The 245,321-nt window shown below is 41.4% G+C and overlaps 1 protein-coding gene across 1 annotated transcript; it reads right to left on the bottom strand.

Moving 5' to 3' along the window:
- Nucleotides 1-49,573: 49,573 nt before the first annotated feature.
- Nucleotides 49,574-196,150, bottom strand: CUEDC1 (CUE domain containing 1). The gene is made up of 12 exons (XM_089659171.1): nucleotides 195,801-196,150; nucleotides 162,594-162,700; nucleotides 115,126-115,610; nucleotides 114,209-114,336; nucleotides 91,825-91,951; nucleotides 86,531-86,717; nucleotides 83,348-83,431; nucleotides 78,526-78,621; nucleotides 61,989-62,082; nucleotides 60,180-60,238; nucleotides 57,196-57,268; nucleotides 49,574-55,389 (listed from the first exon to the last, which is right to left on the bottom strand). The coding sequence occupies exons 3-11, from the start codon at nucleotides 115,405-115,407 to the stop codon at nucleotides 57,207-57,209; spliced, it is 1,119 nt and encodes a 372-aa protein (XP_089515297.1). The 5' UTR covers nucleotides 115,408-115,610; nucleotides 162,594-162,700; nucleotides 195,801-196,150; the 3' UTR covers nucleotides 49,574-55,389; nucleotides 57,196-57,206.
- Between the last annotated feature and the right edge of the window lie 49,171 nt (nucleotides 196,151-245,321).

Below are 245,321 nucleotides of genomic sequence, written 5' to 3'. Positions count from 1 at the left end.
AAATTTGCTGTTTCCACCTGAATTCCAGGTTGGGCAGTGAATTGGGGAAGTACATGTGCTGCAGAATTTGTGGGCTGCAAATCAGGATTTGAAAGCACATCTGGAAGGACACCATGGGTTTGTGTTCAAATTCTTGGTGGCTGCGGGACACTACTTGTTCTAGCCACCGCACCAGCTTGTACAGCATTTATGGGCTCGCCATGTCACCAAGTTATACTGCAGTGCTGGTATGTAAAGGACCAGGATGTACCGCTGGTGTTTGCCAGTTCACCAAAGGGTAGAGCGGCACTAGTACTGGCACACTGCTGCATATGAGCATCATCATGCAATTCTAACATCTCAGCAACCTGGGAACAGGGTCGGGAACACCTGACCTTCACAGGGACCTCTACTCCATCATCTGAGCTATCTGTCAGGGTGCTGCTCTTGTCTACAGGTTCATATTCTGAGCCTGAATCTGTCAATGAGGCTTCCCCTTTGCTGACATGCTCAGAATACTGTAGGTCTATTCACTAGAGTACCTTTCGTTGGACAGTTTGGCCACTAAATTTATAGGTACCTAGTGCTACTCACGGGATAAAGAGCACCCTGCTATCAGGACTGCTTGAATCTCTACAAGAAAATTTTCCTGCTAGTGAAAGCAGAGATCAGGCCTGATCTTGCTAACCCTGCAGTTTTGTGTGCAATGTATCAAGTGACAGTGATCTACTGACACAGCACTTGTTGGGGGAGAAGGGAGGGGGTTAAGCAAAGGGGCTAAACACAGGTGCTCACAGGTGTTGGGGCAATCCTGCTAACTCTGCATTTTTGGGGACACTATACTATTGTGAAGGCTGGTATAGTGCTGCTCTTTTTTTTTTTTCCTTAAGTTTTAATTTCTTACAATAAATTATTCACATCGATACCATCTCATTACAATCCATCTCAAACTATCCCCTCCCGCCCCCCCCCCCCCATAGTTTATGTGCCTTTTCCGGTGTACAATACCATCTTGTCATACATTTATAATTAATTTCTACTATGTTCAGATTTACGACCCCGTGCACCAATTTAAACACTTTATCCTTCTGTTGCTAATTCATTTTTGTGGCCATTTCTTTTTCCCAACTCTCCAAGAATCCCAGAGACTCTGATTCCATTAGTTCACTGAGATCTTATATATTTTAAGCAGCACCTGTTTACCAACTGTGTCCTGGCTCAACAGTTTTTCAAATGGAATCATATCCTCCGCTTCCCTCAGAGGGCGGGGAAGTGCTAAAACAAAATGTCCCAACTGATAATATCTAAACTCATCTAATACAAAAATAAATCCTTCCTTTTCCTCAGTTTCTAGTAATTACACAACTTCCCCTTAACTAAAATATCCCCCAAATGTGCATCTCTCTCTCTCTAAACCATCTCCCTGCTATTTCATCATTCCTCGGCATAAAAAAATAATTCCCTACTAGTGGAATCTTAAGTGAATTATACTCCCAGCCCATGGCTTTGTGTAACTTATCCCACACTCTTAATACCTCCATTGTTAGCACACTCCCATTTCTCCTCATCCCACGAATATAATATTTCCTCATATCTGGCAAGTTCAATCCTCCCCTTTCCTTTTTTTTTTACAAAGTATCTTATAACTAATTCTCACTTTCTTATTAGCCCAGATAAAGGTCGGTATCATTTTTATTATTATCCTAAAAAATGCACCTGGTAGATATATTGGCATTATTTGGAATTTATACAGTATTTTTGGTACTATTACCATCTTTATCAGATTAATACGTCTGAGCCACGAGACCCCCCCCTATTGAGAGCTTTCTCAACGCATCTTTAATTTCATTTATTAATGGTATATAATTAGCATGGTATAAATTTTTTAGTGAAGGAGTTAATTTTATTCCCAAATATTTAAATTCTCTGTCCCTCCACACAAAAGGAAATTTCTCTTGCAGAGTCTGCATCTCAGCTTTTGTTACATTAATATTTAAGATCTCTGATTTAGATAGGTTTATTTTCAAGTTTGTTAAATTCACATATTTTTTCAAGAATCCCATTAAGTTTGGTAACGTCACTCTCTGATTAGTGATGTAAAACAGCATATCGTCCGCATACGCCTCTACTTTATGTTCTACTTCACCTATACATATTCCTCTAATATTTATATTCTTTCTAACCATAGCCAATAATGGTTCTAAGGATATTACAAACAGCAATGGAGATAGAGGACTCCCCTGTCTCGTACCGTTATACATTTTAAAGGGATTTGAGAGGGATCCATTTACTTTAATCGAAGCAGAGGGTCTATTATACAGCTCTCTTATCCATCTCATCATCTTATTTCCTATTCCTAATTCCTCCAGTGTGCTGAACATAAATTTCCAGTCCTCTCTATCAAATGCTTTCTAGGCATCTATTGACAGTAAGATCGTCGACTGTTCCCTTCTTCTCGCCTTCTGTAAAAGTAATAAAGTTCTCAGTCCATTATCTCTGCCCTCTCTTCTTGGAACAAAACCTACTTGATCAAAATGTATCAACTCTGGCATTAGTTCTCTCATCCTGATAGCCAAAATCTTTGCAAATAATTTTGTGTCAGTATTTAATAGTGATATCGGGCTATAACTGGCACATTGTGCACTATCCTTTCCTTCTTTAAGAATGACCGTTATATATGCATGTAATGATTCCTCTCTCATTTCCATTCCCTCCCCTAGTGCATTCATATGTTCGCATATTTTAGGTACTAATATTTCTTTAAATTTTTATAGTATCCCACGGTGAATCCATCAGGGCCTGGACTCTTTCCCCCTACCGTACTCTTCAGTGCATTATTAATATCCTCCTGTGATATTACTCGGTCTAAAGCTGCTAGTTTCTCCCCCGTCAACTTTGGTAACTGTGCCTCCTTAAGGAATTCCTCCCCCCTCCTTATTCTTTCTTCTTCCATCTCTTTCTGCATCTTTGGATTTACTTCATAAAGCTTGCTGTAAAACTTTTGGAACACACTTGCGATCTCCGTGGTGGAGTAGACCAGAACTTTCTCATTTTAAATTTTTTCTATATAATTTTTTGATTTCTTATCTTTTAACCTCCTCATCAGATGTTTCCCTGGTCTGTTTCCCCATCTATATCTTTCTTTTGAAACTCTATTAAAAACTTTCATAGTCTCTAGTTCCATCAACTCTTTTAGTTCCTCTCGCCTACACATAATCTTCTGATAAATGTCTGGTTCCTGCTTCTTTTTATGAATCTGTTCTAAGTTGTATAATCCTTTTAACACTTCCTTCATTTTCTCTTCTTGTTCTTTCTTTCTTTTTATTCATTGGGCTATAAGTACCCCCCTAATGTAGGCTTTATGTGCTTCCCAGATAGTGGCTATTGATATTTCTTCTGTTTCGTTCAAAATAAAATATTGTTCAATTTCCTCCTTTATCTTTCTCTCTATTTCTATATCTTGTATAAGTGTCTCATTCAGTCTCCATGTAGCCCTTTCCTTCTGAGTGTCCTTCATTCTTAAACTAGCTGTTACTGGGCCATGGTCTGAGATGGATATGACCTTAATGTCTGTTCCCATCACTGTCTAAATCCCATCTAAATGTCTATGCTCGATTAGAATATAATCCAATCGTGAGTATGTTCTATGTGCTGCTAAAAAGAAAGTGTAGTCTCTTGCTTTAGGATGATTCACTCTCCATATATCTATCAGTTGATTTTCATATAACTTTTTCTTTAGAATTCTTAAAACTCTACTTTCTTCTTTCTGCACACCTGAAGATACGTCCAGCCAGGGGTCTAAACACAAGTTAAAGTCCCCTGCCATCATCAAAAAGCCTCTTTTAAAATTCATTATCTTTCCAAGCACCTCCTTAACCTCCCTGGCAGTATTCCCGAGTGTAGCTCGGGGTAAAGTTTCTGTACCAAAAGCGGTAACCCCGAGCTACACTCGGGCTTACCATGCGGCGCTGCATAGGGAGTCCCTCCAGCACTTACCTTGTCCTTCGCTCCCGCGATGTGTCCCCTGCAGCGTCCCCGGCCATCTCCTCCGGCTGATGCCGGTATCCGGCTTCTGTGTTCTGGTCCCTGTGACGTCGTGACGTATGGGCGCCGCCGGCGGCGGGAAATTTGAAAATTTAAAAAAGATGTAATTTGTTTCAAAACGAATTTTACATAGTAAAACATTGCTGTTTCAAACCATTTCACATATATTTTGTCCCTAGTGCTTTGTCCTGTGCCCTGCCTGCATTTTGACTGTTCTTTCTGCCTGGAAACTTAGAAAAGTCCATGGCGTCCAAAAAGCTTCCCTTTAGGTCAAAAGCGGTTTTAGACCGGCTAGAGAACAGTGATAGTAAATCAGAACCACTTGTAGAATTGAGTGATGATTCGTGGAGAAATTTGTCATCAGACACTGAAAACAATTTTGCGACTTTGCTCAGTGATGTGCGAACGTGGCGCTATATTTCAAATTTCAGTGTTTTTGGTTTGATTATATATTGAATTAAATGTATTATTATTATATTATTATTTTTTATGATTATTTATTAAATTATAATTTATGATTTTGTGTTTCAAATTTTATCATACCCGGAATGTTTAATAGACTCTTGTTCGGACAGATTTCAGTGAGTTATTCCTAAATATTACAGCCTACAATAAAAAAACTACATATTTCCATGCAAAATAATGGTACCGCTTTCAGCACCAAAAATCTGAAATAATCATACCGCCAGGGAGGTTAAGAAATTTTTCAGGCTTCTTGTTTGGATAGTAGACATTAATTAACGTGTACTCTTGCCCCTTTAGGACCCTAATACCTAAATATCATTCTTTCTTCCACTTTGAAACTTGAATCTCTTGCAAATCCAAATGCAACTCCCTTGGCCCTCTTTATTGGCGAGTCTGCATAATACCAGTGTAGATAATTCCTTGAGTATAACTTAACCCTGGAGTCATGTGTTAGATGTGTTTCCTGTAAGAAGGGGACATCTATGGAGTGGCCTTGTATTTCCCGCAATATCTTGTGTCTTTTAACTGGAGAATTTAACCCTTTCACTTTATATGTCATTGAACTCATATCTCTTTATTAATCCTCTTTCTTCTCTTTCTCAAGTCTCCACATAATCCTCCCCTATTATATAATCTATCTCCTCCCCCTTGACTCTCCCCCCCTCCCCTCCCTCACATAAAATCTCCCTGGCCTACATAATGGCCTGGAATCTGACGAGAGTTCTTCTCACTACCGATTCCTATTTTGGGGTATGACTCTGAACTTGGAAATATTCCCCTTTCTCCCTTTCTCCCCATTGGGGCGATATCTTGCTTTTCTTATTGGGTCCCCAGAGGTCAGGGTAAGAAGAAGGGTAGGTGATAGGGCGGGCTAGGAGCAAGGCTTGCTCAATAGAAAAGAAAATCACCCAATCCCTTTCCTTTCCTCGGTCCTTTCCTGAGCTCCCCCCCCCCATTTCCTCCCTTTATTCACTTGCTGCCAATTATCATTCCTTGATTCCAAACTCTCCCTTGACCTTTCTTCACAAAGGTCTCTCATATCTTCCAGGTATCTTAGCCTAGCCGATTTTCCATCCCTCCATCCGATCAGACATGCTGGAAACCCCCAATCAGGGGCGGACTGACCATTTGAGCACTCGGGCCACGCCCGAGGGCCCGGGTTCAGTAGGGGGCCCCATGAGATGCCCCTTGTACCTTTCATTTGCTTTTTCATAGGCTTTTTTCGGTGTGGGTGAGGACACAGGGGTCCCATGATCCCCTATTGCCCTGGGGCCCCATGAGTTGCCAGTCCGCCCCTGCCCCCAATTATAACAAATTTTGTTTTCTCTCATTTGATCTAAGAGAGGTTTCAGCATTCTTCTTCTTGATAAAGTCTCTGGGGCTATATCTGCATATATTAGGAAACTGGTCTCTCCATATTTAATTGCAAGTATGTCTCTCAGTTTTTTCCAGATCTTCTCCCTATCCATATAATGATGGAAACGAACAAGCACGTCTCTTGGTAATTCAGATACAATTCCCTTTGATCTCCTTATTCTATGTACGCTTTCCAATTTCAGAGAGCTTGGACTTTCAATTAACAAACTCAATACACTCTCAATTTTCTCTCTTAAATCTTCTTCTGTAGAGACCTCAGGTAGACCTCAGATCCTCAGATTATTCCTTCGATTTTTATTCTCTTGATCTTCTAATTTGTATGTTAGTTCCTGCTGTTCTTTTTTCATTTTGTCTACCTGCATCTGCATGTTCACTAATTGCTGAGCCTGGGCGTCCATCTTCTCCTCTACTTCCTCCACTCTCGTTAGTATATGCCCTAGGTCATTATGGATCCCTACTAATTCGGTTTTCATACAGAGTTCCAATTTTGCGAACATTTGCGCCATCTCGGTTTTTGTAGGGATTTGAGATAAAGTGCTCTGCTGTTCTGCAGAGCTTTGTTCTATTACATTGTCGATGATTATAGATTCATTATTTGAATTTCCTTCCCGTTGCTCATATGACAGTCTAGTTTGCTCCTTGTCAGACTTCCTTTCTCCATGTTGTTTCTCGGGGCTATATTTCTCTGGACTTTTGTCCTGTGTGGCCATATACTTTTTAATAGTACTCCTGTTTGCGCTTGACTGTGGGGTTCTCTCCCCACTTCCCTTGGCCGGTTTACTTTTCATTTTGCTTTAATTTATATACCTTTTTTTTCCTTAGTATTACTTATTCTAATCTCTTTCAGTAATTCTGCCAGGCAAACAGTTCCTCTATGTTTCCAGTAGATATTAATTGGGAGTCTGATTTTTTACCTTTCTTCTGACCCCTGAGCACCTTTCACAGCTTGATGTATTGCTCACTTAGTCCCCCCATTTATACATAGATTTCTGTTACCAGCATGAAACAGTATCACTTCATAAATGTTTCACGGTCACTCACCGACTCCTTTGGTAACACCGCATCCATACACTGGTCGTTTAAGAAAAGTTTTACCTTGTGGTGGGACTTCCACAGCAGCTTGCTCTGTCCTGTGAGATTGATTTACAGGTTTCTCAGGGTGTCTGCTTCTTCTTATCTCAGGTTATCTCATGGTCAGAAGATCACAGGGTCCCAGGATCTCTCCGTCTCCTCCTGAATTTAAGCTCAATCCTCCCCTGTGATCTCTCTTTCCTCCTGTCTTCCTCTCCCCATCCAGCAGCCTCAGTAGTCAGCCCTCTTTCAGCCCTGCATCTTCGTCTGGCTCACTGCAGGGATCTCTCCCACTCTGGAGTGGTCTGCTCCTCCTGCAGACCTGCACCTTGTGCACACTCCCCCACCTGTCAGTGGGATGGCACCCACTCACCAATTTGCAGAGAATGCAGCAGGACGTGACTCTGCGGGCTCTCCCTCAGTGCCGGCCATCAGGTACATGTGGTCCGGCTCACTGTGTGGTATGGGCGGTCTCGCTCTGGTAGCTCCATTCTCCGACCTCTGGGCTCCTTCTCCTCACCTGCTCACCTGGTATAGTGCTGATCTGATCAAAGATATTGATCCATTTAGACATTATACTAGCAATGGAGGTTTATTGTGTATGTGAGCGTGTTCCTGGCAATCAGAGGGTTAAATGTGATAACTGATGTAGTGGTGGGCAATCTGACACTATCTGAGAGGGAAGCTATCTGAAGTCACCTGTGACACTGATACAGTGATCAGTAAAATAAATATGCACACTGTACTAATGACACTGGTGACAGGGCAGTGAAGGGGTTAACTGGGGGGTGATCAGGGGGTTAAAGTGACCTAGCTGTGCTTTTACTGTAAGGTGCTTTTGACTCACATCGATCTGCTTTCTCATCTCTCTGGTACGGAATGCTCCAGGGAGAGAAGATTGCATAATTTCCTGTGCCTGTGTTTATATTAGAGATCTGTGAGAGGGCAATGAACACTCAGCAGATTCAGGCCTAACATCACTAGTCTGAATCTGCTGACTGATCAGCGCAGCACCGAATCCCAGCTCCAGTGGGTCAGCAGGTACACGCCCCCTACTGTAGCAGTAAAACTGCTATAGGGTGGATGGTAACTGGTTAAAAATCCTGTTTGCCAAATGTTTTTCTCTTGGTTAAAGTTCTACTTTAACTCTATTACCGTCCCCAACATCTTACAATGAATGGCAAAACTTTCCTAATTTTTCTAATTATGGAGGAACTATTGATGGAAAACGTGTACAGATCATGCCCCCTGTAAATTCAGGGTAATATTATTACAACTACATTTCAGTATTGTAAAAATAGCTATAGTAAATGCTAAGTATGAATTCATCATGAGTTCTGCACCTCTCTAAAAAGTAGAACATTAAAACTTGTTGCAAAAGAGGACAGTTGAAGGAATGAAATTCGTATTCCTCACAGATGATGTACGTATTTGTTTTTGAAGAACATATTTTGAAACCTTTCCTCTGAAAAACTTGACAAATGACAAAACATTATTAAATTACAGACTATCGAGGGCAAGGAATGTGGTAGAAAATGCTTTTGGAATTATGGAGGAGATATAGAGTAAGCTTCACCACACTCACAAAACTGACACCATTGTACATATGTAGGTGCTGTATATTATAATTATATTATTATAATTTTTGCACTGTACAACTAGCTAATACATACAGGAAATAATACGCTTGAACGGTGAAATAACACAAATGGCTTGCTAAATAGAAACCATGCCCAACACACCTCCCTAATCAACACGTATGCCAAATTACTTGGATTACATGGAATACTTTGCTGAGCATAGAGCAGTAGAATGGCAGAATATGTAAGATTCACAGTGCATTTACAGTGTTTGTGTCCTTAAAGCCTAAATTCACCTTTGACATAAAAAATAATAAATGCACATATTTTTGCAGATTAAAAAAATGTGCATTTATTATTTTTAAAACGCGAGCCTGAAAAGTATTGCACCTGCGATCAGCAGATTGTGGGTGCAATGTCAGGCTCCTGCACACACTGCCTACAATGCTGTTGTCTGTACCTCTGTATGGGCTGTCATTTTTAGAGCTTTAAGCAATGTGAATGAACTACTGTACATGCTTGCTGATCAGCAGTTCACGATGACATACGGTACTTGTAATTTATTAATTCACAGTAATCTGTGAATGATGTGGCTGTGTGGGTAGAGACTCGCACAGCCACACTATTTTTAAAAAGTAAACCCCTGCCCGCTGTCATGGTGGAGGGAGGGGGAGATCAGATAGTGCGGGGGTAGGAGCTCGAACATGTAACATGTTTGGGTGGAATACAGGTGGAACATGTAACAGGTTCCAAAGGTGTACTTATCCTTTACTAGATTTTAGTACTAAGAAATGTTTATCCAGCAGATTTACATTTATTTTATTTTTAATTGATGTATTTTTTTCATTACAAATGTTCTCTAAATTCTGATTTTCATTTTAGTTTTCAGTCTCTGATAACGTAACTGTAAATTTAACCGTGTCCGTGCTGCCCTATAGCAGGAATACTGCTACAGGGCGGCACGGGTGCGCAAAATCACGTGTATACAGTTGTGTTCAAAATAATAGCATCACTAACCTGATCAAACCTCGTTTTTGGTAGAAATGATATTACTACATGGCAAATAATTTACTGGCAAGTGTAGTAGAGTAATAGAAATCCAACAGACCCAACAGTCATGACATGCATGCTGCTGATTCTGTGTAATTGAATCACTAATTGAATGGGGCATGTTCAAAATAATAGCAGTGTGGAGTTCTGTTAGTGAAGTCATTCATTCTTTGAAAAACAGGTGGCAATTATTGCCCTTATTTAAGGAAGGAAGGCAGCAAATGTTGTACATGCTGGTTGCAGTGCATTTCTCTCTGAAATTCTGAGGAAAATGGGTCGTACCGGACATTGTTCAGAAGAACAGCGTACCTTCATTAAAACGTTGATTGGAGAGGGGAAAACATATAAAGAAGTGCAGAAAATGATAGGCTGCTCAGCTAAAATGATCGCAAATGCTTTATAATGCCAACCAAAACCTGAAAGACGTGGAAGAAAGCTAAAAACTACCATTCAATGGATAGAAGAATGGCCAAAATGGCAAGGACTCAGCCAACAATCAGCTCCAGGAAGATCAAAGAAGGTCTAAAGTTACCTGTGAGTACTGTTACAATTAGAAGATGCCTATGTGAAGCCAAGCTATCTGCAAGAAGCCCCCGCAAAGTCCCACTGTTGAAAAAAAGACGTGCTGAAAAGGTTACAATTTGCCAAAGAGCACATTGACTGGCCTAAAGAGAAATGGCGCAACATTTTGTGGACTGATGAAAGTAAGATTGTTCTTTTTGGGTCTAGTGGCCGGAGGCAGTTTGTCAGACGACCCCTTGAAATGGGTGTTCCAACAAGACAACGACCCCAAACACACCAGTAAACGTGCAACATCTTGGTTCCAGAACATCAAGATTGACGTTATGGAGTGGCCAGCCCAATCCCGGATCTTAATCCAATAGAAAACTTGTGGGGTGCCATCAAAAATGCAGTTTCTGAGGCAAAACCAAGAAATAGAGAAGAACTGTGGAATGTAGTCCAATCATCCTGGGCTGGAATACCTGTTCACAGGTGCCAGAAGTTGGTTGACTCCATGCAACACAGATGTACAGCAGTTCTCAGAAACAGTGCTTATACAACTAAATATTAATTAAGTGATTCAAAGGAAAGCAAAATCTTCAAACATTTTTAAGTTTATATAGTGAATGTTTGAGTTTGTAAAGAAGAATTATTTTGAACAGTCTAATATTCACTTTTCTTCAATTTTTTTTAGAGGAACAACACAAATTTGATATATTTTTCTTCATGTTTTGATTTGGAATAGAATTTGTAGTGTCCCCAATGCATTTGTGTGTATGGAAACAAAAGCTATTAGAAGGATTTTGAGCTTTATTCACTTTTTTCAACACACTGCTATTATTTTGAAGACAACTGTATACGTGATTTTGCAGCTCCTGGTAGGGGGCATGTGCGCCCCCTGCACGCACCGCCATTCGCTGCATCGGCTGTCAATCACCGGGTCCCGGACGGTGATTACTCGCCGGCACCCGGTGATCGCAGAGTATCTCCAATGGAGGAGAGACCTGTGTATAAACAACACAGATCTCTCCCCTGTCAGCTTCTGCACACTGCTTTGTATGGCTCTGCATAGCACGGTGCTCAAGACCATGCAGAGGTTTAACAGGTCAGGTTCCACTCAGAACAGGCCTCGCCATGGTTGACCAAAGAAGTTGAGTACCTTCTTCCACGTTTGCTGTGTTCACCACATGGCTTCTCACAAACTGCAAACAGGACTTCTTATGGCTTTCTTTCAATGGCTTTTTTCTTGCCAGTCTTCCATAAAGGCCAGATTTATAGAGTACACAACTAATAGTTGTCCTGTGGACAGATTCTCCCTCCTGAGCTGTAGAACTCTGCAGCTCCTCCAGAGTTACCATTGGCCTCTTGGCTGCTTCTCTGATTAATGCTCTCCTTGCCGGCCTGTCCGTTTAGGTGGACGGCCATGTCTTGGTAGGTTTGCAGTTATGCCATACTCTTTCCATTTTGGGATGATAGATTGAACAGTGCACCGTGAGATGTTCAAAGCTTGGGATATTTTTTTTTATAACCTAACCCTGCTTTAAATTTCTCCACAACTTTATCCCAGACCTGTCTGGTGTGTTTCTTGGCCTTCATGATGCTGTTTGTTCACTAATGTTCTCTAACAAGCCTCTGAGAGCTTCACAGAACAGATGTATTTATACAAAGATTAAATTACACACAGGTAGCCTCTATTTACTAATTAGGTGACTTCTGAAGACAATCAGTTCCACTAGATTTTAGTTAGGGGTATCAGAGTAAAGGGGGCTGAATACAAATGCACGACACATTTTTCAGATATTTATTTGTAAAATATTTTGTAAACCATTTATCAATTTTCCTTCCACTTCACAATTATGTGTCACTTTGTGTTGGTCTATCACATAAAATACATTTAAGTTTTGGTTGTAATATGATCTTTAATATAAAAATACTGTATAAAGCTTTTAATATAAAAACATTTTTCCCATATTGCACTCACACTTTAAAAGAGTAAAAAAAAGGCTTATTTTACTCTTTTAAAGTGTTAGTGCAATATGGAAAAAAATGTTTTATATTAAAGGCTTTATACAGTACTATGCTATTTGGCTCCCCCCCTTTTTTTTCTTTGCATCCACCATCCATCCATGAGCGAGAGTTTGCGGATCACCAGGGAAGGATTGCTGGGGGTCGTTTGAGAGGATTTCATGTCCATCTGAGCTTGCAATTAATTTTTACACACGAGTGTAATGATGAACATTAGTTTTATTTTTTAGTTTATGCAGTATTACACGATTTTTTCTTTTCTCTCTTTTTCATCCACTTGTGAGGGATTGTACAAATATAAAATGCAGCGCTGTGTGGTGTTGCCCTAATATAGGCAACAATAATAATATAGAAATAAAACCAAACATGAAATTATGGAATTTAAATCATAAATGAATGAGATGCAGTCCTGTAATAGTGCTCGCTGTTCTCCAGTGCAAATGATAGAAATGCGCACTAACCAGAAGCGTATTGGTAATACGCATGTGTATAAAGTATCCTGAAGAATCCCCTCTCTTTCTGGTCAGAAAATGGATAGGAGCTGGAAAATGTGGAGATGAAGTGCCCTCGTGTGGTGAAGATGAAGTCCGACATGCCAGAGATATCCTTGCAGAGATGTGTGGAGTAGGTAATTCCCCTTCTCTGGAGCTGGTACAAGGGTCACTCTGAGGCTGCAAAAGCTGAAAGGCTCCTCACAGGAGACACAGGGAAGAACTCATAGTGTAGTATGTAAATGTGCTTTATTATTAAAAAAAAAAAAAAAGCGTTTAGTGAGAATCACAGTGGTGCCAGATACAAATGAGTGACTGACCCTTCCAAAATCAAATATGGCCGCCAGGCCTCCACGTGGCGCCGGCGGCGGGATGTCAACGACGTCCTGGGCTGCACCTTGGATATTTGATTTTGGAAGGGTCAGTCACTCATTTGTATCTGGCACCACTGTGATTCTCACTAAACGCTTTTTTTTTTAATAATAAAGCACATTTACATACTACACTACGAGTTCTTCCCTGTGTCTCCTGTGAGGAGCCTTTCAGCTTTTGCAGCCTCAGAGTGACCCTTGTACCAGCTCCAGAGAAGGGGAATTAGCTACTCCACATATCTCTGCAAGGAAATCTCTGGCCTGTGGGACTTCATCTTCACCACACGAGGGCGCTTCATCTCCACATTTTCCAGCTCCTATCCATTTTCTGACCAGAAAGAGAGGGGATTCTTCAGGATACTTTATACACATGCGTATTACCAATACGCTTCTGGTTAGTGCGCATTTCTATCATTTGCACTGGAGAACAGCGAGCACTATTACAGGACTGCATCTCATTCATTTATGATTTAAATTCCATAATTTCATGTTTGGTTTTATTTCTATATTATTATTGTTGCCTATATTAGGGCAACACCACACAGCGCTGCATTTTATATTTGTACATTTATCTTGGGACTTCTTATGTGTTTTCCTTGAATGTTCAGCTGCTGACATTTTGGAGCGCTCACTGTAGCCTTTCTATTTATATATACTCGTGAGGGATTGTTCAGAAAAATATTGAAGATTTTGGAGATTCGTTCAGTGTTATACAACTGTGGTGATCTTATCTCACCTCCAAAGTGTGTGTCTGATTCCAAAAGCTATTACCCACTTGGGAAATCACCTGATTGGGTGATTGTGGGTGAATATTTGAACCACTCCAGATGCTTTGAACACGTTGGTAATCATAGTTTTTGTACTAAGTTTTTTTTTTAAACACAAGACTTTTATATGTGACTTATTTGGACTTTTTTTTCTTTCTTTTTTATAATGTAAAAATGCACAATTTTTTTTTTCTTTTTTTTACACATTATGATTGCTTATGCCAATGTATTTTATTGATATTAGAAACCATTTTTACTGAATGAAGCTGACTCTTTTGTTGTGATTTAGCCACAGCTCATCACATGGTACAGATGGTCTGTACCACATGACTGATTTGACTAATCACAACTAACAACACAATTGTATACAATGGATTGCATGAAAGAAAGCCATCCATTTTATATGATTGTCATGTGTTCCGCTGTGAATGGTCACAGTGGTCACATGACACTGGCAGCGGGCCAGTGTAGTAATCTATCATCGGCTGTGACAGATTGTGCCGCTGCACGGCCCTGTGAGTGGCACCTTCTGACAGGACATCGTATGACGTCCACTCAGGAGGAGCGGGCCCGCCCGGCCATCAATCTGCTATAGGCCGGGCGGGAAGGTGTTAAACTTTCAACAGAGGAAAATACTCTGCTTTGAGGCTATCTTTGGTTTAGCATGGGTATATTGATTTTCTAAATAACAAAGAAACATTTATTGAATTTAAATGCAAAGAAGAAAACCTATGTCTGTCAGGGGTATAACTACAAAGTAATTAGAAGAGAGCATCAAGCACACAGAAGACTAGTTGTTATTTATATTTCCAAGCTTACTCAGTAAAGCAGTGCAAGGATCAATTAAGTACAAAGTGCAATAACTGATATCACATTAGATTTCAGTTTAATTTAGTAACCCCAGTAAAGTAAATCTGCTTATATACAGAGAAGCCTGGTCATGGGACAATTGCAAGGCTAATATTGGATGTTTACATGCCTGTAAAATCCTTTTCTTGGAATAAAATATGGGGCACAGGCTGTCAATCATAACTGACTGGTTATATGTTGCATCTTCAGGTGACTGGACATTGACACTCAATGTTTTAATACTCCTTCATATAACCCCTAACACCATGTGAGCTTAAGTTTTGCAGCAAGCAATGAGGAACCAAAAACATAGAGGGGAGGGTTCTGTGTCCTGTACTGTTCTCCAAGAATATAAAGAATCCAAATTTAAATTTTTATCATACTGTTGGATTTTAGACACATATAATACTTCCTTAGTGTCTTGAGGCGATTATGAATGAAAAAGCCGTTGAAATAAAAAATAAAGTGTGATTTTATTCTATCACACAATGGCCTAAAATAACAATGTAAAGCGTATCATGAACAGTTCCATGTAGATAAAACTTCTGTAGAAATATCGAGCAGAAGTTTAAAGAAAAGTCACCATTATTGTCATGGCTGTCCTGGCCATGTGCTTTTCTGTTCTTCATGTGATCTTGTCTTCTGAGTCCGAGTAAGAAGACGGAAGTGACCTTATTGACTGTATCTTGTCTTGTAACACCTGTTCCAGCTTTTTAGAAAGTCCTTATATATGTCTGTTTGAACAGCCATGTGTGTGTGTGTCCAAGTGTCAGTGTACGCATGTGTGTGAGTCCACTGTCCCTTATGGACCTTTTATGAAGCGAATAAGCGTCATACCTTGTGATCTTAATACCTTGTATGGAAATCAGTACTGCTAGCAAAGCAATTTCATAGAAGGCAGGGGACGCTATATATATGATGTTTTTGATGGACAGGTACATATGCTAATGTACATAATACTGTAAGCTGATGATGTAACCTCAGCTATTCATGTTTAAATGATAATATAACTTACGTACGTATCTTTACAACATATCAATGTATAATCACAAATCTATATATGTATCAATATTATAAATTATACTAAATACACACAGATACTGTTATAAATACATTAAGTAATAGTAAGTCTATAATGAGTCACTCCTAATACCCTTGACATTTACTAGAGACCTCTAACCAGCTATGCCTTAATATAGCCTTCAGCTGGTTTAGCTGGTCTCAGCTTAACTAACTCATATCTTTCGGTCTCAGCTATTTTACTGAAGAATTAAATAATATTATCGGCTGAAGGCGAACATTCAAACATTGTAATATTAATTATGATTAATCATAAAAACCAAATATTTTGCAAGCTTGCCATCAATATAAGTGCCGAATCATGAATTTGATTAATTTCCTTCACATACAGTACAGGACACAGGCTGTCAATGATAATGGAGAGCGTGTCTCAAAGAAGGGAAAAGAAAGCCTAAACAAAAGTTAAACTGAGTTCAAACAACATCCGGCAAAACTTTGCAGCTGCAACTGGCATTAGCCAAAGCTTGAATATCAACATGGCAAAAACTCAGTAAATGTATGCACAGAAGGCCAGGTAACAGAAGTCTGATGCTGAAACGTCCACGATCTGCCAACAGATGTAGCAGAATGGGCCTTAATTGGGAATGGAGGCTTGCTACCCTTCATAAAATTGGCATAATAAATGATCTGGCTCACCCACTTAGCAACTGTTGGGACAAAACAAAAAGCAAGTCTTATTTTCAGATGGCCATGGATGTAATGTAATCCCTTACAGCCCACCCCACATCCAGACAATGGAGGGCTGCCTTCTTTGGGCCTTTAGGAGCAAGCAAAACAATATCTTCATTAAGTGGAAGCCAGACACCGCCTTAGGTAGAAAGGAAATATTTGGATGCAAAACCATTTTGTCCTTATACAACACCAAAAAGAATTCCCTAAAGGACAAGACAGACAGGTCTGGCAGAGGTAAAAGCCACTAGAAAAGCCACCTTATGGATGAGGTCCACCAAAGGGATTGGTTCAAAGTACAGCTTCTGGAGGACCAACAATACTAAGGGAAAGTCCAACAGTGTTGCTGACATCCAACAAGGTGGGGTGATTGATCGCCCATCTCCCATATTTTTTTGTACGGCTTCTTATTAATATTATTTCCATCCTCCTTCATCGATTTTATTTCAGTTATTTGTCATACGATATGAGCGGACTAAGACAAAATAGCGCCTGAAGGCGGAGCCTGACTATGGCGGCGGCGGAGAGCTCGTGCTAGGAGCTCTCGCATGAGTCTTCTCTGACCGACCCCCCCCTAGATTCGGCCTTAATTCCCCCCAGCGGTGTAGAGCTCTAGATGGCGGTGACATACCTCGGCCTGGCGGGCTTTCCCTGATGAGCAGTGGTCCACGGTTGGAGGAGTCGGGGAGCCGGAGAGCAGTAGAGAGAGGCTGGGATGCTGAGCCTGGGTGCCGGGAGACGAGGAGGCGCGGCCGGGGCACGTGACCAGCCGCGGTGTATCACTGGGAAGCAGGGACGCCGGCCGGCCGAAGGCTGACAGGGGGTAGGAGAGTCGGCGGAAAGTGGAAGCCGGCTGCCTCCTCAATGTGACAGAGAGACACTCACTTCAGTTTATACCCCCCCTGGCTGGCTGTCCGAGCCTGGGCCTGGTGGACCCAGGAATATCAGGAAACCCATCCTGCCCCCCTGGGATGAATCTAAGGAGGAAAGGAGGAAGAAAAGAACAGAGAAAGAAAAAGGAAAGAAAAATAATACAGCAGCGGAAACCCAGAGGAATCCCCCCCTCAGGACTGAGCAGCAGTGAAGGCCCTCTGTACAAGCATGGAGCCACCATCCTGAGAAGGGAAGGGTGAGTGAGAGCTACTGGGGGCTTACTGTGTTGTGGACCCCTGAGTGATACAGGAGACCAGGGGGTGAAAGAAGGGAGGGGAGGATTCCCAGGGGTTAGAAGAGAAGAAGAGAGGAGGCCCAGGTGTCCTAGGAAAATAAAACATATAAAAAATCGCAAGTCGGTCTGGTCCAGAAATTATAAAGGAGAGGTATATTCCCATCTTGAGAATATAGAAAGAAAATATTAATAAAAAGAATTTACAGAGAATATGAAGAATAAAGGTCCCAAGGCAGCAGGGCCCAAAGGGTCTCAAACAGGAACAATAAAGAAATTTACATAATATGGAAATATTACGCCAGAAAGGGCCCAAGGCACAAGCACAAAAGGGGAAATGGACATTAATTCAGGTAATAGTCCTAGATTATCATTGGGCATGAATAGCAGCTGCAGCCAACAAATAGAGGATGGTTCGGGAAAAAGAGAATCAGATGGGGAATTACAAGTACCAAACAAGAAGGAGATGATAGAAATGTTTCAAAATTTGGAAAGAATTATAAAACATGAAATGACAGCCATTCGAAATGATCTAGGGCACCTGCTATCAAGAATGGAGGAAACAGAGGAGAAAGTTAAAATCCAGGCCCAAAACATAGATAACCTAAGGAAAAAAATAAACCAATTGGAAAACACCCAGAAAAAATTGACCTATAGGATGGAAGCCCAAGAAGGTAAAGAAAGAAGGTGTAACCTTAGAGTACGAGGAATTCCAGAGACTGCAAAAGGCGAAACACTATATGAACAAGTGAAAAAAATCTTGAACTCCATAAGAGACAGACCTGAAACAGAGGGGATCAAGTTAGATGGAGTGTTCAGAATATGAAAGCTCAAACAGGCTACTGAGAAGGAAAGACCGAGAGACATAATTGTCCAGTTCCAAAAATTTGGGGTCAAAGATGAAATTTGGAAGAAGACCAAGGGAAGATCATTAATTAAGTATGGAGATTTGACTATCCAAATTTATGCGGACTTAACAGCAGAGACCCTATGGAGAAGGAGATCCCTGAGACCCCTGTTGGAGCAAATGAGGAAACAGAATGTGCAGTATAGATGGGGTACCTCAGCGTCTCTAATTGGCTGGAAAGGTGGGGTCACAGCTTATTTGAGATTTCCGGAGGAATTAAGGGATTTTTGCGAGAGACTGGATTTGCAAAGAATGGAGATAGCGGGGTGGGAAGAAGAAGAAGATAAAGGAGATACAGATGATACAAGAAAAGAGGACTGGCAGCAGGTCGGGGGGAGGGGGAGGGAGATGTTGGGGTTGGGGAGGGAAAGGAGGGAGAATTAAGTAGAAATTATGTTTTTTTTTTTTTTTCCTCTCTCCCACTTCCATTTCTCGCCCCTGGTCTCTCCCCTCCAGATGTTGAGGTCCTTCAAAACGCTTGGGTGAAGGGAGGGAAGTAAAGATTCTTCTTGAGCCTAGATGATAGAGAGAGGGGATCTAGGGGGGTCGGAGGAGAGGCGAGCCGTGCATGGGCGGAGCTTATGCCCTAAGTTCTAAATCAAAGGTGGAAACAGATCCACAAATGATTTGTAGGCAGAGAAGCAGCCTAAAAACGGGTAGGGGAAAAAAGAAGAGAGGGGGGGTGGGATGGGGGGTGGGAGATGGGAGTTGGGTAGGAGGCTGAGGGGGGAGGGGAGGTGGGTTAAAATACTGCACAATAGTAGGGCCTAATAGGAAGAGGCATATTAGAAGAGAGATAGACAGACTTAAGAAGGATGGAAGAAATACAGGTTATAACATATAATGTGAATGGGTTGAACTGTCCTGGGAAAAGATTTAAGTTGTTTAAAGAGTTACATCACAGGGCAACGTCGGTGGTGTTTTTGCAGGAAACTCATTTTGAGATAGTCAAATGTGAAATTAAAATCCAGATATTATCCAACATGGTATTACGCGGACTCCCCAATTAAAAGAGCAAAAGGGGTGGCAATAGGGTTGGCAAAGAACATGAGATTTGAGCTGGAGGATAGAAGAACTGATCCGGAGGGGAGATTCCTGTTTTTGAAAGGTAAATTACAGGGAATCGAGTGTACGTTAGCCAATATATATTGCCCCAACAAAAAGCCGGAGATCTGCTTGAAGGGTCTGTTGAAAAAATTGATGGACTTTAAAAAAGGGCGTTTGATAGTAGCAGGAGACTTAATTCTCTGTATGGACCCCCAAAAGGATTCAACCTCCCCTGTGCGGAGAGAGGGGGTGGGTCTCTGAGAGCTTTGAAGAAAGCGATCCACGAGTATCAACTGGTGGGCACTTGGAGAATAATGTACATGAGAGACAGAGACTATACCTTCTTCTCTAATGCACATGAGATATACTCGAGGTTGGATTATATTTTAATAGATCATCAACTCATAGACTTATTGGTGAAAATAGAAATAGAGATGAGTACATTCTTGGATCATGCCCCTGTCACAATGAAAATAGGATGGGGAAGACTGTAGACGGGAGGCTTAGGATGGAGGTTAAATGAGGCCCTTCTTTTGGATGAGGACATAGCTCAGAAGATTGGGGAAGAGATCGAGTTATATTTTAAGGAGAATGAGACAGAGGAAGTATCGACAGCTACAGTATGGGAAAGCCACAAGGTATATATAAGAGGTATCCTGATAGCGATGGGACCAAGGAAAAAAAGAGAAAGAAGAGAGAGGGTCAGTAGGCTCCTAAAAGAAATTCTGGATTTAGAGCAGATACAAAAGAAGAAAATAACAAGAGAAATAAGACAGAAGTTAATGGATAAAAAAGATGAGCTAGAGAGATTGATGGATGAAGAGAGGAGAAGAGTATATAACAAAGTACTAAATGAAAGATATAGATGGGGAGATAGACCAGGAAAATACTTAATGAGAGCTCTGAACAAAAAGAAAAATAGAAATTATATAGAAAAGATAAAAAACCCTAAGGGAGAGTTGGTTTATTCAACTAAAGAGATTATTAAAGTGTTCACGGAATACTATAGAAAACTGTATAATATTAGCCCCCATGGCTCTTCAAAAGAAAATGTAAAGGATATTAACGAAAAAAGGATGATGTATTTAAAAAATGCAGGATTACCAAAGTTAAGTGAAATACAATTGAAAGCCTTGGATGCGGAAATTTCCCAGGATGAAATAAAAGTAGCATTAAGAAGTACAGGGGGTGGAAAAAGTCCAGGACCGGATGGGTATACAGTTAAGTACTATAAAAAATATAGTGAAATATTGTTACCTAAGCTGAAGAAGTATATGAATGACCTGGGAGGAGGGATGGAGGGGAGAAGAGAATCTCTTCAGGCCCATGTTGTACTCATTCAAAAGGAGGGAAAAGACCCTTCCCAGTGTTCTAGCTATAGACCAATTTCATTATTGAACACCGATACTAAGCTGTACGCAAAGGTTCTAGCAAATAGGCTGAAAGATCTAATGCCCCAATGGATTCATGGAGATCAGGTGGGCTTTGTCCCAGGGAGAGAGGGTAGGGACAACGGGTTGAGAACTCTGATGCTTATTCAGAAAAGTAGAAAAGGGAAAGCCCCGGCAGTACTATTGTCGATTGATGCCGAGAAGGCGTTCGATAGAGTGGACTGGGGCTTTATGATGGTCAACTTAGAAGTGTTGGGGATTGGCGAGAGAATGCGTGAGTGGATAGGTAAATTATATAGGGAGCCCACCGCAATTATCACGGTAAATGGGGAGAGGTCGGAATCCATTGGAATGTCCAATGGAACAAGACAGGGCTGCCCACTGTCCCCCTTGCTGTTTGTTCTGTCATTGGAACCCCTGTTGTCTATGATAAGGAATAGTGGAGCGGTAAAGGGAATCCAGATAGAAAATACAGAACATAAAGTAGCGGCCTTTGCGGACGACCTATTGTTCTATGTAGATAACCCCCGAATAACATTACCAAATATAATGAAGATCTTGAAGGAATATTTGTTGGATTAATTTAAAAATTAATCCAACAAAAACAGAGATCCTGAACATCAACATACCAAAGAGCGAAAAGGAAAAGTTACAAAAAGAATTCCCCTTCACATGGAGAGAAAAAGATTTAAAATACCTAGCAAGTTTTATTCCTATCTCATATAAACAACTGTATAGATTAAACTATATTTCTTTGATAAATGAGATCAAGGAAGAATTAAAAATATTAGAAGGAGGAAACCCAGCATGGATAGGACGTATAAACCTAGTTAAAATGGTAATCATACCTAAAGTACTGTATAGATTCCAAATGGTTCCAATCAAACTCCCAGAGGCTTTTTTTAAGATAATGAAAAAAATGTTAATAAGATACATCTGGAGGAGGGGAGGGAAAGAAAAGAATTATTAGAAGGGGTAAGGTAGAAATGTATGGAATATTTATATGTATTGTTATCTCTTCTTATGGAATTTTTTTTGTAATAATATGAAAAACGAACAAATATTTAAAAAAAAAAAAAAAAAAAGACAAAATAGCGCCTTTGCTGAGGACAGGAAGTCACCAATGACATTACCCCGAGGAAGTCACGTGATAACGGGACGTAACGCGTAGGAACGTGGTAACGTATTTCCGGCATGGACTCCATCTTGCTACACCTAAAAACCCATGCAAATACACCCATAGCATGTGGTTTTTCAGCTTGGTTTATCTTAATGAAAAGTGAGTGGGAAACTGGCTATACATGTCTTTTAAAGTATAATAAATGGATTTACACCATGGAAGATCTCTTTTATGTCTCTACCTTGATCTTAATGTGAGTTGGCTATATCACATTTAAACATCTCTGGAGGTGACCTGGCTGCTTTAAATGAATACCAGTGAAGGGGATATCGCTGCTTTGGACAGATATCATCCGCAGAGGGGAACCTAACCGTGGAGGATCCTTTTTTGTGATCCTACAAGCGTTTTGGCCCGTTTGGGTCGCTACAAGGAGGTGAGGGGTAATTCAGCCGCTTACGGATTATTTCCCGTTGGTTGTTATGCACATCCACTTTATCACCTGCACGTTTCAAAAATCGTTGGATCACTTGGTGTTTATGCACCTTTGAACTTTTTATATATATGTATATATATTTTTTATTTTTAGCATTTTTTATTTTTTGGACTTACTGCATAATATTATTCATAATTGAGTGGTGTTGATGTTTTTCATAACATTATTTTGATAGGTTCATATATATTTGGGAGTTTTTTATGTTATAACACAGCACTTGTCACTATTGTGGAGTTTTGATCCCTCAATAGGGATTCACTTATTGTCACTTTGTTTTCAGTTTTGGCAATTTAAGCCACTGGGATTATTATTTTGTGAGTTATTTGGTCCCAAATTAAGGGATTTGTCATCTACTATTTATTTGTCTTTTCACATTATTTTTAGTCCCATTTGGACTTTTTTTGGTTTCACGGTTTCCGTTTCCAACACCATGTTCAGTCACTTTTGGTTTTCGCTTTATTTTTTTATTTCATTTAATATTTTATAAATTTTTTGATTACCATTTCATGTATACAAAAGCTAATAAAACAGACATATACATATTCTCAATTTTGTATATCCATATATCAAAACATTCCAATTCATCTAGTAACCCCAGACAACGCGCCCTACGACCCCTCCGCTCAACGAACCACTGCACCCACTGATGACGTGCCGCCGCACCCATGGACACCAACCTACTTCACCCGCAGACTACTACCAAGCAGCTGCTATCCTTGCTGCCCTCCACTCTCCCCTCCCAGAAGAACTCAATAGTCTCCTCCACAGCGCTTCAGACGCTCTGCTTCACCATCCCGGACTTGCACCCCCTCACCTCCCACGGCGTTTCGGACACTTCGCTTTGCCATCCCTGACCAGCACCCCTTCACCCCCCTGACCTTTCCAGCACCCCGCTCACCCCAACATGCCGCCCGCGCTCCTCCTCCTCGTCCTCCTCTCCTCCATCCTTAAAACCGCCTCCCTCTACCCGCCCACCCCCACTAAGCAGCTCTATATCGCCCCCTCGCTTCTCCCCTCTCCCCATTACGGCACCCACCACCTCCTCCTGCTACTCCACTTCCCCGCTGACCCACTTGCCACCACTTCCAGACCCACACACTCCTACACCTCCCGTTCCCATGCCACCTTCCTCACCCTCCTCCTTCTCATATCAGCTGGGGACATCTCCCCGAACCCTGGCCCCTCACCACCTCACCCCCCCCAGAGCCAGCCGACGCAACCCCCTCAACCTCATACATGTACCCCTCCTCCCCATACCTATCCCCCCTCTCTCGGTTGCACTCCTGAATGCTCGTTCGGTTTGCAACAAACTTACCGCCATCCACGACCTCTTCATCTCCCGCTCCCTAAACCTCCTAACAGTCACCGAAACCTGGGTACAGGCCACCGACTCCACTTCCCCTGCGGCACTCACCCATGGAGGTCTCATCTGGACCCATTCGCCAAGACTGAGCGATCGCAGAGGCGGTGATGTCGGCCTGCTCCTTTCACCGCTGAGCACCTTCCAGGTCCTCCCTAACCCACCCTCTCTATCCTTCCCCTCCTTTGAGGCGCACTGCATCCGACTCTTCTCACCCACCCCCCTAAGGATCGCAGTGATCTACAGACCTCCTGGGTCCATACCCCACTTCCTGGACAACTTCGCCGCCTGGCTCCCCTTCTTCCTCTCCTCTGAGCTACCGACCATCATCCTCGGGGACTTCAACATCCCAATCAACGACAACAACCCGGCCACTTCCCAATTCCTCCACCTAACCTCCTCCTTCGCGCTCACACAGCACACGCAATCCTCCACCCACATCGGAGGGAACACCCTGGACCTAGTCTTCTCCCACCTCTGTACCCTCAACCAGTTCTCTAACACCCCCTTCCCTCTCTCTGACCACCACCTCATCACGTTCTCCATCTCCCCTTCCCCCAACTCCCCCCCCCAAAAACGCCAAACCATCACCAGCCGCAATCTCCGCAACCTGAACCCGGCCCCCCTCCACTCAGCCGCCGACCGCCTACACGACAGCATCCTCCCACTGTCATGTCCTGACATAGCCACCACCTTGTACAACGACTCACTGTCAGCTGCCCTAGACTCTCTGGCACCCCTAACCACACACATCATCAAACCCAGGCCGCTTCAACCATGGCAGAATGACAGCACTAAACGCCTCAAACGTCGCAGTCGCGCACTGGAGAGACTGGCGCAAAACCAGGTCCCCTCACGCATTCTCCCTCTACAAATCTGCCTTCCTCACTTACACCTCCTCCCTCCACGCCGCCAAGCAGGCCTACTTTGTTAACCTAATCAAGACCCTCTCCTCCTGCCCTCGCCGACTCTTCTCCACCTTCAACTCCCTGCTCTCTCCCCCCCCTCCTCCACTCAGTACCTCACTCACCGCCCACGAGATTGCCACCCATTTCCGTAACAAGATTGACACTATCCGTAAGGACATTGTCAACTCGCAATCTACCTCACCACCTAGCCTCCCCACCCAGTCACCCCTTCTTCTCCCCCCCTCCTCTGCCCTCACAACCGCACTGCCCTCCACCGCTCCCAAGGCCCCTCCCACTGTAACCCCCCCTGCACTGCACTCCCTCAGCCCTGTCACTACTGAGGAAATCGTCAAGGTCCTCTCAGAAGCCCGCCTCACTACCTGCCCCCTGGACCCTATCCCCTCTCAACTCCTCCGGTCACCCCCCTCTTCCCTCATCCGCTCCCTCACCCACATCTTCAATCTCTCCCTCTCTACTGGCGCATTCCCCTCCCCCCTAAAGCACGCACATATCACCCCCATCCTCAAAAAGCCCTCCCTGGACCCCGCGGACCCCAACAACCTCAGACCCATCTCCCTGCTGCCACTCACCTCCAAGCTCCTTGAGCGCATAGTCTACGATCGCCTAAGCGCCCACCTTATTGACAATAACCTCCTTGACCCATTACAGTCCGGCTTCCATCCCCTACACTCCACTGAAACTGCCCTCCTCAAAATCACGACCTACTAAACGCCAAAGCCAAGGGCGACTACTCCGTCCTCCTTCTCCTGGACCTCTCTGCGGCCTTCGACACAGTCGACCACCCCCTCCTCCTTAATAAACTACTCTCCCTTGGCATCAGAGATACCGCTCTCTCCTGGTTCTCATCCTACCTATCCCGACGCTCCTTCAGCGTCACCTACAATGGTACCACCTCCCCCTCCCCCTCTCTGTTGGGGTCCCCCAAGGCTCTGTCCTTGGACCCCTTCTCTTCTCCATCTACACCTCCTCCCTGGGCACACTCATACACTCCCATGGCTTCAATTATCACCTCTATGCTGACGACACCCAAATCTACCTCTCCACCCCTCTCCTCACCCCCATTATCTCCGCCCACATCACTCACCTCCTAAACAACAGCTCAGACTGGATGTCACTCCATTTCCTCAAGCTTAACCTCTCCAAAACCGAACTCCTCATCTTTCCCTCTGCCCACAACCCCCCCCCCAGCCTATCCATCACCACCACCAACACCACTATCACTCCCGCCCCGCAAGCCAAAGCCCTTGGCGTTATTCTTGACTCGAACCTCTCCTTCCTCCCTCATGTCAAATCACTTGCAAACACATGCAGGCTTCATTTCCGCAATATTGCCAAGATACGTACCTTCCTCACCCCAGACACCACCAAACTTCTTGTACACTCCCTCATCTTCTCACGCCTTGACTACTGCAACTCTCTTCTCATTGGCCTACCCAAGTGCAGGCTCTCCCCGCTCCAGACCATCCTGAACTCAGCGGCCAGACTCATCCACCTCACCACCCGCTCCACCTCTGCCACCCCCCTCTGCCTCTCCCTCCACTGGCTCCCGATTGCCCAACGCATCAAATTTAAACTTCTAATCCTGACCTACAAAGCCGTTCATAACACTGCGCCTGACTACCTCACCAACCTGATCCCCAAGTACCACCCTACCCGTACCCTTCGCTCCTCACAGGACCTCCTATTTCCCTCTTACTTTCTAATTCAGTAAGTGTGCATATTTTCTCTCCCTTCATTATATCTCTTAATTGAACATCTTTCTTCTTTATCCACTTCCCTGTGATACTTTCTTTACCTGGTGGGAAAAACTCTGTGGATCCTAGGGGCATTAACATTGAATCCTACTTGTTTATGTAAGGCATCCCACACTCTTAAAACATTACGTGTAAACCAACTTGTGTTTTCTGTTAATCCACGATATTGAGGAGGTAACCAAATAATTCTACCCAAATTCCTGTAACTTAATGTGTTTTCTATTTTTACCCAACTTTTCTCCTGTGCATTAAATGTCCAATCATAAATTCTCGCCAAAATTACTGAGTTATAATATCTTTATCTTTTCAGGTCTGGTACTCCCAAGCCACCGTTCTCTTTATCTCTACTCAAAATTTCATAACTTATTCTAGGATTCTTGTTCCTCCATATAAATCTTGTTAAAAAAATTTTAATTATTCTAAAATACCCCTCTGGTAACTTAATTGGTATCATTTGAAATTTGTATAAGATTTTTGGAACAATTATCATTTTTATCAGGTTTATCCGTCCCACCCATGACTGAAATCCCCATCCTAGTTTCTTTATTTCATCCTTAATCTCGTTTAATAATGGAATATAATTTATTCTATATAAATTCTTTAAAGATACAGTTAATTTTATACCAAGATATTTTAATTCTCTTTCTCTCCAAAGGGGAATTCCTCCTGTAACTTTTTTTTTTCTGTCTGTAGAAGGTTTATATTTAAATTCTTTGTTTTAGTTGGATTCATTTTAAAATTTGACACCTCGCCATATTCTTTTAAAGATTTAATTAAATTTGGCAATGTTATCCTTGGGTTTCCTACATAAAACAACATGTCGTCTGAATGAGCTGCCACCTTATGCTCCATTTCCTACCCAAATTCCTTTTATATCTATATTATTCCTGATAGTAGCCAAGAGGATTCCAGAGATAATACATATAACATTGGAGACAGAGGGCATCCCTGTCTAGTTCCATTCTGCATCCCGATGTATTCTGATAACTCCCCATTGACCATAATTGCTGCCGAAGGTTGACTATATAGTTTCCTTATTCATTCTCTCATTCTAGGTCCCATTTCCAGCACCTCCAGAGTATCTAACATAAATCCCCAATTTACTCTATCAAATGCCTTTTCGGCCTCGATCGAAAGAACCACCACAGAGGTTTTCTCTTTCCTGCTTTTTTGTATAAGAAACAATGATCTTAATCCATTGTCTCTACCCTCCCTCCCTTGGACAAATCCTACTTGATCTATATGTATCCATTCCAGCATTAGATCTTTCAGTCTATTTGCCAAAACGTTTGCATATAGTTTAGTATCTGTATTTAATAAGGAAATCGGTCTATAACTTGAACAGTGTCATCTTTGCCGTCCTTATGTATGAGTACCACATGAGCTTGTAGGGATTCCCTTCTCATTTCCATCTCTCCTACCAATGCATTCATATATGTCCTCAATTTAGGTAGTAATATTTATTCATATTTTTTATAGTATCTCACTGTGTATCCATCGGGTCCTGGACTTTTCCGGGCAGCAGTACTTTTTAATGCTAGCTGTATTTCTTTCTGAATTATTGGTATTTCAAGGGATTTTAATTGTTCTTCACTTAATTTCAGCAATCCCGCCTTTTTTTATATATGCCTGTCTTCTTTCTGTTTTTCTTACTCATTCCTCTCCTATGGTACCATGGGGCTCAATATTATATAGCTTATTATAGTATTCTTTAAACACTTTTACTATATCTTAAGTTGAATACACTAGTTCTCCTTTATGATCTCTTATTTTCTCTATATAATTCCTGGATTTTTTCTTCCTCTGAGCCCTCAAATACTTTCCTGGTCTATCCCCCCATCTATATCTCTCAATTGTCATTCTGTTTTACACTCTCCTCGTCTTCTTCCAGGAAATTATTTAATTCTTCTCTTTTATATAATATCTTCTGCATGATCTCTTTTGTTACTCTATGTATCTGCGCTAGATCACAGAGTTCACCCAAAAACGTGTTTAGTTTATCTTTTCTCTCCCTCTTCTTCTTTGCTCCTATCGCCATTAGGATTCCTCTAATATAGGCCTTATAAGCTTCCCACACCGTGGCCACCCTCACTTCCTCAGATTCATTTTCCTCAATAAATTGCTTGATTTCCTTTGTCACCGTCTGATCCGTTTCCTGATCCTGTAGAAGTGTCTCATTTAGCCTCCATATTTTTTCTCCCCTCTGCTCATTTCCCCATAGTAATTGCATTGTGACGGGAGCATGATCAGAAATCGACATGGCTTCAATATTTACTTTAACCAGAGACTCAATAAGTCTGTGGTCCAACATTATGTAATCCAATCCAATCTTGAATACATCTCATGTGCAGGAGAGTAAAACGTATAGTCTCTGTCCTTCATATGCTTAATTCTCCAAACATCCCCAATTTAGCATTGGAGTAGCATTTTTTTTTACTTTTTCAAAGACCTACTACTCTCTCTCTGCACCGGAGAGGCTAAATCCATCTGTGGATCCATACAAAAGTTGAAATCATCTGCCACAATCAAATTACCCTTTTTAAAAATCCATTAATTTCCTCAGGACATTTTTTAAATATAACTGAATATAAAAAATTTTTTACTTGTGAGCCAATAAGGTGTATAGTAAATGGCTTCTATCAATAAGATCGCAGGCGATCTTGCTCACCCTCATAAATGTGAGTTATCAGTGCATACAAATGAAGAAAATATAGATGCTGCGCTCTATCAAGACCTATATATAGTATAAAAACTGTATTTGCATTAAATCTCTAATAGCTGCATAATCTCTTATGTGTAACCATACACGATTGTGATGCTAATCAATACCCAATATACATGTGTTGGTAATAACGAATAAATGAATTTGAAAAATATATAACAAAGTTAGTGATAAAAAAAAAAAAAATTAAAGTCTGTGCAAAATTATTCAAATTTGTGTCCTTCGATGATGAAATAAATAATCCAATTAATAAATAAATAAAAATTGAGAAATATGGAAAATAAATAAAAGGTAAAAATTCAATAAATTTTGTGCAAAAACACAAAACAAACTTGGTGCAGAGTTCAGCAGGGATGAGATATCTGTGTGCTCTCCTTCCAATCAGCCTGAGGTGATGCAGAGTTATATTGTCATGAATAGCTCTCAGGAGAGATAAACACAGTTATGACCCCAAAAAGATGGAGGAACCAGTTAGAACTACAAGAAAATGGCACCGTAACACTATATAAGGAGTTGGGTATTGTGATTGTCATACTACATCCCCCAGACGAAGCCACGAATACCTGTGGAGATACGTGTTGGGGAGGGGCAGTGACATCACCATGCATCTTTACACGGCGAACACTAGTAGTGTATGCGAGCACACCCGAGAGGCTGGTCTTCACAGCTTTAAGCGGCTATTATACAAAGTGCAGATTGTTTTTAATCAATGTGAGTGCATATTGAGCATATATTAAAGTGTTTATTTTTATCAACGATAAAGCACTATGCACTTTTCTCTATTTACATGATTCGTATGAGGAATACATAAAGGGCTGGATCAAGGAAAGATCTGAGGAGGGAGAGATCCATATGACCATCCAGGCTTACACAGTAGCCCTCTATCTGCAACCTTCACCTGCATCACCTCAGGCTGATTGGAAGGAGAGCACACAGATATCTCATCCCTGCTGAACTCTGCACCAAGTTTGTTTTTGCACAAAATTCATTGAATTTTTACTTTTTATTTATTTTCCATATTTCTCAATTTTTATTTTATTTATTAATTGGATTATTTATTTAATCATCGAAGGACACAAATTTGAATAATTTTGCACAGACTTTAATTTTTTTTTTTATCACCAACTTTGTTATATATTTTTCAAATTAATTTATTCATTATTACCAACACGTTTAAGTATTGATTGGCATCACAATCATGTATGGTTACACATAAGAGATTATGCAGCTATTAGAGATTTAATGCAAATACAGTTTTTATACTATATACAGGTAATAGGTCTTGATAGAGCGCGGCATCTATATTTTCATTTTTTATATACCTCCGGTTTCTTATGTTTGCGAATGTGCATTCCATTTCCTGCAGTCTTCCTTTCAAGAACAGGAATCTCCCTTCCGGATCTACCAATCTATCTTCCAACGTAAACCTTATGTTTTTTGCAAATCCTATCGCCACTCCCTTTGCACGTTTAATTGGGGAGTCTGCATAAAACCACTCAGGATAATATATAGATTGTAACCTCATATTACCTTCCTGTATTAAATGTGTTTCTTGCAGGAACACAACTGAAGAAAATCTGTGCTGAAGTTCTTTAAATATCCGGATTATTTAAACCTTTAACATTATAAGTCACAAAGTGAATCTCTTCCTTTCTTTTCTCACCTCCGCTCATTTTTTTCCCTTTTCCTTTCTCTCCCTCTCTTCTCCATTTATTCTCCTTCGTTCTCTAAAGCTTTTCCTGACTGATTTACCCCTTATTATTCTACATAATCTCAGGCCTCCCCCCCACCCATTCCACCTCTCCCCCTTCCCCCCACCCCCTCTTACCTCCCCATACCCTTCTCCCCCCTCCCTTTACCCTCCCCCTACCTTAGGCAACCTTTTTGCCTATGAATCATTTGTGGTCCTAACCCCACTTTTGATTCAACTTTAGGGTGGTACCATTTACGTTTCCCCAGCTGCCTCTAGTCCTCCTTGTCCTGCTATTCTCTAAAAACCAATAAAAAAAAAGCTCCAGAGGCCTGACAGAGTGGCAGGGATGGAGGGAAAAAATGGAGAGTGAGAGAAAAGAAAAAAAAATTCCTCCTCCCCCCCCCCCCCTCCCTTCTATCTTCTCTGCTCTCTATTCCTCCTTATAGCTCCCTACCACCCTTCTTTTTCTATAGCCCATATCTCTCCTCCTTCCCACCCAGGTATCTATATTTTCTGCAAATCAAGTCTCTCAGTCTCTCACAGAAGTCTCTCATATCTTCAGGATATCTCAATCTTGACGAACGCCCATTTTTCCATCCAGCACACTCTGAAAATGGCATCCACACACAAGCACCCTCTCTTTGAATATGGCAGCTGCACCTGTTCAGAAGAGGGTAAAATGGCATTCCCACATATGCTGTAAGCAATTGCAAGCACCAAGATGGTGCATACAGCTGTGCCCTGTCACTGTTAGATTAGGTAAGATTGAGGACTTGCATATGCAGCCGAGTGCCCAAGATCACAGCCGTATGCCCACCGAGTGGAATGGGTCCAGCCTCCCAGGGGGTGACGTAGGATCTTTTAAAAGGATCCATGATTCAGTGCCTTACCACTGTCTGCCAAATCAGTTTTTATTGGGTTCAGCACCTTACATACAACACCCTGAGACCATAACTGGGGGGATGGGAGAAACTTCTAGGACTGGGTTCCCCAGCAGGTGGACCACTGTTAAAGACCTGTAGAGCACCCATAACATTACACGCTAACTCAGCTTCTATCTTCATACCTGGGTACAATGCTGGCAGCATGAAATTGGGGGAACACTGACACCCTCTTCCACAGTGACTGGGTGCAGTTTGAACCAAGTCTTGATGGAATAATGTTCTATTTCTGCTAAAACTTTCCTCTCTCCCACAGAGACATTAGCAAGGGGGACAGAACATGAGACAAGACAGTAACAATACAATACACGAGGGGTTCGAGGGCCCTGCTCTTTCGAGCTTACAATCTAGGAGGGAGGGGAAAGTGGTACAGGAGGAAATGGCTGTGGGGGATGGAGTGGTGGGAGGAGTGGAGGTTGTTAGTTGTCAGGTGTTAGGTGAGGTTGGGGTAGGCTTCCCTGAAGAGGAGGGTTTTCAGGGTGCGCCTGAACGTGAGGAGGGTAGGTGACAGTCTGATGGATTGGGGTATTGAGTTCCAGAGGATGGAGGAAGTCCTAGAGAAGTCCTGCAATCGGGCATGGGAGGAGGAGACCAGGGAGCTAGAAAGTAGGAGGTCCTGTGAGGAGCGGAGGGCACGGGTAGGGTAGTATTTGGGTATCAGGTCAGTTATGTAGTTTGGGGCAGCGTTGTGAATGGCTTTATAGGTGAGAGTTAGCAGTTTGAATTTGATGCGTTGGGCAACCGGGAGCCAGTGAAGGGATTGGCAGAGGGGGGAGGCGGATGTGGAGCGGTTGGTGAGGTGGATGAGTCTAGCCGCTGAGTTCAGGATCGACTGGAGTGGGGATAGCGTTCGTTTGGGTAGGCCAGTGAGAAGGGAATTGCAATAGTCTAGGAGTGAGATGATGACGGAGTGTACGAGTTGTTTGGTGGTGTCTGGGGTGAGGAATGTGCGTATCTTGGAGATGTTGCAGAGGTGGAGCCTGCAAGATCTAGATAGCAGTTGGATGTGGGGTAGGAAGGAGAGGCGGGAATCCAGGGTGACACCCAGGACTTTGGCATGTGGGGTGGGAGAGATGGTGGTGTTGTTAGTAGTGATGGAGAAGATGGGGGGGGGGGAAACCAGGAGCTCGGTTTTGGATAGGTTAAGTTTGAGAAAATGGAGTGACATCCAGTCTGATATGTCGTTTAGGAGGTGGGCGATGAGGGCGGAGAGTGAGGGGGTGAGGTAAATTTGGGTGTCGGCATAGAGGTGGTAATTGAAGCCGTGGAGTGAATAAGTTTGCAAAGGGAGGAGGTATAGATGGAGAAGAGGAGGGGTCCGAGGACAGAGCCTTGAGGGACCCCGACAGAAAGGGGGAGGGAGGGGGAGGTGGCAGTGTTGTAGGTGACGCTGAAGGAGCGTTGGGAAAGGTAGGAGGAGAACCAGGCGAGAGCAGCGTCCCTGATGCCAAGGGAGTGCAGTTTGGCAAGGAGGAGAGGGTGGTCAACAGTGTCGAAGGCCGCTGAGAGGTCAAGGAGCAGGAGGATAGAATAGTGGCCATTGGCTTTGGCGGTTAGCAGGTCGTTAGTGATTTTAAGTAGGGCGGTTTCGATGGAGTGCAGGGGACGGAAGCCAGACTGTAGGGGTCAAGGAGGTTGTTATCAGTGAAGTGGGCACTTAGGCGCTTGTAGGCCAGGCGCTCAAGGAGCTTGGAAGTGAAAGGCAGCAGGGAGATGGGTCTAAGGTTGTTAAGGTTAGTGGGGTCAAGGGAGGGTTTTTTGAGTATGGGGGTGATGTGTGCGTGCTTTAGAGGGGAGGGGAAGGTGCCGGTGGAGAGGGAGAGATTGAAGATGTGGGTGAGGGAGCGAATGATGGAGGGGGGGTGACTGGAAGAGCTGTGAGAGGATAGGGTCCAGGGGGCAGGTGGTGAGGCGGGCTTCAGTGAAGACCTTAAGAGACCTCTACAGGGGTAGTTGGGCTGAAGGAGCGGAGTGTTGGAGAGGTGATGGTGTGCGGGGCATTAGGTATAGTGGGGGGTAGTGCGGCTATGAGGTAGTGCGGCTATGAGGAGGGTTGAGGGGTTGATGGAGGGCGGAAGGCTGGGTGGAGAGGTGGATTGTGAGTTGACAATGTCCTTACGGATTGCATCAATCTTGTTTTGGAAGTGAGTGGCAATCTCGTGGGCGATGAGTGAGGTGCAGGGTGGAGGTGTGGGGGGAGAGAGCAGGGATTTGAAAGTGGAACAGGTCCACCAAATGTGCAGATGAGTCTCCAGGTCCACACAGCCCAAGAAGCACGTTGTAAAGTAATTAGGTCCAAATATATATATATGTATGTATGTATATATATATATATATATATATATATATATATATATATGTGTATGTATATATATACATATATATACATATATATATACATATATATATCAAATTACAGATTAGACATTCTTATAATATGTCAACAAAAGTTAGATTTTATTTCCATCATTTACACTTTCAAGATAACAGAAAACCAAAAAATGGCGTCTGCAAAAGTTTGGGAACCCTGCAGAGTTAATATCTTGTACTGCCCCCTTTGGCAAGTATCACAGCTTGTAAACGCTTTTTGTAGCCAGCCAAGAGTCTTTCAATTCTTGTTTGAGGTATCTTTGCCCATTTTTCCTTACAAAAGTCTTCCAGTTCTTTGAGATTTCTGGGCTGTCTGTCACGCACTGCTCTTTTAAGGTCTATCCATAGATTTTCAATTATGTTGAGGTCAGGTGATTGTGAAGGCCATGGCAAAACCTTCAGTTTACGCCTCTTGATGTAATCCCCCGTGGATTTCGAGGTGTATTGAGGATCATTATCCATTTGTAGAAGCCATCCTCTCTTTAACTTCAGCTTTTTCACAGATGGCATTAAGTTACCATCCAAAATTTGCTGACATTTTATTGAATCCATTTTTCCTTCTACTGGCTGCAACACAACCCCAAAGCATGATTGATCCAACCCCGTGCTTAACAGTTGGACAGAGGTTCTTTTCATTCAATTCTGTGCCCCTTCTTCTCCAAACGTACCTTTGCTCATTCCGGCCAAAAAGTTCAATTTTAACCTCATCGGTCCACAGAACTTGTTTCCAAAATGCATCAGGCTTGTCTATATGTTCATTTGCAAAGTTCAAACGATGATTTTTGTGGTTAGGATGTAGAAGAGGTTTTCTTCTGATGACTCTTCCATGAAGACCATATTTGTACAAGTATCTCTTTATAGTGGAATAGTGTACCACAACTCCAGTGTCTGCCAGATCTTTCTGGAGGGATCGTGCAGTCAAACGTGGGTTTTGAATTGTTCTTCTCACAATCCTGCGAGCCGTTCTGTCTGAAATTTTTCTTGGTCTTCCAGATCTTGCTTTAACTTCCACTGTTCCTGATGACTGCCATTTCTTAATTACATTCCGAACAGAGGATATTGACATCTGAAAATGCTTTGCTATCTTCTTATAGCCTTCTCCAGCTTTGTGAGCATCAACTATTTTCAGTTTCAGTTTTCTAGACTACTGCTTAGAAGAACCCATGGTGCCGATTGTTGGGGCAAGGTCAGATGAGTCTGGGCATTTAAAACCTTTGAGATTGACATCACCTGGTCTTCCCAGACGATGATTGAGAACAATCCATGACACTGGCAGGTCTCAGCTTGGCAAAGGGGGCAGTGCATGCTATAAATTCTGCAGGGTGCCCAAACTTTTGCAGACGACATTTTTTTGTTTTCTGTTATTTTGAAAGTGTAAATGATGGAAATAAAATCTAACTTTTGTTGACATGTTATAAGAATATCTAATCTGTAACTTGATGCCTTTTGGAGATTTTTCCATCTTTCCTTGGCTTCTTTATGCACATTAATACAAATTTTTAGCTGGGGTGCCCAAACTTCTGATCCCCACTGTGTATATGTATGTATGTATGTATGTATGTATGTATGTATGTATGTATGTATGTATGTATATATATATATATATATATATATATATATATATATATATATATATATATATATATATATAGCAGCACTAATACTATAATCTATACAGCTAGCAGTAAGCTGAATTGGAAAATAAATAGAATAAAGTAATATCACAGCATTATTAACATTTAGATCATAAGTGAGTATAAATCTCCGTCAGTGAATGACATTATAACGTATAACAATCACTGGTGCAAGAGGGACACACTTAATCCGTGACTAGAAGTGATAAATCAGTCCACTTTATGCACACAGGTGAAAAGATCTTCATATACGTGAATGTGTCATATGTGCCATGAATCCCAAAATGGTCTGAGTGCCCCCTTAGCAGGTATCAGCAAACATCTTCAGCTATTCTCATCACATGTGGCTTCATAGAGTTCCAATATGGCGCGGGCACCGGAAATGACGTCACCGCGTCCCGGAAATGACAATAGGCGTACCAACGCGTTACGTCACGAGTATCACGTGACTTCATCAGGGTAACCGCCCATGTTATCGCCTCCCATTTATATTGGCTGCCTAGGTGTCAATCACCTCACAGGGCAACCCTCGGCGGCCATATTATTGAAGTCCCAACACGTATGGACAATAATGATCCATCCCAATTAGACTTAATATATAAGAAGATAGCCTTCAAATATCAAGGAACCCAATTCTACCCTAGATGTGCTCCCAATAATCCCCAGACCAGTAGGTCAAATCAATTACTTGGGTATTATATAAAAAACAATAATGGCAATTCATGACAATATAAATAAATATAAAAAAAATAAAAATTATATAATCCAACTCCATGTAGACACCCCACGTTATAAGTTTGCAATAATGGAATGAAATAAAAATAATAATATATCTCAGATATACACAATGAAACCTCACCTATATAAATAGTAGTGTGCTTATAGCCAGGTAGATAATGATTAAAATTGAAATTAAAAGAATATTTTTAAAAGTTAAAAATCACTTCTAAAACAATTCAGGTCGAATTCTATATTCAGACCTTTCGGCACTTGTTTGCGGATCGTATAAATCCATCTTGACTCTGCTTGGCTAAGAGAACGCACTTTATGACTTCCCCTCCAGTGTCTCTTGTAATTTTCAATGCCCCAAAAAATTAATGTCGAGGGGTCCTTATTATGACACATGGAAAAATGTTTAGAAACACTGTGTTTTGGATAACCATTTTTGATATTCTGAATATGCTCTCGAATCCTTTTCCACATGGGTCTTTTGGTTCTGCCTATGTATTGCAACCCACATTGGCATTGCAACCCATAGACCACCCCTTCTGTCCTGCATGAAATAAATTCACAGATCTCATATTTTGTCCCATTAGCACTGGACTCAAAAAATTTTCTTTTTATGTTATGCCCTTTGTTTTCCTTACATGTGTAGCACTGCCCCTTGGGACAAGCTGGAATATATTATGGGTCCTGCGCTCAATAGATCCAACCCTAAGCAAACTCAATCCCTCTGGCACAACTGGTAATGAATAGCAAATACCCCGCCAAGAAATTTGCTGACACAGGGTTAAATGAAACAAGAACAATTTTATGGAGAATGAAATGCAGTGTAGAGGGGTGGGGTTCCCCTTTCAACTTCAAAACTTACTTTTCTTCTTTTATGCAATGCAGTAAATTTGGTCTGCCACTAGAGGGCTTCACAGCCAAGAGTCTCCGGATGGCAGAGTCGCACTTTAAGCAGAATTCAACTGATATCAATCCAATCAAATAAACTTACTTATACTCTATCAATGAAACGTATTACCCACACCGGTGTATGATTCTGCTTCTGAGGGGCGTTAGCCAAAAATCACCTCAGAGTCAGAACAGAATGCAATAAAGAGGTACCTCTAATAAAGCTACTAAGCCAGATTCCCCCACTTCAGTCCTTGTAACGGTGGAGCGCTAGTTGGTGCACGTTTAGTCCTTACAATGAAGTAAATAGCAGCTGAAGGCTTCTTTGGAGTTTCAGCTGGTGTGGGTTACATCAGATTTCACTAGGTTTCTGGGCTGAGAGAATCCAATCTCAGTGTCTAGAGCAACACAAAGCACCCCAAGACCAGGGGCAGTCGCAGGATGCAATCTCCCAGTGTGTGTCAGTCCCTGGGGCAGACAGTCTCAATTACATTGGTGGTGAGGGGCAAAGCAGGCAGGGGGATCTGTGGCTTGCACAGGGCCCCAGATGGGTGAGATCCCAGCAGTGGGGTGTGGATGTCCCAGTCTATATGCAAAGTGTAAATGGTGTGTCTTACTCTCTCCAGTGGGACAGCTCACCAGACTCTGAACACACAGCAGGGTCCCTCTATCCGCGCTGGGTGCTGTAGTGCCTCCTCCTCTGCTTGGGCGGGCTCCACATGTCCCTGTCTTTTCTCCAGCCTCGTGTCTCTCTGTTCTCCCCCTTCACTTCCTGCTTCCTCTCCCTCCCAGCGTTCTTTGCTGTGTAGTGGATGAGTCATGAACTTGGCAGAATGCCCAGGTTTTACAAATAGGAGAGAGAGAGAAAAGACTGACTGCTGAACATGCGATTCCTTCTGAATCCTCTTGTACAAGGAGCCTGCTACACATTCAAAGCATGACCTATAGGGAAAAAAACCCTTTTGGTCCAGAAAGGTGACCAGTTTATTTTTTGTTGGAGGATCTAAAACATTTTTTACCAATCTTGTTCTTAGAGTGGGTGCCTTTCTATAGATAAAACGCGTTTTTTCTGAAATTATATTACTTAGGCAAGGGTCCACTTTTAAAATAGGCCATTTTTAAAAAATGTTTTGATTATTTTATAATGTACATTAAAATCCATAATTATTGGGATCTGATCTACACTGACCCCATTAATGGCCACTTCTAGTTTCTTCTCTTTATCTTTTAATAACATTTCTCTTTCCATATTCAGGTCCTTCATGAAATCAAGGAAAAGGAACATAGTGACATATCTGGCCAGTGCAGATGTCGCATCCCTGTACACTATTATTGGACATGAAGAAGCCATTAAGTCAGCAGAATGGGGATTACGAGAGTTTAGTGACATGAAGTGGACGCAAAGAAAGTATATAGTGGAATGTTTAGATTTTTGTTTATCGCACAACTACTTTTGGCATGACCATAAATTCTATAAACAAACTAAGGGTGTGGCTATGGGGGCGAGGTTTGCCCCCAGTGTGGCCAATTTATTTATGGCCCACTGGGAAGAAGAGGTTATTTACCAACAACCCCCCAAAGAGCTCCTTGTATTTAAACGCTACATTGATGATGTATTTATCATATGGAAGGGTGATGTCAACTCCCTATTGGCGTTTTTTAATAAACTTAATAGTAATAACAAAAATATTAAGTTTGCATGGGAGCATAGCAATTCCCACATACATTTTCTGGATTTGGAGAAGTATACAACAAGGATCTATAGTTACAAAAACTCTTTAAAAATGTAGATAGGAATGGATACATTCCGAGTGACAGCTGTCATTACCCTTCCTGGCTATTTAATATTCCGAAGGGCCAATTTATACGACTTAGGAGAAATTGTACTAAAAAAGATGATTACAATGAACAAGTAGAGATGATAGGGGAAAGATTTATTTCAAAAGGTTACCCAAGAGAGCAAATTGTTAATAAAATGAATATGGTTGGGAATATGGAAAGAGAAATGTTATTAAAAGATAAAGAGAAGAAACTAGAAGTGGCCATTAATGGGGTCAGTGTAGATCAGATCCCAATAATTATGGATTTTAATGTACATTATAAAATGATCGAAAATTTTTTTAAAAAACATTGGCCTATTTTAAAAGTGGATCCTTGCCTAAGTAATATAATTTCAGAAAAAACGCATTTTATCTATAGAAAGGCACCCACTCTAAGAACAAGATTGGTAAAAAATGTTTTAGATCCTCCAACAAAAAATAAACGGGTCACCTTTCTGGACCAAAAGGGTTTTTTTCCCTGTAGGTCATGCTTTGCATGTAAGGAAACCAAAGAGAATAACATAAAAAGAAAATTTTTTGAGTCTAATGCTAATGGGACAAAATATGAGATCCGTGAATTTATTTCATGCAGGACAGAAGGGGTGGTCTATGGGTTGCAATGCCAATGTGGGTTGCAATACATAGGCAGAACCAAAAGACCCATTTGGAAAAGGATTAGAGAGCATATTCAGAATATCAAAAATGGTTATCCAAAACACAGTGTTTCTAAACATTTTTCCATGTGTCATAATAAGGACCCCTCGACATTAATTTTTTGGGGCATTAAAAAATACAAGAGACACTGGAGGGGAAGTCATAAAGTGCGGTCTCTTAGCCAAGCAGAGTCACGATAGATTTATACGATGCAAACACAAGTGCTGAAAGGTCTGAATATAGAATTCGACCTGAATTGTTTTATAAGTGATTTTTAACTTTTAAAAATATTTATTTATTTTTTAATTTCAATTTTAATCATTCTCTACCTGGCTATAAGCACATTACTATTTATATAGGTGAGGTTTTGTTGTGTATATCTGAGATATATTATTATTTTTATTTCATTCCATTATTGTAAACTTATAACATGGGGTGTCTACATGGAGTCGAATTATATAATTTGTATATATATTTATATTGTCATGAATTGCCATTATTGTTTTTTATATAATACCCAAGTAATTGATTTGACCTACTGGTCTGGAGATTATTGGGAGCACATCTAGGGTAGAATTAGGTTCCTTGATATTTGAAGGCGATCTTCTTATATATTAAGTCTAATTGGGATGGATCATTATTGTCCATACGTGTTGGGACTTCAATAATATGGCCGCCGAGGGTTGCCCTGTGAGGTGATTGACACCTAGGCAGCCAATATAAATGGGAGGCGATAACATGGGCGGTTACCCTGATGAAGTCACGTGATACTCGTGACATAACGCGTTGGTACGCCTATCGCCATTTCCAGCGCCCGCGCCATATTGGGACTCCATGAAGCCACATGTGATGAGGATAGCTGAAGATGTTTGCTGATACCTGCTAACATGTGAGTGGGTATTTTTATTTTAATTCAATAAACACGATAGTATTACACTATGGAGCCGGTTTGCTTGCGTCTCTGAGTGGAACCTAGAGGTGTTGCCAGAGCGGTGGAGTGCAGGAAGAAGTCTGGTCAAAGCTCCGGTTACTTACCATTACAGCCTTACTGAGAAAGGCATCTGTAGGAGATCGTCTGAACATTATTATAACGCTGGCTGGCCCTTGTGGTCATTGCAAGGAGGTGAGGGGGCACTCAGACCATTTTGGGATTCATGGCACATATGGCACATTCACATATATGAAGATCTTTTCACCTGTGTGCATAAAGTGGACTGATTTATCACTTCTAGTCACGGATTAAGTGTGTCACTCTTGCACCAGTGATTGTTATACGTTAGAAAAATGTCATTCACTGACGGAGATTTATACTCACTTATGATCTAAATGTTAATAATGCTGTGATATTACTTTATTCTATTTATTTTCCGATTCAGCTTACTGCTAGCTGTATAGATTATAGTATTAGCGCTGCACCATATATATATATATATATATATATATATATTATTTTTTTTTTTTTGCCTTGTGGATGTTATTCATTGGTACATAGTGGGTGTTAGCAGCTTTTCATTGATTAGTGCAATCTAAGCGCACGGGCTTTTATACATCTTTTTGAATATACAGTAGGTCAAAATGTAGCTATTCATGTTGGAACTGGGTACCATTGGGAAATCACCTTGTAGTTGGCCTCCTGCACTAGTCCATTTTGAGAAGCAGATCAGCCTCCCAGTGGTTTGCATAAGGCGGCGCATTTAAATTTGGTAGGTAATTAGGTATTGATACAATTTGGAGATTACACTTGGAGCATGGGGGGTCAGATGCACACATATGCTCATGCACCACCATCTGGTCAAGCGAAGTAGATGAGCCATGTTGAGAAGAAAAGAAGAGCTTCATTTGTAAACATCTGAAGATTTCTGAGCTAGGCAATTTGTGCTGCTTACATAATGTGGCAAAGGATTTCAGGGTGGCGAGTGTAGTTAAATGATGCAGCCTAGTTGGAGCTACAAAAGCTGGGTTGAACAATGGATTGTTAAGGAAAGAGAGAACAACAAAGAAGTGACAAAGCCTATCCGATAAATTAAGTGAATGAAATGCAACTGGACTGATCACACTTCTACAATCAGACAGCTTAAGCTGTAGGATGTTGTCAAGAATAAGGGATCCACAATATGCAGTCCCCAGGCTCACCCATAAGGGTACTTCTTGCTTCAAGTAAAATTTAACCATTTGTGCTAATTGACCTGAGTGAAAACACTTTTGAAAGTGGGGTAGCCCTAGCCCTCCATCTAATTTAGATCACATCATAGCAGCAGTAGGAAGCCTCAGTTTAGTGGTTCCCCAGATATAGTGAGTCACCTGCCGTTGCAGTATACAAAAGTAGTAGGATGGAATGGGAACCGCTAAACCTCTAAAGAGGTAAAGCATTTTCAGAAGCTTAGTCACTATTTAACCATTCATTAACCAATTCAATACCAGGCAATTTTACACCTTCACGCCCAGGCCAGTTTTCAGGTTTCAGCACTCTCACAATTTGAATGACAATTGTGCGGTCATACAACATTGTACCCAAACTAAAATTTTATCATTTTCTTCACACAACTAGAGCTTTCTTTTGGTGGTATTTAATCACTGCTGGGGTTTTTATTTTTTGCTAAATTAACAAAAAAAAGACTGCAAAATTTTGAAAAAAAAACACGTTTATTTAGGCCATGATGTATTCTGCTACATGTCTTTGGTGAAAATAACCAAAATTAGGATGTATTATTTAGTTTGTAGGAAAGTTATAGAGTTCACAAACTATGGGATATATCTGAAAACTGATCAATCCTGAAGTACTGACAGCCAATCTAATTTCTTAAGGTCCAGGAATGTCAAAACAGTACAGATATCCCCCAAATGACCACTTTTTGCAAAGTAGACAGTCTGACGTATTTCATAGGAGGCATGGTGAGGTTTTTGAAGTTGTAATTTTTTTTGGTCAATTTTTTGGAAAATGAAAAAAAAAATTCACTATTTTTTTTTTCACATACTGTCACCAGTGCAGTACAGCGTCATCATATAACTGGCATGGCAGTGATCAGGGACACTGGTGACAGTACGAAAAAAAAATTTAAATTGGTTTATTAGTTTTAATTTTTTATTACTTTTTTTTCATATTTCACTATGACCAAAGTAGTATAATGTTACCATAGTAACATTGTACTACTTTGGGAAAGTGATCATTTTTTTTTTTTTTTACACAATTTGCTTATAGCTTATAGCTGTGATTTGGTCATGGCTAATCACATGACACAGCTGGGCTGTGATTGTCCCAGCTTGTGCATGCGATCGCTGTGACCATTCACAGCTAGACACACTTGTATACAATGGATGGCATGAAAGGAAGCCAAGCATTATATACAACTGTCATTTGACCTGCTGACATGGTACTGGCAACGGGGCCGGTACAAAGATTTGTCATCTGCTGTGTCCGAGGTACACGGCCGGTGACAGATCGCACTGTAGAGCGGCCCTGCGGGCAGGCACACTGCGCATGCCTGGAGGGACGAGCTGTTCGCCTGGCCGCCATCTGGCTATAAGCTGGGCGGCAATTGGTTAAAGGCAAGGAACTATGAATTGGTCCCATAAGATCTCCCACCCATAAATTCAAATCATAGGATTCGTTCTAGGAGAGAGGGAGAAGAGAAAATGAAAAAAGTAAAAAAAAAAGAAAAAAAAAAAAAAGGAAAAATGACAAGGTAAGTGAACAGGCTAACTTCTAAGTAGAAATTAGATCTGCATTCTGAAAAGATATGAATCTGACAACAGATGACAATACAGGTGAGATTAAAAATAAATTTAGAAACCATAAAAAACTAATATTTGAATAGAAAATGGGATATAACATCATTAGACTCATATATCAAAAATGGAATAATCCCATGAGGACTAAGGGAAAGAGTAATTTCAGATAAAAACACCTATATACTCCAAGATTCTTGGCAAAATGGAAGGATAAATGCATAACACATGGTATAGAAATTATGCGTTTAATAGTTGAAGGAAAAATTCAACTAAATGAACTATCTGAACAAATTGGAATAAGTACTGAATCCCTTGATCCTCTTAAGGATAATCCAGAATTTGATAAAGACAATGAGCTTTTGAAAAAAAGATTGAAAAAAATACAAAAAAATTTGAAAATTTACTAAACAGCAAAAATTCAAAAGAGATATAGAAGATTGGGGTAAGGATGAAATATTTGATTTATCTAATACACATGGAAGATGCAGATCTAAACAAAAATGTTATCTATCACATAAAAATAGACCAAGATCATCGGTAAGTGAGGATGATGAGGATAATAATATTAAGAAATCAGTGAGTTTTTTAGAAAAGGAAAAAACCAATATGGAAAGTACAGAGACCCCAAAATCTGGGAACAACCATACGAAACTACAAAAAGACAAAAGAACTACCCAAAATGCCCCCAAAACAACAAATATAAATTGAACAATGAGTCACAAAAAATAGGCTCGTTAATAAATTTAATCTTCATGGAAATATTGAAGACTTTAAAGAAATTAATCTGTCTAAATTTAATCTTGAATATAAACATTTTGATTTATTGCGTAAAGGACTATCCTTTTCCCCTACAAATAGAATGGAACTTTTTGAGGTATTTAAAGATTTGAAAATACTATTGAGGATTCCATTCATCACAGAAAATACATTAATCAATTTGAACTAAATACTGAGGCAGATAAACAAGCAATTAATGACCTATTAAGTCGCTTCGAAAAAGGGATGACAGAGGAGGAAATAGGAGAGGGGACAACTTCCACCAATTCGAACAGAAATACTAGACAATACTAGGCAATTGAATGACAAATACCTATCATAAAATTATCAAAATCCATTTCCTAAAATAGTAAATATCCTTAATCGAAAAATTATTTGGACATATGAAGCAAATCTGTTGACTAAACAGGAATACGATATGCTCAAAATTGACATCTACAAAATCCCTACTTTTTATGTGATTCCGAAGATTCACAAGAATCCACTTAAATCACTTGGTCGTCCTAATGTATCTGCTGTAAATGGTCCTCTGGAAACAGTAGGTAAATTTATAGATGATTTACTTAAGAATTTAGTAGTTGCATTACAATCTTATGTTAAAGACACAAGAGACGTTCTATTTGAAATAGAAAATTTTAAAGTCCCAGAAGGTGTACTCCCAGTAGGTATTGATGTAGAATCCCTGTATACCTCCATTCCACATAAATGGGGACTTAGAGGGTAGCTTATTTCCTGGAGTTACATTACCCAGAAATGGGGGCCCAAAATGAATTGATTCTTGATGTTCTGGAATTCATGCGGTTTTCAATTTTTGGGTAAATTTTTTCAACAAATTTGTGGAACATTTATGGGAGCCCCTTGGGCCCCAGCCTATGCGTATCTCCATTTGGGACTTTGGGAGGTGGATTCAGTTTATACTTTGCCATTGTATGGAAGCCATGTTACACAATGGCTCAGATACATTGACAATATATTTATGATTTGGGAAAGGAGATGTTAATCAATTACAGGAATTTTTTACCATTTAAATCAAAATAATAGGAATATCAAACTAACATAACTATGACTACAAGGAAATTTCTTTTTTAGATCTGTCCATCTCAATCCAAGAGAACACATTGATTACCAGAACATATAGGAAAGAGACTGCAGCTAATACTCTTTTACACGCAACTAGTCATCACCCTGAAACATTAAAACAAGGTATACTGGTTGGCCAATTCCTTAGAATAAGAAGAAATTGTACAAATGAAACTCAATTTAAAATAGAGGCGGCACAGCTTAATCAGAGATTTAGAGAAAGAGGCTACTTGCATAGAACCCTGAGGAGAGCCAAATATAAGGCTTCATGCAAAGCTAGAGGGGAATTACTTGGAAACAGTAATAATAAAATAAATATAAAACAAAATGAACCCATTAGGTCATAAAGTATGGACAACAATGGAAGGAAGTTAAAAAAAAGTATTGTACTCTCACTGGCATTTAGTATGAATCCAGGAATAGCGGAAATAGTAGGAGATAAACCACAAATGGTAGCTAAAAAAACCTCTAACCTAAATTACATTCTGGTACAATCAGAATTTCAAAAAATCCCTAAAGAAAATTGGTTGACAAAAATGGGTAAAAACTACAGGTATGTATCCATGTGGTCATTGTGGATTTTTTTGTTGTTTTGTACATTGGGGCAAATCTGACAATGTTGATAATTCAAAAACTTATGAAATAAAAGAACTTTATAAATTGCACTAACAGTAATTTATATGCTAGAATGCCCATATAAAAAATTCTATATAGGAAAAACAAAAAGATCTTTAAGAATACGTATTAATGACATCACGCTCTACGTAACACCATGCTGCAATGTCCATGAGGGGAAACCGGAAACTGCCAGTACTTAGGCTGACTCCCAGGAGTTCATTCAGCTTTACATGGCGATACACCACTTCCACCGGTGGCAAGTAATTTTTGAATAGTGCTAAGTAATGTCTTGTACTTTATATTAACGGGACTTTAATGTTCTTAGTCTCACAGAGGAACTCTATTCAGAAGAGAAATTTTTGGGCCTTGTATAGGTGACAACTTTTTATGTGCTATGCGTTAAGCATTGATAAAGGAAAACGGGACTTTGTCCATAAACCTTTTTAAAGAAACTGCCTTGCTCTTATTTAGAAGAGGAATTTTTGGGGCCTATAGTAGGCTATTTTCAAATATGTCCAGTGCAGTATTGCGATGCAAGCTTTACTTACTATACTAATTTTTGGAACTTAGGAGGGTTATCACCTCTTATCTTTTGAAAACGGGTCATAAGATCCATATTCTGTATAAAAGTGGAAACAATGGTGACCCCTATTAGGGTAACTTATTTTTATTTGATACTGCCCACAGTGATTCATGATTTTCTGTATATTAATATCTTTATTATTCATCATAGATTTACCATTCTTGTTATCCACTGAGTTCATCCCATTTAAGGAATAATCGGCCGATTGAGACTGGCCATACACAATGCAATTTCCTTTACCAGCTTATAATATGATGATGGAACACAAGGAAGGTAATAACATTTATGACATTTTTCCTCTTCAGAGCCATTAGAAACCACTGGATTTAAGCTTGTTGCTATAGATACAGATATAAGTATATGGTAACTCTTCCCAGAATCTTTATTCATGGCACATTTATCCTCCAGGAGTTTTACTACTCACTATTCCATCATGCAACATTGAAGAATATATGAAGGAAGTACAAAGACATTTCCAAGATTGGAGAACAATATAAAACTGAAGATATAACCATTCTGAATACTACTGTAATGGACTCCGCAAACAACATAAAAGAAGATTTTTTTTTTTTCTGTCCAGTACTTACTACAGTTTTTCCAACCATTTAAATTGATGCAGCTAAGTGTATACGCAGAACCCTTTTTTCGTTTTTATTTTTGTAATTGACTGTGTGTGCACCATGTTTAAAATGCCAAACCTTTCCGTGATCTAAATAAAATTATTTGCATCCACTATTGATGGTGATAATTTATGCCGCATAAGATTCATAGTATACCATCTTTTTCTGGCAGGTCTGCCCTAGTCAGCTGCTAACCTTTTCTTACCTCTAAGTAGACATAATGTCTTGATACTCTGGGATAAATTGTAAAATAATTCTAGTAGAACTATGTTCAATGGAGATGCTGGTCTCTGTGATTAGAGGCTGCAATAAGATCTTCCATAGATTTGACTTCATTTAAGTATGCATTCTTAACTCAGAAAAGCACCTTATATTGTTCTCAGCCTCCTCCAAATCTCTTTTAGGGTGTGTGGTGATAAAACGGTTTGCAGGTTGCTACATTTGTTCTCCATGTCCCACTGCATGTAGAAATGTTGCTGCCCTCTTTCTTTCTCCCAAGATGGACTAGGGACTATAGGCTTTATAGTGTGCATAAAGCAAGGCACATACCCACAACCAACTTGCCCCTCCCCCCAGGCCATTATCTGGGTTCTACAAATTTTTGCTAGATCTTTCCTCCCGCACGACCGAATATTATATTAGAGAGTAGGAGACTGAGTTAAGTTGACACCTTCCTAGTTAGGTACAGTTGAGGAACAGGGATGCAGGGGATTTTCATTTTTCTCCTCCCCCCTCTACCTATCCCTCGCTCTCCCAGTTCTTCTATTTATTGGTTTAAGTTTCACTAAGCGCACTTGTGGCACTGGAAGACTTAACAGGCCTTCAGTTTTGACCGATTAATACTGGTTTCCTATACCCAATGGTACTGACCTCCAATATACGTTGACTGTAATTGAAGTTTTTCTCTTGGTAGCTATGACCATGCAGGGGATAGGGGTTTGTCAATTCTTATTATATTTTGTAATTGATGGCCTTTCTTTAATAAAAGTGTCAAATGTTAAAACAGCCTACCCACCGTTCCCAATTGTATAACATGTGTAACATATGGATAAGAGTGAAATTTATAGGTCGTGTGACATTGTGAGGTCCTGCCACCTTCTAAAAACAGGTAAAATCGCACAGGATTCTCATGAATGTGGAGTAAGGGGCTCCAGAGTGTCTGTGCTGAGTGAGAAAAGTTGGGTTCATAGCTTTCTTCAGGTTTTGTAATTCCCAGATTGGGCTCTGGAGTTTTCAAATAACCTTTTGAGGGATAAAGCCTCCTGTGTCTGGGTCTTGCTGGAGACCAGCAGGGTGTGGGTGCAGGTGTGCACAGCCCTTATAAATCGAATGCCTGACAGCAGTTCAGGGCTTCGTGCTCCCGAATAGTCTGAGGATGCAAGAGAGCAGGCATAAGTGTGAATGTCTGCGCCATACAAGTGAAGTCTGTGAGGGTACGGTAGACGACCAATGAATGTGCAGACAGAGCTGCGAAGGGTACAGCTATTTTATGAGAGTGCAGGGGTGCTGCAAGTTGGCCTGGGGGCCCTATCAGAGGTCTGAATCTGATGCCCGAGAAGGTGCTGCTGCAAGAGAGCCAGGAGACTGATTATTTATGTGCATGTTTTGAAGGAATAGTGGAGACCCTTGCAAGGGCAATTTTTTAATATGTGGAACCTACGCTTTTGTTTTAAATAAAAGTGGGTGATCAAGTGCTGAAACTTAGCACTTTTCAGTGAGTTCACACCAGCCAGGAACTATTACATTTGAGCAAATACCCCTACCATATCACAGTAGTAACCCTTACAGTAAAAACTTTATTAGTTTGGGCAGCACAGTGGCTAAATGGTTAGCACTTCCGCCTGGCAGTACTGGGGTCATTGGTTCAAATCCCAGCCACGGCACCTCCTGCCTGGAGTTTGCATGTTCTCCCTGTGCCTGCGTGGGTTTCCTCTGGGTACTCAGGTTTCCTCCCACACTCCAAAGACATGCTGGTAGGTTAATTGGATCCTGTCTAAATTGGCCCTTGTATATGAATGTGAGTTAGGGACCTTAGATTGTATGCCCCTTGAGGATTAGGGACTGATGTGAATGTACAATATATATGTAAAGCGCTGTGTAAATTGACAGCGCTATATAAATACCTGAAATAAATAAAAATTAGTGAGCTGCCTCAAAACAGAATACTTACCCTACTGGAGGTATACAGTGCGTACATATATATGTGAAAAAGGTAAATCAATGACACGAGTTCAGTAATATAAATAATTAATTTTATTAAAGAATTTTCTTTTGTACATTAACACGTTTTGTGTAACCCAGTATTTCATCGCAATAATTAAATTGAAAATGTTTAGGTAAAACTTCAAGATATGGATGTCACAATATTACAACCACAGCATGAAGTCAATACACTGACAATGATGGCACCTTCTCCTAAAGTTACCTCAAAGTGTAGTACTAATGAGCTTGATAATATATTATGGGATTTCCAGTAAGAAAAATATACAGTCATAAACAGACAACAGTTTTTCTAAATGAAGACTATTTTTTTTCCTGTTCTTTTGAACTGGCAGAATACTGAAAAGTTTCAAAGAATTAACTATACTGGATACCAATCTGTTGCTAAGAGCTGTGCTAAAAAAACAAAACAAAAAAACAATGTGTATATCTGGAGGAATTAACACTTTACAATACACTAAATTCATATCCACAGCATTTACTTTTTATAATATCTGTACCAGTATTTGCATATAATGCAAACTTCTCTTCTTTATATGATATGTTTACATTTCTAGAATATGTGTATGATACACATACTGTATAGAGGAATATTTATAAAGTAGAGAATGTGACTTTCAACAAGCATTTAAAAACACATGCACCAGGAATATTCACCTGCAGTGAATGTTTGCTGAATGTCAGATTACCTGCTTTATAAATATGGCCCATAGTGTGCATGTGTGTTTTGTTTGTATATTCTAAATGTTTGATAAATTTGTTCCTGCACTGCTCAGCTCCTCCGCATGGATCTCATAATAGAGGTCCATGGTTGTGAAGTAGTAATTGTTTTGAGGCAAATGCAAGAAAGCACAGAGTGCGCTCGATTCACTGGCATATAAGAATGTGCATGTGATTAGGTTTTACCAAACTATATACATACACAAATACTACACTTGTACACACTTCTTTGAAACGGATTAGAATTAAGCTTGAAAGAGAAAAGAAAAAGTCCCTCTGGCTACTAAAATGTCCTATTAATAGGAATTTGAACAAACATTTTAGGCATGGTTGGTAACAGAAATGTGTAATTTGTATATAACTAAATAGCAAAACACAGTATGACATTTTTCAAGTTCTATTATGGTATATGATCTTTTGAATTTTTAAAATGATTACTGTCACTAAGGGCTTATTACACCCAACATAATAAAACCGTAAAATACATTATCAAAGCTTTTTAATATCAATCACCACAAAGTATGTTGAAAGAAGTTCATTATGGACCAAATCAGAAAAACTCCAAAAAGTATCTTTTGCGGATTCATAAAAACTACCCTGGCAGCTTAGAAGATATGGGACAGTTTGTAGGACCAAATAGTATAAATGGACATTGCTCTTCTAAAGACATTTGAAGAATAGACTACAGTGATCTATTATGCCAATATTTCCTAACAGACTATATTGCCAAAAGTATTGGGAAGCCTGCCTTTACTCAGACATCAACTTTAATGGCATCTCAGTCTTTATCTGTAGGGTTGAATATTGAGTTTGCCCACCCTTTGCAGCTATAACAGCTTCAACTCTTCTGGGAAGGCTGTCCACAAGTTTTAAGAATGTGTCTATGGGAATGTCTGACCATTCTTCCAGAAGCACATATATGAGGTCAGGTGAGAAGGCTTGGCTCACAGTCTTGACTCTAATTCATCCCAAAGGGGTTCTATCGGGTCGAGGTCAGGACAGTAAAGTTCCTCCACCCCAAACTCACTCACCCATGTCTTTATTGACCTTGCTTTGTGCACAGTCATGTTGGAACAGGAAGGGGCCATCCCCAAACTGTTTCCACAAAGTTGGGAGCATGAAATTGTCCAAAATGTCTTGGTATGCTGATGCCTTAAGAGTTCCCTTCAATGGAACTAAAGGGGCCAAGCCCATCCCCTGAAAAACAACCCCGCTCCATAATCCCCCCTCCACCAAACTCTACACTTGGCACAATGCAGTTAGGCAAGTACTGTTCTCCTGGCAAATGCCAAAACCAAGACATGTTCATCAGATTGCCAGACAGAGAAGCACGATTCGTCACTCTAGAGAACACTCTACTCTACTACTCTAGAGTCCAGTGGCGGCATGCTTTACACCACTGCATCCGTTTTGCATTGCACTTAGTGATGTAAGGCTTGGATGCAGCTGCTTGGCCATGGAATCCCATTCTATGAAGCTCTCTGTGCACTGTTGTGCTAATCTGAAGGCCACACGAAATTTGGAGGTCTTTAGGTATTGACTCTGCAGACAGTTGGTGACTTATGCACACTGTGTGCTCAGCATGTGCTGACCCCGGCTCTGTCATTTTACATGGTCTACCAATTTGTGGCTGAGTTGCTATTGTTCCCAGTTGCTTCCACTTTGCTACTAAATATTTCACAGCCAACTGTTAGTGGTATTATAAGAAGGAAATTTCATGTATGGACTTATTGCATAGGTGGCAATCTATCACAGTACCACACTTGAATTCACTAAGTCTGCATGCCTAGGTGCTTGATTTTAAACACCTGTGACCATGGATGTGATTGGAACACCTGGATCTGATGATTTGGTACTTTTGGCAATATAGTGCATCTTGAAGCCCTAAGTAATCCCAGAGGACTGTAAACAGGGCTGCTTCTGTACTTCATAAAATGTTACTGCCAACAGCTTCCCCAACCATTATTTTAGTTAGAACAGAGAAATTTTCCTGCTATTATACAGATTGCCAAAACTGAATATGGTTAGATCTTCTTTTTGCTTACACAACACAGTGTATTTTTAGTAGCCTACGTCCATAACATGCAAAGTAATTCCTGTATCACAAGCAATTAAAGCAAGCTTTAACACCTTGAAATCTGGCGTGGAGCATTTCTGCCAAAATGTGCATTCAATAATGTACATGATAGCTATTCTTATAGTTTTTACTTTTATTTTCCATTTCGGCTGCAGTTTTCCTTAGGAAAAGCCAAGTCTGTTGCAATATAAAGTAATAATCTTTAGTAAAGTAATCTCTTTATTAAGCATTCTGATATATGGGATATATTTAAGCCAGTGATTGAGTGTCTCTACACATTATTCAACTCTTAGCTTTCCAACTGAGTTACCAGGACTCTTATCACATGGGTTGTAAAGAGCAACCTAAGTTAGATCCTGCAATCAGGTCATGCCCCATGTACATATGTTACAGTAGGTTTAGTGAACAATTGAGGATATAAGCCAATGTTACCAACCCATATGCTCTATTTCTGGGACATAAAAGCACTAATTGTCTTGTAAATATGTAAGCCGCCATACTTTTACTACACATTGTATTGTGTGTTATTTGTAACATCATGTAAGCCACCATAATTTTACTGTATATAGCATTGTGTTATTTGTAACATCATTTAAGCCACCATACTTGTCCTGTACATTGTCTTGTAAATATTTCTTTTTTTGCAAATATGCAACTATACGACTAAATGTATATAGTAGATTTAACTACTTCTTTTATCCAAGAATCCTCAGATCTAGGTGTAATTATGTAAACACTCTTATAGTGATTCAGATATACATACTTACATATCCCCTTAACATAGTCAACGGTCACAGCTGTGAATATAGGTTGCATTTTTAATTTTTCAATTTTTTTTTTTTTTTTTTTTTAAACGTTCCAAATGCAGCCTCTACAAGCATGCCGCTGTACAAGCAACACAAGTGCTACTACAACTGGATCTCAAACACAATGGAATTTATACAGATTTTTATTTTTACTTTTAAATTTGTTAATTAAAAAAAAAAAAGTGTGAAAAGTAAGGACACTGTTGTGGTTTGTGTATTTAGGTGAAGCTGTCAACAGTGAGACATGGACAAGGAATATGTTTTCCCTGCTATTCTTTCTCTACGTTGTTCTCTCAGATTATCTCCTGCTATCTTCAGTCCTTGTCCACATCGTATTTTTCCACGCGACTGCCATATTAGAAGACACATTTTCATGAGAGTGCATCAAAGTCCATAAAATGCGTGCTCTAATAGAGTTTAATGGCAGCTCAACTAAAAATGTATGTAAAACGTTCATAAAAACTCGACACAGAAAAAAGGATGATGTGAACCCGGCCTAAAGCAAAATTCTCCATTATGGAAATGTAGGCACGTGTGACTCTGTTAGATCAGGTGTCCCTTTTCATTACAGCAGGTGTTCCTGTCTCACTATGTTACACACTTCTTTGCAAAGCATGCATTGGGGTTTATTAAGAAAATTCATACAGGCTAAAAAATAGCAATCTCTGTACTTTGTGTAATTATTTTCTAAAGCACATATTTCAATTCACTTATGTACTTTACTCTTTCACTAGGTAAATATTTATCCAAGTTACGTATTTTTTCAAAATGTCAAAATGTAGGAACTTGCCCTTTCCTGTCTACACAGGCCAAGTGGTGTAGTGTAGATAGGAGGAACATACTGTACCTATGAATTAGTTGAAGAAATGGGTGTTTAAAGTAATTCAAACTGTCTTCACAGGTGGATTAGCTATATCCTACATATTTTACGAATTCCCCTATATAAAATTTTAAAGCCAGACAACTATTTAATCACAAACTAGAAAATGTAGCCTGGAAATGTAACCATTACATTTGCAATCCAAAAATATTTTCAAATACCAGAACATAAATATGCAAAAATATTTTACTTGAAATATGAATAATCCAGATTTGCTTCTATGCTCTAGGGAACCTTGACTAAATTCTAATTACTATACCAAATAACAGTTGAAATCATTACTTTGAGAGTCAATGTAAAAGTCTAGTGTAGTCTACATTGTTTCCTTATTGTAAGGATATTGCTTTTAAAAATAAAAGCAATTTAATTAACTTTTCATAAACACAAACTTGCTGGCTACGTCTTTCAAAAATCATATAGTAATGTAAAGCTATGTAGAGTTTGTACCTAACCTATTAGTCTTGCTTGTGGTCTTATGGGTTATCAGAGACATGCTACAGACAAACATGATTCAACAAATGGGCATAGAGCTGATGTAAACTCTAATCTTGTACAGGTCAAACCCACTTGTTTAATGTCCACAATGTTTAAATACTGAATAAATGTGCAAATCAACAGTGATGAGTTATGGTACCCATGAGCCTTGCCCTATAACTGTAGGTTTAACAGGCGCAGGCAACAACTGGGCTAGAACAGTTTACAAATACCAGCCACATATACCTTTAGGGTTCCCCAGCTGTACAATTAGTCTACTGACCAGTAGAACATTTTAGGCCAGTGACCAAGTATCAGTTAAAAGATGAGCAGGACACAGTATTAATACAAATACACACAGTTTGCACACTAGAATGCATGTATATCTCAGCACCAGGTAAAGAAAAGATGGCTGGATCTTTTATGATCTCCAACCACTATCTATTGTCTGTAGATGCTTTTACTTTGGGCCCTTTCATCTAGACCATAAAACAGATACCAATTTTAGCAATATCTATACTAAAAATAACTTAAAAAAATCTGTGCTGTATTTCTGTTAGACATTTCACAGACAGGACATTATCCTGTACGAAAAGGGAACAAAAAGTTAAAAACAAAGTTGTATACAACTTGTACCATTTTAAAACATACAATAAAGCAGAATGGCTACTAAAAGGTCTCTGAGATTTGACTGCCCTCAGCAGATACTAAAATAAGTGATTATAAATGTTGTGCCATGTATATAATTTATCTTCTACAAGGGGTGGACTGCACCACAACAGGTACCCAAATGTCTTTAGTCTGTAGTCTGTAGTCAGGTTTCCATCAGCCAATGAGGCCCACAAAGAGGTTTTGATGGAATTTAAGATCTAGAAAGATAGAAATAATGTTTATATATTCAAGTAATCATTTTGTTTATACATATTAAATAAAATCATTGTGGTACCTACTGTAGATGGTTAAAATAGCAGCAGTCATTAAAGTGGTTCTAATGGCTAAAGGTTATTTACCTTCATGCATTCTATGTCTATGCAGAAACCTGAGCCCCATCTCGATCCAGCGATGTGCACAAGAGCAGTGGCTCTCCCCGGATTTTCCTTCCTCACTGGCTGAAACAGCAGTGGGAGCCATTGGCTCCCACAGCGGTCAATCACAGCCACTGAGGAGAGAGTGGGGGTGGGGCCGAGAGGTGCTGTGCCTGTCCTATAGACACAGACAGCTCAGGAGCAATGCACAATTGCCTCCAGAGCAAGCAGCTTGCTCTAGGGGCACTCAGTAGGAAGGAGGGGCCAAGAGCACTGGCAGGGTACACAGGAAGAGAAGGCTGGGGCTGCTCTGTGAAAATCCATGTATGACATGTTTTTTATTTTAAAAAAAAAAAAAAAAGCATAATGCAGGCAAGAGTTTAATAAGAAAGAAAGAAAAAAAAAAAATCACAAAAGGTCCTTATATAAGCAAGAACTCTAAGTACTTGAAGGTGAATTGATACCAGCCTCATCTAATTCCCGTACAATAGACAATGACGCATGAAACCACTGACCATGACCAATAAAAGGGGCACTTCACTGATGACCACCACCACAGTGAGCAGCACCCCAGATATACATCTGACTGCTGCAGTCTGTAAACTATGCTGTTTATTACATATTCCTTACCCTGTAAGCTGTGTTGCATATTATACACTCCTGACCACTGCCCCTACAGCTGCACTGTCAATAACATACGCTTAACAGCTGCATTCTGTAAGCTTTAGATTTAATTATATTATCTAAATAATGTTCAGGCAGCTAGCTTTCAAGATGTTTAAAACACAAGGTTTTGTGCCTTACTGGTCTATAAAAGAAATGAGAGACAATGTTATGACCTTTTGTATCTAGGTTTTATTAGTATGGTTTATAAACCGTGGTGTATCTACCCATTTTCCGTTATTACAATATTCTTACATGAGAAATGTTTATGGAGATGCAATTTCCCATAAGATGATGTAAAGGTCTGAGCTCCTGTATTTGTAATACAGGCTCTGTCTTCAGTGACCTTCAGTATATACATATGCTAACAGCAAACCTAGCATGTCAAAAGAAAAATCAAAAGACCATTCACTTATCTGAAAAGATCTTAGGTACTGATAAGCATTTGAGAATTCTACCTATAAATGCCACTATTAAAGGGGAAGTCACCCAAAAGGGGAAGTTCCACTTTAAAGATTGGTCCCCCGCTCCCCATTAAGATTGGCACCTTTGGAGAGGGGGAGGGGGGGAACGGGTACCCGAATTTGACAGGTACCTGTTCCCGCTTTGATCGCCTAAGTTGTCCTCCTACCCTCCCTCCCCAAAGTCTTGTGGGACACGTGACAGGTCCCAGGGGACGAGTCATTGAGGAAGCGCTGAGCTACTAGTGCATGCGCAGTGGGCACCCGGCTGTGAAGCAGCAAGCTGTCACAGCCAGGTGCCCACACTGAAGATGCCGGCGCCTGGAATACAGGACGGCCCGTGAAACGGACTGCGGCGGGGGCAACGCGGGATCCTGGGACAGGTGAGTGTCTGTTTTTTTTTTTAAAAAGTCAGCAGCTACAGTTTTTGTAGCTGCTTTTATTTTTTTACAGAGTGAGTGGAACTCCGCTTTAACATCATATTGCTTTAATGCCATCAAGCAAGCTACTAGAGAAAAAGACTAACTTTGATTGTCCTTATTTCTGTGTTTCTCCTCCTTCGTTATTGAGTTGTTTCATCCTTGCCTGGACATCTTCATCTGAAACCAAAATAAAGAAAAAAAAAAAAAAAGGAAAAGAATGTGTAAGTTATCTGTATTGTATATGCTCACCACATTATTAGGGAACCCACTCTATATTTCACTTTACTGAGGCTTGCTATTAGTTAATTCACTTAAATAAAGCCAAAGTCACTATTTACTTCCAGTAATTATATAGCAGCAACATGTTATGCAATGCTAAGTCACTCTAATGTCCCAGTCACATTCACACAATGGACAAGTAAGCCCTACCAGTATATTTTGGATTATTGGTCGAAACTGGTGCACAGGAGAAAACCCATGCAAATATGCAGAGAATAATCAAACTCAATGCAGATGGTGTTCCGTTTGGGATTCATACCCAAAGCTCAGACACTTGCCATTCTGGGTCAATGTCATATGACGTCCTCCCCAGAACCGACCACAGTGCAGCACGACCTGTAAACCTGTTGTGTCCACTGGACATGGCGGATGACCAACAAGTGTACCAGTGAACAATCAAAGCAAATCAAATGACAATTGTACGCAATGGATGGCGTTCATTCATGCATTTCATTGTGTACTATTGTGTTGATCTCTGTGATTGGTCACAGTAATCACATGATGCAGACAGGGCCAATCACAGCCCAGCCATACCATGTGATTGGCTGTGGCCAATTACAGCTAACCACAATAGTAAACAGTGAATGAATCAATTTAAGTCAGTAAAAATGGTTGCTAATAACGGTAAAATTCACTGGTATAAGAAATTATAGTTTGCAAACAAAATAAAAAAGTTTTGATCAGCTCCCCACAGTGGTACAGTGTTACTATGGTAACACTATTACTCTGGACACCGTATGTTAAGAAAAAAAAAAACCTTTTTACATACTGTCACCAGTTGGTGTCCCTAATCACTGCCACACCAGTTAAATGACACTGTACTGCACTGGTGACAGTATGTTAAAAAAATTGCGAAATTTTAAATTTAATTTTCCAAAATATGACAAAAAAAATTACAGCTTCAAAAAAACCCACCATACTTGACTAAATATCTTGGGACGGTCTACTTTCCAGAAATGGGTCATTTGGGGGTATTTGTACTGTCCTGGTGTTTTCAGGCCTCAAGAAATATGAGATAGGCAGTTAGTACATCAGGACTGATCAATTTTCAGATATATAAATACCATAGTTTGTGGTCTAATTTTCCTACAGACTAAATAAACACTGATATAGGTTATTTTCACTAAAGAAAAGTAACAGAATAGATTTTGGCCTAAATTTATGAAGAGAGATTATTTGAAAAATGTTATCATGAACGAAGGAAAACTAATTTTTTCAAAATTTTTGGTCGTTTTGCATTTATTTAGCACCACCATCATTGATGTAATACCACTAAAAGAAAGCTCTCTTTATGTAAAAACACAAAAGGTTATAAATTTCATTTGGGTACAGTGCTGCATGACCACGCAATTGTCAAAGTGTGACAGTGGTGAAAGCTGAAAATTGGCATGGGCAGGAAGGGGGTAAAAGTGCTTGGTATTGAAGTTAAAGCAAAAGTGCTAACCTCTTAGCTACCATGGCACCCATGTTGGGCTCATGACAGCTGGAACAAAAGGTCACTGTGACCACATGCATCAATTTTCTGCTATGTACACTATATTGCCAAATGTATTGGGACACCCCTCCAAATCATTGGATTCAGGTGTTCCAATCACCTCCATGGCCCCAGGTGAATAAAATAAAGTACCTAGGCATGGTGACTGCTTCTACAAACATTTGTGAAAGAACGGACCGCTCTCAGGAGCTCAGTGAATTCAAGCATGGTACTGTGATAGGTTGCCCCGTGTGCAATAAGTCCATCTGTAAAATTTCCTTACTACTAAATATTCCACGGTCCACTGTTCGTATTATAGCAAAGTGAACGCAACTGGGAACAACAGCAGCTCAGCCACGAAGTGGTAGGCCGCGTAAAATGACAGAGCGGGGTCAGCGCATGCTGAAGTGCACAGTTTGCAGAAATCACCAACTGTCTGCAGAGTCAATAGCTAAAGAACTCCAAACTTCGTGTGGCCTTCAAATTAGCACAACAGTGCATAGAGAGCTTCATGGAATGGGTTTTCATGGCCAAGCAGCTGCATCCAAGCGATATATCACCAAATGCAATGCAAGGCATCGGATGCAGTGGGGCAAAGCATGCAGTTACTGGACTCTAGAGCAGTGGAGACATGTTCTCTGGAGTGACGAATCATGCTTCTCTGTCTGGCAATCCGATGGACGTTTCTTGGTTTGGCGGTTGCCAGAAGAACGGTACTTGCCTGACTGCACTGTGCCAAGTGTAAAGTTTGGTGGAGCAAGGATTATGGTGTGGGGCTGTTTTTCAGGGGTTAGGCTTGGCTCCTTAGTTCCGGTGAAGGAAACTCTTAAGGCATCAGCATACCAAGACATTTTGGACAATTTCATGCTCCCAACTTTGTGAGAACAGTTTGGGCATGGACCCTTCCTGTTCCAACATAACTGTACACCAGTGCACAAACAAAGGTCCATAAAGACATGGATGTGTGTGCAGGCCAGTCAAGTTCCTCCACCCCAAACTCCGAGTCCTGACGTCAAGCCAATAGAACACCTTTGGGATGAATTAGAGCAGAGACTGCGAACCAGGCCTTCTCCTCAAACATCAGTGCCTGACCTCACAAATGTGCTTCTGGAAGAATGGTCAAAAATTCCCATAGACACACTCCTAAACCTTGCGGACAGCCTTCCCAGAAGAGTTGAAGCTGTTGTAGCTTCAGAGGGTGGGCCAATTCAATATTGAACCCTACGGACGATGACTGGATTGCCATGAAGGTTCATATACATGTAAAGGCAGGCGTCCCAATACTTTTGGCAATATAGTGCATATAAAAGTGAAGATACATTTAAACAAGTTTACCACAAGAATGTCCTTCAATGTCATCCAGAAGATTGGCTGTGGAGGCTGCAGTTCCTAACCTGCACTTTAAGTTAAGGTCACAGCATTAAAAAGCACATTGCCAATAAAATGTCTAAACAATCACATCATTGAGGACTCGCACACTGCAAAAATATTGTTTTACTTGCAAATGTTTATCTCAGAAGAAGACATTGTATTATTCAGTGATGAAAAAAAATTCCTGGCTTAATTTATTTGTATATTTTATGCATTCTGTAGTGCCATACCCTTTAATTTAAAATAGGTAGTCATTTCATGACCACTAAGCGGAACAAAATGCAAGGTGACTGCAAACATGTGATTCTTAATTAACTGTAATCATTCAGGTTAAGCAAATTACTATTGCTCAGCAAATGAAGACAATAGAAAAATCTCCATCTCAAAGAACAAAGCAAACCACCTATAACAGTTTTACTCTCAATCAAGTGCATACTTGTTCATCTATTTGACTGCTGCCACTGATTTCAGCCATATGTCTAGGATGGGCCTGTTTATTCAATGATAACTTTGCCATGATTTGAGAGAAAGTAGCAAATCGGCTGGAATCTCAATGCAATGTTGGCTACATTGAAGCAGTTTGCTTTGCAAGTTTGTTTACATAATAATGGCCAGCTCTTAGGTCCCACCCACACCAGAAAATGTGGTGGCACATGCACTTATGTGCGTTTTTGTGCATATTAGCATGCATGTGTAGTGCAGTTTCTCCTGGGCTTGCATTTCCTTTCCTTTGAGGTTTTTTTTTTCTTTGGGCCTTTGTGTGCACTGTGCATTTGCACACATTTGCGTTGCAGAGGAGTCTAACTTACAGTGCTCTTTTTTTTCCGCTGCACTGCAGTGGTGTGATCTGTGCCTATGGGATGGAATGGATTTTTTAATGGTATGTGCACAGTTGGAGTGCAGCCAAAAAGTATTTCACTGCATTTCACTGGGAAGGAGGGGCTAGCGGTCTATGACATCACACCAACTTGTGTCTGCAGCATGGTGTTTTTGAGCTTTTGTTACCCAGAGAAGCTTGTGAGTATATTTGCATGAAATAAATTGGTGTTGTTAGTGATATTACTCTATGGTCCTTAATATTTTCTTCTGAATCTTACTGCAGAGAATTGTACCTTCTGGACAGCCAGCAGAGGACTTGCTGGGCATGAAGGTTGTTATCATACTCTGGTGTGATTCCTATTTGGTGTATCCTGCACTAGTGATCTCTTATAATCTAGAGATCATTGTTATCTGGGTAAGGGAATTCATATATCTATGTCCGAGGTGACTGGGATTGAAATGCATGGAACTGTGGTATTTCATTTTCACACAAGATACTACAACAGCCTTCTAGTGGAGCCCTGAAATATTCTTTTGGGAGTGGAATTTCACACATAATTGTTTATATTAGCCTCCTAGTAGAGCCCAGTATATCCCTTTGGGTTTGGATTATTTTTTCTATGATGCCATTATTTGATTTATACGGACTAGGCTTTTATTTTTCCACTATATTGGTAGTTTTATTTATTGATGCTGATATTATTTGTAGCATTTTATTTTTTATTTTCATTGTGATTTTTTATGGTCAGAGGTTTTGCGCACTCTTCTTTTTTTTTTTTTTGATACAGGAAAAACAAAATAAGAAGTGTGCAGCACTACCTTCTAGCACCGAGCCCAAACTATTTGGTGGTTTCTTTTTTCTTTTCTCAGAGGGTTAAAATAAGTTTTAAAAGCTTTGGCTACAGATACACTTCAAAAATACAATATAATACAGTTACAAAATGATAAGGATACACTTGATGCTTGAGCAGATGTTTCCTCTTTGACTTCCTCATCTTTGTTCTCTCAGAAAAAGCCCGGGCTATCTCCAACAACTTTTTTCTAGTAGCTGAAAGAAATAATCCATTTAATAAAAAAAAAAAAAAAAGAAAAAAAAAAGAAAAACACTGCATCTGTTAAACTCATCAAGGGCCAGTTCACACCAGAACGTGGTGCAGGAAAGGCATGTTCTATGCACCACCCCACACCGTGTTCAAAAAGCACTGCCTTTGCAATTTCCTGCGTTTGCCAATACAATGTTAACAGCATCCCAAACACAGATCGGATACACACTGCGTTTGCCTCACCAAATCGCATGGTACTGCGGCACCATGCAATCTGGTGCACGCACTTTTCAAAAGTAGTGCATGCACTACTTTGTTTTCTGCTGCGTTTTGTAGCTCATTCAAATGAATGGGCTGCAAAATCGCACTGCAGGGCAATGCCCAGAAATGCAATTCTGTTGTGAACCGGCCCTAAAGAATACAATTTTACATTTATGTTATCCAGTAGTCACATTTGATCAAAGCTTTATTACAGAACTGGTAAGGAGAACCAATGTTCTATTGGTTCTAAGGGAATTGCCATCATCATAGGGCTGGCCTTCAAATTTATCCTTATGAGAAAATTTAAAACAAACGTGTAGTCCTTACTCATAGCAATCGGTGAAACTCCTGGTTTTATTTTTTTTCTAGGTTCCACCAGGTTCTCATCCTTAAAAAAATTAAATCCCTATGTACAAGATAAAAAGATTTTGAGTAATTTGTTTCTCTATAAAACACAAGGTCACTAAAAAGAAAAATTAAAAGACATTTTAAACAACAGTCAAGCTCCTTTCACTCTCCCCTTCCACTAGATCTGAAAGGGTGAATATTTCAGCTGGTGTGCAGAGAATGATGGGATACTCATCACTCACCTTGAAGTAGAAGTTCACCTTTGGAACTTGTTACACCCGTATTTACGGTGTAACATGTGACAAGTTCGAGTAAACCCCCACCACCACCCTTGCCTGTGACAGCAGGCAGGGGTTCTTCTCCCCATTCCCCAGTCACTGCAACATTTAAAATCAGGGCTCTGCCTGCACTGCCCAGTCATTCATTCACAGTCATCTGTGAGTGAAGAAACTACAAGACTTGTTGCCATGGGAGACGAACTTGTAGTTCTCAATGGACTGCAAGGGCGCTGATGAGTGCCCTTGTAGTCCACTAACCATTCCTCCAGCTCTCCAACAGAGAGCCTTTACAGAGGTACAAGCAGGAAAGCAAGAGGATGTGTCTACAGGGGCCTGAGATTGAACTCATGATTCACTGCACATATGCGCAAAGCTTTGCAGGCTCCTGTAGGACAAGAAAATAAACTCAATTTGTTCTGCACAAATATGTGCATTTATTTTTTTTCCCCCAAAAAGGTGAACTTATCTTTTAAGATCTTGAACATGCTTCAATATTTTAATGAACTTTCATCCAATATTCACACTATATTACATTTAACACCAAAGAGAAACTCAGCAGAGCACTGGCAGTACTGTTAAATTCTTATTTTCTTGCACATTCATGAGACTTTGCATTGCACGGCGTCATTTGTCTCTTTATGATGAAATACAGTGACACAGACAAATTCTTTGTAAGGACCACAATAAATAAACAGAATGATTTGCTATTTTCATTTCAAACTGCCTCAGATATTAATGTCTTCTAGCTTCCAGCTAACAATTTGTCTGTTGACTGCTGTGAACCAATAATTCAGAAACTTCAGAACAAAAGTTTCTTAGTTTGTGCTGTTGCCATCTTAAAGTCTATGTAAACCGTCACCTTTTAAAACAACCCAAACAGTTTAAAACAAATTAAAAAAAGGTAAAAACGTGTGTATACCCATATGCGATAAAAACATTATAAATACCTTTTTTTCCCCATTTTGTATAAGTGGACACATAGGGGTAGATTTACTAAAACTGGTGCCCTCAGAATCTGGTGCAGCTGTGCATGATAGCCAATCAGCTTCTAACTTTAGCTTACTCAATTAAGCTTTGGCAAAAAACCCTGGAAGCCGATTGATTTCTATGCAGAGATACACCTGATTTTGCACTTTCTGGTTTTAGTAAATAACTCCTATAGCCTCTGTTCTCAAAAGCATAGAGAACTGGTGGAGGAGAAACAGCAGTACACTAATCTTCCCAGTGAAAGGCTGTGCATGGGGGGTTAGGGGAAGTTGTGTCAGCAGCACAAGCCTGATCATTAGTAGAGAGCACACAGAGTTGCCAGCACAGAGAGAAATTACCATGATGCGCTCTCATGTGGTCAGTTTTTGATCAGAGGGACTGGCAGGAACACCAAGGATTTCACACAATACAAAGAATCAATACAAAGAATAGGATACTTTTTCATATCAGGAATATGAATTGTAGGGGTTACATATTCTTTAAGCATTCAACAGCCAGTAGTTACTAGTTGGATAGTATTGTGATATGTGCTATATTGTGGCAGAAATGGCATTAGACAAAATAACATTTATCTACATAGCTGTAATGAACTTTTAATATATAAGGTTGCACATAGCATCTGATCCCTCTCTTTGGGCATCACCTGGTAGAGTTTTTTTTTTTTTTTCAATAAAGATGTTTTTATTGCTAGAGAGGCAATTTACAGCTTTATGATGCACATTACAAGAAGCTAGAGATAATCCAACATGAGAAAAGCAGAAAGTACCAACAAATATTAAGACATCTCAATTTTGTGGACATAATAATCTCTGTATTCGTTATAAGGAATCGACCCTGTAAAACCTCTTAGCAAAATTGGATATAAATGTATATCAACTTATAAACTTAACCACAAATAAAAAAACAATCAGCAAAACTAGGTTCTTGAAGTGATTTTGTTAAATTTAGCCAGTAAGATATCTGGTACTCTCCTCTCCTCCCTTGCATTGATTGAACAGCTCAACATCACCTACAATTGCACCATCCATCAAAGTCTGCAAACATCCATTGCCATAATCACACACATGGTGCTTAATATGCTCACACATGCGTGTGTGATTGCGTGCATTCGGTTTTATTTTAAAATGCATTCACACTAGAGTCACACTGGAGTCTCTTATCCTTTTGACTTGGCTTGACATGTTTTGGAGTGGAAGAAGTGGGAGAGACCAGCTCTGGTGTTTGGAACAAAATTACCCTTTTATGAAAGGTCTAACAGCAGTTGTTTGCATCAGTGAGTGATCCATCTACATGGGTAAGTGGGGTTTGCTTCATGCGGGATCTGCACACAGGAAAGTGGCAGATTAACAGTATCAAGAACACACAAGATGGGATTGCACAAGTTTACATAATTTTGAAGGACAAATAATCCACAGAGACTGGTTTGTTTCATCATGGTTTTCATTTGGTTTTGGATTATTCTTATATATTTCTTTGTCACTGAGTAAAGAATACATAGTATCATTGTTATGCACTCATGTATGTTTGGTATTGGTGTTCATTGTATTATGTGTCATTTGTGGGGTGCGCTACATTATTTATATGTGCCATTTGTACCTAACCTAGCTAGACATTATATATATATATATATTTATTTATTACACACACGCACATACACATATATATATATATATATACACACATACACACATACATACATATATATATATATATATATATATATATATATATATCTACACACACACACACACACACACCCTGTTCCAAATTATTATGCAAATGGTCTTTTATTTATATATAATTATTTAGGTAAATGAGAAAAATATCATTTCCAGGCTTCAAACAAGAAATTCTCCCATTCTAATCTACATAAACTGTGGTAGCAGATTGGGAAGTTTAATATACTGTAACAGAGAGGATAGAAACAAACCTTTTAATGCAAGGTCCTGAAAACTTTAAAACATTCCGATTTTAAACACAAACCAGCTTTTCTATTACACCAAAGTTCTTTAACATTTTCGCTGCCAGGTCCGTATGGCGTACAGACCTACAGCACTGCTTCCAGCTGGCCAGGTCTGTTTGCTGTACGGATCTTGCATTTTCTAAGGCTGTAAAGTCATGTTTGCTTTAACAACCATGAATTTACACTCAAATGGAAGCTGACACTTTGTACTTTACTGAATAGATGTAATCAGTAGCTAACAAGCTTCTGATTACATGCAAACAGTCTGTAAAGTCCACAGTTCTAGTGCACATGCTGACATTGTGCTGTTTTTACTTGCCAGTGCCCCACTTCAGTGTCTCAAACCAGTGTCCCCCTCCAGTATCCCTTTCACGGCCCCTTCCCTAATCACTGCAAAAAATCCTCATTGCCAGCGCCAGCTCTGTCATTCTGCAGGCTTCCTCAGCTGTCATCTCACTGGCTCTGTCATCCTGCCAGCTTCTTCAGCTGGCATCTCGATGGCTGTCATCCTACTGGCTGCTGCCTTCTTTAGCGGTCATCTGGCCGGCTCAGTCATCCTGCCGGCTGCTTTAGCTGTCATCTCACTGGCTGTGACATCCTGCCAGCTCTCTCTTCTCTCTGATCCAGCTCCTACTCCATTCCCTGCTCCCTCCCTGTACACATTGCTTTAGGTTTTGCAGACTCAAAGAGTACTGATTACTTCAGTGATCAGTGTGCCTGCAGCCTGCAAAGGTGCCCAGCTCTGTGAAAGTGATCCAGCATATTGCTCCCTCCCATTCATCAGCAGCTCTGACTAGCACTTAGCTCACTGAGCAGTGATCTTACAACCTGTGGATGTAATTGTGACTGCACAGATTACACTGTTCAACAAATTTTTATTTTTTGCCAGTTTTGGAAACAAAAGGATCCATTTCTTAATGAATTTCACATTCTGAGTTCAAATATAACAATGAAATTTGTCAATTGGCTCTAGTTTTTCTGTAAACGGAAAGTTTTCTACTATAGGCGTAATGACTACATAATGCACAATAATTATATAGATAGATGTCTTTCCACAAATATAAAGTGATATTGACTACATAACAAAGCCTAAATGGCATAATATATTGCATAGGATTACCAAGAAAAATTATAGCCATAAGCGAAGTTGAATCATTTTAATACTTAGGATTCTTACTAGTTTTGTCTTCAGTTTGTGTCGGTTTTGCTTCTCTTGGCTTTTCTCTTGTATTCGAGGAAAGGGCTATCTCTTACAACTGCACGTGACTACACGCTTCAGGTTCTTCCTCACTTGACTCAACCACGAAGGATTCTGGTGCTTTAGGAATTGGTAGCCCCTCTCCATGAGGAACTGGACGTATTGCCGATGGAATATTTGGATAGTGCACAGATAACTTTTTCTTCTTATTTAGCCCTTTTACAATTGGAGGCACCATACAAAAGTAACAATTACTAACATGATCTGTTGGCTCTCTCCAAATCATTGGCACAGCGAAAGGCATAGATGCCTTTTTTCCATTCAACCATTGCTCCAGTGCCGTCCCACAAGAATTGCAGCATATATGTGGTGCCCAGCTCTTGTCCTGGTCTCCTATCTTGCAGCCAAAATACAAGTTGTAGGCTTTCTTAATCATTCCTGTTATCCTCCTTTTTTGTGAGATAAAAGTTATTTCACCGCAGATATAGCAGAAATTATCTGCTTTATTCACACAAGTTCGAGGCATTACTGAGTAGCCTATATAAGCATAAAACGAAATGTAAAGATGCTGTCGAACTACAATCAGCTACAGATACTGCAGCTTTTATGCAGTGAAGTGATGCAATTAAAGGCTAATATTGCATCATCTCAGTATACATGCAATTTTCTATTGGTCACCAGTATCAATTGCGCAATATGCAGCTGAAGTTGCATCATAATTTTGAATGGCTTACGTCATTAGATGGGTGAATATATCATGGAAACTAGAGCCAATCAACATTTTTTAGGGCCATTTTCGTTTTCAGCACCCCAAAATTATGTAAGATTAGCTAATTTTATGCCCAAAACTTTTTACCTGTTGAACAGTGTTATTATTATACAGTATTTATAAAGCGCCAATAGTTCGCTCAGCGTTGTACATTACAAAGGGGGACAGAACATGTGAGAGAACAATACAATGCAACACATGAGGGGATTGAGGGCCCTGCTCTTTCGAGCTTACAATCTAGGAGGGAGGGGATGGTGGCACAGGAGGAGATAGCTGTGGGGGATGGAGTGGTAGGAAGAGTGGAGGAGGTTGGCAAGTTAGCAGGGGGTGGGGTAGGCTTCCCTGAAGAGATGGGTTTTCAGGGTGCGCCTAAAGGAGAGGAGAGTAGGTGATAATCTGATGAGTTGGGGTAGGGAGTTCCAGAAGATGGGTGACACCCTGGAGAAGTCCTGGAGGCGGGCATGGGAGGAGGAGACCAGGGAACTAGAGAGAAGGAGGTCTTGTGAGGAGCGGAGTGTGCGTGCTGGGTGGTAATTGGTGATGTAGTACGGGGCAGTATACTGGACAGCTTTGTACGTCAGTGTTAGGGTTTTGAATTTGATCCGTTGCGCAATCGGAAGCCAGTGGAGGGATTGGCAGAGGGGGGTGGCGGAGACGGAGCAGTTGGAAAGGTGAATGAGTCTGGCAGCCGTATTCAGGATCAACTGAAGCGGGGATAGCCAGCGGCGAGGCAGGCCAGTGAGGAGGGAGTTGCAGTAGTCGAGTCGTGATATGATTGGAGTGGATGAGCTGTTTAGTGGTTTCTGGGGTTAGGAACGTGCGTATTTTGGCGATGTGGAGGTGGAGTCTGCACAAGTTTGTTAAAGATTGGACTTGGGGCTGGAAGGATAGGTTGGAGTCCAGAAGGACACCAAGTACTCTGGCCTGCGGGGCGGGTTTGATGGTGCCGTTGTTGGATGTGATGGAGAAGTCAATGGGGGGGTGGTGTCCGGGCTGGGGGGGAAGACAAACTCGGTTTTGGAGAGGTTCAGTTTAAGGAAGTGGAGCGACATCCAGTCTGATATGTCGCTTAGTAGGTGTGTGATTCGGGCGGAGACCGAGGGGGTGAGGTTGGGGGTTGAGAGATAGATTTGTGTGTCGTCGGCATAGAGATGGTAGTTGAAGCCGTGAGAGTGTATGAGTTGGCCAAGGGAGGAGGTGTAGATGGAGACGAGAAGGGGCCCGAGGACAGAGCTTTGAGGGACCCCAACAGAGAGGGGGGAGTGAGGGGGAGGTGGTAGCATTATATGTAATGCTAAAAGAGCATTGTGACAGGTAGGATGAGAGCCAGGAGAGAGCAGAATCTCTGAGGCCGAGGGAATGTAGTTTTTTTGAGTAGGAGGGGGTGGTCGACAGATGCATCTATAGCGGTTTTGTGGAGCTGTGCAATCCCGTGTCCCCCTGTGCTGCGCAACCCTGTTGTGAAACCCACTCTAACTTCTACTGTGCAACCCTGCATCCCCCTTCAACTGTACTGCAGACACGCTCAGACTGCAAGCCATAGATAATGTGATTTTCTTTCCTGCGACTAGGGACGCACCCATACCAATTTTTTTTTTTTTTACTGAGGGTACGAGTACTGATACTTTTTATTTTGTTTTACTCATGGATACCAATACCTGCTGGCAATTGTTTTGTTCACACTTCCGCTGTCAGTTGGGGATCTCCGCTGACAGCATGATCGGTTGTTAAGGACCTGACAGCCACACTCCCTAACCACTTCTGCTCTCACACCTGTTCACCCCTTATGGACTACAACAATGTTTACATTTCTGCTATGGACCTGTTTATTCGGCAATGACTCAAGATAACAATGTAGTACATGCATTGTTTTTTTAAAGGACAAACAAGGCTTTCTTGTCGTGATTATTGTCTTGCAAAAAAACCCCAAACAATTAAAAAAAAAAATGCGCAGTGTTAGTTTAAAAAATAGTGTTACTGCACATAAACAGTGTGCATTTTATCTTGTAACTTATCCTGTTTAAAATTACGCTAAAATTATGATTCTGGTACAAAGCATTGAAAAGTTATTCACAAATTACAAATTAATGTTTTTAATGCTGCACTTTTTTCAATGTGAAAACATGTAAATATGCTAAAGGTGTAAAAATAAGAACAAAGCAAACAAAACCAAAATTGTAATTATTCTTAGTTTATAAAATAGAAATGAACAAAAAAAGCACACAGGAAAATTAAATGGAGAATAAGGAGTTAATTAGGGCTGATTAGAGAAAATTAAGTGTTAATAAGTGGTTAAACAGAGGAACATATAATTAGGCTCCATGCACACTGGGCGTTTTAATAACACTGGTAACATTAGCTGTGTAAAGTCACATTTTCAGTGTTTTTAGCATTTTTGCATTAGCGTTTAGCAGTGTTTTGCCGCTTTTTTTTTTTTTTTTTTTAAACCAAAATATTAAAAAATTGTTTTGCTCCAAAAAAGTCCAAAAATGCCAAGTTGGCCACGATTTACTGTGTTTTTAAAGCTAAAAAAACTCCTCTAGGAAACCCACTAGTTCTGGGGGGGGCGGGGGGGGGTTCCAGCCAACAAACGCTGATTACAGTCTATGTGTGCATGGACACATAGGATAACATGCTGAGGAGTTTAATTTGTAGAAAAAAAAAAGTCAAAAGCCAAAAACAACAGCTGTAAAAACGTCCAGTGTGTATGAGGACTTGAAAAGAAAACAAATTTTTTTTACTTGACAAGTTGCTGTAATTAACTTCAAGTTTATCCCTTTGATCTGTAGATGAATAAACAAAGCTACAAAATGAAACAATTTTTTTTTTGGACAGCTCCAATTTGTTTAGCAAGGGAACCTGACTTATAGCTGTAGGAGTCATCCGTTGTTAAGGACTCAGAGGCCCTAATTGCCGCTTTTTTAAATTTACATTTCATCTGTCAGCAGGGGAATCCCACTGACAGCTGAAAGAACCAAGCCTGAAGGTATGGAAATGGAAATGCTTAGTATCAGCACCGATACCGGCATCGGTGCAACCCTACTTGCAACCATGGTTGCAGAAAAGAAAACCGCTCAATTACCCCATCAACAGTGTGTTGATGGGGGAAGCCCTCCCACAGCTCTTTAGTGTTCCTACAGTGGGGAGCTTTTCCTGTTTGAAGAACAAAATTACTGCTGGCGGAGATCCGATCCATCTATGGTGAGCTTTTGACAAGCTGACAAATCACTAAAGCCATCCTGACCCCCCTACAGTCGAACTCCCCTCACCTGATCACAGATGAGCCCTCCATGCAGTGCTGCTGGCCGGCTTTCCCTCCTCCCCCTCCTGCCAACTGCAGCTGCCTAGGAGAGGCTGTGTTTACCCGCACTCAGATGAACAGGTGTTCCATGCATCCCTGTGCAGGCAGTCCCATTGATGTTAACTGGGATGTAGAAACCGCACAAAAACAGCTGCTGCTCCTAATTTCACATCCATGTGGGTCCGGGTGTGTGTCCCTGAGTTCAGGGCCATGCACCCACACAGATGTCAGATTTGGAGCAGTGGCTGTTTACATACAGCCTGTACATCTCAATTGACATGAAAGGGACTTCCTACGTGGGGATGCATGGAACACATGGACATCCCCATGCGGGTAAACACAGGCCTACATGGGCATACACTTTAGTACACCCCATGTGAATGAGGCCTTAGCAGGCACAAATACAACTTCGCTTACAAAATTCCTGCTAATAATGATTTTAGTCTATTTTTAATGAAAATAGCAATAAACATTATTACACAACTATTGTATAGCCCAAAAACTCAGTAGCACATTTGTTTTTTATTCTACAGGTCATGTGCTTTCAGAAAATGTATGGTTGGGAGGGGTCTTTTAAAAACTCTAAAAGCTGTAAGGGAAAAATATAAAAAGAAAAAAAAAAAAAAGAAACAGCAAAAATGGTCTGGCTACCTGAGTTTAAAAGTGGAGCACAGGGCCTAGCAGCGAAAGGGTTCAAATACAGTGACTTTAAAGTCAAAGATCAAGACATGTCCTTAGCAGCCTGTGGTTTTCCTGGTGATTCTGATACTACATTGTCCTAGCTTCCTTCATTTTCCTACTCCTTGCCTGCACAAAATAAAATATAAAATGCTGAAGTAAATAAAGACCAACTTGGTCAATTAGCCATCCCATTTTATTTACATATATACCAAGATTACACACATTTAATTATGGTGAGATGCTCTAATTGCAGCCATCAATTAACGCTTAGAAATGCATGCATAATTCTGACTGAGGATCAAGAGCTAACTACATCACTTTAATTAAATGTACTAAAAATAATTTGCTGGGGAAATGTAAAACATGAAGGCCATCTGCTGGCTCATGAGTGGAATTACTATTTCCTTGTGAACAGCTTCAGGACTCCACTGCAGAAATAGAATGCTGTGCATTACTACACTGTACAATAAATACAACATGTAAGTGTGCAGAAGAGATTAAAAAACAAATGCTAAAAACGCATATGCCAAATCTAGATCCACTCCGATGTGTGCTGATGACATTGATCCCCAAATACTGACTTGCTGAAGAGTAAGATCATTTTCATTAGATCCATGAAATAGCATTTAAACTCACTTAATAAAGCAATTTTTTTTAGCTCTGGTTATTATTCTATGTGCTAAACCACATCCATCTAGTACTTAACAGAGAATTTCATGTATATCAATTTGATTACCACTACATTACTTACTGTTCAGAAAATTAATAAGTTGATTATAATAGCAAAGGCAACACAAAAATATTAGAAAGTGGAACTCTGACCAAAAATGGATTCTTTTAGAATGGTTTCAGATATTTATGGCAGTCTCTGCCACCATTGGGAAACTGTCCATCAACATCCAGTCCTGGTGATTCATCAACAGGATAGCAATTGGGGATAAATCTTCCCTACAGGGACAGAAAGATCAATAAACATTACAAATGTCCTAACCCAATGCTTGCATTTAAGTTTTGTCTGGAGTTTAAAAAAAAATGCTCTCCGTTTGTGCAGTTATCCCATGGACAGCTTCCTTTAGATGTAGAAATGGGCAAAATATTTTTAAAGGAAATCTGTCATGGAGGGGAACATGGAGGCTGCCAATACTGACCTTTTACTCTAAAAATGCTACTTGCCTGGCTGTGCCAACACCTTTAATTTAGAAACTACTTTAAATCCGCCCTATATCAGTTTTACTGCTACAGGGTGGCACTCCTGTGCAAAATCACGTATTTATGACTTAAAAGCGATACCAAAGGTTTAAGTTAAAAGACAAATCTCTATATTTACCCGCTCTGTGCAGTGGTTTGCACAGAGTAGCCCCGATCCTCTCCTCGGATACCCTGCCAGTGCTCCTGGCTCCTCCTTCCTGTTGGGTGCCCCATAGCAAGCAGTTTGCAATGGGGGCATCTGAGCAGGCGAATTCCTGAGCTGCGGCTCCGAGTGTCCATGCATACATGGAACCACAGCTCAGCCCCGCCCCCTCTGTTTCCTCATCGGCTCACTGGCTGTGACTGACAGCAGCATGAGTCAATAGCTCCCGCTACTTTCTCAAGCAATAAGAAGGCAGAGACCTGTGACAGTCGAGGTTCTCGTGCACATTGCTGGATCGCGATGAGGCTCAGGTAAGTATTAGGGGGGCTAGAGGGATTGCTGAACATAGGGTTTTTATCTTCATGCATACAATACATGAATGTAAAAACCTTGAGCCTTTACAACCACTTTACCTGTCCCTGGTAAGGGACTCAAAACTTCTAAAAAAAAATAATAATAAAATAATAAAATAAGTAATAGCACCCTGCATAATTCCCTCATGGAATGTTTTCTTTATTACAGGCCAATTATTATTCGAACATAACCCTTGTGATGGATGGATTTTGTTGGCTGAATCCTGGTAAGCTCAAGGAGGAAATTTTTCTCCTCTGTAAACAGTTGGCACGGAATTCTACTACCAGTGCCATTGAAGAATATGATTTGCTGCACTAGCTAAGTTGGACAAAGATCTATTAACACTGCTCAAAAAAATTAAAGGAACATTTTGAAAACACATTAGCTCTCAATAGGGAAAAATATCATGCTGGATAGCTATACTGATATAGACTGGGTAATGTGTTAGGAATGCAAGGATGCCTCATAGTTTGATGGAAATGAAAATGATCAACCTACAGAGGACTGACACCCCAAAAATCAAAGTGAAAAAATGATGCAGCAGGCTAACCCATTTCGCTGAAATTTCATTGCAGCAACTCAAAATGATACTTCGTAGTTTTTATAGCCCCCACATGCTTGTATGCATGCCTGACAACATCGGGGCATGCTCCTAATGTGAAGATGAATGGTGTCCTGGGGTATTTCCTCCCAGATATGGACTAGGGCATCATTGAGCTCCTGGACAGTCTGAGGTGCAACCTGGTGGCGTCGGATGGACCGAAACATGATATCCCAGAGGTGTTCTATTGGATTTAAGTCAGGCGAGCATGAGGCCATTCAATGGTATCAATGCCTTCATCCTCCAGGAACTGCCTGCATACTCTTGCCACATGAGGCCAGGCATTGTCGTGCACCAGGAAGAACCCAGGATCCACTGCACCAGTGTAGGGTCTGACAATGGGTCCAAGGATTTCATCCCCATACCTAATGGAAGTCAGGGTGCCATTGTCTTGTTGAGGTCTGTGCGTCCCTCCATGGATATGCCTCCCCAGACCATCACTGACACACCACCAAAACGGTCATGACGAACGAGGTTACCGGCAGCATAACGTGCTCCTCAACTTCTCCAGACCATTTCACATTGGTCACATGTGCTTAGGGTGAACCTGCTCTCATCTGTGAAAAGCACAGGACGCCAGTGGCGGACCTGCCAATTCTTGTGTTCAATGGCAAATGAAAATCGAGCTCTATGGTGCCGGGCAGTGAGCACAGGGCCCACTAGAGGACGTCAGGCCTTCAGGCCACCCTCCTGAAGTCTGTTTCTGATTGTTTGGTCAGAGACATACACACCAGTGAATGCTCATCCTGTTCCTCCTTGCACAAAGGAGTAGATACAGGTCCTGCTGATAGGTTAAGGACCTTCTACAGCCCTGTCCAGCTCTCAGAGTAACTGCCTGGCTCCTGGAATCTCCTCTATGCTCTTGAGACCTTCTGGCAATGGCACATATTGATGTGCCATCCTGGAGGCGTTGGAGTGCCTGTGCAACCTCTGTAGGTTCCAGATATCGCCTCTTGCTACCAGTAGTGACACTGACCCTAGCCAAATACAAAACTTGCGAAAAACAGTCAGAAAAGATGGGGAAAACTGTCAGTTGCCTCCACCTGTATAATCACTGTTTTGGGGGTTGTCTCATTGTTGCCCATCTAGTGCATCTGTTAATCAGTTTCAGCTGGTTTGGTGTTAATGAAATTAACAACCCCCTCTGCTACTGAACTGACCAGATCAATATACCAGGATTTAAATTGACTTGATGCTATACTCCGATTAAAAAGTGTTCCTTTAATTTTTTTGAGCAGTGTATATACATTAGATGTGTATGCCCCTAGTGTCTTGAAAACCCTCTTGCTAACCTGCCTCTTCCCATTTTCATGGTGTCATGGCTATTGGGACTCTCTTCACTGACCCTCTCTGTGCAGAAAGCAGCACCCTTAGATCTGTGAATGTATAGAAGGGGAAGAGGTGATGGCTAGCCAAGGAAGGAAACATCAGGGACAGTGCTGGCCCCAGAAATCTACAATGGACAGTCCTGAGGCCTAGCAATAGGTGACTATGCAATTTACCCATTTGTGAATGAAGATCAAATTTTAGGTGTGTGTATTTATATGTGCAGCAGTTCTGGTTTATTGAGAAGGGATGTTGTGTATGGCTATAATATTTGTTGCTACAGCATTTTAACAGTTTTAAGCTGTGTTTAGTTTCTTCCAACATGCATGATATAGGGCTCATTCACATGGACAACACTGCATGCATGTAAATGTTTTGCAATGTTTACATTCATATCAGCACAGTGTACAGTGGTCCTTCTGGCCACTGCTTCTGCTCAAGGCCTATAAGTACTGTAAATGTCAACAATGTGTAGGTCAGCTGCTTTGATTACACACCATCAATAGTTACAGGTCAGCCGAATGAGTTATTAATTCTGTAATATGTGGGAGGAGCTAGTGCTCCTTGTATATATTACACTTAATGTCCTTATTTCCCCTTCCGTTACACCCAGCCTTCAGAACAGAACGTACGGGACATTGGAGGTAGAGCCAGAATGTTTTTTGTGTGTTGCAGTTCTCCATCAGGTTTACTTAACTGCTGCTGGGAGGAGCCATATCTGCCTATGTAGTATTTGATTGGCCCTGGACAAGCAAATTCTTCACCAATAGAAATGGCTCTTTCCACCAGCCTTCAGAGCGGACCTGATGGGAAATGGGGAGGCAGAACCAGAACGGTTTCAGTGTTTTGCAGGTCCCCATTATGTCCATCATAGCAGACCTGATGGGATACTGACTGCGTGTGTAATTTTATAGGTATTGGTGGCAGGATTGGCATCCTTTGTTAACAGGACGCAGGCAGCAGTAGCTGTTTATGTCTTCACATCTAGCTGAGCAGTGGTAGTGGCCAATAGAGGCCATTTCCATTGTTGGGCTGTAAGCATGCAAACGCTGCTCAAAAGTTACCAGTGTACAGCATACAGTATGCAGGAGCTGCCAGCAAGGTCCTGCACTGAAAACGTTGCACCGTGTGAATGAAACCACATGTTTAAAAACAGTGTATAATATTCTGCTACATGTCAAATGATGTAATCTCTTTATACAGGTCAGAGTTAATGCAATGCAAACACATAAAATGTGTGGTAAACTAATTTCAATAGCATCGAAGATATCTCAAATACAAGCCATTTTCCATGGAAGCATGCTGTTTGATGTGCATCATGTAACCAAACAGACTATAGAGTGTAATTAAAATCCTTTTAGGTACAAGTCCAAAAATACTGCTTTAAATAGTAGACACACCGTGTTTAAGCATTTAAAAGGATTCTGACAGCTCTTCATTCAGTGTATAGCAGTTAAAGATTTTAGGCTGACATCCCAAAAGCAAAAAGACACTGGCAACCCGGAATATTCTTTTGGTTACTCTTTATTGGCTACAGGACATGAATACAGTAAGAAAATGCAAATGCGACTCAGCTATACAGACTTCTTCATAGCATGCTATGAGGAAGGCTGTATAGCCAAAACATGTTAGAATTTTCTTACTATATTCATGTCCTGTAGCCAATAAAGAGTAAGCAGAAGCGCATACCAGGTTGCCAGCTTATTTTTGCTTTTGGGATGTCAGCCTAAAATCTTTATCCGCTATTCACTGAATGAAGAGCGGTCAGAATCCTTCTAAATGCTTAAACACGCTGTGTCTGTTTGAAGCAGTAGAACCGCACTGCATTCCTGTGCAAATCACGTGATTTGTGTGCGGTGCAATTGGAGCCATACATTTTGTATGGGTCAAAACGCACCGTGCCAAAAAAGGTGCAGTACCCTTTTTTGGGTGTGCACTAGAATTGGATTGCATGGGTATTCACACCTATACGATCCGATTCTGCACATCGCACCGCGTTTTGCGGACCGAATTCGGGGTGTTAACTTAATATACACACCCGCATAAGTTTGCATGAACAGGGTGCAATTCTGATGCGGAATTCACACGGAAAATGCTGCGATTTCCACACCGCATCAGTGTGAACCCAGCCTGAGAATTCAGCAGTTGTCAGGGCTATTTAATGTTTTAAAATATAAATTCAGTACAGCAGTAGAACAGAGTGACTCTTCTCTAAAGCCTGCCAAAGACTGATGGAAATTTTGATCCATCTATGGGCAGGCTGGCTGTACTGAAGTTGATCGGTACAAAATGGTCTTTTATTCTTATTTGATCTATACCCGCTTGCAGTGATCTTTGTATTCTAAGGGCTGGGAAACCTCCCACAATCAGAATACAAAAGCTCTGCGGGGAGTCCTCAATCAACACCAACTGTGTTGATGAGGGAATCAAGCAATTTCCTTTCTTGCTACCTGTGATTGCAGGAAAGAAAATTGGTTGCTGTTTGGCCAGCTTAAAGCTGGCTATGCACTAGTAAATTAATTTTAGAGTGAATGCTTGTTTGTATATTCGATGAATGGACAGATGCTGTTCAAAAGTAATTCAAAATTTTGTTTGCATTTAACATTCAGTTTTGGAAAAAATGCAATTTCATGAATGAAACGTCGATTTGACCCACTAACAATTAGATAATTGAACAAGCGTTCTTAAAATGAAAATTCTACTAGATTATAGCCAGCTTTAGCAACATCGTATGTAGCAGTGAACTGCTGTGACAAATATGCCTTTCAAGGCAAAAACAAACATCACTGGGAGTAAATTGTTTTCCAAAACTACTTTTCCTTTCGGTCTTTGCATACCCCCATATACTTTAATGTTTGTTTACCTCAAATTTTCCCTTAATAATCTTCACCCATTCACATTTTCATCAACAAATATGTAGAACCTGTGGCTGGTGAAAGGAAAGAGGAAAGATTCATCTGACCTCCTCAACCTGCTGATCAGTATTCACCCAAGAAAGAGTATAATTAAAATTATAATATTAATACTTACATTTACCCATGTGTTTTAATTTATCCCTAAATAAGGCATCTTCAGATATAACATTATTAGAATCACAGCAACTAGACACAGCCTGGAATTCCTCTGCTGAAAAAGAACAGAAAAGGGTTCATTCAATTTTAATCACAGGACAATGAAATAGCTTTAAGTGGTAAACTGAATCTAGCGCAATGATAACAGCAAACAGTTTTTGGATTATTGTACCGAGTAATGGCTACAAAAAAATTTATTAAAAATGTTATGTTTTATCACACAGAAGAAAAAATAACTGGATTTTGCTTAAGAATTCAATATTGTACCGCTTAAATATTTAATTTCCAAAATATCTATTGATGTTGAAGGAAGTTTATGTACAGAGATGTTGAATTTATATCGTCAGAGACATTTAGTTCCGGGCGCTGGTCAGGTAGTTTTTTTTTTTTTAAATTAACCCTTAACCCTGCTGTGGGCAAGCAGCAGGGCTCACCTGTCAGATGAAAACATTTGAACAGCCGTGCTACCACCCGATTGCTTTCACACAGCCAACAGTTCCAGCCTCCGCTCCCCTCCCCCCATATGAACCTCCCCCCACCCACTATGTCTCCCAGGCTCCACTTGCCCATCTGCAGGCCCCGGACCAGTTTACCGCCATCAGCAAGAGGGGAAGGAGGAAAGCAGACACGTCCACTCCCCTTCTTGTCCTGACCCAGAAGTGACGTCACTTCCGGGTCCCCGTTGACAGAATGTAATGCACTGCATTACATTCAGTGGAGTACAAGGGGGGACACGCAGGGTCTTTTAGACCTTGGAGATCACCAAAAATCACCACAAAGGGGACTTTTAATCCCCTTTGTGATGAAAAAATAAATTTGAGGGCCCCCCCCCCCCACCCCCACATATACGCACGTACAAACATAAAAGCATGTGCTGGGGCGTCGACACATGAAAACGTTGACTACGATACACGTTACATATCGCCGCGCATGCCAGAATGAGAGCAATAATTCTAGCATGAGACATCCTCCATAACACTATACTGACGACTTATAAGGGGCTTTAAAAGTGTCGCCTACAGAGAATATAGGGTACTATAGATTTGGGGGTCCTTGCAGTTCATAGCAATTTCATGTAATAAGCTGCAGCTAACAAAGCTAGCAGAATACTTGTTTGCATTTAAAAGGAGATACATTTTTGAGATTAAGCAATAGAATTATATCCCTTCACAAAACACTGGTTCAGCCTCATCTTAAATAAAGCTTTGGTCACCAATTCACAAAATGTCCTTAACTAGAAAGTTCAGAGAAGGGTAAAAAGTAATAAGCAGGCTGGAAGCCTGAGAAACAAGCTAAGAGAAACAATTGCAAAGATTACACATACTCACTCTGGAGACCAGGAACTTTAAGGATAAGTTCACCTTTGGGAACATGTTACATGTTCCACCCATTTTTAGGGTGGAACTTGTAACATGTTCCTGATCCTGCGGCCGCCCCTCCCTGTGATAAAAGTATGGGGAGAAATTTCCCGTACTAGCTGTCAGTTTTCAAAAATAGCACGGCACAGTGTTCTGTGAATGAATGGACTACAACCCGACAAGACTTAGGGGCTGTCTGGTTGTAATCCTCAATTAACTACCGTGGCACTGTGAGCACTGTGGTAGTTCACCGAGTCTTCCTGTCAGCAAGTATCGGCTTACCCATGGGCGATGTAATAGCAAGTAGTAAAAAAAAAAAAAAATGCATTACATGAATGGTCCCGGTTATATAGCAAGCGTTTTGGATGTTACAGGACTTATTGTATGTACAGTGCTCAGCATAAATGAGTACACCCCTTTTGAAAAGTAAGATTTGAATCAATATCTCAAAGAACAATTTCCAAAATTTTGACAAAACTGAGTTTTACAGAATATATGTTTAGCTCATTACATGAAAGTAAGGTTCCTAATTAATAAATACAAAATCTCACTTTTACTCAAATTAAATTGATACAAACATGAATACACCCCAAAACAAAAACTACTACATCTAGTATTTTGTATGACCTCAATGATTTGTAAGGACAGCACCAAGTCTTTTAGGCATGGAATTAACAATTTGGTGATATATTGCAACATCTATCTTTTTCCATTCCTCAAGAATGACCTGTTTTACAGCCTGGGTGCTGGATGAAGAGTGATGTTCAACTTGTCTCTTCAGAATTCCCCATAGGTGTTCAATTGGGTTCAAATCAGGTGACATACAATACTTGGCCACTGATTCATTTTCACCCTGTTCTTCAGAAATGCAACAGTGGCCTTAGATGTGTGTTTTGCATTATTGTCATGTTGGAAAACTGCACGACGACCAAGGACACAGAGTGATGGCAACATCTTCTCTTTCAAGACAGAGCAGTACATCTGTGACTTAATGATACCATCAATTAAATGCAGCTCCCCCGACACCAGCAGCACTCATGCAGCCCCACAGAAGGACACTGCCACCACCATGTTTCACTGTAGGCACCATGCATTTTTCTTTGTACTCCACACCTTTGCAATGCCATACAGTTTTGAAGCCATGAATTCCAAAAACATTTATCTTGGTCTCATCACCCCAGAGTCCCAGTTGTATTCTTTTCAGCATGGGTCCTGGAAAATTCTAGGCAGGCTTTTTTGCGCATGGACTTGAGAAGAGGTTTCCTTCGAGGATGACACCCATGGATAGCATTCTTCTGCAGTGTACACCGTATTGTGTCATAGGAAACAATCACCCCAGTTTGGCTTTCTACTTCTTAAGCTAACTGCAGGGAACTTGCATGGCAAATTTCTTCAACCTTTCTCATCAGAATATGCTCCTGTTGAGGTGTTAACTTCTGTGGACGGCCTGGACGTCTCTGTGAAATGGTTGCAGTTCCATCTTTGTTAATTTTTTATATCACTTTTGCTGCAGTATTCTGACTAATAAGTAAAGTTTTGCTTATCTTCACCTTTCTTATGTAAAAAAATGAATTTCTTTCTCAGGCCTTGTGACATTCTCTTCCATGTGGTGCCATTACTGACAGCATTAAGCAACACCCTTTTATAATCATCTGTCTGCTGGACACTGGTTTAATGAATAATTAGACTGGCCTGTAATTGAATTCCAATTGAATTGCAATTTTGTTGGTTAAAATTTTGCTTTGCTCCCAAGACTTTCATTGGGGTGTATTCATTTTTGCACCATGGTCTTCAATTAATTTGTTAAGAAAAATACTTTGTGTGTGCAAACAAACCTTTTTTGTAAACAATGGCCTGCATTTGTGGGAGTATTTTGTAGTATAGTGTCTCATAGAAAATGTTAATTCTGAAAGGTAAAATTAAAGTTTTTCTGACAAATCGGTTGGGGTGCACACATTTATGCTGAACACTGTACATCACTGACTTAAACTAAATTGAAATTTTGATGTAAAAATTAACAAAGCCTTGATTAAAATGCCATTTTAGTTTTAGTTGTATTTTAGACATCTGAATGGTTTTAGTTTTAGTTGTATTTTAATCAACTAAAATCTCCAGTACTTTTTCGGCAAGCTTTATTGGCTGAAAGATGCAGGCTCCAGCGCTCTGCCTGCTGAATTTTGAAACAATACCCTGCAAACACCAAAAGAGGAACTTCTCCGTCGGATTCGTGTGTCTGGATGCGACGTGGTGAGTGTTTTCCTCCCCAGCAGTTAGCAGTGCTTAGCACCATGGAAAATGTGCTTAGCACTTGTGCCCCATCTTTATTTGCAGCCTGGCTATACAGCCAATACAGTTTACAGTTTTGTTTTTTTTATTATATTTTAAAGCAGAACTATACTCACCTCTGGTCCAGGGATGTGACGTCCCACTGTTCCCTGCCCTGCAGCTGGCATGTTCAGGTGGCCAGCCGGCCGGCTTCCAGGTCTCTATCGGCAGCCGCTGTCATTAGCTGGGCAGGGATGATGTCACTCCTGTGCATGTGTGGGATTTCAGTCAGATTCGGCATTCCCGAATTTGTACAATGAGCATGTGCGGCTCAGTGTACAGGAGCCGACAGGCAGGTAAGCAACTTTAATGCAGAGAGACAAGCTTAGTTTTTTAGACAAAGCTGGTCTCTTCTGCCTTAAAATTCCTGTCCACCATTTTTTACCTAAAAGGTCCACTTTAAAGTTGCACTTCTGGTTGTCAAAAAGAAATATTTTAGTTTATGAAACTTGCTTTTATTTATAAAGATATTACATATCACAATGGCTAAATCTGTGTCTGTAGTGCATGTTCAAACCTTCATACCATAAATAACAACATGTTATTAGATTTTTACTCCAGAAGTATATAATGAGTTTGGAAATTCTAGAGAAATGCTTAAAATTATGCATTACAATTTAACCCACTAGATTTTAGTTGACTAAAATGTACTGGAGATTTTAGTCGACTAACTGAAGATTGGAATTGATTTTCGTTATAGTTTTCGGCAATTGATGTAATTCTAATGTTATTTTTGTTTAGTTTTCAGCAATGAAAACATGCAGCTGACGAAAATATTTTCGGTGACAAAATTAAACCTGATGTACATATTAAAAAGCCACGATTTTCACAAAAAGACAATACATGAGACAAAAGCATATGCATTAATGTATATAATGTTGCATAGGATATGGAAAAAATTATGAAAAAAGTGTATTGGCCCTGCACAATATAAACATATGGTTCAAGATTCAAGACTGTATATTGGCTTTGTGCAAATATTACTTTCCGAACCTTAATTACAGTAGCATTTGGTGACTAATGTTTTTACTGTGTAAATATCACAGAGAACCAAAGCTGCAGAAAACATATTGATTTTTTATTATCTTGTGTCCTTACCTGATAGTGAAGGGCAAAAGCTGAAATCACCACTTGCCGACACACTGCTAGACTTTGTTTTTTTAGACTCATATTTCAAACGATCTAGCAAACGGGAAAAAAACAAAAAAAAACTTGTTTTATCTTTTGTGCACACATAGCATTAATTAATTCTTCATCAAATGTTTACAATTTGCTAGAGCTGTAATGTGCTAAAAATTAAACAGGGTTTTCCATTTTCTAGAAAAGTGGGCTTCTGCTTCAAACTTTTTGTTAACAATACAGTAGAAGTGTACCGATCCTGCTGTTTGCTTTTAATGTGGATATATACTTATTAATTGTACAACTGAATACCTACAACTTTTCAGATATAAAGGTTTCAAGCGAAGGCAAGGCTCCATAAATCTTAACCCTCCTCCTTGGCATTTCTGGCCTTGTTCATCAAAAGTGGGTATCTTATACATGGTGCAAACAATAGTGCCCAACCCTCTTCATTTCTCCAACTCTGTTCAGTTCTCACACCTTATTCAACAAAAATTTCTTATTCTTAAGTATTCATTTCTAAAATTGTATAACATTTAGAAAATTCATAGCTAGCTATGCTGAGGTTAGACCAGTACATTGTAAATTCTGATTGCATTTGATCTGCATGTAAAGTGACCTTGTCACAATAGTGTTACATATGAAACAGAGTCAACTCTGCAAAAAAAATTAGGAATGTACTCTCCTTTAAGGCGACCTGTGTTTTGAAACTCTGCCGCTTCTCTGCTCTTAATACGATGCAGCTATTTAACGGGTTGGGATGAGTTGAATACCTGCTGCTCCACACCCGCTTGTACATCCTATAGGGACATACAAGCCAGCGGGAAAAACTGCTAGGTCTGGTACGAGGAGCAAATTATTCACAAACCCAAAGTGTGGAATACTGGCAGCGGCTGAAGGGCAGTGAACCAGCAGCTGGAGAGGTACATATAGTGCCTCTTTTTTTTACTGGTTGGTGATCCTGTGGTGACAGGGTAACTTTAAAAGTAAGCACATTGGATCAACCTTTCATACCAATTCCACCAATGTTTCCCATGATGCCTAGAAAAATGTGACATGTGAGTGCTTCTTAGCACTTAGAAGCATGAAATCTCTTAAAGAAAACAACTCATGCATTTAAATGTCATGAGCTTTTAAAAGTTACAGTATCAAAACAACTTAGACTTCCTGAGAGAGAAGAATGTGCGTTGAACGTACTATATGAAATTTCGCACAACTATTTATCAGGTTGTATTATTAGTCGATTACACACGGGATGATTTAATTATTGATTGGAAAGTGTGCATTAGGCCTGCCCTCAAGTAATTCTTCCCAGGAAACAATTTGTTGGCCATTTCCTGATAAAAGAAACCACAGCCCATTGAAAAGCCGCATTGAAAAAGCCAATCCTCGGCTGAGCTTCATGTAATGCAATACGTGTAAAACCACCAACAAGCAGTTTCTTCTAATGCACAGCTTACACAGCAACTATAGTTTAAAAACTAAAAATGGAACATAGATGCTATGAAAGAGAAAAAGTTCACTGCTCCTTCATGGTCATCTAATACTATAAACACATCACTTAATACTGGACAAGTTTCAAAACTACAGTCATTAAAAATGCTTGCATGTAGAGATGAGTGTTATTCACCATTTTTCTGTGCAGGGCCAAGTCAGAAAGTAGCAATGCAACCCACAATTTAGTTACACAGTTAGGACTCATTCACACATGTGGCGGCCTTTTAATGCTACCCCTCTCAAAAGCACTCTGTTGTCAATTGCTTTTCAAAGACTGTTTGCAGATGGTGAGGAAGAGATCCATAAGGTCCATAAAAGACATGGATGAGCGTGTTTGGGGTAGAGGAACTTACTGGCCTGCACAGAGTCCTGACCTCAACCTGCTAGAACACCTTTTGGATGAATGAGAGTGGAGACTGCGAGCCAGGTCTTCTCCGACATCACTGCCTGACCTCACAAATGCGCTTGTGGAAGAATGGTCAAACATTCCCGTAGACACACTACCTAAACCTTGTGGACAGCCTTCCCAGAAGAGTTGAAGCTGTTATAGCTGCAAAGGGTGGACCAACTCAATATTGAACCCCTACGGACCAAGACTGGGATGCCATTAAAGTTCATGTGCGTGTAATGGCAGGCATCCCAATAGTTGTCGAAATATAGTGCATGTCTCCTCCTTCCCACCTGTGTCAACCCTCAAAATGTTGTCCCACTGCGCTGCAACTACAATGCTTAGGACACACTTCAGTTTTAGTCAGTTGGACAATGTAATTTATACAAAATTGATACAAATTACAATGTCCAAAAAAAACTGAAACGGACGTGTGTCCATAGCAAAGTCTGGTTTTCATATTACGTGCATTCAAGTATTAACTACATCATCCTGACCTGTGAAAAAATAGTGCAGTACTGAATAATCTTCTGGGGGCAGAAAACAAAAAAACAAAAGAAGGTATAAAGAAAGAATGACACAGACATAAAAAAGCAAGTATAAATCCCTTACATACAATATATTAACAGAATACAAAAATTTTAAATTATTATACAGAATTTATATAGTGCCAACGGTTTGCACAATCGTATAACAGAAACAAGTCAGTAATTAATTGAAAATTGCCCACAAAAATATTGTTAGAAAGGGGAATGAATAAATAAATAAAAAACTTACAGTATGGCATTGCATCGATAATAAGTGAAACAGAGCCCTTAAGGGTCAGTTCAGACTAGAAAGTGGTGTGGGAAAGGCATGTTCCAAGCGCGTTTCCCGCACTGCACAGGAATGCAGCTTGCCATTAATTTTTAATTGCACCCCAAAACGCAACTCTCAAAACGTAGAAGGTTTGCGTCCACCAAGCCGCATGGTATCATGCTGTTTGACATGCTGCAATTTGCAAAAGTAGTGCTTGCACTACTTGTTTCACATGCCTCTGAGTTTGGCAGCCCACTGAAATGAATGGGCTGTCAAAGCCAGAACGCAAGGGACTGTGCACATTCTAGAGTAAACTGGCCCTAAATATACAAAAGTTTTTAATACCAAAAACAAATGCTTTTCACAAGTATATCTAGTAGTAGTTCATCACATTCAACTGGACTTGTTCTTGAGGTTAACAAAACCAATTTGCTTGATTTGACAGGATTTGTATGTGGATTCTTTTTAATAGAATTTACCTCTTTCAAGTGCAAGGAGAAATTCTCGGTTTCTCTGAAGCTCTCTCATAAATTCTTCATTTTGTAAAAAGAGTGCAATCCTCTCATCCTGCAAATACTGCTTCAACTTCCTTTCCTGGTCCACAGACCCATGGTTTTCTTTTTTGGAGTCTTCACACTGTAATGAAGAAAGTCCACTCTGGCAACCCTGGAAATAATAACATATGGAACATGGATTCCAATGCCGTAGATATAGAAAACACTAGGACACTAGAATGCAAGCAACAGGACTAGAATCTGAAGTTACATTAAACCTTTAGTTTTTAAGCACTTTCAGAAGCAGATTTAATCACTGAGTATATGGCTTCTTTATCTTTTAATCCTTGCCTATGTTCTAGTTTAAGCTGGTGCCATGATTGCTGACTCAGGTTTCCTGTTTTAGAGGGTACCTGTCTCGTGCAGCATCCTATGGAGCCACTCTTGCATGCAGGGACTACAGCTGTGTTTCCCAACACCGTGTGCATCAATAGAAACACACAGCCCCATATCCAAGGATGAAAAGGCATCCCCCTTCTCCTCCCTCCACCCTGCTAACAGGCTGACTCCACAGTGCACTGCCCACTAATTACTCTTTTCAGAGAAGACAAAGTTCAGAGAAGTAGCACTGAGAGCACAAGAGCCAGCCGCACTGACAGTTATAAACTGTAAGCGCTTGGATAGGAATTTTAACAAATCGATTACTAGAGAATATTTATTTTGCTCAATGTATTTGGCAAAAAAAAAAAAAAGCTAAGTGTTTACTACTACTTTAAAGAGCAAATATTTCAATTGCCTGTGTATACAAATCAACAGTTGCCATCTAGGAATATTCATTAACCATTGTTTTCAGACACAGCTATGTTAAAGTGAGCCTGACCAGGCTTGAAAAATGCCTAATGCAGCAATGCTGAAGTGCAGACACCATTTACTCCTTGGAGCCCCCTGGGCCCTAGGTCTATGTTACAGTAAGGGGGCACTGACCTCACTCTAAATCGAAAGGATACCTTGTCTGCCCTTGACACCAAGGCTACTAATTCCAGAGCTTTTACTGTGCATTCCTCCGGAATCAAGTAAAAAGGTATAAAATGTTACCACCGATGGTGCAATTAGCTATAGGAGCCTAGACCATCATTAGCAATTCTTTAGCTGGGACATAATTCTGCAGGGCAGGACTGTAATGCCCTTTATTTCTTAAGGGCAAATTAAACATGTTGCAGCAAGCAGTATATTAATTGGAATGCTATATTTAGTTGCTATTCTCAGTTTCAAAGAGCAGGGCTATAATAAAACACATGTCTAAGGAAGTATTTTAAAATACAGTTTTAACTGCTCTGTGCATGAAATTAGCTATTTATAGTGTCAAAAACAACATGATAGTTTCAGCCCTTGGCTACATGACAGGAACAAGATTTGACATTGTATAAATCTTCCCAGGAACCACTGCATTTAGTCAATCATTTAAAAAAAAAATGTCCTATAAAGTCAGTTCTTTGTGCAGTATAAATTACACTCTTAAGTGGCTGCAGGCTGTAAACCTTGAAGCAAGCCTACAACAGAACAATGGAGGCCTATTTAAAATGTTCCATTTTTCTTCTAAGTTCAGCAGTTAATTTTTGTTATCTTTCCGTATATCATTAAAAACTTGTCTTGTACTTACTGCAAGATCAACGTAAAGGGCTGTGTAAAATGTAATACAGGCTGGAGGAAGGACCCTCACAATTACATTTCACTATCCCTAGTGTGCGCTTAAATGCCAGAGGTTTACTAGCATTTTCACAAGTGTATCATTTATGTAGGAATAAATATGTTGGCATGAGGAATGCTAGACACCAGGGAGCTGTTGACAATAGAACCAATGGACACCAGGGAATCACGGGCACAAGGAATGCTAGACACCAGGGAGTCTCTGGCATGAGGAATGCTAGACACAGTGGTCATTGACACAAGGAATACTGGACACCAAGGAGTTGTTTGTAAGAACGCTATATACCAAACATCATTGGCCTGAGAGAAACTACACACCAGGTGACCATTGGCACAAGAATGCTAGACATTATGGAGTTGTTTGCAAGAAGAATGCTAGACATCAAAAGGAGGCACTAGGATGAGGAAGGCTAGACACCAGTGAGTCATTGGAAAAAGGAACACTTGACACAAGTGGAGCCTCTGGCATTAGCAACACTAGACATCAGTACTAGACAACAGTAAGGTGCTGTCACAAGGAATGCTAGACACCCGGTAGTCACTGAGCACAAGGAAGGCTAGATACCAAATAGTCATTGGCATGAGGAACACTAGGTACCAGTGAGTCACTGGCACAAGAACTTATATAAACTAGGGAGTTGGCAAAAGCAATGCCAGACACCAGGGGAGTTGATGGCATGAGCAACACCAGAGACTGGGAAGTCACTGGCAATAGGAATACTAGACACCTGGGAGTAATTGGCAAAGAACGCAGTAAACTCTGGACCGAGGAAAGCTAAAAACACCAATGATTTGCTGGCATGAGGAACGCTAAACACCAGAGGGACAAAAACACAAAACACACTAAACGATGGGATGACATGATGCAAATTTCTTAGAGAAAGGAAGATTTGGACACCAACCAGTGAAGGCATACCCGGAAAGATATAATCCATGTCTTATTAGGACTCATCAGAAAAAAGCAAAATGTTCCAAAATGACCTTCAGTTGCCATACACCTGGAGGTAAACAGGAGCATCTTTCTAGGTATGGCCAAGTAATCTTGCTGAAAATATTGTTGGAACCACATTATTAACTACTTGCGAACTGCAGATAGCCGAATGACGGCTACACTGCGGCCAGCCAGTTCTGGGAGGGTGTTATATGACGTCCTCCCAGAACGCGATCTCCGTGATCGCTGTGTTCTACGGACACAGCTGATCACGTGATGTGGTAAAAAGCCAATCACAGCGGCCTATTACCACGTGAACAGCAGTGTCCAATGACGCTGATCATCGGGAAATGCAATTGCCGGTTCTCGGCTGCACTTTCCTCACGCTGTCAGAGGACAACTACCGAGATCGGCAGTTGTCAGAGCAGGGATCGGCACTGATGATCAGTGCCCTGATGATCGGTGCCCACCAGTCAGTGCCCAGCGGTTGTGCCAGTCAGTGCCACCCATCAGTGCCGCCTATCAACGCCCATCAGTGCTGCCTATCAACGCCCATCAGTGCCGCCTATCAACGCCCATCAGTGCCGCCTATCAACGCCCATCAGTGCCGCCTATCAACGCCCATCAGTGCCGCCTATCAACGCCCATCAGTGCCAGAGAAAAATTACCTGTTTGCAAAATTTTATAATAGAAACAAAAACTTTTTTCAAATTATTTTCACTTTTTTTGTTTATAGCGCAAAAAGTAAAGCACCCAGCGGTGATTAAATACCACCAAATTTGTGAGAAAAAAAAATGATAAAAAGTTCATATGGGTACAATCTTGCATGACCGCACAATTGTCAATCAAGGTGCGACAGCGCTGAAAGCTGAAAATTGGACTGGTAAAGAAGGGGGTACAAGTTCCCGGTAGGCAAGTGGTTAAGTATGCTTCTTTACACAAAGAAGTGAATTCTTTAAAGTAGCACTACTTTGCTTTTACAAGCTGATATCATGGACAAGGTTTGCATATGGTGGTTGCTGAACTGTAAAACACATTGATTTTTTTTTATAAACTTTGATTGCTTAACTTGTAACTAGTGCTGTGTTGTCCATGCTATGCTAAATATGTTGCTGTGGTTGATGGGACACCACAAGTGCTCATTATTTTGCTTTCTTGTTAGCTGAACCAGAACAGAGTGCAGTAATTTTACTCATCCAATTTTTGTAAACATTTAGGGAAAATGTCACCCTATTTTCTGTAACGACACTTCCCTTACAGAAAAAAATAAACACATTTTGCACAACAAAAAAGAAAAGCTTATAAATGTTGAGACTACAGCCTGACTTCTGGTTCAATACTACATTTAGTTTGCAAAATATACCACGGTGAGCACCAATTCTGCCCATGCAGGGGCTTAGACATAAGGCATTATAAAACATAAAACTATGGTGTGAAAGAAGAACAAAAAGCAACGCAAATACAAACAAAAAGGAAGACCAAAATGAGGATCTCGTGGCGTACTGTGACTAAAACCGGTAAATAGGCTTCAGTCAATAGTGCAAGTAAAAACTAAAAGAAAGGGTGTTGGGGGTAAGAGACCTCACAGAAGACAAAGAAACTGAAGAAAAGAGGGACAAGTGACGAGGGAGGAGAAGGGGATATTCCTATGTGCAACAAAAAAACTTTAAAGTGGTTGTAAGGGCTCAAGGTTTTTTACCGTCATGCATTCTATGCATGAAGATAAAAAAAAACCTTCTGTGTGCAGTGGCCCCCCTAATACTTACCTGAGCCCATCATGATCCAGCGATGTACAGGAGAGTCTCGGAGATTCGGGAACTCTCCCTCATTGGCTGAGAAAGAAGCAGGAGTCACTGGCTCCCGGTGCTGTCAATCACAGCCAGTAGGCAAATAAGGGGAGGGGGGGCCGAGCCTCTGTGGGTGAATGGACATGCAGAGCAGCAGCTCGGGAGCGAACCTGCTTGGGTACCCCCATAGCAAGCTGCTTGCTCTTGGGCATTCAGGAGGGAGGAGCCAGGAGCGCCAGCAGAGGACCCGAGAAAGGAGGACTGGGGCTGCTCTGTGCAAAACCACTACACAGAGCAGGTAAGTATAACATGTTCGTTATTTTTAAAAAAAAGTAATATCACTTTTAGCTTTCCATACAAGTTACAATAAAAACTTCCCGTTATCTCCCTTAGTTTTACCCCAATTTTGTAATCAGGGGCGGACTGACAACTCATGGGGCCCCCAGGCAATAGGGGATCATGGGGCCCCTGTGTCCTTGCCCAAACTCTAAAAAGCCTATGAAAAAGGTACCAGTGGCATCTCATGGGGCCCCCTACTGACCCCGGGCCCTCGGCAGTGCCCGAGTTTCCAAATGGTCAGTCCGCCCCTGTTTGTAATATGATATACTACCTAAACTGTCAATTCAATTTGTGTCCAAATTGGACAGGTCCTTGCACTATATAATTGGTGGCAGATCTAAATCAGATTGTACAGTCAGATCATAACGTGTGTGGTGAACGGACAGCTGCATTTTAGAAAGACTGATACATACACCTCTGTTACCATAACATAGGTTAGTGAGATATACACAATTCGGGGTTACCTTGAATCACGTTTTTTATTAAATATTAAAAACATAATTCAACATTCTCACCTGAACACTGTCCATCTGTTGGGGTAAAATGCGCAGAAAATCATCAGGCAAGTTTCCTAAGAGAGGGGGGTTCCAGTTCCTACACAGTTTTGGTACCTGAGAGCTACTGGTTGAAATCACATCAATCCTATTAATGGAAAAAGCACACAAAAAGAATTGACAAACGATAAATAGTAAAAACACAATTCTGACTAAATGTGTTTTGCCATAGTAAATAAAACACAAATTTAATTTGCAGGTATTGGGTAGAATGATTGATCTGAACAGTACATTTCATTTAAGAGAAACAGCAATCACAATTTGTATAAAGCTTTTAAGTAATGGTTTGGTCTGGTTTACTACAGCTCAGCTTGGATTAAAAACTAAAGCCTGGGTACACAGGCAATTTTTCCTATACGCCTTTCAAATCTTAACTAGAAGCTGAATTCCAAGCAAACAGCTAAAACACACAAATAAAATACATATGAGAGCAGTTTTAACTACCAAATGATCTGTATTTCTGACCATCCAGTCCTCATTACAGCTCTACTACACAGAAAGACCTTATTTTTCTCTGCTGCAGTTCAGTAGCTTGTTTCTCTTTCAGCCTGTGACTAAACAATGAAAGGAGAAGCAGCCCACTGATGAGTTCATCTGTCTATCACGCTGCACTCTTCCCATCAGCAGGCCTTTTGTTAGTATATGACCCCAGAGGCAAAAAACTGTCAGGCTCATCGTGCTGCTTCTCCCTCTGAACTTTTCTGCATAGGCCGTTGAAAAATGCTCATAAGTAAAAATTTAGATGCTTACCTTTTTTTTTTTTTTTAATATTCTATATTACAGAGGAAAATTAATTAGGTGAAGGATCACAGCTGCTGTTGACTGATCTTTTCTGCCACTAAATATTTGCATATTTGGTTGGTCAGGTTTTTTTGTGTTGCCTATACTTCAGCTTTAGTTTAGGAAAGCTGTACTCCTAAATAGATATTTTTATACCAACTTAGTTTAAAACATTGGTGGACATTGTAAATATTTAGAATGATGAGATGTAGGCATAAAATTGCCATACTTTCTAGAGTGTGCAATCATGCCTATAAAATTAAAAAAATAAAAAAAAAAGGGGAGGACCAACACATCACTGTGTTGTCATTAAATACAAAATAGGTGCACATTGCAAAATCCAAACAAAAGAAATACGGTGACACAAGAGATAATAAACATAATGTACATAAAATGTTAGTGTGTTACATGGAACAGTTTTTTTTTTCCAGTAAATTTCAACCACTTTCCTATCCCCCAGGAATATGATCGCAAGTACCGTATTTTTCGCTCCATAAGACGCACCTGACCTTAAGACGCACCTAGGTTTTAGAGGCAGAAAACAGGGGAAAAAAAATTCTGAACTAATGGACTGCAGACATAGTAGAGGTTTTGACCAGAGACTGCGGACAGTACAGGGATGACCAGAGACTGCGGACAGTACAGGAGATGATCAGAGACTGCGGACAGTACAGGAGATGATCAGAGACTGCAGACACAGTACAGGGATGACCAGAGACTGCGGACATAGTACAGGAGATGACCAGAGACTGCGGACAGCACAGGGATGACCAGAGACTGCGGACAGTACAGGAGATGACTGCTGACCTTTGGGGAGGGAGGGGGAGCGGGTACCTGAATTTGACAGGTACCCGCTCTTACTTCCGCAGAGTTTTTTTTTTCTATCTTACCTGTTCCTCTATCCAGCCGCGCGCTGTCTTCCAGGCTTCTGTAGTGTGGGCGCTCGGCGGACAGACGGATGCCCAGTGTGCATGCGCGAGAAGAGCTGCGCTTTGTGATTGGTCTGGCGGCTTCTCGGATCTGTCATGTGTCCCAGGTACCGCCTTACCATTCACAAAGAGCACTGCTTCTTGCGCATGCGCACTTGGGACCCGGCTGTCACGCACACTACAGAAGCCGGGAAGACAGCGCGCCGCTGGATAGAGGGACAGGTATTCTGACACGGCGGCGGTGGAAATACCAGACCGGCCACTCTATATTCGCTCCATAAGACGCACTGACATTTTCCCCCCTTTTTTGGGGGAAAAAAAGTGCGTCTTATGGAGCGAAAAATACGGTACTTGCCTGCAACCAAGCAGCCTACCTTCTTAGGTTCCATCAACTACCAGAATTGGGGGTAATTGTCAAAACACAGACATTTACAGCTTCAGTATAGTTTGTAAATTCTGAAGCTTGCACATCTAATCTCCAGATGATCTTGGTGTACACAAAAGAAGTCAATGCATCAAGGCAGGAAGGTAAAGAAGAGAGAGTGTCAGTTCCATTTACAGTAAAGAGATGTCCAGAATTTTGTTCAAATTATGTTAGGTAGCATTCAAGGTTCCTATAAACAAATGGATGGCTCCGAGGTAATGCGAGATCACTGCTAGAACAAGAGGACACAGATCAGAAGTGGACGTGTTGCTCTTGGTATAGTAATTATAGCATAGTTGGGGGACAAAGGATGAACAAACCAAGTTTGGCAAAGATGGTGTTCTAGAAAGAACCCATGACAGGGAGTAAACTTTGGGGAAATGCAATAAGGACTAAAAACTTTGGGGACATCCAACAGAGGGGAGGAAAAAAAAAAATGGAGAGAAGTTTAGAGGGCCAATATAAGTTCGAAAATAATAAAAAAACAGACAATGTCCTTAATGCCAATAGAGCACACAGTTGTAGAAGTCATGGGAAGTTATGACAAATGCTAAGAAGACAGAAGCAGGAAAAGGTCACTCTGAGAAAGTCGATAGGCATTACTCTAATAGTTGGACACTTTTATGAGCACATTTTCAGCTGAATGCAGGAGCAAAAACTAGACTGATTTTTGTCAAGAAGAGTCTAAGATGTAAGGAACAGGGTTATAGCCTGTTACAAAAGAAAGGTGTTTAAGCAGTTTCTTTACAGGAAGAGATCAGCTGGGTGCTTGCTAAAAACTAGAGAAAGGCCAAGAAAAGGTTTCTCCAGTAAAAGTATGACTGCATGTTCAGGGGCTAAAAGGAAGAGAGAGCAAACCTTGCTACTCTGGAGGATACCCAAGTCATTACCGAACCACTGTGGATTGGGATAGCCTCTGCTCAGCAAGCTCCCAATCTGTATAGACTGAATTGTAGAAGGCAATTCGACAAGGGTTTTAAAACCACAAGAGTTAAAACTACCTATATCACGGCTGATAAAACAATGTAAGTAAATGAAAGAATTGCAATCTTCGAATAGAGTAAAAGATAGTTCTGGTCATCTCGGCAGATTGTTTAAAATAAAAAAGAAAAAAAAAAGTTGCATCCATTACCAAATACACAAAACATAACTTGATATTAACATTTATAGATAACATTATTTTCTTGCAGGACCATGCATTCTAGTGAGGTTTTTTTTTTTGCCTTCCTCCGGGAACAGCTGTGGGTATAGGGTTCTGTATATGGAGGTTTTTTCTACTAGTTAACCTAAATGGACTTTTTTGTCAACTTGACTCGTTGGGAGATTTACTAAAATTGGAACATGGAAAATCTGTGTTCCAGTTCTAGAGAAATGCCAATTCAGAAGGTGCACTCAGGTCACGTTAGTCTGAGTTTTATGTAATGCACTGTAAGTCTGCGTAAAAGGATGACAGTTCTTTGCATACAGTTTTCACTATGAAAAAGAAGATGGCATTGCCATATTCATCTGGTTATCAAGGTTTTGGAGAGCGATATTCATTCTCACCTTCTGAAGAGTTTACTTGGGTACTCGGCTTCACCCATTATCCATGTGGCCATTGTGATAAGGATAGGTCTGGAATAACAGTGTCTTGTCAGGTGCTTCTTACAGCTAACATTTTCATAACTTAATCTGACAGTGCTACTATGGCAACAGGCTAGCAGTGTATATGAACAATGGACTAGAGTCGACCTTGAATCTGATACTTCAAAAGAGCCTAAAATCTCAGCCTTACATTCCTCTGTCCTGTGTTCTTTCACAGTATTTGCTACTTAGGTTAATTTGAAAGTGACATGTGTTTTGCCTTTGTGGGGCAAAGCAACAGTTGCACTAAATTTCAACAAGGATCAACTTGGAGCTTGCACAAGGTTTTGATTTGTGTTAGTGCCAGATAAAAAGAGAAGGTGTGTGCAAATTTAAGTGAATCTGTGGCTTTACAATGCATGGCCAATGCACCAATTTACTTTACAAGCCATGTACCTGTAAAGATGAAACCCTTGGCCACCCTGCCGCCAGGGCTGCACTTCTTTGTTAAAGATTTATCCTCCAAAGTCCGCTGGGAAATGGACACTTGGGAATGCCTCATCTCCTGTGCCCCTGCTCAGTGGTTCTTCTGTTGATCTTCACTTCATTTCAGGAGACAGTAATGTATATGTCAGGAGGAGCGCTGAATAAAGAGGGGGCACAAGAGACTTCCAGTGTAGATTTCCCAGCGGACTTGGGGGAACAAATCCTTAATGAGGAACTTCACCCAAAAGATGAAATTCCACTTTTCAACCTCCTACCCCTCTAAATGTTTTGAAAACTTTTTATTTGGGGGAGGGGGTAACTAGTTTTGATAGATAGGGGGGTTGGGGGAAGACGGCAGAAGATCCTCTTTAAGAAACTAGGCAGTGTAGGCAAGTATTCGGTTTCTTCTTTGCAGTGGTTTGTGGAGATTGTTCACTTTTGTGACAGGCTTGCTTTAAGGAGCCTGCGACCTGATGCAAAATAGTTACACTTAGAGGAAAAAAAAAAAAAAAGCTCTGTACGTGTAGCCTGTACTACCTATGTGCATTTCAAGACTTAATTTTCCCTTTCATTTTGAATGTACTTTTAAGGCAATATATTAGCAACTCATTGTTCTCTTGTTACTTTAGCACAAGAGCACAACTATTAGACTGCCCAGTGATTTCAGGGGATTGGAATGCAGATTATGCTACAAAGTAAATAGTTTTTCCTAAACAGTCCAGCAGGTGGCAGTGTTTGTGCACATACAGCAGAATGCACAACAGATGTTATCAACATCTAAAATGTGTTCTATCACTACTTTCACATCTCTACCTTTGTTTCTCATAACCTTTTTATGATTCACTCAATTTGAATTGATCGAGTTTGGACATTTCCAGATTTCCACTTTTAAAACAAAACAATGATATCCATCCACCCAGCATAGTTGTCCACCAGTGCCCAGCAGTGCCACCCACCAATGCTGCCCAACAGTGACACCAGTCAGTGCCATCCATCAGGAGAAAAATTACCAGTTTGCAAAATTTTATAATAGAAACAAAGAAAAACTTTTTATTTTTTGCCCTTTTTGTGCAAAAAAAAAAAAACACCCAGTGGCGATTAAATACCACCAGAAGAAAGGTCTATTTCAGTGAAAAAAATGCTAAAAATTTCATATGAGTACAATACTGCATGACCGTAAAATTGTTATTCAAAGTGTAACAGCTCTGAAAGCTGAAAATTGGCCTGGGCAGGAAGGGGGTATAAGTGCCCGGTAGACAAGTGGTTAACCAACGATACCACAAAGCTCCTAATTCACTCCCTGGGTATCTCTCGCTTTGACTACTGCAACTTCTTCCTCACTGGCTTACCTTTACATAGGCTTTCCCCCCTCCAATCCATCATGAATGCTGCTGCTAGGCTCATCCACCTTACCAACCGTTCAATGTCAGCTACCCCTCTCTGCCGATCCCTCCACTCGCCCAACAGATAAAATTCAAAATACTGACAACTTACAGAGCCACCCACAACTCTGCCCCCAGGTACATCACCAACCTGGTCTCAAAATATCAACCAAACCATTCTCTTTGATCCTCCCAAGACCTCCTGGTCTCTATTTCCATTGTCGCCTTCTCCCATGCTTACCTCCAGGACTTCTCCCAAGCTTCTGTTATCCTATGGAACTCACTACTCCAATCTGTCCGGCCATCTCCCAATCTATGCACCTTTAGACAATCCCTGAAAACCTCTCTTTAAAGAAGCCTATCCTGCTTCTAACTAGTAAACTGACTTTTATTTCCTCCATCAGCTCATCCCCCACAGCTATTACCTTTTGTATCACTCAACCTTTCCTCCTAGATCGTAAGCGAACGAGCGGGGCCCTCTGCTTCTTCTTGTACCAACTTCTATTGTAACTGTAAATGTCTACCTTCATTTTGTAAAGTGCTGAGAACACTGTTGGAGCTATATAAATCCTGTATAACAATAAAACTTTTTTTATGCATTAAAGAAAAGTAAATCAAAAAGGACACATTTTATTTTATGTCCTCATTAAGCTTAACTTTAGAGTAAACTGACAAACATGAGCAAGTTGCTGATCTAAAATCATAAGCACAGCCTACTTCTACATATTTGTTTTCCTATAGAATTACATATTACATATATTTATATATCTTTACCATATTTATATGAAATGGTCCTCATGCACACTGCACATTTTTACAGCGGCTGTTTTTGACTTCTGGTGGTTTTTTCTACAGCCAGTAAACTCCCCAGCATGTTATCCTATGTGTCCATGCACACAGACTTTAATCAGCATTCTTTGGCAGGGATGTTTTCTAGCTGGAATAAAACCCCCAGAACTATTATTATACAGTATTTATAAAGCACCAACAGTTCGCTCAGCGCTGTATATTACAATGGGAGACAGAACATGCGACAGTACGATAACAATACAATGTGATACACGAGGGGTCCGAGGGCCCTGCTCATTCGAGCTTACAATCTAGGAGGGAGGGGATAGTGGTACAGGAGGAAATGGCTGTGGGGGATGAAGTGGTAGGAAGAGTGGAGGAGGTCGGCAATTAGCAGGGGGTGGGGTAGGCTTCCCTGAAGAGGTGGGTTTTCAGGGTGCGCCTAAAGGAGAGGAGAGTAGGTGATTGTCTGATGGATTGGGGTAGGGAGTTCCAGAGGATGGGTGATGCCCTGCAGAAGTCCTGGAGGCGGGCATGGGAGGAGGAGACCAGGGAACTAGAGAAAAGGAGGTCTTATGAGGAGCGGAGAGTGCGTGTTGGGTGGTATTTAGATATTAGGTCGGTGATGTAGTTTGGGGCAGTACGATGGACAGCTTTGTACGTCAGTGTTAGGATTTTGAATTTGATCCGTTGGGCAATCGGAAGCCAGTGGAGGGATTGGCAGAGGGGGGTGGCGGAAACGGAGCGGTTGGTAAGGTGGATGAGTCTGGCTGCCATATTCAGAATCGACTGAAGCGGGGATAGCCTGTGGCGAGGCAGGCCAGTGAGGAGGAAGTTGCAGTAATCGAGTCGTGATATGATGAGGGAGTGGATGAGCTGCTTAGTGGTTTCCGGGGTTAGGAACGTGCGGATTTTGGTGATGTTGTGGAGGTGGAGTCTGCATGAGTTTGTTAGTGATTGGACTTGGGGCTGGAAGGATAGATTGGAGTCAAGTATGACCCCAAGTACTCTGGTTTGTGGCGGGCCTGATGATGGCATTGTTGGACGTGATGGAGAAGTCAAAGGGGGGTGGTGTGCGGGTGGGGGGGAAGACAAGGAGCTCGGTTTTGGAGAGGTTCAGTTTAAGGAAGTGGAGCGACATCCAGTCTGATATGTCGTTCAGTAGGCTTGTGATTCAGGCGGAGACTGAGGGGTGGAGAGATAGATTTGCGTGTCGTCGGCATAGAGGTGATAGTTGAAGCCATGAGAGTGTATGAGTTGGCCAAGGGAGGAGGTGTATATGGAGAAGAGAAGGGGCCCGAGGACAGAGCCTTGAGGGACCCCAACAGAGAGGGGGAGTGAGGGGGAGGTGGCAGCATTGTAGGTAACGCTGAAGGAGCGTTGTGATAGGTAGGACGAGAGCCAGGAGAGAGCGGAGTCTGAGGCCAAGGGAGTGTAGCTTTTTGAGGAGGAGGGGGTGGTCAACTGTGTCAAAGGCCGCGGAGAGGTCGAGGAGTAGGAGTAGTGGCCGTTAGCTTTGGCGGTTAGCAGGTCGTTGGATAGTTTGAGTAAGGCAGTTTCAGTGGAGTGTAGGGGATGGAAGCCGGACTGTAGGGGATTGAGGAGGTTGTTGTTGTTGAGGTGGGAGCTTAGGTGATCGTAGACTAAGCGCTCGAGGAGTTTGGATGTAAATGGCAGCAGGGAGATGGGTCTAAGGTTGTTCGGGTCATTGGGGTCCAGGGAGGGCTTTTTAAGTATGGGGGTGAACTAGTGGGTTTCAAGAGCAGTTTAGCTGTAAAAATGCTGTAACGCTGATAAAAGCTGAAAAAAAAAAAAACCCCGGCTATCTGGAGTTTAGGAGACTGAAGATTTTGTGGGAGTATAACGCTGCTGCCGGATCGCGACGCCGCAGCTTCGTCTCTCGGCCCCTGCCCTCTGACACGCTGTAAGGTGGTCCTACCCTGGCCCTCTCCACTGGCTCCGGGGGCCACAGCAGGCAGGCAGCAGCCTAACAGCACTCCAGGGACCACAGCAGGCAGACAGCAGCCAAGCAACGCTCCTGAGACCACCGCAGGCAGACAGCAACCAACGACGCAAAAGGCTCCAAGGACCACCCCGGGAAACCCGCACGGCAGCAGCACCACCACCTAGGCAGCCGCGGCCTGCACGACAGCACCACAACGGGTAAGCCGCCACCACCAGAACAGCTCCTCTGCTCCTCAACGTGTGCTACACAGCTGCCCCCTGTGCCCCGCCACCGCGCAGCCCCAAGCCCCGTCATGCGAGCCTGCCACGCGGCTTACAGCACCCACAGATGCCGGACCCTACAACACCCACAGGCGCCTGACCCTACCGCTCCCACAGACGCCGGGGCCCACGGCACCCACAGACTGCTGTGACTAGCCAGCAGCAGGCCCAGCTGTCCACCACTTCCCTCCCCTCTCACTGATGAACTCCTCCGCCACTGCGCGACAGACTCTGCGCATCTATATGCCCTGATGTGAAACTTTTCCCCTCCCTCATTTGACCAGCACTCCGCTCACCCTCTTAATATGCCACCTGTACTCCTCTCCTCCGTTCACAAAATCTCCCTCTACCCCCCCAAAACAACTTTACATCGGACCCTCACTACTTCCCTCTCCCCACCTCCTCCTGATACTCCACTCTCCCACCGACCCACACGCCACCACTAACAGACCCACACGCTCTTGCACATCCTGCTCCCATGCCACCTTTCTCACCCTCCTTCTCCTCAACGCTGGGGACATCTCCCCGAACCCTGGCCCCTCACCACCTCACTCACCCACTAGGCACCCTCCTACTCACACAAACCGCCGCAACCCCCTCAACCTTATACCTGTCCCCCTCCTCCCCACACCCACCCCTCCACTCTCGGAGGCACTCCTGAACGCCTGATTGGTGTGCAACAAGCTCACCGCCATCCATGACCTCTTTATCTCCACTCCCTCAACCTCCTAGCGGTCACCAAAACCTGGATCCAAGCCACTGACTCCACCTCCCCTGCGGCACTCTCCTATGGAGGTCTCGTCTGGTCCCATTCACCCAGACCAAGCGGTTGTAGAGATGGTGGGGTCAGCATGCTCTTGTCACCGCTAAGCAACTTCCAGGTCCTCCCAAAGCCCCCCTCTATACTTCTCCTCCGACTCGGCCCACTGAATCCGACTCTTCTCCCCCACCCCTCTGAGGATTGCAGTAATCTATCGGCCCCCTGGACCCGTATCCCGCTTCCTTGACGACTTTTTCATCTGGCTACCCTTCTTCCTCTCCTCTGAGTTCCCCACCATCATCCTTGGTGACTTCAATATCCCTCTCAATGTCAACAACCCGGCTACATCCAAACTCCTCCACTTAACCTCTTCATTTGCACTCATACAGTGCACACAGTCCTCCATCCACACTGACGGGAACACCCTGGACCTCGTTTTCTCCCATCTCTGCACCCCCCACAACCTCACTAACACCCCTTTCCCTCTCTCTGACCACAACCTCATCACCTTCTCCATCTCCCCGTCCTCTAACACCTCCCCCCCAAACGTCAAACCTTCACCAGCCGTAACCTCCGCAACCTGAACCCAGCCCCTCTCCACTCTGCAGCTGACTGTCTGTACGACAGTATCCTTCCACTGTCATGCCCTGACCTGGCCACTGCTGCGAATAACACGCTATCATCTGCCCTAGACTCCTCATCTCCCCTAACCACACGTACCATTAGACCCCGACCACTTCAACCCTGGCAAAACGTCCACACTAAACATCCTAAATGACGCAGTCACGCGCTGGAACGATTACCAAATACCTTCGAGCATTCTCCCTCTACAAATCCGCCTTCATCACCTACACCACCCTCTCCTCCTGTCCTCGCCGACTCTTCTCCACTTTCAACTCCCTACTCTCTCCCCCCCCCCCCCCCACCCAGTACCTCACTCACCGCCCACGAGATCGCCATTCACTTCCAAAATACGATCAACGCAATCCGTAAGAACATTGCCAATGCTCCAACCTACCTCCCCACCTAGCCTCCCTCTCACTATGACCCCTCCAACTCTCCCCTCCTCTGACCTCGCAACCGCCCTGCCCCCCACCACCCTTAACATCCGCACACTATAACCTCCTCAACACTCTGCTCCTTCAGCCTTGCCACCACTGACGAGGTCACCAAGGTCTTCTCAGAAGCCCGTCTCACCTTGACCCTGTCCCCACACAACTCCTCCGGGCACCCTCCCCCTCCATCCTACGCTCCCTCACCCACATCTTCAATCTCTCCCTATCTACTGGCGCATTTCCTTCCCCCCTAAAGCACGCGCACATCACCCCCATACTCAAAAAACCCTCCCTGGACCTCACTGACCTGAACAACATTAGACCCATCTCCCTGCTGCCATTCACTTCCAAGCTCCTTGAGCGCTTAGTCAACAATCGCATAAGCGCCCACCTCACTGACAACAACCTCCTCAATCCACTACAATCTGGCTTCCGTCCCCTACACTCCACCGAAACCACCCTACTCAAAATCACTAATGACCTGCTAACCACCAAAGCTAATGGCCACTACTCAGTCCTCTTACACCATGACCTCTCCGCGGCCTTCGACACAGTTGACCACCCCCTCCTCCTTGATAAACTACACTCCCTCGGCATCAGAGACTCCACTCTCTCCTGGCTCTCCTCCTATCTCTCTCTCTCAACGCTCCTTCAGCTTTAGCTATAACACTACCACCTCCCCCTCTCTCCCCCGCTCTGTTGGGGTCCCCCAAGGCTCTGTCCTTGGGTCCTCTCTCTTCTCCATCTACACCTCCTCCCTTGGCAAACTGATACACTCCCACGGCTTCAACTATCACCTCCACGCAAATTTACCTCTCCACCCCTCAACTCACCCCTTCAGTCTCCGCCCGTATCACCCACCTGCTGAACGACATATCAGACTGGATGTCGCTCAACTTCCTTAAACTGAACCTATCCAAAACCGAGCTCCTAATTTTCACCCCAGCCCGTGACCCCCCCCCTCTCCATCACGACCAACAACGCCACCATCAGTCCCACCCCGCAAGCCAAAGTCCTAGGTGTCACTCTAGATTCAAACCTGTCCTTCCAACCCCATGTCCAATCGTTAGCAAGCTCATGCAGGCTCCACCTCCGCAACATCTCCAAAATACGTACGTTCCTAACCCCAGACACTGCTAAACTACTTGTTCACTCCCTTATTATCTCGCGTCTGGACTACTGCAACTCCCATCTCACCGGCCTACCTCATCACAGACTATCCCTGCTTCAGTCTATCTTGAACTCAGCGGCCAGACTCATCCACCTTACCAACCGCTCCTCTTCTGCCACCCCCGTCATTCCCTCCATAGTCTCCCGATTGCCCAACGCATCAAATTCAAACTACTAAACACGGACATACAAAGCCATTCATAACGCTGCCCCAAACTACCTCACCGACCTGATACCCAAATACCACCCAACCCATAATCTTCGCTCCTCACAAGACCTCCTACTTTCTAGCTCCCTGGTCTCCACCTCCCACGTCCGACTGCAGGACTTCTCTAGGACTTCCCCCATCCTCTGGAACTCACTACCCCAATCCATCAGACTGTCACCTACCCTCCTCACCTTTAGGCGCACCCTGAAAACCCATCTTTTCAGGGAAGCCTACCCCACCCTCACCTGACTGCCGATCTCCTCCACTCCTCCTACCACTCTATCCCCCACAGCCACTTCCTCCTGTGCCACTATCCCCTCCCTCCTAGATTGTAGGCTCGAAAGAGCAGGGCCCTTTAACCCCTCGTGTATTGTTTGTTGCTGTATTGTCTCATGTCCTGCCCCCTAGTATAATGTACAGCGCTGAGCAAATCATTTTGGCGCTATATAAATCCTGTATAATAATAAACTTTGCAAAAAAAAAAAAAAAAAAAAAAGACAGAAAGACAGAAAGAAAGACAGGAAGAAGAAGACGACGACGAAGACGAAGACGAAGAAGGCTGATGCAAAAACCTCACCTTTTTTTTGCAGCATTTTACAGCGAATGCTACTGGTGTTTTTTAAAATGTCCAGTGCGCATGAGGCATTAAGGCAATTTTATGAGGAAGTCAAATCAACCCACCAGAATTGTGTCTGGTTTGTTGGAAAAAATGAATGCAGATATGGGAGAACATATAAACTCTAAGCAAATCGTTTTTCTGAATGCATTATATTTAGCCCTTATGCACACTTGACGTTTTTAGCCTTAGAATCCAGAGCTGCAAGAAGGGGAAGTGCTCTGGGCAGGGTCGATAACACTGCTAGTTTGTATTGCAGAGAAGAAAAAAGGCATTGTGTTGTCAGGAAAGTAGGAAAACACTTGGTTTCTGGCAGAAAAAGTATTTTTTTAGTATTTGCAGTGGTTTTAAAGAAATAAAGCATGGGGAAATGCACATGTATTGCAGACCCATGGGTTCTACCATTTTTAGCGCTCGTGCGCGGCAAGATGTTGTGATAGCTGTTACCCATGAACACAGCGCATCACCGAACGGGTACTATGCTGTTGTGATTGTCCCTGTACTATGTGATCACTGTGTCCAATCACAGCAGATCACAATAATAAACAAAAGGCACATGTTGTACATGTTGCTGGCTCTCCCTTTCTCAGACAGAGAGCATTTGTGAGGTGAGAGAACCAAATCTGTGCTGAAGATAGGTGCTTTACTGTGATTTTATAGTATTTTACAGTCAGACCACACACAGTGCAGTCATCTATAGAGCTTGATTGCATGCCACACCAATGTAACCAGACACATATGCACTATTACGTCTGTAATAGTGTCCCCAGTGCACCATCAACAACGTCTGTAATAGTGTCCCCAGTGCACCATCAACAACGTCTGTAATAGTGTCCCCAGTGCACCATCAACAACGTCTGTAATAGTGTCCCCAGTGCACCATCAACAACGTCTGTAATAGTGTCCCCAGTGCACCATCAACAACGTCTGTAATAGTGTCCCCAGTGCACCATCAACGTCTGTAATAGTGTCCCTAGTGCACCATCAACATCTGTCAGTGTCCCTAGTGCACCATCAACATCTCTCAGTGTCCCTAGTGCACCATCAACATCTCTCAGTGTCCCTAGTGCACCATCAACATCTCTCAGTGTCCCTAGTGCACCATCAACATCTGTCAGTGTCCCTAGTGCACCATCAACATCTGTCAGTGTCCCTAGTGCACCATCCACATCTGTCAGTGTCCCTAGTGCACCATCAACATCTGTCAGTGTCCCCAGTGCACCATCAACGTCTGTCACCATCACACTAGTACCTGATCATCAAACCAGTACAGTGTCAGCAGAGCCAACAAAAACCAGCAAGCCATGTAACTCAAAAAAAAAAATAAAAAAAAATTGTATACCAGGAGGCATTTCAGATCCTTAGCATAACATAAGAGCAGCAGGGAGCTCTCACTGCCAGACTCATTTGGATTTGGAGTACGAACCCGTGGAGAGCAGTGGGTAAGTAACCTAATCAGAGGAGGAAAAGTTGCCTACAAAAAGAATGTTCTGAAGAGCAGCAGGTAACTAACAGCAGTGGTAAATATCCTGATGAAGCGAGCACCAGCAGAGCAGTACACCAGGATTATGGGGCGTCACATCAGACACCAAAGATTAGGGCCCATTCTAGTGTCCCAGAGGTGCTTTTAAATCCTGCATGTGAAAGTGAAACTATAAGTGGGCGATTACACTCCTCAGACACCCTGCACTCAATCTCCAAATGCCATGAACCAAAATAAAACAAGTTGTGCTACATGCAGTACAACACCAATATGGAAATACTGTTTCTGTGCCACCAAATCTTCCCAAGGCTCCTACTGTGTAACCACAATGCACTCACCAAAGATCCATAACCCCCTTATTTAAAAGGAAAAAGGTCATAAAATGCTGTTGCTCTCCAACTGCTGTTCCTCACTTTTCCGCCAATTATCCCTTGTCCTATGTACCCGATGTCTCTCCATCAATGTCACCCAAGGACCACAAAGACAAAATCTCTCATTTAAGTAATTAGTATTTAAAAAGTATTAAGAATTTTACACTTACAAAACGTGGTGCCGATACACTCAGTGTCTGTGCACCACCGTTCACTTCCTGGACCTTGGTGTGCAGTCCAAATACCTCTACATGTTTCACCGTGTGTCGTTCTCAAGGGAGCTTCCTGAGGACTCCACATGGCAAAACACGTAGAGGTTGTTTAGTTTTTATATCCGGCAAAATTCCGACATCATAACTACATCATCACTTCCTACATGGAAGTGTTAGGCCTGTTAAATTTTTACATTTAATTTTTTACCAATGAATTATTGAAATTAATTATAGACCCATGCAATCTGTATGAACAGCAATACAGTACCAATAATTCAAATTCATCCCATTCATTTCATTGGACACCTGTCACGGTTGAAGAATTAAAACCATTCCTTGAATTTACACCAAAATGTGGAAGAAAAAAAAAAAAAAAATTAAAAACTCCTACTGGTCCACACACCCCATTCAACATATGACACCCTATACCTCCATTATGCCCAGGTCATGCTATGCAATGATTACGAAGTTTCTACACTTTAGTGATAATTCCCTTTGTCCTCCTCAAAATCTCAAAATCATCCCACCTATGACAAGTTGTAGAAAATTCAGCCAATCGATATTTTTTGACAAAAAAATCTCATATGTATATACCTGATAAAAACAGTTGTGTTGATGAGCCCCTCATCCATTTTACTGGCAGGCTGTGCATCAAACAGTATTGGCCAGATACAGAGGGAAGTCATACAAACTTTGTGAGAGGGCCAAAGAATACACTCATAATTTTATGAAGGAAAAGACAGCCAACTGGAGCTCCCTGAATGCCCAACCTATGTGGGAAGCAGTGGAAAAAAACTGCATGGGACCTTGCATCACCCCTATTCCATCATGGGTACCACCTCTACGTGGGTAATTTTTACACTTGTCTGCCACCTTTCTCTCCAGCAAACTTTAGTGGTACAGTACAGCCAAATTGCAAGGGCTTCCCACAAAGATTGGTTGCCACACAAAGCTGAATGGGGGGGGGGGTCAATTTTGGGAATGAAGAAATTTTGGCTCCTAAATGGAGAGATAAATGGGATGAGTATGTCCTTTCCTCCATTCATGAAGGCATCTCATTGAAAATCACAGGAAGGCACAGTCCAGTCCAAAGACTGGTTTGAATACAGAGGTGTAGATTATAATGACCTAATGTTATAACCCAAAAAGAGGAGGACAAACCCAACATTTCAAGGATGTAAGAACCCCCTTTCTTAAGAACTTTCTGCCAGGTAGGAGGTTCTTGAAAAAGGGGTTTCTTTCATCCCCAAAACGTTGGGTTTTTCCTTCTCTTTTCACCAGGGTCTGGCTCCGCTATCCTTTTCATTACTGTATACTGAATTTCTGTACATACAGTGGGGCAAAAAAGTATTTAGTCAGCCACCAATTGTGCAAGTTCTCCCACTTAAAACGATGAGAGAGGCCTGTAATTGGCATCATAGGTGGACCTCAAATATGAGAGACAAAATGAGAAAAATAAATCCAGACAATCACATTGGCTGATTTGGAAAGAATTTATTTGCAAATTATGGTGGAAAATAAGTATTTGGTCAATATCAAAAGTTCATCTCAATACTTTGTTATATAGCCTTTGTTGGCAATGACAGAGGTCAAACGTTTCCTGTAAGTCTTCACAAGGTTGGCACACACTGTTGCTGGTATGTTGGCCCATTCCTCCATGCAGATCTTCTTTAGAGCAGTGATGTTTTGGGGCTGTCGCTGGGCAACATGGACTTTCAACTCCCTCCAAAGGTTTTCTATGGGTTTGAGATCTGGAGACTGGCTAGGCCACTCCAGGACCTTGAAATGCTTCTTACAAAGCCACTCCTTCGTTGCCCGGGCGGTATGTTTGGGATCATTGTCATGTTGGAAGACCCAGCCTCGTTTCATCTTCAATGCCCTTGCTGACGGAAGGAGGTTTGCACTCAAAATCTCACGATACATGGTCCTATTCATTGTGTCCTGTGCATGGATCAGTCGTCCTGGTCCCTTTGTGGAGAAATAGCCCCAAAGCATGATGTTGCCACCCCCATGCTTCACAGTAGGTATGGTGTTCTTTGGATGCAACTCAGCATTCTCTCTCCTCCAAACATGACGAGTTGTGTTTCTACCAAACAGTTCTATTTTGGTTTCATCTGACCATATGACATTCTCCCAGTCCTCTTGTGGATCATCCAAATGCTCTCTAGCAAACTTCAGACGGGCCCGAACATGTACTGGCTTAAGCAGGGGGACACGTCTGGCACTGCAGGATCCCTCGCGGCGTAGTGTGTTACTGATGGTAGCCTTTGTTACGTTGGTCCCAGCTCTCTGCAGATCATTCACTAGGTCCCCCTGTGTGGTCCTGGGATTTTTGCTCACCGTTCTTGTGATAATTTTGACCCCACGGGGTGAGATCTTGCGTGGAGCCCCAAATCGAGGGAGATCATCAGTGGTCTTGTATGTCTTCCATTTTCTAATTATTGCTCCCACAGTTGATTTGTTCACACCACGCTGCTTGCCTATTGCAGATTCAGTCTTCCCAGCCTGGTGCAGGTCTACAATTTTGTTTCTGGTGTCCTTCGACAGCTCTTTGGTCTTCACCATAGTGGAGTTTGGAGTGTGACTGTTTGAGGTTGTGGACAAGTGTCTTTTATACTGATAACAAGTTCAAACAGGTGCCATTGATACAGGTAATGAGTGCAGGACAGAGAAGTCTCTTAAAGAAGGTACAGGTCTGTGAGAGCCAGAAATCTTGCTTGTTTGTAGGTGACCAAATACTTATTTTCCACCATAATTTGCAAATAAATTCTTTCCAAATCAGCCAATGTGATTGTCTGGATTTTTTTTCTCATTTTGTCTCTCATAGTTGAGGTCTACCTATGATGCCAATTACAGGCCTCTCTCATCTTTTTAAATGGGAGAACTTGCACAATTGGTGGCTGACTAAATACTTTTTTGCCCCACTGTATTTCTAAACATCAGTTGCTATAGCATTTAAGTGGTACTAATTGTACCTATTTCATGAATGTACAGTATTTTTGTTGGTTGGAACAGGGGAGCAAACACCTATGCTGTATTAGGTTTGATATGACATACTTGGATATTTGTACCTATTGTATGTATATGCCTAATACAACATTATTGCTCAAGTATTTTTATTATGTGGTGTGCTTACTCTGCATATTCAGATGGATGCACTGTGGAGAGATTTAACCACCCTAAAAAAAAAAACTATTGTTGGTTGCTAAATAGTGTAGATCAGGGGTCTCCAAACTTTTTAAACAAAAGGGCCAGTTTACTGTCCTTAAGACTTTAGAGGGGCAGCACTATGACCATCGGGAGTAGAAAATGTCCCAGCATCAGTTTGAGTAAACAATGCCCCATCCTTGGTGTCATTGGGAGGAATTGTGCCCCATTATTGGTGTAATTGGGCCCCATTGTTGGTGCAATTGGTAAGAATAGTGTCTCACCATTGGTGTGTTGTGGAGGAATTGTGTCCCACCGCTGATGTAATTGGGAGGAACTGTGCCTCATTATTGGTATCATTGGGAAGAATTGTGCCCCATCACTGTTGTCATTGGGAAGAATTTTGCCCCATCATTAGTGCCATTGGATCCCATTGTTGGTGTCAGTGAGAGGAACTGTGCCCCATTGTTAGTGTAATTGGGAGGAACTATGGCCCATCATTAGTGTCATTGGGAGGAACCGTGTCTCATCATTGGTATCATTGGGAGGAATTTTGCCCTATCATTAGTGCCTTTGGGCCCCATTGTTGGTGTCATTGGGAGCAACTGTGCCTCATCATTGGGAGGAATTGTGCCCCATCATTAGTGCCATTGGGCCCTATTTTTGGTGTCATTGGGAGGAACTGTGCCCAATTATTGGTGTCACTGGGAGCAACTGTGCCCCATTAGTGGTGTCAGTGAATGAAATAGTGCCCCAAGGGCCAGATAAAAGCAAGCAAAGAGCCGCATCCGGCCCCCAGTTTGGAGACCACTGGTGTAGATAATAGTGATATGCCGACCTTTGATGCTCACTACATGTCTCTGCCTGCCACCTGAAATTAACCTGGCCTGTTTAAATTGACCATGTTTCTGCCTTCCGCCGGAACTGACCTCAGCTTGTTAAATTGACCACGTTTTTTGGCTGCTGCATGGACTGATCTTTTGCCTGCCACTGTAGTAGTGGGAATAAAGACAACACAGGGGTCTTACGTATGTAGACTAGAGGGCTCCAGAGTAGTGTTTCTACAAAAAAAAAAAAAAACCTAAGAATTTGGTTTTGTACGGATTTTGTAATTCACTGACCAGTTTCAGGAGTCCAGGGGCTTTGAAGAGTTTTTTGAGAGAGGAAGCCTCTACCCCTGTGTCCAGGTTTCACCCGACTGAGGCCCTAAGCTTGATGTTTCCGTTTGCTGTCTAGACCAATCCAATCCTTTGGCTATTTTCTGACCATGTCTCTGCCTGGCCTGTTTACGGAAAATGTTCCTGCCTGCTGCTTGGACCAATCCAATGACTATCTGCTGATCACATCTCTGCCTGCTGACTGCACTTAGCCAGGCCTGTTTGTGGACCATGGTCCTGCCTTTTTAACTCCTTTGCTCATTCCTAACTACATCTTTCTGGTACAGAGACTGACCCATCTGCGTGCCCCACTGTTCCTGTGAGACACCAGTCTCACCCATCATCTGCGTACAACTGCACTACTAGAACCACAGGTATTTGTTCAGCCTCCTGTACTTCCTGGCCAGTTAACATAGCAGTCTGCTCTGGGGGTAGCCAAGTACCAGTACATTAGGTCTGCTTGGCTATTAGGAGCAGAGACTGCTGTAGGTAAAGCTACACTCAGAGGCAACCGTGCTAGTACATTGTTTACTGTGTTGATTTTTGTGGTACATGGGTTGCAGTGTCGGGTACAGTCCGAACACTGAAAAGGTCTTGCACATGTGACATTGCTATACTCGGGAACAGTAGCAGAATGTGTTCTGAGGTATAATTCTAAGTATGCCTATGTTGTGTGTTAGAAATATCTTCACAATTTATAACTTTCAAAAAAAAAATTATTTTAATTTTCCAAAATCTTGTCACAAAAAAATGATACATTTTCAAAAGGCTCATTATTCCTCTTAAAACATACCTTGGGGTGTTTGATTTCCAAAATGGGGTAATTTTTTGGGTATTATCATTGTCCTGGTGCTCCAGGGCCTCCAAAAATGTGATAGGTAGTCAGGAAATTAGATGCATAATTTATGCCCCTAGAACACTTGAAGGTGCTCCTTCGATGTTGGACACCTCTATTGACTTGACTGTAAAAAAAAGTCTCACACATGTGGTATCCCCATACTTGGGAAGCATAGCAGAATGTAATTTGAGGTTTAATAATAAATAGGCTTATGCTGTGTGTGAGAAAACATGCTAAGCTGAAAATGTTGTGAAAAAACAAAAAAAACAAAACTTTATTTACGTTCATCATTTTCCAAACAGATTACAACTTTAAAAAAACTCATCATGCCTCTTACTAAATACCTTGCACTGTGTACCTTCCAAAAAGGTGTCATTTGGGGGGTATTTATGCTGTCTTGGCATTTTAGGGCCTCAAAAAATTAGATAAGCAGTAAGTACACCAGGACTGATCAATTTTCAAATATACACACACACATACATATACACACATACATACATATACACACACACATACAGTAAGGATCGAACGTTTGGGCACCCCAGCTAAAAATTTGTATTAATGTGCATAAAGAAGCCAAGGAAAGATGGAAAAATCTCCAAAAGGCATCAAATTACAGATTAGACATTCTTATAACATGTCAACAAATGTTAGATTTTATTTCCATCATTTACACTTTCAAAATAACAGAAAACAAAAAAATGGCATCTGCAAAGGTTTGGGCACCCAGCAGAATTTATAGCATGCACTGCCCCCTTTACAAAGCTGAGACCTGCCAGTGTCATGGATTGTTCTCAATCATCGTCTGGGAAGACCAGGTGATGTCAAGCTCAAAGGTTTTAAATGCCCAGACTCATCTGACCTTGCCCCAACAATCAGCACCATGGGTTCTTCTAAGCAGTTGTCTAGAAAACTGAAACTGAAAATAGTTGACGCTCACAAAGCTGGAGAAGGCTATAAGAAGATAGCAAAGAGTTTTCAGATGTCAATATCCTCTGTTCGGAATGTAATTAAGAAATGGCAGTCATCAGGAACAGCGGAAGTTAAAGCAAGATCTGGAAGACCAAGAAAAATATCAGACAGAACAGCTCGCAGGATTGTGAGAAAAACAATTCAAAACCCACGTTTGACTGCACGATCCCTCCAGAAAGATCTGGCAGACACTGGAGTTGTGGTACACTATTCCACTATAAAGAGATACTTGTACAAATATGGGCTTCATGGAAGAGTCATCAGTAGAAAACCTTCTACGTCCTCACCACAAAAATTATCGTTTGAACTTTGCAAATGAACATATAGACAAGCCTGATGCATTTTGGAAACAAGTTCTGTGGACTGATGAGGTTAAAATTGAACTTTTTGGCCGGTATGAGCAAAGGTATGTTTGGAGAAGAAGGGGCACAGAATTTAATGAAAAGAACCTCTGTCCAACTGTTAAGCATGGGGTTGGATCAATCATGCTTTGGGGTTGGGTTGCAGCCAGTGGCACAGGGAACATCTCACGAGTAGAAGGAAAAATGGATTCAATAAAATTTCAGCAAATTTTGGATGGTAACTTGATGCCATCTGTGAAAAAGCTGAAGTTAAAGAGAGGATGGCTTCTACAAATGGATAATGATCCTAAACACACCTCGAAATCCATGGGGGATTACATCAAGAGGCGTAAACTGAAGGTTTTGCCATGGCCTTCACAATCTCCTGACCTCAACATAATTGAAAATCTATGGATAGACCTTAAAAGAGCAGTGCGTGACAGACAGCCCAGAAATCTCAAAGAACTGGAAGACTTTTGTAAGGAAGCATGGGCAAAGATACCTCAAACAAGAATTGAAAGACTCTTGGCTGGCTACAAAAAGCGTTTACAAGCTGTGATACTTGCCAAAGGGGGCAGTGCAAGATATTAACTCTGCAGGGTGCCCAAACTTTTGCAGATGCCATTTTTTTGTTTTCTGTTATTTTGAAAGTGTAAATGATGGAAATAAAATCTAATTTTTGTTGACATATTATAAGAATGTCTAATCTGTAATTTGATGCCGTTTGGAGATTTTTCCATCTTTCCTTGGCTTCTTTATGCACATTAATACAAATTTTTAGCTGGGGTGCCCAAACTTTCGATCCTCACTGTACATATATACACATATACACACACACATCATAGTTTGTAGACGCTTACTTTCCTACAGGCTAAATATTGTACACTGATTCGGGTTACTGTTACCAAGGAAATGTAGCAGAATACATTATGCTCTAAATTGAAGTTTTTTTATTTTTTTGCAAATATTTATAAAATAAAAAACGAAAAAAAAATTTTTTTTCTAAATTTTCAGAAGACAGAAGAAAGCTCTGTCAAAAAAAAAAAAAAGATAATTTGAGCACAGTGTTGTATGCTTGAGTGTCAAACTGTGACAGCACTGTAAAACTGAATAAAGACTTGGGCAGGAAGGGTGTAAAAGTGTCCGGTCTATAGGTGGTTAATAAACCTGAAGTATTTTGTAACTCTATATAACAGGTTTTTGCATAAATATTTTAAGTGTAAACAACAGCAATTTTAGGCAAAAGGTATCAGAAGATGTAGTTAAAGGATACCTTCATTTTTACTATAAACCCTGGATTTGCATTTGTCTCTGCAGTTAAAAAATAAATATGTATATGCCTTGTATTTTACAGGGTTAGCACTGCCAGCAAGTAACTAATATCACATGAATATTATATCACACATTACAGAATGTGAAGGTGGGGTGATGCATACCGAGGAGGTGGTGTAGGCGGGGTTTGTGGATGAGGTCTATCAAATGATTGCAGGTCATAGGATGGCGGTGAATAAACTGGAGGGGGCTCCTCATCTGAACTGTCTGGTTCTAGAGTTCTTTCCAGAATCTGAAAAAGCAAAATAAGAAGATGTGAATTCATTTTTCCCCAGGTCAGACAAGACACTAGGACAGGAAGTAGGAGGAAAATTTCCACAATGAGAAAACAGACCACTGTACACTCTGGCTCTGATGCACTCCAATTCCAAGCAGTTTTATCATCTTTGTTCCATTATCTCCAGCTGGACTACAGAACACATCTCTCTTATGTTATTCAGAAAAGTCGCTCGGACCATCTATGGGAGTTTTTCAGTAAAGTTTCTGGAGTTACATCAATGGCTTACACCTAGAGCAAGAGTATTATCCAACTTTGGTCAAAGTTGGTTTGTTTTTGCCTAGGAGCCCCTGCATTGGCAGTTTTTTTGGTAAATATGAACTGTAGCACTTCTTGTGTTCCTCAATGGACAAGAAAGAAAAAATATTCTACGGAAATATCATTTTGAAACATGGGTAAAAACACACACCACAGCATAGTACAGAGCTAGTCTAGTCTCCATTCTATCCTAGTCCCCAGTCTATCTTAGGTTTTCTGACATTTCTAACCATCTACAGAATGTGATAAGCCTAATGAGCTCCAAACTTGAATTACTTTTACGTATATTTGTGTATGCAATATACATATTTAACAATGATCAGAGGGCTCCACATAATTTACAGCAGTAAAAAATTCTTAGAAACAAGAAACACGTTACATAGCCATATATGAACATGGGTAGCACAACTTGCTATTGCAGATGGAAAAAATCATTATGGTCCTAAAACAAAATAAAAAAAAAAAAAAAGAAAGAAAGAATATAACCTCAGGAGGAATGCTGTCATCCGAGTCCGAACTGTCATCATAGCCACCATCATCCAGGTTCATCTGTAGTAACTGATCAATAGTAGCATCCACTGCTCCATTGTTAGCCCTCAAGACACACTCAATAATGTCATATTCCATGTTTGGAAACATGGTTTTAAAATCCTCCATAGCCTGGTTGAACTCCAACCTGCGTACAGGCCGGCTGTTGTTAAGTTCCTGAGTGGAAGAGTTGCTCCGTGCACTGCCATTGCTGTTACTCCTACGGAACAGACTTGTCATTTTTGATAACCGTTTTTGAAAAATGGTTCAAACTTATAAGTGGCCCAAAGTAAGAAAATCACAATAACTGGTCATGGCTTCTTACAAAGATTAGGCTTCTACACTCCTTGTTAATAGACAGGCTAAGGCCTGGGTATGTCCTCCTCATGAGCAAGATCTTCAGATGAAAACGTGAGGATGTGCACCTTAGAACCAGAATAAATCTGTGGACAAAAAAAAAAATAAAATAAATATAGTATACCTGTTTAAAGCCAATGATTATTGCAAGGTTTATTTCCTCTAAGTAAACCCATAAGTAAAAGAAGTAAATACAAATTTAGAACACAGTTAAAGTACATCCAAAAGGCAAAAAACTTTTTATTTTTGGATGGAACATGAAAGCGTTTAAACTCCTGTGAATTTTTACTACTTTCCACGTCTCTGCTAAGGATATTTACTCTGTATGTCATGGTGACCCCTGTTACGGAGACTCGAAGTCAGGGAAAATCTAAAATGCTTAGGAAACTTGTCCCGCTGACAACCCTATTAGTTGTCAATGTTTAGCACTTTAGATACGTTGGCTATTTGGTGCATTCCTTTGTCCATCGCGATTTTAAAATGACCAATAAAAATTAAGAAAACAAATATACACATTTAATTAAAAAATTATTTTAAAAATTATTGGACTTTTGACAAAGCAGTGATCAACAGTAAAAAATATACACTGTATTAATATTTTTTAAAAATTCACGAGACATACAAAAACACAATAATGATCCACATAAGTGGCATCTACAACCTGTTCTGCGAATTAAAAATATTCCTCTAAAATTCATTACACTAGGTAAAAGGCAGCTTTAATTAAAATACCACTTGATGCGATACGCTGAAGGTCTGTAAATGAAAAAAAAAACTGTTCATTGCTCTTATAGTATGCTTCTCTCAAATGTTCTAATGCAGACAACAGATGGGATGAGTTAAACATAAATAAATGCCTGTAGGCTTCCAGCATTGTGCTCCACATAGCCATGCTGTGTCTGATTATCTGTGCTGAATCTGGCAATGGATTAATGTTTTACTGGCAAACAAAGAATTGGACATCTACTACAGACTGGAGAACTACCCTGATAAGAAAATTATTTAAAGGGATGCTATGTGCAGACTGACCATTCGAGCACTGCCCGAGGGCCCGGGTCAGTAGGGGGCCCCATAAAATGCCCCGGTACCTATTTATAGGCTTTTTTGTGTGTGCTTTGAGTGTGGGCAAGGACACAGGGGCCCCATGAACCCCTATTGCCCAGGGGCCCCATGAGTTCTCAGTCTGCCCCTGGTGGAGAATACAGGAAATCATATCAATGGATAAAACAAGTGCAAGTCAGCAGATGTGGCTCTGGTGAGTGTGATTGTTTAAGGACCCATTCACACTGATTCTTTAGATGCGTTTTTGGGGTTAAAAAAAAAAAAAAAAGCAGAACTAAAAAAATGCATGAAGACTAACCCTTTAAGTCCTTTGGAACTCTACACAACAGTGCGGTGTGGTGTGTTTTTAAAAGCCCTGCATTCTGCATCTTAACTGCACTTTTCAAACCCATGCCAAAAACACATCTCCCATTGACTTCTATAGAAAATGCACCAAAAATGTACCCTGCATTTTTGGTGTGATTTTTTCATCACATGTTCTGGCTCCAGTCATGCAGCTGTGAAACCTGGAGTCCAGAAAACTCAGGAAAAATGCATAAAAATGCAGCAAAAAACACATGCCTTCTTACTGTGTCTTTGAAAGGAGCAGTGTGAAAAGACCCTACCACCCCCCCAAGAATACATTGCTCAGAACTGACGGTTATACCTCCCTGCCCCTACATGGATCAAAATTTGGCTGGTTCCCGCTTTAAAGACCAATTGATAGGGTTGCCACCTCATCCCTTTAAACCTAAGGTGGCAACCTTACTAATTGAGGTGGAGTTAACAAAAGGCAATTTTGGTTTCATAAGTGGTGCTTAAAAGAGAAAAGCAGGAACATAGAAAAAAGACAATCATACTCAGATGGTTGCAACACTGACCCCCACCGCCTCTACCCCAAAATTGAGCAAACACATGTAGCAGAATATATTTTGGCCTAAATTTTTGAAGAAATTTGATTTAAAAAATTTTTTTATTAGATACGTTTTGTAGCAAAAAGTCAAAAATAGTTTTTTTTTCAAAATAGTGTCTTTTGTTTATAGTGCAAAAAATAAAAGGGTGACCCTACAGCACAGTTTTTTACCTTAATACATAGAATGCATTAAGATTTATAAAAAAAAAAAAATTAAAAAAAAAAAAAGTCTTAAAGCTTAAGAACTACTCTAAATACCGAGGCAAAACCTATATAAAAAAGTACTATAAAATGTTAACATAGAATATACCAAACATTTTTTAGACATTTCTTTTTATTATATAGACATTTATATTTAGACATTTATTATAGACTGTATACACACTCAAATATGCCCCTGCACCCAAAATGCCAAAATTCAGTAGAGGTTTCTATTTAATCACCCTCAGTCTTTTACACAACAGACAGCAATTTATTTTTGGCAACAAATGCCAATAGGAAGCAGACATAACACAAAAAGACACTATTCATAGGAGTCTTTATTAAGTAGCTTTGTGAGTTTCATTTTCTCCATGGCTGTGGTTTTAACTCTCTTTGGTGTCTTTGTGTTAATCGGAATACATTGTGCAATTTCTTGTTTGTCATGTTTAGCTTCCAACTGTTAGCTTTATTCTTCCCAACAGCAGAGTTTTTCATTTAACCTGTACAAGATGTCCTTACAACTTCTGCTTGCTTGTGTCACTAGTTTTCTATATAAAATATGTATCCATGGTTTTGTTTCCCTATTTAAAACATGTTCCTTGTGGGTTGACATAACAGCAATGAAAGGCATTATTAAGGTATGATATTTTCCATTTGTTTCCTGTGCTAATTTTTCAAACAAAAAGACAAAAGACTATTGTTTGGCAGTATCTGAATGTGTAATGCTGGCCATACAATTGGTGGTTTTGTGCCAATTTTGGATGCTTTCCAGCAGCTTTTGATTCAAGATCATACAGAGTGGAACTGAATGATCTGCAGCAGTCTTCCACAGCCTTGTTTTGGGTGTCAAATTACCAAATGATCAATATTGGGGTGAAGAATATTTTAAAAAAATGCTTCTTCGCTAGAACTGGGGTCGATTTTAATTGGATTTCCACTGCATCATTAAAATACCAGAAACAGGAATAACTGCTTCCTAGGTAGTGGTCAGTGCCAAGTGATGCAGACACTGCCAAGCTCTTATAAATATGATAGTTATATGGCTGTCATTCTGACCCTCTACCTTGTTTTTCAGGAGGAGGTCTGCAATTGCAGCCCTCGTGTTTCTCTTACTACAGTTTTATTTAAAAAAACAAAACAAAAAAAGAACAATTAAGTCCAGTGTCAGGAGGAAGGACCTTTTCCAGATTCGGCTATACGACCAAACATGAAAGATTTTGATCCCAAATAAAACTTCTATTTCATGCAGTCAACTGCCAATGTATCTGTATTTGTTCACTGTACAGTGGTTTCTTCAGGACTCATATTACCACATGACTAGATGTTCCATCCTACCCATGTAATATCTGACAGGTATTGACTGACATGTTTCTTCTAAAACATTTGCACTCAAGTTCAACTCAACCTAATTGTGGTTTCACAACATCCCTTTACAGGAGTCTATACTTTGATATCCATACAAATTACCAGCAGAAGCTCCTATAGATCTATTTTCACAGACTCAATTTAACCACTTGAGGATTTACCCCCCTTCCTGACCAGGCCATTTTTTGCGTTAGGGTACTACATTACTTTGACAATTGTGCGGTCATTCAACGCTGCACCCAAATCAAATCTACATCCTTTATTCCCACGAATTGAGCTTTCTTTCGGTGGTATTTGATCGCCTCTGCAGTTTTAATTTTTTGCGCTATAAAAAAAGCACTGACACTGTACTAATGGCACTAGGCAGGAAGGGGTTAACATGAGGGGCGATCAAAAGGGTTAACTGTGTGCAGGGAGTGTTTTACTAGGGGGTGGTGTCTGTGTGCTTCACTGTAATCACACTGCTTTGGATGGCTATGCATAGCACAGCCATCCAGAGCAGTGTGCCTGAGCCGACAGGGAGGAGGACTGTTCGTAAAACAGTCCTCCTACCCACTGGAGATGCTCAGTAATCACCAGCTAGGAAGCGGTGGTTGACAGCCGCAAATGGCGGTGAGGGTAGGGCACTCGCGCATGCCCCCTACTTGGAAATGCGAAATCACGTGTATATACACACACACACACACACACACACTATTTTGCGCACCCCTGCTGCCCTGTAGCAGTATATCTGCTATAGGGCTGCGGGAAAGTGGTTAATGTCTGCATATCCAAACCTTTCTCCCCCATGACAGAGTTTACCTTTAAAGTGGTTGAAAATATTTACAAAAATGTGAGGGTTGTATACTCACTTCTGTGAGATACTGTATATAAAAAAACTAATATAGTGTATATTTATGTAACCAATATATGAATATTGCATAGACTCCTGCTATCTCTGGGTAAAGTGCTGCTGTCTGCTCTTTCCACTCTAAACTGCAACTTCAACAATGCATAGATTTCTGCTAATCTCAGAACATAGTGTATATATTTTTGTCTGCAACAAGAGATGAGAATCAATCACACTTTTTATGACTGTGGCCTGTGTCTGGTCTGTGTTTGAGAAACATCCCCCCTAATTCATGCGATCCTTATCAGTTCCTAATTGGGGTGGAGAAGAGTGCTCACATGACCATCTCCCTATCAATTTAGATCAGCTCATGGGGGGGGGGGGGAAGTCACAGACAAAGGGGGTTGGGCGGCATAGTCACAGATGGAGTGCTGTTTTCTGCTTGATTGCTGTTTTTGATGGAGTGCTAAGAAATAGTTGAACACAGCAGTTTAACTAAAGCAGGATAACTCAAGCAGCAGGAAGATACAAGAAACTCTACTGCATGCTGGACAGACTGCAAGCAAACACCCTGGGAAACATCTCCTACACGTTTGAGTCCCACTCCGTGTACCTTTTAATATGTCCCGTCTACTCCTTTTCATATTACTATCCTGCGTTCCCAAAATCTAATTTCTTTATCCCTCTGCTCCACCCCAAAACTTGTACATCTCACCCTCACTGCTACCATCTCCCTACTACTGCTCTCTTCACCTCCTGCTGATACTTTACTCTCCTGCTGACCCAAACACCAGGACTAGAAGGCATGTACACTCGTGAACATCCCGTTCCCATGTTACTTTCCTCACCCTTCTTCTCCTAACCTCTGGAGATATCTCCCCAAACCCTGGTCCTCCAGTATCTCACCCCCACACCAGGCATCCCCTTTCTTCTGGGAATAGCCGCAATCCCCTCAATTTAATATCGGTCCCCATGCTCCCAAAAACCACCCTCCCTTTTTCATGTGCGCTCTGGAATGCCCGTTCTGTCTGTAATAAGCTCACCTCTGTCCATGACCTTTTTGTCTCCCGCTCCCTAAACCTACTAGCAATTACAGAAACCTGGCTTCAAGCAGCAGACTCTGCTTCTCCCACAGCACTTTCCTATGGAGGCCTTCTCTGGACCCACTCACCCAGACCCAGTGGTCGGAAAGGTGGTGGCATTGGTTTGCTCCTATCTCTACTGAGCACCTTTAAAGTCCTCCCTAACCCTCCCTCTCTATCCTTCTCTTCTTTCGAGACCCACTGCATCTGGCTGTTTTCTGCCATTTCTCTGAGGATTGCAGTGAGCTATCAGCCTCCTGGACCAGTGTCCCGCTTTCTTGATGATTTCTCCGCCTGGCTACCCTACTTTCTCTCCTCTGAACTACCCATCATTCTCAGAGATTTTAACATAGTTATTAATATGAACAACCCGGCTACATCCCAACTCTTCAACCTAACCTCATCTTTTGCATTAGCACAATGTATACAGTCCTCCACTCACTCTGATGGGAATATATTAGACCTTGTTTTCTCCCATCTTTGCACTCTCTACAACCTCACAAACACCCCCTTTCCTGATCACAATCTCAACACCTTCACAGTGTCCTCATCTTCAAACATCTATCCCTCCAAGCAGCAAACAATTACCCGCAGAAACCTTCAAAACTTGAACCCTGCTCCTTTCCACTCTGCAACTGACCGCCTCTATGACAGAATCTCTCCCGTCCTGCCCTGACCTGGCCACTTCTGTCTACAACAGTTTGCTTTCATCCACATTAGACTCACTTGCTCCTCTAACAACACGAAGCATCAGGCCCCGACCGTTACAACCTTGGCAGACTGACGACACCAGAAATCTTAAACGACATAGTCGTGCGCTGGAGCGATTATGGCGTAAAACCAAATCTCAACAAGTATTCACCCTATATAAATCTGCTTTCTTAACATACAATTCCTCCCTTCATGCTGCCAAACAAGCCTACTTTGTCACTCGTATTAATACCTTGTCATCCAGTCCTCGTCGTCTCTTCTCTCCTTTTAACTCTCTACTTTCTCTACCTTCACCTCCACCCCCACCTCACTCACTGCTCAAGAGATTGCAAATCATTTCAAAAAACAAGATTGACGCAATTTGTAGGGGCATTGCCACTGCACAGACATCCATCCCACTTAGCATACCTTATACTAAACCTCCCTCAACACTTTCCTCTTTTGACCTTGCTACTACCGAAGAGGTCACTAAGGTTTTCTCAGAAGACCGTCTCACTACCTGCCCCCTGGATCCTGTCCCCTCACAACTACTACGGTCACCCTCTTCTTCCATCCTATGCTCCCTCACTCACATCTTCAATCTCTCCCTCTCCTCTAAATCATGCACACATTACTCCCATAATTAAAAAGCCCTCCCTGGATCCCACCAACCTGAACAACTTAAGACCCATCTCCCTACTGCCATTTACCTCTAAACTCCTAGAACACTTAGTCTTCAATCGCCTGAGCTCCTACCTCACTGACAACAATCTTCTTGACTCTTTACAGTCTGGCTTTTGCTTACTACTCTCCACCTGAAACTGCCTTACTAAAACTCAATAATGATCTACGATCTGCTAAAACCAACATCCACTACTCCGTACTCTTACTACTTGACCTCTCTGTGGCTTTTGATACGGTTGACCATCCCCTCCTCCTCCTCCTCAAAAAACTCCACTCTCTTGGCCTCAGAGACTCTGCTCTCTCCTGGTTCTCCTCCTACCTATCGCAGCGCTCCTTTCGCGTTGCCTATAACGCTGCCTCCTCTTCACTCCCTTTCTGTAGGGGTCCCTCAAAGTTCTGTCCTTGGACCCCTTCTCTTCTCCATCTACACCTCCTCCCTTGGTCACTTGATAAACTCCCAAGGCTTTAAGTACCATCTCTATGCTGATGACACACAAATCTATCTTTCTACCCCTCACCTCACCCCTTCAGTCTCCTCTCGTATTACTAACCTACTAAGTGACATATCAGCATGGATGTCACTCCACTTCCTCAAACTCAATCTTTCCAAAACTGGGCTCTTCGTATTCCCCCCAGCCCGTGCCCCCTCCCCTTACTTCTCCATCAAGATCAATAACACAATCATCAGTCCCTCCCCTCATGCCAGGGTACTAGGTGTAATCCTAGACTCCCATCTGTCCTTTCAGCCCAAATACATTCACTGTCCAAATCTTGTAGACTTCACCTCCGCAACATCTCCAAGATACGGCCGTTCCTAACCTCGGAAACCACTAAGCAACTTATTCACTCCCTTGTTATCTCTCGCCTTGACTATTGTAACTCTCTCCTTATTGGCCTACCAAATCACAGGCTATCCCCTCTTCAGTCTATCATGAATGCTGCTGCCAGACCCATCCACCTTACTAACCGTTCCGTATCAGCCACCCCTCTCTGCCAATCCCTCCACTGGCTTCCCATTGCCCAACGGATAATATTCAAAACATTAACAATAACATATAAAGCCATTTATAACTCTAACCCAAATTACATCACCGATCTTTTCTCCAAATACCACCCAAACCGTACTCTCCGCTCCTCGCAAGACCTACTCTCTAGCTCTCGTCTCCTCCTCCCGTGCTCGCCTCCAGGACTTCTCCAGAGCTTCCCCCATCCTCTGGAACCCTCTACCGCAATTTATCAGACTATCGCCTACTCTGCTCACTTTTCGGCGATCTCTGAAAACCTCTCTTCAGGGAAGCCTATCCTGCCCTCAGCTAATAATGGAATCTTCCAACCAGTCCATCCCCCACAGTTACTACCTTTTGTGCCACTAGCCTCTCCCTCCTAGATTGTAAGCTCCAAGGAGAAGGGCCCTCTTGTATTGAACCGTATTGTTGCTGTATTGTCTCCTGTTATATTGTAAAGCACTGAGCAAACTTTTGGCGCTATATAAATCCTGTATAATAATAATAATAATAATAATAAATGGAAAAAATATTGGGATGCCTGCCTTTACATATTGCTTGGCGTTCTTTGGACTTTCAGAGTGGAGTATTCACCCCCAAGTTGTTGCAGAGCTAGGCGCTCCTTGCTTTGTTTTTGAACTCAACTGGTCAGTTGAGTAAGTGAGCAGCCGAACTTCTTGTCTTTCCACACACCATCCTATTGTGGCGCTGGTCAAGCGCTCCTCTCCATGTGTATTTCAATAATGCGTTGGCCCACCCTTTGCAGCTATAACAGCTTCAACTCTACTGGTTTAGGAGTGTGTCTATGGGAATGTTTGACCATTCTTCCAGAAGCACATTTGTGAGGTCAAGTGCAGATGTCGGACAAGGCGGCCTGGTTTTCAGTCTCTGCTCCAATTCATCCCAAAAGGTGTTCTATCGGGTTGAGGTCAACCCTCTGCAGGTTGAGTCACGTTCCTCCACCCCAAACTCGCTCATCCAGGTCTTTATTTACCTTGCTTTTTGCAATGGTGCGCAGTTCCCACAATGTTGGGAGCATGAAATAATCCAAAATGTCTTGGTATGCTGAAGCCTTAAGGAGCTCCCTTCACTGGAACTAAGGGGCCAAGCCCAACCCCTGAAAAACAACCCCACACCATAACCCCCCCCCCCCCACCAAAAACTTTACACATGCCACAATGCAGTCAGGCAAGTACCGTTCTAGCAACCGCCAAATCCAGACATGTCCATCGGATTACCAGACAGAAAAGCGTGGTTTGCTTTATACCACTGCATCCAATGCTTAGCATTGCACTTGCTGATGTAAGTCTTTAATACAGCTGCTTGGCCTTGGAAACATTCCATGAAGCTCTCTATGCACTGTTGTTGTGAAAATCTGAAGGCAACACAAAGTTTGGATGTCTTTAGCTATTTACTCTGCAAACAGTTGGTGACTTCTGCACACTGTGCATTTTAGCATGCACTGACACCACTCAGTCACAAAGTGGTAGGCCACATAAAATGACAGAGTTGCTGCTGTTCCACTTTGCTAAAATACCACTAACAATTGACTATGGAATATTTAGTAGCAAGAAAATTTCATGGATGGACTTATTGCACAGGTGGCAACCTATCACGGTACCATGCTTGAATTCACCGAGCTCCTGAGAGCAACCCATTTTTTCACAAATGTATGTAGAAGTCTGCATGCCTAGGTGCTTGATTTTATACAGCTGTGGCCATGGAGGTGATTCGAACAGCTGAATCCAATGAGTTGGATATAGATGCATATATACACTAAATTGCCAAAACAAGTAAATAGATAAAAGGTCTGCCTGTGTATTAATCCTTTGAAATACACTTGAATAGGAAAACACTATATGTAATATATTAATGTACATAGTTTTCCCATGTTACACGCCATTTACATCAAGCAGTCAGTTTCATCTCTTGTCAAAGTTATTATCTTGGTAGCGGTCAAGAGTTCAACTATATATGTAGATTTTCTATATTATTATCAATACTTGTAAAGTGCCATCAATTTATGCAGTGCTTTACATATATTGCAGCACATTCACATCAGTCCCTAACCCTCAAGGGGCGTACAATCGAAAGTTCCGAACTCACATTCATACCCATACTATGGCCAATTTGGACAGGAGCCAATTAACCTAACAGCATGTCTACGGAGTGCGGGAGGAAACCCGGAGTACCCAGGGGAAATCCACGCAAGCACAGAGAGAACAATCAAACTCCAGGCAGATAGTGTCATGGTTGGGATATGAAATAGTACAGTATACATTTCTAGAGATTAATAACTATTGCGTAATATTGAATTAATAATAATAATACTTATACAATGTTAATAATTTGAATAATTATATTATCAATAACATATGCAAATTAATGCAAATAATATGAAATCCTACTACACAAGCTTCATGAGCAGGTGCAGATCTGTGATTTATGACTCCAAAGAAACCATGATTGTGCACAAGTGCACCCCATGTTATTAAAGTGGTTGTAAAGTCAGGTTTTTTTTTACCTTCATGCATAGAATGCATGAAGGTAAAAAACCTTCAGTGTGCAGCAGTGCCCCCAGCCCCCTCAATACTTACCCGAGTCTTCTTGCGATCCAGCGATGTGAAGGATAGCCTCGGCTGACCCAGGTCTCTGCCTCCTCATTGGCTGAGACAGCAAGTGAGAGCCATTGGCTACTGCTGCTGTCAATCATAGCAAGTCAGCCAATGAGGAGAGGAACGGGGCCAAGCCATGGCTACGAGTGTGAATGGAGACACAGAGCAGCGGGTGCTCCCATAGCAAGCTGCTTGCTGTGGGGGCACCCAACAGAAACGAGGAGCCAGGAGAGCCTGGGGAGGACCCAAGAAGAGGAGGATCCAGGCTGCCCTGTGCAAAACCACTACACACAGCAGGTAAGTATAGACGTTTGTTATTTTCCAGAAAAAATTAACCTTTAGAATCGCTTTAATCAAACTGATCTGTGGCCAAACAAGATGAGGATAAAAATACGGATTTCCTCTGATATTTAGATCTGAGTTTTTGGTAAAGTACATTAGGTGAACTCAGAATCTGGTAAATATCTACATACAACGGTTATCTCCTTTTGGTTTCCTATGCCTGGGAAAGTCTATTCTTAAAATGAAGCATTTGTTTACACAGGGGTGATTTTCCTCCACCACTGAATCCTTACTCAATAATTATGTTATTAGAGAGCAATTCCAAGCAGACAAGGGAAAACATTCCATGCACTATAGATGCTATGCAGCAAATTTAGCAAAAGTAATAAAGTAAAATAGTTCACTCAGTTTACCTTAGTCTGCATTCTGTGTGCACACAATTCCAGGATAATCGGGAACAAACGCCTTGAAGACTGTGCAACTAAGGCTGGCCGTACAGGCTGGACAAAAAAAAAAAAAAAAAAAAAAATCTAACATTCCTCTATCCACAGTGTTCTATAGTGTGGACTGAAATTTCCCACTGTACCTACTATATTCAGAAAGCCACTGCTGTCAGAATAACCCATACAGTGGCTGCATCTGATTGGATTCAGCAAGTCAGCAGAGCCACCCACAGAGAATTGTGCCTGGTAAATCAGGAGCTGGTCAAAATTTGCATAATGTATGACTAGATTAAGACCCCATACACACAATGAGAATATCGGCTGAATGATCGTCTGGTTTCTCATATCGAACGTGAAGAAGTTACTACAATTACGAAAACTCTTGTACGACAGAATAAAAAAGTGATGCAATGTATTTGTATTGTCTTTTCAGGCAAAAACTACTGATTAAACAAAAATCTAATAATTTCAGATGAAAAGTTGTGTACTAAAAATCAGATTATCGTACGATTGCTTCGAAAGCGCTATTTTTCGGGCGATTTTATGATCGTGTGCACTAGGCTTAACTCTCACTTTGCTTCATGCATACCAATCACATTTAAACACATAAGGTTATTAGAACCTGCTAAGTGACTAAGAAACTTCTCATGTATGCAATTGATTTTCTTTATTCCTTTACATTCTATGTATGAAAGACAACCAGGAGGGTGCATCAGCAGCAGTTGAAAGTGAAGTGAAAACGGAACATATTTTAACAGCGTGCACAGCATTTTGCATTTATCGGAGCATTGCCTATGCATTGGAGCTTATGGCCTATAGTGTTTTTACATGTTTAAATGTGTTAACATGTCGTTTAGTTTATTCCATATTTCTAGTCCCATAATGTTAATGTACAAATAAATGTACTACACATAGGTGCAGGAAGTCGTTAACCATGAACACCAAATCTTCCTAGTGGACCACTGTACCAAACAATTCCCCAGGATGACAAAAAGGCAATGCTCTAATACTGTGTTATCCTACCTCCACCACTACAGTCTGTAAATGGTATATATCAAACAAGTCTACTCTAAAACTGCAGCTGTACAATACTCTAATTCCCAAGTGCTAAAATAATTTGAGTAACCAATACAATTCGTATAAATTAACAATCCTGTGATCAAAAGAACGCACACAAAAAAAATGTCTGTGAAAGTCCAAAAACAATGGTTTGTGATCATCTCCCATTAGCAGTGTGATTCCTAAGGCCCCTTTTATGATCTGATTGGGTCAGCCCATTTTTCACATGGACCTGACTGGATCCTCTACAGAGTGGTAGAACCATTACCGCCACCCTACCTCCAATCCGATCCACGGGGAAAAAAAGGGGGGGGCGCAGGATCTGTTCCCCTCTGGGCAGATCAGATTGAAGGGCAGTCATCTGTAAACAGACAGCTGGTCCATTTACATCTACTGCCCAAAGAGCAGACCTGTCATCTGCCCACTCCGATCTGCTCAGCAAGCATAAGTCACAGTGCCATTCCATTCATTTTGAATGGCACCCTAACACACCAATGAAGTGCCCTACAACTCACTTATAGCATACCACAGTGCACAAACACAAGTTGGCTGAGCTGGGCTACATTTTATAAAATTATGCGTCATATTTTTGATTTTGGCCAGAATCACACACTTATTTTATTTATCACAGGTACCCCTATAGCGCTGTCAATTTACACAGCGCTTTACATATATATATATTGTACAATCACATCAGTCCCTAACCCTCAAGAGGCGTACAATCTAAAGTCCCTATGGCTGGCCATCGGTCGATAAACGAACAATCGATCGTTGCTGCCATGGATGCTACCACCAATGCTTACGAAAAACGGCCTTTTTTGTAGATTTTCCAGCATGACCGATAAAAAGAAACGAGAAGATCCGTGAAAAACGTCCGACGGCATTGCCTCACTAACGTGTGAATATCGGCCGATTTTGTCGGTCGGATGAAAATTCGGCTGATAAACAACCCGCCTATGGCCTGCATAACTCACATTCATACATACACATACTAGGGCCAATTTAGACAGGAGCCAATTCACCTACCAGCATGTCTTTGGCTTACATTTGTTGTTTAAAACAATGCTTTGCCTCAAAACAATACCATTTTGTTGATGCTTAAAAAGAGTCTATAAACAATGCATCAAGCTGAAAGGGCATGAATAAACTCATTTAAGCCCAGTTTTCTAAATGGGTTCTCAATCACCAAGTGCTCACATGTTACCAGGCAACAAAGGAGTGTCTCGTGCAATAAACAGATTTGGGAAGAAAATAGCAGGCATTCTTTTCTAAAGCAGATTAAATTTAAACCTGTCTTTAGCAAAGATATGTTACTTTTTAAATATGTACAGTACATTGACAAGGCATACAATTTAAGATCGGACGAGATAAAAAATGTTTTTAATATGGTGGTAGGGGGTTATTGTGCCAATTCTTAGTATTTTATATATGTTACACTATTATTTTTATGGATCCTAAGTGCCCAGTCACACTGGGTGCGACTTGCCATGACAACTCACACCCCATTGTCCGCAATTCAGACTTGGTCGGAGCCCAGATTTCTAAAGTAGTGCATGCACTACAAGTGCGACTTGCTTAGACATGTCTTGCAAGCCGCACTTCAAGTCGAAATTAAATTGTGCGACTTCACTGAAGTCGCATGATTTCAAAGTCAGATCGGTGTGACCAGGACCTAAAGGCAGAATTCCAGCTTACCCGTCTATCCACCTGCTTCTGCCTCTGGTATTTTTACGGAATCATGTACACTAGGCTCTTCTAACTGCTTTTCTCCTCTAAGGAGAAAAGCAGCTTTAAAAATGTGCCTAAAGCTGCATTTTTCAAGGACTTCAATACCAGACAGACACTTTCATCCCCCCAACTGCCTAAGCAAATTTCCAGCTTTCAGCGCTGTCACACTTTAAATGACAATTACTCAGCCATGCAACATTGTACCCAAATGAAACTGATATTTTTTTCACACAGAGCTTTCTTTTGGTGGTATTTAATCACCACTGGGTTTTTACTTTGTGCTAAATAAATGAAAAAGAAAAGGAAAAAAAAACAAAAAAAAACACACGACTAAAAATTAGGGGGAAACAAAAAAAAAAACATTTCCGTTATAAAATGTTGCAAATAAACTTTCTTCATACATTTAGACCAAAATGTATAATCCTACAATTCTTTGGTAAGAAAGAACCCAAACCAGTGAATATTATTTAGTCTAATGTGAGAGTTATAGTCTACAAAACTATGGTATATGTATATATTTGAAAATCGAACAGTCCTGATGTAATGATGGCCCATCTCATTTCTTGAGGCCCAGAAATGCCAGGAAAGCACAAATATCCCCCAAATTACCCCTTTTTGAAAAGTAGACAGACAATCTGAGATATTGCAAGTTTTTTTGAGGATGTAATTATTGGTTACAATTTTTTTGAAAATGTTCACTTTTTTAAAAATTTATTTACATACATACAGTCACCAGTGCAGCACCATCATATAAGTAGTGCGGCAGTGATCAGGGACACAGACTAAAGATAGCATGTAAAAAAACAAAAACCACACAAACTTCATTTATTTTTCTTTATTGCAATTTATTTTTTTTACTATTTTTTTTTAAATACCAGAGCAATATAGTGTTACCAGAGTAACAGTGTTACACTGGGGAGGTGATCAGGATTTTTTTGTTTGATTACTCATAACAGTGATATTCACTGTTCTAAACAACCATTTTTTTATGAATGAAATACATTCATCCATCCAATGTGTACTATTGTGATTAGCCAGAGCTATCACATGGTACAGATGCACTGTGATTGGCCCTGTCTGTATCATATAATCACTGTGACCAATCCCAACTCAACACAATAGTACACAATGAATGGCTATGAATAGAAGCCATTCATTGTGTACAAATGTCAAAATGAACGATGGTCACTGTGATCACATGGTACTGACAGCAGTTCGGTACACTGATCTGTCATCCACTGTGTCCAGTGGCCCCGCCCTAATCGTCAAACCAAAATCTGTGTATCCCCAAAGAAAAAGTAAATCTTTAACCCTTGAAAGTACAAGTATCATAAACCTTTTCTACAATCCTTCCCCAAAGCTCCAATTCTTCTTTTACTACAGATTCCCCAAATAAAGTCAAAGAAATATCCACATTAAAAAGTCCACAAAATGTCCACACTATTTAATCTACCAATTCGCCACTTCAAGTCCAAGATACCTCAAAAAAATTAAACTAAATATAGTGCATTATCTTTCAAATAATATAATCTGTGATGTCATGCAAAAAAACACTCGTGACAGGAAAAAAATAAATATATATAAATATATATAAAATGAAATATATCCCAAATGATACAATATTGCAAATAGACAATGTGTATGAAGTGCACCCACCTATATACCCCACTCGTGAGGTTGGTATAGTTCACAAAAACTAAACTTGTGATATAGTGTATTAATCACTCCAACGGGTGAAATCACAGCAAATCCAACAATACAACTAGTGATTAAGTGCACTAATCCAAGATGGTGCCACTACTCTGGTAGGATAACATGCTATTACCCTCTTACAGCTTGCACAGGCGTTTCAAACACTCCAAAGTGATAGTCAACTTTCCTCTTATGGGAATATCCAAATCCTCCCCGCTCCTCCCGTTTCATGCCTTTGTGTCGCAGATAGCAGAGTTAACCTTCTTGGCTTGGTCTCGAAGTCTCAAACAGTTTGGGAATCGGCTGAGGAAATTGAGATTTGGAGTAATGAAACGGGAGGAGCGGGGAGGATTTCATTGGATATTCCCATCTCCCACCCAGGAACCCAAAGCTAATAACCCCTGCTGTGGTGGACTTTCCAATATAGGAATGGTGGAAGATGGTGCATTGCTGAAGTGAAGATTTCCCCAGGATCCAGTTGCCTGCACGACATGGGATATACTTTATTAGAGATAAGCAATATCACTAAAGCTGTACAGGAAAAAAAAAAAAAAAAAACCTTCAGCTTCAAAAGCTTTAGAACTGGATGTAAAGAAATAAAAAATAGTTTGGCATTTAACCATCACTATTATAGGCATTTTAACAGCGCATTTACTTGTGAGTCTAGAATGTAGCTTTAATGAGTTAGAGGTGTGATTAAACCATTACTGGACAGCTTTTTCTTAAGTTTCATTAAGACAAAAATGAGCCTTAAGGCAGGAAACTATTGCTGTGCTGTCTACGGCTAAACCATAGTGCTCCTAGACTCCTTTGTCATATGACTGATGTCAGATTTGCAAAGAAGGTATATACAAACAAACAAAAAAAAAAATATATGATATCAAGGATAACATTAAAAAGCTATGAAGTTAAAAAATAAATAAACCTGAAACCGTTATAGTTTTTCTTTTACCATAAATAAATCACATTTAGAGTCCAGGTGGAGGCAGCAGGATAAAAGTGTCCTGTATGGATTTAAAAAAAGTAAAACTAAGGAGTAATAAACCGCAGAAGGCAACCCAAGTAAGAAATATAGACTCTGAGCACAGTGCTCTTCAGCCAATATTTTCAGCAAAGCCACTTTAAGAAGGGACTGCAGTCTTCGTTTCAGTAGCTGTTGTTCTGGTGACAACTTGGTTGCCATTGTTGCTGGTAAGATAATGGAGACAAAGACTGTTGCTTGCTACCAGCAGAGTAGAATACCCACTCAATCTCCGCACCAATTGCTTTTTCTCAATGGAACCCCGCCATCTGTATATGAGGCCCCTAGCCTGACCCCCCCCCCCCCCCCACCCACACACACACAACCAATGTTTGTTCTAATGCAAATCAGACTATTTGATTGCATTATAGAAAAGCATTATTTCAACATGCCACATAAAAATAGTGTTTATTGCAAATTATAATTATGGATTGTTTTTAAACTTACTTTCTGCAAAAACATAACCCTTTTGCTGCCAGGCCCTGGTCTCCACATTTAATCTCAGGTGGACAGACCATTTTCTTCCATTTCCTTTTTTTAAATTTATATTTCACCCTTTTACTTACAGCTTTGAAAGTTGTAAACTGCCCCCACCCCCACCCCAAACCACACAAAAATATGGGTCTGCTTATTAGCACACACAAACAATTTATGAAATGTATTTAATCTACAGATAAAACTAAAAATGCACAAGTTTTTTTTATATATTAAATCAACCAATTTAAAGTAAAATTTGGACATTTTAGTCAGCATTTTGTGAAGCGGTGAAAATTAAAAAAAATGTACGCAAAACTGTAAATAAGCAATGTATGCTAAAAATCTGGGCGATTAAAGCCACCCATACATGGGTCGAATTCCGAAAGAATTTTCTTTCAAAAATATTTTCTAACAATTTTTGTTAAAATTTCACACCATTAGTTGGCCACAGCAAAAGCCAATTTTCGAGCGACCATTGAATTTGAGTGATCGGGCATGTTAGAAATTTTTGGAAAAACAAATTTCTGCTCAATGATGGAAGAATCTTGCAAGAAAAAGTAATTGAAAAAGAAATGAGCATGATATCATGAGTTTATGCACTGCGGTAACAGCCAGTTTACAGTGGTGTGTGGAGATAAAATGATGTGACAGACATTTTATCACAACACACTGGGGTGGATTTACTAAAACTGGGGAGTGAAAAATCTGGTGCAGCTGTGAAAGTAGCCAATAAGCTTCTAACTTCAGCTTGTTCAATTAAGCTTTGACAAAAAAAAAAAAATTATAAAAAAAAGAAGGATTACATATATCTCTCACACACAAATTAATAATATAGTTTTTTTTTTTTTTTGTCAAAGCTTAAATTGAACAAGCTGAAGTTAGACGCTCATTGGCTACTTGCACAGCTGCACCAGATTTTGCACTCTCCAGTGCAAATGGGAGGCCCCCAGGCATACCTACCCTTAATTTATCCATTACTTCCACAGTATATGCTCCAACATGTCTTACAGACTAGACTTCGGACTGCCCTACACAGAGGGGCATTGACGAGGCAGTGCAGCTTTCACATATTTTTTAAAATAGTAGGTAAGTAAAACCCCGGTTATTCAAGCTATTTTTTTTTTTTAGTGGCTAGCTGATAATTGTACCTGGAAGCAGTTTGTTTTGCTTCTACATTAGTACCAACACACTCTCATGTAATAAAATATATTTCTTGAAGAAAAAAAAAATTAAAGAATTGTGATGTGTTGATTGGGGAGGATTAGTTCTGTTTAATTTTATAAAAAATAGATACTCTTTTTTTTTTTAACATTACTCTCACCAGGGGGCATTAGTGAAATATCCCCCCCACTAATATTCTGATCTTTTCTGTCCAGCTCTCACTAAGCTTGAACAGGAAGTGCTCTCAACACAGCACTTCCTATTCATTCACAAACCAAGGATATAAAAAACATGTGATTCAGGTTTACCATCTCTTTGGTTATAAATGAATATCGACCGGAGTGCTCACATGTGAACACTCCTGCATTCATTCAGGAAAGTGAAGAATCAGTACACTTGAGACACGTGAACAGAGATTTAGCAGCTTTCAGTCGATAAGCAAGGTGTTATCGGCTCTCATAACTTGACAGAAGTTTCTTTGTTGTGAAAAAGGTCCTGACATATCCTTTTTCTGTTGTATCAAAGGGGTGTTGACAGAGACCATCTGACCAATCGCCTGGTTTAATGGGTGGTGGCTGGGAGGTCACCACATTTATGACTGTATCGTGGCCCTCCCTTAAACACAGTTTTTTACTAATATATCTTCTATTATGTACAGGTTGCATTCTGGAAACTGGTAGATTATTGTTCACAAATATATTTTGTGTCTAGAGATACCAAGTAGAGTATTTCGGATGAGTGTCACCCAGGGGGTAGGAGACTGCTGCTATCTCCCCTTTTGTATGTGCTAGTTTAGTCATGTATAACCTTGGTTTGTTCTGAATGATATTCTCCATTCAAGTATATACTTAATATTAATGTGTCCTGGTCCTATTGGGTTTTATGAATTGTGCGTGGATTAGGCTAAATTCACACAGGCAGCCAGGGGCAAATAGTTTGCTGCATTCAGAGACAGTTAAACACTGCCTCTGGAAACAGTAACACTCTGTTATGACCACCTGCAAACTGTGCAATTAACTGCATCCAAAACACCTCACAAATGCCAACCTTGGATACAGGTCAGTGTGTGTCCAGGGTCAGAGGCTCTATTTGCACGCACCAGCTCAGATAAGCAGTCACGTGCAGCCACCACATAGGCTTGGCAAGCTGCAACATACTATAATTTTTGTTTGAGTTTAATACCACTGTAAAGCGATTGAAAACTATTGTATTGAAATAGATGTAAGCCCCATTAGGAAACTTGAGAACAGTAGAAGTAACATGGAAGAACAGCAAATATAACCAAGTACAGAGAATAAGACATCCCTTGGACATTCTGCAATGTTCTGGCAATGCCTAGAGGTTTCTCAGCACAGCCAGACAACTTCCAGTAAACACAAGTTGTAAAGTGTGTATTAATAGCAAACAGCAACATTGCAGAATAGACCTTTCATATCAGAAGATAGGAAAGCAGAAATGGTACAACGAACTGGGGGGGGGGGGGGGCCTCATAAAACATTAGAATTGCTATCAGATTGGTCTTCATGTATTTGAAGTTAAACTATCCCTTTCTTTCCACACTCTGGTTGTCAAAATAGCTGTATGAAATTTATTGAATATGGATACTGAGCAGAAAATTGTCTTTAATCTCAATGTTTTCTATATAGTCACATTGGTGTACAAAGAAGAAAAAAAAAAAATTTTTGCAAAAAAGCACACATCTTTCATCTCTCTCTAAAGCTCCATGCACACTGGGCATTTCAATAACGCTGGTAACGTTAGCTGTGTAAAGTCACATTAAAAGCTTGAGTTTTTCAGCGGTTTTGTATTAGCGTTTAGCGGTGTTTAATTAAAAAAAAAAAGTCCAAAACCGCTTGTTTGCCACAATTTACCACGTTTTTACAGCTAAAAACCTCTTCTAGAAACCCACTAGTCCTGGGTTTTTTTTCCAGCCACAAAATGTTGGATTACAGTCTGTGTGTGCATGGACACATAGGATAACATGTTGGAGAGTTTGCTGGGTGTGGAAAAAAAAAAAAAAGTCAAAAGCCAAAAACAGCAGCTGTAAAAACATCCAGTGTGCATGAGGACTAAACTGCCTCAGCTGATAATGCATACTGTATCTGAGCAAAAGCTATGAGGTCACGAGGAACTGCTTGCAAAGCTCAGAGATAGGATTATTGCAAGGCACAGATCTGGGGAAGGGCTGCAAAAAATGTCTGCTGCACTTAACGTTCCCAAGAACAAAAAGTGGCCTCCATAATTTTTGAATGGAAGAAGTTTGGCACAACCAGGACTCTTCCAAGAGTTGGTCGCCCATCCAACCTGAGCAATTGGGGGAAAAGGGTCTTAGCACCAGAGGTGACCAAGAACCTAATGGTCACTCTGACTGACCTCCAGTGATCATGTGTGGAGATGGGACAAAGTTCCAAAAAGACAACCATCACTGCAGCCCCCCACCAATCTTGGCTTTATGTCAGAGTAGCTAGACGGAAACCTCTCCTCAGTGCAAAACACATGAATGCCTGCTTAGAGTTGGCAAAAAAAAAAAAAAAGAAAAAAGAAGAGCACCTGATGGACTCTCCGACTGAGAAACATTATTCTCGGGTCTGATGAAACCAAGATTGAACTGTCTGGCCTCAATTCTAAACAGTTATGTCTGGAGGAAACCAGGCACCGCTCATCACCTACCCAATACCATCTCAATAGTGAAGCATGGTGGTGGCAATATCATGCTGTGGGTGAGTTTTTCAGCAGGACGGCCTGGGAGGCTGGTCAGGGTAAAGGGAAAGCTGAATGGAAAGGCAACTTAGGGACAACTCTGTGAATGTTCGAGTGGCCCAGCCAGAGCCCTGATTTCAACCCAACTGGAGAGACCTGAAAATAGCTGTCCACCAACGGTCCCCATCCAACCTGACAGAGCTTGAGGAGGATTTGCAAAGAAGAATTGAAAATTCCCCAATCCAGATGTGTGTCATACCCAAGAAGACTTGAGGCTGTAATGGCTGCCAAAGGTGCTTCAACAAAAGTACTGAGTAAAGGGTCTGAATACTTAAAAAGAAACTGAAATCTCACATGTACTTAAATTCACAGAGATTTCCAAAATACTGTTTTCACTTTGCGTATACCTATGTACAACCATTGATTTCAATAGGCGGTTGTACATAGCACCTGGGGAAATACACCTGAATTCATACAGTTACCATTTATAGGGATTTATAAGATAACAGAAAGTATACTTATCTTATTTGCCCCCTATCCTGTCCCTCCTCAGATGCAGATTTACCTTGATCTGCTGGCTGTGGTTCCATTGCTAGTTTACATCCAGCGCTTGCAAGTCTTCACTGCCCTGGACACGCCAGCACATTATACAAACTATGGGCCACAGGATGTAACACCATATAAAGTCTGTGGGACCGTAATGCGCAGGTGCAACCAAGTCAATAAAGCAAAAAATACCTCTCCCCCAGCAGCTATCCCACACTCCCCAGCAAATTCCCATTCTCCCATCACAGCACCAATTGGCAAAAAAAAAAAAAAAAAAATCTCCCCACATCATTTAGGGATCTATTCATGCATTCAACTTATTTGCAACCCCATCCTATCGTTTAGGTAGGTGGGACCTGTTTGGCGGCATTCTCCTAGATTGTAAGCTCCGAGGGGCAGGGCCCTCCTATTCCACTTGTATTGAACTGTATTGTTGCTGTATTGTCTCCCATTATATTGTAAAGCGCTGAGCAAACTGTTGGCGCTATATAAATCCTGTATGATAATATTTATTATTATGCTGGGAGGGGCCAGGTGCCATCCTGCTCAGCTGACAGATCTTCACTGTGTATATGCATGCTGTGAACAGACACTTAAGTGTCTCTCTGCACTGAGTGTGTTAATCCTTTTTATTCTTTTATTAAAAAGTCACTGGCAATACTACACTATTGGATCTTCTTTGCACATATCTCTAAGCTTTTTTTACAAGAGCAGCAGAATATGGAGATGTGACCTGGGTGCTTCTGACCTGTTGCGTGAAGTTAGCAGACACCCTATTGGGCATGTGGGTAATACTCTTTGCTGGCAGTCCATGGTGGAAGATTTCTGATACGGTGAAAGATTTACCTTTTTTTTGTGGCACTGGGACTGTTCTCACAATTTGAGTTTTTTTTTTTTACTTATCCTAATTGTATGATGTATGGGATTGTTTTCATGTTTTACTTTTTTCTGCACATGATTTATCTTGTCTAATTTATTCGCTTTGTTGTTTATATGCACTCTTTGAGTCTACATTCGGTCATATAGGAACACTTCACTGTTAGTACATATATAGTTAGTACAAACATATTTGGAAGTGTGTTGGGTACAGAACATTTGATTGGACTGCATGGCTGTTCAAGAAAGCAAAGATCAGTCTAAGAAGGGAAGGCAAATATTAATGGTTTTCTTTCAGAGGTAGTTTTATAGGAAATAAAAGAATTACTTTAAAGTGGGCCTTTTTATTGGCAGTAACAGGTTCATCTTTTGTGCACTCTGTTGCCTTTTACCTTTTTATTGAAATCCCACAAATTTCCCGGAGAATGAGGGGGGAAAAAAAAAAAAGAAAAAAAAAAAAAAGGGGAGGAATGACATTTTATGCAACTTGTTGCTCAAAGCCATCAGATTATTCCTTTTTACATCAGCAAATTAGTAAACTAAACCATGAGCATAAAAAAATTAAATGAAAAAAATAGAAAGTTACAAATAGAAAACTTATTCTAGCGGTTTTTAAACTATAGATAGAAGGAAGCAGCAGATGAATGAAGGGAACATCCAAGTGGGATCCTTCAGTTTCACCTGGCTACCTGCCAGGAGAGGAGAGTTAATGAGGACATCTGTTCAGCAGTGAGTCACATCCACACTGTAAGGAGCCAGCCTAAACAGCCTGCTTCATGGCTCTTTTTTTAGGCTTTTATATATTTATTTTCGGCAGAAAAGCTTAAGGTCAATGTCTAGAAAGAACGTTATCGCTGTTATGATGAAAAAGAAATATAGGATAAAAAAAAAAAAAAAAAGTCTTCGTGATGTTGACATTTTAGGCCTTTTACATATGGCAAAGTACTTTGTGCACATCGTTTCCTACTCCTAAATTCAGAGTAACAACTGAATAATACAAATATTTTGATCAACCCCCCCCCCCCCCCCTCACCACTACTACCACCACCACCTTTTCCAGGAAAAAAAAACAAAAAAAAAACACACACAACTCCTCCCAAATTGTCACTGGGACTGGGCAAGCCACTAGTCATTATGCTCAGGTAAAGTAACACAGTTCACCACGGCACCTCTTCCAGGCAGTGGAGAGAAGATACAGCCCCTAATCCCAACCCACAATACAGTGCCTGGTGACATACACTCACCGGCCACTTTATTAGGTACACCTGTTCAATTGCTTGGTAACACAAATTGCTAATCAGCCAATCACATGGCAGGAATTCAATGCATTTAGGCATCTAGACATGATGAAGAGGACTTGCTGAGGTTCAAAACAAGCATCAGAATGGGGAAGAAAGGGGATTTACATGACTTTGAAGGTGGCATGGTTGTTGTTGCCAGAGAAAAAAAAAAAGGGAAGAGAAAATATCCAGTGAGCAGCAGTTGTGTGGACAAACATGCCTTGTTGATGTCAGAGGAGAATGGGCAGAATGGTTGCTGCAACATTAAGATGGTTTGGTCAGGAAGTAGCGTAAACAACATGAATGCATGGATCCATCCTGCCTTGTGTCAATGGTTCAGGCTGGTGGTGGTGGTGTAATGGTGTGGGGGGGAGATTTTCTTGGCACTAGCAAGGTGTACCTAATAAAGTGGCTGGCGAATGTAGTAACTTTGCAAAACTGTTGGAAGACTGAGAATGAGCTCTGCAGTCACTTTTGCAGCAGCTGTTTTCTTATTCCGGATCACAATCCTGTGCAGTGTCCTTTTCTCTTTCGGTCTGTTGACCATGTCGACCGTGCTTATGCTTGTCGGACGATGGTCAAGACAAGGTAAATAAATTGGCAACTTCAGTCACAAAGGCACCAGCTAAGCAGGCAGCAACAATTTGCCCTCTTTGAAACTCCATGAGCTCTGACATGTCTCCGTATTACTAGCAGTGAATCACACCTGCAAGTCATGTAGTGTTTCAACTTTTTGTCCAACCCCTCTACTTCGTACACATCATCTGAATGGTAGAGGCTCCTTCCACAGATCTTTCCATGCGGACAAGATCACATGACCACTGCAGCTCCGGAATAAAAAAAAAAAAAAAAAATTGTTTGGAGGCAAATTTTTTTTTTTTTTTTTTAAAGTGATGTAGCCACATTGTGTACACACACACTGTAATAATGAACAATGCCACTTAACCCTTTCATATTTATCACTTTAAAGAATCCTTTTAAAATCTTAGTAAAATAAGATTTTCTTTATTCACTGTGACATTTATTAATAAAGCCACTGCCTCTCGGACAGAGCAAATCAAAACACTTTGCAAATCAAAAAGGTGCACAGTCACATCTAATAGTTCTACCCCTTCACCTGCACATAAATGAATGGGTAGCAAGCAGTGAACAACAGGAAAATGTGAAACAATCTTCCTTGAATTCATCATAGCTGCAATACACTGCTGTTTAAAAAAATAAATAAAACTGGGGTATTTTACATGGCAGGAGGAAAAAATCATTTTTTCCTCCCAACACTCATTGGAAGACACAGGAGGTGATTCTGGTGATTTTACAGGAGAACACCACTGGGTGAAACCCTAAAAGAAGGAGTGCGATGAACCACAACTGCTGATGCAGCCACATTGCTCCATTAACATTTGCTATAGATATGGACAGGGTAGACCAAAGCCTGTTGCCAGAAGAGCTCTTCACACTAGCCAAGTCTAAATCAAGCAGAGCTAGAAAGTAATTTTCTGCCTCAGGATACCAAGATAAATCAAGCTTAAGAGCATGGTTTACATAGTGTCCAAGTCCAAACTTCCTAGGAGGTAGTGGATATACCCTCACACATTGAAGAAGAGTCCTGTCAACTCTAATTGGGTTTTATTTCAGTGTTCATTAAACTGGCTTACATTCTTTTCAAAAGGAAAATAGGGGGTATGCAAACAAGACCATGGAAGGCACTATATCATGCCATGCCTATTCCCTGGGCATGTCAATGCTGTATATAAAAACCACTGCACCCCCTGGCATACCTTTAGATGCAGAGAGTTCCGAAGATGAATACATGTAATTTGACCTCAAGTTCTCTGCAGACTCCTAAGAACACAATGAGCTGAGCTGATTACATGAACAAAAGAATTAGAATTTTGAGAATCCTGAAAACTCAAACTAAATACTGTTCAGTAGGTTGCACAGAAAAAAAAAATTAAATCTTAAGAAACCTGTAGAAAAATCTGACTGGCTGCAGAATGAAATTTTAGTAACACCAAGTTCTAAGTTACTTAAATTCGTAATTAGGTCTGATATGCAAGTATTGATCAGATATGCACTATATTGCCAAAAGTATTGGGATGCCCATCTTTACATGCACATGAAATTTAATGGCATCCCAGTCTTCATCCGTGGGGTTCAATATTGACCTGGCAGCTATAACCGCTTCAACTCTTCTGAGAAGGCTGTCCACAAGGTCTAGGAGTGTGTCTATGGAAATATTTGACCATTCTTCCAGAAGCGCATTTGTGAGGTCAGACACTGATGTCGGATGAGAAAGCCTGGCTTGCAGTTTCCGCTCCAATTCATCCCAAAGCTGTTCTAGCGGGTTGAGGTCAGGACTCAGTCAAGTTCCTCCACTCCAAACTTGCTCAACCATGTTTTTATGGACCTTGCTTAGTGCACTGGTGCACAGTCATGTTGAAACAGGAAGGGGCCATCCCCAAACTGTTCCCACAAAGTTGGGAGCATGAAATTGTCCAAAAATCGTGGTAAGCTGATGCCTTAAGAGTTCCCTTCACTGGAACTAAGGGGCCAAGCCCAACTCCAGAAACACAACCCCACACCATAATCCCCCCTCCACCAAATGTTACACTTGGCACAATGCAGTCAGTCAAGTTCCATTCCCCTGGCAACCGCCAACCCAGACACATCCGTCAGATTGGCAGACAGAGAAGCGTGATTGGTCACTCCAGAGAACATCTCTCCACTGCCCTAGACTCCAGTGGCGGGGTGCTTTCTACCACTGGATCTCACACTTTGCATTGCACTTTGTGATGTAAGGCTTGGATGCAGCTGCTCAGCGATGGAAAACCATTCCATGAAGCTCTCTACACACTGTTGTTGTGCTAATCTGAAGGCCATACAAAGTGTGGAGGTCTTTAGCTATTGATTCTGCAGACAATAGCCGACTTCTACGCACTGCGTGCTTCAGCATGCACTGACCCGCTCTGTCATTTTCCATGGCCTACCACTTCATGGCTGATTTGCTGTTCCCAGTTGCTTCCACTTTGTTATAATACCACTAACAGTTGACTGTGGAATATTTAGTAGCAAGGAAATTTCACGGATGGACTTATTGCACAGGTGGCAACCTATCACGGTACCACACTTGAATTCACTGAGCTCCTTAGAGCAACCAATTCTTTCACAAACGTTAATGGAAGCAGTCTGCATGTCTAAGTGCTTGATTTTATACACCTGTGGCCATGCAGGTGATTGGAACACCTGAATCCAATGATTTGGAGGGGTGTCCCAATACTTTTGGTAATATAGTGTAGTCTGAATAAAGCCGGACATAGCTAAACCCATGGTTGCAGTAAAGAAAATGGCATAGTCTATCACTGCAAGAATACAGTGCTTATAGCTAGCGGCTATAGCCACTGGAGATAATTGCATGGAAAATCCAAGTTGTACCCAAATCGTACAATAGAAATGGGTGCAATCAGCCTGTCCATAGACTGTTTGAATCTCAGCTGATCCCTGCTGAACTGGCCGAGATTAAACCATCTATGGCCAGCTGAAGATTAGCCTCCTTGGCGGTATGATTCTTTCCGATTTTTTTGTGCTGGAAGCGGTACCATTTTTTTGCATGGAAATATGTAGTTTCTTATTGTAGGCTGTAATTTTTAGGAACAACACACTGAAATCTGTCCGAACAAGAGAGTCTATTAAACATTCCGGATATGATAAAATTTGAAACACAAAATCATAAATTATAATTTAATAAATAATCATAAAAAATAATAATATAATAATAAATTTAATTCAATAATATAATCAAACCAAAAACACTGAAATTTGAAATACAGAGGCAAATTCGCACATCGCTGAGCAAAGTCGCAAAATTGTTGTTTTCAGTGTCAGATGACGAATTTCCCCACAAATCATTATCACTCTATTCTGCAAGTGGTACTGATTTACTATCGCTGTTCTAAAACCGCTTTTGACGTAAAGGGATGCTTTTTGGACGCCATGGACTTTTCTAAGTTTCCAGGCAGAAAGAACATTCAAAATGCAGGCAGGGCACAGGACAAAGCAGTAGGGACAAAATGTATGTAAAACGCATTGAAATAGCAATGACAGCAAAAATGACATTTTTTAAAAAATTCAAATTTCCCGCCGTACGTCCCGACGTCACAGGGACCGGAACACAGAAGCCGGATGCCGCCTGGCAGTACTAGGGTCGTTGGTTCAAATCCGAGCCACGGCACTACCTGCCTGGAGTTTGCATGTTCTCCCTGTACCTGCGTGGGTTTCCTCCCACACTACAAAGACATGCTGGTAGGTGAATTGGATCCTGTCTAAATTGTCCTAGTATGTGTATGTATGAATGTAAGCTAGGGACCTTAGATTGTACACCCCTTGAGGGTTAGGGACCGATGTGAATGTATAATATATATATATATACACATACACACACACACACACACACACACACACACACATACTGGGTAAATTGAAGGCGCTATATAAGTACCTGAAATAAATAGATGAGAATTCACAGTCCTTTACTGAAGCACTGAACCTGCTTATATCAGTATCTATCACTAACCATACAATCACATACCCCAGCAAATTCTGATGGAAGTGATTTACCTAGCAGTAGGTTTTGGATTGTGAGAAGAAACCATAGCACCCAAAGCAAACCCGCATATAAAACCCCATAATTCCTTGATGTGACTACAAGCCAGAGAAGCAAAGCCTTCGAAAGAGCCACTGAAACACTAAACTTTAATGTACTCCCTATGGTAAAATATGTGATATTAAAGGGTTACCTAGAATAAGTTTATGCAAACTGAATCCTTAGAGAGGACAGTACTTGAAGTCCAGCACTGCAAACTCCATTCTGCTTATGTTGGTTGACTGGAGGAAAGGGTTAAAAGGAAACCTATTTTGAGAGAACTATGGAAGCTGCCTTTGCTGACCTCCACATAAAAATGCTAACGTGGCAGATTTCAATTTTATTTGGGGCATCAAATCTAGAATATGCATACAGCCAATGAGATCAGAATTTGTTTCATGTTAGTCAATGAAAAAAAATATTAAAAAGCTTACATATATTTCTCAAAACTATTTGCTATGAATAAACAGAAAATATTGGCAGCACATTGGCTAAGTGGTAAGCACTCCGGCCTTCTGGCACTAGGGTCATTGGTTAAAATCCCAACCACAGCACTACCTACATTGGATTTGCATGTTCATCCTGTGCCTGCAAGGGTTTCCTCTGGGTACTCCCGTTTCCTCCCACAAAGACATGCTGGTAGGTTGACGGTCTAAATTGGCCCTAGTATGTGTATGAATGTGAGTTAGGAACAGTGACTGATGTGAATGTAATATATATATGTAAAAGCGCTGCGTAAATTGACTGCGCTATAAAAGCACCTGAAAAATAAAAATGAAGACGTGACTCCTGCTGCTCTCAGTCTCCTGAGAGAGATCAGCACTGCTGCATTTGGGACAACGCTGGATTGTGAAAGTTGACCAAACAAGTAGTGGGATGTTTTTTAAAATTATGTAGGGAATGCATTAAGGTTAAAAACTATCTGACTTTATAACCACTTTAAAGTATATGTATAGCAGTAACGTATTTGTTGTTTTGGATTGAGTAGGGAAGGGCTTGAATCCTTGTCAATTTCTTTTTTATTGGTGTCTCAAATTGGAGACGTACCCTCATTTCCTGTCCTAGTGATGCAACAAGAAGTAAGGAAATCACTACCAAGCAACCTCAGGTGAAAAGGAGCTATTATGACCTCAGAACCATTTCATTGTAGCCTCCACCTGAACACTCACATGTATTTTGCTTTAGGGCAAAAGTTCCGTTAATGTGGCTCCCTTTTACCACGACAATATAGAAAAATTTATAAATATCCCAGTAATTAGTCATATGACAAGCATTTCTCACTAGAACAATACACTATAGTATCAAACAACTGGCATATACAGTAGAATCAGAAAGGATTTATTACCACGTGTAAGCAAAGACTACATAAAAGCTAATCTCAACTTTAACCCAAATTGTTAGAGAAAAATCTAAAATGCATACTAAGGAGCTGAAACCTAGAGTAATCTTTCAGAACATTGCATTACTTTTATCTATGCTGATCTAGAATGTAAAAAATGTGGGTCATTAAAGTGATATTGAAGGCAATTTTTTTTAAAATAACAAACATGTCATACATGCAGGCAAAAGGAAAAAGAATAAAACCTGTACACATGAAATTTTTTTTTTTGTTAAAAAAAAAAAAAAAAAAAAAAAAAAAAAAAAAAGTACCAGGAGGATAGAGTGTGTATTGCTTTATTGGGTTTCCTAAAAAGTGTGCCTTGTACCTCAACAGGTTCCCTCTTATATGCCGTTACCTGCCATTTATCTATACCAACAAGTATAATATTAGTGGGTATAGGATTATAAACACTTTTTTCTTTAATGGTTGAACTGGATGGACTTTTGTCTTTTTTCAGCCAGACTAACTATGTACACTGAAGGAAATAGGTTTTTGTTCCCCTGCTGATTTTGACTGTTTGCCCACTCACAAAGAAACGATCAGTCTAAAAATCGAATGGTAGGTGTATTGTAACAGACAGAATGGCAACAAAAAATTCAAAAGAAATGCATGTCTAAATTAAGCACCGATTTGCATGTTCATGAGGGAAATAAGTATTTGATCCCCTTCACAAAACATGACTTAGTACTTGGTGACAAATCTCGTTGGCAAATCACAGAGGTCAGACATTTCCTGTAGTTGGCCACCAGGTTTGCACACATCACAGGAGGGATTTTGGTCCACTCCTCTTGGCAGATCCTCTCCAAGTCATTAAGGCTTGGTGGCTGACATTTAGCCACTCGAACTTTCAGCTCCCTCCACAGATTTTCAACCGGATTAAGGTCTGACGACTGGCTAGGCCACTCCAGGACCTTAATGTGCTTCTTCTTGAGCCATTCCTTTGTTGCCTTGGCGATGTAATTTGGGTCATCATCATGCTGGGACACCCATCCACGACCCAGTTTCAATGCCCTGGCTGAGGGAAGAAGGTTCTCACCCAAGATTTGAAACATTACCCTGTCCATTGTCCCTTTGATGCGGTGCAGTTGTCTTGTCCACTTAACAGAAAAACACCCCCGAAGAAGAATGTTTCCACCACCATGTTTACAGTTGGGATGATGTTCTTGGGGTCATAGGCAGCATTCCACCTTCTCCAAACACGGAGACTTGAGTTGATGCCAAAGAACTTGATTTTGGTTTCATCTGACCACAATACTTTCAACCAGTCCTCCCCTGCATCATTCAGATGTTCAGTGGCAAACTTCAGGCGGGCCTGGACATGTGCTTTTTTGAGCAGAGGGACCTTGTGGGCACTGAAGCATTTCAATCCCTGTCGGCGTAGTGTGTTACCAATTGTTTTCTTGGTGACTGTGGTCCCAGCTGCCTGGAGATCATTGACAAGATCCTCACATGTAGTTCTGGGATGATTTCTCACTGTTCTCAGGATCATTGACACTCCACGAGGTAAAATCTTGCATGGTGCACCAGACCTAGGGAAACTGACAGTTGTTTTGTCTTTTTTCCCTTTACAAATGATTGCACTAACTGTTGTCACCTTCTCACCAAGCTGCTTGGCGATAGTTTGGTAGCCCAGTCCAGCCTTGTGTAGGTCTACAATTTTGTCCCTGACCTTCTTGGACAGCTCTTTGGTCTTTGCCATGGTGGAGAGTTTGGAATCTGATCGTTTGATTGCTCCTGTGGACAGGTGTCTTTTATACAGGTAACAAAATAAGATTAGCAGCACTCCCTTTAAGAGACTGCTTCTAACCTCAGCTTGTTATCTGTATGAAAGACACGTGGTAGCCAGAAATCCTGCTGAATGATAGGGGATCAAATGCTTATTTCCCTCATGAACATGTAAATCAGTGCATAGTTTGTTAGACATGCATTTCTTTTGAATTTTTTGTTGCTATTCTGTCTCTCAGTGTTACAATACACCTACCATTCGATTTTAAGGCTCATCATTTCTTTGTGAGTGGGCAAACATTCAAAATCAGCAGGGGATCAAATACTTATTTACTTCACTGTATGCATATACAGTATAGCCCTGTGAGGATCTGTACGCTTTAGTGGAGTAAAGACTAATGTTCAGAATATAGAACGGCTAAAATAAGTTTTGAATACGTTATTTTTCTCAATAATAGATTTCTAAAAGATGCTATTGACATTAGATTTTCACATGTCAGTAACAACCCATGCAATCCATAGGATACAAAGAAACAAAAAAAAAAGTTTAGAAAATTAAAGTTGTGTGTAATAAAATGGAATGACAGAGGGAAAACGTTTTGAACACCTGAAGAAAAAAAAAAAAAAAAAAAAAAGTGTATGGAAAGGCAAGACACCAGCTGACATCAGTAGTTAGAAAGCAATCCTGCCCCTTGTCAGTGTAAATTAATATCAGCTAGTTCAGTCTCAATTGTGGCCTATAAAAAGGTGTCTCATTACCAAGGTGTCACAAGAAACCTCTCATGATGGGTAAAAGCAAAGAACTCTATCAAGACCTTTGCAAAAACATACTGATGGCATTGGTTACAGAAGGATTTCTGAACTTCTGAATGTTCCAGTGAGCACTCTTGGGGCCATAATCCGGAAGTGAAAACAATTTGACCATAAAACAGCCAGATTTGAGGACTGAAAATAATTATCAGAAGAGCTGTCTAAGAGTCAAGGAAAACTTGTGGAGAGCTTCAGAAACACCTGGAATTAGCAGGTACAATTGTTTCAAAGAAAACAATAAGTAATGCACTCAACCGCCATGGCCTGTACGCACGCTCACCATGCAAGACTCCATTGCTGAAGAAAAAGCATGTTGAAGCCCATTTAAAGTTTGCTGCACAACATTTAGACAAGCCTGTGAAATACTTGGAGAATATACTATAATATGACATGCAAATGGTTCAATTTAGGTCTCATCTGATCAGACACCATGTTTGGAGGTCAAATGGCACTGCACATCACCTCAAAAACACCATATCAACAGAGAAGTTTGATGGTCTGAACATCATGATGTGGGGCTGTTTTTCAGCATATGGTACTGGCAAACTTCATGTAATTGAAGGAAGGCTAAACGTACCAAGAAATTCTTGCTAAAAATCTTCTGCCATCTACCAGCATGAAGAAGATGAAATGAGGGTGGACATTTCAGCAAGACAATGATCCCAAACACAAAACCAAGGAAATTCTCAACTGGTTTAAAAAAAAAAAAAAAAAAGAAGAGAAAAGAAAATTAAGCTGCTAGAATGACTCAGCCAATCACCTTGCTGGAATCCAATAGAGAATCTATGGAAAGAACTAAAGAACAGAGTTTATAGAGGAAGCCATGGAATCTTCAAGATTTCAAGACGGTGTGGAAAAATGGGCCAAAATCACACCTGAGCAATGCATGTGACCAGTTTCTCCATACAGGAGGCATCTTGAAGCTGTCATGATCAACAAAGGATTTTGTATGAAGTATTAAATTCATTTCAGTTAGAGTGTTCAATACGTTTTCCCTGTGTCATTCCAATTTATTACACATCATTTCTCAACTTAATTAGTTATGGTTTCTTTGTATGTATGGATTGCATGGGTTGTTACCGACATGTGGTGAAAATTCAATAGCACCTCTAGAAATATATGGACTGAGAATATGGTGACGTGTTCAATACTTATTTTACACTCTGTATATTGGCACAACATAAAATGTGTATTATATACTCAGTTTTGCATGCTTAGGAGAAAAAGGATCCCTAAAAAAGGGCACTAAATTTTTTTTTTTTTTTTTTTTTAAACAAACAGACCTATTGCACTCAGCCTCCTCCATTCCCCAAAATTCTGTTTTTTGCCGCTGTGATCCAACTTCCTGTTAAAGAGTGGCACTTGCACGCTCCTGACTATGGAATTTCTAGTTTGCATAAAGCAGTGCACATGACTGCAAACAATGTGCACTGCTTACTCCAAACAAACAAAATTGCAGCGGAAAAGGAAAGGTTCAGCAGCTTATATGAGATGTTACAAGGAGGCAGAAAAACTACAAGAAATTACTCTGGGAAAAAGATTATTAGGACAACTAGTGGATGTGTATGGATTATTTTTGGAGGATAAAGGATATTGTTTGGTGTCACTTTAAATATATATGGTCTTGCATACCACCAAGGATCAGCTGTATGGTTCAATGATAATCCAGATAGGGAGCCCACATTGGGATAGCAGCTGTTGCAAAATAAATTTAGACGAGGGATTCCTGGAAGAAGCTTAAACAAAGAAATCTTTGTTGCGTGTCTTAGGCCAGCTGATAGATATAAAAGAGAAAAGGTTCACCATATGGGAGACTGGGAGCTCTTTTTTCTGCTGCAGCACAACAAGAAAAGAAGGTCACTAAGCCATTGATATCTGAGATGGGTTAAAAAAGAATAGCTATACCAGCTGGCCACATAAATTAAAAGGGACCTAGTCACTCCTTTAGCCTTGAGGCTCAGAGACACAATAAACACCCTGATGTGACCTCATTTGGCTCCATTACCCTTTGACTGTATTGTGTAACATCTTATTGTTTCATAAATTAAAAGGGATAAAAATTACAGTAAATCACACTTTCACCTCAGGCCTACTCCTCCACACTGACATCTACCCAACAGGCTTTCATGTGTGAAATGAAAGCCTATAACATCACTTAATAAACCTACATTTACAATAAAAGTCAAGTACTTATAGGGATGCACCGATAACCTTTCTAAATCGTGGAGTAGTGATTTCTTTCGGTCAAGTACTCGCTGATACAGAGTACAGATACTTTGCGGTGCGATTTGTGTCAATACAAAAATTTATTAACCCAAATTGCATCACAAAGAATAGCATGCAAATTTGGACAGGAATGCGATTCCTGTCCAAATCACATGCAGTTTCTCCACTGCTCCTGTGTGAACCCAGGCTTTCACAGGAGAGGTGCAGGGATGTTTCCCATAGCGGAGAGTGGGGATGTATACCATGGAGGTTCTGTATTTTCAGCTGTAGGAGAGGAGAGAAAGCAGTGGGAATTTGAAATCCCTGCAGCTTTCTCCTCGCATGGATAACAGTTCGGGCTAGAGGACTTTTGATTGGCCAGCACCGTCACATGGATGTTGCCGACCAATCAGATGTCATCTAGCCCATACTCCTCTGCTTTCAACGATGACAAAACAGGCTAGACGGCATCTATTGGTCAGCACGGTGTTGACTAATCAAAATCCTCTAGCCTAAATTGTCATCCCTGCTAGTAGAGGAGAGATAGCGGTGGGGATTTAAAATCCCCAGACCTGTGAAATAGCTTTCTCTCCTCTCCCTTCAGGGATAACAGTACGGGCTAGGCGGCATCTGATTGGTCCGATTCCAAATCCCCACCGCTTTCCCTCCTCTCTCTCCTTTCCCTCTACTGCTGAGAATATAGAGCTTCTGCCTCCATGGTGTACATCCCCACATGCCCACTCTATGCTCAACATGGGATCCATGCAGGGAGGTTTCCAGCACAGCTCTAGTGGGAAAAAGCTATGACAAGCCTGGGTTCACACAGTAGCAGTAGGGAAACCGCATTCGATTTGTACAGGAATCGCATTCCTCTTCAAATTGCATAGTAGTCTTTGCAGTGCAATTTGTATGGACGCAAATTGCAAAGTATCAATTTCTGATATTGGAAACATTTTCACGAGTCCTCATGAAAATACTGGGTATCGGCAGATACGGATACCGGTATTGGTACAACCCAAATTACTTATATGAGGCTTAGTTATGATCACTTTAGCACCCTTTTATTAAAAAAAAAAAAAAATATTAAAATTGGCCTGGTTTATGTTGGGTAGGCAGTAGAGATGCTGTCTAGTGTGAATGTTCACTGCTGCCTTGAAAACTAAAGCTGGTCATGCACCCAGAAATTTGTTTACTTCAGCCTGCATGCGAATTTCATATTCATCTGACGAATCTTCCGCTGTGGCTATGGTGTTCTGAAGCTGGTGCAGAGGGCTGTCTGAATACCTAAACAGTGCCTGCATTCAACTGGATGCAGGTGCTGTTTGGCCAACAGTTCAACACTCCCCTCCTTTAATTTTTCAAATGAAGGATGTCAGATGGAGTGGTTCCAACAGGAACGTCAACTGATCACTTTTCGGATGGTTCCTTAGAAATTATCCAAAATTGGCTCAGTGTATGGCCAGCTTAAGACTTGTTAATTGTAACATGCTGTAGCAACTTGTGTTTTACTGGTTCTTTAAAATGAACATTTGGCTTTATTACAAGATAGAAAATTTTGAGTGAAAAATAAGTGGAGAAAGGTGAGGGTTTCAGACAGATTAGCCCTGTCCCCACTAGGAAGGCTGTCCCTTATTTGTTGCATGCGTAAGCGTATGCGTGAGCAGGCTAAATACTGAGCCATGTGGAGCAGAAAAGCACCTGTGTCCCTAGGCAACCCATTCTCTGCCTAATGTTGATGAATCTCTGCTCATACCATGATGGCATATAAGACAACCACCCCTTTATCCTATGTCCAAAGCATTTCAATGTAAACTACAATCACACAAATTTTTTTTGTTGTTACACCAATTATTGAATTGGTCACTTTTACAGAAGTGCTCTACTACAGTATTAAGTTTCATGAAAAATATATATATATATATATTTTAATATTTAAGAACTTGAAAAATGTTTTCTGTATTGAAAATAGTGGAACTCTATTAAAAGTGTTACTAAACCCAGGACCCTGCATTCTCTATATCTAGACTCCCACAGTACACGAGGATGTAATTATGTTAGTAAATATGAACTGCTTAATGTCTTTTCTTATCAGCAGTTAAAGCAGTCTTGTGACTTCTGTCATTGTCTAGCAGAGAACATGTTAAAGCTTGTAGGATGAATTTTCATTTTGCCCCTTCTCTAGAAGGATGCAGAACATCTGACCTCTGTATGGACAGTGCTGATTGGCCCTGCACTAATCACATGCACTCTCCCAAGAAGAAAAAAAACACTCTAGCAATACACACCAAACTGAGCATGTGCAGCGTTAACTACCTTAGATTGTACGCCCCTTGAGGGTTAGGGACTGATGTGAATGTACAATATATATATGTAAAGCGCTGCGTAAATTGACAGTGCTATACAAGTACCTGAAATAAATAAATAACTCCACACGATATGTATTATCAGGAGATGAGGGGGACACTGGAAGAAGGGGAAGCCTGAAAAAAACAAAGCTGAATTCCAGCCTTATTTTCATTCATACACAGTTTTACAGGCATCTCTCCTGTACTGAAATTTCTTACTGATTTTACTGCACACCATCAGCTTCTCACAGGGTACATTAGAAGCTGCAGCAAGTCAGATAGCCTACTTTTCTTGGCTAATCCAGTATCATCCAGCCCTTACGTGCCCTGATTTATTATAACTGGGAGGTGTGAAAGTTGTGGTGCCAACCTGTCGAAGCTACATAACTCAATTGTTGGTGTCAGGAAGACTGTGGAGGTTTTAGTTTGACTAAAAGGCTAAAAGATTGAATTGCGGTCTAATTGCTAGGAATGAGATGTTAAAACAGCATTATAAGTGGGGAAAAAAAAAAAAAAAAAAAAAGAAGAAGAGGATGGTGATGAAAGCCCCACCCCTGGTTAGGGATGGTTGTTCCATACAGACTTCTGCCAGTATCTGCCTTTTCACTCCCACCACCCACTGGAACATAATCTAGGGGTTATTACCACTGTGCAACAACAGACTGAGATGGTAACAACAGAAATAAAAGACAAAAGGAGACACACACACCTAAGATGTGCCTTGAAAGTTTGTGGCTATTTCGATTGAACTTTTGTAAAACATGCACAAGGTCAAGCAAAAACTCTGGACCATTAAACAGAGAGAAGCAGTACAGGAAAAGCAATATTGCCATTTTGTATATAGATGGAGTTTTAGAAAAACCCAGAAGACTAACTTTGTATCCCTGTGTCCTTCAAGCCCAGTAATACAGAGACAGAAAGTTGTACTGTACATCCTACAATACCCAAAAAACTTGATATATGCAGTGTAATGTAGCGAGGACTGCAAAAACCTGTACAAAAAAAAAAAAAAAAAAAAAAAAAAAAGGGGGGGGTCGCTCTTTAAAGTATAGTAAAGTGCATATTCTTGACGGAGAGAACAGTTTTTGCAAGCAAACAAGCCATCTACATCAAAACGGACAATCCCTGATCTTTGTTACCATCTGTCTTCCACCTATAGTGTCATTTCAATATCTCTACCACAGTGATCTAAAAACAAATTAACAATTTTTGTCATGTAAATCGAAGAACTAACACCCTTGCAGGCTTCCTGAGGTGCGGGCAGAGGTGGAGATACTGGGTCAGCACAGAGAGTAATTAGACACTGATGGGCGCGGCGTCAGACCCCAGCCCTTCTCACCACACTTGTGACCGAAGGACTAGCCAATCTAAAACCGCGCTGTCATGTGCGTAACAATGCCACAGCCAGCTGCACCGTGCACACCAATGTTCCAGTTCATTGGACAACGATTGATGTACCGGCAGCCTGAATGCGATTGTTACTGGTTCAGGTTAATTACATAATTAACCCTTCACACTGCCACCACCTCCTTTTTATACAGAGAAAGGGGAAACTCAGCAATACACTAGGATGATTGGTTAACCGTCAGTATCCCTCTATCTCTAAAGACCGTTATACAGAGGGTTAAATACTCATAGTAGCGTTCTTCAGCGGCAGGGACTCGTAAGTTAATTCCGGAGCTATAGAAACAGTTTAACACTTTTAGAAAGTAAGATTTATTACTAAAAGGTCAAAAAGGGAGCAGTAGAAATATTTACAGAAAGAAGATGTAAATATATATATAAAAATATACAGAGCACAACAGCACAGCAAACAGATAACAGAAAGAAGTTTGGGTAAATAAGTACTTGCCAAATAAATGCCTGGAGTTAAGCAGTGTCAAGTCTGAGGAGCAAAAAAAAAAAAAAAAAAAAAAAAAAAAAAAAAAGGAAGGGGATTTCTAGTCTCGCATTGGGTTTCATTGTTGCCGCGAGATTCTCCTTTGCTTTCTGTCCGATAGATTATCGAGACGGTCCTCACTTGTCTGACTCCTCACAGAAACTGACAGCTTCTTTTTCCTACACAATCTCTTCCCACAATGGACAAGCCAAGCCTTATTTGGCAAAGAATTGTTAGGCAGGGACTCAGCATCATACGCTGGTTGCATTCCTGAGGGAGGGGGAATGAGGAGATACATGAAGCCTTCTTACGACAGGGAGATCCTGTGCCTGGCTCTTATATGCACGATCCTACACTTCCCCCTCCCAAGTGACTGCATATTAGTTTAAGAGAAATACCACAATGCAGAAACCTGGAGCAAAATGGAGAACTGTGCCTCTCCCTGTGGGCATGATTGTGACAGACACTACCAAAAGAGGAAAGGGCTATGACTGGCAAAGAGGTAGGGGGCTGTGCTAGGTAATCAACTCTCCTGGAGTAGTCAAATCTGTTAGCAAATTCAAAAGAATAATTCAAAGTGATTAAAAATTAATAAAAACAATAAATATATCTCACACGGAGCCCCCATAGCTTAAAGATAGAAGAAGTGCTTAACCTCAGGTTGCGTACTCCATAGCAGTGATCTCTAGGACCACCCCCTCCTGCCCCACCCCCCCCATACCTTCCAAACCCCACTACCTTACAACACATTTCAAACATGCAATTTCAGGAACTTTCATCCAAACTCCTTCACCATCCCCAGCATGACTCTACACTCCTAATTATGCCCTGTACTCTGTTTACCTTTTTCCATTTGTTACTTATCATATTGTGTGCTAGAGGTATGTTTAATGTCTTTTGTTTAGTTTTCTAGCAGCGGTTCCTTTGCCACTGCCACAAGGCAACCTACCACCATCAAGCCTTGTAACCACCCTGCATGAAACATTGCAGTTCAGGATTTAACTTTGCTTTCCTAAATGTTGGCACGTATGTTTTGACATTTCCAGTTCCTTTGCCGTTATCAATGCTTTAGGTGACATTCCCTCCCTCTTACATGACCTGTATACTATATTGTATGATCTACTATTTTACCATCTTCATGTCATAATATTCCTCAATCTTATTATTTGTGTAATTTTGTATTGTTCTTAAAATAAAATAATTTTATGGAAAGGAAACACCCTTCAAGAAAGCATTTACAGTACTTACATTTTCTGTAACTTTACCTGCAATATTTTGTTGGTAACAGTATAAATATGCCTGAACCCCTGTATCTCTATCTTTAACTCTCTATTAAAGATTAAATATTTTATTTGAGTTGCATACAATACACTTTATTTGTATTGAAATTCTTGGTAGTGTAAATGAAAGGGGACACTGCCCTTGCTTTCAAATGCAGAGCCATTACAAGGAGATTACTACATCTACAACTTCCTGACAGATGAAGCTCAGCAGAAAATATGTCAAAATTAAGAATTCATTTCCTCTCTTACTATGGCTATTGCAAGCTGGTAAATCTGCACTCATCACGGTCACAAAAAGCCAACGTTGTCAAAATAAACATTTCACTTGTAACAAGACCCTGGGATACAAAATAAGGTATTTAAGATTTTTGTACTTTTCCCTAAGCACTGCAGACATACAGTAATTTCTTCTGCTTCCCAAAGTTGGACTTTAACCGCAGCATTCAAGTTTGCCTTGCACAGGTTTCCTTTAATGGACCCAAGCTTGGAAAGTATTCTAGCACTGAACATTAGCCTTTGTAGAGTCCTGTAAATAACAGCAGCACAAAAAATGATATTCCTTTTTAAATCCTCAGTTTGATCTTCTAAATCATTTTACTAATTTTGTATTAATAATCGCCAAATTCCACACAACTTTACAGATTACAGTCAAGGTCCAGTCTCTTTCCTCAAAGGAACCTAGAGGATGCAATATACCAATCAGTCAATGATTGTTTCACACACAAGAGATAGCTAGAATGGAATCTGAATAGCCTTTCAGTACGATTATTTGGAAGCAACAACCCATCATGGAGAGACCGCTCAGCCTCAATGCCAAGAATCTGTGGTGACAATTGATCCCATGTTGACAGGGCTAATTACTAACATATCAGAGCCAAGGGGTTAATTTTTTTTTCCTACAGTAAAATGGAAAAAAAATCTCAGTGTGATATGGTGCGTTTCTAAAGTTCTAACATTGGGAAAACAAAATGTTTATGAACTCGTATTCCTTAAGCCAGTTTGTTCCTCAAAGTTCTGAGATTAGCTGCTAGAATTACTGACAGAGCAGTAGATCTGGCTTTATGGGATACTATGTTCTGACAGCAGCTCTTTGGTGTTCCCTTCAGAGATCTTTGTGGGCAAGAGAAAGCACTCCTAAAATAGACACTTGAGCCATCCAAAATCTTAAATAAATGTTGGTGGGTTGCCTAGATATCTTGGCAAGAATAGCTTGCTTTTTCCTAGCTGTGGAATTGAATTTAGTAGCCCAGTTTTAATGGATATGCTGTCATGGTCGTTTAAGGGTTTCTACGCCAGCATGCCGCCAACTTCACCACTAATTGCTGCTTTATTTGCACATCTCCCCAATCTGCACCACTACACTGACTACACTTGTATATCTCACCAGTGACCACCACCGCACCTGTACAACTGGTGCACCTTGCCACTAACCACCCGCGCACTCAGACACCTTGTTACGGACTGCCACTACATGCGCAACACACCATTATACATGCATACCTCGTCACTTACTGTTGCTGCATGCAGGCATCCTGCCATTAACCACCTTAGCACATTTACAGTAATTTCTGCTAAGTCTGTGAAGTCTAAAACAAATAAAATATCAGGTTAAAAATATAAAAATAATTTTATAAAATATACATCTTCCACCTCCTTAGCCTTACAATTGGGCCTCTTCGGTAACTTTATTCTGAATAAAACTTACTGCTCTTACCCCTTGGTTGCTTCGATGTCACATGGTCTGCTGCTAGGTGACCTTGAAGGCAATGTCTTTTTTTCTACTTTCTGGAAATTGCTTTCCTTAAGTACTCTGATTTTGTGACTGGCCACTTAAAGTTATGATAAATTCACCTTTGGTACATGTTACACCTATATTTAGGGTGTAACAAGTAACATGTTTCTGTTAAGCACCCCTCCCCAACAGCAGGATGGGGTTGCCACTTTGGCAGACATACTTGCAGTTTCAAACTACGGGCGTGCTGATCAGTGTGTTCATTTAGCCTTCCCCTAGCTAGCTTTATAAAAGAAAGCAGAGACACATACACAAAGCTAGAGGAAGATTGTGTGGGAGGCTCCTATAAAAACTGCATATTTTTTTACCTGCAAAATCAGGTGGGTTTTTTTTTTGTTTATTTTTTTTTTAGGTGAGCTTAGTCTTTAAGCACCAAAATTCCAAATTGAGGATGGCTGGGGAATATTCACTTGTTCCCCAAGATCATGAGCTCAAGGGTTTTCGATTATACCATTGCACTGTAGCAAATGGGTTATGGAGAATTGCTAATAGACATTTTATTGTGCCTGCTACCAAACTGCTTATTAATTTACTTTTCACTGGTGAGAAACCTTTGCTTATACATTAGTTTATCAGGAGTTTACTTTGAATTGCTCTGGTTTGTAACAGATTTACTTTGGGGTATTTCTCATATCTTTCCTGCTAATGTTATCTTGCTGGGATTAAATTGTGTATCCAATTTTGAACATAGTGCGAAGCCTAATATTAGTGCTGGAGACACAGTATAGAATTTCAGATTCCTGGCACCCTGCACTACAAAAAAAAAAAAAAAAAAAAAAAAAAATCAAAAAGTTCAATAAAATTATTCTTTGTAACATGAATAGTGATTTCTTTAGATTTTGTTATTGACTTTTTTTTTTATCAGTACTTAAAAGGAGTTCCATCTTTTCCAAAAAATAACTACCTACAAACATTTTGCACAAAAAACATTTAACATTTTCTTTGCATTTGAGCCTCAAAAGCAATGCAACCGCAATCAGTGGATCATGACTGCAATGCTCTGGCTCCTGTAGACTTTTTCTCCACGACAACGCTGTCTCAATATTTTCAACAATACAAAGAGCCAAAAACACAGGACAGAAACCATTTTGGCAAAGTGGGTTCTTTGCCAACATGGGGCTGCATAAATTTGTATCTCACCAGCACAGAGACCAGGCTCTCACCAAAAGGGGGTCATTATGTTGGAATACTGCTCTGCGGCTCAGTCTCTGAAGGGAGGGGATCATGCTCTGCTTCAGTATGTCACAGTACATGTTGGCATTCATGGTTTCCTCAATGATCTGTAGCTCCCCAGTGCCAGCAGCACCTATGCAGCCCCAGACCATGACACTAACCACCATGCTTGACTGTAGGCAAGACACACTTGTCTTTGTACTCCTCACCTGGTTGCTGCCACACACGCTTGACACCATCTGAACCAAATAAGTTTATCTTGGTCTCATCAGACCACAGGACATGGTTCCAGTAATCCATGTCCTTAGTCTGCTTGTCTTCAGCAAACTGTTTGCGGGCTCTCTTTTGCATCATCTATATAAGAATCTTCCTTCTGGGACAACAGCCATGCAGACCAATTTGATGCAGTGTGCGGCATATGATCTGAGCACTGACAGGCTGAACCCCCCCCCCCCTTCAACCTCTGCAGCAATGCAGGCAGCAATTATATGTCTATTTCCCAAAGACAGCCTCTGGGTACAACGCTGAGCACATGCACTCAACTTCTTTGGTCCTGTTAAACTGCTGTATGATCTTGGCCACAGTGCTGCAGCTCAGTTTCAGGGTCTTGGCAATCTTCTTATAGCCTAGGCCATCTTTATGTAGAGCAACAATTCCTTTTTTTCAGATCCTCAGAGTTCTTTGCCATGAGGTGCCATGTTGAACTTCCAGTGGCCAGTATGAGAGAGTGAGTGATAACACCAAATTTAACACACCTGCTGCCCATTTACACCTGAGACCTTGCAACAATAACAAGTCACATGATACTGGTGAGGGAAAATGGGTAATTGGGCCCAATTTGGACATTTTCACTTAGGTGTGTACTCACTTTTGTTGCCAGTGGTTTAGACATCAATGGCTGTGTGTTGAGTTATTATGAGGGGACAGCAAATTTACACTGTTATATAAGCTGTACTAGCACTACTTTACATTGTAGGAAAGTATAATTTCTTCAGTGTTGTCACATGAAAAGATGTAATAAAATATTTACCCAAAAAACACACACACACACTTTTTTTTTTTTTTTTTTTAAACATCAAGGTTTGCCAGAGTTAGTGTTAGGGTCAAAGATCACAGTCAGCATATTTTCGGTAGGAAAAAAAAAATATTGGTAAAATTAGTATCTGTGTCAGTCAGGGCTTATTTACATTTGCTTTGACTTCAACACATATAAAAGCGCCTACCGATTCAACATGCTTTTTTGAAGCTTTAATGAAGCTTGGCAAATGCCCTGTATGTTGATTTTTTATTTGTTTTAAAGGGACCCAGTAGAACCCCAGCTCCATAGTACACCTCACTCAACAGATCCCCAGCTCATTAGTACCCCGTTAGGCAGATCCCCAGCTCCTTGTTATCCTTGTTCAGTAGATCACCTGCTCATTAGCACTCCCAGCTCTGCTGATGCCTCACCAAGTAGTAACCCCTAGCTCTGATGATACCACACTCCGTAGTAACCCTCAGCTCTGCTGATCCCCCAATCAGTAGTAACCTCTAGCTCTGCTGATCCCCCACTCAATAGTAACCCCCAGCTCTATTGATCCTCTGGTTTGCTGCTGTTCTTCTCTCTCTGGTCCCCGCTCACCTCCCACTATATTGCTCCCACGCTGTGCAGCATGCGTGACATTGATAGTTTCTGCTGCTCCGGTCCCCCAGATCTACTGGTCCTCTGCTACTCAGTCCTCTCTCTTCAGTCCCAGCGCAAATTCGGTTGTAGAGTTCCCATGTTACACACCATGTTTGCCATCTGCTCCGCTCTGGTCCGGGACCCGCTCAACTTCCTGCTGCTCCAAGCTGCGCACCAGATGTGACCTCTGCATCAGACATTCCCAGAATATATACACATGAACCAGAAGTGACTGCTGATGACATTTTTCTGAAAGCCAGCTGTTGTGGTAGGGTTAGTGGCAAGTTGCCTATGATTTGGAATGGGATGTCTAAAAAGATCATCTAGGTATTATGGGCTGGTGTCCACAAACCTTTAACTATATAGTGTATGAGCTAAAAATATATATTGCGTTGCATCTGGAAGCATAACCTGTTATCCAGTAAAAAGGGAGATAGAGTACACAGACAGAATAACCCTTTTACATAAATTATGTTCCTCAGTAGTACATACATTTACAAATTAAAATGTCCAAAGTGGCTCTATTAGTTTTAAATCTGGGATGGAAGGGTTCGCTTTTTGTTTCCCAGTGCTTCCTGGGATATTTCTTACCTCCAAAACAAAGCAAAGCTAAAGCCGAATAAAGCCTCTCAAAAGCTGCAAACGAGCTTTGTCATAGAGCTTTTCAATGGAGGCTTCAGAGACACTTTGAAGCACCATCAAAAGCGACATGGGGTATAATTTTTGAAGCAAATCAAAAGCAATGTGTAAACAGGACTGGACTGTTTAGTGACAGATGCTTTGATTGGCATTCAGAGCGCTCTAAAAAAATGCGCACCATTTTTCTGGGCTGTACTACGGGTACAAACAACTAACATGCACATTTGAGGAGGAGAATTTATTTTGGGTTTCTCTTTGGTGGCAAATTATAGTAATAGCAAGAAATATTCAGCTACATAAAACAAAAACAAAACAAAAACAAAAACAAAAAAAAAAACACACACACACACACACACACACACACACACACACACACACACGATTTTGTGTTTATTTTAGGCCAGTTTTCCTTTCACAAAACAAAAAAATCTGAAGATTTGTTACCATTTACCACCAAAAGAAATCCCAATTTGGCTTGAAAAAACCAAGGCATAATCCACCTGGATACAGAAAATAGTTGTGTCGATATGTACAGTTTTACTAGCACATGTCAAAGTTGCAAAATTGTGCTTAGACATTAACCCCTTTCCACCTAAGGGTGGAACAAATGTTAAAAGTATGGTTAGTGCAGTCATGGAACAGATATGCAGAGAGGAAAACAAACGGCTGATATTGAGAAATGCAGAGACTCTAGATTCCATTTTTTTCTTACAAAAGCAGGATATTTTGGGTTTTTCTGAACCATTCTGGCACTGAAAACACTGGACAATAGGTTTTTGGCAGCCAACCATGAAAATAGCATGTAATTCAACCTATCACATACATACGGTTGTATACAGTTCTTTTGTTTTTGCCATTTTGTCATATTTAAAAGCATTTAACCCAAAAAATGCATCATAATCCAGCTTGCAAATCATTAGATATGATGGCTGCATTACTTTTCCTTTTAGAGTTTTGTTTCCCTGTCTTTTCACTTGGTGATCTATCATAAATCCAGCAGTTTTTCAGGAAGTAAAAATTGCTGACCAGGAAAATTTGACAACGTGTCACAGCCAAACATTTGTCATTAATATACAATACTATACCACAATTTGTTTTGGTTCATGGAATTTCAAATGTAATATTAGTGCTACTCAAATCTCCATGACAGTATAATTGTTATTGTAAGGATTACGATAGCTGTTGAGATTTAGTTGAAGGTTAGGAGCAAGGATGAGGCCAAGGACCAGGATTTCAAAATATAGTTTAAAGGCTGCTCTAAAACGTTAAATACCAAGAGATGGTCATAAGAAATGTAGGTAGGAACATAACAAGGAAAACAAGGAAAATATGTCAAAGAAGAGAAATGCATTCTAAAATGACCAATCTTACCATCAAAGTTTGGATCATGATCGAACAGACTCCCATTTCTACTACACCAATATTTTGTATGGATATTATGGTCTTCTCAAAAGCATATATAAAAACTATTTTATTTCCTGTATCCTTTGTATACATACATTTTACATATCAGGATTCTTGTACCATACAATCTAAATATGCACCATTATAAAATATTTTGTTATGTATGCATTTACTTTACTTATTTATCCCTAATACATATTCATCTAATGGAAACTTGTCATCTTCTTTAGTAGTGAATGATGTCAGATGGGGAGAATAGAAGAATTAGAGGAGACCCTGAAGATATTCGTGGCATTTCAAATGGACAGTATAGAACTTAAACAATGTATGAAAAAATACGGATTACATTTTGTTTTATACATATCACTTTCTGTAAAACAAATCCAGGTATAACAAAATTCTTCATGGTAATCAAAGTAATGCGTTGGTAAGGTTTACATACCAATAGCTGCATGAATTGTGCTTGCACCATTAAAACTCATGCTAAGTTTGGCTTCTTCAGAAGGTTCACGCCAACGGCATTTCACCATGCAAATGTCAGGAAAATCTCTGTTTGAGGAAAATTAATTTCAGTAACTTTTTAAAGCCCATATAACATGCATTCAGTGTTAGTATCTTCTTGTAATGAAGTGCTATATTATGAGGACACGTTCAATTGCTGTATGTTCTTTGCATGAAATGTTTTTCTGAATATAAAAACTAAAAAGTGTGTAATTATAATTTGATCCCCTGTAGATTTAGTAAGTTTGCCCACTTAAAAAGAAATGAAGGGTCTATAATTTTTATCATAGGTGTATATTAAATGATAGACAGAATAATCAACTAAAAATCCAGAAAAAAAAAAAAAAAACACAAACACAAAAAAAAACCAAATACAAATGGAGTTGCAATTCAACTCGCTGGGGTTCTTGAATATAACTTAACTGTAGCGCAGACGAATTCACAAGTGTGAATTCACTTTTACCAACCAATGTTCTTAGATTGTGGAAGGAAACTCATGCAATCCCAGGACCCAGAGATGCAAGGCAAGCCACTTTTATATTGTGCTGCAAATAGCTCTAACAATGCTTACCATGTGGTAAACCAAAGCAGCTTTTTCTAGCTCCTTAGGTCAGGTTCACATTCATCCATGTCTGCTTTTGTTTTTCAGTGCTTTCTTTGATGTGCATTGTAGCATGTTACATGTGTTTTAATTATTCTATTGGGCATCACAGACCACGAAAATGCACAGAAAAAACAGATATGCCTCATTTTCAACCCAAGTACAAGGCACTGCGGAGATCTAAAAACAGCCTCACTGAATGATACTGCTTCTTATGAAATATGAATGGTCTTAAACTGCAAAAAGGTGTGAATGGGGCCCAAGATTTACATGGAGCTGCTTTGATTGTCAACATGCTGCAGCATAGGCAGAGCTGCCTGTAACAGAGGCAGTAGTAGGCCATGTCACTCTCTTACCATTACTTCCTTCCAAATTGATCCTTTAAACCAAATACTGTAGTGTGCCCTGCGCAAGCCTCACCTTGTCCTAGTATCAGCTGGGCCTCTTCCTAATCTCCCTAGTCATCACATCCCAGACCATTACAAAAGCTTCAGAAACAATATGAACTGCTGCTACACATTGCAGTAAATTCCTGGGACAGCTTAGTGCTACACTGCACACAGGAGGATAAGCACCCTGAACAAATGGATAGGAGGATTAAGATTTGAAAACCTTCTGCATTTACAGAATTCAGATGATGATATGCACAGAATGGAAGGTAAAAAGCAGAAGACAGACAAGCAGGGACATTTCCACAGAAACAAAACAGCCGATATCTTTTCCAGATGCATTATATGGTAAGGCAGAACACAAAGCACACCCATGGAAATCACATTACTCACTGTATCTAAATAAAACTTCTTTGGGCTAACAAAGTCTAACACATTATAACTGTAAGTTCCACCGGGAAGAAACACACCTGTTTTTAAACAACATCATAGACCGTTCATAAAACGAAACTTCTGCATAAAATAGTAACCATTCTGTAAGTTTTCTCTTCTACCCATGTGTGGCTTACTTATGTATTGGAAAGAACATGTAGGACTCCTGAAGGTTTCAGCTAGAGCTTCTCCATCCATGTTAAACATTGTGGATAGAGGAATTCAGGCAGTTAGCTACTGTATTTAGCAGTGGCTGCTGAATGCCTGGACAGTGTCTGCACTTGACTGTATGCAGTCACCGTGCAACTGAAAGATTTTTGACCAGCTGGATCAAACAATCAAAAAGTGTTGTGCTGACAACGTATTGCAACCTGTCTGTAATGTCCTAAGAAAAGTTTGGACTTTTTTTCTAATTCTAATGAAAGTAAAAGGTTAAACTCAAATCCTGAATGCCAAATTTCTTACATTTTTGTCTAGAGTAGGAAAGAGTTGTATTTTTTGTTGAATTTTTCACTTACTCCTTGACCCCATGACACCACTGCAAAAATTAGGGGAGCTGTGGTTACTGGGATACGAAGTCATAGAAGAAAAAAGAAAAGAAAATAAGACACACACACACGTTAATGTGTCACAGTAACCGGAAACTCAAATGTTTAGACGAAGGTTAGAAATAGCAGTCCCCATATTTCACTGGACCAGTCCTAATGCTTTTAATACATACATTCAGCAAGCGGTTGAAATGTATTACACTAAATTACTATTTAAACAAAAATTGTCCTCTCCAAAAAAACCAGGAGCAGAAGTGGATGTGAAATCAAAACATCTTCTGGACTACCCTGCTAAGTAAGAGAAGTCAACACAGGAGGGGGAAGTGGCACTTCCACTGGGTAAAGGTTCTAACACTGCCTTGTGTGTGCCACACATAGAATTGTCCTTTCATTTAATACAGATTTAAGATCTACATGACCTTCTTTGATTTGGTGTTATGTTCTGGAAAGTTATCTCTTCTAACTTTGGATGGGAAGTGTTAAGGAATGTATTAGTCTGAAACGCAATAGATTTAATATACTTGGAAATGAGGAGTGGTGCATTCCTTCTTTCTACGCTGGCAGCTGTGCAGTTTTTTTTTTTAGTTTAGTTTATTGGAGAGCATTTCATTTTAGAATAAGTTGAAACTCAACTCATTTTGTGGAACCAGCCTTTCCTCAAGCTGGCCATACAGAGATTCAATTTAGGCTAATTTATCTGATGAAAAATCATAGAAGTCCTTTTCTGCTCTGCAGAGTTTTTGTTGACTATGCATCGCCCATACTTGGGAATTCACTTGACAGCTTATGTAAATTATATCTAGCCAACTATCCCCCCTCTTATCTGATCCTTGGTTCCCTTCCTTTGCAATATCAGCTATCCTGGATTGGCAGACTTCATGCTGTCAAAATGTACTATTTCAGGGTTTCCTGCTCCGGTACCACCCATGGTTTTACGAGTTTGGCAAAATAAAGTTGTCGCAGTCAACCCGACCCAGGATTAATAAACAGACTCCTTATGGGCATTTACATACAGTGGGGTCTGGGGTCCCCCATTTACTTCATTATTACAGGACAGCACAATTAGCCCCACTCAGCTGTCTTCATGCTACTACTGTAACCCCCATTTGGGTTCTTTTAGATGGGATAAATTGTCAGGATATGACACATCTTCTCTGCTCTGGCTCCACCCTCCCGATTGCCTGCCCCGTCGCTCCTTCTCTAACCTATTCCCTTAAGGTGTGCGACTTTAGTTCACTGCCCAAAGTATCCTCTGGGCCTCGAGGCCCCTTCCAGATTTCAGTGGTGGATCTGGAAGGGTTTTTACGGATGTCTACTCCCTTCTGGATTCTACTGGCCTGAAGACCTTTGCATATTTTCAGAAAAATATGAGGCGCCATCACAAGAAATCTTCTGTTATATACAGCTCAGACATTTCATTCTGCCGCTTCTTGTGAATAAACCTGCTTTGCTAACACTTACCTGGTTTGAAAGCGAAAAGTAAATGTTGCAGTGACACCTACTCACTGGGTCTCATCTCATTGTTAATGTTCTCTCTAAATTCTTCCACCCTTTCTACTAATTACATGGCATGCTGGGAGGAATATCTACATATAGTTATCTCAGAGGGAGGTTCGAAGGAAATTTGGTTATCTACAACTATCAGTTCCCAGAATGTACCTACTTTAGGAAACTCTTACAAGGTCCTCATGCGCTGGTACCTTACTTTGACTCATATTTATTTAATCAAATAGTTTTTTTTTTTTTTATTAAGCCCCTCACCCTCCAAGCCGTAGGTCCAAAAAAACAAACACTGGAGATCAGAGATCCCCATCCAATTATCAGCAGTACAGATACTAGAATAAGCGGTGCGCCTTGTAAGCGTTAATGTTACACAATACATGTGTTCTGAAAACAAGAGTGTAAAAATTAAAGAAAAAAAACAAAAAAAACAAAACCTTAAGGTTCTAGCATGCAACCCTCTTGGCTAGAGTCTGATTTGTCTACTTAACACAGATCTCATTCTCATGTAGTAGCCATTTATCCACTGTAAAGCAGTATGCAACCTCTAGGACATCGCTTTCAGAACAAGCCTAGTTGTGACTCAGAGGAACTATAGACTCAAATAGTTGGTAGCACAGTAGTATAATAAATGGACTGCCCAGATCACTCTAGTAACCCATCTATCACATGTGATAGAGGGTGCCCCGCCAGAGATCACATTTTTTTTTTGGAGAGCCTTGTTTAGCAAGGGCAAATTTTTCTTTCAAAATATTATTTACAGCCTGTAACCAGTCAGAGTTGGGTAGACGGAAGTGGTGATAACCATCTCTGTGTTAAAAATGTTCTAGAGTGAAAGACAACGTAGTTCCGGGATATGCATTTGTAGATTGAATAAGCTCTTCATCCATATAGCCTAATAGACAAAATTCAGACTGTGGAGAATCACCTCCAATACCAATGCAGTTTTGGACACCGCCACATCATATGGATGAGGGTACCCGGACAGCCTTCACATCTGGAACAAGAACCATCTGGGCGCTTACCAAACTTGAAACGTTTGTGGTGTATAACAGGGCCTATGCAGCAGATACAGCAGTGACCATTTTTGAGAAGGTGAAAGACACTAGAGGAACGATTGCTCCTCTACAAGACTACCTAAATCTTCTATCCAGCGTGCCTTGCAAGGGAGGTCTGCATTACAATCTAAGACTGCCAAGTGGATATTACTGTAGAGGTCTGAGATCAGGACCTTAGTAGACAACGTGGTAAAAGCTAAAGAACTTAAAACAGGCATTTTACTCCACAGTAAAAGGTGTCTCCTTGAACTGGGCTGTCAGTGCATGTTGGATTTGTAAATACTGATAGAGTGCGATTAAAAAGCAAGTACCCATCTTTTAGTAATTGCAAGGATTTCAGGGTCGTGTCTGTATACAACTGGGCCAGGAACGTGATACCACATTACTTCCAACCTCAAGCACTTAAAAGTGGTTGTAAAGGGTGAAAGTTTGCATTCAATGCATGGGGGTAAAAAAAAACCTTGAGGGTGCAGCTCCCTCCCCTAATACTAACCTGAGCCTGATCTGCATCCAACGCCATGCACTGGAGCCTCAGCTCTCCTGGGTCTCTCTCCTCATTGGCTGAGCCAATGGCTCCCACTGCTGTCAATCACAGCCAGTGAGGAGGGAGCAGGGGTTGCAACTGGGCCATACTCTGTGTCCCATTGACACACAGAGCTGGCTCGGGAGTGAGCAAGCACAAATGCCCCCATTGCAAGCAGCTTGCACAAGGGGTACTCAGCAAAAAGGGAAGGGGGGGGCAACAAGCATCGGCGGGGGACCTGAGAAGAGGAGGACTGGGGCTGCTCTCTGCAAAGCAATTACACAGCACAGGTAAGTACATGTTCTTTTAAAGAAAAAAAAAAAAAGAAAAGGAACTTTTAGACATAACTTCAATAAAGTTCCTGAAGACACTCCATAGCTTCACCAACAACAACATAAGGCAATTAGAATATGATTGGAATGACCCTGCCTTCAGGACCTACAGCAAATACCAGAGAGGTGCATGTTAATAGAATAGATCTGCTGGAATGGATACCTTTCACTGGCTTGTATTTCCAAGTTTGTCCCTGGGCATTCTCCTCTTCTGGGGCTGTGAACTCATGGGCATGATGGCTCAGATATGGTGGACCTACCCAAAGGCTGTGGATTAGAATGTATACGTTGATTAACATGCTTTTTCACTCTAATTTACTGAATTTACCCAGTTTAATCCTTGTTGAACAAGCCCATTCAGGTAGTATGAAACAAGGAGGCCAAGTTCTATTGTCTCTTTACTGCCAAACTATTGTCCACTCCTGGAAAACGTCTGTGCTTAACATTTCAGAACGTCCTGCCTGAATGGCATATAGAAATTGATGGCCATACTGGAGGATAAGCATGACAGATTCCTAAAGATTGGAACCCTGTGTGTAGACTATTCACAGCCCAACCCACAGGGCATTGCACCTTTGATTTTTACCCCTGCCCAGAGAGAGTGGTTAATCATGCAAGTCTAATGCAACTGCCCTCAGCACATAAATCTTGTAATAGCATTTCAGAGCCTTGTATCTGGAAAGGGGGGGGGGGAGAAGAGAAATGTGGCATAGCAGTGTAAGCTGTAACTACCACAGGCAGTTTCCCAACAGTATGGGGGCTACTTTGGGAAGGGAGTCTTTTTAAATAGACTTTTTTGGAAGATAGTGGAGACCAGCCACCAGAGAGAAAAAAGGGTTTTTATCTGGCCTCTTGACAGCTGTCATTAATAAAAAGGAGAAAACAAAAGAAGAATACTTTTTTGAAGGGTATTTACCCATATGGACCAAAAAGCCAACAGTTGTCATAACACATATGCATTTTTTGAATACGCCATTAATGTCTGCCCATCTGGTAATTCAGACGTAAGCAAATGCTGTAAAATATCAGATTTATGAGTACATAATAGGTGAGTAAATTCTGAACTCCAGAAAAATGGCTAAATGTACAGTTTAAGTAAAAAATCTGAAACCTGTTTTGTATACCCAGAGATCAACAGTTCTGTTTAGGGACATCTGTGATGCGTATTTCTCTGCCAGACAGTATGGCTGGGTCCTGAACTCTCAATAGATCAAACCTGTGTTTCTCCACGTTTTGTATGTCAAGGCACCCTTTAAAAGAGTATGCAAAAATTTTGAGGCATCCCATTCTGGAATTTAAAAAATTTAACCAATAGTTAAACTCTGCAAGATCCCCATGAGTAGACCACCCAACAATGAAGCAATTTATTCTTCCAAAGCAAAAACACGCATTTGAACACAGACTAGTATTCCAGTGTTCCTCTTTCCCTCATTCATCTAATGTGACCCCAGTGAAGGAGATGGGCAGTGAAGGGGGCAAAAAAAATGATGCTGTGCAACATCCTCCATATCAACTGATGACATATGTTGTTAGGAGGCCAACAACTGAAAGGTTGTAAAACGAAAACCTATGGCTTTGTGTAACTAAAAGGCAGGCTTGATTCACCTATTGGCTGGCTCACAATTTTTGGCCAATTTGTAGGCATTTTCCTAGACACCCCTAAAGAAACCTGAAGGCACCCTGGTTGAAAAAGTTTGGACTAAACAACAGTTAAAGTTGGAATCCAGTAAATTTTTTGGGACATACAACACCAGTGTAATAAATGTACCCGTGTATCCCAGGTCCCGCTTTCTGCTGGTTTGTGTTATTACCCCCCTCAGTAATGCTGAATACTCCTGACAGCTATGATTTGACAGCACTACTGGGATGAGAGGTGGCAGCTACAAGGGAAGACTCTAGACCATGGTGGCGAACCCGTGGCACGCGTGCCACAGCCGGCACGCCGAGCCTTATCTGTGGGCACGCCAGGAGAATCCAGCGGCGCGCTGTCTTCCCGGCTGTAGTGTGCATGACAGCCGGGTCCCAAGTGCGCATGCACAAGAAGCAGTGCTCCTTGTGAATGGTAAGGCGGTACCTGGGACACATGACAGATCCCAGAAGCCGCCGGACCAATCACAAAGCGCAGCGCTTCTCGCGCATGCGCACTGGGCATCCGGCTGTCCGACGAGCGCCCACACTACAGAAGCCGGGAAGACAGCGCGCGGCTGGATCGAGGAACAGGTAACAAAAAAAAACTCTGCGGAAGTAAGAGCGGGTACCTGTCAAATTCAGGTACCCGCTCCCCCTCCCTCCCCAAAGGTCAGCAGTCATCCCTGTGCTGTGTCCCCAGTCTCTGGTCATCCCTGTGCTGTGTCCCCAGTCTCTGGTCATCCCTGTGCTGTGTCCGCAGTCTCTGGTCATCCCTGTACTGTGTCCGCAGTCTCTGGTCATCCCTGTACTGTGTCCGCAGTCTCTGGTCATCCCTGTACTGTGTCCGCAGTCTCTGGTCATCCCTGTACTGTGTCCGCAGTCTCTGGTCATCCCTGTACTGTGTCCGCAGTCTCTGGTCATCCCTGTACTGTGTCCGCAGTCTCTGGTCATCCCTGTACTGTGTCCGCAGTCTCTGGTCATCCCTGTACTGTGTCCGCAGTCTCTGGTCATCCCTGTACTGTGTCCGCAGTCTCTGGTCATCCCTGTACTGTGTCCGCAGTCTCTGGTCATCCCTGTACTGTGTCCGCAGTCTCTGGTCATCCCTGTACTGTGTCCGCAGTCTCTGGTCATCCCTGTACTGTGTCCGCAGTCTCTGGTCATCCCTGTACTGTGTCCGCAGTCTCTGGTCATCCCTGTACTGTGTCCGCAGTCTCTGGTCATCCCTGTACTGTTAATTAGTTTGCACTACTGTACAAGTTGTTTTTTCTAAACCAAAAGCTCGATATTCAGGTTTCATTGCAGTGTTGGCACTTTGAAAGAAATAAGTTGGTTTTGGGTTGCAGTTTGGGCACTCGGGCTCAAAAAGGTTCGCCATCACTGCTCTAGACATTTGCCCTTCACTTCCTGTCCCCTTGGCCTCTGACAAAACTGCTAGTATTTATGAGAATGCAAGGCATTCTGTTAATAGAAGAGGATCAAGATGAAGGGCAGGACCAGTCTCCTCCATTCATAAATTGCCCTGCATTCTGGGAAAATACTAGCATTTCTATGAATGGCATAGGACACAGAAAGGGGAGGGGGAACGGCATAATTCTTCAGTCACAGCTGTGGGAAGAATCCAGCCATCACCACGGGGAGGATCATTACACAACCCATGAGACTGCTACTGATAGAATGCATCATATACAGCATGTCCCTTTTTAGAATTTGACCATTGTGCTCTTCAAAAATGTAGTGTAAATCATATGCTAAAAGTCCCAGTTAAATAGACTCCCAGGTTATAACACTACAATAAAGTCCTAGGTGGTGAACACATGCACACAGAACCAAGTTTAATTATTAATACACTTTAATAAGACTGTACAAAGAAATAACCGTGTATTTTTCCACTGTAAAAAAAATGGTTTTATACCCTGTAAACAATTTTTGGTTTACAAATAAACATTCAATGCATGACAAAAGATATTCCCTGAGCGCTATAGGAGAGGAGTACTATGAGAGGAAAGGAGAGAAGAGCAGTAGGGCTCTCCTTTCAAGCAGGCTGCCTCTTACTGAAACCTCAGACAGAGGAATCTGATGGGGATAATTTAATCCTGAGACTATGAGCGTTGTACAAAAGCTTTACATTTTTAACACTCACACTACAGGAAGGCATGAGAAATGGAGCATCAAGTAGCATCAGCTAGCTAGGTGACAGAAAACACAATATCCAGTTACTTAACAAAAAATATATATATTTTTATACACAAAACCACTTTACATGCCTTTTGCACTGAACGCTTTCCCACAAATAGCTAAAAACATTAAAAGCAGAAACTAAAGCCCTCCCAGCCCCACAGGGTTTTAACAGGCCCATGAGCTGCAATTAAAGTGGTTGTAAACCTCATACATGAAATATGAATAAAGCATATCCCTCTATAGTGTGTACTTGTCTCAATTAAGAGCAGTAAGTGTCATTTCTGTCTGTTGCTTAATTCCTCTATCAGCATGAATCACTTCTAAGAAGTTTTCCTGACACCAAGATAAAAATGGTGATGGGGAGGGGCCTCCAGCAGACAGACTCAGTTCTGCTGTTGTGAGATGTGTGGAGGGGTACGTGTCTCTTCCCTCCAATCAGCTCTCAGAGCTCTCCACACCAAGTTCTGCAGTGTGTAATTTCAGCTCCCTACACCCTTCTTTCTGACAGCTCTGAGAAGCTGTACAAATTCTGGATATTTAACTGAGAAGAGATTTCTACAAACAAACAGGTACAACATACATAGGAGTATTTGTTTCATCTGTGTGTCACCTGAGGCCAGTCACTTTACTGAGCATATGGAAGGGTTGACAGCCACTTTGAAGAATTTAAAGTAAAAGCTAGTACTGCAACCAAAATATGCTCTTTTAACACAGAATTGACCTGATACCAAAAAACATGGCTAAGATTGTGGTACTTCTGCTATTTACAAAGTCAAATACCCTTTAATTCACAGAGGGCTCACAATCAGTCTCACAGATTTTCTGAAAACCCACTTTAGAAAAACTAATAGCCAGAAGGAAAAAAGTGACATGGCAAATTATGGATGTTGTCCAAAAGGGTAATTGAATAGGTGCTTTAGAAAGAGCAATACAAGATAAAATGCCATAAGGGAGGGGGGAATAATAAAGACTAAAAACTCAGATGAGACAACAAAAAGCCAGAAAGCCCAAATGAGTAGATAATAGGCTGTCACAAAGCCCAAGGGAGAAGATAATAAGCAGCCACAAAGCCCAAGTGAAAAATAAAAAAACACAATCTAGTGAGCCAAGTAACAAATGCGACGTTCTTGATGTACAAGGTGGCACAATAACACCAGTAAATGAATGTGCCCATAAATCTCAAGATATATAAATCAGGGATCAGAAATAATTTAACAGACCCCACCCCACCTTTTAACCATACTAAACGCCCTCCTTTTCAAAAACTCCCTCTATTTCATAGCAGTCCATTGATCAAAAGACTTATGGCGGTGCAGGAAATGGCATGCGATTCAGACAGAAATCGCACCGCATTCCTGTTCAAATCACGTGATTATTTACACAGCGCACCTACAGGAAAAAAGGTGCAGGAATTTTTTTTTTTTTTGCAACACTGGAATCGGATTGCATGGCTATTCACACCCATGCAAACAGATTCTTGCAATCACACTGCATTTTGTGATCCGTGTTGGTGTGTCATTTAGTTATTATAGGTACTTGTATAGTGCCGTCAATTTACGCAGCGCTTTACACACACACACACACACACACACACACACACACACACACACCATTTGTATCAGTCCCTAACCCTCAAGGGGAGTACAATCTAAGGTCTCCAACTTACATTCATACATACACACACACACCAGGGCCAATTTAGACAGGATCCAATTGACCTACTAACATGGAATGTTGGAGGAAACCGGAGTACTCGGAGGAAATCCACAAAGGCACAAGGAGAACATGCAAACTTCAGGCAGGTGGTGCCGTAGTTGGGATTCGAACCAAAGACCCTAGTACTGCCAAGCAGAAGTGCTAACCATTTAGCCATTATTTTTGGCAGATCACCTAAAACGCAGTGCGATTTCAATGTGGTGCAGGAAACACAGGATTTCTCTTTGGACCACCCCCCCCAACCCACACTCTAAAAACTGTTAAGTTCAGAACTTGTATTGTAAATATTGTAACTTGAAAGTACATTTGTAACTGTACGGATGGCATTTTATGCCACAATATCTCTTCTGTGATCCATTGTTATATTACTTGGATAAATTAGCATCTACATACAGTGCCTTCAAAAAGTATTCATTTTCCAAATTTTTTCATGTTACAATCCAAAGTGTAAATGTATTTTATTGGGATTTTATGTGATAGAGCAACACCAAGTGGCACATAATTGTGAAGTGGAGGAAAATGATAAATGGTTTTCAACATTTTTTACTCATAAATATCTGAAAAGTGTGGCATGCATTTGCATTCAGCCCCCTTTACTCTGATACTTCTAACTAAAATCTAGTGGAACCAATTGCCTTCAGAAGTCACCCAATTAGTAAAGAGTCCACCTGTGTGAAATGTAATCTTAGTATAAATACATCTGTTCTGTGAAGCCCTCAGAGGTTTGTTAGAGAACATTAGTGAACAAACAGCATCATGAAGGCCAAGGAACACACCAGACAGGTCAGGGATAAAGTAGTGGAGAAGTTTAAAGCAGGGTTAGGTTATTAAAAAAAAAAATAAAATCCCAAGCTTTGAACATCTCATGGAGCACTGTTCAATCCATCTGAAAATGGGTATGGCACAACTGCAAACCTACCAAGACATGGCCATTCACCTAAACTGACAGGCTGGGCAATGAGAGCATTAATCAGAGAAACAGCCAAGAGGCCTATGGTAACGATGGAGGAGCTGCAGAGATCCACAGCTCAGGAGGGAGAATCTGCCCACAGGACAACTATTAGTCGTGCACTCCACAAATCTGGCCTTTATAGAAGAGTGGCAAGAAGAAAGCCATTGTTGAAAGAAAACCATAAGAAGTCCCATTTGCGAGAAGCCATGTGAGGCACAGAGCAAACATGTGGAAGAATGTGCTCTAGTCAGATTAGACCGACAGTATTTTCTGGCGTATAAGACTACTTTTTATACTTAAAAATATACCCCAAAAATTGGGGGTCGTCTTATACGTGGGGTATAATATGTGAACCTTGAGTTTGTTTGGGTCAAGCTGGCTGGATGTGTGGTAATACTGTACATACAGTATACCGCGCTGAGCCAAGCTGGCTCAAAACAGATGACCCTATGACAGATTAATCTGCCAGCCCGTTGGATGTGCGGTATATACAGTATACTGTGCTGAGCCAAGCGGTTTCAAAAACGTACCGGTACGTCCCTACTGTAATCAGCCCCCTGGATGCGTGTATGTACAGTACCTGCGGCTACATACAGTATACACTGGGCCAATCACGGCGAGTGATGTATTCTACTAATACAAAGCCTGCTCGGATTGGCTGAGTCAGAGAGGTGGGCTGATGATGTCACAACCTCAGCCAATCCGAGCAGGCTTTGTATTGATTAGTAGAATACATCGCTCGCCGTGATTGGCCCAGTGTATACTGTATGTAGCCTCAGCTACTGTACATACACACATTCAGCGGGCCGATTACCGTAGGGACGTACCGGTACGTTTTGAAACAGCTTGGCTCAGTATACTGTATATACCACACATCCAGCGGGCTGACAGATTAATCTGTCATAGGGACACTTGTTTTGAGCCAGCTTGACTCAGCGCGGTATACTGTATGTACATTACTGCACATCCAGCGGGCTGTATATATACTGTATGTAGCCGAAGTTACCATATTGCCACACATCCAGCGGTAACCATCTGATTTGAAATTTGATCCATATGATGACTGTCTTACAAATGTATCATGTCATTCATGAACTTATGAACATGAGGATTTTGAAGGATTGTAAGTACCGGTAAGTCATAACCATTTCAATTAAAAAATCTGAGGTTTTTAAATGGTGTTGCCTCGGAAGGGGGGGGGGGGGTAGTCTTATACAGCGAGTATAGCCCAAAACCTGTGTTTTAACTTGAAAATTAGGGGGTCGTCTTATACACCCAGTCGCCTTATACGCTGGAAAATATGGTAAATTGAACATTTTAGCGTAAAAGCAAAAACACTATGTGGTGGAAAACCAACACTGCACATCTCCCTGAACACACCATCCCCACCTTGAAACATGGTGGTGGCTGCATCATGCTGTGGGTATGCTTTTCTTCAGCAGTGACAGGGAAACTGGTCAGAGTTGATGGGAAGATAAATGGAGCCAAATACAGGGCAATCTTAGGAGAAAATCTGTTAGAGTCTGCAAAAGACTTGAGACTGGGGCAGAGGTTCTCCTTCCAGCAGGATAATGACCATAAAAATACAGCCAGAAGTACAATGGAATGGTTTAGTAATTCATGTGGTATAATAGCCCAGTCAAAGTTCAGACCTAAATCCAATTGAGAATCTGTGGCAAGACTTGAAAATTGCTGTTCACAGACACTCTCCATTCACTCTGACAGCGTTTGACATTTTTTCCCATTCTTCTTTGCCAGATAGCTCACACTCGAGATATGAAAAGCTGGTAGACACCCAAAAAGACTTGCAGCTGTAACTGCAACGAAAAAGTGGTTCTACAAAGTATTGACTCAGGGGGGCTGAATGCACGCCACACTTTTCAGATATTTGTAAAAAAAATTTGAAAAACGTTTCTTATTTTCCTACCACTTCACAATTATGTGCCACTTTGTGTTGGTCCACAACATAAAATCCCAATAAAATAAATTTACATTTTTGGTTGTAACATAAAATATAGAAAATTTCAAGGGGTGTGAATACTTTTTCAAAGGCACTGTAGTGCCTCTTTGTACTGTTGATATTACAATCCTAATAAACATTTTCTACATTAAGAAAAGTAAATTTTCTATCCATGAATTATATATCTTACATTAAAACAAAAAAAAAAAAAAAAAAAAAAAAAAAAAAAAAAAAAACTTTGCCAGATTAAAAAAATTGCAATTTTTTTCAGCAAAATAACACTGGTTGCTGCTTTATAAAGCAAGGGGAAAAAAAAAAATACCTATCTTCTCTAGTGTCTTATGTGTGTACATGCAGGCAGTCATATTTGATAATTACATATGCAGGTTCTAAGGGTTCATGTACACTGCAGCTGACAAACTCACATTCAGGAGCTTTTCTGCGTTTTTTTTTTTTTAACAGCTCCTGAACTTTCCTTAATGTTTTCCTATGTGTCCATGTCCACAATGTCGTTTACAGGCAGTTGAGTTTAGTCTTTTTTTTTTTTTTTTTAAACGCACCAAACTTGTGTTCAGGAGTAGATTTTATCAGCGTTTCAAACGCTTGTAAATGTGGCGAACAGTGTTTATAAGCATTTGCGTTTACAAGCGTTTTTTTTAACTCTTCCATATCCAGATGCTGTCCAGAGCCTTTTATCATCATCAGAAATGCATGCAAAGTGCTTTCCATGTATTCAAATGGACCCAGAACACCAGCGCAGTCAGTTCCAGGTTTTGCGTGAAGGGGAAAAAAAAAAAAAAAAAAAAAAAAAAAAAAAAAGGTAAAACGTGCCGCATTATGCTTATGATGGGATCCATAGTGAATAATAAAACCAGAAAAGACAGGTAATCTCAACACATACTGCTCTCTCTGCTTCTGCTCTATTTCTCTCACAGTGTCTGAAATAGTTAACTTACTGTTATCTCACATATATATTCTTATTATAGACAAATTTTTCCACCCTAACTCCTCCCACAGTTTTTATACTACATAGACAGTAATATACCGAAACGTGCGGATTGTTCCCGATTGGTGTGCCAGTACTTTGTGGAACGTTTTGCCGAATGGTTCACGAAATATCAGCATTTTTGTGGTGAAATTGGTCCCATAGGAATGAATGTCGGAATGTTCAAAACTAGAGTGGGAGCTGAAAAATCAGGATATGATTTCTAAACTGCCATCACTCCCTCATTTTCAAGCCTACCTACACAAATCTTATATCAAGACGTTCAGCTATCCCTGCCACTAAAAATGTCCACGGCTAAGCCATAGTCCTGATAGTTTTCACAACATGACCATTTGTTTGCAACTCACGCCACCCATTGACATTCATTGAAACTCCACTCTAGACACCTCAAATTTGAAGGGCAATTTCTAAACTGCGACTGTGCCTTCATTTTTAATATTTCAGAGACATACTATGCATCAACATGTAGGTCTGGGTCTTGTGAGTCTCACAATATAAGAGTGAGTTGCCATAGGAACCCAGGTGTGCGAGCAGGCAGCAGAGTGACAAAAGCTAGAGTGTGAGCTGAAAAATAAAAGTTGAAATGCATTTCTCACTCTATCAAGCTTGCCATGTGCACTTTTTAAATTTGATCAATTGGTTAGTGTAATGTTTACCATCTTTACTCACTCCAAACACTCCACACAGTTACTCTGCCCACTCCATAAAGTTACCCTGCCCAGTCCAACCTTTTCACAGTTACTCCAGCCACTCCAACCACACAACAGTTACTCAAGCCACTCCACACAGTTACTCTGCCCACTCCATAAAGTTACCCTGCCCAGTCCAACCTTTTCACAGTTACTCCAGCCACTCCAACCACACAACAGTTACTCAAGCCACTCCACCCAGTTACTCTGCCCACTCCATAAAGTTACCCTGCCCAGTCCAACCTTTTCACAGTTACTCCAGCCACTCCAACCACACAACAGTTACTCAAGCCACTCCACCCAGTTACTCTGCCCACTCCAGTTGTAGACTACTGGTGGAGGCAAGAACACTTCACACAATTTCCCTAGAAATTGTAGCTTTTCTAGGTTTTTTTTTACGGTTTTTCAGTGCATTCTGGGCATTTTGGAAGGTCTCCTGAGGTTATCTTTAAAAAACACTTCTAAGTGCAAACGCTCATAAACAAACACCACGGTATGTTTTTTAACCTACTTTTTCCAGCAGTCAGTTTCCATCATTCAGAAGTGTTGTACAAACGTCCCGTGTACATGAACCCCAAGTCTTGCTATGCATGCTACACAATGATTGTTCTTCACTGCTTCTTCTCACAATACAAGGGGAGGAGTTAACTTACCAACTGACTAAAGACTGCACTACCCAAAGCTAGCCTTTCACATGGAAATCAGATCGCTCAATTTTGAATTTTTGTCCTCCAATAGAAAAAATGATTAGATTGAAAATAATGAAAAAATATTCATTTGGTTGTGGTTTATTTTCAGATTGCTTAATTATATTCAGTTTAGTTCTATTCTATTATATGGTAAGTTAGCAATTATTAAATTATTATACAGGATTTTTATAGTGCCAACAGTTTGCTCCGCGCTTTACAATATAATGGGAGACAATACAGCAACGATACAGTTCAATACAAGAGGGAGAGGAGGGTCCTGCTCCTTGGAGCTTACAATCTAGGAGAGGATTTATTTCATTAACAAGGTGCCTTCATTCTTTCAATTGCACTAGCAATCAAAAGCTGGTTTAAAGTGCTTTACATTGCCATGTGTATGGCTAGCCTTAGTGTTGAGTATTTTATCCCAACTGTTGTTAAATCTGTTCTCCAGGAACGGTTTCCAGAGCCCAACTTGGGTAAACTTTAAAATTATCCCTTGCTGTAGGGGTGAATGGCTTTAGTTCTAGAGGACGACAACCCCCCCCCCCCCAAGAAAAAAAAAAAAAAAACCCACCACACCCACAACTATTCACCCAATTCTCCACACCGCTAGACTGGTCTCTTCTGTGTCTTCTCCCCCATGCTCCAGCAGTCCAAGGTCCTGACCTCATCAAGACCAATTCAGGGTCCATTGCCCTGCATTGGACATGATGTCAAGGGACAGTCCACTGTTGGAACATTAGGGAGTGCCGTCTGCTGGGTGGGTGGAGTCTCGGGTAAGTAAAAGCGTTTCTCTCTTCCCCTGCACCAGTGGTCTCCAAACTGTGACCAGCAGGCCAGATGCAGCCCTCTAATTGCCTTTATCGAGCCCTTGGAGCACTATCCCTCACATTGATACAAGGCATTATTCCTCCCACTGACACAAACGATGGAGCTGTATTCCTCCCACTGATACGGATGATGGGGCACTATTCCTCCCACTGATACGGATGATGGGGCACTATTCCTCCCACTGATACGGATGATGGGGCACTATTCCTCCCACTGATACGGATGATGGGGCACTATTCCTCCCACTGATACGGATGATGGGGCACTATTCCTCCCACTGATACGGATGATGGGGCACTATTCCTCCCACTGATACGGATGATGGGGCACTATTCCTCCCACTGATACGGATGATGGGGCACTATTCCTCCCACTGATACGGATGATGGGGCACTATTCCTCCCACTGATACGGATGATGGGGCACTATTCCTCCCACTGATACGGATGATGGAGCACTATTCCTCCCACTGATACGGATGATGGAGCACTATTCCTCCCACTGATACGGATGATGGAGCACTATTCCTCCCACTGATACGGATGATGGAGCACTATTCCTCCCACTGATACGGATGATGGAGCACTATTCCTCCCACTGATTGGGTCACATTTAATCCATGGATATAAATGTTCGAACTCCAGCACAAACAATGGGGCACTATTCCTCTGGTTACGGACCACAGGCCTTTTTTTTTTCTACTCCCACTCGCCTTAGTCCAGCCCCCTTCTAAAATCTGAAGGAAAGTAAACTGGCCCTTTGTTTAGAAAGTTTGGGGCCCTTTGCCCTAGACAAAAAGCAGTTATCCCTTGCCGTAAGACCTCCATTTAGGAGGTATACACTGTACCTACAGGACAGCCTTATTATAAGTGTCCCTATTGGTACAAGTTAAAATATTGATTTTACTACCATTTTAAAGGCGCTTCGATACATGAACATTTAAAAACAATACCAAAATTTTAGGTTACAAAGAAGTAGTTTTGATAACACTCTCATCAAAATGAAAAAAAGAAACCTTGAAAATAAACTTTAAAAAAAAACACCTTTAGAAATTGAGTAAACAATACTAAATACCAGTTCAGGTTTTCCTCTTCCCTTCACATGATCACATGTAAAATACCCTGTGTGGCTTGGCACAGATAGTGTATACACAAAAATGTTACATGCTTGCTCTTGCTTCTCCAATGAGAAACTAAAGTTAATGCTTAGGTGCTTGAATTGTTGAACTGTCTCTTGTAGACAAACTGTTATTTTGGTCCAAAGACTAAGACCCCATTCACACTTCAGCGTTTTTCAGCTGGAAGCTCAAACGCTCAACAAGTAAAATCCCATTAGTCCAAATGGCCCCTGTTCACACTTGAGCTTTCTGTCGCCTGTAGCAAAACACTGGTCGCTCAAAAAAGTACTTGCGCTACTTTTCTGGCAGATCTGAGCGTTTTGTTTCCATAGACCTGAATGGAAAATGCTTGAACAGTGGGAATGAGGAGTTTATTCAAGAGTTTTTTGAGTTCAGACAGCAGCTGTTTCTATTTCTATTGGCCACAGCAAAAACACCTAAATGAAAAAACGCCTGAAAAAATGCCTATAACATTTGCAAATCTGCAAAAAAAAAAAAAAAAAAAAAAAAAAGCTTGAAAAATACTCAGCATGAATAGAGCCTGATGCTTTCAGTTACAACATGCAGATCACTTTTCTCGAACTTCAACAGTTGCACGAGTATTCTACATGTGTACTAAAGTTCACCTTTCCCAGAAAATAGTCTATGGAGTCAGAGGGCCCTAGTAGATATTAAAAACTGTGTAGCTTTGTAAAATGCTTATTCATTTCACTGCCATGCTGGAAGCACATTTGGGTTCCCTAGAAGCCCAGATGAAAAACTCCCAGTTAGCATCCCCTACATTCTGACTTATTGCTATGCAGGAGTAAAATCCAATGGTTAGAAAAATGTTGGCTACCTTTTTACTTGCTTAAAAATCTGTACATGCTCTCCCTGCATTGTAATGTTTAGGAAGGGCTGTGGAATAATATTTATCATAAATCACCCTGTCTCTACTGTGTTGGCAGTTCATTATCAGCTGTAAAACAGATCTGAACACTTTCTATCCTAACAAAGGGTTAAGAATTTTGAACAATCCCTACCACATTGTATGTTAAGGAGGAATAGTGAGACTGTCCAGAGGTTCTTACTATCAACCATAATATCTTCTCCATAGAAACAAAAAATTAATTATATTCTCTTTTTGGTATGTTGTATGAAAGAGAACAAAACTTCTAGCAGGGTTTTCTCAAATTTGACTACAAAAGTGGGAATACGCTTTAAAGCAAAAAGGAAAGGTCTGTGTTCTGATGGGGAGGGTGGACATTAAAGTGAAGGAAAGGCCAGTGTGCTGCTCAGGAAGGCCACATTGCTTTGAAAACAATGGTTGTCCGAAATCCCCTAGACTCATTTGATGACTGGATTGTGCTGTGGAACTTGCAGCACTATATTGTGGTACTCAACAAATGAGGAAACAGGGTTAGCTCTTGCTAAAGTAGATTAAGCACTTCCTGATTTTTTGAATTTGGTTTCAACCCTTAAAAGTAAAGCTTGCTGAACACTACTTAAATTATAAATGGCTACAAAGCCTAAAATAATTTCAGAAAATCTTAAAAAAGAAAAAAAAAAAAAATATATATATAGAATAATAGCAATGTGGAAAAATAGGCCATCTGTGATTTAATAGGTGGCTTTTAATTCCACAGCTTGTGCTGTTAGCTGTGAAAAAAATAAATGCTGTAAAGAAAGAATGCTTTCAAAAATCTGTAATCAAAGAATAAATGGTGAGCGCAAGACATAAAAAGGAAAAAGTAAAGCAGCTAGCACAACGTGGCAAACCCTCTGTCTCCACCAAAACAAAAACACTATAACATCAATGTGCAGCGCTAATAAAAAAGGTGTTATAATCAATGATGTCCAATGTGATAGTAAAAGAAAAGAAACAAAAAAAAAAAAAAAAAAAAAAAAAAGAGAATAGTGAATACTCCAGTGAAGGAACAAAATGGACGATATAATAAATGAAAATATATAAGTCCTCTAAACATCATAATAGTCCCAAAAATAGTGATGTGATCAAATCAACAAAATGTAATGATTTCCACACTGCGCCTCCACCATAATGCACTCACCAGAAGTAAGTAGCAAGCAAGCCCAGAGCGGAATGACACTAAGGGGTGTTCCTACTTACTCCTGCCGGTGACCCGGTTGAAGGTGGGATCTCTCCAGAAGCCAGCAATACACCAAATGATCAAAAGTAGAGGGTAAGCTCATAGACCAAGCCCGGAGACCGTATCATATAGTGCAGTATGTTTTATTAAAAAAAAAAATAGCAACCACATAGAGCATAAAATCATCAATGGATAAAAAGCACTTACAAAAGATGGCCGCGGCGGCGTGACATCAGCACAAAGGCTCCTCACTGACGCGTTTCGTGCGCATGCGCGCTCTCAAAATAGATCCCTTTGAGAACGTGCGTGCACACGAAATGCGAAAGAGGAGCGTCCACGTGATGGTCCGGTGGCCATCGTTGTAATTGCTTTTATCCATTGATGATGCAGCAGAAACACACTCACACCTTGCCCCTGAACCTCTGTTCTGTCAGGATACTGGAAGAAGGGGAGGATCAGAGAAGATAGGATCAAACATCCTTTTTACACAGTGTAGAGGATTAACCCCTTAGGTTCCACAGGGAGTAGAACAAGCATGCTTTACTGCATATACAGACTGTACTGTTGTGGGTGGGTTTAGTAACACTTTAAGAATCCTTTCAGAAATAGAACTGTGAAAATTTTTATTAATGTACAGCATTTCTTCACACCTGCCTAAAACCTTTGCACAGTACTGTACAGTAGAAGGGCATGTGAGGGTTGCTTGCCAAACAGTCTCTTCCTGCCTTCCTTTTTAGAAATATATGCATGTTTAGTGGTTAGCAATTTGCACAACTTTAAAGAGATTTCCTACTTCACCCTAAAGCCAGCCATAGATAGTTTGAATCTCAGCCAGCTCAGCACGGACTGGACGAAATTCAAGCCATCTATGGGCAGGCTGTTTGTACCCAATTCGATTGTTGTAAAACTTGGGTACAACCAGCCTGTCAGATATTTCATGCGATTAATGCCAGCAGCTAAAGCCGCCAGCAATAATCGCTGTGTGCTTCCGGAAGGGAGGGCTCCCTACCTCAGCCAGGAGAACACAATAGTTTTGTGGGAGGGACCCCCCCATTAACACTGACTGTGTTGATGGGGGGACCAAGCACTTTGGTTACAGGAAAATGTGGTTACAAAAAAAAAACAAAAAAAAAAAAACAACAAAACAATCGCATTGTCTACGGCCAGCTTAAGACCTAAACCTTAGTATCTACATTCTGCAGGAGGTGTTACCCTTGAATTAAACAATGCTACCCTAAAAACATGCGGTGTCAGGTCCCATTGTTCCATGTGCATGGGTCTTTAGGAAGGCGGCACCGTCAGCCAACAGAAATTGCTGATGGAAAATTAACTATGTGCTTGGCAGATTGAGCAGTTTTCATTTTTTCTTGGATTGGCTTTCTTACTGCCAGAACGACATGAAGACAGAATTCAGAGAAGCCACAGACCATGGTTAGTGGAAAACACTGTTGACTTCAACAGGAGCGGTAATTCCTACTAAACTACTTTTTTGTAGGCAATAAGGACAACAAGCATGGGATACAAGTATGGGTCCTTGAGTCCCTGACATTTTACAGCAGTAAAAGAATGGAGGCTGTCTCAGAGTTGGTTTAAACGGTGCATGGACTTCGTGGCCTCTGTATGCACCCATTGGCACAATAGCACTGGAACGACAGGCTGATCATTTTCAATTTTCACTCCTGGGCTTCAGATCTTGCTGTACAGCACTCCATAGGAGTGTCTGAAGCAACTGCAGTAAACACAATGCATTATATTTACATTAGAAGGGATGTAATGTCAAGAGTGATGTCACAGCACTTTTTCAGGGTACAAAGCAGGGATCTCCAAACTTTTAAAATAAAGGGCCAGCTGCTTACTGTCCTGCAGACTGAGAGGGCCGAACTGTGGCCAGTAGGAGTAGAAAATGCTCTGGCATAAATAGAAGTAAACTGTGCCCCATCGTTGGTGTCCGTGGGAGAAATAGTGCCCCATCGTTGGTGTCCATAGAAGCAATAGTGCCTTGTATAGGCGAGGAGAAATAGTGCCCCAGGGGCCAGATAAAGGCAAGCAAAAGAGCTGCATCAGGCCCCCAGGCCGCAGTTTGGAGACTACTGGTACGGAGTCTTGGATTGAGCTGTTGCAGCTCTGTCTAGCATCTCCGTGCCGCAATATACCACTGCTATAGTGATCTGTTTTTGGCCGATTGCAGCCAGCAATAAATCACAATTTAATTCACAAGTGACTTGTTGAACAGCTGCATCAGAAATTTTGATCTGGTCACCAATGACCAGATCCAGACCCCCTATGAAGGAGGAAAAATTTTTAAAAAGTTGATAGTCTCCGAAATTATATAATAAATATTTCCTCATATAAGTAAGCAAAGTGTCATTTGAATTTTTAATGCTTGCAAACCTGTGAAAAAGTCAGTCATTCATGCTAATTTTTGCCCTCAACAACGCTCCTGGAGTTAATGTGCGTTTACATGCATTCAATGGTTTTTCTGCCTTCTGGTCCAGGACACGCTGGCAGTGAGGTTTTTTTCTGCCTCTAAACTCTTTTAAAATCATTAATCTTAATGCTATGCTGAAAAATTCAGGCACACCATACCCCCTCCCCCACGTAAATATATACAGAGATATACGGGCATATTACATACATTTTGAGATAGTAAAAAATATTTTCCAAATTTTTTTTACTATTCCCCAAAAAAAATAACAAGGGGGGGGGGGGAAAGTTGCACAAATGGGGGGGGGGGGGGGGGGAGAAGAAACTCTAGGACTCTAGGGGATTTAGGGAGATAAAGGCCCGAGTACTCAAGTGGTTAAATAAGACTTTAAATAGTATAATGTACAGTATGTAAAATAATCCTATGGGGTCACAAATTATTAGTAGAGCATTTTCCTAAAGTGCATGTCTAGGCATTAACTATATTTACAGTATTCCCAAACAGCCCTCCACAACTTTAGAACATGTTCAAGCATTATTTTTCCTTTAATTTGTGAAAAACATCTATTACTACTCCCTGTGACAATCAGTAGGCTTGTAAAACCATTGCAAGGGCAGCTGTTGAAAGCTCAGTTCCCACTGAAAACACGCCCTCAGAACTGCATCTTCCAAACCATGTTCCCAAGAGTCGTTTCCCATTTCCGTAATGTGTGGGCAAGGTTCTTGGGAATCAAAGCTGCATCATTGTTTTGGTGGGAAAAAAATTCAATGTATGCATGTTTAATTTTGCCCTGACATACACTTTGTTCTTCATAGTAGTACCCATAGACAAAAGAGGACAATGATGACCTGAGATGTAAGAGTCACTGACCTGGAACAAGTGTGCAAATGTGATGTCCTAGCTTTTCTCTGACTTTTTTCTTACTGCATGCTTATTTCATTTTCTGACGGCAGTCAGCACTGGCAACTCCCATATTTACTACATTACAGGTTTCATTTAGGAAAGGCTGGTAAAGGCACAAGCCTGTCACACTGCCCTCTTAATTCTGGGTGACCTTAATGTTAACACATTCTATTGAAAAAAAATGATGTGCCCTTTCCGTTGTATCAGTCCTATGAAATCTTCCCTTATACCAATTAGCTATTGTTCAGCTGAGAACTCCTCAGGCTAGCAGTGTTACTGCCTGGTATATCTCATCAGAGTAATAAGTACATGGCAGGAAAGGAATGTCAGGATAGAAATGTGGACTTCTGACTTGTGGGTTCAATTCCAGAACCATCATCCTTCCTCTTACTTACTATGAGAGTAAAGATGGCCATAGTCTCAGTTTTCTTTTGATCAGCCAGTGGGGAGACCCTCCCTGTTGCGCTACTGTATTCTGACAATACACTGATCTGCGACACAGCCAATTGGCTGCAGGTGCTGGGCGAATAAAATTTTAATAGCAGTCCAGTTTGAGAGGAGTCGATCATTAGGTTGACGCAATGGGGTTTATTTACTAAAGCTGTAGCATGCACAAACTGGTGCAGCTCTGTATGGAACCAACCAGCTTCCAGATTTTATTGCCAAAGCTTGATTGAACAGGCTGAGGTTAGAAGCGGATTGGTTTCTAAGCAGAAGCGAAGCCAATTTTGCACTCTCCAGCTTAAGTAAATAAACCCCAATGCATTCTCACCGCCTCTCAAATCAAAAACTCAGATTGCTCTTTAGAATGCAAAGGCAGTGTAAACAAGTCCTTATTGATCAAGAAAGCAATAAAACCAAAGATAGCCAGGCATCTAGCATTTGCATAAAGTCATCAATGCCATCCTCATATTTCTCTAGTTGCAAGTTTCCTTGCAGGGCAAGTAAAAGGTAGCTGTGAAGACCAAAAGCCACCCCCCACCCCCCGAAAATAAAAACCACTATACTGAAAGAAGAGTAGTGGCACAGAATCTGCAGAATGGCATGCTCTGAAAAGTTTTATCAGCCTCCTAATGTTATGCAGCTATGTATCACAATAGCAGTGGGAAGATCAGAAGAAATGTTGTATTGGTTTATAAATGCAGGTAGGCAAAAAGTATTACTCATATCTGTTAGTACATAAAGGGATGAGCTGGCAATGTACCTCTCGAATTGCTGGAGCACAGTAGAGCAATCGGTTAGAAATTGCAACTATTTCAACATATTATGACTTTCACGTAAAAGGTAAAGTAGCACTAAACCCATCAATTTAATGGTTTACCAAAAGCGTTATATTCAAGGCATACTATGAATGATAACCATTCCAGTTGCTTGTACTCTCAACAGAACTGTCAAGCCATCAAATGGGTGGTATCCTACATGACGACATGTGCAGCACCATGGACATTGCAGAGGCTAAGATGGTAGCTTCCTTGGCTGTAAAAGATGGAAGGGTTTTGTTTTGGGAGAATGCTAGAAGCTCTGTCAATTTTTTATTGTGGTTTGTTTTCTTCTTGCAGATGTTCCCCTCATTTGCTGTATGGGAAAAGGTTGAACACACAAAAGAAAATGGGAGTAGATCTCTCTCACTAAACCCTGGATAGCAATAAAACCTGATGAGGTTCTAACCCCTAACCACTCCATCCAAAACTAGAAACAAGGGTAAAAGATACATTTTAAAGCAATCTGTAGAATTTGTGGAATACGGTAAACTATTACGGCTGATAGATCAATATGATCAGTTTGGGTTAGGCATGCTACATTCACCATCCAGTAAAGATGCACTGGTCAGTACACTAAGGGGTTGATTTACTAAAGGCAAACAGAATGGGCACTTTGCAAAGAGCAGTTGCACTCTGCAAGAGCAGTTGCTTCAGAGCTTAGTAAATGAGGGCTGCAGCTATGGGAAAAAAAACGGGCGGAACATTATTATACAGGATTTATATAGCGCCAACAGTATGCTCAGCGCTTTACAATATAATGGGAGACAGTACAGCAATGATACAGTTCAATACAAGAGGGTTAGGAGGGCCCTGCTCCTTGGAGCTTACAATCTAAGGAAACATGTAACATGTTCCAGAGGTGAACTTATCCATTAATGTGTGGGCACTGAACGGACACGGATGTCACAAAGTTGACTGTTCACGAATCCCCTGTGGATTGAAATAGCCATGGCCCGTGTGATAGGGGTCTAAAATTTCCATACTGTATAGGTTGGAGATAATATCCAAAAGTCTGCACACATTGTACTCAGTTAATTGGTAACTCATTTATTTGGCCTTTGAGACAGTGAGCAGACTGGTGACATGGAAAGACCCTAGTTACTCTACTTTCAGGATTTGTATGATAAACAAATAGCCAAAAATCAAGTCAGCCTGGTGATAAAGCAAATCAACATTGCAGGGAAAAAAAAAACCCACACATTGATCTAAGCCTCTAACTACTGATTTTTTTGTTGGGGTAGAGTTGTTAATGAATTTAAGAGATAACACTCATAATTGTACAGCTGTAGCAAGAATTTAAACCATCTATTAACAATCTTGTACGTTGTGTCAAACGCTTTCAAGTTTTTAATAATATAAAAAAGTGAGAGCTATCCAGTCAGCAGCTAAGCACTCAAGGTAACCAAATAAAGCCTTACAAATGAAATAAATAAAACTACTAATAAAGTTCAGTGAAGATAAGAGTCTGTGATACTATAAAGTGCCAGGTGACTGGTAAAAACTCGATGGTGGTGCTCTGTGAGAAATGGCAGAAATACGCACTCACCAGATGCGTATTGGTTATACGCATCAAGTATCACATCCAGGGGTGTCCACATCACATATAGGTCTGGTCAGGGTTTAAGGTAATTCTCCCTCAGGGATGGTAAACAGCAGATGCCCAGGTAACAAATTAATCGGATCCAGGTAGCCAGAGGTCCCTTTAAGGGATGAGCAGAAGAGGCTGCCTGCTTACAGGGTAACTTCCTTCTCTGGGTGAAACAACTGGATCACAGAAAACGGGCTCTGAAAATAAATACTCCTCAGGGGAGTCAGGGAAGGATGCGTCTGTACCAAAGTCTATAACTACGACACGCCTTTAAGATTGTGGCCTCTTCTTCGGTGAGGTCAGATTTATTCTGCACGACATCCTGGCCGTATCCATCCTAGTATCGCTTTCAAGTTTTTATCTCTTGACTTGTGTGCCTTTTAGTAAGATTCTTTTCACTTTATAAGACGGAAAGGGAGGTATAGCTTTAGAATGAGAACACAAATTAATGGTATAACAAAGCTTTTTCCTAGAGATACAGTAAAACACCGCTTACATCATTAATAAACAGAGAACCGATAATATTAACTACAAGATACTGAAGATAAGGTTATCTCCAATACTAAAATGTATTTAATATTGAAGGGTTTGCACAAAGCACCAGACTTTACATGGGTGACCAACAGGCTGCCTTTCCATTGCGTTCCTTCCTCAGCAGTTCACATGTTTTTGGCCACATTCATGACATTGTGTAATAGATTATATGGATATATTTGAAAAAAAAAAAAAAGCCATTTTTAAAAAAAATATGACTGTTGCAAAAAGAGCAGCAGTCCAATATGTCCACATAAAACATGGTGCTTGTAGACCAGCAGTTCACAACCTGGGGTACACATCCCTAGGGATACACAAAAACAAAATTGAATAAATGGTGGAAGAGGGTTGTGGTGTACTGGTCTGTGTAAACAGTGCTGTTTGGTTGGTAAACAGCACTAGACAGCAGCCAGCAGAGGCTGATATGGGCATGAGGAGTGGAGAGATCCAATGTCACTCTCCTCCTGCTTAAGGCAGAGCTGTACGAAAAAGATAACAACTACAAACAGGCAGGCTCTTTATTGCAGAAGAGACATGCAATACCATATTTGCAATAAAACATACCTGCCTGTTCACAATCCTCCCCAGAATGTATATGAAGCTGTACAAGTGCATGTTTTTACATTTTCCGCACCGCACCAGTGTGCTGGTATCCCATACCGGCCAATCAAGATGGCTGAATAGTAGAAAACAGAAGGAGCAGCTGGGGAGAAGATGCCACCACCGGCGAGGGACCTCACAGGACCTTTGGACCCGATCAGTGTGTAAACAAAGTACTGACAGCCTTGCCAGGTATCAGCTGTCATTTCCTCACACATAATCAGCAAGTCTGTGTACATATGATCAGCTGTGATTGGACACAGCTGATCACATGGTAAAGGGCTGCTGTAATTGGCCCTTTACCGCAATCAGCTGTGTCCAAAGCAACAACCAGTGGCCTGTCGCACTCTAAAGCCGGCCATGCATGTATAGATTTTAGTTTGAGAATTTTCGTTTGATTTTCTAATTGTTAGTGGGGTCAAATCGATGTTCATTTTCAAAATGCAGTGTCAGGAAAAGTTGAAGGAGCAGAAAGGAAAACTTCTCGATCAAATGAATTTTCTGCCAGTGTATAAGGTTATTGTTCAGAAATTAAAGCGGTGCCCAGTGCTTCTGTAACATGTTACGCCCTGAATACTAGTGGAGCATGTTGCAAAAGGTGAACTTATCCTTTAATGACAAATATTTTGCCTATATGAAGGGTACGGTTTATGAAAATAGATGTTGCCTCTTTCAGGTACAGTTTGCAATGTGGTGCATCAACCAGATTAGGTCATCTATAACTCTGGTGGCCAACATGCAGCTCTTTGTTGTGCAGCCCTGGGATCCCAGCAGAAAGAAGTATTAGCACTGATTTGTAAAGGGACTCTAGCAGTCTCCTGTAATAATTTTCTGGTCTCTGTGTCCTGCAGCACGTCTACAGTCTCCAATCACAATTGTAGCATGTACACAGAAACTCTATACTTACAACAGAACTCCAGGCACAGACATTTTATACAAACTCCTAGTAGTAATAGGAAGTTACCTCTGGGTAAGTGTGTAAACTGGTTAGGACCCTTCTATTTACTTGCAACTGCTAAAAAGCCGATGTGCTAGAGACTACAGTTACGGCTGCACTTTTGGCACTGCCGAGCTGTGCCTCTCACACAGGGAAGTTTACCACCCCACCTGTTCTCCCCCTCCATTCACTGAATGCCTAAGGCCCCTGTCGCACGGTCGTTGTGTGTACGTTTTCTTATCTGTCCGTTTACGGATGAAAAACAAACACCCATGTATTTCTGTGTACTAGCGGATGTAAACAGATGATCATTTGTTTACATCCATTAATGTCCGTATCCGTTAACATCAGTTTTTCTGAAGAGAAGAAAACACTAATTTTTCTTTCGGATATAAAAAAAAAACCGATGTGAATTGACAAAATACTGACGGGAACAGACATGAACAAACTGACGGGAACTGATCTGTTTTTTTCTTGGAAAAAAAGTGACTGAACTGATGGAAAAAAAAAAAAAACACAAAAAAAACGGAATGCCCGTGTGAAAGTGGCCTTAAGAATGTATCAAAACTGGAGCTTCTATCTTTCATATTCAAAGCTCAACTGAACAAGTTGAAGATAGAAGCTGACTGATTGCCGTGCACAATGGCTCCAGAATAGGAAGACACTGGGAATTCATTAAAGTAGAACTATAGGCAAATCTTTTTTTTTTACATTTTGGATAGAGCAAGGAAGTATTATGACCCGTCTGATTTTTTTTTTTTTTTTATTGCCATCTGTATTCCATTGCAGAGATTTCCATTCACTTCCTGTCCCATAGCCAAACAGGAAGCGAAAGGAAATCCCTCCAAATTAAAAGAATTTCTTGGGGACCCCCAGGTCACTAGAACTAGTGCCCCCATTGGAAGATTTCCTCTCTATTACTTTTCTGGGGACAACCCAAAACTTAGGGTTTTCACTTTCAATAATTATGGTAAACAGTACAAATAGAGAGGATGAATCTCCCTATCGGGGACACAGACAGCAATAAATTCACAGGTGTTCTAATCCATCTCCATGCTGTCCCTTGTTCATTCCCAAAATGTAATTGCAGGGAATTTGGGGCAATTAAATGACAAGATCGCTTACTTGTAGGAGAACCGAAGAACTGGAAGGACAGCAACAGCTGTAATCGCCAGCATATAGGGTTTTAAAGTAAATAGAATGGTGCTGCAGTTTACACACACGTCTAGAGCTAACTTCTATTCACAATTTGGAATCTGAAAATAGGTCTGTACCTGGAGTTCTGCTTTAACATTATGGATGGTCCTCAGACCCCCAACAGTAAGTAGTGTCACCACTGATTAGTAAAGGGACTTGGGGACTTCTAGCAGTCTCTTGTATCATGCCACCAGTCCCTTTATGTAACCTTCAGAACATCTACAGGCTTCAACCACATCTGTAGCATATCCGCAGTATTTGACCATCTCTTGTAGTTTGGTTCACAGGCAGTCTTCCCGAAGGATTGCATACATCTATGGTCACCGTGTAAATTAATATATTAATTTCCACATTGCATTTCAATTATTTCTAGCCTACTCCTATTAACCACTTGACCATCGGAAGGTTTTACTCCCTTCATGATCAAGCCTTTTTTTCCTATTCAGCACTGTGCTACTTTAACTGGCAATTGAGCGGTCAGGCAACGCTGTACCCAAATTAAATTTCTTTTTTTCACACAAAAAAAGCTTTCTTTGGGTGGTATCTAAATCACCACTGGGTTTTTTTATTATATAAAATGAAGACTAACATTTTGAAAAAAAAATATTTCCCACTTTGTTATAAAAATATCCAATTAAAAAAAAACAAAAACATTTATTTATATGTTTAGGCCGAAATTGTTAAGCTATGTCTTTGGTAAAAAAAAAAAATAAAATAAAAACACAATAAGTGTATATGGATATCAATAGTAACTAATACTAATACAGCGATTAGTGCTAATACTGTACAGTGTCACTGTACTAAGGACACTGGCTGGGAAGGGGTTAACATCTAGGGGCAATCAAAGGGTTAACTGTGTGCCTAACAAGTGTACAATGTGCGGTGTGCAGTCTTGGTTCACACCATAAGGGCTGGTTGAGGGAATCACATTTGTTGTCGCACTTGCAGCCGAGTCACGCTCCCCTTCCGAGACACGGTGATCTACCACTCATTCTTAATGGCACTACCACGCATCTCAACCCACAGCACGATTGTGGGTGCTGGAACCACAGGGAAATTGCATGGTCAAAAACTAACGTGGTTTTCCCGTGGCCGCGTTTTCAAAAAGGTGCAGCAGTCCATTGAAATAAAGAGACTGCCATACCCAAGCAAACACAAGCCACACGGCCTGCACTAGTGTGAACCAGGCCTTACTAATAGATCTGGCTGTTTTTTCTCCCTGCTTTGTCCAAGAAACCAGCCAGATCGCTGCTCTGGGTTTTCATGTAAAATTATATTGGAATGTCAAATATAACTATAGTTTGCTTTGTTATTACAATGCTGATGTTATATAATGGAAGTGCATACTGTGATCATAGATTTCCTTTAACCACTTGCCCTCCAGAGGATTTACCCCTCTTCTTGATCAGGCCATTTTTGCACTGCGTTACTTTAACTGACAATTGCACAGTCATGCAACGAGGTACATAAATGAATTGTACGTCCTTTTTTCCCCCCCACAAACAGAGCTTTCTTTCAGTGGTATTTGATCACCTGGGAGTTGTTTTTATTTGCGCTATAAACAAAAAAAGACCGACAATTTTGAAAAACAAAAAAAAACACCAAAACAATATTTTCGACCTTTTGCTATAGAACATAAGCAAAAACAAAAAATACAAAAAAAAAAAAATCAAATTTCTTCATAAATTTAGGCCAAAATGTATTCTACTACATGTCTTTGCTAAAAAAAAAAAAAAAATCCCAATATGTGTAAATTGGTTCACGTGAAAGTTATAGCATCTACAAATGGTGGTATATATACACCGGAGGTTATTTTTTTATACTAGTAATGGCAGCGATTAGCAACTTATAGTGGGACTGCGGCAGGCATTCTGACACTGGGGGAGAACTGCCACTGACATCACAATTACACTAATACAGTCATCAGTGCTAATAAAAAGCACTGACACTGTACTAATGACACTTGGCAGGAAAGGGTTAACATCTAGGGCAATTAAAGGGTTAACAATGTGCCGTTTTACATGATTTGCTGTGTGTGTTTTACTAGGGAGACATGCTGCTGTGTATTTCTCTGCTGTGCAGAGAAATACACAGCAGCATGTCCTTGTTGGTAGGAAAGAGACCTGTGTTGTGTACACATAGGTCTCTCCCCAGTCAGCTTTGCCCAACGCTCGTTGGTGGGGAATCTCTGGCTGGGATACGGTGATTGACATCCCTGGCCACCAATGGTAGCGCATGCAGGGCCACACCCTACCTGGAAATACAAATCACACGTGTGTGATTTTGCGCAGCCCTGCCACCCTGTAGCAGTAGTTCTACTATAGGATGGTGGGAAAGCGATTAAAGCTATATGTGGTTCTTTGGCTATATCAGGGGCTGCAGTAGAGACCGCCTATGCAAGTGGTGTCCAAACTGTGGCCTGAGGGTCGGATGCAACCCTGGGGGCAGTATTCCTCCTACAAACACCAACAATTTGGAACTCTTCTTCTCTCTGACACCAACGAGTCACTATTTCTCTCAGTGACACCAACTATGCCAGGACATTTTCTACTCTCACTGGCCACACTCTGACCCCCCTAAAGGAAACTTGCCCATCGTTTAGAAGGCTTGGAGACCCCTGCGCTATACTTTGTAAGTTGACAACGCTGATCTATGACATTTATGATCATTAGGAATGAGAGCAGGTAGGTTCAGATCCTAGTGAGTAAGCTGTCACTGTACTCCTTACCCCACAGCCGTAAACATACAAACCACTGGTATATGTGCAACAGTTGGGTGAGAAATGCCCGTCTGCAAATGATTGGTCCTGTACAGCTGGCAACTACCTGGCGGGATCGCTCACTAGGCTGCGAACACGTTTGAGCTCATAGACGCTTCAGGCCTCATTGGCTGCCCCCCACCTGAACGAACATACTATAAACACAGGTCCATCCATGAAGTCTTCTCCACGAGCTTCCGGTGACCTATACAGCCACAGCGTGCTTATTGTCATCTGTTCTTCCTAGAGTAGGAAACCCAACGTGAAGACTGCAAAGTGAGGGGGCTACATGTGGCAAGGCGCACGGCATATGCTGAACTTCATTAGAGCAATCCAAAACACAACAAACACAAGATGACTGGGTTGGCACCAGAGGTACACAGCACTGGAGGCAGGCTGAGCCCAGAGGCAGGCCAGGGAAGAGCAGCAGCCATGAGGAGGAGGAGGAGGAGGCCTCCTCTAATCTCTCCAGCCAACATCAACAATGATGCCAGCTCTGTTCTCCCTCCTATTTGTGTGCCTGTCTCTACCATCCCTCCTGCCTGACACAACTTCCATCAGCCATCACCAGGATAGGGGAGCTAATCACCAGAACAGGGGCAGTCCAATAGCATCAGCCTCTGCAGGGGGGCTGCGTGCAGTGCCAATGCCTGCGAGCCCATGGCTTCATGGGGATCCCTGCCTCCCCCCCCCTCCTTCCTTGTTACTAACCTCTTCCACAGAGAACTTTCCAGATGCAGCTTGTGAATGGCCGGCCAGTCCTCGGATTCCGCACTGAGCACAGGCTGCTCGCCTTTGTAAAGTCCCCCCGTGCTGTGTGGAGTTGTTGTTACTGCTCATCACGCTGCATCTTTATGGAGAAGGTGTTGAGTTGCTGAGGAGGGTGTGGAGGGGGCCTGTGAGGAGAGGAGGGCTCGGGAAGCTGCATGCAGGAAATCCCCTGATCTCCTCAGCACTGTGTGGGATGGAAGCGGTGGCTGAGATCCTGGAGGAGGAGGAGGATCAGGCTTCAGGGGCAGTGAAGAAGCCGGAGTGAATAATGAGGAGGAGGGGCACAAGGAGCATCTTGGGAAGGGGAGGCATGTTTGTTTTCCTGCTGCCTCCAGGGATTCTCAGAGACATAATAGAGCTGGAGGAGGAGACGGAGGGAGAAGAGAGCATGGGTGCTGCTGATGACTGCAAGCCTGACAACTCAGAGCTGCTACAGAGACACCTGAGCTTAGCTGATGACAACTGCTTCAATAAACAGTACAAAGTGCTGGAACCAATTACAATCCACTTTACTGAAGTCAGTCTGCTACAAAATGGAGCCTGACAGGGTTTTTTTTTTTAGGCCCCAGTCACACCTGAGCGTACAGGAGCTCGAAGCTCCAAAATGCTCCGAGAGAAAAAATTCATTATTACGCTATGGAGATGGTTCATATCTTCCCTCCAAGTCGTCTGAAGCTGCAAAAAGTCCATTCAGGCAGATTGATGCAGTTTTGTAGGGTTGCCACCTCATCCCTTTGTAACCAAACACATTAATTACACAGGTTTGTGGCTAACGCAAATAAGACACTAATGCAGGCCATAGACAGCTCGAAAATCGGCTGATTTTTCTGGCGGGAAAAAAAAAAAATCGGCCGATTTTCGCACCGTTAGTGGGTTAATTGGTCAGCCGTTTTTCAGCTTTGGCATTTGTTTTTGTTGGTGAAGTTGGAAAGAAAATCGGCCGATTTGGCCAATCGGCCGATTTTCCTGGCAATGATGGGCAAATCGGCTGATCTTTTTACTAATAAAAAATCTGCGCATGAGCCATGACCTGCAAGAAGAAGAAGCAGAAAAAGAATAAAAATCCCAGTCCGCTATTATATCTGACATGAAAAAGTATTGCGGTTGCAACAATGTATCTATTTGTATCCGAATAAAACCATCTGTATCCAAAATGGATACAAATAGATACAATGTTGCAACCGCAATACTTTTTCATGTCAAATATAATAGCGGGGCTCTCTGCAAGGGACAGAAGTATTTAAATGCCGGCCGTAGATGGGACGAAAATCATTTTTAACCGTTGGTAACGTCGGCCTATTGAATGACCGATTTTTCAGGATTTTTTTTGGTTTTTTTTAAACGTCTGGCCTGCATAAGTGAGTTTAATTACCACCTTAACCTCTTCACACCGAGCATACGCAAATATGCAACCTCTCAGGGGCTGGCCCTTGATGCAGAGCAGCCATATATTTGCGTACCATTTGTAAACAAACGTGCTGAGAGAGCGCTCCCAGCACATGTGTTGGCATCCCATGGAAAGGTCCAGATCTGTCCTTGCGATCGGGACTTTTCTGATCATGTGACAGCCAATCATGACGGTTACATGACCCTAAACCCCACCTGCCGGCATCAGACATCCCTTAAAGGGTCAGGAGGCACCGGTGCTAAGGGGTTAACCACTTGCCCACCTGAGGATTTACCCCCCTTCCTGACCAGGCCCTTTTTTGTGTTACGGCAGCTGACAATTGTGCGGTCATGCAACGCAGCACCCAAATGAAATTTACGTCCTTTTTTTCCCTTGATTTGAGCTTTCTTTCGGTGTCACAAGACTGCTCTAACTGCTGATAAGAAAAGGTATTTAGCAGTTTATATTTACTAAAATAATTGGACTTCCATGTTGTGTGTACTGTGGGAGACCAGATATAGTGAATGCAGGGTCCTGGGAGACCAGATATAGTGAATGCAGGGTCCTGGGAGACCAGATATAGTGAATGCAGGGTCCTGGGAGACCAGATATAGTGAATGCACGGTCCTGGGGTTAGTAACACTAAGTTGCAAGCAAAATGACAGCTCCCAGCTCCTTTGTTTTCTTTGTAAACAAAGCAGCTGGGGATTCCCTTCAACTATACCAAGTCTGATATGAATTTCAAGGAGAACTACAAAAAAAACTCTTTTGGAACCCCTAGCAAAAAAAGTGTGATGTTCCCCTCAAGAATCCACACCAGACTCTTATCTGAGCAAGCAGTCTGGCTGGCCAGGAAAGAGGGAAAGATGAGCATGACCCTTAACTACTTGCCTTCCAGAGGATTTACCCCCCTTCCTGACCAGGCCATTTTTTGCAATATGGCACTGCATTATTTTAACTGACAATTGCGCAGTCATGCAACACTGCACCCAAATGAAATTTGCGCCTTTTTTTACCCACAAATAGAGCTTTCTTTCTGTGGCATTTTATCGCCTGTGCGTTTTTTATTTTTTGGGCTAAAAAAAAGACCGACAAGTTTGAGGAAAAAAACAATATTTTTGACTTTTTGCTATTAAACATGTCCAGTAAAAAAATTTTAAAAATCTAATTTTGTCATAAATTTAGGCCAAAATGTATTCTAAAAAAAATCCCAATACATGTAAATAAATTGGTTTATGTGAAAGTTATAGCGTTTACAAATGGCGGTATAGATACTGGGTTTTTTTATTATTTATTTTTACTAGTAATGGTGGGGATCACTGACTTATTGCGGGACTGCGGCGGACATACTGACTTGGTGTCACTGACATCCCCAGTAACACCAATCAGTGCTAAAAAAAAAAAAAAAAGCACTGACACTGTACTAATGACACTGGGCAGGAAGGGGCTAACATGAGGGGCGATCAGAGGGTTAACTGTGTGCAGGGAGTGTTTTACTAGGGGACTGTGTGTGTGCTTCACATGGCTGTGCTGTGCATAGCCATCCAAAGCAGTGTGCCCGAGCTGACAGGAGAACTGTTAGTAAACAAAACAGTTGTCCTCCCCATCGGAGATCCTCAGTAATTACCGGGCGCTGGCGAATAATCACCAACTGGGACCCACTGATTGACAGCCGCGGCCACGAATGGTGGCGCGGGTAGGGTGCCCCTACCCGGAAATGCAAAATCACATATATATACAGAATTTTGCACAACCGTGCCGCCCTGTAGCAGTATTTCTGCTATAGGGCGGTTGGGAAGCAGTTAATCAGCCACAGAACCTGTGTAATTAATGTGTTCAATTTTAAAGGGATGAGGTGGCAACCCTATGTTTTTCGCACATTTGTATTTTTTCTTCACTATAGCTCACGGAATTAGCTGTCACTTTCCCCAGAGCTAAAGGATACTTTGTTTCTTTTATCTCGGGAAACAAACTAAAAGGAAACATTGTTTCTTTTAACTCCAGGAAATAAACTAAAAGGAAACTCTTTTAGCTGGGGGGAAGTAACAGCTGATTCAATGAGCTATAGTGAAGAAAAAAAAAAGCCGGTAACTACATTTAAAAAAACTGACACTGACCTATAGTGACTTTTTTTACTTTTTTCTGACCTCCGGAATGGATTAATTGGTTTTCAATGCATTCCTATGGGAAACTGTGTTTTGGTTTACGAATTTTTCGCAATACGAAATGCCCCAGAGAACGCATTCAATTTATAAATCAAGGTACACCTGTACATAGAATTGCGTGTTTTTGTGCGACCAAGAACATTTTTCTGGCATGGCAACAATTGATGTGACAGATGAAATTTTTCTCTAATGACAAATACAAAAATGGAAAAACTTAAAAAGCATGAAAATGCCTGAACGAATCGCGCACAAAAACGTGTGACAAAATGTGCAAAAAAATGCTCAGAAACGAATCGAGCCTTAGGGCTAGTCCTCACTGCATGCGTTCCAGTGCCTTTTTATTCTGCATCCAAAATGCACAGAAAGTGGGTTATATGGTTGTCAATGGCATTGTTCACACCAGTGTTTGCAGTTCCAGTGTGTTCCAGTTTCAGAAAACAGGCTGAATTTTTCCTGCACTGGAACGCAGTAAAACATCAAAAATGCACTGGAATGCATCAAAAACGCACTGGACCCCTCATGACCCAAAAAAAAAGGGAAAAACATTAAAAAAAACACCCCAACGCATCAACAACATGCAAAAAACAAGCATGCAGAAACACATCATGGCTGCATTTCAATGGTGTGAATCAGCCCTTAGGGGTACACTACATGTATTCCAGTGCATTTGTTTCTGCATCCAAAACGCACAGAAAGTAGGTAACATGGTTGTCAATGGCACCAGTACTTGCAGTTCCAATGTGTTCCGGTTCCAGTAAAAAAAAGTAGAACATGCAGTATTTTTCCTGCACAGAACTGTACTAAAAGCATAAAAAATTCACTGTACCCAAAAACGCAATGATACAAAAAAGGAGGGAAAGAGCTTCTGGAATGCATCATAAACGCACAGGAACATGTAAAAAACGTGCCAAAAACACACATACAGAAACTCATCTGGACTGCGTTTCTATGGTGTGAACCGGCTCTTAGGTTCCTATAATTTGCACTTAGGGCCAGTTCACACCACAAAAACACACTCCAAATCTGTTCCGGATGCGTTTCTGCATTCGTGTTTTTGACATGTTCTGCATTTTTTATGCATTTCGGAATGAATTCCAGATGCTTTTTTTCTTCTTTTTTGTATCCATGTGTTTTTGATGCAGAAAAAAAAATTGCACTGGACTGCATTTGTTCTGAACAGGCCCTTAAAGCGAGAGAGAAAAATGAAGTCAGCAGCTACAAATACTGTAGCTGTTGACATTTAATGTAGTAAGTAAACTCCACTTTTTCAGTGGTTCCTACAGGTAAGACTATGATAAGGCTTACCTGTCCAGTAGGTACAGTGATTATCTCCTTAACGTGCACCGTTTAGTATATATTTACTGTTGCTGAAGCCAGTGACATCACTAGTGCATACACTGAAGGGACGCATACTCCCTTTAGAGCCCAAGCCTGTGATTTCCGCGGGCATGCATGGGAGCGATATCATCAGCATTTAAGCGTCCAGAGCCCGCAAACCCAGAAAGAAGATGGAAGCCCTGTCAGCAGTCACAGCACACCGCTGGAGGGCTTTATTTTAACCACTTTACTACCACGCTAAAGCTGAATGACGGTTACAGCGTGGTATTCCAGTTCTGGGAGGACGTCATATGACGGGCATGCACCCGGCGATGTCTGTGATCGCTGTGTCCTTTGGATCACATGACATGGTAAAAGGCCAATCACAACGGCCTTTTGCCCCGTGATTAGCTGTGTCTAGTCACAGTAAATAGACTTTCCGGTTATCGGCAGCACTTTCCTCACACTGTCACAGCATGAAGAAAGTATTGCCGGTAACCGGTAACTGTCAAAGCACACATCTGCACTGATAATCAGTGCAGCCCCAAATGTGCCCAGCAGTGCTGCCTATCAGTGCCCAGCAGTGCTGCCAATCTGTGCCCAGCAGTGCTGCCAATCTGTGCCCAGCAGTGCCATCAGTCAGTGCCACCTATCAGTTCCCATCATTGCCGATATCAGTGCAGAATCATCAGTGCCTCCTAATTAGTGTCCACTAGTGCCCATAAGTGCTGTCTATCAGTGCTGCCTCATCAGTGCATATTAGGCTAGGTTCACATATGTGCGAGTGGTGCTGCTGCGGATCCACGCAAAAATCCATGCAGCGGCACCACCCGCACAGAAGAATGGTTCCCGTGTGGGCTGCAGTTTCCAAAGAAGTGCAGGGACTTCTTCCCTGCATGTCCCGGGGCACTGGATTCAAATGAATGGGCTCTCGTGCCCACGCAAAACGCGGCCCTCGAGGCCGCCTATATGTGAACCAGGGCTAAGTGCCCATCAGTGCTGCCTATTAGTGCAGCCTCATCAACGCACATCAGTGAAGGAGAAAATTTACCTGTTTGCAAAATTTTATAATAGAAACAAAGAAAAAAATTTTTTTCATCAAAATTTGTGCTCTTTTTTCATCTATAGTGCAAAAAATAAAAAAAAATGTGGTGATTAAATACCACCAAAGAAAGCTCTATTTGTGTGAAACAAATGATAAATATTTCATTTGGGTACAGGACCGCGCAATTGTTAATCAAAGTACGACAACGCTGAAAGCTGAAAATTGGCCTGGGGTAAAAGTATCCAGTAGGCAAGTGATTAAGGTGCATTTTTCATAATGTGCTAGTATGCAATGCATATTAGCACATTATGCCTTTGCCTTGCAGGTGAATTTTTTTTTTTCTTGGAGGGCTTTAATAAAAGAACACTTACCTGTCCAGGGATCCTGCACCATCCTCATTTGGGCCACTTCTTTGCCAGTCTTCGGGTTTACTGTACGAAGCCAGCTGTGATTCCTCACAGCTTCACACCCAGCTTCCCACTGTGCATGTGCAAGCAGCTGTGTTTTGTGAATAGTTCCGCAGCCTTCTGGGACCTTGGAAGTGTCCCAGATGTTTGTAGGCATAGAAGGGAGAAGAACATCCGGTGGAATCACCTCTGTGTCTTGACCAGAAGTGGGAGTGGGTAGGTACCTGCTCCCTTCTCAAAAAGAGTGTCAAATGTAGAAGGAGAGGAGGGGGGCATAAAGCTGAACTTCCCATTTAGGGTGAATCCAGCCATACATGGATCGAAATGTGTCCAGTTCAGCTCATTTCAATTCATGTATGGCCAGCATGGTTGTACACAAGTCGATTTACAAATCAACTTCTGTATAACCTTGATGGAAAATTTCCAACTGATCAGTGTTGCCGGCTGTAGCCAGCACTGCTGATCAGTGTAATCTAATGGCAGGGAAGCTGTCTTGCTGTAAGGCACAGCAGGAGGATTCCCTAATGTCAGAGCAGGGGCCGAGGAACGGACAGGCAGGCCTAACAATGTAACGCACTGGCTGACGACAACCACCACCCACAGACCGAAGTCCCTCAGGGCGCGGAGTCTAAGTCCCAGGCTGCCCTTCACCAGGGCCCCTGATGGTGGGGATGGACTTGACGTAGCCAGGAACCAGGTCACGGCCCCCGAGACACCTCAGCTGCGGTAATGGCCGCCGCCAATGGCGTGTAGCTGGTGGAAGAGACAAAAGAGTAGTCAGACAGGCCGGGTCAACAACAACAGGACAAAACAGTACAGGACAGCAGACGAGAATCACAGGTCACAAGCCGGGTTCAGCAACAGAGGGTCAGATCAAAGGAGAATACAAAGAATAGTCGAGTCACAAGCCAAATCAGATACCACGAGAGTCAGAACAGAGTAATAGCGACACAAGTGCAAAGAGCATGTGCGGACCACAGGCTTATATGTCATCAGCCACACCCCTCTGGGGGATGGACCTCAGGGACCTGAAGGCATAATAGGATTCCCACCATGCACAGCAGAAATCCAAGATGGACGCCAGCACATGGAGTAACATAACCTCAGGGAAAAGGTAGGACCTTGACACCTAATCCACCTTGAAGGTGTGAATTGGGAATTGAGTCGTTTTTGTATTGTTCCAGGTGCTGATTAAAGTGTTACTAAACCCACAACAGTAAAATCAATCTGTGTATGCAGTAAAGCATGCTTGTTATACTCACTGTGGAACCTAAGGGGTTAATCCTCTGCATTGTGTAAAAAGGCTGTTTGAACTTGTCTTCTCTGATCCTCCCCTTCTTCTACTGTCCTCAATCCATCTGCTGATAGTACAGAGCTCTAGGAGTCACTCTGCACATGCTCAGTATGGTGTGTATTGCTAGAGGTTTTTTTTTTCTTTGGGAGGCTGCATGTGATCGGCACAGGGCCAATCAGCACTGTCCATACAGAGGGTTAGGGGTCATGCAGCCTCATAGGACAGTCAGAGGAGAATGAAAACTCCTCCTACAAGCTTTAACTAGTGCTCTGCTAGACACTGATAGAAGTCACAAGACTGCTTATGAGAAAAGGTATTTAGCAGTTTATATTTTCTAAAACAATTGCATTTCCATGTTCTGTGGGATACCAGATATAGTAGATGCAGGGTCCTGGGTTTAGTAACACTTTCAGAAAAGCCATCCAGACCTTACCTATGTATTTTCAGGAGGTTGAAAATCCTAAGGCATTGTAAGGTATGGGAATGGTGGGAGAGATTTATCTAAATTGAATAACAAAAATGTATTACATTGCTGCTTACTAGATCTTAGATGTGGTGGATGCATTTTCACAGCTCACTGTACATTTTAAATGTACAGGCAGGTACGTTTAATAATTGCAGAGAAGACAATGCATGTTCCATCTACAATAAAGAGCCTACCTGCTCATAACTTTTTTATTTTAGACTTTAGTTCTGAATTAAAATTAATCATAAGGCAATTACCTATATTTTGTAACATATTGCACAATGATTCCTTTATCTAAACAAGCATTCAACTGATTAAACTCTTAACTGCTTTCAAACATATTTTCTAGGATCTCACACATATAACACAAGCAGCTTACCTAACATTTAACAAGCTGGAAAACATATGGAATGCACATGCCTGCCATTGTGCAAAGTCCCCTCCTAAATCATCATAGTCCACACATCACATGGCCAGCAGTGCAGTTCAAAATGTTTAGGCCCCTTAAAAGTATTCCATTCAACTGCTGTGTGCTACTGCATATAAGTTAACTCTTTGCATTAAGGTGTCCATTTTTTAACGCAGCTCACCACAATGCAAGGCACTACAGTGCAAGTCTGTTTGCCCCTACTCTACTTGTGCATTAGGGTGATGCCCTAATGCAGGCTATACATGGGTCAAATTCTGAACAAATTTTCTTTAGAAAATTGGAAATTTTGTAATCCGATGGTGCCACTATTGATTTCAAAATTCGATCAACCAAACCTTCAGTTTCACCTTATGTTGCTAAAGAAAAGAATTTTCACAACTGGGAATCTTCTTTTCTTTCCAGGTCACAGCTCATTTATTTTTCAATTATATTTCTTGCACGATTCTTCAATCATTAATTAAAAATTTGTTTTTCAAAAAATTTCCAACATTCCGGTCACTCAAATTTGACGGTCGCATGAAGATCGGCCGATGCTGCGGCCCACTAATGGTGCAAAATTAGAACTAAAATACTTCGTTACAATTATCGAAAGAAAATTCTTTCAGAATTCAACCCATGTATGGCCTGCACAAACAAATGCATTGTTTTATTATTGTGGTAAAATACACATTACTGCAGCACATAGATCTAAAGGCTAACTATAACTAATGCAAGCCATACATGGGTCAAATTCTGAACAAATTTTCTTTAGAAAATCGGAAATTTCATGCGTTTTGTAATCTGTTGGTGCCACCATTGACTTTGAAATTCGACCAACCAAGCCTTCAATTTTAACTTATGTTGCTATAGAAAAGAATTTTCGTGGTTGGGAATTTTCTTTTCTTTCCAGGTCACAGATCATTCTCATCTCTTTTTCAAATATATTTCTCGCACGATTCTCCCATCATTGATTAGAAGTTTGTTTGTTTTTCAAAAAGTTTCCAACATGCCCAATCACTCAAATTCCACAGTCGCATGAAAAACGTTCAATGCTTCGACCCGTTAATGATGCGAAATTTGAACGAAAATTCTTAGTTACGATTTTCGAGAAAAAATTCTTTCAGAATTCGATCCATGCATTTTTCCTATATACCTTCCCTCCTTACCTTAGATCAGTGGGCAGTGCAGTCAAGGAGCATGCACCGCACCAGGTGGTACCAGGTGGTAGTCAGAGAATCCTCCCTGCATGCTTACAAGCAGACAGCTACATTCAGGCCTATGAAGGACCCTATATCACTGGAGCTCTAAACCTGTACATCTCCTTATCACTCAACACCATTACCACTGAACAACACCTAAACCCTGACACTGAAACCTCCTGCCTCCCAGCACTTCTGACACTGCACCCTCTAAATCCATCCCTACTTTCTCCTCCCTCTGGGGACATCACCTGCTCCCCAGTGTAGCCTGTTGAGGCCAGTCAGTCCTCTGGCCTCTGGGGACTCAATATACACTCACCGACGACTTTATTAGGTACACCTTACTAGTGCCAAGAAAATATCCCCTACACCATTACACCACCAGCCCGAACTGTTGCTACAAGGTAGGATGGATCCATGCGTTCATGTTGTTTATGCCAAAATCTGACCCTTCCATCTGAATGGCACAGCTGAAGTCGAGACTCATCAGACCTGGAAATGATTTTCCAATTTTGGTGAGCCTGTGCGAATTGTAGTCTCTGTTTCCAGTTCTTAGCTGACAGGAGTGGCACCTGGGGTGGTCTTCTGCTGCTGTAGCCCATCTGCTTCAAGGTTTGATGTGTTGTGCATTCAGTGATGGTATACTGCATACCTTGGTTGTAACGAGTGGTTATTTGAGTTACTGTTGCCTTTCTATCATTTCCAAACCAGTCTTCCCATTCTCCTCTGACCTCAGCAAGGCATTTTTGTCCACACAACTGCCGTTCACTGGATATTTCCTCTTTTTCGGACCATTCTCTGTAAACCCTAGAGATGGTTGTGTGTGCAAATCCCAGTAGATCAGCAGTTTTTGAAATACTCAGACCAGCCCCATCTGGCACCAATAACCATGTCACGTTCAAAATCATTTAAATCCCCCTTCTGAAGCTCTGTTTGAACTTCAGCAGGTCTTCTTCACTGCATCTACATGCCTAAATGCATTGAGTTGTTGCCATGTGATTGGCTGATTAGCAATTTGTGGTACCAAGCAATTGAACAGGTGTACATAATAAAGTGGCCGGTGAGTGTATACCTGCTTGGTTAAAATATTGGGACCACTCTTCCAATCCTTTCCAGCAAAGACGTTTCACCTCTGCATGGGATCAACCCATCCGTAATGAACTTTTCCAGGAAAAGGACATCCCACGATGAATGTATTTTAGTGATCAAGATATTTCTATGTCTCGTAAACATGCCTCTGATATCAGAGCCATCTGTTAAACATCAAAAACATCAACTGTGTCCAATTTTCTTTTACTGCAATATTCAAAATTGTCCATCATGAAATAAAAAACACTTGCAGCAAAGAATTTGTGTTCAAATACCAAAAGTTGTGTAAAATAAAACAAAAATCTTGTCCTCTTACAGCAGCAGTACTATAATATCTGAATACAAGCTAAATAATCATAAACACAAATAGCCTCGCTGTCCCTTCAAATTCTCACAATTCAGTGCACAAATGCATTTCAGATCATGTGCATAGACTATGCAATAGATATAATAATAATAATCCATATCCCAAACCATAAAAAAAGTGCATCAACATTAAATAAATAAATCGATAGTGTATATATTACAATATTGTATATATTACAAATCAAATATATACAATAATATAAAAGTTCATGCCAAAACGTTCACATCAAACAGCTAACTTAAATGTTGAACTTTCTGCAAAGGTGAGTGCCTAGAGCAGGATCCAGCACCCACTGCATACCTCATAGGTCAGGCCCACACAGTGGGTTCCGGGTGTGGTTCATGAGGTAATACCAAGGGATACCTATCTAAAAACAGCTGATATTTGTTGATAGAAGTGTCAGAAGAAAAAAAAACTGAATGATTTGAAAAGAAAAATACTTCTCTGTAGAGTAGAACACGTCCACCACCTAAGGACACCTAGATAAAAAATTGGAGTCTCACGGAATTCATTAGATTACACTAGGGTCAGCCATAGCAAGTTTTTTTTGTCCAATCACTTGATCTTTGAATAAAAGTTCCATATTGTACAGTTAACATCAGATGTTTTTTTCATCACCAAATGTATTGTTTGTGTACTCTCAAGGGACAGTGTACTCTCAAGGGACAGTTTATCTAAAGCCAAAACATTTTTTTGGTTTGTGATGGGTTACAACCCCGATCAGGCTCCTATTGATATCTCTGGCCACATTAGGAAGACTTTCTTATTGTCTTGATGTCACCAGATTGTCACCAGGATTGGAAGTGTGGAAAATATGAAGTGCTCAATGGAACAGAAATAGAGGGCACATCTTCTAATGGTAATGCTTGTTATATCTGTATAAGAGGGGTTTTCCTTCAATTTGGAGGCTTTTTTTTCACTTTTTGATGTGTCTACAAGACATGAGATGAAAGTAAGTCTCTTAAATGGCTCAAAAGATGACAAAAAAAACTTTCCAAGGATTTTAGCCATTCTCTACTCTGTCATAAATGGTTGCTGGATAGCACTGGTATTTCGACAGTTAGTTGCACTTGTTATCTGGAATTGTTTAAGCTTGGTAATTATTATTAAGTTAGAATAGAATAGAATGCAAACAAGTCTCATACTAACCTGGACCTCACTCTACTGGGTCTTCGCTGTGTGGTCTTCTTAGGGCCACACAGTATCCCTTTCTGAAACTCTGCAATCTCTATTCATTCCTATGGAAATTATGTACAGTATGAACTCTCCATAGGACTGAATACAGATTGTGCAGCACATGCAAAGGACCAGTACTGATCCCACAGCTAGGTTTGCCACTTGTCTGGGATCTGGATCATGTCCAGGTTTCAGTCCACATAATTATCAACTGACCCTGGATTTTAAGTAAATCTGTTCCACAGATAGTGCCAGAGAGATTTTGACACTGAGCTGCTGATAAGGAGACTCTGATTGGGGGGGGCGGGGGGTCTCTAAGGAGGTTCTGACTGCAGATCTGTTGACTAGTCTTTAAGGGGTGGCACTGATATAATGGGGGCTCTATTGGGGGGGTTTCCAAGGGGGTGCTTATATAAGGGGACTCTGATTTAATGGGGTCCTGTAAGGCAGGGTGCTGATATAAGGTGACTCTGATCTAATAGGGGGTCTCTAAGGAAAGCCCTGATATAATGGGACCCTGATCTAAACAGGGTGTTTCTAAGGGGGAGCACTGATATAAAGGGACTCTCATCTAATAGGGGTCTCTAATATAAGACTGGACGCTGATATAAGGGGACAGTGCAGGGCTGAAACTGGGGAGGGGGTTTAGGGGGAACATGTGCCCCGGGCACTGCAGTGAGAGGGGTGCCACCGTCCCTAGAATCGAATAGCTGTATTTAATCCTCTTGCAGCATCTGAAACCCAGCTTCTCCCCCTATCCCTCCTGTCAGCATTTAGCAGCTGCAGGAGGAAAATTCAGCCAATTGGTTCTAGCAAATGCTGCCCATGCTGCCCCTGCTGTCCTTGTTCTCTTCAGCAATTGCCGAATTGTCTCACTACTTCCAAATTATGCTAATTACGGTCACAATGCAAGTTGCCTGATTAGTATGCACACTAGTAGCTACTGACCAAACAACTGACAGCTCAGGAACACATGTACACAAACACATCTGTTCCAAAGATAAGATGGACTCTATAGTCCACTCAGGAGAACCACACTATCAAACTAGTACTCTAATCTCTCCTTACTACCACTGACTGTAAAGCCCACCATAGATGTTGCAATTTTCTTTCCTGCATTTCCATCATTAAAACTTATGGAATAAAATTCTGTTAGTGTACTCAAAAAGATAGTAAGAAACAAGCACATTAAATCACAACTCCAGTTTCGAGGCAAGGCGTCTATCCATAGCACGATATAAAGGCTAATGTGTTTTGGAGGTTGTGCCCCCTTCCTCAGAGCTAATACAACCAGATGGAACCCCATGCTTTGTTCACACACCACTGACCACTCTCCTCCTCAACAAAGATGACTCTCAGACACTGCAGAGCCTAGACTAGTCCACAAAACACAAAAAACAAGCAATAGACCAAGTGTCCCAATATGACCATCACCCCCAAGAAAAGTCAATATTAATAATAATCAAAAAATGTACATCAAAACTGGATGAATATGTATACATAGAAGAATCTTAGCATACAACATGAATACACACCTCTCTCACCCAGGACACCCAGGACCTTCCCCTTCCTAGCAGTGTCCAACCACCACTATTGCCTCATCTCATCTCCACTCTATGTACCACCCTGGATCACCGTCCTTGCATTTCTTGGCAGCTGCCGCCATTGACCACTACCCCTGCGCTCCCTAGCAGCCACAGATGGAACGCACTCTCAGCCCTGTGGCAGACTGGAAGGTGTCATCTACCAATGGAACCACTTGCTATGGGGGTGTGCACCTCTAACATCCATATACTCAGGCAGTGGGATGCATGTTCTGTTAAATGGAAACCAGAACATATCAAAAAAGGCCCAAACCATTATTATGTGGGGACTCTTACACTTAGCTTATCCCTCTGTATGCTAAGCACAAAGGAAACGCTAAAAATGGAAAAATCTCGTACAGGCTGTCCCCGGGTTACAAACAAGATAGGTTCTGTAGGTTCGTTCTTAAGTTGAATTTATATGCATGTTGGAACAGGTACATTTATTAAGTGTAACTCAAGCCAAAAAATGCTTTATGTTTTTTGGATAGCGTAGGGATGAGTTAACACCTCTGTAACATTAGTTTCCCTGTCTGTGCCCCTGTTTAGCTAATTTCACCTTACTTTCTGTCCCTGTGACAAATGGATTTTGAAAATTTTGGGTTGTCATGGAAACCAGGATTGGTGATAAAGCTTCTGTGGAGACACCTTTTTCCCATGATAACTCTTACAGGAGTGAATTTCCCTTTCTAGGGGTACATTTCCTCTTATTTCCTTTTATTGTCTCCCTCCGCTTGTAAGTATGAGTCGGATGTACGTAACTTGGGGACTGCTTGTAGTGATGATAAAATAGAAAAAGTATGAAAAATAATAATATTCAAGAAGAAGCCATATTAAAATAAAAAGGGGGGGGGGGTCATCTGATTTGCTAACACAAACACAAATAAAAAACAGTGTTACATGAATGAGTAATTGTCATTCAAAGTACGACAGGGCTGAAATGAGGGGCGGACTTACTATTTGGCCCTGGGTTTGGGGGGGGCTCAGGGTAGGTACTGCAGATGGTGGGGACAGCGGGGAAATGCAGGAGAGAAGGTAAGCAGTGTATATAGTGAGGAAGCAGTGTATACAGATAGGCTCCCTCACTTGCTGCTGCTAAATGTGATTGCTGGTTTTAAATGCAATTACCGGCTTTTTCTTTTCCTTCATCCTTTAGCTCTGAGAAGGATCTGTCACTTGCCCCGCTGCTAAAGTATACAAAGGGGCGGGATCACCCAGTGACATTACCCAGTGACCCCCACCCCTTTATTTACTTTGCAGCAGGGCGAATGACAGCTCCTTCTCTGAGCTATAAAGTGAAGGGAAAAAAAGGTGGCAATTGCATTTAAAAACTGGCAATGACATTTAGCAGTGGCAAGTGAGGGAGCCTGTCTCCATATACTGCTCCCTCACTGTATACACTGCTCCTCTCCTACCCCCTCCTTGTACAGACTGCTCCATCCCCCCTGCAAAGAAAACCTGTCACATATATCCTCTCACATAGGGGACTATTAGTCCCCTATGAGATAGCAATGAAATCATAAGTTAAAAGAAAAAATAAAAACACATTAAAAGTAAAAAAAAAAATAAAAATAAAAATTTGAGCCTCCTCACCCCCACATATGCAGACATTTCGGTTTCATTTTTTGGCACCATAATATCTTCTACAGACACAATAAACTGTTTATTTAAGGCCGAAATAGTGGTGTCTACTACCAAAACAGTCAATTTTTTTATTAATTATTTTTCCGCTGGATATTTCAGCAATTATTTTCAGAGAAGTGAAAACTTTTTTCAGGTGTACTTGAATTGTCACATTCTATTTGTCCATGAATGGGAAATGTCTGTTTAGACTTTGTAGGTCTCTTATTACCCAAAAAGCCATAAAAAAGACAGCAGATTTAGGTATAAGCATTCCAAAACCTTTGCACATAGCAGAAGTGAGCATGTTTAAAATTGGCAAACAGTTTGCTTGGAGCCATATTATCAGGTGTATAGGAACCTGGGGCTGAGAAATCTCCTGCAGCCTTCTCTAGCACTGACTTCAGGTTCTCTTCAATCTTTGGTCAGATAGGCCACTTGTTGAGTGCTTGAGATAATGCGAGATAATGCTAAATATGGATGTATACCCTGAGGAAGTCACGTGATCGTGACGCAACGCGTCGGTACGTCAGTTCCGGTGACGCACTTCTGGTTGGATGCCCAGTCTAAGGATTCATGCAGTACACCCATACTAAGTGGTGACAATGCCATTTTTTCTACTTTCTCATGTGAGTGGGCAATTTTAATTTATATCTTGATGATCAATAAACATGTTACACTATGGAGGATGTTCTTTGCTTATATTTTTGACGGTATGACTCTGAGGGGAGCGTGACGTGAGATTACTATTGGGAAAGGATCCTATGCAACATCTTGATCTGGACGTGAAATGCTCTCTTTGATCGTGGTGAGAGTCATAAGGCGAGCTGACCCTTGTGGCCGCTGTTTGGAGGTGAGGGGGCATTTCTGCCATTTAGGATTCCTGTCACCTATTTTGAAGAACACCTATCACGAGCACCAGTTTGTTTGCTTGCAGTTATTCTGCGTTTTGGACGTATTTATTACATGCACTCGTGTGTTGGCATATAGTGCTTTCTGGACATTTATATTTATGCATGTGCATTTATTATAGTGTTTGCGATTGATTATCCACCACTGGCATTGGTCACCTTGTGTTGTGTCTTTACCCCCTGAGGGGTCACTTAATCATATTAATAGTCCCCTACATGGACAGGGGGGAGGCTGGTTTGTGTGTTTTTTCCATCAGGAAAAAGGGTCCACTTGTATTGCTACAGGTGTCTACCTGTTTCACTCTTTACAGCACTTTATTGCTACAGGTTCAACCTGTTTCACTTTTAACAGCACTTTTTGAGATCCGATTGGATCAGCACTACTGTATTTTTACTGTACATATCATGTGACATATGCAATTTTGTTTGCTTGCTGTTTATATGTTTTATTGTAGATTATGATTTCCTGTATTTTATATTGTTAGCGCTTCACCATTTCTTTTATCATTGCATTTTTACCTAATGAAGTCAGGTCAGGTGACAGCAGCTTCTCTGTAGTATTCCATTTAAAGCGCAGAAGGTCTTATCTATCAGTGTTAAAATAGGGTCTTGCTTCTGTGAGAAGCATCATCACTCTAAGCAGTTTCTGTTCTGAACTTTTGCCAGTGTTCCCATGTGCCTGGTTTCCGCTGTTGCTAGGTGAGGGCATTCCCTGTGGGGTACTCATGGAGTAGGGTGCAGAAATGGAGTAAGCATTTTTGGAGATGTGTAGCGCAACCCTCTTGAGGGCTGCTGAGTTTTTGGGTCCCCCTAAGCTCTGCACAGCCAGGTAACACGCATTTTCCACACTTTCATCCACAGTCAGTAAACAGTCCATGAGCTTGGTTTTTGTTGTTTTATTAGGTATTAACAACTTGGATGGGGTCTAGGGGTATATAGGATGCCTAATGGAACGGAAACAACTTGGAGGACAACAAAAAAGGCAAAAATCAGCACACAGTTATTGCAAGGAGCACTTGGTCCCCTTAAATTAACCTCCCTGGACCTCTGGTGAAAATCTCCTCATCCACTTGGCTGTCTTGATTTTATCCCATGGCAAGGTATTCCGAGACACACAAGTAATGTAGTCCCAGGGAGAACTAGTTGGTATTGCATCTGATTGCCCTCTCTCTTATTTGGCCCAGGGGGTGTAGAAGTACTCACATTGTCGTGTTCCTGTAGCTTTAAAGATTGAAGCTGCTTTCAGGCCTTATGCTGGTCTGGGTCCTTCCCCGATGACAGTCTGTCTTTTCCAGATTGTGTGACAGTAGAGGTCCTTCTGTCCAGCTTTAGCCTGTAGGCAGACCCCCCTCCTCTGTGGTCCCCTCTCAGGCTCCACTCCAGCAGCACTTCCTCGCTCCATCTTCCACCTGACTCCCCTGCTGATCAGGCTGTCTTGTATTTAAGGGCTGACCTAGCCACCATGCCAGTCCTCCTGCCTGGGAATTGGTCAGATTCCAAGTTCCTAGAGCAAGGGGAGAACTGACCTGCGGAGCCCTCCAGCCCTAACCTCAAATAACTTTGCTGACTCACTTCCAGGCTGACTCATACCCAGGCTTCTAGGAAGCCTTTAATTGTACGAAAAAAACCCTATGTTACACTAGAGGGTGTTACAGCTGGATATGCTGGAGTCCTCATGGCAAAAGGGTGGGAAGAAGTGCCTGAGTATCTTATAAAGGCTCTGATCGAGAGTGGTAGTAAAGGTATAAACTGTGGTGTGAAGTAACATCTAGTCATCCATCTGAGATGCAGTTCTGAATAGTGGAACTTTTACCACCAAGTTTGAAAGTTTAAACACATTCCCAGTTTCTTGGTTTTCCAATTTTCGTACAAGGCGATTATTATTCAGGAAATACTTAAATAAGTATACTACCAGTAATGGGAATAATAATTCTCAGACTTGCTGTATGGCTCCAGTATTAATCTGATAACCGGACAAACATGCCTTACCTTTCCACATCAGTGTTCCATATAAGTGTCCAGGCTTTGTCCATCACAGTGGGCATGTGTCCAGAGGGATCTTTAGTGTATGGAAACCATAGGAATGGACCATGGCACTTGACCTGTATAGCCCCCTGCAGCTAATTAAACACATTGCAATCAGTATCCAGGTGAGTGTCCAAGCAGGATCCAGTGTCCAAAGAAACATTAGAGGCTGTCCTTACAGTGTGGGGTCTGGGTACAGCTTCCAAGTCATTGCCAAGGTTACACTGATCCAGATGCACTGATTCTAATGTTATAATGCTGTAGAAAGCAGTAAATAGTTAATTAACTGCTTAAGTACTGCCAGCCTGCGATGTACTGCAGACGGGCAGGACATGCAGGCACCGCGACGTACTGGTACATCGCTGTCTGCTTCCTGGTAGAGGGTGCATGCATGCGTGCCCCCCACCAACACTCGCTGTGATTTTACACAGCTGGAGTCTGTCAGCAAGTCTCGGCCAATGATTCATGACTGGGACATGTTGATCGGCTCTGTCCAATCACAGCACAGAGCCCTGTGCTGATAATCAGAGTACAGAGGGAACAATCTCTCTGTTTCTTATTCCTGCAAAGCAGTAATAAGAAACAAAGAGATCTGTTAGTAAAAGCAGCAAACATTACACATTCAAATTGTTAGGCACACATTTAACCCCTTGATCACCCGATATGTTAACCTCCTCCAAACCAGTGTCATTAGTACAGTGACAGTGTATAGTATTATCCCTGATTACTGTGACTGGTGATGTCAGTGATGGCAGTTAGTCAAATTGCTCCCCAGTGTCAGATTGTTCACTATCGCAATCTCATTATAAGTTGCTGATCACCGCCATTAGTAGTATTAAAAAAATTCCAATATACTGTATATACCATATTTTGTAGACACTATAACTTTCACTCAAACCAATCAATATACACTTATTGGGATTTTTTACCAAAGACATGTAACAGAACACATTTTGGACAAACTTTATGAAGAAATTTGATTTTTAAAATTAGTTTTTTTATTGGATATGTTTTATAGCAGAAAGTAAAAAGTAATTATTTTGTATTTTTCATTTATTCTAGTTGTCCATTTCAAGCGTGAATCCTGAGGAAGCAAATTTAGTGAAGCGCGTTGATCTTGCACACTTATTGTACACTATCACAATATCCAAAGATTGTATGATACTACTGGATTTTAATGTCACATGTTTTTATGAGAGATGATTCTTTTCATTTGGATGAGCAAATAATATGTTTTTACGTATATATATATATATTTGTATTGTGTATGTCTCCCATTGTTAGCCACATGTAAAGTCCCATTTTTTTAGTGGAACATACCCATCTATCAATAGGTGTGGCGACCCGGTTTTTTCTTTTTCTTTTTTGGGATGGTGCTACAATGTGGATGTTTATATTAGGCTATGAGCACACATCTTTTGAATTTACAAGTAAGCATAGAAAAGGCTCACCATAGGGTAGAAGTGGTCCATCACCTAAGGACATTAGCAAAAAACAGAGGTCTCATGAAGTGAAGTAGTTTTATATGGGTTTCACAGTGGTTGGAACTCTCTGTAGGCAGGAAAAGATGCTGGAGAGAAAGAGATGTAATGGTATACCAATGTGAATCCCTTTCTGAGAAGCCAATGCCCACTGTTTTTAAAACGAGTGTAACCTTTTATGTTTCCAATAGATTTTACAACATATTACACTATTAGTACTGTGCATATATCTTTTTATGCTGAGCATTTAACCCTTGCTGGGGAGTGGAGAAGACTGCCACTGTCATTGTGAGGGGTCCCTGGAGCCTTGATTTAAAGCTGTTTTAGACCTTGTATTGAGCTCCACCCAAGAAGGTATGGGTACTCCTGCAAATCACATGGTGGCATGGAGTGAAGTAGACACTGAGGAAGCTGGAAGCTATTCACTTGATTAGGATTTTGTTTAGAAAATTCACGGTGGTGAAAGTTTGAAGGACTTCTACTATTTGTCCTTATAGACTGTATGATTGCACTTGGGTAATATGTGTATGCACATTGGACTTTATCCAGTTCAGCTCTTTGGTTGTTCCATGTATGTCCAAAGAGAGAACTGTTAATCACAAGCTGATGGCTTCAGTAGCGCCCATCAGCTTGTGATCCATTTGCTCAGCAGGCTGTGGGCCCATCTAACCGCGCAGATGTGTGCTTGGTTAGATGCTGTGAAGGGCTGGAGACACATCGGGGGTCTATTAGACTCCTAATGTCTCCAAAAAGAGTACCTGTCACCTGCCCAATGCAAACACATAGGGTTTTTTAACCCCTTGTGACAGCAATCAAGTAAAATAAATAAAAGAAAAAAGTAAAAAAAATAAAATTTAAATAAAATGTATTTTAAAAAGATTGCTCTAATCCACGTTGCCCCACACACATGAGCAAACAAACACTGCCCAAGGTGCGCACGCATATGTAAACCACAGTCGCACCACACATGTGACACCATGTCGCAAACTTCAGAATGAGAACAATAATTCCAGCACAAAATCATGTTTACCTTTAAGCTGATGAGCTGTAAGAGCTTTTAAAGCGTCACCCATGGAGGCTTTTGGGTACTATTGTATTTTTCAATATCACAGGCATATGCAATTTTAAGGCTTGGCGTGTTTGGTATCTATTTACTTGGTGCAATTTTATATTTGGCAAAAACAGGTATTATATTGTGTGTACTTGCACTAAAATTCATTTTATTATATATTCTTTCAAATTTGCGTTTAGTAAACAGTTGCACGAATATCATGTGACATAAAAATTTTAAACTATCATCTTTTTTATTCTACAGGGCCTCTGCTTTAAGAAACTCTATAATGTCCTGGGGTTTTAAGTAACTGTATTGCCGAAAATGAAGAGTTTTGCACTAGTGCAAAAAATGCAAAAATTTGCTCTGGAGCCAAACTGGTTAAATATATTGAAATTTATTTTTATAGGAAAACTACAGTGTGGATATGTTTATGGGTGTAAAAGAAGTGAATGGATGTTATAATTGATTACAAGTTTTTGCAGTGATTATATGCATTAATGTTTTTGATTGATTTCAAGTTTTTTGTGATTGTACTATATTGTATAGGAGAAGCGCTACACTATTGATATTTTTGTATGGAAGTTTCAGCCAGGGAGTGTGTCCAAAAGATTTCAGTGTCCAGGGGCGCTTATGAGCAGCGACCGAAGATGGGCGCATAGTTGACGCGCTCCTGCCCACCGGACACATAAGCTGATCTGCTGGCTCCCAGGGGGGTAAGCTGCTCACCTGTTACCCCATCAATAGGGAAGAAAACGGGGGCCGCCTGCACTTCCAGTGCTCGACAATTGGCGCCGGAGCTTGCATCCTATTCCCCCTGAAGCCCTGGCCTCAATTTCGGACCCGCCCAGATCGCTACCCGCTGGTGAGTCGGATCCTGCCTATGACACAGACACTGCGTCAGAGGCACCCCTGCAGCCCCCTGCACCGGCCCTTTGGGATGCTGAGCTCCTGGATTGCTTTAAATCCATGCTGCAGACCGAATTGCCTTCCGCTACTTCCAGGCTGACTGAGGATCTCTCTAGAGAAATTAGGGAGCTGGGCAATCGTACAATCGATCTTGAGGATAAAATGGATTCTGCGGTCATGGTGATTGAAAATCATAAGCAGGATCTGAGCGACCTTAAGAAGGAATACTCCGGCTTGAAGATTTTGACAATCGCTCTCGCCGAGGTAACCTACGCCTGTGGGGTTTTCCTGAAACCATTACGGATCTCACATCAACTGCCACCGCCCTGTTCCAGGAGCTGGCCCCCGCCATTCCTATCAACCAACTTGAGTTTGACAGCATACATCAAGCAATGGGCCCTCGATGACCAGAGCGGCCCCCAAGAGACATTATTATCAAGTTCACATATTATTGCACTCAGGAAACTATTCTCTTGGTGGCCAGGAATAACCCAGATCTCCGTTTCCAGGGGCATCACTACCAGCTTTTCTTGGATCTCTCCCAGCTCACTCTTCAGAAACATCGCCAGTTGAAGCCCTTCACTTCGGTCTTTGTGAATCGTAGAATCAGATATGCATGGGGCTTTCCATTCCACCTCACCTTTGACTATCAAGGCCGTAGCCACTCTGTTGCCATGCTGGAGGAGGCTCACTCTCTTCTGGAATCTTTACATCTTATCCCACTGGGAGGTACTGCGCAGAGCCTGGCACATTCATCTGGATCCCAGGCAGGGCCGCTTCCTCTGGGTCGCCTTTGGGAGAAGTCATCCAACTGGAAGAAGGCCCTCTCGCGGACTCCCATGCGTTCCAGTCCGACCTGCTCCTCACTGGGCTGAAGTCATGTCCAGGACTTCTTTCTATGTGCCGATTGGACTTGAGCTCGGAGACTAGCCTCCACTATAGACTATTAGGGGTCTTGGCAAGGGTGGCCGGATTAGTGGGGGGGCTTGGGCTGATAGATCCCCCGGGTCCTGGGGAGGGAGGTTGGTTTGACTGGCCCTTATTCGGTACCATGCTGGTGGTCTTGCGGGGGTGCTGGTGTGGGGGGCCATCTGGGTTGAGTAGGTTGGGTTCCGTTATGACCTGTGGTTCTTTTATCGGCGTGGGTTAGGTCCCTAAGCTTAGTTGGTTTACAGCGGGAGGATTTTCATGGGTGTGCCCACTTCCTGTACACCCTTATATCTTTTGATGTGGGTTGTAGCTATGTTATTAACAGTTTCTTGTTTTAGGTTTGTTGCCCCTTTCTCTCTGGTGGAATAGGTTATTGATGTATGTGTCATGTGGTTGAGCCACCCCAAATTAAAGCACCTTTTGCAACAGTGGAAAATTCCGGGATTCTTACTGTCTTCGGACATATATAACGCTTTCGATACCTTATCCTGGAAATATCTGCGGTTTGTGTTGTCCCGCTGGGGTTTTGGTGATTCTATCCTTTTTCCTTTCTTGGATTCAGGCTTTGTACTCTTTCCCTTTGGCTAAGTATGCAGGGTATTTCTTGGATCCCTTTCCTATTTGGCGAGGGACGACACAGGGATGTCCCCTGTCTCCGACGCTCTTTGTCTTGGCGCTTGAGCCCTTGGCCTTGGCGCTCTGGGGTGATTGTAACATATTGAGGGTCCCATATGCGGGACAGGAATTTAAGCTGAGTCTTGTTGCCCTCTTGACTCTGGACAATGCCCTCTTGACTCTCACTAATCCATTGATGACGCTCCCAAACTTGCAACGGGTGCTTGCGTGTTTCTCCTTGATTTCGGGCCTCCGTATAAATTTAGATAAAGACTGTCAATATCTCCTTGGCCTCGGATTTGATTTCGTGCTTGCAGTCTCATTTTCATTACAAATTGGCTTCATCTTCACTTGATTACTTGGGCATCCACCTGACCCTCACTTATGGCGCTTTGTTGCTCCCAACTATTTTCCATTGCTTCGTTCTGTGTTCTCTCTTATGCAATGTTGGCAATTCCCATGCTTGTCTTGGATAGGACGAGTTCGTTCGGTGAAAATTACTATCCTGCCAAAATTGTTGTTTTATTTCACACCTCTTATTTCCTTCGGCTGGTTTCAGGCAAGGATTATGCAATTTATCTGGGCTGACCGGCGCCCCAGAGTCTCTAGAAACACGCTTTTTGTTCATAGGCTGCAAGGTGCCTAATGTTGCCAAGTATTAGGCGAGCCAGATTGCTCCACTGTCTATGTTGCACGCTTCCTCTGATGTTCCACTCTGGGTTCTTTTGGAACTACTTAATTGTGCCCCTGTTGCGACTTAAATGCTCGATGACTTTGAGTCCACTTTTGCTCCATAACCTACACGTGTGGGACTCGGTTAGTTTTTTTTTTTCTAATTTAACTTTTATTTGATTTTCCAGTACAAAAAGAACAACACATTTATAAAAATAATACGTATACACATTCCATTTACCCCAATATTACCCCCCCCCCCGCCCTTCTCCTCCCTCGCCCCAACCCATTTTCCCCATCCACATCCTCTTTCTTGAACTATATCTTTTCTCATGTTTATCTATCTCTGATACTGCTCTCCCTCAAATTCTCAATTAAGGCTCTCTCCTGACTTCTAAACTTCCCCCTCAATTCCAACCAGTTCCATATATCTTTCAGAGGATTTAAATTTAAGCCAACTACACCATATTTTCATTTTTTTTATATTTAAATATTTTATCAAATTTTCAAATTACAAATCCATAAGACAAACCATTTAAAAAGAAAAAAACAACACAGAAAACATCTTCTAATTTACTTATTTCTATATTAATCTCCCATATACGCCAGTATTAATTTTGACCCTTTAAATTCCTCCCATCTTTTCCAATTTACACGGAAACTATCCATCTTATCTTCACTCAAGTGGTAAAGTTCTTCTAAGCTATATATCTGATACACCCAATCATTTATTTTTGGTATCTCTTGTTTCTTCCAAAACTTAGCAGCATTCAGATAATATAACAAACCATATTTTTTATATTTCTTAACCGAAAGCTTAGTACCATGAAAAAAGAAAAATCTCTGGGCCTTTTAGAATATCAACCTCCATTATTTTCTGAATCAGGCATACTATTTTCCCCCAATACTCTTGAATTTTAGTACACTCCCACCAAATGTGATACATTGTACCTCTACTCCCACATCCACGCCAACATAAAGGTGAATTATCTCTATTCAATCTATGAGCTACACTCGGTGTAATATACTATCTTGCCAAACATTTATAATTCATCTCTACCTCCTTCATATTTACATTTCCGTGAATTAAACTATATATTTTCTTTTGCTTTTCCACATCCATTGTTAATCCTATATCCCTTTCCCATTTCTTTATAAATGATGGACTTAAATCCGTGGTTATTCCAGTGAGAATCTTATATATTTTAGAAATCCCGTATTTCCCATCTCCCCATGTGTCTAATAAGTGCTCAAAAGGGTTCCAATCCCCTCTTGTCCTCAATGGCCTTGGAAGCTTTCCTATAAAGTGTTTCAACTGAAAATAATGCCACTCATCAATTCTCGTAAATATTTCCATCTTTTTTTTTAAATCCTTAGGTGACCCTATTTCCTCCCTCACCATTGCATCTCTCAGCTGTATATCTTCCTTCTTTATCCACTTCCCAGAGACACTTTCTTTACATGGAGGAAAATACTCTGTGGACCATAAGGGCATTAACAGTGAATTATATTCCCACCCCTTTTGTTTATGTAAAACATCCCATACTCTTAACACATTAAGTGTGAAAAAACTTGAGCTATCTGCTAATCCTCAGAATCTTGGGGGTAACCATACAATTCTACTGAGGCATGTGTGACTTAGTTTATTTTCTATTTTTGCCCAACTTTTCCCTTGTGAATTATGTGTCCAATCAAAAATTTTTGTCAGTATTACCGAATCATAGTACCTTTTTAAGTCTGGAATGCCAAATCCACCTTTATCCTTATTTCTACTTAAAATTTCGTAACTTATTCTAGGTTTTTTATTCCTCCAAATAAATCTTGTTAGCGTTTTTTTATTTATTCTAAAATATGTTTCTGGTAGTTTAATTGGGATCATTTGGAATTTGTATAGAATTTTAGGAACAATTACCATTTTTATCAGATTTATACGACCTATCCATGACAGAGTTCCCCCACCTAGTTTTCTTAATTCATCCTTAATCTCATTTAATAATGGGATATAATTTGATCTATATAAATTCTTGGAAGATACAGTTAATTTTATACCTAAATATTTTACTTCTTTTGATAAAAAAGGAAATTCCTCCTGTAGTTTACTTTTCTCGCTATTTAAAAGATTTATATTTAAAATCTCTGTTTTAGTTTAATTAATTTTTAAATTTGACATCTCCTCATATTCCTTCAATGATTTCATTAAATTTGGCAAATTTATCCTTGGATTTCCCACATAGAACAGCATGTCATCTGCATAAGCTGCCACATTATGCTCTGTATCTCCTATCATAATACTTTTTATGTCTATGTTAATCCTTATTGTAACCAACAGAGATTCCAAAGATAGAACGTATAACATTGGAGACAAAAGACATCCCTGTCTAGTTCCATTTTGCATCCTAAACTAATTAAGTATAGTTGACTATATAATTTCCTTATCCATTCTCTCATTCTGGGTCCCATCCCCAATACTTCCAGTGTATCCAACATATAACCCCAATCTACTCTGTCAAATGCCTTTTCAGCGTCTATCGAGAGGACCACCGCAGGTGTTTTCTCTTTCCTACTTTTTTGTATGAGAAACAAAGATCTTAATCTATTATCTCTACCCTCTCTTCCTGGGACAAAACCCACCTGATCCACATGTATCCATTCCGGCATCAGGTCTTTCAACCTATTTGCCAGAACTTTTGCATATAGTTTGGTATCTGTGTTTAATAAGGAAATCGGTCTATAACTTGCACATTGAGTGACATCCTTATCTTCCTTATGTATGAGAACTATATGGGCTTGTAAAGATTCCCTCCTCATTTCCCTCCTCCCAATGCATTCATATATGTCCTCATTTTGGGTACTAATAGTTCTTTATATTTTTTTTATAATATCTCACAGTATACCCATCAGGTCCAGGACTTTTCCCTGCTAGAGTACTTTTTAATGCTAAATATATTTCTTCCTGTGTTATTGTTGATTCCAAAGATTTTAATTGTTCCTCACTTAATTTCGGTAGTCCCGCTTTTTTTAAATATGTCTTTTTTCTATTTTTCCTACGTCATCTTTACTATGGGGAATAATATTATATAGCTTATTATAGTATTCTTTAAACACTTTAGCTATATCTTTAGTTGAATACACTAATTCGCCTTTGTTGTCTCTTATTTTCTCTATATAATTCCTGGATTTCTTTTTCCTCTGAGCCCTCATTAAATATTTTCCTGGCCTATCTCCCCATCTATATCTCTCACATATCATTTTATTAAACACTCTTCTCATGTCTTCTTCCAGAAAATTATTTAATTCTTCTCTTTTGTTTATTACCCTCTGCATAATCTCTTTTGTTACTCTATGTTTATGTTTCTGCTCTAACTCACAGAGCTCCTTCAAAAGCGTATTTATTTTTTCTCTCCTTTCCCTCTTCTTTTTTGCTCCAATCGCTATCAGGATACCTCTAATATATGCTTTATGAGCCTCCCACACCGTTTCCACAGACACCGCCTCAGAATCATTTTCCTCAAAAAATTGCTCTATTTCTTTTTTAATCTTTTGATCTGTTTCTTGATCCTGGAGAAATGTCTCGTTTAACCTCCACAATTTCCCCCTATTCAGCTCATTTCCCCATAGTAATTTCATTGTGACAGGAGCGTGATCCGATATTGATATCTCTTCTATTTTTACTTTTACCAAAGACTCAATAAATCGATGGTCCAGCAATATATAATCCAATCTTGAATACATCTCATGTGCATGAAAATAAAACATATAGTCTCTATCCTTCATATGCTTGATTCTCCATATATCGACAAGTTGGCATTGATATAACATAAGATTTCAGAGACCTACTCCCATCCCTCTACACATTTGACATCATATCTATCTGAGGATCCATACAGAGATTGAAATCTCCTGCCACAATTACACTACCTTTCTTAAAATCCATTAATTTCCTCAGAGTATTTTTTAGGAACTCCTCTGGTTTCTTATTCAGGCAATAGATATTTGCTAATGTACACTCTCGATCCTGTAATTTCCCCTTCAAAAACAGAAATCTCCCTTCCGGATCTACCAATCTGTCTTCCAAATTAAACCTAATATTTTTCGCAAAACCTATTGCCACTCCTTTGGCTTGTTTGATTGTGGAATCTGCATAGTACCATATTGGATAATATCTGGAGTTTAGTTTTACATTTGCTTCTCGTTCTAAATGTATCTCCTGTAAAAAAAACACTGATGAAAATTTGTGCTGCATTTCTTTGAAAATCCTTAATTTCTTACCAAAGCTGTTTAATCCTTTAACATTAGAAGTCATAAAATTAATCTATTCCTTTCTTCTCCTCTCTTCTCCATCTTTCCCCTTCTCCTCTTTCCTCCATATTTTCCCCTTCTTATTCTAGGTCTTCTCCAGACAAATATATTTCTTACTATTTTGCAGAGTCTTAAACTTCCGAATCCTCCCCTGTACCCACCACCCATCCATCCACTCTTCCCCCACCCCCCCTCCCTCTTTAGGCAAATAATTACCCTATGAATCATTGGTGGTCTAAGTCCCACCCTTGATTCCACTTTAGGGTGAAGCTCTGAGCATGCCCACCTCCACCCGTTTACACTCCCCCAGCATCTCGTCAGCTAACCAAAAGGAGGAATATTTAAAAGGAGAAGGGGAAAAAAAAAATCTCTAGACGTAGAGAGAAGAAAAACAGACAACATCTTCCAAGGGAAAAAGAGGAGAGGAGGAGGACAGAAGGGGTAGATAAAGAGAGGAGAGAGATAGGAAAAAAAAAAGGGGGGGAACCCCCTCAACACCCTCCTCCCCCCTCCCCTCATCCCCTCAGATTTCAAGTTCCCTCCTGGACCCACTACCACCTTTCCCTTTCTATATTCCCACTTTCTTCCTCCTCCACACCCCATCCAGGGATATCTATATATTGCAACTCCAGTCTCTCACAGAAGTCTTTCAATTCTTCAGGAAATGTTAATTTAGCAGAACGCCCATTTCTCCATCCGATCAAACATGCTGGGGACCCCCAGCTGTATCGAACGTTCTGCTTCTTCATTTGTTCTACTAATGGTTTCAAAGTTCTTTTTCTAAACAATGTCTCAGCAGCAAGATCTGCAAAAAACTGTATATTTATTTCACCATATTTTATAGCTGTTCTTCCTTTCATCTTCTTCCATATCTCTTCTTTATCACAGTAGTGATGGAATTGAACAATGACATCTCTCAGATTACCTTTTCTACCTTCTTGATGGAATCTCCCAATTCTGTACACACCATCTATTTTATACGGTTCCGCTACGACTCTGTCCATTATTCTGTCCAACATTTTCTCTATTGTTTCCCTCAACTCTTCTCCTTGAGAGATTTCTGGAAAACCTCTTATCTTCAAGTTACTTCTTCTAAGCCTATTTTCCTAATCTTTCACTTTATATAGCAGATTTCTGTGTTCTTTTTTCATTTCAACCATTTGTTTTCCTATGGACTGAATCACTTGGGCATGTTTGTTTGGTTTTTTTCCGTCTCCTCTATTCTAGATTGCACCTGCCCCAGATCTTTATGTAACTTCACAATTTCCTGTTTTATAGATTTTTCCAAACCTTTAAACATTCCTGCCATTTCTGATTTAGTTGGCAGATGTGTGTCATGCTCTTCTAGGTTCTCCTGCGGACCTGTTTTCTCAGCGTCTGCTTCTAAATTTTGGCTAATATTAGGTAGTCCCAAGGATAATCTGGAGCTTTCTCCACTACTGTTTTCCAGCACACCCTTTTCATTTATTCCATTTTGCCTCTCAGGAGTCCGTTTTTCCTGCCCGGAAATATATTTTTTAATTGAACTTGATTGGGGGCCTTTGAGCCTCCTCCTTTTGTTCCCTTGTTTTTCATTTTAACTTATATCTGATATATATATCTGAAATCTTAGATATTCAAATTTCCACTCCTCCGTCCAGATACTTTTCTCCTTTCTCTCGTCTTCACCTCCTCTCCTCCCTTATATCCTCTTCTCTTTCGTCTCCTTCATTAACCCCTTTCAGAAACAAAAGAATGCTTTTCAAATCATCTCTCTTATTTATCCTTCATCCGTTTAGGTACTAGACCCTCAGTCATCTCCATAGTGACCGCTACATGCAACCCCGCAATTTTATCCATCCGAGTTTTACTTCATTTTCCTTTTTACTCTAACAATATGTCCCATTCCAAACTCTTCTGCTGCTTCGACTCACCCACCCAGCTATCACTTCATTCACCTCTGGGGGAGGGCGGCATCCAGTACGTTCACCAAATAAAGGGGGGTTGCAAACATATACACCTACCAGTTCAGTAGGCTTCAAAGTTTGAGGTTCTCCTCTTTTGGCTCTTTTTGGGTCTGGCAATAGACATTCTCAGAGAGAGATTTGGTTTTATGGGGGTGAGGGAGATCAGGGAGACCGAAGCTGCATTTTCTCCCAAATACCGGCAGGCATTCCTCTCCTCTCCATACTCAGCAGCTGATCACGTGGCCGCTCGGCGGCTTCCGGGCTCCGGCATCCAGGGCTCTCCTCCTCTGCCTCGATCACAGCCCGCTCCACCGCTCCCCCCTACACACCGGGTCCACGGGAGTCAGACCGGAGGGGACCGCAACCACTACGGGTAAGTCCCCCTCATCCCTCTCCAACTTTGGCCAGCCACAGGTACCACTGGAGGAGCTGGGTGTCAGGAGATCTCACGGCAATCTCCCTATCAGCGCCATGCACAGGCTCCTCCCTCTCAACATGTGTGAATTTTTCCATTTTATTCTCCTCTATGTGACATAGTTCCTTCATCCTATAAATATTTTCAACTCTATTTATCCATTCATTAATTCTTGGTGCTTCAGGAACCTGCCAGAACTTGGGAATCAAACCGCACTAATTAGATGAAAGAGTACCCTATTTTTATATAGTTAAACTGAGGGCTCAAAGTTATAGAATAAACACCTCCAAGGATCTCTCTGTATGGTTATCCTGCATATCTCCTGAATATATTGGATTATTTCCTTCCAGTAATCCTGTATTTTTGGGCAACCCCACCATATATGTGCCATTGTACCCCTTTCTCCACATCCTCTCCAGCACAAAGGTGAGTAATCTACTTGTTGTCTGTAAGCTACGTTAGGTGTAATATACCATCTAGTTAAACATTTATAGTTCATAGTTCTCCACTGTGCTCATATTTGTCACCTCATGTGTTAATTTGAAAACTTTATTCCATTGCTGTACATTCAGTTCTGTTCCAAGCTCCTTTTCCCATTTTTCCAAAAACCCCAGAGGATCAGTTCCTTCCATAACCATTAGGATCTTATAAATCCTAGAAGTGACATGTTTTTGGGTTATTTTTCAATTTAACAGTTTTTCAAATGGATACATATCTTCCAATGTCCTCAGTGGTTGAAGGAGAATTGAAACAAAATGCTTTAATTGATACCACCACTCATCAAATGTGATAAATAAATCTTTTTTCTTCTTTAAATTTTGAAAAGTGTGCAATTTCCATTTATTCAATATATCTTTCAAGCATGCATTCTTATCCTTTATCCATTTCCCAAAAATATTATCCTTCCCTGGGAGATAAATACTTCGTTCCCACCAAAGGAGTCAATATTGAATTATATTTCCATCCTTTTTGACTATACATTCTATCCCATATACTCAAGACTTTCCTCGTCAGTGAACTAATGTTAACATCCAATGTGCGAAACTTATGTGGAATCCATACAATCTTCTCTAACTGTGCCTTACTTAAAATCCCTTCCATCTTCACCCATCCTTTCCCTTGTAAGTTAAATGTCCAATCTACTATTTGTGATAAAAATCACTGCTAGATAGTAATTCCTTACATTGGGTAAGCCCAAACCCCCATTCCCTTTTTTATTCTACTCAGGACCTCATAACTGATTCTCGGTTTCTGATTTTCCCATATAAATTTAATGATCATCTTTATTATCCCAAAAAAAAGACCCTGGGAGGTGAACAGGAAGCATGTGGAACTTATACATAATTTTTGGCATATCACCATCTTTACCAGATTTATATTTCCTATCCAAGAGGCTCCTCCCTTTGAAAGTCTCCTTAGTTGTTCCTTAATTTAATTTATTAGGGGGATATAGTTTGCCTGATATATAGTTTTTATTGAGGGGGTTAATTTTACTCCCAAGTATCCTATTTCCTTTTCCGTCCAAATAAATGGAAACTCTTTTGGTAGACTCCACTTCTCTGACATTGGAAGGTTGACATTTAATATTTCTGATTTTACTGGGTTTCATTTCAAGTTTACCACCATACTGTTTTAATACTCATTTGGTTAGGCAACGTTATTCTAGGTTTAACAATATAAAACAACATATCATCTGCTTATGCGGCTACTTTATGCTCCACTTCACCTATCTTTATTCCCGCTATATCTACACACTTCCTTACCCTCTCCAGAATAGGTTCCAAAGACAGTACAAACAACAAGAGAGAGAGGGGACATCCCTGCCTAGTACCGTTATACATTCTAAAAAACCGAGAAAGCGATCCGTTAATCTTAACCGCCGCTGACGGGTTATTATACAATCCTTTTATCTATTTTAGCATTTTAGGCCCTATTCCTATTGCCTCTAGTGTGTCAAACATAAATCCCCAATTAACCCTATCAAAAGCCTTTTCGGCATCAATCGATAGGAGTATTGCCGGCACTTTCTTTCTCTTAGCTCTTTGTACAAGAATCAAGGGTCTCAAGCCATTATCCCTACCTTCTCTTCCCGGGATAAAACCCACCTGATCTATATGTACTCATTCTGGCATCAAGTCCTTCAGTCTCTTCGCCAGCACCTTAGCATTTAGTTTAGTGTCTATGTTTAATGATGATATGGGCCTAACTGGCACACTGCGTGCTATCCTTCCCGTCTTTAGGAATAATTGTTATATGAGCTTGCAGTGACTCCTCTCTCATTTCCAACTCCTCCCCCAGTGCGTTCATATACCTACACATTTTAGGGACAAGAAGATCTCAACATTTTTTAAAATATCCCACTGTGTATCCATCCAGCCCTGGGCTTTTACCTCCATCTTATTGTTTAAGGCTAGGTTAATTTCCCCCTTGGTAATAGGTCTTTCGAGGGTCTCTAATTTTTCTTGCGCTAATCATGGCAGCCCCACCTCACCTAAATATTTCTGCCTAATTCTTTTCTTTTCCTCTTCCCTTTCTTTTTGATCACCACAGCTCACATCATAACATTCACTATAATATTTTTGGAACTATTGGCAATATCAGAGGTAGCATGCAATATTTCTCCTTTCCCATCTCTAATTTTTGGATTTCTTGTTCTTTAACCTTCTCATTAAGTATTTTCCAGGTCTATTCCCACACTGGTATCTTTCCTTTGAAACTTGAAATATCCTCTTCGATTCTTGTTCCATAAGATCTTTTAACTCATCTCTTTTAAGTATTATCTTCTGGTAGCAGGTATTAGATGCGGTTTTAGTCACCATCATTCATGGATATATAGTAGAGAGAGTGAGCACCGGGCTTCGGTAAAATGGCTGCCGGAGGTCCGCCTCCGGAAAATGATTGACATCCAGCCTCCAATAAATTCAATCACTCATCACTATGTGTGTATACCCTGATGAAGTCACGTGGCAACGTGACGCAACGCATTGGTACGCAGTGACGAGGTGACGCACTTCCGGGCGCGGGCGCCATTTTGGTACACCCAACAAAACCCATGCAGTACACCCATAGCATGAGTTTTAGAAGCTGTTTACCTATGGAGCAAATGTGAGTGGGCAATTGGCATTTTTATTTGGTCTGTGGATTAATAAACGTTACAACACCATGGAGGATTTCTTTCTGTTTTACTAATATGATCCTGAGTGGGGAGTGAGCTGTATTGCGGTACCTGTGCCTGGAGGGAACCTGAGAGGAGTAAGTGGTATTGCTGAAGGTATTTCATGCAGCATCTTTCTCCTGTGACAAGATAATATCTACAAGGATCGTAGGGTGATAATATAAAGTGAGCTGGCCCTTGTGGTCACGGTTTGGAGGTGAGGGGGCATTTCTGCTATTTGAGGATATTTCACAAGTGTGGAGATCACCTATTCACCTCTCCACCTGCATGAATTGTGTTTTAAGATCACGGCTATATGTTTTCTGTTTATTGGACATTATTTGTGGATTGATTGGTTTGCATTTGAGATATTTTATAATCTTATATGTGGTTGCCTTTGAGAGTGGGTATGTGTATTTAATTAATTATGGTTGGCACTAATCACCATATTTGATTGTTTTTTCCCTGATAAGGGGGTTCACTTTTTACACCTATTTTTTTACTTTGAATTAGTCCCACCACTAGGGACAGGGGGGTTGGCGTTATAAATAATTATTGAGTTATCCACAGAGTGTGTATTGAAACAGGAAGACTCCTGTATTTTCACCAGTTTTCACGTGTATATTTCACTATTTGGATCCTGCTTGGATCAGAGCACTTTAGTTGGTGATAATAATTTAAGTTAAATTGTTTATATTAATCTTCATATACCGTATTTTTTGCTCCATAAGACGAACCTGACCATAAGACGCACCTAGGTTTTAGAGGAGGAAAACAAGAAAAAAAATATTCTGAACCAATGGACTGCAGACACAGTACAGGAAATGACCAGAGACTGCAAACATAGTACAGGAGATGACCAGAGACTGCAGACGTACTACAGAAGATGACCAGAGACTGCGGACACAGTACAGGAGATGACCAGAGACTGCGGACATACTACAGGAGATGACCAGAGACTGTGGACACAGTACAGGAGATGGTCAGAGACTGTGGACACAGTATAGGAGATGACCAGAGACTGCGGGCAGTACAGGAGATGACCAGAGACTGCGGGCAGTATAGGGGATGACCAAGAGACTGCGGACAGTACAGGGGATGACCAAGAGACTGCGGACATACTACAGGAGATGACCAGAGACTGCGGACAGTACAGGAGATGACCAAGAGACTGCGGACGTACTACAGGAGATGACCAGAGATTGCGGAAGGTACAGGGGATGACCAGAAACTGCAGACAGTACAGGGGATGACCAGAGACTGCAGACAGTACAGGGGATGACCAAGAGACTGCAGACAGTACAGGGGATGACCAGAGACTGCAGACAGTACAGGAGATGACCAGAGACTGCAGACAGTACAGGAGATGACCAGAGACTGCCGACAGTACAGGGGATGACCAGAGACTGCCGACAGTACAGGGGATGACCAGAGAATGCCGACAGTACAGGGGATGACCAGAGACTGCAGACAGTACAGGAGATGACCAGAGATTGCAGACAGTACAGGGGATGACCAGAGACTGCAGACAGTACAGGGATGACTAAGAGACTGCAGACCTTTGGGGAGGGAGGGGGAGAGGGTACCTGAATTTGACAGTTGTCCTCCCTTTAGTGTGGGCACTGTGCTTTGTGATTAATCTGGCATCTTCTGGGACCTATCATGTGTCCCAGAAGATGCCGTACCATTCACAAAGCGCAGCGCTTTTGGCACATGCGCACTGGGCACCCGACTGTCACAGCCAAGAGCCCACACTAAAGATACTGGCGTGGGAAGACTGTACAGCGCTGGACTGAGGAACAGGTAAGGTTCTACTGCAGAGAAGAGACAAGCGGCCAGCCTAGTATTCTGACAGGGCGGCAGCGGTGGGAATACCGGACCGGCCACTCCATATTCGCTCCATAAGACGCACTGACATTTTCCCCCTTTTTTGAGGGGAAAAAAGTGCAACTTATGGAGCGAAAAATATGGAATTTATTGTTTAGCTCTTCACCACATTTATTATTTTTATCTTCTGGTATAAATCTGTTCCTCTCTTTTTTTTTTTTATGTAGCTGTTCCAACTTATAAAGCTCTTCCGTCACCATCTTTATTTTTTTCCCTCGTTCCTACGTTTGCTCTGTTCCTGCCGTAATCACTATTCCCCTAATATATGCTTTATGTGTCTCCCAGACTGTGGCCTCCGAGACCTCGTTAGTCTCAGTAAGCTCAAAACATTGTTCCATTTCTCGCCTTAACCCTTTCTCTACTTCGGGATCCCGTATGAGCGTTTCATTTAATCTCCATATAGTTGTTTTACCTTGGCCTCCTCCTGCTTGTAATCTCATCATGACAGGAGCATGATCAGAAATGGACATGACCTCTATGTTGGAACTAACCAGTGACTCCAACTGTCTATGTTCTATCATTATATAATCCAGTCTCAAATACGAACCATGTACATGAGAGAAGGTATACTCTTTCTCTTGGATGTTTCACTCTCCACGTATCCGCCAGTTGATATTTATCTAATAACCTCTTCAGTAATTTCAACTTCCTACTCCCTTCTCTCTGTGTATATGATGGCGCATCCAACTAAAGACCTAAACACAGATTAAAATCTTCAGCCACGACCAGACTTCCCTTTTTAAATTCAGAGAGTTTCCTTAACATCCCCTCTAAGAATATCACTGGGTTTTTGTTATATATATTAGCTAATGTAAATTCCAATCCTTGTAACTTTCCCCTGAGAAATAGAAACCAACCCTCTGGGTCTTCTAATCTACCTTTCAGGGAAAAATTTAAATTTTTTGAGAACCCAATTGATACTTCTTTGGCCCCTTTAACTGGTGAGTCAGAATAGTATCACACTGGATAATACTTTGAGTATAGTTTGATATTTGTATCTCGAGTTAAATGTGTTTCTTGAAGAAATACTACTGTCAGGGATCGCCGAGACAAGCGGGTCTGCGCATGCGCAGAACGCCGATCCATTCTAGCCGGCGGGCACTAGGATCTGGGCGGCGGCTACGCATGCGCACTCGCGGACGCTCGTCTGGCACCAATGACAGGGCAGGGCGCACTATTTAAACCTGCCCTGCACAGATTCTCATTGCCGTATGGTCTGATTATCCTGTGTTCCTGTATACCTGCTGTTGTGATTTGTTGCTGACTCTGCCTGATCCTGACCTCTGCTGACTTCTCCTGCTCTGACCCCCTGGCTCATTTGACCTCTCTCCTGGATATCCCTAATCTGATCTGAACTCCTGTTACCGACCCCAGCGGGTGACCTGATTACTCTTTTGCCTGCTGCCTGGTACTACGCTGACCCCGGCCCGTTTGACCACGCTCACTACTCTGCCATCCATCCATCCTGCATGGATCCAGCCATACCTGCTCCAGCCTTCCGCCTCTTTACATCAGGCTCTCTACCTGCATATACCTCTGGCGGATCCCTCTAACACAGGCGGGTGTACTCAGGGGCCGCGACCTGGTCCCTGTCTGCTCCAAGTCCATCCCCACCATCAGGGGCCCTGGTGAACAAGCAGACTGGGGCTTAGACTCCACACTCTGGGGAATCCTGTCCTGTGGACTGCTAGAGGTACTGCCAGGCGGTTGTTAACAACTACTTCTATAGAGTGTTCAAGGATTTCCCTGAGTATCTTATGTCTTTTTATTGGGGAGTTCAGCCCTTTCACATTATAGGTCATAAACTTAATCAAACTCATTTCTATCATAATTACGTTAATCTACTAGCTTTCCTTCAAGAGAAAACAGATACAGACAGTTTAGGATATGGATGCTCTCCCTTCTCCAACTATAACATCCCCTTACCCACCCTCCCCCCCTTCTCAAAAATCCCCCCCTCCCCACATCTCCCCCCCACCTTCAAACCCTTGGACCTAAGTTTTGTCCTTGAATCTGCCGTGGGACCTTCCCACTGGCGATTCCCATATTGGGGTGGGACTCTAAACACGCACGCCCACTCTGCTTCCCATCTCGCAACATAGGGGATCTAGAGTTTGGCAGCGCATTCAGCTTCCAGGCCGCCCACCCTCACCTTCTCAACATTGCTTAATTCCTACTGCCCTTCTAACCCCCCTAATTTCTCCCTATATGGGCCTGTAACTCCAGCGTGGGAGAAGAGAGCTGGGGGAGGAGGGGCGAAGAAGAAAAAAAAACAAAAAAACAATGCACGCAAGGGTCACACCCCTCACCTCCTTCACCTCCCTCATCCCCCCCCACCTCACACCGGTTTATCATCTCCTTTTATTTACCATCTGTCACGTTTCCTTTCCGGGCCCTAAACACTCAGTAGACTCCCCTGCCCACCCCATGATGTCCATTTCCTGTAAATCAAATTTTCTACAGAAGTCACTAAATTCTTCTGGGAATCTCAGTCTTGCCGATTTCCCATCTTTCCACCCAATTAGGCAGGCCGGAACCCCCAGTTCTATCGGATCTTTTTCTCCATCTGCTCCAACGGTTTCAGTGATCTTCTCCTAGCTAGCGTCTAAGATGCAATGTCAGCAAATATTTGTAACTTTATCTCTCCATATTTTATTTCAGGGGTGTCTCTAAGCTTTTTCCAAATGTTTTCTCTGTCCTCATAGTGGTGGAGACAGACAATCACATCTCTGGGGAAGTCTGTTGGCACTCCTTGCGGTCTCCTTATCCTATATACTCTCTCCATTTTGAGATGTTCTGTTGTGAGTCTTCCTATCAATGGGTTAAGCTGCAGGGCTTCTCTCGTGGCTGGCGGGCGCCTGGAGCTCACGCTGCTCAAGGTGCCACATTCATGCCCCTCCTCCATAGCCTCTCCAGTGGCTTGATGTCATTCTTTCTACTTTTGCTCCCAATTACTAATAATCCTCTCTTCCTACTGGATCTAGATCAACCTGGGGCATTCTCCTGGTGGGTGACCCATGGCTTTTCGAAGGTGCGACACTTCTTGACCTCGCGGTCTTTCCCGACTTGGAATTCTCTTCAGGACTCATGGGATGTCAATCAGTTGGATTTTTTTTCATTATCTTCAGTTGCAGAATTGGCTGACCTCTCTGCATAGCACCTTTGCCTTTCCATATCAGAAATCTGCCTTTGAACAGCTTTGCCAACACTGTCCTGGTGCCCCAGGTCTAGTTTCCCTACTTTATGCATCTTTAAGTAGGTGCTCCATGCGTGCTTCCCTATCGTATGTCGCTCAATGGGAGCGCAACTTGGGGGTGGCTGTGGATCCAGAGCACTGGAATAAGGCCTGGTCGTTTATTGCTAAATGTTCATTTAACACAAACACACTGGAGGCGGCATACAAAGAACTGTTCCGTTGGTATTGTGTCCCGGCTCGTATAGCCCAGACTAACTGTATCTACAAATATATGTTGCGCTCCTAAATACTTCTCAATAAATAATAATTAAATTATTACCATTAAATTAATTCAAATTATGATACAAATAACTAATAAAAGTGTATAAATACCAAAAAATATTTAAATAGATAATTACAACTAATCAATCTCCTCCAAATAAATATCAAAATAATTCCACATGAAATACTCCTCTAAAAAAATATTTTACCAAGTGCTCATAAATCATCTATTAGTGACATGATGTACTTACTAATACCCTCAATTTCATTTATATTCATAATACCCTCATTTAATATAATAAAAATAGTCAACCAACTAATAACCCTCAACTAAAACGCATTTAACCACTTCCAGACCGGACACTTTTACCCCCTTCCTGACCAGGGCAATTTTCAGCTTTTAGCGCTATCACACTTTGAATGACAATTGCGCGGTCATGCAACACTGTACCCAAATTAATTTTTTACCATTTTTTTGAGATAGATAAAGCTTTATTTTGGTGGTATTTATTCACCACTGGGATTTGTATTTTTTTTGCTATGTAAATGAAATGTCAAACAATTTTGAAAAAAAGTGTTTTTTTTATAAAATTTTGCAAATAAATATTTCATCATAAATCTTAGCCAAAATTTATTCCGTTATCTTTTTAGTAAAAAAAAAATCCAAATTAGTTTATAAGCAAAAATTATAATTTTTAAACATTTTTTTTTACATTTTTATTTTATTTTTTTATATTATTATTTTTTTTTTTTTTTTTTTTTTTACATACTGTCACCCTAGCAGTACAGTGTCACCATGGTGACACTGTACTACTTGTGAGGGGTGATGAAGATTTTTTTTTTACACTGATTGCTTTTACACCCATATAGGATGTAAAAGCAATCATTTCTCTTTCTCTCTGTGTGCATTCTTGCACTCATTGAGAAGAACTGAGTGAGCTGTGATTGGTCACAGCTTGTCACATGGTACAAGGCTTTTGTGAATAGCCTTGTACCATGTGACCTCTGTGATCATTCACAGATTTCACACATAGTAAGCAATGATGTCAGAAGTGACATCTTGCTTACTACTTTGCATGTGATCACTGATTGGCCAATCAGTGATCACATGATCGGGACCTCGTACAGAGGTCCTGTCCGACGATCGGTGTTTCACTGTGTCCGGAGGACACAGCGGGCACCGGATTGCGGTGCTGCGCGCTCCCAGGGAGCGCGCACAAGCAGGATGCAGGGAGGCTGTTTATAGAAGGCCACCCAACCCTGCAGTGCACCGTCCGGCCGTTTATATACAACAGCCGGTCGGGAAGTGGTTAAATGATCCCCCATAAATAAAAATAACCAAATGCTCATAAATAATTAGTAGTGATTAGTGTGAATCCAAATATCATCAAAATAATAGTCCCATTGAATAAACAATTGTTTATATATAGTGACTTGGTGCTTGTTGTTCTTCAATTTGTGACTTTTGTGAATCCTTCAAATAGTGAAGATGTGCGCTCACCTCCTTTGATGCCTGCAATTAGGCTATACACGCTTTCGGTTCACTTTCCCTGGAACCTGCTGGACATAAACTTTTGCTGGTAAAATTGGGAGATCCTTCCTTTAGGAGTAATGGATGTATCCTCTGGTGGCTGATTATCCCCTCAGGGATTACACACTCCTTTTGTTATCTCAGACCTCCTAATTATCCTCTCCTTGTGTTACTCCGCATGCAGGAAGAAATAGAGGACATAGTGCTTTACCTTTTAAAACTTTTTATTCCCACCATCCAAGTATTAAACTCACATTAGACAGGTTTAAATAACGCAATATCCCATTGGAAATCCTCTGCTGGCCTCTGAGTCATACACCTGCCGTCTATCGTGTTGTGCGGCTCCTCTCCGAGTGATGACATAGCCCCTCCCCTACGCGTTACGCCTCCAATCACGTGGCTTCATCAGGGGGTTGTGATAGCAGGCATCAAAGGAGGTGAGCGCACATCTTCACTATTTGAAGGATTCACAAAAGTCACAAATTGAAGAACAACAAGCACCAAGTCACTATATATAAACAATTATTTATTCAATGGGACTATTATTTTGATGATATTTGGATTCACACTAATCACTACTAATTATTTATGAGCATTTGGTTATTTTTATTTATGGGGGATCATTTAAATGCGTTTTAGTTGAGGGTTATTGGTTGGTTTACTATTTTTATTATATTAAATGTGGGTATTATGAATATAAATGAAATTCAGGGTATTAGTAAGTACATCATGTCACTAATAGATGATTTATGAGCACTTGGTAAAATATTTTTTTAGAGGAGTATTTCATGTGGAATTATTTTGATATTTATTTGGAGGAGATTGATTAGTTGTAATTATCTATTTAAATATTTTTTGGTATTTATACACTTTTATTAGTTATTTGTATCATAATTTGAATTAATTTAATGGTAATAATTTAATTATTATTTATTGAGAAGTATTTAGGAGCGCAACATATATTAGTAGATATTTCCAACACAGTTGTAGTTATGTGTTTCATGTTTGCGATCCTCTAGTAATTATCACACCTGTGGCTCGTAAGTCACTCTGATTCATCTATACCAGACGAACTGTACCTATAGTGATTGCTGCTTTCGGGGTTGTGGGGATGTGTTATATATATGGTGGTCATGCCCAAGATTAATTCGGTTTTGGTCTCGTGTATTTGGCTTTCTCTACACACTGTTTCATCTCTCCATATGCCGGGAAGTTCGGTATGCATTGCTTCATTGCCCCATACTGGGCCTGTTGACTCATCAGCAGAAGTTGTTCTCCTATTTGTTCTTGTCAGCAAAGAGAACAATCGCTCAGGCCTGGAAAAGTATATCTGTCCCTCTTCAGGGGGTACAGGACCGTATGTCCACTCTGATGCTTAATGAACAGATGTCGAGTATCCGTACTGACTCCCAACGCAAATTTTTGAAAATATGGGAGCCGTGGTTGACATATGCTTTTGCCACGCTTCCCCCGGCTGGTCTGGGTCTAGGTCAGCAATGGGCAAACTACGGCCCGGCGAACCTTTTTAATCCGGCCCGCGGAGCGTGATACTGTCAGGATGGCTGACAGGATGTGTGTAGGCGGGGCAGCGTGACGAACGTGAGGGGAGCTAGGCTCCTCTCACAGTCCGCCCTGAACGGCGCGGGAACACGGCGAGAGGAACGCGCGGAGCAAAGGTAAGTAAATTGACACAGGGGGGACATGGGGACTTAATATGGAAGATGAATTAATATGGGGAATGAATTACTATAGGGGGGATGAATTACTATAGGGGGGATGAATTACTATAGGGGGGATGAATTACTATGGGGGATGAATTACTATATGGAGGATAAATTACTATGCTTACTATGGGGGAATATTACTATACTTACTATGGATGACACATACACATCATTCATCTACTCTTGGTCCGGCCCCCTGGTCCAGTATATGAACCCATTGCGGCCCTCAAGCCAAAAAGTTTGCCCACCCCTGGTCTAGGTTGTTGATCGATATTAGGCGTTCCCGGATCCCTGTTGTTGGTCTTGTCTTCTTTTTCTTTCTTTTCTTTTCTTTTTGTCTTTGTCCGATTTTCGTGAGGCGGTAAAGATCTGCCTTTGGTTTACTTCACTGTTGGAGGTATAACACTATATTTTTCACATTTTCTGTGGCACGCCCCACTCGGTCGTGCCTTTTGCACTGTTGGTGTTGTAGCATTGTTTCTTTTGTACCCTATGTGCCATTGACAGCCCCTGTGTGGGCATGCCTTTTGCTTCAGTTCTTTCTTGTTTAAAATTAATAAAAATCATTGAAATACAAAAGATTTCACAGTGTCCAATCACCTGAAGTTAGCAGCTTGTCATGAACATCCATTGACCCCCAGCGGGCTATTGAAACCTGAACTTTGTACAAGCTCCTTGCTAAATGGTCTTCAGTCTTGCTCCTGTGTTCCTGATCCTGTTATTGACCTGGCTTCCACCTGACCTACTTTTGAAACACCATTTTCTGCTTATGTTCGTTGTCTATGTCAGGACCCAAATCTGAACCCAGGGCCTCTGCTGTGTCTGACGGTAGCTCTACTTGAAGTCACCAGAGATGGTGGACAGCCTGTCTGATTCCTTGGACAATCTTTTCTTTTCTCGTTTCTGGTGAGCCTTGAACGCTTTGCTCCTCCCACGAACTTCCTGATTTAAGCCATGTCTCTGCAATTCCTGTTCTTGCTCTCTCCAGACAATATCTTGCTCCTTTGCATACCTGAAGCTGTCCATATGTTCACTACCACCTGTTACCGACTTATCGCTTCTTTCTCAAGTATGCTTCCATTTGATCCCACCTTGCAACCACTTGTAGCTGACCTTTGGCTTATTTACTGACTTTACTTCTGCTTGATGCCTACATGCTACCAGACCCCAGCTTGCCCACCTTTTGGTGGGGCAATTATGAGAACTGGTACTAGCTTACAGTGAAACCCCTCTCCACCATCAGCTCTGATGAAGACTGGTTAGTGCTTAGACCCCACCCCTTGGGTGAGCCCACATCAACAGCCATAGTGACCTACTCGTGTACTTATCCTGCTGGTCAGTGGGAACCTCTCTACTACTATACTTACTGGTCTCTGAGCCTGACTCCTGACCTTGACAAAATAAAATGGCCCTAACATGGAGGTTGCTATAGCCCCACGTTGGGCGCCAAATGTTTGTTTTGGTGGTGGTGGTACTACAGGCATTAGGGGTGTGTGGAGGGCCGAAGGTGGTTGGGAGCCAGAGACAGTAAGCACTGGTCACAGGGGGGCAGCTGGCATGAGGTGTGTATGGTGTATAGGTGTACTAAGCCCAGAGTCAACATGGCTTCCAGTGGCCTCACTGTGCGCCGCCATCTTTGAAGAGGGCGGAAGCGGCGGGGCCGGAGGCGGAAATGGAGGTGACTGAGTTGGAAGCATCGGATGTTGCATAGTCAGCTTCCGGTCACATCCCTTGCAAATCTCTTCTCACCCCGGATTCTTAACTGAACACCCCTTACATATCTGGAGGTTCTGACTACACGGTATGCAAAAATCTGGACTCTCAGGGTGGGGCCTTCCTGTATTTCCACATGCCTCGCACCTTCAGGACAGGCCATCATCATAGGGGGGGTGGCGCCTTGCCGGGCACGTCTCCTTTCCTGTAATATACATATACAACTCCCCCGTCCTGATTCAGTTTTTGCTCCACCCACCCCTCCTGATGTAGGGCGCGGGCCACATTAAACCAAGTTTCTGCTGTCTTTATAAGCTTCTGTCCCATTTTGTTTTACTTCCCTCCCGGGGACCCTAAGGTGGTCCCCAAAGCCGTCACTCTGTTCTGAAAGTGCTGTGTCGTGAGACAGTGTAAGCAGAACCCACGCAGCAGCACTCTTCCCCCCCTGCTTCTCCTCCAGTAACTTCCCTATTTTCCTGCTACACTGAGAATAATGTACATTAACCCTGTAAACCAATATATCAGGAGCTACGATTGTCACTGTACTACTACTACTTTCACCAATCCCCACTCTCCTCACTTTTTCGTGTACACCAAACATTAATCCACATACACAGTGTGATCATGACATAGTATTTCAGACACGCCTGTCGGGAGTAAAATGTTTTTTGTTTTTTTTCCTTTTTCCCCCACAAGACCAATCCCTGGCTGTGGTTATTTTTTCCCTCGAGTCACCATTACTGCGACTACGAGTTCCCCTCATCAGTCACCATTACTGCGACTGCGAGTTCAGTTCCCCTCGTCAGTCACCATTACTGCGACTGCGAGTTCCCGGCACCCTCTCTCAAATCAGGGTGTATCCTGTCCACTCCTGACGAGGAATATTTTGCCGTAATTCTCCCCTAGCTCACAGGCACATCAACAACAACGCAACCAATCACACTGGTACACACAGACAACACAAAAGGCAAGACATATCACACTGGTAGATGACGTTACACTGACAGGTGGGTTCAAAGGAGCCCCGGGCAAGTATACCTGTCACTTTGCTGATCAACGGACAGCCAGACGGGTGAGTAGTCCCACTGGGCAATTCCAGACTACGCAGGTAAGGAATTATTAGACATTCACTTACCGCTTTCGGAGGTGATCAGTCTCCGCGTCTGGAATGCTCCACGGTCCCCCTCGTCCACTCTGGGTCGGCTGATCCGGTGTTCAGAACCCAGGCTCCATGCTGGGTGACAAATGTCTTGGACTAGGTCACTTACAGACCATTTACCGTGATCTACCAGTGAGCCAAATTAATATGAGAATACGTGTACGTGGAAGTAAGACACTGACACTTCGCAGTTTGCCAACTTCCTAAAATTCTGTTTTATTGAGGAACTAACAGTATCATTTATAAGGCATATGATGCAGGCAAAGCATATACATTGATTGGGTGAAAAGTCCACTGGGTTTCTGCGTGTTCGTCCATCCGTGTTGATATCTTCCAATCATTGTCCCCAAAGAGACTCATTCCCTTTTATGGGGGTTGTTTACATTAAAAGATACTTTTCTCCTAATGAGTCACCAAGGGTGAGACTCCGGATGAAGGCGCCATCTTAATTATCATCATTGTTCTGTCAACCTATATCTGATTGTTTACTTAAGAGAGTAAGGAATTTCTTTTAAAAGAGCAAGAAACATAAAGTAGCAAGACTATAAAATTGTCATTTTACTGACCATCTAATAAAACGTGGACTGTCTATCACAATCCACTAGACCCTTATTCTACTGGCCCCAATCTATCTGATAGTACAGAGCTCTGGGAAGCACTCTGCACATGCTCAATTTAGTGTGTATGGCTAGAGAAATTTTTTCTCATTGGGAGGGTGCATGTAATTAGCACAGGATCAATCAGCACTGTCCAGACAGAGGGTCAGAGGTTATGCAGACTCATAGGAAAGTCAGAGCAGAATGAAAACTCCTCCTACAAGCTTTACCAGTACTCAGCTGGACACTGATAGAAGTCACAAGACTGCTTTATATTGCTGATGATAAAAAATATTTAGCAGTGTATATTTACTAAAATAATTCCATTTCCATGTTCTGTGTACTGTGGGAGACCAGATATAGTGAATGCAGGGTCCTGGGTTTAGTAACACTTTAAGTTTCATGGAGACATTACAGAGGATTCCTAACCAATGGCACAAACAGTATATTTCCAAATGCAACCCTCTTCATTTACATTTGAGAAAAAGAAAGTATTGTTTGTATCAACCTCTTGGCCAAGGAAGTCCTAGCTTGGGCCTCCCCTTATGTAGAACAAGACAGCACAACTTTGAGTAATTGAGACTTTTGTGACCGCAATGAATCAAGATTTGGATTATCCTAACTGCTGTGCTACTGCTGAAGAGATGCTGCCGGTAGATGCTCTGCTGACTACATAGCTGAATTCTGACTTAGATCTCAGGCACCACTTGGAACCAAGCAGAGCAAAAAAAGTCAGTTTCATCAAGGGCTCTCTGAACAGGTAAGAGATAAGCTTGTCGAAATAAAGTCTAATAGTCTTGAGGCTTTCATCCAAATACAGTTGCAAGAAAAAGTATGTGAACCCCTTCGGATTACGTGGAGTTTTGCATGAATTGGGCATAAAATGTGCTCTGAACGTCATCTAAGTCACAACGATAGAAGAACACAGTCTGCTGAACAAAATACTACACAAACATTAGATGTTGCCATGGTTTAATTGCACATAACATGTAAACATTCACAGTGCAGGGAGGAAAAGTATGTGAACCTTTGGACTTAACAACTGGTTGACCCTCCTTTGGCAGCAATAACCTCAACCAAACGTTTCCTGTAGTTGCAGATCAGACCTGCACAACGATCTGGAGTAATTTTGGACCACTCCTCTTCAGAAAACTGTTTCAGTGTAGCAATATTCTTGGGATGTTTGGTGTGAATCGCTCTCTTAAGGTCATGCCACAGCATTTCAATCAGGTTGAGGTCAGGACTCTGACTGGGCCACTCCAGAAGGCATATTCTGTGCTGTTGCAGCCATTGTTTTGTTGAATTACTTGTATGCTTTGGGTCATTGTCTTGTTGCATCACCCATCCTCTGCGGAGCTTCAGTTGGCGAACAGATGGTCGTACATTTTCCTGCAAAATGTCTTTATAAACTCTAGATTTCATTTTCCCATCAATGACAACAATCCGTCCAGGCCCTGAGGCAGCAAAGCAGCCCTAAACCATGATGCTCCCTTCGCCATGTTTTACAGTGGGGATGAGGTTTTGATGTTGGTGTGCTGTGCCTTTTTTTCTCCACACATAGTGTTGTGTGTTCTTCCCAAACAACTCAATCTTGGTTTCATCTGTTCACAGTATATTTTGCCAGTAGTGCTGTGGAACATCCAGGTGCTCTTTTGCAAACTTCAAACGTGCTGCAATCTTCTTTTTGGACAGCAATGGCTTCCTCCGTGGTGTCCTACCATGTACTCCATTCTTGTTTAATGTTTTCCTTATTGTAGATGTGTCAACAAAAATGTTAGCATATGCCAGAGATTTCTGTAGGTCTTTAGCTGACACTCTGGGATTCTTCTTTACCTCATGCAGCATTCTGCGCTGTGCTCTTGCAGTCATTTTTACAGGACGACCACGCCTAGGGAGAGTAGCAACAGTGCTAAACTTTCTCCATTTGTAGACAGTCTGTCTTACCGTGGACACATGAACATCAAGGCTTTTGGAGATACTTTTGTAACCCTTTCCAGCTTCATGCAAGTCAACAATTCTTGATCGTAGGTCTTCTGAGAGCTCTTTTCTGCGAGGCATGGTTCACTTTAGACAGTGCTTCTTGAAAACAGTAAACCCAAAACAGGTGTGTGTTTTTTAAGGGCAGGACAGCTGTCAGCAACACATCCAATATCATCACACTGATTGGAGTCAAGGCTGGCTCACTCCTGGCTCCAATTAGCTCTGGGAGAAGTCATTAAGCTAGGGCCTCACATACTTTTTCCTCCCTGCACTGTGAATGTTTACATGTTATGTGCAATTAAACCATGGCAACATCTAATGTTTGTGTAGTATTATGTTCAGCAGACTGTGTTCTTCTATTGTTGTGACTTAGATGACGTTCAGAGCACATTTTATGCACAATTCATGCAAAACTCCACGTAATCCCAAGGGGTTCACATACTTTTTCTTGCAATTGTATGTATCCAAATAGATTGGAGATATACAGAAAGGAGAGACTGGGAATGTTTGGAAGTAATTATTATTATTATACAGGATTTATATAGCGCCAACAGTTTGCTCAGCGCTTTACAATATAGACAATACAGCAACAATACAGTTCAATACAGGAGGGTTAGGAGGGCCCTGCTCCTTGGAGCTTACAATCTAAGAGTGAGGGGCTAGTGGTACAAAAGGTAATAACTGTGGCGGATGGACTGGTAGGAGGAATAGAAGATTCCATTGTTAGATGAGGGCAGGATAGGCTTTCCTGAAGAGATAGGTTTTCAGAGATTGCCTAAAAGTGAGCAGAGTAGGCGATAGTCTGATAAATTGGGATAGAGAGTTTCAGAGGATGGGGGAAGCTCTGGAGAAGTCCTGGAGACAAGCATGGGAGGAGACAAGGGATCTAAAGAGCAGGAGGTAGTGCGAGGAGCAGAGTGTACGGTTTGGGTGATATTTGGAGACAAAATTGGTGATGTAATTTTGGGCAGAGTTATGAATGGCTTTACATGTTATTGTTAATGTTTTGAATTTTATCCGTTGGGCAATGGGAAGCCAGTGGAGGGATTGGCAGAGAGGGGTGGCAGATACGGAACGGTTAGTAAGGTGGATGAGTCTGGCAGCAGCATTCATAATAGACTGAAGAGGGGATAGCCTGCGATGAGGTAGGCCAATGAGGAGGGAGTTACAATAGTCTAGGCGAGAGATAACCAGGGAGTGAATAAGTTGCTTAGTAGTTTCAGAGGTTAAGAACGGGCATATCTTGGAGATGTTGCAGAGGTGAAGTCTACAAGATTTGGACAGCGATTGGATTTGGGGCTGAAAGGACAGATGGGAGTCTAGGATTACACCTAGTACCCTGGCATGAGGGGGAGACTGATGGTCGTATTATTGATCTTGATGTACAAGTCAGGGGAGGGGGCACGGGCTGGAGGAAATAGTATGAGCTCAGTTTTGGAAAGATTCAGTTTGAGGAAGTGGAGTGACATCCATGCCGA

Source organism: Staurois parvus, unplaced genomic scaffold (assembly GCF_062004578.1).
Source record: "Staurois parvus isolate SC_StPar_1 unplaced genomic scaffold, SC_StPar_1.0 ptg001134l, whole genome shotgun sequence".
NCBI classification, from domain to species: domain Eukaryota; kingdom Metazoa; phylum Chordata; class Amphibia; order Anura; family Ranidae; genus Staurois; species Staurois parvus.
Note: the sequence above shows the minus strand (reverse complement) of the source record. Positions and strands in the feature narration are given on the sequence as shown.

What these genes read in the sequence shown, in the direction of transcription:
- CUEDC1 (XM_089659171.1), bottom strand. Translation starts at nt 115,407, where the DNA reads ATGACAAGTCTGTTCCGTAGGAGTAACAGCAATGGCAGTGCACGGAGC. An exon ending in AACAGATGGACAGTGTTCAG is followed by an intron (nt 86,718 to 91,824) that starts GTGAGAATGTTG and finishes TATTATTTCCAG; the next exon opens with GGTTGCCAGAGTGGACTTTC. An exon ending in ATTAAAACACATGGGTAAAT is followed by an intron (nt 62,083 to 78,525) that starts GTAAGTATTAAT and finishes TATTTCTTTCAG; the next exon opens with CTACTAGAAAAAAGTTGTTG.